The sequence below is a fragment of the Chiloscyllium plagiosum genome, unplaced genomic scaffold (genome assembly GCF_037043375.1).
Source record: "Chiloscyllium plagiosum isolate Xiang-an unplaced genomic scaffold, Cpla_swu_hap1 HiC_scaffold_17, whole genome shotgun sequence".
Taxonomy (NCBI): Eukaryota; Metazoa; Chordata; class Chondrichthyes; order Orectolobiformes; family Hemiscylliidae; genus Chiloscyllium; species Chiloscyllium plagiosum.
Window position 1 is genome coordinate 22,953,743 of NW_028270155.1, and position 220,012 is coordinate 23,173,754.

General features: G+C 43.9%; 1 protein-coding gene and 1 long non-coding RNA gene across 3 annotated transcripts; one reads left to right on the forward strand and one right to left on the reverse strand.

The window, feature by feature from the left end:
- Positions 1–22,842: 22,842 nt before the first annotated feature.
- Positions 22,843–166,635, reverse strand: LOC148147289 (uncharacterized). The gene is made up of 4 exons (XR_015759918.1): positions 166,496–166,635; positions 27,359–27,543; positions 25,460–26,592; positions 22,843–23,071 (listed from the first exon to the last, which is right to left on the reverse strand). It is a non-coding gene; the product is annotated as an uncharacterized LOC148147289 (long non-coding RNA).
- Positions 166,636–167,917: 1,282 nt separating this feature from the next.
- kcng4a (potassium voltage-gated channel, subfamily G, member 4a) lies at positions 167,918–193,963 on the forward strand. 2 transcript variants are annotated; one of them, XM_043706648.2, is made up of 3 exons: positions 167,918–168,054; positions 168,951–169,714; positions 180,309–193,963. In XM_043706648.2, exons 2-3 carry the CDS (start codon positions 168,965–168,967, stop codon positions 181,059–181,061), a joined length of 1,503 nt encoding a protein of 500 aa, XP_043562583.1. In that variant the 5' UTR covers positions 167,918–168,054; positions 168,951–168,964; the 3' UTR covers positions 181,062–193,963. The 2 variants fall into 2 exon arrangements, with proteins under 2 accessions (XP_043562583.1, XP_087851873.1); XM_087995747.1 differs by lacking the exon at positions 167,918–168,054 and having other exon boundaries at positions 168,620–169,714.
- The last annotated feature ends 26,049 nt before the right edge of the window (positions 193,964–220,012 follow it).

A 220,012-nucleotide genomic window follows, 5' to 3' on the forward strand; every position in this document is an offset into this window, starting at 1 on the left:
TGTCACTATGCCCGATGTTGGGGATTGTCACCATGTTCTGTTCTGGGGATTGTCACCATGCTGAGTGTTGGGGATTGTCACCATGTTCTGTTCTGGTGATTGTCACCATGTTAGGTGTTGGGGATTGTCACCATGCTCGGTGTTGGGGATTGTCACTATGCCCGGTGTTGGAGATTGTCTCCATGTTCGGCTTTGTGGATTGTCACCATGCTCGGTGTTGGGGATTGGCACTATGCCCGGTGTTTGGGGTTGTCACCATGTTCGGTTTTGGGGATTGTCACCATGCTCAGTGTTGGGGATTGTCACCATGCTCAGTGGTGGGGATTGTCAACATGCCCGGTGATGGAGATTGTCACCATGCTCAGTGTTGCGGATTGTCACCATGTTCGGTTTTGGGGATTGTCACCATGCCCGGTGTTGGGGTTTGTCACCATGCCCGGTGTTGGGGATTGTCACCATGCCCGGTTTTGGGGATTGTCACCATGCCCGGTGTTGGGGATGGTCACCATGCTCGATTTTGGGGATTGTCACCATTCCTGGCATTGGGGATTGTCACCATGCTCGGTGTTGGGTATTGTCACCATGCTCGGTGTTGGGTATTGTCACCATGCTCGGTGTTGTGGATTGTCACCATGCTCGGTGTTGGGGATTGTCACCATGCTCGATTTTGGGGATTGTCACCATTCCTGGCGTTGGGGATTGTCACCATGCTCGGTGTTGGGTATTGTCACCATGCCCGGTGTTGGGGATTGTCACCATGCTCGGTGTTGGGGATTGTCACTATACTCAGTTTTGGGAATGTCATCATGCTCAGTGTTGGGAATGTCATCATGCTCAGTGTTGGGGATTGTCACAATGCCTGGTGTTGGCAATTGTCACTATGCCCGATGTTGGGAATTTCCACCATGCCCGGTGTTGGGGATTGTCACCATTCCCGGTGTTTGGGATTGTTAACATGCCCGGTGTTGGGGATTGTCACCATTCCCGGTGTTGGGGATTGTCACGTTGCCCGGTGTTGGGGATTGTCACCATTCCCGGTGTTGGGGATTGTCACTATGCTCGGTGTTGGGGATTGTCACCATTCCCGGTGTTGGGGTTTGTCACCATGCTCGGTGTTGGGGATTGTCACCTTGCCCGGTGTTGGGGATTGTCACCATGCCCGGTGTTGGGGATTGTCACCATGCTCGGTGTTGGGGATTGTCACCATGCCCGGTGTTGGGGATTGTCACCATGTCCAGTGTTGGGGATTATCACCATGCCCGGTGTTGGAAATTGTCACCATGCCCGGTGTTGGGAATTGTCCCCGTGCCCATGAAAAACTTGTTCGGTGCAACCAAATGAGGAACCTTTGAGAGCATTCAAAGGCCTAAATACTTTACTATTGTTGCCTCTCATTCTGGCCTCTTGTCTACTTCCAGTGGCTTTCCTTTCAGCTCTGTTGGCTTTAAGCTTTGGAATTCCATCAAAAAAATTATCTTCACTCCAAATTATCTTTCTTCCTTAAGGGTGCTCCTCAATAACTAGCTTTTTGACCAAGACTTTTACCACTTATCCCAAATCTTGGTATTTAATTCAGTATCAGTATTTGTCTTAAACATGCCTCTGGAATGCTTTACAATGTTAAGGGCATTATATAAATGCAATGTAGAACAAAATAATCTATTATGGTAAGAATCAATGAGCTTTTCTACTTTGCATAGTCGATAGAAAAAAGTAAAATCTCAATTTAGCTCAGGGTCATACAGGACTCGAAATGTTAACTCTGTTCCTTCCTCCTCAGATCCTGTCCGACCTGCTGAGCTTGTCCAGAATTCTCTGTTTCAGACATTTGGACCTCTCAACACACAATTGCCTTGGGTTATTGGTGCATCTTTGTGAGGGTAGCAATCCATTCCAATTTAGCAGGTGATTGTATTTTCAAGATTTCAGACATACTCTACAGACTTACATCAGGGGCATTTCCAATACAAGCACATTTGTGGGGTAAGGTTGGGGCTGCTGAAATTGTTCTGTAGTATGTTTTTCCCTCGACTTTGCATTTAGTTAGTCCACTCAGAAAAATCCCATAATTATCTTGACTAAGTTAGTTATTTCCAAGTTTGAAATAACACCGGTTTCTTTTTAACTGCTGTACAATTCTTTAGATTTGAAACAAAAAGAGTTTAATTGAAGCATTAGTTTTCATCATGGGAGGTACTGCTTCTCATTAGCTAAGCCCAAAGAATAGAAAACTTCATAAAGCAACCACATGCCTTGGGGTGGGAGGGCATGATTTGATCTCGTTATGGTTGAAGCTTTTACAAGGAATGGCAAAACAAGGAATCTTCAAAGTGAATCATTGCAATTACACTTTGCAAACCATGGAACCTGCCCTCTGTTCAGGAAGTGGAAATATGGCTAATTTGAATGTTGCTGTAATTCAAATGAAAATTACAGGAGGCTTTATATCTTCCTGTATTTTCATGGTAATGTTTTGGTGGTGATAGTTGTGTGTACAGTTTGCACAGTTGTTCCTGTAAAGCTGCAGAGTTTTACTTTCGTGTTATTTTATTCTTTGTAATGGTCTTTTCAATTTCAGAAAGACCAGTGAATCTTGGTCATAGTATTTGAGACCATGACTCCCTCTCCTTTCTTGTTCTTGCAGGTGCTATCTTTACTGTGTTAGACCAATCTGCACAGCTAGATTGGCTTGTGGAGCAGCAGGTAGCTCTGGGCTAGAGTTCTGGGTTTAAGTCCCACTCCCGTGTGTGCTGACTAAGCAGATTTATTATCAGCCTCAAAAATTCTGCTTGTCATATATGCATTGGAAGTAAGTCAGCCAGAACTGTTTGGTAGTTGCAGCGCAACAGCCTCCCAGGTTAAAAACTTCACACGCAATTGAATTCCACCCTGCTTTGAATGACTAACAATTTTCATTTTCACAACACAAACGGTTCAAAGTTATATCAGTCAAGACCCAAAACATGCTTAGCATTGGTATTATGCTTAACTTTTAAGGAATAACATATGTTGCATACCCCACATATTGGTAATGAGGCTTAATGATGTAAATATGCCAATTTCCATTTTAAGTGGGAACTGGCCAATTTCTGTGCGTGTGTGTGTGTGAGAGGGGGAAGTAGTGCTGAAAATGTAACCATTCAACTCCTTTTGTCCTCCTTGGAGAACAGGAGATTTTGTGTCACCCTAGGAGTCTCTGTACTTGTGTGAAAGCAAAATACAATGAATGCTAGAAATCTGAACCAAAACCATAAAATGGTGGAGAATTTCAGCAGGTCTGGCAATATCTGTGGAGTGATCCAGGATTCAAAATGTTAACTCCGTCTCTCTTTCATAATTGAGACCATTTCGCTCTCCCCACATAGTGTCCAGAGGGAAAAGGAACAGGTGAAAGTTCCTCTAAGGAAGCAGAGGAGAATAATGCAATTCGAGATCACAGGCTATGTTTCATTTTCTACAGCACTTAGAAGCACAGTGTAGGTGCAGATGAAGGCTATCCTGGACCATCAACACTGAACTGTATCATCTGCTGTGGCAGGAGTAGGACTTGTTTTCAGAAGAAGTGGCCATAGCCTTCCAATAGCCGTCAAGGTCAGAGCTGCCCTGAATATTTATGCTGGCGGTGTGTTTCAACTGCATCTCCCAATCTTAAACCCATAAATGAATCCAGAATATAGCTCTTTTTCCCAGATTACAGCTGCTCATATTCTTTCCCTATGTTGAGTTTGGGCAGTGGGATTCTCCCACATTGCTGGCTTCCTTCAGGTACAGGGCTTTAACAACTGCATCCACATTGCTTTGAGCGAACCCTTTTCACCACTGTGCAACAGACTATAAGCCTCCTTCAGATGAGGTATTGATTCCTGGACTACTCTAGCAGGATCTTGCACCTGCCCCGAGAGGGTGTGCGTGCCATGGCGGCAAGCTGTACCCTTCATAAATAGAACCAACAGCATTGCTTTGGATGCAGAGGAAATGGTGGGTTGATGGCAATCCTCAGAGAATGAAGATAGGACGACGACATGGATGGCAGGGACATCCAAGAGAACATTGCAGAGCAATGCATATTGAGTGTGACCAGCCAGAGAAAACCTATTGAAACCCACTTTCAGGATCAATGTGCTGGATTTGGATTTGTTTAATTGTGTGACTTTCTGTTGGTTATATGACACATGGACCAGATTATTTCTGCAGTCCTTTTCTGTTTCTGAATAAATGTTTCACTGTCCATCTGACTGTTCACATGATGTCATTTGGAAATCCTATTTTCAAGTATCTGAACATTACAGATCATGAGGGAAAAAGCAGCAGTCAATGAGACAGTGCATTAATATCACACAGTGTTAAGGTTAGATAGATTTTAATGTTTCAGTCAGCGTATGATATCTGAATGTGGTACACTGAAGTCTCACATGACAAGCAGCATGTTGAAAGGAATCCTGAGGCAGTTCCTTTCAGAGCTGAAAATGTGTTGCTGGAAAAGCGCAGCAGGTCAGGCAGCATCCAAGGAACAGGAGAATCGACGTTTCGGGCATGAGCCCCTCTTCAGGAACACTGAGGAAGGGATCATGCCCGAAACGTCGATTCTCCTGCTCCTTGGATGCTGCCTGACCTGCTGCACTTTTCCAGCAATACATTTTCAGCTGATTCCTGAAGAAGGGCTCATGCCCGAAACGTCGATTCTCCTGCTCCTTGGATGCTGCCTGACCTGCTGCGCTTTTCCAGCGACATATTTTCAGCTCTGATCTCCAGCAGCTGCAATCCTCACTTTCCCCTAGCAGTTCCTTTCAGCCCTTCTGTCTTTGGTTAGCCTTCAATCTTTCAGGATGTATGCACAGTGATAAATTGCCCCGAAATCCTTGAACATTGTGTAGGATAGCATTAGAGGCAGTGCTTTGTGAAGCTTGCCTCAGCAACGCTATGAAGGAGATTAGAGTTGTGAACTGCCCACTGTACATTTCCAAAGACATGAATGACAGTCCAGTCCCTTGAAAAGCTGATAGAATGAGCCTTTCCATGCCGAGATGTGTGGAATCATGACTGATTCTGTACTGTCTGTCCCAAGCTGGGTGTGAGTGTGGAATGTTGTGTGAAGATCAGACCCTAGCAGATTCCCTGTACATTGCAACTAGCCTCAGTGTTGGTCCACAGTAAAGGGCAATGATTTGGGTGCAGTTGACAGTATCATCGTTCAAGGATCCCTGACATCTGATAGCATCTGCATAAAGGAATCGTTTGTGTGAGAGGTGAGTAACCTCTTCAGACATCCCAAATATGAAAGACGTTAGAATGGCCAAGCATTGCTCATCTCACACGCGGTTCCAAAAGCAACAAAGCTGATGTTTAAAGAGTAAAAGTACATACATTCACGATGTATCACCTATGCCTCCAATGCACCCCGAGTACATTTTCCCTTCCTTTCCTTCCCACTACACCCAAGTGCAGTGCGCAGTTGGATGGAGATATCCTGTACTGTGGTTGACTCTGTTGGCATGGAAAGCCTGGCTGGCTATCTCTGGGGGTGTTTGGGCGAAGAGGCTCTATGCCCACTGAGAGGTTCAGGATGCTCCTCCTCCTCCTCATCATCCTCAGCTGGATCATCTTTAGGCTTCACAGGCAGATGGAGGTGGTGTGACTGGGCACTTCTGGTGTCCCCTCAACAAAAGCTTCTGGGTGTCCTGTGTTTGGATCCTCCCCACATGGCTACCAGCTGGCACCACACTGTCTTTGGGAGAAGAAGAATTGGAGTGAAGTCAAGTTCTTGCATTCCCCTCTAGTATTGCCTTGCCTTTGATGTTGAGCACCTATAGCTATTGATGGAGTGCAGCTCTGATAGACAATGAGCATGCTAGACTTGGGTCTCCAAAGTTGTTGCCAAGCTTTCCAGGAAGACAGCCAGTTGTCTGCATGCCAAAGCTATCACTGTAATGGTAACATTGGTGGGATCCTTCATCCTTCGAATCAGTTCATCGACAGCCTCCGCCAAACCTGCCCGAGGTTCTTGTGCCTGCTTGGGCGCTTTTACAAAATCATGACCAAAGCCATGGAATTATCATCTGGCTAGGGATGAGCAAGTCTCGGACAGTCCTCTGAGTGTCAGCAACCTGTGCACTTATTCTTGAACCAGCCACAGGGATATGTCAGCAATGTGCTCACCAGATTGTGCTCCCGATTCCAAGCTAGAAAAAGTATCCACTGAAGTGAAATTCTCTGAGTTGATGGAGGGTGCAGGTGAAAGCTGCATTCTCTGAGAATCCAATGACTTCCTCATCAGAGATGCTGGTAGAGCTGAGAAACTCTATCACTGGCCTCTTTGGGGTAAGGGTTTATTAAGTGCCACAAATGCTTGCATAAATGAAGAGAGGAGAGTTAGTTGTGTGAAAGTAATAAAAGCTTGTGCAGGATAAGAGTTAGTTAGCATTGATAATGATGGCAGAACAGCATAGCACAGCACGATGAAGCTTACTCGATTGGCTGCTCATTGAATGCTCTCTGTCCCCACATGAGTGGCTGTACTCTTTAGCCAGCTTGAGAATTTTCTGCTCCACATTTGGCATCCAGAACCTTAAGTCCACCATCCTCTTTCCCCCACTCAATCTGGTTGTACCACAACACTTTCTGAATTGAGTGATATGCTTTCCTTTTTCGGAGCATCACTAAACGAGTTGGTAGGTCATGTTACAGCCGTGCAGGACATTGGTTAGGCCACTTTGGAATATTGTGTGCAGTTCTGGTCTCCCTTCTGTTAGAAGGATGTTGTGAAACTTGAAAGGGTTCAGAAAAGATTTACAAGGATGTTGCCAGGGTTGGAGGGTTTGAGCTAAAGGGAGAGATTGAATAGGTTGGGGCTGTTTACCCTGGAGTGTCGGAGGCTAAGGGGTGACCTTATAGAGGAATTATGAGGGGCATGGATAGGGTAAATAGACGAGGTCTTTTCCATGGGGTGGGTGAGTCCAGAGCCACATGGCATATATTTAGGGTGAGAGGGGAAAGATATAAAAGGGGCAACTTTTTCATGCAAAGAGTGGTGCATGTTTGGAATGAGCTGCCAGAGGAAGTGGTGGAGGCTGGTACAATGGCAGCATTTAAAAGGCATCTGGGTGGGTATATGAATAGGAAGGGTTTAGAAGGATTTGGGGCAAATGCTGGCAGGTGGGACTAGATTAGCTAAGGATATCTGGGTGGCAGGGACGAGTTGGACTGAAGGGTCTGGCAAAGGAGGCCATGCCATCAGACCCAGGCAGCTTGGACTGAGATAGTTGCCCAGATCAGTGCAGTATCACGCACAAAACACATTGCATAGCAGTGTAGAAAAGGTAAGTGCCATCACATTGTCTCTGCTACCTCCCACTCACAGGATCAGCAGTACAGCACTATGACTCTGTGAGACAAAGGGAAGGATTGAATATGACAGAAGTGTATGGAACAGCAGTTAGTGGTGATGCAGGAGAGATGGTGAATTGTCCCAAGTGAACGAATAGAAGAGCAGAGGGCAGAAAAGGTTCGTAGTTTGGGAGGAATAAGTAGGTGAGAGCCATCAAGTGAACATGTGCATGCAATATTGAGAGTTGTAGCCCATGAAATTAGTGAGAGGTTTGCAGTCGCAGAGTTAGAATGAGTGCTGACCCCGTGAGTGGAAGGTAGCAGAGACAAAATGGTGGCACTTACCTCGTCTACACTACTGTGCATTGTGTTTTCCACAGGACACTGCACTGATCTGGGCAGCTATCTCAGTTCAAGCTGCCCTGGTCTGGTGGCATGGCCACCTTTGCCAGTCAGCAGCAGCCTTCCTCCTGACCAGACCATCCACCGACACCTCCAGCTCTCTGATGTGAAGTGGGGAGCTGCATGCCTTTCTGGGCTACGTTACCTGTGATGTTAACACGGCACTGCAGAATGAAAGGTGGCTCGTAGTGTCTTCAATGGTGTGCATCTGGGTGTGAATGCAAGAAGATCCCAGCAGTGACCTGGATGCCTAATTAATAAGGTTATGAGTTGGAGATCTGTGAGAATAGTGACTCTGATTCATGAACCTCTCTTGAAAAACACTTTTACTCAAATTGGGAAATTTCAGCCCCATCTTATGAAGGAGAGTACGCTATATATTTTCCATTGATTTGACAATGTATGATACAATTGGCTGAATCTATATTTAATATTAGTATTTAATTAGCTGCTATTACAGCTTGTGCTTGAAGTTGTGCTTGGTTTTTCAATCAGATGTCACTGCCACTCTTAAATTAATCAACCGTGTTGACTGATCAGCCTTTTGAATGATGTCAGTATTCGTATCCAATATATTCTGCGCTGAAATGTGCACCACGCAGCACTTATTGTTTCTTGCCAAAGTACAATTGTTATCATTCCTAATTTCTTGCAAAATCTAAATATGAATATAAACATCAGCACTTGGCTCATTTTGGTTATTTAGATCATGGTGATTTAATACAGCTGTTTAAATAATATTTTCCCGAAAAAAAGGATTATAATACAAGCAAGGATTTTATTAAAAACCTGGAAACTTGGAATAGTGGTAAAAATGCATTGTGTGATGTGGTATTGATCATGAATCAATGATGGACCATCCCAGGCTTTGAGTAGTGTTTCAGCTGTTAATTAATGTCAATACATGAAGCAAGATGATAATTTTCCACAATTCTCTGGAAATTAAAATGATTTGATAATTGACAAATGTAATACAGGCAATTCATGAAATGTTGATAGAGACATATAACAGGAACAATAGGCCAGTTAACTTGATATCAGTCATCACGAAAATGCTGGAATCCATTGTCAAGGAAGTCTTAATACAATACAATGCAATACAATAAGTACATCACAGGAACAGGCCCATCAGGTCTGCATGAATTCTAATCCTTAGTTAGATCCACTGCATATTTCCCATGCACAGTTTCTATCCCTCTCTTCGCCTCCCGTCCATGTATTTATCAAGATGCACCTTAAACATTGATAATGTGCCTGCTTCCACCACCTTCACTGGCAGTCAGTTCCAGGCACCCATCACCCTCTGGGTGAAAACATTTCCTCGCACCTCTCCCCTAAAATTCATCCCCCACACCTATAACTTGTGCCCTCTTATAGTTGACCTTTTCACCTTGGAAAAAAGCCTCTGAATATCCATTCTACCCAAAACACTCATGATTTTGTCACAGAGAGTCATAGAGATACACAGCATGGAAACAGACTCAACCAAGCCAACGAGATATCCCAACCAAATCTACTCCCATTTGTCAGCACTTGGCCCATATCCCTCAAAACCCTTCCTATTCATAGACCCATCCAGATGCCATTTGAATGTTGCAATTGTACTCCACCATTTCCTCTGGCAGCTCATTTCATATATGTAGCACCCTCTGCGTGAAAATGTTGCCCCTTAGGTCCCTTTTATATCTTTCCCCTCTCACCCTAAACCCATGCCCTCTAGTTCTGGACTCCCCCAACCCAGGGAAAAGATTTTGTCTATTTATCCTATCTTGCCGCTCATGATTTTATAAACCTCTATAAGGTCATCTCTCAGCCTTCGACATTCCAGGGAAAACAGCCCCAGCCTGTTCAGCCTCTCCCTTTTGCTCAAATCCTCCAAACTTGGCAACATCTTTGTAAATCTTTTCTGAACCCTTTCAAGTTTCACAACATCCTTCCAACAGGAAGACCAGAATGCAATATTCCAAAAGTGGCCGAACCAACGTCCTGTACAACTTGCAACATGACCTCCCAACTCCTATATTCAATGCTCTGACCAATAAAGAAAAGCATACCAAATGCCTTCTTCACTATCCTATCTATCTGCGACTCCACTTTCAAGGAGCTATGAACCTGCACTCCAAGGTCTCTTTGTTCAGCAACACTCCCTAGGACCTTATCATTAAGTGTATAAGTCCTGCTAAGATTTGCTTTTCCAAAATGCAGCACCTCGCACTTATCTGAATTAAACTCAATCTGCCACTTCTCAGTCCATTGGCCTATCTGATCAAGATACCATTGTAATCTGAGGTAACATTCTTCGCTGTCCACTACACCTCCAATTTTGGTGTCATCTGCAAACTTACTAACTATACCTCCTATGTTCATATTCAAATCATTTATATAAATGACAAAAGATAGTGGACCAAGCACCGATCCTTGTGGCACTCCACTGGTCACAGGCCTCCAATCTGAAAAACAACCCTCCACCACCACCCTCTGACAGGAAAAAAGGATAAATTTGTAGTAGGCTAGAAGGTTGTGATGATGTTGTGGCCATAACAGAGACATGGGTTTCTCAGGGGCAGGAATGGTTGCTGGATGTTCCAAGGTTTAGAGCATTTAAAAAGAATAGGGAGGGGGGAGAAAGAGGAGGGGTGCAGCACTACTAATCAGAGAGGGGGTATCACAGCTACATAAGCTTCCATTGTCGAGGAAGATCTGCCTACCGAGTCAGTATGGGTGGAAAATAGAAACAGCAAGAGAGCAGTCATCTCGTTAGGGGTTTACTACAGGCCGCCCAATAGCAGCAGGGAGATGGAAGAAAGCATAGGTTGGCAGATTTTGGAAAAGTGTGGACGTAGTAGGGTTGTTGTAATGGGTGACTTTAACTTTCCCAATATTGATTGGAACCTCCTTCGAGCAGATGGTTTGGTAGGAGCTGTTTTTGTAAGGTGTGTTCAGGAGGGTTTCCTAACTCAGTACGTTGACAGGCCGACGAGGGGAGAGGTCATTCTAGACTTGGTGCTCGGAAACGAGCCAGGGCAGGTATCAGATCTTGTGGTGGGAGAGCATTTTGGTGATAGTGACCACAACTGCCTCACATTCTACATAGCTATGGAGAAGGAGAGGATTAGGCAAAATGGGAGGATATTTAATTGGGGAAAAGGAAACTATGATGCGATTAGACATGAGTTAGGAAGCATGGATTGGGAGCAATTGTTCCATGGTAAAGGCAATGTAGACATGTGGAGACTGTTTAAGGAACAGTTGTTGCAAGTGATGAATAAATATGTCCCTCTGAGACAGCAAGAAGTGGTAAGATAAAGGAATTCTTGGATGACGAGAGCGGTGGAGCTTCTCGTCAAAAGGAAAAAGGTGGAGGAAGCTAGGGTCAAGCTCAGCTCAAGAGAATTATAGGCAGGCAAGGAAGGAGCTTAAAAATGGTCTGAGAGCCAGGAGGGGGCACGAGAAAGGCTTGGCAGAACAGATTAGGGAGAACACAAAGGAATTTTACACTTATATGAGGAATAAGAGAATGGTCAAAGAAAGAGTAGGGCCGATCAGGGATAGCGTAGGGAATTTGTGTGTGGAGTCTGAGGAGGTAGGGGAAGCTCTAAATGAGTTTATTGCTTCTGTCTTTACGAAAGAAATGAACTTTGTAGTGAATGAAACCTTTGAAGAGCAGGTGTGCATGCTGGAATGGATAGAGATAGAGAAAGCTGATGTGCTGAAAATTTTGTCAAACATTAAGATTGACAAGTTGCCAGGCCCAGACCAGATTTGTCCTCGGCTGCTTTGGGAAATGAGAAATGCAATTGCTTCACCACTTGCGAAGATCTTTGCATCCTTGCTCTCCACTGTATTCGTACCTGAGGACTGTAGAGAGGCAAATGTAATTCCTCTCTTCAAGAAAGGAAATAGGGAAATCCCTGGCAATTACAGATCAGTAAGTCTCACATCTGTCGTCTGCAAGGTGTCAGAAAGGATTCTGAGGGATAGGATTTATGACCATCTGGAAGAGTATGGCTTGACTAAGTGCAGTCAACACGGCTTTGTGAGGGGCAGGTCATGCCTCACAAACCTTATCGAGTTCTTTGAGGATGTGACTAGAAAAGTTGATGAGGGTCGAGCTGTAGATTTGGTGTATATGGACTTCAGCAAGGCATTTGATAAGGTTCCCCATGGTAGGCTCATTCAGAAGGTTCGGAGGAATGGGATACAGGGGAACTTAGCTGTCTGGATATAGAATTGGCTGGCCAACAGAAGACAGCGAGTGATAGTAGAAGGAAAATATGCTGCCTGGAAGTCTGTGGTGATTGGTGTTCCACAGGGCTCTGTCCTTGGGCCTCAACTGTTTGTAATTTTTATTAATGACTTGGATGAGGGGATTGAAGGATGGGTCAGCAAGTTTGCAGACAACACAAAGGTTGGAGGTGTCGTTGACAGTATAGAGGGCTGTTGTAGGCTGCAGCGCGACATTGACAGGATGCAGAGATGGGCTGAGAGGTGGCAGATGGAGTTCAACCTGGATAAACGCGAGGTGATGCATTTTGGAAGGTCGAATTTGAAAGCTGAGTACAGGATTAAGGATAGAATTCTTGGCAGTGTGGAGGAACAGAGGGATCTTGGTGTGCAGGTACATAGCTCCCTTAAAATGGCCCTCCCAAGTGGACAGGGTTGTTAAGAAAGCATATGGTGTTTTGGCTTTCATTAACAGGGGTATTGAGTTTAAGAGTCATGAGACCTTGTTGCAGCTCTATAAAACTTTGGTTACACCGCACTTAGAATATTGTGTCCAGTTCTGGTCGCCCTATTATAGGAAAGATGTGGATGCTTTGGAGAAGGTTCAGAAGAGGTTTACCAGGATGCTGCCTGGACTGGAGGGCTTATCTTATGAAGAGAGGTTGACTGAGCTTGGACTTTTTTCATTGGAGAAAAGGAGGAGAAGAGGGGACCTAATTGAGGTATACAAGATAATGAGAGGCATAGATAGAGTCGATAGCCAGGGACTATTTCCCAGGGCAGAAATGACTAACACGAGGGGTCATAGTTTTAAGCTGGTTGGAGGAAAGTATAGAGGGGATGTCAGAGGCGGGTTCTTTACACAGAGAGCTGTGAGAGCATGCCAGCAGCAGTTGTGGAAGCGAGGTCATTGGGGACATTTAAGAGACTACTGGACATGCATATGGTCACAGAAATTTGAGGGTGCATACATGAGGATCAGTGGTCGGCACCACATTGTGGGCTGAAGGGCCTGCTCTGAGCTGTACTGTTCTATGTTCTATGTTCTAAGGTGAGAAACTTTGTATATCTAAAATGTTGAGTATTTCCAGTGATTTGTGCATTTATTTCAGATTTACAACATCTATGTTATTTTGGGTTTGAATTTCTCTACCCTGCCATGATTTAGCTCACTTCTCAAAATATAATATATTCAAAAAGTGTCATTGTGACTAATTAGTCACTTAACCAATCAAATTTCTGCTGCCCAGATATTGTGATGTCACTTAGTTAACAAGTTTTCTGACTAAAGTCAAACAGCAAATGGTGGCAGCACATGTTAGCTGGAGCTTCAAAGTTTGAACTGATGACATAGCTTACTCAGGTACTGCTCTGACATAAAGCCATAATATGGTTTAGAGCATGGCAGAATTTGATTGCTTAAGGGATAAATGATGCTGGCAAGTAATATGAGGTAATGAGATTTGAATTTAATTGGCTGATCTCAAATGCAGTGGTTACATCCAGCAATCTAACCGCAATTGATGAAGTTACTTCCAGATAATTTGATGTATCTCATGGACATAAAAATGTTGTCCGTGAAATTAAAGTTTAAACATCTCAAAGATTAATGACAAATCTTGGCATATAGGGCAGAATTATATCAGCCCCTGGGAATTGGTAAGGAAAGTTATGGGGCCAGTAAGAAAGATAGTGGGCAATTTTGGATTAGTCTCCAGTCTGTGTCCCACCATTGGGGAATTTCACTGCCTGTCCTCAGAGGCTGATAGCCATTTACATATCTAGAGATATGTCCTTATCAGGGCCTTTTAATTTGCTAGTGGAAATCGAGGAGGCAGCCTTCTACTATCAGGCCTGAATGTGGTTAATGGGGGCTAAGGTTATTAAATCAAAAGGGGAGGAAAGGTTGTTAAATCAGAGAGAGGTCAGTGGATAGGTAAGGCAACTCCCGCACCCCTGATTGTAACCCGAGGGGAGTTTCCCTTCCAGAACTCAAACCCTGCCAAGTTTAAATTATCTTTTTGCCTTACTTATTGTAGGCTGAAGATTCTACCTGCCTCAGTCATCACCATTGCTCCTGGTGGCACTGCTGAGCTGGCAGTCCTCTAATTGTGCCCCAAAGAGAATGGTAGCCATTTCATTGACTGGTCTGCAACTGTATGTGTGTGTCTGTGTCTGTGAAAGAAGCTGCCACTCATTAGATTAGCAAAATTTTGGCCATAGTATATTTCTCCTCCCAATTTTCTTAATTCCTGTCCTAAAGTTACTGATTTCATTGTAGATATGGTTTTGCAGTGTCTGAGTGAAGATAATGAGAATTGGCAAATATTTTACTCTATAGATCACCCCAGCCAAGGTCTTTCCCTTCCCCCGTGGTTAAAGATGACCTCCAACGCATCTCGTCCACATCCCGCACCTCTGCCCTCAGACCCCACCCCTCCAACCGTAACAAGGACAGAACGCCCCTGGTGCTCACCTTCTACCCTACCAACCTGCGCATAAACCAAATCATCCGCCGACATTTCCGCCACCTCCAAACAGACCCCACCACCAGGGATATATTTCCCTCCCGACCCCTTTCCGCCTTCCGCAAAGACCGTTCCCTCTGTGACTACCTGGTCAGGTCCACACCCCCCTACAACCCACCCTCCCATCCTGGCACTTTCCCCTGCCACCGCAGGAACTGTAAAACCTGCGCCCACACTTCCTCCCTCACCTCTATCCAAGGCCCTAAAGGAGCCTTCCACATCCATCAAAGTTTTACCTGCACATTCACTAATGTCATTTATTGTATCCGTTGCTCCCGATGCGGTCTCCTCTACATTGGGGAGACTGGGCGCCTCCTAGCAGAGCGCTTTAGGGAACATCTCCGGGACACCCGCACCAATCAACCAAACCGCCCTGTGGCCCAACATTTCAACTCCCCCTCCCACTCTGCCGAGGACATGGAGGTCCTGGGCCTCCTTCACCGCCGCTCCCTCACCACCAGACGCCTGGAGGAAGAACGCCTCATCTTCCGCCTCGGAACACTTCACCCCAGGGCATCAATGTGGACTTCAACAGTTTCCTCATTTCCCCTTCCCCCACCTCACCCTAGTTCTAAACCTTCAGCTTAGCACTGTCCCCATGACTTGTCCGGACTTGTCCTACCTGCCTAGATCCTTTTCCACCTATCCACTCCATCCTCTCCTCCCTGACCTATCACCTTCATCCCTCCCCCATTGTACTCTATACTACTTTCTCCCCACCCCCACCCTCCTCTAGTTTATCTCTCCACGCTCCAGGCTCACTGCCTTTATTCCTGATGAAGGGCTTTTGCCCGAAACGTCAATTTCGAAGCTCCTTGGATGTTGCCTGAACTGCTGTGCTCTTCCAGCACCACTAATCCAGAATCTGGTTTCCAGCATCTGCAGTCATTGTTTTTACCAAGGTCAATACAGTGCTCATTCACAAAGAGACTGTTTCTAGCAGGGATCACTGCTGAACCTTTAGGTGAAGGAACTGTGGCTAACTCCCCTCTGTTGTGTAGGGATCCAGTAAATTACCTTCAATGTCCCCACGAATGAATTTTTAAAAAATTCATCATAAATTAGGGATTGGCTGTGGAACGTGTTTACTTTACTTGAGCATTAGGGTTTTCCGGAAAAAACAAAAATCTTTATTTTAGAATTTTCTGCAAGTAATTGTGAAAATACATTTTATAAAGAATGATCCAAACTGATCCGAATACCGCGATTGCACTGTCCATTTAAAAAATATACATTAACTATAAAATAGGGTTATTTTAAAGGTTTTTTCATCAGTTATATGACCTTATGTATTTGCCCTATTCTGATGACAGAATGTTTGTACACCAGTTTTTCATCTTCAAATACCTGTGATTTTGGCCCCTCATGTTGCTGAATCTTCAACGTACTTATAATCACTTCAAAATGTAAAGCGTTGTGCGGTTAGGTATTACAATCCGTTTGGTTTTTCAGGTTGTATGTTACGCAACTCGTTTCATCTACATTCTCAAGTCTTCCAGATTGTATGGGAAGTACTGGCTTTGTAGAATTTTTTTAAAAATAGTCATCCTTTCTGCCATTTGGTACAAGGAATTATCTTGGATTTAAGTATGAGATGATGCAACTTTAAAATGTTTAACGTAAAATGTTAGTTATTTGCTCTGTGATTTTGTGACCACATAGGTTAGCAAGTTGTTATTTTGTAATATAACCAAAACAGATTATTTTCTCTATGTGAGGATATATTGTTAGCTTTCATCATTTAAATGCTCGTCCTTGACTTTACACTGGCATGCCAGGTGGATTGGATGAGAAATAGGAAGGTCATTGTCGGTGTGGGGGGGTGGGGTGGGCGGGGGGAGGGGGCAGGCGGCAGGCAAAGTTGAATCAAAGCAATAAAACTAAATCAGTCTGAAACAAAGGATTACAGTAGAAGACTAAATTGGAAAAATAAACAAGGCAAACAGAAACCAATCAGAAACTCAAAGTGAATAAAGGAAATGAGATACACAGAGACTAACAAACAAGTTAAATAAAATATAAAGTAACAATAAGAATGTCAAAACAGAATTTTAAAAAGCTAGGAGGTACAATAATTTAAAATAGTATGAGTTGCAGAATGAATGTAGAAAATAGTAAATCACCATAACTTCAGATGATACAATTCAAAATTAGGTATCTGATGTTTGTCAGCTATTGGTCATTGGCTACTTCAGACATCTGACGATGTAACAGTGCCATTGATTTTAAGGAGACAAATACAAATAGGCATTTGGTAAAATACCAAGAGATTATTATATGGCCACAAACTTTCAACCTTTCAACAGAGGTAGTATTAGATTAATGATGGTAATGAGGACTCCACAAGGAAGCAAATTCTTACTTTAAGATGCCATACTTAAACTTCTGTAACATAAAAATTAGTTATTTAGTGCTTGAAAATACATATTTTGTCAAAGCTTTTCATTTTGCACTCATTAGGCAGTACAGTGGTACAGTATAATCATTTTATTCCTTTTCCATTGATATTTCTTGCAAATTGTCCTGATGCGAGTAAAACGACAAGCTTCAACAAAATGTGCTTTTATTCAAAAATACTCAAGTTTTGTAATATCAAACATTCATTACTCTGGGGAATTAACAATACGGTTAGTGGTATATTTGGCCCGTCATGATATAAGACATGCTGGACACTTCCAGGAAAACAACTAGTTAATTCCAGCATTCTAGGTAAACTGAAAAACAACAAAATTCATAGTTCAGTTCCTTAGTGCTACATGTGAGCTGATCTTTGCTTCTTTTGTTCCATGTTGATTTTTCTACCAGACTACTATTCTTTTCAATTCCGTTATTTGTGTTAATGATGTGCATTTCCTATTAATCATTAATTTTATTTTTGTTCCAGTTCCAGTATTACTTTTCTGTTTAAAATCTAACAATAGATAAGGTAATGGTGACTCAATGATACCACTGTGGTTTTCGAAAGCGTGTGTCATAGACTGAGAAGGAAGAGGTTCCCCCAAATAACGTTCCAGTGATGTTGATGTCCTAAAGTGACAATGGCCAGTATAAGAGGTAACATAAGCTGTGGTTTGGAAATATATTGACTGTATGGAATGAGGAATGGTATTTGACGTGGAAAATAATAGAGGAGAAAATAAGCTATGCTTTAACAAGTATTCGATGTCTATCAGATCGCCCCTCAGCCTCCGTCTTTTCAGTGAAAACAATCCAAGTTTATCCAACCTCTTCTCATAACTAAAACCCTGAAGACCAGGCAACATCTGGCAAACCTACTCTGTATCCTCTTCAAAGCATCCATGTCTTTCTGCTAGTGTGGCAACCAGAACTGCATGCAATATTTCAATTAAGAATTCATTTAGAAAGTTATAATAAGATCAGTTAGAGCCAAATAAAGGCAAAGTACTGTGGATTCTGGAACCCTGAAATTGAATTGACCATGCTAAATTGGTGAATTGGCCATGCTAAATTGGTGAATTGACCATGCTAAATTGGTGAATTGGCCATGCTAAATTGCCCATAGTGTTAGGGGCATTAGTCAAAGGGAAATGTGTCTGGGTGGGTTAATTTTCCGGGGGTTGGTGTGGACTGGTTGGGCTGAAGGGCCTGTTTCCGCACTCTAGGGAATCTAAAAAAACAGATTGTGCTGGAGAAACCCTACATATCTGACAGAAATTGACAACTATATCATCACCTTTGCCAAAAGTATCATGAAGCAATGTCTGATGAGGACAGAGTGCTCATTCAGTGAATCCAATATGAGACAGTAGCTATAATTTAGAAGACTATCAAACAGCGAAGTGAGAGTATCAAATTTATCAGATGTAAGTAGTAAAACGATACAAAATAATAACTATCATAAAGAAAACAATCTACTTTATAGATCATGGCATTTAGAATAATAGAAATTAAAGTATAGAAAGACATCATTCAATCTGTCATGACTATGCACACATTTCCTCTTTAGCTAGAGTTTTCCATTCTAATCCCATTTCAATGTATCGTTCCTGTCTTTTTTTTGCTTCATTCTAAGGCAGATTCAATTTCATTTTAAATTATATTACCTCAATTGTCACTTGTGATAAAGCACTCCATGCTCCAATAATTGTCTGTGTGAAAACTTTCCTTAGAAGCTCCCACTTCATTTTGCAGTGATAATCCTCAATCAATGTGCTTTTGTTACTGATTTGTCAATGAATAGAAACAAACGCTCATTGTTCAGTGTCTCAGCTTAGTTCAGTTGCCTTGAGCCAGAGGGTTATATTTTCAAATAGCACTCAAAAGACTTGAACATGTAATTTAAGTTGATGTTTGAGTGAGATACAGATCAACTTGAACAGAATGCTATCTTTCACATGAAGCATGAAACTGAGGCCTTACTTGCCTTTCAGATGTTAAAGGCCCTAGTGCACTATTTAAAGAACATAACGTTCTCCCACTGTCCTGGCTAACATTTAATCCTTTCACTGCTACCACCAGTTTAATTAGTTTTTCACATGTCTGCTTTTATAGGCTCTTGCTGTGTGCAATTGTAATTTCAATTCAAAAGTAATTTACAATAACTGCTTTGACTTGTGATGAAATGCTGCATAAATTAAACTTTTCAACAATTTTGAAACTTTTATTATATTTGTCTTGAAATTACCAGTTTAAATTGAACATTGTGAAATATAATTGAGATTGTTTTACTGAAAATACATCTCTTTTATTATCAACGTTTATCAATAGCTTCAAAGTGAGTTGAGGCTTTTGCACTTCTGTGATGAACATTGTGTTAAATGACCAACAATTGGATCAACAACCATTATACACCATGGCCAAGCTTCCTTTTCCAGACTGTAACATGTAGCCTATCTGATGTCACTCATTTATATGTGCTCCTGTCAAGGTTCAAAGTTCAGGAGGTGCCATTACAATCAAAAAATCAGCATATGGGAAATACAAATAAACCAATATTCTCTCCTTCCAAGCTATTGCCGCATTTGCAACCTCCCATTCTTTTGCAAAATCCTTAAGAATCTTGCTTCACAAAACTGTCTTTTCTGCAATTACCTTTCATCAGGAGGCTATTTTCACTTCCATTACCTTCTCCATCATTAGAAGAAAGCGAGGACTGCAGATGCTGGAGATCAGAGTCAAGGGTGTGATGCTGGAAAAGCACAGTAAGGTCAGGCAGCATCAACGTTTTGGGCATAAGCCCTTCATCAGGTATGAGGCTTGTGGATCAGGGCTAAGAGATAAATGGGAGGGGGGTGGAATTGGGGGGAGTAGCTGGGAAAGCGATAGGTGGATGAAGGTGAGGGAGAAGATGATAGATCAGAGGGGGCAATGATGGACGGGTCCGGACAGCAGGGTCCAGGGGAGGGGAAATGTGGAAGCTGTTGAAATCCACATTTATCCCATATGGTTGCAGGGTCCCAAGGCGGAATATGAGGCGTTCCTCCTCCAGACGTCAAGTGGTAATGGTTTGGCGGTAGAGGAGGCCCAGGACCTGCATGTCCTTGATGGAGTGGGAGGGGGAGTTGAAGTGTTCAGCCAGGGCTGGTGGGATTGGTGGGTGCGAGTGTCCTAGACATGTTCCCAGAAAGGATGTGCAAGAAGGCGAACTGTGTCCCCGATGTAGAGGAGACCATACCGGGTGCAACGGATGCAGTAGATGAAAGGCATATGCCCGAAACATCGATTCTCCGCTCCTCAGATGCTGCCTGACCGACTATGCTTTTTCAGCACCACACTCTTGACCCTTCTCTGTCATTTAGATTTAGATTAGATGAGATTCCCTACAGTGTGGAAACAGGCCCTTCGGCCCAACCAGTCCACACCGACCCTCTGAAGAGTAACCCACCCAGACTAATTTCCCTCTGACTAATGCACCTGACACTATGAGCAATTTAGCATGGTCAATTCACCTAACCTGCACATCTTTGGATTGTGGGAGGAAACCAGAACACCTGGAGGAAACCCATGCAGACACGGGGAGAATGTGCAAACTCCACACAGACAGTTTCCCGAGGCTGGAATCGAACCTGTGACCCTGGTGCTGTGAGGCGGCAGTGCTAACCACTGAGCCACCGTGCCGCTCGTTGTTAAAAACTTCAAATATTCCAAAGATGGAAAACAAGCAAAAATTCTTCCTGGGTCTTGGACTTTGGGAGACATCATCATTGTCCTGGGCTTTTCAAGGATGGACCCACTTGTCAAGAAGATAGTTTTTCCATTCAATTAATGGTGGATCAATCAGAGATGTTATGGCTTGAGAGGAGCAGCAGACCATGAAACATGGTGCACAGCTGAGAAAGTTTCTCAATGTGGGGGTATCCTCTCTCCATTTTAAATCTATAAGTTTAAGAATTGGATGCAGCAATTTAACTACCACTGTTTTGGAGTAGAGTGGAGATATAGAGTTATTAAGTCATACAAAATGGAAACAGGCCCTTCGGCTCAAATGTCCTCGCTGATGTAGTCCTATTTGCCAACATTTGGCCCACATCCCTCTTCATATTCATACACCCATCCAGATGCTTTTTAAATGTCATAATTGCACCAGGCTCCACCACTTCCTCTGGCAGCTCATCCCACACATGCACCACCCTCTGTATGAAAATGTTGCCCCTTAGGGCCCTTTTAAATCTTTCCCCTCTCATCTTAAATTTATGCCCACTAGTTTTGGATTCCCCACCCTAGGAATAATAGACGAATCATCCTATCCATGCCACTCATGATTTTATAAATTTCTATAAGGCCACCCCTCAATCTCCTATGCTCCACGGAAAAAAATACCCCAGCCTATTCAGCCTCTCCCTATCACTAAAACCCTCTAGTTTTGGCAACATCCAGCATTCCCTATACCTGTAAATCTCTAGTTTATTACAAGCAAAAGTATTTACCTCTCTTTCTGGATCATTTCCCTGTTAGAACCACTCCATTGTTCTCCCCGCCTCCACCCCCTCTCGACTACCCCCCCACCGAGGAAAAGAACTCAGCTTTGCTTAATTTTGCAAGTCCAACATCAAGCCAACCAATTAACCGATCCAATAATCGTTAACCAAGGAGGTGAAGAGTAGTATCAAAGTAAAATAACAGGCAATGCAGCAAAGATCCATCAGGATTGGGAAAGTTTTAAAAACTAACAAAAAAAGGAGGAAAAAAGCTTTCAGGGCAAACGAGCCAGTAATATGAAAATAAACAGCAAGAGCTTTCTTAAAATAAACAGAAAAGGAAAAGTAAGCCAGAGTGAACATTGGCCCCATTCAATAATGAAGGTGGGGAAATAATAAGGGATCTAAGAAATGGGAGGAGGGTTGAATAAATAGTTTGCATTGGTCTTCATGTTAGAGGACACTAATAGCATTCCAAAAATAATAAATAATCAAGGGACTAAAGGGGGTGTGGGTAGGAAATAAACATTATTACTATCACTGGAGAAAAAATATTAGGGCCAACACATCCCATGAAAGGCCACATCCTATGCTTATAAAGCAGATTTTAGAAGTGGTGGACATACTGGTAGTAATCTTCCAAGAATTCTTAGCTTTTGGAATTTCCCCAGAGGATTGGAAAACTGATATTGTAACATTTTAATTCAAAAAGAGAGGGAGTCAAACAAAAATGTTAACATCTGTCACAGAGTCTATTATCAATGATGTAATAATAGAGCATTTAGAAATGCATCATGAAATTAAATCGACTTGACTCAAATGCTAGCAAGAGCAAAGAAAAATTTTATTACAGGCCTTTGCAAAGGGACCCTCTGCATTTGACAAAATGTCTTATGCAAGGGGTCCCGAGTATCATTCACATGTTTCCTTTACACCACACTTCGCTCAGCCTTATCTCACCTCAAGGGCAATCAGCTTGGGAACAGTTCGAACCCTTTTCCACATAAGGAGTTGTTTTCCCATTGCTTTACTGTTGAAAAAACTGCTACTGCCCTTGTGTTTTCCCCTGACTCTGCTGAATTAGATAGTTTGCAAAACTTGCAAGGACAAGCTGTCTGTTCAGAGAATTCAGCAAAGTCAGGCTGTCTGCATTAAATTGACTTAGAAAGGTATTCTTTTACAGATTTCACAATAGATGTTAATTTTGTTAATCTTCCATTCCATTTCCCCCTTTTGTCATTTTATGACAACAAGGACAACAACCAAATAAAAGAGGAGAAAGTGAGGACTGCAGATGCTGGAGATCAGAGCTGAAAATGTGTTGCTGGAAAAGCGCAGCAGGTCAGGCAGCATTCAAGGAACAGGAGAATCGACATTTCGGGCATGAGCCCTTCTTCAGGAATGTATTCCTGAAGAAGGGCTCATGCCCGAAATGTCGATTCTCCTGCTCCTTGGATGCTGCCTGACCTGCTGCGCTTTTCCAGCAACACATTTTCAGCTCAACCAAATAAAAGAGCCAGATTAAAAAAACTATAGAACCAGATAACTAAAAATTGGCGATCTTAACAGCTATCTGTGTTGTATGCACTTGAAATGGTCCTAGCCACCTCTTCGCCTTCTTTTCCTCCTGAAGGCTTTCACCACAATCCAGTTGCCAGGTTCTAGATCATGCAGCTTCCCTTCTGCTGGTTGGAGTGGTGCTGCTTTCACTTGATTCTGTATTTCAGACAAAAGTGTAGAGAGTTTTATACAGTAACACAACATCTCATCTTCACAGTGGCTTGTTATCTGTCTTACCTTAGGTCTTGGGCTAGTTTCTGTGTTGGGCAGCCTACCGAACAAAATCTCAATTGGGCCAAGATTAGCTCTTCCTCTCCTTCTAGATCTCATATACATCAGCACAATCGGAAGTGCCTTTATCCATGCCACCCATAGTTCCTCACAACATTTTGTCAAATTTAATTTTTTTTAGGGTAGCATTTTTCTCTTTCCACTGCCCCACCGCTCGCTGGGTGGTAGGCACAGTGTTGTCTCATGTTTATTCCTAAATAATCACTGATTTGCTGTAGGGCATTATCGACAAATGGTGTCCCACTGTCACTACTAAGCCTTTCGGGGATGCCCCATCTCGGAATTATTTCAGTTAGCAGAGCCTTGGCTCCAGCACTGGCATCCTGTTTGCACGTGGGGAACACTTCCACCCATTTGGAAAACATATCAACTATTACCAGACAATACCTTTTCCATTTGCTGAGTGTTAGTTCAATAAAATCCATCTGTAAATGTTCAAAGGGCTTTGGGATTGGGGGTGTGCTGCCTGACTCATCTGTATTCCCCTGCCCACATTATTAGTGACACAGAATACACATTGTTCACAATACTTCTGGGAGTAATGAGTAAATCCCTTTGTGTGCTAGCGTGCTGAAATATTGTCATACATCCCTCCTTTTGACACATGGTCCTTACTGTGTATTAGTTTGGCATAGAATGGCAATAATGGTCGTGGTAGACAGCGTTTACCATTGGGGCCACGCCATACCCCTTCCTTCACACTGCAACCTGCTTTCATCCACTCACGCTCCCGTACGTCTGCTGTTGGGGTACAAATTTTTGTCATACACATGTCAATCTGCTCACTTGGCGGCTGCTGGGCTGCCGTTCTTGCTGCTGAATCTGCCCTCGGATTAGAATCATTATTTTTTGTGTGGGCTTCACATTTACACACAGAAATTGATTTGGGCAATAGGACCGCTTCCAGGAGGTCAGAAATTTGGCCACGGTGTGTGATGGGTTTTCCGGTGGGGGTTAAGAAGTCCCTGTGTTTTCACAGGGTTCCAAATCATGTACAACCCCAAATGCATATCTGCTATTGGTGTAAATATTCACTGTCTTTCCCTCAGCCAATTTACAGGCCTCAGTCAAGGCAAATGATGAGGAGGGAGTAATCCCACTTTGACTACCTCATGGGTAGTCACGACAGCATATCCAACACAGTTCTGGCCTGTCTCCTTGATCCTGAATGCTGACCCATCCACAAAAAAACTCCATATCCGGATTGTGAAGTGGTGAATCCTGCAAATCTGGTCTGAGGCTGCAAATTTTATTAGTTACAGCGACACAATCATGTGGGTCTCCATGTCCTTCTGTCGGGAGAAGGCTAGCAGGGTTAAAGATGTTACATCGCTTTATTGTAATGTTAGGCACCTCCAATAACACGATATTGTATCTCAGCTAACGTGCTGCCGACATGTGTGCTGTCTTTTGCTCGGGAAGCAGTAAGGGTACTGCAGAAGCGCTGATCCCGGGGTTAAAACAAGAGTCTCCAGACTCCTGCGTAGAGCTTCATTATATATGGTGGGGGACTCACAGTAACCTTGACAAAGTCGCGTGAAGGTATAGGATTTTCCTTTGAATGAAAAGGCGAATCAGAATTGACTATCTGGGTGCACCGGTACACTGAAGAAGGTATTTGCTAAATCCATAACAGAGAACCATTTACTGTCAGGTAGAATTTGAGCTAATATAGTATAGGAGTTAGGAACATTTGGGGTGCGCGGGACAACAGCACTATTGACTGCCTGCAGGTGTTGAACAAACCTCCATTCCTCCAGTTCACCTGGAATGTTTGCTTTTTTGACCAAAAAAATGGAGGTTCTCACCGGTGAGTTCTCACAAGGGATTATTACTCCAACCTTTAGTAGGGATTCAAAGACTGGAGTAATTCCTTCTATAGCCTCGGGTTTTAACAGGTATTGTGCTCTGCAAGGACGCGGTAAATCTCTCTCATAGCACGACTCCTGATGCACCCATTGAGTTCAGGGACCTTCCACTCAACTTTATTGGCGTTTACTGTCTGAACTGGGTTGATTTAAAGACTGAGTATGTTGCCCCTGTATCTACCAAAAAGGTGACTGGTGTACCTTCCACATATAACATAGAGGTAGGCATCGACTTATACGCATCGTTGTTATATTGGACATATTGTCCACACTTCGCAATCTCAGCGCTCAATGTAGAGGTGGGACATGTCTCAGTGCACGTAAGATTAGTAGAAGAGATTAGCATAAGCAAGTCTTTGTTAAAGCATAAAGGAAAGAGGCTTACCTGTACCTTGTGGGCTCCCCACCTCCACCTCAGCCCTGCCCTGTCAGTCACCCTGTCGCTCAGCCTCCAGGGCCAATTGAGGATGTCCGTGCTGGCACTGTCTCGCCCAGTGGTCCATTGCTCCACAAACAAAGCACCCGTCAGATCGACCTCTGCCAGCGCCTCTTCCTCTCTCTTTTTCTGCAGCACCTCCCTCCAATGGTTGGGCGACCACCTGTATCAGAGTAAGCTGAGCTTTATGTGCTTGCTGTTCCATCTTTAGTTTCCGCTTATCCTTCTCTTGGGTAAGCAATTTTTCAGCATGTATCACATGCTGTTCTATTAAATTCAGCTTTCCCGTGTCCCTTTACCTTTTTCGCTATTTTGTCCTTCATTCCATTGACGGACACCTGTTCCTCAGATGTGCTTCATACACCGTGATTTCTGCCGTGGTTATGTCGTCGGGTGGTCTCAGGCCACTATGGGCGTTATGGACTTCAGTGGGATACGGTCTCACCTTCCCGTTGTTTACACATTGCAATTTTGGTCACGTCCATTCGCACTGGGATTGCCTCCCTACAGGTGGCTGCCAGCACTGCAACAAAAACATTAAAGTCTCCGTTCTCTTCTGCTTGCGGGTCGGTTGATCTGGTATGGATTTTTATGGCTGGCCATCTATACTTGATTTTGGTGACATTGGCGCCAAGTTTTCATCGCAGGAGACATCTCATCTCATGTGATGTGGGACGGAACTCGGTACAGAACTTTGTCACTTCTTCAGCAAACTTAGTACCTCCGACTTCACGTGGATCAGGCAACTGCCCATAGGCACTTTCCAAATCCTTCATGGTCCACGGTCAGTGGACCAGCACTGGGCACCCTTCTGGGCCTGCAACTTCAACCATTAATGCTTGCAGAACTACCTAGTTAGATGATAGTACGCCAAACCCCTCACCGTCTGATTCATCATCCGTTGTGGAGAGATCGCGAGCAGGCCCTGGATGCCTTTCCGTCTTGGAGTGGCCGTCGTCATTTTGGGCTTCTTGCTTCAGTTGGTGATTTCCTATCAGTGATCCAGCAGACCCTGAGCCAGCGGCCGTTGACTTGGAACCCTCGCCAGGTGGATCTCGGAGGGCAGTCATCAAGGTCAGGATCTGGAACAGACTTAAGACACTGTACAGCTTTGTTAGGTAGTTTTCCGCGTGTGTCTGCATGTGTACTGGTGTTTGTACATGTATTTGATCAATCTTTTACTTGAGATTTCCTTTCCCTGATATCAGCCTCAGCCTTCCACATGTTATAAGCGCTCCAATTCACAGGTTCTATTTTCCCCTTCCGTTTCTCCTTCTCTCTCTCCTCCAACCTCGACCTCACTACATCTAACTGCCTTTTACTAAAACCTCCCCCCACCCCTGGAAAACCACATTCCTTGGTCCACAATTCTAACTGCTTTACAGACTCTAGGCCATAATTATTTAACATGAACTGTATTTTTGGTCGACCATTCCAATTCCACTGTGGATCCTCTTTTTGTTTGCTCTTGCCGGAGCCCATTTTCAGTGTTACTGGAAAGGTGTTCAGCTTTCTCTCTCACTCGCTGTACCATTATGTTTTTCCCTTTGACTTGCTTTTTACCTCTGGAAGTCCCCTCTCGCATTGGGCGCGTCCGCCTCAATGCCTTGGTTTTTGTAAACCAAGAAACACGTACCCGGTATGTCTTTGGTGAGTCCAACTCAGCCAGTGTGGATCCAAGTCTAAACCATCCTTAACCTTGCTGTCTCTCAAACACTCTAGAGACAGCAATCCTTTCCCTTGAGTTTTGCTCAAATACCACGCGAGAGTTCACTGAACCCTCTTCCTGATTCATTTAATCGCTTAGATTGAGTCTCTATATAGGATTACTTAAGCCACAACTCTTACCCCGACCCGATTCAGTTCGGACCCCGGCGCCGGGGCGATCCACAGATTCCCAGTCCTCTCACGCAAAGGGGCCAATTCAGCGCTCGAGATGAAGTGAAAAACCTCCAAGGCGCTGGCGCCTGTGCCTCCTGGGAATCCTCAGAATCTCATCCAGTTGCAGAATCCCGGATGAGCCCCCAAGTATACTGTCGAGGAAATTAAATCGACTCAACTCAAATGCTAGCAAGAGCAAAGAAAAATTTTATTACAGGCCTTTGCAAAGGGACCCTCTGCACTTGACAAAATGTCTTATGCAAGGGGTCCCGAGTATCATTCACATGTTTCCTTTATACCACACTTCGCTCAGCCTTATCTCACCTCAAGGGCAATCAGCTTGGGAACAGTTCGAGCCCTTTTCCACATAAGGAGTTGTTTTCCCATTGCTTTACTGTTGAAAAAACTGCTACTGCCCTTGTGTTTTCCCCTGACTCTGCTGAATTAGATAGTTTGCAAAACTTGCAAGGACAGGCTGTCTGTTCAGAGAATTCAGCAAAGTCAGGCTGTCTGCATTAAATTGACTTAGAAAGGTATTCTTTTACAGATTTCACAATAGATGTTAGTTTTGTTAATTTTCCATTACAGTAATCAACTAAAATCAGCATGGCTTCAAGAAGGGGAAATCATACCTAAGCCAAAAATCGTTAATTTCAAAAACCAGCAATCAGGATACACCAGAACTGCAAAAAGAGGAAGAAGAACGCCTATACATTGTATTCACCAAAAAGGATACCCGCGCAACTTCATCAACAGATGCCTAAGGGAAAGACAACGGAACGAGGACATGCCACAAATCAAAGGACCAGCCACACTACCGTACATCAAGAGCATCTCCGAACTGACAGCCAGACTACTGCGACCACTAGGACTCATAACAGCACACAAACCAACAGCCACTCTCAGACAACAACTCACCAGAACGAAGGACCCGATACCCAGCATGAGCAAAACCAATGTAGTGTACAAAATCCCATGCAAGGACTGCACAAAACACTATATAGGACAAACAGGAAGACAGCTAACGATCCGCATCCATGAACACCAACGAGCCACGAAACGCCACGACCAGCTATCCTTAATAGCCACACACGCAGATGACAAGCAACATGAATTTGACTGGGACAACACTACTATTATAGGACAAGCCAAACAGAGAACAGCCAGGGAATTCCTAGAGGCATGGCACTCATCCACAGATTCAATCAATAAGCACATCGACCTGGACCCAATATATCGGCCACTGCAACGGACAGCTGGAACTGACAACCGGAAGCGGCAGATTCAAACCACTACAAATGCCGGAGGAAAGATCACAGAAGCGCTTCACAGGAGGGTCCGAAGCACTGAGGATGTCACCTAGACAGGGGACGAAACGTCTGCAACACAAATTCCCAGCTCGGCGAACAGAACCACAACAATGAATACTCGTCATCCGAATAATACCTCAATTCCAGTAATGAGTAATCAAAAAATAAAAAAACAGGAAGATGGAAAAATATCCACTGGCCATAGTTGGATTGATCATTTATCCTCCAAGTCTAAGTATAGAATTACATATGGCTTTTTGAAAGTAAACTGAGTGGGTGCCAAAGAATTAATTGGCAGCCATGATGATCTTCATTTTGAAGCAGCTCAGTTTAATAGATACGCAATGCAAGACTGAACATGATTAACAAGCTGTAAACTGAAAACGAGAAAAGTTCATTATTGCAGCTGTGTAACCCACCCCAATGTACACAGTACGACACACAGGAATGTTTTTATAAACTATCCTGGATGCCTAAGAACAAATAGAGCAGGGGATCCATTCTGGTCGTCGATACTGTTCAGCCGCAATGTTTTTCTGAACTCCTTATTGGGGAAATAAGCTTCAATTGTGTTACACTGTATATTTAAATCCGTGAATGGTTCAGCAGCAGCTACTCATCTGTACATCACATTCTTTTGTACAAATTATGTTGCTTGTCTAGTCCTTTGTTTGGTTCTTCAACCACCACTAAAACGGGGATGCTAACTGAGGAAAAATCGAAAGGGAATATTTTCTATCCGTTAGCCACCAACATTGACATTTCCAATGGTTGAAAATAACTTCTCAAATATTCTTCTATGGTGGAGTTATTTGTGGGGGAAAACAATGTTGTATAAGTTTACTATTCTGTGATAGGATCATTGTACTCTCAGGAGAAACAGATCAACAGTTTATAAATGTTCTCTCTCTCTCTCTCTCTCTCTCTCTCTTTCTCTCTAATTAGCTATCCACACAAATCTCAGCAGACAAGAGCCATCTGGAGGCTGTAGGTGCAAAATTCAAATCCATACTGCCCTTAGAAAATCTGAAATCATGACCACAGTGGTTACGTAGTGTTGAAACGAGCAGTGAATGCTGTAGTAATCATTAGCACATAGTTAAGTGTCTGACAGAAATATGCACCAAAGGTGGATCACAACATCAATTGGTAGCCAATGCTAACTCAATGCAGTGATTCCATCAATGCCCAAACTAACACCTTCTCTTACAGTCACAGATACCAACATGCCTTCAACAATAAGTTGGATATAGAATTGTCTTGGCTGTAGAAGACAGAGGGTAGTTTTTTTCTGACTGGAGCTGGATGATCAGTGGTGTCCTGCAAGGATCAGTGCTGGGACATCTGTTGTTTGTAATATATATAAATGACCTGGATGAAAATGTAAATCGTCTGATTAGAAAGTAAGTAGATGACATGAAAATTGGTGGAGTTTGTGGAGAATAGGTAAGTTTACCAAAGGATACAGCAGGTTATGGATGAGTTGGAAAGTTGGGCGGAGAAATGGCAGATGGAGTTTAATCTGGACAAGTGTGAGGTGATGCATTTTGGGAGGTCAAGTACAAGAGAACGTGTGCAGTAAATGCCTGGACCATTAGGAATATTGATGTACAGAAGGATCTCCGAGTGCAAAACCATAGCTTCCTGAAAATGGCACTTCAAGTGGATAAGATGGTAATGAAGGCACATGCTTGCCTCCATCATTCAGGGCACTGATTATTGCAGTTGTATAAGACTTTAGTGTCGAGATGTAGTGCTGGAGAAGCACAGTAGGTCAGGCAGCATTTGAGGAACAGGAGAGTCGATGTTTTGGGCAAAAGATGAAGAGCCATTGCCTGAAAAGGTGACTCTCCTGCTCCTTGGATGCTGCCTGACCTACTGTGCTTTTCCAGCACCACACTCTTGACTCTAATCTCCTGCATCTGCAGTCCGAACCCTTCGCCTGTATAAAACTTTCGTTAGGCCAACTTTTTGAGTATTATGTGAAGTTCTGGTCAACTACTCTATCAGAAAGGTGTGAGGGCTTTGGACAGGATGCAAAGGAGGTTTACCAGGATGTTGTCAGGGTTGGAGTGTATGATCTATAAAGAGAGGTTGGATGAATTTGGATTGTTTTCACGAGTCATTGGAGGTTGAGGGTGACCTGAAAGAAGTACGTAAAATTATGAGATTGATGGATAAGTGAATAGTCAAAGTCTGTTTCCCAGGGTTGAAATACCAAATACAAAAGGTCAGAGGCTTGAAGTAAGAGGGCAAAAATTTAAGTGAGGTGTGTGAGGCAAGTTTTTTTTTATAAGAAAGGTGGTAAATGTCTAGAACACATTGTCTAGAGTCCTGAAGAAGGGCTCATGCCCGAAACGTCGATTCTCCTGCTCCTTGGATGCTGCCTGGCCTGCTGTGCTTTTCCAGCAACACATTTTCAGTCTAGAACACATTGTCAGGGGAAGATGTAGAAGCAAATCCAACAGCAATGTTTTAGACAGATACATGAAAAGGCAGGGAATAAAGGGAAATGGACCTTGTGGAGGCAGATGGAATGAGTTTAAAATGGCATTATGGTCAGCACAGACATGGTGGGCTGAAGGACTTGTTCTTGTGCTGTACTGTTCCATGTCCAATGTTCTTCGGAAGATCCTTTGACATGTAGCCACTGATGTAACACAGAAAGTGATGGTGATGAAATTGCTGTGCAGTCCCTTCAGGGATATCAGTTAAGGTCTCAGACTGTGTTTCCACTCAATCAACGGGTTCAGTTATCTGAACTGCCAAGAGTCACTCATTAAGAATAATGCTCTTACATTTTAGCTTAAGAATGTAAACTATGTTAATGCACTTGGCCCCTAAAAATAAACACAGCTTTGAATGTTCAAACAGTCCTAGGATCTGTCTGAGTCATTCTGATGATTAAATCAGTCCTGGTGTGTCTTACTGTGGGTGGCTACCATTGTACAATTTGACCAAAGTAGGTCAGCTCGGCATGTAGGAAAACCTGTTGTCGCTGAGTTGTTGTCACATTTCATTTGACTGTTTGATTTTGTATGTAAAGCCAGTGACTCCACACTCCGAGCTGAGCACAGTGATCCCAGACCCCGACCTGAACACAGTGACCCCAGATCCTGAGCTGAGCACAGTGATCACAGACCCCGACTAGAGCACAGTGATCCCAGACACCAACCTGACCACAGTGATCCCAGACCTGAGCTGAGCACAGTGATCCCAGACCCTGAGCTGAGCACAGAGATCCAAGATCCTGATCTGAGCACAGTGATCCCAGGTTCTGAGGAGCACAGTGGTCCCAGATCCCGAGCTGAGCACAGTGATCCCAGGTCCTGATCTGAGCATGGTGATCCCAGACCCTGATCAGAGCACAGTAATCCCAGACCCCGAGTGAGCACAGTGATCCCAGACCCCGAGCTGATCACAGTGATCCCAGACCATGACCTGAGCACTGTGATCCCAGACCCCGAGCTGATCACTGTGATCCCAGACCCTGAGCTGATCACAGTGATCCCAGACCCTGAACTGAGCACATTAATCCCAGACCCTGAGCTGAGCACAATGATCCCAGACTCCGAGCTGAACACAGTGATCCCAGACCCTTAGCTGAGCACTTTAATCCCAAACCCTGAGCTGAGCACGATGATCCCAGACACTGAGCTGAGCACAGTGATCCCAAACCTTGAGCTGAGCACAGTGATCGCAGACCCTGAGCTGAGCTCATTGATCCGAGACCCTGAGCTGAGCAGTGATCCCAGACCCGGACCTGAGCACAGTGACCCCAGATCCCGAGCTGAGCACAGTGATCCCAGGTCCTGATCTGAGCACGGTGATCCCAGACCCCAAGCTGAGCACAGTGATCCCAGACCCCAAGCTGAGCACAGTGATCCAAGATCCTGATCTGAGAACAATGATCCCAGGTCCTGAGGAGCACATAGATAACAGATTCCAACCTGAGAACAGTGATCCCAGACCTCGACCTGAACACAGTGATCCCAGACCCTGAGCTGAGCACGGTGATCCCAGACCCTGAGCTGAGCACAGTGATCCCAGACACCGACCTGATCAGAGTGATCCCAGACCGTGAGGTGAGCACAGTGACCCCAGATCCCGAGCTGAGCACTGCGATCCCAGAATCCAAGCTGAGCACAGTGATCCCAGTCCCTGAGCTGAGCTGTGATCCCAGAACCCGAGCTGAGCACAGTGATCCCTGACTCCAAACTGAGCACAGTGATTCCAGACCCTGATCTGATCAGACTGGTCCCAGACCATGAGCTGAGCACGGTGATCCCAGGTTCTGAGGAGCACAGTGATCCCAGATCCCTAACTGAGCACAGTGTTCCCAGATCCCTAACTGAGCACAGTGTTCCCAGATCCGTAACTGAGCACAGTGTTCCCAGATCCCTAACTGAGCACAGTGTTCCCAGATCCCTAACTGAGCACAGTGATCCCAGATTCCTAACTGAGCACAGTGTTCCCAGATCCTGATCGGCGCACAGTGATCCCCGACACCAACCTGAGCACAGTGATTCCAGACACTGAGCTGAGCACAGTGATCCCAAGTCCTGAGGAGCACAGTGATCCCAGATCCCTAACTGAGCACAGTGATCCCAGATCCCTAACTGAGCTCAGTGATCCCAGACCCCGAGCTGAGCACAATGATCTCAGATCCCCAGCTGAGCCCACTGGTCCCAGACCATGAGCTGAGCACGGTGAGCTCAGGTCCTGAGGAGCACTGTGATAACAGATTCCGAGTTGAGTAGTGATCCCAGATCCCAAGCTTAGCACAGTGATCCCAGACCCTGATCTGAGTACAGTGATGCCAGACCCCGAGCTGAGCACAGTGATCCCAGATCCCGAGCTGAGCACAGTGATTCCATCCATGAGCTGAGCACAGTAATCCCAGATCCCGAGCTGAGCACAGTGATTCCATCCATGAGCTGAGCACAGTAATCCCAGATCCTGATCTGAGCACGGTTATCCCAGACCCTGATCTGAGCACGGTTATCCCAGACCCAGATCAGAGCACAGTGATTCCAAACCCTGAGCTGGGCACAATGAACCCAGACCCTGATCTGAGCATGGTTATCCCAGACCCCGAGCTGAGCACAGTAATCCCAGACCCCGAGCTGAGCACATTGATCCTAGACCCTGAGCTGAGCACGGTTATCCCAGACCCAGAGCTGAGCACAGTGATCCCAGACCCTGATCAGAGCACAGTAATCCCAGACCCCGAGCTGAGCACATTGATCCTGGACCCCGAGCTGAGCACGGTTATCCCAGACCCCAAGCTGAGCACAGTGATCCCAGACCCCGATCAGAGCACAGTAATCCCAGACCCCGAGCTGAGCACAGTGATCCCAGACCCCGAGCTGAGCACAGTGATCCCAGACCCTGATCAGAGCACAGTAATCCCAGACCCCGAGCTGAGCACATTGATCCTAGACCCTGAGCTGAGCACAGTGATCCCAGACCATGAGCCTCGCACGGTGATCCCAGATGCCAAGCTGAGCACAGTGATCCCAGACCCTGATCTGAGCCCAGTTATCCCATACCCTGATCAGAGCACAGTAACTGAGCACAGTGTTCCTAGATCCCGAACTGAGCACTAACCACTGGGTTAGTCCCCGTGCACAAGGTATGATGCAACAATCTATAGCTATCAGTACTCCAGCAACCACTATCAAGGAGGTGAGTATGGAGACCACTATACCTTTCCATTTCCCAAACCAGAATTCCAGCCACCCAGTGAGCGATGTGTCTACCCCTGAATTCTTAACCAACTCCTCTGCTAAGGTACTCAACCCCCGCAGGGCTCGAGTGATTGACCCATCGGGCACTGTGTTATTTGGAATAAAGGTACAACAGCTCCCCCCTAACATCACGCACACGCCCCCTTTCTCAGCTAGGATCATGTCTAAGGCCATTCTGTTCTCCCAAGCCATTCTGCTGGTGGCATCGAGCTGCTCTGCTATACCCTTGACTGCATCCCTAGTGTAGTTAATGAACCTCTGTTGATTAAGAAAATATAGTTTATCCAATCCACATTCTTCTTGACCGTTACCCACCAGAAGAGAGCTGACTCAAAGCCTGCTGCAATCTGGTTGCGAGTCTTGAACTCATCCAGCACCCCTCAAGGAACTCCTATAGAGTCTAGATATATCCGATCATCAAAAGAGGAATCCAATAATGATCTTTTACTCCAACTTCCTTTTGTCACAATCCTTTCCTTTTCAAATGCCAAGGTGAATGGGATTGCCAATTGCACAATTGCACATAAGCCTCTCCAATCTGGAGGTAGGGTGCGTCTCAGTATTCTCCCTCCACGGTACCACCACAGATCCGTTCGGGGAACCTGCAGCGCTGAGTAGTTCCCTCCCTTGTCGATTCCGGTCACATTTTCAATTTCATACGCGATTTCAGCTCCCCCAAGTCTCTGAACTGACTTAGACCTTGTCTGCCAACACACGACGTGTGATTTCTGACCATGGACAAAAACGTGGGGGGGATTTTTAAATCCTTCTTCTCCAAGGGAGGGAACATTAGTGAAAAGGAAGTACAATTCACATTATTCCATGCAGTCTTATCCTGATAGAGGATGATCATACATTCCATGCTCTTCCTGTCTTGCTGCCACCCGAGCGGAAAGGGAACTACCTGGGCCACTGGCTTACTGGAGGCACACGCACAGCAATTGCTTTCGTTCAGACTTTTCACAGTGTACTTTACCCATTCAAGCCAGGCATTTGTATCCCCATAGGTAAAAACAATGACTGCAGATGCTGGAAACCAGATTCTGGATTAGTGGTGCTGGAAGAGCACAGCAGTTCAGGCAGCACCTTTTTATTCCCGATGAAGGGCTTTTTATTCCCGATGAACTGCTCCTCAGATGCTGCTGTGGTTCTGTTCGCCAAGCTGGAAGTTTTTGTTGCAAACGTTTCGTCCCCTGGCTAGGTGACATCATCAGTGCTTGGGAGCCTCCTGCGAAGAGCTTCTTTGATGTTTCCTCCGGTATTTATAGTGGTCTGTCCCTGCCGCTTCCGGTTGTCAGTTTCAGCTGTCCGCTGTAGTGGTTGGTATATTGGGTCCAGGTCGATGTGTTTGTTGATGGAGTTTGTGGATGAATGCCATGCCTCTAGGAATTCCCTGGCTGTTCTCTGTCTGGCTTGCCCTATGATAGTAGTGTTGTCCCAGTCGAATTCATGTTGCTTGTTGTCTGCGTGTGTGGCTACTAAGGATAGCTGGTCGTGTCGTTTTGTGGCTAGTTGATGTTCATGTATGCGGATTGTTAGCTGTCTTCCTGTTTGTCCTATATAGTGTTTTGTGCAGTCCTTGCAAGGTATTTTGTACACTACGTTAGTTTTGCTCATGTTGGGTATCGGGTCCTTCATTCTGGTGAGTTGTTGTCTGAGCGTGGCTGTTGGTTTGTGTGCCGTTATGAGTCCTAGGGGTCGCAGTAGTCTGGCAGTCAGTTCCGAGATGCTCCTGATGTATGGTAGTGTGGCTAGTCCTTTTGGTTGTGGTATGTCCTCGTTCCGTGGTCTTTCTCTTAGGCATCTGTTGATGAAGTTGCGCGGGTATCCGTTTTTGGCGAATACCTTGTATAGGTGTTCCTCTTCTTCTTTTTGCAGTTCTGGTGTACTGCAGTGTGTTGTGGCCCTTTTGAATAGTGTCCTGATGCAGCTTCGTTTGTGTGTGTTGGGGTGGTTACTTTCATAGTTTAAGACTTGGTCTGTGTGTGTGGCTTTCCTGTATACCCTTGTAGTGAATTCTCCGTTCGGTGTTCTCTGTACCATCACGTCTAGGAATGGGAGTTGGCTATCCTTTTCTTCTTCTCTCGTGAATCGGATTCCGGTGAGTGTGGCATTGATGATCCGGTGTGTTTTTTCTATTTCCGTGTTTTTAATGATTACAAACGTGTCATCGACATATCTGACCCAGAGTTTGGGTTGAATTTGTGGTAGGACTGTTTGTTCTAACCTTTGCATAACTGCCTCTGCTATGAATCCCGAGATTGGTGATCCCATGGGTGTTCCGTTGATTTGTTCGTATATCTGATTGTTGAATGTGAAGTGTGTTGTGAGGCACAAGTCCAGTAGTTTGAGTAATCCGTCTTTGTTGATAGGTTCAGCGTCCTGTTTTCTGTTCTGTATGTCCAGTAGGTTGGCTATTGTTTCTCTGGATAGGGTTTTGTCAATCGAAGTGAACAGTGCCGTCACGTCGAATGATATCATGGTTTCTTCTTTGTCTATGTGTATATTTCTGATGATGTCCAAGAATTCCTGTGTTGATTGTATAGAGTGTTTGGATCCGCTGACTAGGTGTTTCAGTTTCTGTTGTAGTTCTTTGGCCAGTTTGTATGATGGTGTCCCTGGTAGTGATACTATGGGTCTGAGTGGGATGTCTGGTTTGTGTACTTTAGGTAATCCATAGAATCTGGGGGTGTTGTTGCTTTCCGGTTTCATTCTTTGAAGGTCAGCTCTGGTTATCTGTCCCTTTTTTTGTAGATTCCTTAGTGTGTTATTTATCCTATTGGTGAGTTGTGGTGTGGGGTCAAATTCCTTCATTTGGTAGGTGTTGATATCTGCAAGTAGTTGTTGTGCTTTTTGGATGTAATCTGATTTATCTAGGATGACCGTCATTCTGCCTTTATCTGCTGGTAGTATGATTATGTTCTTATCGTTTTTTAGTGATTTCAGTGCTTCCCTCTCCTTGGTGTTGAGGTTATGTGTTTGTCTTTTCCTTATTATCATTGGTACGACAGTTTGTCTCACTGTTTGTTGTGTCTCTTCTGTCAGTCCATTGTTCCTGAGTGTGCATTCTAGTGCTGCTAGGAAGTCTGCTGTCTTGGCGTCCCTGTGGTTGTAGTTGAGTCCCTTGGCCAGTATTGTTCTTTCCGTGTCTGTGAGCTGTCTGTGGGAGAGGTTTTTAACCCAGGTGTGTGTTGTGGTGTCCTCTTTGTTGTGTGTTAGTTTGGCCATTTTTTCTTTTAGTGCCGTTTTTTTGCGGTGTGTTGTCCTGTTCTGTCCTATGGTGACAGCCTGTTCTATGGTCCGGGTCCATTCACGATTAGTGGTTTTTGAAATTAACGACTTTTGGCGCGCAATTTCATGTCTGTATCTGTGAAGTCGGTTGTGCGCGTCTGTGATCATTACCTGGATCATCCTGAATCCGTTCTGCTTGGCTGTTTCCCTGGCTTGTGGGTTGTTGACTGGCGGTCTGTATCTGACACATTGTGGAAGGATTCGATTCTTTTGGCATTTGTGTAGGAACCGGAGTTGTTCGTATGTGGCGCTTAGTCGGTTAGCGCAGGATTCCCATTTCCTGGCTTGTCTCAGCGTCTCTCGCCCGTAAGTGTTCAAAGTTTGTGCGAAGATTTGTAGCTCGGGTGCTCGTTGCTGTGGTTCTGTTCGCCGAGCTGGAAGTTTTTGTTGCAAACGTTTCGTCTCCTGGCTAGGCGACATCATCAGTGCTTGGGAGCCTCCTGCGAAGCGCTTCTTTGATGTTTCCTCCAGTATTTATAGTGGTCTGTCCCTGCCGCTTCCGGTTGTCAGCATCCTCAGATGCTGCCTGAACTGCTGTGCTGTTCCAGCACCACTAATCCAGAATTTGTATCCCTGTAGCCAGTATCTATTTCAATCGTCTGTTTTAATTCCTTTACCTCTATAATTTTTACCACCTTTGGATCGTTGGGAGGGGTGAAATAATATACCTGTGGCATCTGAGTGCTCTTTTCATTCACTTCAACAGGCCACTTTCCTTTGCCCACCTGTATGTGGAAACAACAGGCCGAGAAATCCTTCCCATTTGCTTTCATCTCTACCCCAAATGTTTCATTCCATTGTACCTGTTGGGTGTCTCCGTCCAGAACCGCATCGTGCCATGTGGTTTTCTTTATCGTTAAATATATTGGGTTACACTTTTTATCGGGACACTCAAGAGCTGGCCAGAAGGGGCTCCGGTGTACTATGACGAGTGGATTAATCCAAGCACCACCCCCAAGGCCATCCCCGTAGGACTTAAGATGTATCTCTGAGTAGCTGTACTATCTCTGATTTTCTACATTTCCACAATCAACTAGGCTGCAGGCATCGGTATCTATTACTTGCGGATTAGCACTCTTGGGGACCGTTACTAACAAGTAAGTGGACCACACCAAGGTTCGACAAAATCCTAAGACTAGGAGAGCTAAGATCGTATACTTAAGTATCCAACTCATTCCAAAAATAGTGCTGAAGCACCGAGAGACTTAATATACAATCTGAGAGAAATTATCCTGCGCTCGCGTCGTCACTGTGTAATCAGTTACTCAAAGTCTCTTTAGCCTGAGTTTCAATGGTTCTTTCGTTGATTCGGCTGTCCAGACTTCTTTCTCAACCAGAGATTCCGCTGGCCCCTTAACTCTGGTGTAATGAGTCCAACCTTGCTCCGCCGTCCTTATCGCCATTTCAGTAGTCAAAAAAGCCTGTAACAGCCCTTCCTAATCGGGTTGTAATTTAGTCTCTGTCCATGACTACACAAGGACCCAATCTCCCGGCCAGATTGGATGAAAGGCAAAATCGAGAGGTGGAGTCTGTGCGAGTAAACCCTGTCTCCTGAGAAAAGACAAAGAGGAGGCCAGGTCCAGTATATACTTTTTTTAAGAACAAGTCCTTAGTCTCAGGGATCGGCGATCCCTTGTCATTCCCAAGTATGGCAGCCCAAACAATATTTCATAAGGGTACAGACCCAAATCTTTCCTTGGAGCCGTTCGGACTTGTAGGAGTGTTATTGGCAAACATCGGGTCCAGGGAAGTCTGGTCTCTAATACCAATTTGGACAACTGTCTTTTAAGAGTTTGCTTCATCCACTCGACCCTTCCTGAAGATGGAAATCCCAGGCGATCACCCCAACTTTGCATTATTCCCTGGAACACTTTAGAGGTGAAGTGGCTTCCCTGGTCTGAGTCTGTATGCTCCACTATCCCATACCGGGGAACTATCTGCTCAAAACTGATCTTAGACACCCCACTTGCTGTCGCTGCGACCAGGGGGTATGCTTCCACCCAACCACATAAATGGTCTACGATAACCAACATGTATTTTCGCCTTCCTCCCCAGGGCAATTCAATGTAATCCACCTGTATGCTCTGGAATGTTCTTAGCCCAGGGTTTCTCCCACCTGGGACCTATTTCCTTCGTACCTTCTTGTTTATCTTTATACAGCCTTCACATATCTGTTTGGCAATCGTGTATATCCCTTTACATCGATATTTCCTAAGAACCAAATCACACATTGCCTGCACTCCTCAATGTCTCCCCTGATGTAGGACAGCCATTATTCCTCGCATCAGCATCTTAGATAACAATTCCCGACCATCGGGTAACACCCATTTCCCTTCTACCGTTTTTGTAGCCTCTGGTTTCTCCAACTCCTTCTCTTCCCCAGCACTAAATAGTGGTCTCCCCGCTGGTTCCTGTGTTGTCAGAATCCAGGTAAATATCAGAGTGACTTGTGGGTTCAGAGCTGCCTCCTTGGCGACTTCATCCGCCAACCTATTTCCCCTTATCAGGTATCATCTCCCCTCTGATGACCATTCATGTGGACTATGGCTATCTCCTTAGGCAGCAAAAGGGATTCCAATACTTGCTGAACTAATGCCTCATCAGCTAGTTCTTTACCTCTATTGTTTACCTGTCCTCTCTCCTGCCATATTTTCCCAAATGTGTGTGCCACCCCAACGGCATACTTAGAATCTGTGCAGACAGTTCCTTCCTTCCCCTCCAGGTCCTTAAGAGCGCCTGTTTCAAGCTGATCTTGAGAGGGGGAATCTGCAAACTCCTTCGAGTGTCTTCACGTGCCCATACCATGGGGTCTATTTGTTTTTCTTGTTCCTCGGTCAAAAGGGCCATTTTTACCAACAGTTGTCGGTCGCTCACCCCGATCCCTCGTCCTAATAGTATAATTAAGTCTCTTCCTAACAAACTATTCCTATGTCCAGAATGTATGACAATTGTCCCTCAATTTTTTCTTCCTCACTTTTGATCGTCATAGGTTCAAATACGGGGACTGTAAATCCTTCCCCAGTTACACCGGACACTGTTATCTGTTGTTTTGTAAATTGTACTCCTTTGGGTACAAAATTTAAAGATGATCGTGCTGCCCCCGTATCTACTAAGAAAACTGTATCCACTTAAAAAGGTCCCACTTTTAAATTTATCAAGGGTTCCTGGTGGGTCTCCTAATTTTCATCAAAGTTCATAAGCGGTATCGCCCTCTCTTTCCTTTTCAGATCCGGACATTCCCGCTTAAAGTGACCTGTCTTTCCACAGTAGTAACATCCCACCTGTGGCGATCACAGACACCAACCTGAGCACAGTGATCCCAGACCCTGATCTGAGCACAGTTATCTCAGAACCCGACCTGAGCACAGTGATCCCAGACCCCGAATGGAGCACAGAAATCCCAGACCCTGACCTGAGCACAGTGATCCCAGACCCTGATCTGAGCACAGTGATCCCAGACCTGATCTGAGCACAGTTATCTCAGAACCCGACCTGAGCACAGTGATCCCAGACCCCGACTGGAGCACAGAAATCCCAGACCCTGACCTGAGCACAGTGATCCCAGACCCTGATCTGAGCACAGTGATCCCAGACCCTGATCTGAGCACAGTTATCTCAGAACCCGACCTGAGCACAGTGATCCCAGACCCCGACTGGAGCACAGAAATCCCAGACCCGGACCTGAGCACAGTGATCCCAGACCCTGATCTGAGCACAGTGATCCCAGACCCTGATCTGAGCACAGTTATCTCAGAACCCGACCTGAGCACAGTGATCCCAGACCCCGACTGGAGCATAGAAATCCCAGACCCTGACCTGAGCACAGAAATCCCAGACCCTGACCTGAGCACAGAGACCTCCAACCCCAACCTGAGCACAATGATCCCAGAACCTGAGCTGATCACAGTGATCCCAGACCCCGACTGGAGCACAGTGATCCCAGAACCCAAGTTGAGCGCAGAAATCCCAGACGCTGATCTGACCACAGAGACCTTAGATCCCAACCTGAGTACAGTGCTCAGGTCAGGGTCTGGGATCACTCTGATCAGGTCAGTGCCTGGGATCACTGTGCTCAGCTCAGGTTCCTGAATCACTGTGGTCCAGTTGGGGTCTAAGATCACTGTGCTCCAGTCGGTGTCTGGGATCACAGTGCTCAGTTCAGGGTCTGGGATCACTGTGCTCTGCTCAGAGTCTGGGATCATTGTGCTCAGTTCAGGATCTGGGATCACTGTACTCAGGTCCAAATCTGTGATCACTTTTGCTCCACCTGGGGTCTGGGATCACTGTGCTCAGCTCACGGTCTGCGATCACTGTGCTCAGCACAGGATCTGGGATCACTGTGCTCAGCACAGGGTCTGGGATCACTGTGCTCAGCACAGGATCTGGGATCACTGTGCTCAACTCAGGATCTGGGATAACTGCTCAGCTCAGGGTCTGGGATCACTGTGCTCAGGTCGGGGTCTGGGATCACTGTGCTCAGTTCAGGTACTGGGATCACTGTGCTCAGCTCAGGGTCTGGGATCACTGTGCTCAGCACAGGGTCTGGGAAAAATGTGCTCAGCACAGGGGCTGGGATCACTGTGCTCAGCCCGAGGTCTGGGATCACTGTGCTCAGCACAGGGTCTGGGATCACTTCTGCTCAGCCCGAGGTCTGTGATAACTGTGCTCAGCACAGGTTCTGGGATCACTGTGCTCAGCACAGGGTCTGGGAACACTGTGCTCAGCATAGGATCTGGGATCACTGTGCTCAGCCCGAGGTCTGGGATCACTGTGCTCAGCACAGGGTCTGGGATCACTGTGCTCAGCCCGAGGTCTGGGATCACTGTGCTCAGCACAGGGTCTGGGATCACTGTGCTCAGCACAGGGTCTGGGAAAACTGTGCTCAGCACAGGGTCTGGGATCACTGTGCTCAGCACAGGGTCTGGGATCACTGTGCTCAGCCCGAGGTCTGGGATCACTGTGCTCAGCGCAGGGTCTGGGATCACTGTGCTCAGCACAGGGTCTGGGAAAACTGTGCACAGCACAGAGTCTGGGATCACTGTGCTCTGCTCAGAGTCTGGGATCATGGTGCTCAGTTCAGGATCTGGGATCACTGTACTCAGGTCCAAATCTGTGATCACTTTTGCTCCACCTGGGGTCTGGGATCACTGTGCTCAGCTCACGGTCTGCGATCACTGTGCTCAGCACAGGGTCTGGGATCACTGTGCTCAGCTCACGGTCTGCGATCACTGTGCTCAGCACAGGGTCTGGGATCACTGTGCTCAGCACAGGGTCTGGGATCACTGTGCTCAGCACAGGATCTGGGATCACTTCTGCTCAGCCCGAGGTCTGGGATCACTATGCTCAGCACAGGTTCTGGGATCACTGTGCTGAGCACAGGGTCAGGGATCACTGTGCTCAACTCCAGGTCTGGGATCACTGTACTCCGGTCGCGGTCTGGCATCACTGTCCTCAACACAGGGTCTGGGATCACTGTGCTCAGCACAGATTCTGGGATCACTGTGCTCAGCACAGAGTCTGGATTACTGTGCTCAGCCCGAGGTCTGGGTTCACTGTGCTCAGCACAGGGTCTGGGATCACTCTGCTCAGCACAGGATCTGGGATCACTGTGCTCAGCACAGGATCTGGGATCACTTCTGCTCAGCCCGAGGTCTGTGATCACTGTGCTCAGCACAGGTTCTGGGATCACTGTGCTCAGCACAGGTTCTGGGATCACTGTGCTCAGCTCAGGGTCTGGGATCACTGTGCTCAGCACAGGATCAGGGATCACTCTGCTCAGCACAGGGTCAGGGATCACTGTGCTCAGCTCAGGATCTGGGATTACTGTGCTCAACCCAGGATCTGGGATCACTGTGCTCAACTCAGGATCTGGGATAACTGCTCAGCTCAGGGTCTGGGATCACTGTGCTCAGGTCGGGGTCTGGGATCACTGTGCTCAGTTCAGGTACTGGGATCACTGTGCTCAGCCCGAGGTCTGGGATCACTTTGCTCAACACAGGGTCTAGGATCACTGTGCTCAGCACAGGGTCTGGGAAAACTGTGCTCAGCACAGGGTCTGGGATCACTGTGCTCAGCACAGGGTCTGGGATCACTGTGCTCAGCACAGGGTCTGGGATCACTGTGCTCAGCACAGGGTCTGGGAAGACTGTGCTCAGTACAGGGTCTGGGATCACTGTGCTCAACTCAGGATCTGGGATAACCGTGCTCAGCTCAGGGTCTGGGATCACTGTGCTCAGCACAGGGTCAGGGATCACTGTGCTCAGCTCAGGTTCTGGGATCACTGTGCTCAGCCCGAGGTCTGGGATCACTGTGCTCAGCACAGGGTCTGGGATCACTGTGCTCAGCACAGGGTCTGGGAAAACTGTGCTCAGCACAGGGTCTGGGATCACTGTGCTCAGCACAGGGTCTGGGATCACTGTGCTCAGCACAGGGTCTGGGATCACTGTGCTCAGCACAGGGTCTGGGAAGACTGTGCTCAGTACAGGGTCTGGGATCACTGTGCTCAGCACAGGGTCTGGGATCACTGTGCTCAGCACAGGATCTGGGATCATTGTGCTCAGCCCAAGGTCTGGGATCATTGTGCTCAGCACAGGGTCTGGGATCACTGTGCTCAGCCCGTGGTCTGGGATCGCTGTGCTCAGCCCGAGGTCTGGGATCACTATGCTCAGCACAGGGTCTGGGAAAACTGTGCTCAGCACAGGGTCTGGGATCACTGTGCTCAGCACAGGGTCTGGGAAAACTGTGCTCAGCATAGGGTCTGGGATCACTGTGCTCAGCACAGGGTCTGGGTTCACTGTGCTCAGCACAGGGTCTGGGATCACTGTGCTCAGCACAGGGTCTGGGATCACTGTGCTCAGCCCGATATCTGGGATCACTGTGCTCAGCACAGGGTCTGGGATCACTGTGCTCAGCACAGGGTCTGGGATCACTGTGCTCAGCACAGGGTCTGGTATCACTGTGCTCAGCTCAGAGTCTGGGATCATGGTGCTCAGTTCAGGATCTGGGATCACTGTGCTCAGGTCCAAATCTGTGATCACTTTTGCTCCACCTGGGGTCTGGGATCACTGTGCTCAGCTCACGGTCTGCGATCACTGTGCTCAGCACAGGGTCTGGGATCAGTGTGCTCAGCTCACGGTCTGCGATCACTGTGCTCAGCACAGGGTCTGGGATCACTGTGCTCAGCCCGAGGTCTGGGATCACTATGCTCAGCACAGGTTCTGGGATCACTGTGCTGAGCACAGGGTCAGGGATCACTGTGCTCAACTCCAGGTCTGGGATCACTGTACTCCGGTCGCGGTCTGGGATCACTGTCCTCAACACAGGGTCTGGGATCACTGTGCTCAACACAGGATCTGGGATCACTTCTGCTCAGCCCGAGGTCTGTGATCACTGTGCTCAGCACAGGTTCTGGGATCACTGTGCTCAGCACAGGTTCTGGGATCACTGTGCTCAGCTCAGGGTCTGGGATCACTGTGCTCAGCACAGGATCAGGGATCACTCTGCTCAGCACAGGGTCAGGGATCACTGTGCTCAGCTCAGGATCTGGGATTACTGTGCTCAACCCAGGATCTGGGATCACTGTGCTCAACTCAGGATCTGGGATAACTGCTCAGCTCAGGGTCTGGGATCACTGTGCTCAGCACAGGGTCAGGGATCACTGTACTCAGCTCAGGGTCTGGGATCACTGTGCTCAGCCCGAGGTCTGGGATCACTGTGCTCAGCACAGGGTCTGGGATCACTGTGCTCAGCACAGGGTCTGGGGCAACTGTGCTCAGCACAGGGTCTGGGATCACTGTGCTCAGCACAGGGTCTGGGATCACTGTGCTCAGCACAGGGTCTGGGAAAACTGTGCTCAGTACAGGGTCTGGGATCACTGTGCTCAGCATAGGGTCTGGGATCACTGTGTTCAGCACAGGATCTGGGATCACTGTGCTCAGCCCGAGGTCTGGGATCATTGTGCTCAGCACAGGGTCTGGGATCACTGTGCTCAGCCCGTGGTCTGGGATCGCTGTGCTCAGCCCGTGGTCTGGGATCACTATGCTCAGCACAGGGTCTGGGAAAACTGTGCTCAGCACAGGGTCTGGGTTCACTGTGCTCAGCACAGGGTCTGGGGTCACTGTGCTCAGCACAGGGTCTGGGATCACTGTGCTCAGCCCGATATCTGGGATCATTGTGCTCAGCACAGGATCTGGGAACTCTGTGCTCAGCACAAGGTCTGGGATCACTGTGCTCATGTTGTGGTATGGGATCACTCTGAACAAGTCACGGTCTGGGATCACTTTGCTGAGCTCAAGGTCTAGGATCACTGTGCTCAGCTTAGGATCTGGGATCACCTCTGCTCAGCCTGAGGTCTAGGATCACTCTGCTCAGCTTGGGGTCGGGGATCACTGTGCTCAGCACAGGGTCTGGGATGATTGTGCTCAGCACAGGGTCTGGGATCACTGTGCTCAGCACAGGGTCTGGGATCACTGTGCTCAGTTCGGAGTCTGGGATCTCTTGTGCTTATAGCGGGGTCTGGATCACCGTGTTCAGCTTGTGGTCTGGGATCACTGTGCTCAGCTTAGGAGCGGGAAACACTGTGCTCAGCACAAAATTTGGGATAACTCTGGTCAGCTATGGGTCTGGGATCACTGTGCTCCAGTCGGGGTCTGGGATCAATGTGCTCCAGTCGGTGTCTGGGATCACTGCCAAAACGCAGGGTCTGGTCTCACTGTACTCAGCTCAGGATCTGGGATTACACTGCTCAGCACAGGGTCTGGGATCACTGTGCTCAGCTCAAGATCTGGGAGTACAGTGCTCAGCTCAGGATCTGGGAGTACAGTGCTCAGCTTAGGATCTGGGATCACTGTGCTCAGCTCAGGGTCTGGGATCACTGTGCTCAGCACAGGGTCAGGGATCACTGTGCTCAACATAGGGTCTGGGATCACTGTGCTCAACTCAGGGTCTGGGATCACTGTGGTCAGCTCAGGGTCTGGGATCACTGTGGTCAGCTCAGGGTCTGGGATCACTGTGGTCAGCACAGGGTCAGGGATCACTGTGCTCAGCTCCGGGACTGGGATCACTGTGCTCAGTTCGGAGTCTAGGATCTCTTGTGCTTATCTTGGGGTCTGGATCACCGTGTTCAGCTCGTGGTCTGGGACCACTGTGCTCAGCTTAGGAGCAGGAAACACTGTGCTCAGCACAAGATTTGGGATAACTCTTGTCAGCTATGGGTTTGGGATCACTGTGGTTCAGTCGGAGTCTGGGATCACTGTGCTCCAGTCGGGGTCTGGGTTCACTGTGCTCCAGTCGGGGTCTGGGATCACTGCCAAAACCCAGGGTCTGGTATCACTATGCACAGCTCAGGATCTGGGCTTACACTGCTCAGCTCAGGATCTGGGATCGCTGTGCTCAGCACATGGTCTGGGATCACTGTGCTCAGCTCGGGGTCTGGGATCACTGTGCTCAGCTCGGGGTCTGGTATCACTGTGCTCAGCACAGGGTCTGGGATCACTGTGCACAGGTCGGAGTCTGGGATCACTGTGCTCAGCTCGGGGTCTGGGATCACTGTGCACAGGTCGGAGTCTGGGATCACTGTGCTCAGCTCGGGGTCTGCGGTCACTATGCTCATGTCATGGTATGGGATCACACTAAACAAGTCACGGTCTCGGATCACTTTGCTGAGCTCAACACGTTCAGCTCTGGATCTGGGAGTACAGTGCTCAGCTTAGGATCTGGGATCACTTTCCTCAGCCAGAGGTCTGGAATCACTGAGGTCAGCTCAGGGTCTGGGATCACTGTGCTCAGCACAGGGTCTGGGATCACTGTGCTCAGTTCGGAGTCTGGGATCTCTTGTGCTTATCTCGGGGTCTGGATCACCGTGGTCAGCTCGTGGTCTGGGATCGCTGTGCTCAGTTTAGGAACAGGAAACACTGTGCTCAGCACAAGATTTTGGATAACTCTGGTCGGCTGTGGGTCTGGGATCACTGTGGTTCAGTCGGGGTCTGGGATCACTGTGCTCCAGTCGGGGTCTGGGATCACTGCCAAAACTCAGGGTCTGGTATCACTGTGCTCAGGTTGGGGTCTGGAATTACAGTGCTCAGCTCAGGATCTGGGATACCTGTGCTCAGCTCAGGATCTGGGATCACTGTGCTCAACTCCAGGTCTAGGATCACTGTACTACAGTCGAGGTCTGGGATCACTGTACTACAGTCGAGGTCTGGGATCACTGTCCTCAACACAGGGTCTGGGATCACTGTGCTCAGCTCAGGATCTGGGATCACTGTGCTCAGCTCTGGGTCTGGGAACTCTGTCCTCAGCTCAGGGTCTGGGATCACTGTGCTCAGCTCGGGGTCTGGGATCACTGTGCTCAGCTTGGGGTCTGCGGTCACTATGCTCATGTCTTGGTATGGGATCACTCTGAACAAGTCACGTTCTGGGATCACTTTGCTGAGCTCAAGGTCTGGGATCACTGTGCTCAGCTCGGAGTCTGGGATCACTGTGCTCAGCTTGTGGTCTGGGATCGCTGTGCTCAGTTTAGGAACAGGAAACACTGTGCTCAGCACAAGATTTGGGATAACTCTGGTCAGCTATGGGTCTGGGATCAGATTAGATTACTTACAGTGTGGAAACAGGCCCTTCGGCCCAACAAGTCCACACCGACCCGCCGAAGCGCAACCCACCCATACCCCTACCCCTACATTTACCCCTTACCTAACACTATGGGCAATTTAGCATGGCCAATTCACCTGACCTGCACATCTTTGGACTGTGGGAAGAAACTGGAGCATCCAGAGGAAACCCACGCAGACACAGGGAGAACGTACAAACTCCACACAGTCAGTCGCCAGTCAGTCAGGTGGGAATTGAACCCGGGTCTCTGGCGCCGTGAGGCAGCAGTGCTAACCACTGTGCCACCGTGCCGCCCTTTGTGATCACTGTGGTTCAGTTGGGGTCTGGGATCACTGTGCTCCAGTCGGGGTCTGGGATCACTGCCAAAACTCAGGGTCTGGTATCACTGTGCTCAGGTTGGGGTCTGGGATTACAGTGCTCAGCTCAGGTACTGGGATCACTATGCTCAACTCCAGGTCTGGGATCACCTGTGCTCAACTCCAGGTCTGGGATCACTGTACTCCAGTCGAGATCTGGGAACACTGTCCTCAACACAGGGTCTGGGATCACTGTGCTCAGCTTGGGATCGGGGATCACTGTGCTCAGCTTGTGGTCTGGGATCACTGTGCTCAGCTCAGGGTCTGGGATCACTGTGCTCAGCTCGGGGTCTGCGGTCACTATGCTCATGTCGTGGTATGGGATCACTCTGAACAAGTCACGGTCTGGGATCACTTTGCTGAGCTCAAGGTCTGGGATCACTGCGCTCAGCTCAGGATCTGGGAGTACAGTGCTTAGCTTAGGATCTGGGAACACTTCTGCTCAGCCCGAGGTCTAGGATCACTGTGCTCAGCTAAGGATCTGGGATTACTGTGCTCAGCTAAGGATCTGGGATTACTGTGCTCAGATCAGTGTCTGGGAACACTGTGCTCAGCTCAGGTTCCTGCATCACTGTGGTCCACTCGGGGTCTAGGATCACTGTGCTCAGCTCAGGATCTGGGATCACTGTGCTGAGCACAGGGTCAGGGATCACTGTGCTCAACTCCAGGTCTGGGATCACTGTACTCCGGTCGCGGTCTGGGATCACTGTCCTCAACACAGGGTCGGGGATCACTGTGCTCAGCACAGGGTCTGGGATCACTGTGCTCAGCACAGGGTCTGGGATCACTGTGCTCAGCACAGGGTCAGGGATCACAAAGCGCAGCTCAGAATCTGTGATTACTGTGCTCAACTCAGGTTTTGGGTCAACTGCGCTCAGTTCATGGTCTGGGATCACTGTTCTCAGCCCAGGGTCGGCGTTCATGAGCGGAGATCGGGATCTGAGATCACAGTGCTCAGGTTAGGGTCTGGGATCACTTGTTATCAGCCCCGGGGTCTGGGATCATTGTGCGAAGTTTGGGGTCTGGGATTACAGTGCTCAGTTCAGGTACTGGGATCACTGTGCTCAGCTCAGGGTCTGGGATCACTGTGCCAAACTCCAGGTCTGGGATCACTGTACTCCAGTTGGGGTCTGGGATCACTGTACTCCAGTTGTGGTCTGGGATCATTGTCCTCAACACAGGGTCTGGGACCACAGTGCTCAGTTCAGGTACTGGGATCTCTGTGCTCAGCTCAGGGTCTGGGATCACTGTGCCAAACTCCAGGTCTGGGATCACTGTACTCCAGTTCGGGTCTGGGATCATTGTGTTCAGTTCAGGTTCTGGGATCACAGTGCTCGGCTCGGGGTCTGGGATCACTGTGCTCAGGTCAGGATCTGGGATCACTGTGCTCAGCTCAGGGTCTGGGATCACTGTGCTCAGCTCAGGGTCTGGGATCACTGTGCTCAGCTAAGGATCTGGGATTACTGTGCTCAGCTAAGGATCTGGGATTACAGTGCTCAGTTCAGGGTCTGGGAACACTGTGCTCAGCTCAGGTTCCTGCATCGCTGTGGTCCACTCGGGGTCTAGGATCACTGTGCTCAGCTCAGGATCTGGGATCACTGTGCTGAGCACAGGGTCAGGGATCACTGTGCTCAACTCCAGGTCTGGGATCACTGTGCTCAGCACAGGGTCTGGGATCACTGTGCTCAGCACAGGGTCTGGGATCACTGTGCTCAGCTTAGGGTCGGGGATCACTGTGCTCAGCACAGGGTCTGGGATCACTGTGCTCAGCAGAGGGTCAGGGATCACTGTGCTCAGCACAGGGTCAGGGATCACAAAGCTCAGCTCAGGATCTGGGATTACTGTGCTTAACTCAGGTTCTGGGTCAACTGCGCTCAGTTCATGGTCTGGGATCACTGTTCTCAGCCCAGGGTCTGCGTTCATGAGCGGAGATCGGGGTCTGGGATTACAGTGCTCAGTTCAGGTACTGGGATCACTGTGCTCAGCTCAGGGTCTGGGATCACTGTGCCAAACTCCGGGTCTGGGATCACTGTACTCCAGTTGGGGTCTGGGATCATTGTCCTCAACACAGGATCTGGGACCACTGTGCTCCTCAGCACAGGGTCTGGGATCACTGTGCTCAGCACAGGGTCTGGGATTACAGTGCTCAGTCAGGTACTGGGATCACTGTGCTCAGCTCAGGGTCTGGGATCACTGTGCTCAGTTCAGGTACTGGGATCTCTGTGCTCAGCTCGGGATCTGGGACTACTGTGCTCCTCAGGACCTGGGATCACTGTGCTCAGCTCAGGGTCTGGGATCACTGTGCTCAGCTCAGGGTCTGGGATCACTGTACTCAGTTCAGGTACTGGGTCTCTGTGCTCAGCTCAGGGTCTGGGATCACTGTACTCCAGTTGGGGTCTGGGATCACTGTACTCCAGTCGAGATCTGGGAACACTGTCCTCAACACAGGGTCTGGGATCACTGTGCTCAGCTTGGGATCGGGGATCACTGTGCTCCAGTTGGGGTCTGGGATCACTGTGCTCAGCACAGGGTCAGGGATCACTGTGCTCAGCTCGGGGTCTGCGGTCACTATGCTCATGTCGTGGTATGGGATCACTCTGAACAAGTCACGGTCTGGGATCACTTTGCTGAGCTCAAGGTCTGGGATCACTGCGCTCAGCTCAGGATCTGGGAGTATGTTTTAAAAAATTCTCAAGGTCAGGTTCGTAGGAGAGTAGTCTGACACAGAACAAACGACCAAGAGGCGAGTCTGCTAGAATATGCTTCAGCTTTTTATTCCCCGCATCGTCGCCACAACCAGGTACAGCGGGTCTGGCTTATACTCACTCTACATGTTACCGGAACTGGGAGCCGTCAGTTCTCGTAGAGCGGTTGCCAACAACCCACGCTCGGCGGTTAAACGTAAACCCGGAGCAGACTCCCGGGTCTGGCTTATACTCACTCTACATGTTACCGGAACTGGGAGCCGTCAGTTCTCGTAGAGCGGTTGCCAACAACCCACGCTCGGCGGTTAAACGTAACCCCGGAGCAGACTCACCGAACTGGAGACTTTTCCAGCTGATATACTCTTTTCCAGATATAAACATTCATGTGAACAGCAGAGCAAGGCTAAAAAACACATTCCATTCTGGTTACATACAGATAAGAAGATTCACACGGGACTAAGCAACACCTCCATTCCGGTTAGATTCACACATGTATTGGGACATAATTTTTAACCGTTTCACCACATTCCACTGCTTGGAATTTTACACCACATTCCACTGCTTGGCCCAATACATGTGTTACATTATGATTCACATATGTATTGGGACATAATTTTACACCACAGAGTACAGTGCTTAGCTTAGGATCTGGGAACACTTCTGCTCAGCCCGAGGTCTAGGATCACTGTGCTCAGCTAAGGATCTGGGATTACTGTGCTCAGCTAAGGATCTGGGATTACTGTGCTCAGATCAGTGTCTGGGAACACTGTGCTCAGCTCAGGTTCCTGCATCACTGCGGTCCACTCGGGGTCTAGGATCACTGTGCTCAGCTCAGGATCTGGGATCACTGTGCTGAGCACAGTGTCAGGGATCACTGTGCTCAACTCCAGGTCTGGGATCACTGTACTCCGGTCGCGGTCTGGGATCACTGTCCTCAACACAGGGTCTGGGATCACTGTGCTCAGCACAGGGTCTGGGATCACTGTGCTCAGCACAGGGTCTGGGATCACTGTGCTCAGCACAGGGTCAGGGATCACAAAGCGCAGCTCAGAATCTGTGATTACTGTGCTCAACTCAGGTTTTGGGTCAACTGCGCTCAGTTCATGGTCTGGGATCACTGTTCTCAGCCCAGGGTCGGCGTTCATGAGCGGAGATCGGGATCTGAGATCACAGTGCTCAGGTTAGGGTCTGGGATCACTTGTTATCAGCCCCGGGGTCTGGGATCATTGTGCGAAGCACAGGGTCTGGGATCACTGTGCTCAGTTCAGGTACTGGGATCACTGTGCTCAGCTCAGGGTCTGGGATCACTGTGCCAAACTCCAGGTCTGGGATCACTGTACTCCAGTTGGGGTCTGGGATCACTGTACTCCAGTTGTGGTCTGGGATCATTGTCCTCAACACAGGGTCTGGGACCACAGTGCTCAGTTCAGGTACTGGGATCTCTGTGCTCAGCTCAGGGTCTGGGATCACTGTACTCCAGTTGGGGTCTGGGATCACTGTACTCCAGTTGTGGTCTGGGATCATTGTCCTCAACACAGGGTCTAGGACCACAGTGCTCAGTTCAGGTACTGGGATCTCTGTGCTCAGCTCAGGGTCTGGGATCACTGTGCCAAACTCCAGGTCTGGGATCACTGTACTCCAGTTCGGGTCTGGGATCATTGTGTTCAGTTCAGGTTCTGGGATCACAGTGCTCGGCTCGGGGTCTGGGATCACTGTGCTCAGGTCAGGATCTGGGATCACTGTGCTCAGCTCAGGGTCTGGGATCACTGTGCTCAGCTCAGGGTCTGGGATCACTGTGCTCAGCTAAGGATCTGGGATTACTGTGCTCAGCTAAGGATCTGGGATTACAGTGCTCAGATCAGGGTCTGGGAACACTGTGCTCAGCTCAGGTTCCTGCATCGCTGTGGTCCACTCGGGGTCTAGGATCACTGTGCTAAGCACAGGGTCAGAGATCACTGTGCTCAACTCCAGGTCTGGGATCACTGTGCTCAGCACAGGGTCTGGGATCACTGTGCTCAGCTTAGGGTCGGGGATCACTGTGCTCAGCACAGGGTCTGGGATCACTGTGCTCAGCAGAGGGTCAGGGATCACTGTGCTCAGCACAGGGTCAGGGATCACAAAGCTCAGCTCAGGATCTGGGATTACTGTGCTTAACTCAGGTTCTGGGTCAACTGCGCTCAGTTCATGGTCTGGGATCACTGTTCTCAGCCCAGGGTCTGCGTTCATGAGCGGAGATCGGGGTCTGGGATTACAGTGCTCAGTTCAGGTACTGGGATCACTGTGCTCAGCTCAGGGTCTGGGATCACTGTGCCAAACTCCGGGTCTGGGATCACTGTACTCCAGTTGGGGTCTGGGATCATTGTTCTCAACACAGGATCTGGGACCACTGTGCTCCTCAGCACAGGGTCTGGGATCACTGTGCTCAGCACAGGGTCTGGGATTACAGTGCTCAGTCAGGTACTGGGATCACTGTGCTCAGCTCAGGGTCTGGGATCACTGTGCTCAGTTCAGGTACTGGGATCTCTGTGCTCAGCTCGGGATCTGGGACTACTGTGCTCCTCAGGACCTGGGATCACTGTGCTCAGCTCAGGGTCTGGGATCACTGTGCTCAGCTCATGGTCTGGGATCACTGTACTCAGTTCAGGTACTGGGTCTCTGTGCTCAGCTCAGGGTCTGGGATCACTGTACTCCAGTTGGGGTCTGGGATCACTGTACTCCAGTTGGGGTCTGGGATCACTGTACTCCAGTTGGGGTCTGGGATCATTGTCCTCAACGCAGGGTCTGGGACTACAGTGCTCAGTTCAGGTACTGGGATCTCTGTGCTCAGCTCAGGGTCTGGGATCATTGTGCCAAACTCCAGGTCTGGGATCACTGTACTCCAGTTGGGGTCTGGGATCATTGTATTCAGTTCAGGTTCTGGGATCACAGTGCTCGGCTCGGGGTCTGGGATCACTGTGCTGAGGTCAGGATCTGTGATCACTGTGCTCAGCTCAGGATCTGGGATCATTGTGCTCAGCTAAGGATCTGGGATTACTGTGCTCAGCCACGGATCTGGGATTACTGTGCTCAGCTAAGGATCTGGGATTTCTGTGCTCAGATCAGGGTCTGGCAACACTGTGCTCAGCTCAGGTTCCTGCATCACTGTGGTCCACTCGGGGTCTAGGATCACTGTGCTCAGCTCAGGATCTGGGATCACTGTGCTGAGCACAGGGTCAGGGATCACTGTGCTCAGCACAGGGTCAGGGATCACAAAGCTCAGCTCAGGATCTGGGATTACTGTGCTCAACTCAGGTTCTAGGTCAACTGCGCTCAGTTCATGGTCTGGGATCACTGTTCTCAGCCCAGGGTCTGCGTTCATGAGCGGAGATCGGGATCTGAGATCACAGTGCTCAGGTTAGGGTCTGGGATCACTTGTTATCAGCCCCGGGGTCTGGGATCATTGTGCGAAGTTTGGGGTCTGGGATTACAGTGCTCAGTTCAGGTACTGGGATCACTGTGCTCAGCTCAGGGTCTGGGATTGCAGTGCTCAGTCAGGTACTGGGATCTCTGTGCTCAACTCGGGATCTGGGACCACTGTGCTCCTCAGGACCTGGGATCACTGTGCTCAGCTCAGGGTCTGGGATCACTGTGCTCAGTTCAGGTACTGGGATCTCTGTGCTCAGTTCAGGGTCTGGGATCACTGTACTCCAGTTGGGGTCTGGGATCACTGTACTCCAGTTGGGGTCTGGGATCACTGTACTCTGCAAGAGTTATAGATGGGGGCAGGGAAATTATGATGCTGTGAGGCATGACTTAGGATGTGTGGCCTGGAAAAGTAAGCTTCAAGGCAAGGGTGTAATTGATATGTGGAGCTTGTTCAAGGAGCAACAATTGAGTGTCCTTGATAAGTATGTGCCCGTCAGGCAGGGAGGAAAGAGTCGTGTGAGGGAGCCGTGGTTTAATAAGGAATTGGAATCCCTTGTTAAATGGAAGAGGGCGGCCTATGTAAAGATGAGGCGAGAAGGTTCAATTGGGGCGATTGAGAGTTATAAGGTAGCCAGGAAGGACCTGAAGAGAGAGCTAAGAGCAGCAAGGAGGGGACATGAAAGGTCCTTAGTTGGTAGGATTAGGGAAAACCCTAAGGCTTTCTATAGGTATGTCAGGAATAAAAGAATGACAAGGTAGGAATAGGTCCAGTCAAGGATAGTAGTGGGAAGTTGCGTGTGGAGGCTGAAGAGATTGGGGAGACACTGAATGAATACTTTTCGTCAGTATTCAATCAGGAACAGGACATTGTTGTCAATGTGAGTACTGAGTCACAATTAAGTAGAATGGATGGCTTTGAGGTATGTAGAGAAGAGGTGTTGGAAATTCTGGAAAGGGTGAAAATAGATAAGTCCCCTGGGCCTGATGGCATTTATCCTAGGATTCTCTGGGAAGCAAGGGAGGAGATTGCAGAGCCATTGGCCTTGATTTTTATGTCCTCGTTGTCTACAGGAGTAGTGCCAGAAGATTGGAGGCTAGCAAATGTGGTTCCCTTGTTCAAGAAGTGGAGTAGGGATAACCCTAGTAACTGTAGGCCGGTGAGTCTCACTTCTGTTGTGGGCAAAATCTTAGAGAGAATTGTAAGGGATAGGATTTATGAACATCTGGATAGGAATAATGTGATCAAGGATAGTCAGCATTGTTTTGTGAAGGGCAGGTCGTGCCTCATTGAATTCTTTGAGAAGGTGACTAAGGAGGTGGACGAGGGGAAAGCAGTAGATGTGGTGTATATGGATTTTAGTAAGGCGTTTGATAAGGTTCCCCACGGTAGACTACTGCAAAAAATACGGAGGTATGGCATTGAGGGTGAGTTGGAGGTTTGGATTAGGAATTGGCTGGCTGGAAGAAGACAGAGGGTAGTAGTTGATGGCAAAGGTTCATCTTGGAGTGCCGTCACTAGCGGTGTTCCGCAAGGATCTGTTTTGGGACCATTGCTGTTTGTCATTTTTATAAATGACCTGGAGGAGGGGCTAGAAGGTTGGGTGAGCAAGTTTGCGGATGATACGAAAGTCGGAGGAGTTGTAGACAGTGAGGAAGGATGTGGCAGGTTACAGCGGGATATAGATAAACTGCAGAACTCGGCAGAAAGGTGGCAAATGGAGTTCAATGTAGCTAAGTGTGAGGTGATCACTTTGGTAAGAGTAATAAAAAGATGGGGTACTGGGCTAACGGTCGGATACTTGGTAGTGTGGATGAGCAGAGGGATCTTGGTGTCCATGTACACAAATCTTTGAAAGTTGCCATCCAGGTAAATAGTGCGGTGAAGAAGGCATATGGCGTACTGGCTTTTATTGGTAGAGGAATTGAGTTCCGGAGTACTGAGGTCATGTTGCAGTTGTATAAGACTCTGGTGCGGCCGCATCTGGAGTATTGTGTGCAGTTTTGGTCGCCATACTATAGGAAGGATGTGGAGGCACTGGAACGGGTGCAGAGGAGGTTTACCAGGATTTTGCCTGGTATGGTAGAAAGATCGTATGAGGAAAGGCTGAGGCACTTGGGGTTGTTTTCATTGGAGAAAAGAAGGTTTAGGGGTGACTTGATAGAGGTGTATAAGATGATTAGGGGTTTAGATAGGGTCGACAGTGAGAATCTTTTTCCACGTATGGAGTCAGCTATTACAAGGGGGCATAGCTTTAAATTAAGGTGGGGTAGGTATAGGACAGATGTTAGGGGTAGGTTCTTTACTCAGCGAGTCGTGAGTTCATGGAATGCCTTGCCAGTCGCAGTGGTGGACTCTCCCTCATTATGGGCATTTAAGTGGGCATTGGATAGGCATATGGAGGATAATGGGCTAGTGTAGGTTAGGTGGGCTTGGATCGGCGCAACATCGAGGGCCGAAGGGCCTGTACTGTGCTGTATTCTTCTATGTTCTATGTTCTATGTTCTATGTACTCCAGTTGGGGTCTGGGATCATTGTCCTCAACACAGGGTCTGGGACCACAGTGCTCAGTTCAGGTACTGGGATCTCTATGCTCAGCTCAGGGTCTGGGATCACTGTGCCAAACTCCAGGTCTGGGAACACTGTACTCCAGTTGGGGTCTGGGATCATTGTGTTCAGTTCAGGTTCTGGGATCACAGTGCTCGGCCCGGGGTCTGGGATCACTGTGCTCAGCTCAGGATCTGGGATCACTGTGCTCAGCTCAGGATCTGGGATCACTGTGCTCAGATCAGAGTCTGGGATCATGGTGATCAGCTCGGAGTATGGGATCACTGTGCTCAGCTCGGGGCCTGCGGTCACTATGCTCATGTCGTGGTATAGGATCACTCTGAACAAGTCACGGTCTGGGATCACTTTGCTGAGCTCAAGGTGCTCAGCTCAGGATCTGGGATCATTGTGCTCAGCTTAGGATCTGGGATCACTGTGCTCAGCCCGAGGTCTGGGATCACTGTGCTCAGCTCAGGATCTGGGATCACTGTGCTCAGCTCATGATCTGGGATCACTGTGCTCAGCTTGGGGTCTGGGACCACTGTGCTCAGCTCAGAATCTAGGATTACCCTCCTCAGCTCAGGATCTGGGATCACTGTCCTCAGCTCAGGAGCTGTAAATCACTGTGCTCAGCTCAGGATCTGGGATCACTGTGCTCAGCTCATGATCTGGGATCACTGTGCTCAGCTTGGGGTCTGGGATCACTGTGCTCAGCTTGGGGTCGGGGATCACTATGCTCACCACAGGGTCTGGGATCACTGTGCTGAGCACAGGCTCAGGGATCACTGTGCTCAGCACAGGGTCTGGGATCGCTGTGCTCAGCACAGGGTCTGGGATCACTGTGCTCAGCTTAGGGTGGGGATCACTGTGCTCAGCACAGGGTCTGGGATCACTGTGCTCAGCACAAGGTCTGGGATCACTGTGCTCAGCACAGGGTCTGGGATCACTGTGCTCAGCACAGGGTCTGGGATCACCGTGCTCAGCTTAGGGTGGGGATCACTGTGCTCAGCACAGGGTCTGGGATCACTGTGCTCAGCACAAGGTCTGGGATCACTGTGCTCAGCCCGATATCTGGGATCACTGTGCTCAGCTTAGGGTCGGGGATCACTGTGCTCAGCTCAGGGTCTGGGATCACTGTGCTCAGCACAGGGTCTGGGATCACTGTGCTCAGCACAGGGTCTGGGATCACTGTGCTCAGCACGGGGTCTGGGATCACTGAGTGCAGATCAGGATCTGAGATCACAGTGCTCAGGTTAGGGTCTGGGATCACTTGTTATCAGCCCCGGGGTTTGGGATCATTGTGCGTAGTTTGGCATCTGGCATCACTGTGCTCAGCTCAGGGTCTGGGATTACAGTGCTCAGTTCAGGTACTGGGATCACTGTGCTCAGCTCAGGGTCTGGGATCACTGTGCTCAGTTCAGGTACTGGGATCACTGTGCTCAGCTCAGGGTCTGGGATTACAGTGCTCAGTTCAGGTACTGGGATCACTGTGCTCAGCTCAGGGTCTGGGATCACTGTGCCAAACTCCAGGTCTGGGATCACTGTACTCCAGTTGGGGTCTGGGATCACTGTACTCCAGTTGTGGTCTGGGATCATTGTCCTCAACACAGGGTCTGGGACCACAGTGCTCAGTTCAGGTACTGGGATCTCTGTGCTCAGCTCAGGGTCTGGGATCACTGTACTCCAGTTGGGGTCTGGGATCAATGTGTTCAGTTCAGGTTCTGGGATCACAGTGCTCGGCACGGGGTCTGGGATCACTGTGCTCAGGTCAGGATCTCGGATCACTGTGCTCAGCTCAGGATCTGGGAATCACTGTGCTCAACTCAGGGTCTGGGATCACTGTACTCCAGTTGGGGTCTGGGATCACTGTGCTCAGCACAGGGTCTGGTATCACTGTGCTCAGATCGGAGTATGGGATCACTGTGCTCAGCTCGGGGCCTGCGGTCACTATGCTCATGTCGTGGTATGGGATCACTCTGAACAAGTCACGGTCTGGGATCACTTTGCTGAGCTCAAGGTCTGGGATCACTGCGCTCAGCTCAGGATCTGGGATCACTGCGCTCAGCTTAGGATCTGGGATCACTGTGCTCAGCCCGAGGTCTGGGATCACTGTGCTCAGCTCAGGATCTGGGATCACAGTGCTCAGCACAGGGTCTGGGATCACTGTGCTCAGCTTGGGGTCGGGGATCACTATGCTCAGCACAGGGTCAGGGATCACTGTGCTCAGCACAGGTCAGGGATTACTGTGCTCAGCTCAGGGTCTGGGACCACTGTGCTCAGCACAGGGTCAGGGATCACAAAGCTCAGCTCAGGATCTGGGATTACTGTGCTCAACTCAGGTTCTGGGTTATCAGCGCTCAGTTCCGGGTCTGGGATCATTGTGCGCAGTTTGGGGTCTGGCATCACTGTGCTCAGGTCGGGGTCTGGGATCACTGTGCTCAGTTCAGATACTGGGATCACTGTGCCAAACTCCAGGTCTGGGATCACTGTCCTCAACACAGGGTCTGGGACCACTGTGCTCAGCTCAGAATCTAGGATCATTCTCCTCAGCTCAGGATCTGGGATCACTGTCCTCAGCTCAGGAGCTGTATACCTGTGCTCAGACTAGGGTCTGGGATCATTGTGTTCAGCTCAGGGCCTGGGATCACTGTGCTCAGCTAAGGATCTGGGATTACTGTGCTCAGCTAAGGATCTGGGATTACTGTGCTCAGCTCAGGACCTTACTGTGCTCAGATCAGGGTCTGGGAACACTGTGCTCAGCTCAGATTCCTGCATCACTGTGGTCCACTCGGGGTCTAGGATCACCGTGCTCAGCACAGGATCTGGAATCACTGTGCTGAGCACAGGGTCTGGGATCACTGTGCTGAGCACAGGGTCTGGGATCACTGTGCTGAGCACAGGGTCTGGGATCACTGTGCTGAGCACAGGGTCTGGAATCACTGTGCTGAGCACAGGGTCAGGGATCACTGTGCTCAACTCTCGGTCTGGGATCACTGTACTCCGGTCGAGGTCTGGGATCACTGTCCTCAACACAGGGTCTGGGATCACTGTGCTCAGCACAGGGTCTGGGATCACTGTGCTCAGCACAAGGTCTGGGATCACTGTGCTCAGCTTAGGGTGGGGATCACTGTGCTCAGCACAGGGTCTGGGATCACTGTGCTCAGCACAAGGTCTGGGATCACTGTGCTCAGCACAGGGTCTGGGATCACTGTGCTCAGCACAGGGTCTGGGATCACCGTGCTCAGCTTAGGGTGGGGATCACTGTGCTCAGCACAGGGTCTGGGGTCACTGTGCTCAGCACAAGGTCTGGGATCACTGTGCTCAGCCTGATATCTGGGATCACTGTGCTCAGCTTAGGGTCGGGGATCACTGTGCTCAGCTCAGGGTCTGGGATCACTGTGTTCAGCACAGGGTCTGGGATCACTGTGCTCAGCACGGGGTCAGGGATCACTGAGTGCAGATCAGGATCTGAGATCACAGTGCTCAGGTTAGGGTCTGGGATCACTTGTTATCAGCCCCGGGGTTTGGAATCATTGTGCGCAGTTTGGCATCTGGCATCACTGTGCTCAGCTCAGGGTCTGGGATCACTGTGCTCAGTTCAGGTACTGGGATCACTGTGCTCAGCTCAGGGTCTGGGATCACTGTGCTCAGTTCAGGTACTGGGATCTCTGTGCTCAGCTCAGAGTCTGGGATCACTGTGCCAAACTCCAGGTCTGGGACCACTGTGCTCAGTTCAGGTACTGGGATCTCTGTGCTCAGCTCAGAGTCTGGGATCACTGTGCCAAACTCCAGGTCTGGGATCACTGTACTCCAGTTGGGGTCTGGGATCAATGTGTTCAGTTCAGGTTCTGGGATCACAGTGCTCGGCACGGGGTCTGGGATCACTGTGCTCAGGTCAGGATCTCGGATCACTGTGCTCAGCTCAGGATCTGGGAATCACTGTGCTCAACTCAGGGTCTGGGATCACTGTACTCCAGTTGGGGTCTGGGATCACTGTGCTCAGCACAGGGTCTGGTATCACTGTGCTCAGATCAGGGTCTGGGATCACTATGCTCAGCACAGGGTCAGGGATCACTGTGCTCAGCTCGGGGCCTGCGGTCACTATGCTCATGTCGTGGTATGGGATCACTCTGAACAAGTCACGGTCTGGGATCACTTTGCTGAGCTCAAGGTCTGGGATCACTGCGCTCAGCTCAGGATCTGGGATCACTGTGCTCAGCTTAGGATCTGGGATCACTGTGCTCAGCCTGAGGTCTGGGATCACTGTGCTCAGCTCAGGATCTGGGATGACAGTGCTCAGCACAGGGTCTGGGATCACTGTGCTCAGCTTGGGGTCGGGGATCACTATGCTCAGCACAGGGTCAGGGATCACTATGCTCAGCACAGGGTCAGGGATCACTGTGCTCAGCACAGGTCAGGGATTACTGTGCTCAGCTCAGGGTCTGGGACCACTGTACTCAGCTCAGAATCTACGATCACCCTCCTCGGCTCAGGATCTGGGATCACTGTGATCAGCTCAGGATCTGGGATCACTGTCCTCAGCTCAGGAGCTGTATATCTGTGCTCAGACTAGGGTCTGGAATCACTGTGCTCAGCTCAGGATCTGGGATCACTGTGCTCAGCTCAAGATCTGGGATCATTCTGATCAGGTCAGGGCCTGGGATCACTGTGCTCAGCTAAGAATCTGGGATCACTGTGCTCAGGTCGGAGTCTGGGATCACTGTGCTCAGCTCAGGGTCTGGGATCACTGTGCACAGGTTGGGATCTGGGATCACTGTGCTCAGCTCAGATTTGGGATCACTGTGCTCAGCTCAGAGTCTGGGTTCACTGTGCTCAGCTCCAGGCCTGGTATCCCTGTGCTCAGCACAGGGTCTAAGATCAGTGTGCTCAGCACAGGTTCTGAGATCATTGTGCTCAGCACAGGTTCTGAGATCACTGTGCTCAGCGCAGGGTCTGAGATCACTGTGCTCAGCTTTGGAGCAGGAAACACTGTGCTCAGCACAAGATTTGGGATAACTGTGCTCAGCTCAGGTCTGGGATCACTGTGCTCAGGTCGGTATCTGGGATTACTGTGCTCAGCACAGGGTCTGGGATCTCTGTGCTCAGTTGTGCTTATCGCGGGGTCTGGATCACCGTGTTCAGCTCGTCGTCTGGGATCACTGTGATTTGCTTAGGAACAGGAAACACTGTGCTCAGCACAAGATTTGGGATAACTCTGGTCAGCTATGGGTCTGGGATCACTGTGGTTCAGTCAGGGTCTGGGATCACTGTGCTCCAGTCGGGGTCTGGGATCACTGCCAAAACTCAGGGTCTGGTATCACTGTGCTCAGGTTGGGGTCTGGGATTACAGTGCTCAGCTCAGGATCTGGGATACCTGTGCTCAGCTCAGGTACTGGGATCACTGTGCTCCACTCCAGGTCTGGGATCACTGTACTACAGTCGAGGTCTGGGATCACTGTGCTCAGCACAGTGTTTGGGATCACTGTGCTCAGAACAGGGTCTGGGATCACTGTGCTCAGAACAGGGTCTGGGATCACTGTGCTCAGCTCAGGGTCTGGGATCACTGTGCTCAGCTCAGGGTCTGGGATCACTCTGCTCAGCTCGGGGTCAGCCGTCACTATGCTCCGTCGTGGTATGGGCTCATTCTGAACAAGTCACGGTCTGCGATCACTTTGCTGAGCTCAAGGTCTGGGATCACTGTGCTCAGCTCAGGATTTGGATGTACAGTGCTCAGCCCGAGGTCTGGGATCACTTCTGCTCAGCCCGAGGTCTCGGATCACTGTGCTCAGCACAGGGTCAGGGAACACTGTGCTCAGCACAGGGTCACGGATCACTGTGCTCAGCACAGGGTCAGGGATCACTGTGCTCAGCACAGGGTCAGGGATCACTGTGTTCAGCAGAGGGTCTTGGATCACTGTGCCCAGCTCAGGGTCTGGGAAAACTGTGCTCAGCACAGGGTCTGGGATCACTGTGCTCAGCACAGGGTCTGGGATCACTGTACTCAGCACAGGGTCAGGGATCACTGTGCTCAGCACAGGGTCTGGGATCACTGTGCTCAGCTCAGGGTCTGGGTTCACTGTGCTCAGCACAGGGTCAGGGATCACTGTGCTCAGCACAGGGTCAGGGATCACTGTGCTCAGCACAGGGTCAGGGATCACTATGCTCAGCACAGGGTCAGGGATCACTGTGTTCAGCACAGGGTCAGGGATCACTGTGTTCAGCACAGGGTCAAGGATCACTGTGCTCAGCACAGGGTCTGGGTTTGGGATCACTGTGCTCAGCTCAGGGTTACCTGTGCTCAGACCAGGTTCTGGGATCACTGTGTTTAGCTCAGCGTCTGGGATCACTGTGCTCAGCTAAGGTTCTGGAGTCATTGTGCTCAGATTAGGGTCTGGGATCACTGTGCTCAGCTCAGGATCTGGGATCTCTGTCCTCAGCTCAGGTTCTGGGATCACTATGCTCAGCTCAGGATCTGGCATCATTGTGCAAAGGTCGAGGTCTGGGATCACTGTGCTCAACTCAGCGTGTGTGATCACTGTGGTCCAGTAATGGTCTGGGATCAGTGTGCTCACTCAGGATCTGGGATAACTGCGCTCAGATCCGAGTCTGGGATCACAGAGCTCAGCTCAGGATCCTGGATCACTGTGCTCTAGTCGCGGTCAGGGATCACTGAGTTCCGCTCGGGTTCTGGATTAACTATGCTCAGCTCAGGGTCTCGGATCACTCTGATCAAGTCAGGGTCTGGGATCTCTTTGCTGAGCTCAAGGTCTGGGATCACTGTGCTCCAGTCGGGGTGTGGGCTCACTGTGCTCAGGTTCATGTCCCGGATCACAGTGCTCAGATCGGAATCTAGAATCACTGGACTCAGCTCGGGATCTGGGATCACTGTAGTCAGCTCAGGGTCTGGGATCACTGTACTCAGCTCGGGATCTGGGATCACTGTACTCAGCTCGGGATCTGGGATCACTGTACTCAGCTCAGGGTCTGGGATCACTGTGCTCAGCACCAGGTCAGCGATCACTGTGCTCAGCTCAGGGTCTGGGTTCACTGTGCTCAGCACAGGGTCAGGGATCACTGTGCTCAGCACAGGGTCAGGGATCATTGTGCTCAGCACAGGGTCAGGGATCACTGTGCTCAGCACAGGGTCAGGGATCATTGTGCTCAGCACAGGGTCAGGGATCACTGTGCTCAGCACAGGGTCAGGGATCACTGTGCTCAGCACAGGGTCAGGGATCATTGTGCTCAGCACAGGGTCAGGGATCACTGTGCTCAGCACAGGGTCTGGGATCACTGTGCTCAGCACAGGGTCAGGGTTTGGGATCACTGTGCTCAGCTCAGGGTTCCCTGTGCTCAGACCAGGTTCTGGGATCACTGTGTTTAGCTCAGCGTCTGGGATCACTGTGCTCAGCTAAGGTTCTGGAGTCATTGTGCTCAGATTAGGGTCTGGGATCACTATGGTCAGCTCAGGATCTGGGATCTCTGTCCTCAGCTCAGGTTCTGGGATCACTATGCTCAGCTCAGGATCTGGCATCATTGTGCAAAGGTCGAGGTCTGGGATCACTGTGCTCAACTCAGCGTGTGTGATCACTGTAGTCCAGTCAGGATCTGGGATAACTGCACTCAGATCAGAGTCTGGGATCACAGTGCTCAGCTCAGGTTCCTGGATCACTGTGCTCCAGTCGCGGTCAGGGATCATTGAGTTCCGCTCGGGGTCTGGATTAACTATGCTCAGCTCAGGGTCTCGGATCACTCTGATCAAGTCGGGGTCTGGGATCTCTGCTGAGCTCAAGGTGTGGGATCACTGTGCTCCAGTCGGGGTATGGGCTCACTGTGCTCAGGTTCATGTCCCGGATCACAGCGCTCAGATCGGAATCTAGAATCACTGTACTCAGCTCGGGATCTGGGATCACTGTACTCAGCTCGGGATCTGGGATCACTGTACTCAGCTCAGGGTCTGGGATCACTGTGCTCAGCACCAGGTCAGCGATCACTGTGCTCAGCTCAGGGTCTGGGTTCACTGTGCTCAGCACAGGGTCAGGGATCACTGTGCTCAGCACAGGGTCAGGGATCATTGTGCTCAGCACAGGGTCAGGGATCACTGTGCTCAGCACAGGGTCAGGGATCATTGTGCTCAGCACAGGGTCAGGGATCACTGTGCTCAGCACAGGGTCAGGGATCACTGTGCTCAGCACAGGGTCAGGGATCATTGTGCTCAGCACAGTGTCTGGGATCACTGTGCTCAGCACAGGGTCTGGGATCACTGTGCTCAGCACAGGGTCAGGGTTTGGGATCACTGTGCTCAGCTCAGGGTTCCCTATGCTCAGACCAGGTTCTGGGATCACTGTGTTTAGCTCAGCGTCTGGGATCACTGTGCTCAGCTAAGGTTCTGGAGTCATTGTGCTCAGATTAGGGTCTGGGATCACTATGCTCAGCTCAGGATCTGGGATCTCTGTCCTCAGCTCAGGTTCTGGGATCACTATGCTCAGCTCAGGATCTGGCATCATTGTGCAAAGGTCGAGGTCTGGGATCACTGTGCTCAACTCAGCGTGTGTGATCACTGTGGTCCAGTCAGGATCTGGGATAACTGCACTCAGATCAGAGTCTGGGATCACAGTGCTCAGCTCAGGTTCCTGGATCACTGTGCTCCAGTCGCGATCAGGGATCATTGAGTTCTGCTCGGGGTCTGGATTAACTATGCTCAGCTCAGGGTCTTGGATCACTCTGATCAAGTCGGGGTCTGGGATCTCTTTGCTGAGCTCAAGGTCTGGGATCACTGTGCTCCAGTCGGGGTGTGGGCTCACTGTGCTCAGGTTCGTGTCCGGGATCACAGTGCTCAGATCGGAATCTGGAATCACTGTCCTCAGATCGGTGTCTGGGATCACTTGTGCTCAGCTCATGGTCTGGGGTCACTGAGCTCAGCTCAGGGTCTGGGATAACTGTGCTCAGGTTGGGGTCTGTCATCTCTGTAGCCAACCTGGGGTCTGGGATCACTGTGATCAGTTTGGGGTCTGGGATCACTGTGCTCAGCACAGGGTCTGGGATAACTGTGCTCAACTCCAGGTCTGGGAACATTGTTCTCCAGTCGGGGTCTGGGATCACTGTCCACAACTCGGGATCTGGGATCACTGTGCTCAGCTCAGGGTCTGGGATCACTGTGCTCAGCTCAGGGCCTGAGATCACTGTGCTCTGCTCAAGGTCTGGATTCACTGTGCTCAGGCCGGGGTCCGGGATCACTCTGATCAATTCGGGATCTGGGATCACTGTTCTCCAGTCGGGGTTTGGGATCTCTGTGCTCAGCTCGGGGTCTGGGATCACTCTGATCAGGTCAGGGCCTGGGATCACGTGCTCAGCTCGGGGTCTGGGATCACTTGTGCTCAGCTCGGGGTCTGGGATCACTGTGCTCAGCTTGGGGTCAGGGATCACTGAGTTCCGTTCAGTGTCTGGGTTAACTGTGCTCAGCTCGGTCTGGGATCAATGTGCTCTGGTCAGGGTCTGGGATCACTGTGCTCAGGTCAGGGTCCGGGATAACTCTGATCAATTCGGGATCTGGGATCACTGTGCTCAGTTCGGGGTCTGGGATCGCTGTGCTCAGCACAGGGTCTGGGATCGCTGTGCTCAGCACAGGGTCTGGGATCGCTGTGCTCAGGACAGGGTCAGGGATCACTGTGCTCAGCTCAGGGTCTGGGATCATTGTGCTCAGTCCGGTGTATCGGATCACTTTGCTCAGGATGGGTTTGGGATCAGAATGCTCAGGTCACGGACTTGGATCTCTCTGATCAGGTCAGGGCCAGGGATCTCTCTGATCAGTTCCAGATCTGGGATCACGGTGCTCAGTTCTGGATCTGGGATTACCGAGCTCATTTCGGGTCCAGGTTCACTGTGGTCAGGTCCGAGTCTCGGATCACTGTACTCAGCTCAGGGTCTGGGATCACTGTACTCAGCTCGGGATCTGGGATCACTGTGCTCAGCTTGGGGTCTGAGATCACCGTGTTCAGCTCATTGTCTGGGATCACTGTGCTCATCTCAGGGTTTGGGATCATTGTGCTCAGCTCAGGATCTGGATAACTGTGCTCAGCTCAGGATCTGGGATCACTGTGTTCAGTTCATGGTCCGATGTCACTCTGATCAGGTCAGGGTCTGGAGTCACTGTGCGCAGGTCGGGGCCTGCGATCACTGCTCAGGTCGGCATCTGGGATCACTGTCCTCAGGTCAGGGTCTGGTATCAATGTGCTCGAGCTGAGCACAGTGATCCCAGACCCCGAGCTGAGCGCAGTGATCCCAGACCCTGAGCTCGCAGTGATCCCAGACCCCGAGCTGAGCACAGTGATCACAGACCCCGAGCTGAGCACAGTGATCCCAGACCGTAACCTGAGCACAGTGATCCCAGACCCCGAGCTGAGCACAGTGATCCCAGACCCTGTGCTGAGCAGAGTGACCCCAGACTCCGAGCTGAGCACAGTGATCCTAGACCGTAACCTGAGCACAGTGATCCCAGACCCCGAGCTGAGCACAGTGATCCCAGGCCGTAACCTGAGCACAGTGATCCCAGACCCCGAGCTGAGCACAGTGATCCCTGACCCCGAGCTGAGCACAGTGATCCCCCCAGACCCCGAGCTGAGCACAGTGATCCCAGACTCCGAGCTGAGCACAGTGATCCCAGTCTCCGAGCTGAGCACAGTGATCCTAGACCCCAACCTGAGCACAGTGATCCCAGACCCCGAGCTGAGCACAGTATTCCCAGACCCCAAGCTCAGCACAGTGATCACTACCCTGAGCTGAGCACAGTGATCCCAGACCCTAACCTGAGCTCAGTGATCCCAGACCTTGACATGAGCTCAGTGATCCCAGAGCCCGTGCGGAACACAGTGATCCCAGATCGTGAGCTGGCCGCAGTGATCCCAGACCCCAAGCTGAGCACAGTGATCCCAGACTCCGAGCTGAGCACAGTGATCCCAGGACACTGATCTGAGCACAGTGATCCCAGATCGTGAGCTGGCCGCAGTGATCCCAGACCCCAAGCTGAGCACAGTGAAACCAGACCCTGATCTGAGCACACTGATCCGAGATCCTGATCTGAGCACAGTGATCCCAGACCCTGACCTGAGCACAGTGATCCCAGATCCTGAGCTGGGCACAGTGAACTCAGACCACGAGCTGAGCACAGTGATCCCAGACCCAGAGCTAATCACAGTGATCCCAGATCCCAGACCCTGACCTGAGCACAGTGATCCCAGACTCCGACCCTAGCACAGCGATCCGAGACACCGGGTGGAGCATAGTGTTCCCAGACCCCGACCGGAGTGAAGCAATCCCAGATCCTGAGCTGAGCATAGTGATCCCAGATCCCAGACCCTAACCTGAGCACAGTGATCCCAGACCCAAAGCTCAGCACAATGATCCCAGTTCCTGAGCTGAGCACAGTGATCCCAGACCCTGATCTAAGCACAAGTGATCCCAGACCCTGACCTGAGTGCAGTGATCCCAGACCCCGAGCTGAACACAGTGATCCCAGACCGCACGCTCAGCACAGTGATCCCAGAAACTGACGGGAGAACAGTGATCCCAGACTCCGACTGGAGCACAGTGATCCCAGATTCTGACCTGAGCACAGAGATCCCAGATCCTGAGCACAGTGATCCTGAGCATAGTGATCCCAGCGATCCCAGACCCCGAGCTGAGCACAGTGATCCCAGACTCCGAGCTGAGCACAGTGATCTCAGACCCTGAACTGAGCACAGTGATCCCAGACTCCGAGCTGAGCACAGTGATCCCAGACTCTGAGCTGTACACAGTGATCCCAGACTCCGAGCTGAGCACAGTGATCCCAGACTCCGAGCTGAGCACAGTGATCTCAGACCCTGAACTGAGCACAGTGATCCCAGACCCTGGTCTGAGCACAGTGATCCCAGACCCTGGTCTGAGCACAGTGATCCCAGACCCTGAGCTGAGCACAGTGATCCCAGACCCTGGTCTGAGCACAGTGATCCCAGACCCCGAGCTGAGCACAGTAATCTCATTCAATGCCATCCTGGCGGATCTCATATACCTCAAGTCCAATTTTTGTATCTTTTCCCAAAAATCCTTGATTCCCTTTCTGATAAAAAGTCTGCTTATTTTTGCCTTGTGTACACTCATCCACCCAAATTCTCCATCTCTGTGGGGAAAATAATTCCACAAGTTCACAACCCTCAGAGAGAAGAAATAGGGTGGCAAGGTGGCACGTTCGTACTGACCAGTTCGCTTTGCTGCCTCACAGTGCCAGGGACCTGGGTTTGATTCCCCAGTCAGGTCACTGTCTGTGCGATGTTTGCACATTCCCCTGTGACTGTGAGGGTTTCCATTTTGGGTGCACTGGTTTCTTCCCACAGTCCATAGTTGTACAGGTTAGTTGGATTGGCCATGCTAAACTACCTCTAACGTCTAGCAATGTGTAGGTTTGGTGTATTAGCCATGGGAAACGCTGGGTTACAGGTGCTGGGTCTGGGTGGGATGCTCTTTGTAGGCTCAGTGTGGACTTGATGGGTTGAATTTGGAAAGGCAAAGACTGATTAAGGATAGTCAACATGGCTTTGTGCGTGGAAAATCATGTCTCACAAACTTGATTGAGTTTTTTGAAGAAGTAACAATGAGGATTGATGAGGGCAGAGATGTGATCTATATGGACTTCAGTGAGGCGTTCAACAAGGTTCCCCATGGGACACTGGTTAGCAAGGTTGGATATCACGGAATACAGGGAAAACTAGCCATTTGGATGCAGAACTGGCTCAAAGGTAGAAGACAGAGGTTGGTGGTGGAGGATTGTTTTCAGACTGGAGGCCTGTGACCAGTGGAGTGCCACGAGGATCGGTACTGGGTCCTCTACTTTTTGTCATTTACATAAATGATTTGGATGTGAGCAAAAGAGGTATAATTAGTAAGTTTGCATATGACACCAAAATTGGAGGTATAGTGGACAGCAAAGAAGATTACCTCAGATTACAACAGAATCTTGATCAGATGGGCCAATGGGCTGAGAAGTGGCAGACGGAGTTTAGTTCAGATAAATGCGAGGTGCTGCATTTTGGTAAAGCAAATCTTAGCAGGACTTTTACACTTAATGGTAAGGTCCTAGGGAGTGTTGCTGAACAAAGTGACCTTGGAGTGCAGGTTCATAGCTCCTTGAAAATGGAGTCACAGGTAGCTAGGATAGATTAGATTAGATCCCCTACAGTGTGGAAACAGGCCCTTCGGCCCAACAAGTCCACACCGACCCTCTGAAGAGCAACCCACCAGGACCCATTCCCCTACAATTACCCCTGACTAATGCACCTAACACTATGGGCAATTTAGCATGGCCAAGTCACCTAACCTGCACATCTTTGGACTGTGGGAGGAAACCGGAGCGCCCGAAGGAAACCTACACAGACACAAGGAGAATGTGCAAACTCCATACAGACAGCTGCCCGAGGCAGGAATTGAACCTGGCGCTGTGTGTTAGCAGTGCTAACCAATGAGCCACCGTGCCACCCCAAAAGTGAAGGCGTGTTTGGTATGCTTTCCTTTATTGGTCAGAGTATTGAGTATACGAGTTGGGGGGTCATGTTGCGGCTGTACAGGACATTGGTTAGGCCACTGTTGGAATATTGCATGCAATTCTGGTCTTCTTCCTATCGGAAAGATGTTGTGAAACTTGAAAGGGTTCAGAAAAGATTTACAAGGATGTTGCCAGGGTTGGAGGATTTGAGCTATAGGGAGAGGCTCGAGAGGCTGGGGCTGTTTTCCCTGGAGCGTCGGAGGCTGAGGGGTGACCTTACAGAGGTTTACAAAATTATGAGGGGCATGGATAGGATAAACAGACAAAGTCTTTTCCCTGGGGTCAGGGAGTCCAGAACTAGAGGGCATAGGTTTATGGTGAGAGGGGAAAGATATAAGAGAGACCTAAGGGACAACCTTTTCACACAGAGGGTGGTACAGGTATGGAATGAGCTGCCAGAAGAAATGGTGGAGGCTGGTACAATTGCAACATTTAAAAGGCATTTGGATGGGTATATGAATGGGAAGGGTTTGGAGGGATATGGGCTGGGTGCTGGCAGGTGGGACTAGATGGCAGGTGGCAGGTTTGGGATATCTGGTCGGCATGGATGGGTTGGACCGAAGGGTCTGTTTCCATGCTGTACATCTCTATGACTCTATGCCTCTATGAATGGTCTGCATCAACACTGTACAGATTATATGATTCCTCCTCACCTCTGTCTGATACCCCTTATTCTGAGAGTGTGCCTGCTATAGTGGTATTGCAGCTACTGATTTAACCTCCTCCACCTTTGATACTCTCAGTCTCATTAAAAACGTTACTCTGTCTCGTCCTTCCCCTTCCTCTAAGCATTGCTCTCATTACATCTACAAGGGACGCAGCCATGGAGGAGGGGTGTGATGGATAAGTGGTGGAGTCACGCATCACATAAAGCCTGGTCAGCTCCTGTTGTCATCTACAAAAACTGCTTGCTGTTCCAGCATTATCCAGCAACGCAAATGCAGCCACTGTCTCTACCCCGGCAACATGTCCTGACTACAAACTACTGTTGTCCCACGTTCCCACCACCTTCATCTCAACTATTAAATGTGAGGGATTTCATTGACTTCTTTGTCACTAGGATTGAGACCATTCAATCAGTTCCCTCTACGTTTCTCTCCCTTCTCCATGGCCATTAGAGATTAGATTCCCTACAGTATGGAAACAGGCCCTTCGGCCCAATAAGTCCACCAACCGACCCTCCGAAGAGAAACCCACCCAGACCCATTTCTGACTAAAGCACCTAACACTATGGGCAATTTAGCATGGCCTATTCACCTGACCTGCACATAGGAGCTCCTGGAGGAAACCCACAGACATGGGGAGAATGTGCAAACTCCACAGTCACCCGAGGCTGGAATCAAACCTGGGTCCCTGGAACTGTGAGGCAGCAGTGCTAACCACTGAACCACTGAGCCGCTGTGCCACCCAAACTTCATTTAAGGCCCCCGCTTACCCTTGCCTTGAACTTTTATCTTTCTTTAGTTTTTCTCCTAACACCTCTCATTCCTTCTCTAAACTCACCTTATCCATAAATCCTACCTCCTGTCCTCACAACACTACTTTAGTAAGCTACAGGTCACACAACCTCCCTTCCTGGCTCTTGTATTAGCTGCTAGTATTCACAGTGCTCTGTCCTCTGGTTCTCTTCTTCCCCTTCACGTTTCTCACTTTCTTAAAACAGAACTTTAATATCACTGAGAGAAAGCAAAATACTGAAGATACTGGAGGTCTGAGATTAAAACAGAACCTCCAGCAGGCCTGGTATTTCTGTGGAGACAGAAACTGAATTCACGTTTCAAGAATAATATGTCTCTTCTTCAGAGCCACTCTTGTGAACTAGCATCCCATTGAATTCTTCAAAAATGTTGAATATGTTACATCCCAAATTCATGCTGATCTTTTCCAAAGGGACTTTGGTTTAGTTTTCCTAATTGGATTTCTGTTCTCACCCCAATTTCAAAATGGTAGCAATCAAAGTCATAAATGATACCTTATTTGACTCTGACACAGGCCAACTATCTATTCTTATCCCCACTGATCATGCTGAAGCCATTGACACTTTTGATTATGATACGATCTTTCAAAGCCTCTCCCTGAGAACCTCTTAAGGCAGAATGAAAGTATTTGCAACTTCGCTTTTGTATTTAACCCTGAGTTGGCCTTTCAGCCACTTATTAGCACCATCAATGAGGATTCTTGTTTCCACCTCTGTATCATTGCCCTGCATCTTTTGCTCCTGAGCTCTCCTCTCCTGCTGCTGAAAACCACATCCATTTCTGTTATTTCACAACTTGACTATTCTAATGCACTCCTGGCTAGTTTCCAGCATTCTACCATCCATAAAGTTGAGGCAGTCTAACACACTGTCACTACCTTTTAACTAAGTCTCAGTGGTGCAATCGGTTAGCGTGCTTGGATATTAACCAAATGGTTGGTGGTTCAAGCTCCCTCAGGTGCGCTCATGTGTATTCATTTAGGAGCGGCACGGTGGTTAGCACTGCTGCCTCACAGCACCAGGGTCCCAGGTTCGATTCCAGCCTCGGGCAACTGTCTGTGTGGAGTTTGCACCTTCTCTCTGCGTCAACGTGGATTTCCTCTCCGGGTGCTCCGGTTTCCTCCCACAGTCCAAAGATGTGCAGACCAGGTGAATTGGCCATGCTTAAATTGCCCATAGTGTTAGGTGCATTAGTCAGAGGGAAATGGGTCTGGGTGGGCTACTCTTTGGAGGGTCGGTGTGGGCTGAAGGGCCTATTTCCACACTGTAGGGAATCTAATCTAAACTATCTTTCCTCTGTTTGCTGGTTTCTAGGCAAGCAGTACCTTGTTTTTAAAATTCTCATCCTTAGATTTGAAATCCCTCCTTGACCTAGTTGCTGCCTAACCCAGTAATCTCCTGCAGTTCCACAATTCCTCAATTTCAGTGATCATTTCATTCTGACATCTAAAATCCCTAGTTGTGATTTCCCTACTATTAGTGGCCGTGCTCTCAGCTGCCTAGACCCTGTGCTCTGGAATTTTTTCCGTAAGTTGCTCTGCCTCTTTCCCTCTCTTTCCTCCTTAAGGCAACCTCAAAGAAAAAGATACGCATTCAACAAAACTTTTGTCTTCTGCCCTAATATGTTCTTATATGACTCAGTACCATATTTTATTTTATAAAGTGCCCATCAGCCACTTTGGAATATTTCATTGCATTAAAAACAGGCCATAAATTCAGGTTGTTATTGTGGAATATCTCTGTTTGTGTCGACTTTAACACTGTTATCAGGTCACTGGACAACCACTTGGTTGGCAGCCATCATCCTTAGTATTTGCAGACTCTGATAATGAAATTGAAAGGTCCATTCATACAGCTTTCATCTTCCAGAGGGGAAAATGGCACTAAGTGTTTCTCTGGCTGAGCAGTGCATCAGCCAATTGATTGATCCATCTTTGTACTGTGAATTGCACTAGAAATGTATACAGTAAGCCAGAAGAAGACATAATGTCAAGGACGTTTGCTAACCTTGCTAATCATTATACCATCATAGTACAGGAAGTTAGAAGTTTCCATTTAGCATCGAACACAACACTGTAACTGCTTCTCCTTCAGACATGGAGCTACAAAGGCAGCTCTCTTCTATCACTAGCAGGCAGCTATTCTTTGACCCATCAATGCATCCTCTTGGGTACTGAGAGATTCAGATACTTTGCCTCCAGTGCCATCCTTCCTCAGTTTCATATCAAATCTACCTGGAGCGTTGATTCTAATCTCAAAGGCTTTGTGAATCAAAATGGAGGAGAAATGGTATTTTAATGAACAGCATTTTCCTGGCAGGTAATATTGTAACTCACCTGCAATTCCATGTTAAATGTTTGAAAAACACAGAGCTGGCTGGGACTTTACCCACCTCATGAAGCTTCATAGTCATTTTTAAAATATATATTAATTAAAAATAATACTGCTCCTGCACTTTGAGGGCAAGGAAATTGTGAATCACGAAATAGTATTTTCCAGAATCAGGAAATAGTATTGTTCAAATATTGAAAGGGGCATGACAGCCTGGGTAAATGAACATTTCCCTGCCTTAATCTTGCATGATTGCTAGGACATCAAACTTAATTATTGTATCGCATGTGCTACCTCATCACTAGGTAGCCATGATGTGGAGGTGCTGGTGTTGGACTGCGGTGGACAAAGTTAAAAATCACACAACACCAGGTTATAGACCAACAGATTTATTTGGACTACAGTCAAAAAATGTGGTGCTGGAAAAGCACAGCCAGTCAGGCAGCATTTCGAGCATAAGCCCAATGGGGCTGAGAGATAAATGGGAGGGGTTGAGGCTGGGAGGGAGGTAGCCAGGAATGCAATAGGTAGATGGAGGTGGGGTCGAAGGTGATAGGCCAGAGAGGAGGGTGGAGCAGATAAGTGGGAAGGAAGATGGACAGGTAGGGCAGTTCAACCGAGTGGTGCTGAATTGGAGGGTTGGGATAAGATGGGGGGAGGGGAGACCTATCACAACACCCCCAACCTTCGTCTACCTATCACATTCCCAGCTACCTTGCTCCCAACCCCACCCCCCTCCCATTTATCTCTCAGCTCCTTTGGGCTTCTCCCACCCCCACATTCGTGATGAAGGGCTTATGGTTGAAACGCGCCTCTCCTACTCCTCAGATGCTGCCTGACCGGCTCTCCTTTTCCAGCACCACACTATTTGACTCTAATCTCCAGCATCGGCAGTCCTCATGTTTGCAGGTTATAGTCCAACAGGTTTATTTGGACAATAACTTGATGTTGTGTGATTTTTATCTTGCACCACCAGGTGGCGCATGACCACTGCCAAGACTTAGTGTAAATACTAAATTCTAACAGCTAAATTGGATAGATCCCAGGACATTGCACAGGGACTGAGATACCGTTTACCCTTTATCTTTCAGATTAATGGGGGCATGATGTAAACTTTGTGCTGCCTGCCAATTGAAAACACTACAGTGTGCAACCCAGTATGGCATGAACTACTGAGTAGTGGCATGTCTCAGTTGGAGTTATGTTTGTTATAAGTCAGCTTTACATAAGCTAGGCTACATTACTTAAAGTGAGACTGCATTTTTTAAAGTGCATTCTGGATACAGAAATGGCAAGTTACGAAGATGGGGTGTGGGGAAGAGATGGCTGAAGAGAGTTGTGGGAGGGGGTTGCTGAAACTGCTTAAAGGAAAGGACATCCCTGGAAGATTGGAATAAAGGTTGGAAGTTGTGCCCTAATATCCTCAGATTTGGAGTTCTTGATGCAGCACATCAACAGGAAATGGGAATTCTCCTAGTCAAGTGTCGAGAGGGAAATAGGAGCAATTAACTGTGGCACTCAATGCCATGTGTCAGTCCCCTGAAACAATCCTAAATTTTCCTTCTAACCCAATACCCAGAGAATGGAAATTTCTGAAGCGGATGAACTTTGCATATATTATGACTACTAAATTATATCTCACTATTACCGAATCCTGTGTCTTCAGCCACTTGCCCTATTCTCTTAAAAAAAAACTGGAAATTGCTGGAAATGCTCAGCAGGACTGGCAGCATTTGTGAAGAGAAATCAGAGTTAACATTTCAAATTGAGTGACCCTTCTTCAGAACTGCTCTATTCTCTTACCGGGTCTCTGGCTATCTCCATATGTTTTTACTCAGGGTGTTAAAGTTATTTTGTACCATCATTGACACAACCAAGCTTTTATTTTCTTCAGTTATCATTTGTTACAATGGCAAGGATTATTAATTTACCTATGATTATACATCCTGCAGTCTGTGTGTGCTGTTTGCAATGCTTCATTGCAAATCTGTGAATTGATCTCTCAATAAAACAGGTTTTGTTTATATCACAAGTGTTGTGCCAAAGGAAGGGGAATTAGATTCTAAATGATTTTATGGATTCGAAACTAAATTTGATTGTAACAACATGAGTAATATAACCAGGCATACAATATGACAACACATGGCTTACAGATGGACAGTGAAATGTCAGGAAAAACCTATGCAATTTTGCACTTTGTGAGTGTTGCCACTTGGCTAGAGCCATAGCTAGTTCTGGAGCACATGCTGTCAGTCATAGAGTTGGGAGTTGCTGAGGGCATTAGCCTTTCTCGTATTCAGAGTCAAGATTAGAGTGGTGCTAGAAAAGCAGGTCAGGCAGCATCCGAGGAGCAGGAAAATTGACATTTTGGGCAAAAACCCTTCATCAGGAATGGCATTCTGACACAGGGCTTTTACCCGAAATGTTGATTTTCCTGGATTCCTGATGAAGGGCTTTTGCCTGAAACATCGATTTTCCTGCACCTCGGATGCTGCCTGACCTGCTGTGCTTTTCCAGCACCACTCAAATTTTGACTCTGATCTCCAGCATCTGCAGTCCTCACTTTTGCCTTTCTTGTATTCAGTCTAATCAACTGTTTAGAGTCTGTTTCTTGATCTTATGTGGATTAAATCAAATTGGGTAAAGATGGTAAGACATAATGGTGAGAACATTAGGAGGGCTGAGTTAGATTATTCATTTGGCACTCCAGACTGAAGGTAATGTGAATTCAGCTATGATGGTGACATGATAATTATGTACAACTGCTTAGTAAAGATATAAGAATGTAGAAGTGTCTGCCATAATTGTCAAATAGTGCAAATAGTTTATCGTCATCATTGGACAATCTTAGTTCAACCAAAATGCATTACTTTAGATATGACATGCGTGCATCTATCTAATGTTTAACAATCCCTAGGTGAAATTATGTGACTGATATCCTGTTTGAGCTGAACTCGTTCTCCCAGTAGTAAGAATAAGTGAAATAGCTAGCTGCTGTATAGCATAAAAGATTCTTTAGATTGAGGTATCCTGACTTGCATCTTTGATAATCCAGTGCATGATAAAACCATTGCTTTCTCACAAGCTGACTCCTTCCTGATACAACTTTAATCTCGGCTTTTTTCAGTCCAAGGGATGCAGACTTTAAAGAATGTGAACAATTTATTTACTTAGCCTTTAACTGACAGATCTAGATCATCTTGAAACACAAAGAATACATTTGGAACACATGAATATTGATAGATGACGAAACATGGGTATGAAATATGGACAATTCTTGGATTGTAACAACATTTTGCTACTCAAACATCAGAAGATTTGGGGATTGTCTGCTGTTTATAAAAAGCCAAATGCTTTTGGGAAAAATAGCTTTTCAAAGAGATAAGAGATTGCTTAATGGTCTATAATTGCTAGACAAAAAGAATGAGTTTTGGAAGGGGCTCAGTGCTGAATGTTGTCCAATCCCTGGACGTTTGGTTTCTATTTTGCCACAGACTGGAGAATCTTGGAGAGAAACAATGTACTTTCTTTCTCTCTTCATAACTTAGTATATGAATAATATCTCTTAAAGAAAACTGGCCAAAGAGATATCACAACAATTATTTTTTCTGGACACTTGAGAAAGTTCCAGAAATTAGATTCTCTGATCTCTTAATAGACTCTGAAAGCAAAACTGACAACACAATCGTTACGACCTATGACTAATTAACCTGGTACCTTAACTGAGAAAATTTCATCACCTGCAACCAACAGCAATGTAATCTCACTGACAAGAAATTGAAAGGAATATTAGAAAGTCATCTTTTTGTAAAATGGTGGAGATAGCTTAGTTCTGCATAGTAGCTGCATAATGGTAGAAATTACTAAACTAGACAGTGACAAATGATATCTGATGTCACGATGACAATAATGACATAACCACCTTTTCTTTTCTTGTCCATGTCAATCTGTCTGAACTTTTGGCACAATTGATGACACCTTTCTCCAACTCTTGGTCCATTGGTGTTCAATTAGTTGCCTGGTCTTATTCTTATCTATTGTGTAGTAACCAGAGAATGACTTGTATTGCATTTCTTCCTGCAGGTGCCCCCAAGGAACTGTCTTTTTTTCTCTTCCATTTTTCATCCGCATGCTACCTCTTGGTGATATCATCTTGAAAGACAGCATTAACTCTACATCTGCGTACCAACATTTAACTGACTAGATTTCACTCGAACATTCCATTATTGCTAAATTATCAAACTACTTGTTTAATCTCCAATACAGGGCAAACAGAGATTTAATCCAATTACATATTGGGAAGAACAAAGTCATTCACAGCCTGCCACCAATTCCATCCATTTCTTTCCCTGCCTCTTCCACGTTAAGGGATATGGGTGAGAAACAATTTGACCATTCCAAAGTGCAGCAATACTATTGGGTCAATTCCTTCCATTACCCTGTTATTGATTAATCAGAATGGCAGAAGACCTGATGGTTTCAATGAGGTTTGCTCCAATTAATAATTTTCTTAATTTGATTTCCTTATACTCTGGGAAACCAACAATCTCTCTTACCACCATCTGAATATTCACAAGAGATAAAGCAACAACCAAAAGATTATCAGGAGTGTGCAGGAATGCAGTGTTGAGGTTAAATTCAGATCAGCCACAATCTTATTGAACGATGGAACAGGATGGAAGGATCGAGGGGCCTATTCTGGTCCCTTGTTTGTTTCTGGTCTAAAGTCTGTAAGATAAAGGATTTTGCTGCCGGTGTTTCTATTGCTGTTACATGCTCACAGTGGGGCTGGAGAACTTTAATCCCATCCCTCAACACAACACGGTAAGGGGTTGTGGATTCCTTCTGGGCAGCTCTCAGCAGATGAAGAATTTTTGATGCAGTCTGTAACTGGAATGATCTTTAGTAATCAGGATTAAGTAAATAAGCTAGTTTGAGTAATATATAATCTTATGAAAAAGTAATGTATCGAAATTTTAAAATGTATCGATCACATTTTTTTTCTGGATGCATGCAATAAAAAGAAGACTTGCATTTAGATAATGCATTTCACTCAAGGTTTTCAAAGTGCTTTACACTCAATGGAGAATGATGAAGTTATAATATATGACTAGCCAGTCAATTTTGCCACAGTAAGCTGCCCCAGATAGCAATCCAGTAATGACTAACAAATGTGTTTTGATGACAATGATTGAGGGTGATTAACCTGACTTGAATTGAATTGATGCCAAACAATGATGTACCTCCACCCAAGAAGCCACTTTGGACATTTGATTAACATCTCCTTCAGCAGAAGGCAACCCTTTCACAAGTGAACTGGAGTGTCACCTAGATTATGTGTTCAAGTATTAGGATTTGTATTAATACATGCTTGGATACTGTCATGATAATGGGTCAGAACCCCAAATTACTACGGACATTTTAAACTTTTGATTCTAAAATGCATTTTTTAATAGAGGATTGCTATAAAGAAAATATGCTCTGACTATAAATTCAGTACTATCTGGCAAAGTCCTGTGTAGGACCCATGGAAGTTTGCACCAGTAAAGTGCCAAGGAAACTTCAAACAAGGAGAGTGAGACATAACAGGAAGAGCATAACATAACAGGATAGCAATAAATATTTTCTCATGTACAATTACTGGGACCTTAGGGTGCTAGTATAGATACAGCTGATTCCTTGTCTCTACCAATAGACGACATGCGCAAGATAAGTAAAATGTGCAGAGTAAATGTCATATAACGAACAGCCCGTTCCAAACCATTACCTTATTCAAAAGGAACTATGTGGATATTTTGAAAGTTGCAAAGCTCAAGAATTGACACACTGGTCATTATTAAGAGATGACTTCTAAACGTATCTTAAAATATTTTGACCTTTGGTCTTGTTATTTATGCATGGTTTTACTACAGCAGGGCCTACATTGTTTACTTAGTTCAGTTGGCTTACTGTTTCGAATAACAAGATAATACTAAACAAATCTCAGGAGAGGACAAAGCAAGAAATCTTTGCTTTGCTCTGTCAGTGTTTTTTTATCAGCCACAAAATATTTCAGCTGAGTTCATATCTTGCAAAAGCTGTCAATATTCTTCGATGACTAATTCAGACATATGTGAAAATTATTGCTAGTCAGAGTTGAATTATAGGCACATTCAGAGCTTGAAATATCAATGGAATCATTATCAACACATCCATCTTTCTTCCTGTATCCAGATCAATTGATCTGTGCAAGCTACTTTCCTTTTAGAGATTTCCTTTTTAAAAATACAACAAACGTTTGATTGAGGTCTATATGCGCAGACTTCATGAGAAATATTTTGCTTCTTCATGTTCAGAAAATGTACAAAGTGAATTTTGCTCCTTTCCACTAATGCCCCGACAGTATCACAATACTAGAAGAGAAAAGTAAGATTACCTCAGGCATAAATACAACCATCAGACCTGAATTTGAATTCAGATGACATTGCTTAAGTTGCTATTATATTCAGTTAAGTTCACTTGGAACTCAAGTTGGTTGACTCCTTTCAACAAAATTGTATATTTTTCTAATAAAGAAAGGAAATGTTCCAATCCTCCATTATACCATCCTGCCTTTCATTTTCCACTGTATTATTGGATGGCTTAACCAAACAGCAGGGCTGCAACAACAGAGATTAGCCTGATGACAACAAAATATAATTCACAAAAGACAAGTGCTGTAAATGCTGGAATTCTGAAATAAAAACAATTAGGCTGGAAATACCTGTTCAACAGGTCAGGCGAAAAATTAGTTGGAAGATTGAAATCACAGCATTGAGCAAAAAATGGTCTGCATCTGAATTGTAGCGATTTCTCCAGTGATGCAGCATGGTATTTTAGCATTTCCTCCACTTCATCAGTGCTAAGAAAGAAGAGTGTATATTTCATCTTTAATAGCAAGAATTGCAAATCATTTGCCTGTCTCCTACCTCACCTCACTGATATTTCATGAAAACATATGGACTGGTCATGGAGCATTTATGGAAAGAGAGAGTACAGTTTAGTTTAATCAACATTATAGCATAATAACTGACATCCATTTCTTTGTAGTTTCATTGTTAAGTATTTCTCTGGTCTTCCCGATTTGTTGTCTGCGACCGCGTGATCAAATTGAGTAGCAGAGCAGACTCAAAGACCCAAATGGCCTACATCAGTTTCTACATACATTTTTATGAAACACAAAATGAATGGGGTGGGACAAGATAGGCAGGGGATTCCTAAGTCTTGCTGTCCGTGATAGAATAGACATCCTTCTTTCTCACTGGCATTTTGTGCAGTAAATTACCACATTAAAACTCCACATTGTGGCACTGGGGAATTGACTACAGTTCAGATGTAGGTCAATGGTGGTCACTGCTGTGTTATCAATCCTTTAATATTCAATTTGCAAATGCTGCTGCAAACTGTGACACTGAATTCACATGAAAAGTTGGGAAGTGCAATAAGAAATGTTCTACTCTCAATCTAGCATAACTCATTAATTGGTCCAAAGTATCGTTAATGCCAATTATAATCTGCCTGAATCATATTAATAATTTAATGATTCATTAACTCACACAATCCAAATGTCACACTTTTAAATCAATTATCCAGTAACAAAGATTTCCAGGAGATTATTCAAGTCAGTTTTTCCAATTAAATAAATTTGGAATTCTGGATCCTCTTTCATATGAAAGTTGGACAGGGATGCCTGCATATTCAGAAATGGGAGTGAGGGTCTTAAACAAAACAATATGGAGAGCAGAGAGGATCTAGTTGGAAATTTCAAAGCTGATTCCTAGTGTTGAAATTTGCAGAATAAATGAAGCTTGAAGCTTGAATCTTTGTTGCTTTCAAGCTTTAAAACATATATTTCTAATTATTTCAATCAAATCATGTCTGTCTTCCAAGAATTATTTATGAAGATATAAAAAATTAAACCAATATTATGACACATTCATTTAATTTACAAAGAGTAAATGTACAGATCAGAATAGAGAGGGTAAAAGATACAGTATTGAAATAAATTCCCAGCATATCCACCTGGAACAGGCATAATTGCTTTAATCACAATTTATGGCAAATGTTACAGGGTGAACTGAATAGATGTTGTTCAGTTCTGACATCTTTGTCTCAGTTTAAGAGTTCTCTGCTGGCTCCAAATTTCAATTAACTCTTTCAAATTACAACTGGATGCAAAATAACTAGCTGATTTGTGTGTGATTATAATTCCCTGGATGTCTGTGGAACTATTGTATCATCTGGACTTCAAAGTTCAGCTGCAGAGTATTGATTTGCACTGGGGACTGACCAGCTTTAATAAATCTGGTGAACTGAATACGAGAGGATTAATGTTTCATTTGGCGCCTGACCGAATAGAAATGTTTTTCAGTAAGTATATCGGATTTCTGAGAATCAGCAAGAGAAGATGGTATTTTAAAGAAGTTTACTTCTTTTCTTGATGGGAACAGGAAGATGAGGAATATTTTTCTGGCTCCACAAGAGAGTGTGGACTTCTTATTTAGATTCCCGTTATCTTCTTTCAAAGACACCCATTTCTGTCCTTAATTTGGATCCAACTCTCTCACTGGTATGATAAGTCAAGATATTATTCTGTTATATATTAATGAGATGTAGCTGTTAAAACTTGCAGAGTGTCCTTTTGAATGGGAATTTTAATTCCACCATAGTGCCAATTTGTAAGCATATTGTTATGAAGCAGAGGTCGACATCACTCTGATAATTAAAACCAAAACACCCAGAGAAGCTCACCTTGCCTTGTAATAATATAAAAGAAATGTGAAAAGTGGTCTAACCTACCTCTTACCCCCAATCGGTTAGAAAGAAGTGATTAAATGAAATGGAATCCTTTATTTATCTAACTCTAACAGCAAACAAATTAACAGAATTACTAACAAACTGAACAATCCCTCTCTAACTACTAATTCCCAAATTAACCAAGATTCTAACAGAATGCTGTTCCAATAAGAAATGTTCCACATACATAAATCCAAGTAACAAGAAAACAATAAATTAAATTAGTCTCTCAAAGTTTACACAGAATGTGGGTTGGAAAGTGTGGTGCTGGAAAAGCACAGCAGGTCAGGCAGCGTCCAAGGAGCAGGAGGGTCGACATTTCCAGTATAAGCCCATCTTACGCCTGAAAGATCGACTCTCCTGCTCCTCAGATGCTGCCTGATTTGCTGTGCGTTTGTAGTGTGCCACACTTTTTGACTCTGGTCTCCAGCATCTGCAGTCCTCACTTTCTCCTTCACACAGAATGTGTCTTCCTGAACTTTCTGTACCTTCTTCCGTTATCTTCTTCTGTCCAAAAAGCCTTCTTAGTCATTTTTTGGTGTCAGCAATATTATTTAGGAGTGCTGTGTACCTTTATGAATAGATGGTGCTTTTTCCTGAGAGCTAGTATTTTCTTATCTCTTCAGATGGCAGTTTGCTCTCCCCTCCCTGTCCAATTGCCCTTGTCTTTATACCTACGCTAACATATTAATTCCTTTACAACTGGCTTGTTTCAAGGTTGTCAACACCATTAGATTTAAATTTAATTGGCTTTTAATCTCTAAGTGCTTGGTTTAAATTAATTTACTATCTTTGAAAAGTCTTGTTGTCTGGGTAAAAATGCTGCTTGGCTGTTTGGTATAAAATGTTTCAATCTGTGCAGCTGCACTTTAACTGCTGTTCAGACATCCATTTTAAATCTAAGCACTGAAAAGAACACGGGTAGCACAGTGGTTAGCACTGCTGCCTCACAGCGCCAGAGACCCAGGTTCAATTCCCGCCTCAGGCGACTGTCTGTGTGGAGTTTGCACATTCTCCCCATGTCTGTATGGGTTTCCTTTGGGTGCTCTGGTTTCCTCCCACAGCCCAAAGATGTGCAGGTTAGGTGAATTGGCCATGCTAAATTGCCCGTAGTGTTAGGTGAAGGGGTCAGTGTATGGGTGGGTTGCGCTTCAGCGGGTCAGTGTGGACTTGTTGGGCCAAAGGGCCTGTTTCCACACTGTAGGTAATCTAATCTAACACCATCTTTTAAAGTGCCACACAATGATTTCTCCCATTATACAATTTTACCATTTTTACACATCAATTTTGCAACAATATCTATAGATTAGATTAGGTTCCCTACAGTGTGGAAACAGGCCCTTTGGCCCAACCAATCCACACCGACCCTCCGAAGAGTAACCCACCCAGACCCATTTCCCTCTGACTAATTGACCTAACACTACGGGCAATTTAGCATGGCCAATTCACCTGACTTGCATATCTTTGGACTGTGGGACGAAACCGGAGCATCCAGAAGAAACCCACACAGACACGGGGAGAACGTGCAAACTCCACACAGACACTCGCCCGAGGCTCAAATTTAACCTGGGACCTGGTGCCGTGAGGCAGCAGTGCTAACCACTGAGCCACCGTGCTGTCCATTTATAGCAGTCGCATTTTCAGAAGGTAATTTGTCATCACCTTTAAAGAGCGAAACCAGTTGAGTTAGAGGGAGAGAAGCCACAGAAGAGCTGCATATTCAGCAAGTTTGTTGAATTAGTATCAATACCAATGCTCCAAATGGAACCACAAAGCTTTGCAAAAAAAACTACTACCACCATTTTTTCAGGAAGTTTCTAAAGTGTCTTTAACAGCGACTCATTTAAGCCATTCATTAAATTCATTAAGCTTAGTCATTTGCTAGTAAACATCAGCATAACCAAGCAATTTGCTAAATTAATGTAAAAGCTTGAGTTATTCATTAATTCCCATCAGAGAAAAGAAGCGTGCATCCCTTATCTGTTATGGCTTACTGGCAGACCCATTTCCATAAAAGAGAGTTGTGAATGCTTGGAATGCATTGCCAGTGATGGTGGTGGAAGCAGAGTCATTGGGGACAGTTAAGCGACTGTTGGACAGGCACATGGATAGCAGTAAGTTGAGGGGTGTGTAGGTTAAGTTATTATTATATTTTACAACATTGTGGGCCAAAGGGCCTGTTTTGTGCTGTACGTTTCTCCGTTCTACGTTCTATAAAATGATCCTTTACTTGTCTTTAAGGCCACATGATAGACTATAAAAGTGGCCTTATCAATCCTACCCACAAGTGCTGAGGATGTTCCTACTCTCATTATAATCACCATCCTGAGTTTAACCTTTCCAGTGTTAGTTCAGCAGCTGATGCACTTATCTCTTTCTGTTCTATCTAATTTACAGTATGCACCTGAAATAAAATAACTTTGTTATCTCCGAATACTTATTATATTCCAGATCAGTTTTCCTCAGAACTGAGTTTATGTATGTTCAATCTCAGAAGTAACTTGCCAAGGACACATGTTGAGTAAGAAGACTCACCCACCTTGCATGAATTCTGCCCCATTAGCAATGTGAGTTCAGAAAATAACCCTTCCAATATTTAATTTAAAGCCAGTCTTCATAATGTACATTACCTTCTTGTTACTGTGTCCTGCAGATTGCTGAGCATGGTGCAGATGCTGGGTAGCATACTTATTGTGGTTTCATTAATCATTCTTACTGATTTGAAGATTGGTCTACCCATTAGAGGCTGGTATCCCAACACCATGTCTCCCTTTATTTACAAGTGACGAGTCTTTGACACTAATTAGCACCCTTAGAGCCAGCTCTCAGAGTAAACAATTTGTCTGATACTCCTGTTCTCTTTTTTTCTTTTTTTTAACCTTATTTTCCAAACCAACCTGTTCAGGGATGTAACAATACACCTCTGGAGCAGGTGGGGCTTGAACTGGGTCTCTCAGTTCAGGGATAAGGATGCTACCACTGCACTATAAGAGGGCCCTTCACTTCTGTTTTTCATTTTTTTTAATTTAACCCCCACACTACCACCTAAGTGCGGTAGTGCTTATTATTTCCCCAGCACCCATGGTGTGTGTGTGCAGGTGTGAGACACAGTGAAAGACACAAAGTGCACGAATCTTTATTCAAATTCCACCACCAGGAAGATAGGAAAACACCCGGGTGGCCAGTGACAAACACTGCCCTTCACATCAAAGGGCAGTGCTGTGTGATCAAAACAGTGAAGGGGAGGGTAGGGACTAAATCAAAATAGAGTTGGAGGGACCTTCACTTCTGTTTTTATCTGTCAGTCAGGGCTCCCTGATTGGACCAGATTAACAGCCCCAATCAGGGAATTCATATTCTATGAGGTCTGGCTGACTTCGTTGCAGTCACTACATCTCCCTCAAAAGGAAGGTACAAACATTATCGGAAGGCGAGATGAAAACCAAAGTCAGTTGAAAATATGAAATAAAATCTGAAAATGATGAAAATGCTGAATATTTTCCAAAGAGGACTGGCAGTATCATTAGAAAGAAAAAAATAATTAACATTTCAACTCCATAACTTTTGAAAGTCTTAACCAAGTTTAAACTACAAAGCCTGCATTGTTCGCTTTTTAAACAGGATCCCCACTGATGGACTTCGCCCCTATGTTAGGTCAGGAAAATGTAGAAAACAATGCAGCCAAGTAGCAGGAAGGTACTGCCTAATGGGATTGAGATTATGGGCATAGGAGAGGGTGGATTTTATTATGACCAGAGTCCAAGCAAAGTTCCCCAATTTGTGTTGTTTCCTCGGTGAGAGGGGATATTGGTTCCTGGGTGAGAGGGGATGTTGGTTCCTGGGTGAGAGGGGGTGTTGGTTCCTGAGTGAGAGGGGATGCTGGTTCCTGGGTGAGAGGGGGTGTTGGTTTCTGGGTGAGAGGGGATGTTGGTGCCTGGGTGAGAGGGAGTGTTGTTTCCTGGGTGAGAGGGGGTGTTGTTTCCTGGGTGAGAGGGGATGTTGGTTCCTGGGTGAGAGGGGATGTTGGTTCCTGGGTGAGAGGGGGTGTTGTTTCCTGGGTGAGAGGGGATGTTGGTTCCTGGGTGAGAGGGGATGGTTGGTTCCTAGGTGAGAGGGGGTGTTGGTTCCTGGGTGAGAGGGGGTGTCATCTCCTGGGTGAGAGGGGGTGTTGGTTCCTGGGTGAGAGGGGGTGTTGGTTCCTGGGTGAGAGGGGATGTTGGTTCCTGGGTGAGAGGGGGTGTTGGTTCCTGGGTGAGAGGGGTTATTGGTTCTTGGGTGAGAGGGGGTGAATGGGTTTCCCTTATTCTTCACACACCCCTTTGGTTAGTTGCATCAAGGTTAATTTGAAAGGGATCCCTGCCTTGTAGACACCTTTTTTCCCAAATCCAGATGTATTTCTTATAAAAGGAGTCAGTTTAGACAATAGACAATAGGTGCAGGAGTAGGCCATTCAGCCCTTCGAGCCTGCACCGCCATTCAATATAATCATGGCTGATCATTCCTAATCAGTATCCTGTTCCTGCCTTATCTGTGGGCGGCACGGTGGCACAGTGGTTAGCACTGCTGCCTCGCAGCGCCAGAGACCCGGGTTCAATTCCCGTCTCAGGCGACTAACTGTGTGGAGTTTGCACGTTCTCCCCGTGTCTGCGTGGGTTTCCTCCGGGCTCTCCGGTTTCCTCCCACAGTCCAAAGATGTGCATGTCAGGTGAATTGGCCATGCTAAATTGCCCGTAGTGTTAGGTAAGGGGTAAATGTAGGGGTATGGGTGGGTTACGCTTCGGCGGGTCGGTGTGGACTTGTTGGGCCGAAGGGCCTGTTTCCACACTGTAACGTAATCTAATCTAATCTAATCTAATCTAATCTAATCTAATCTAACGTAATCTAATCTCCATAACCCTTGATTCCACTATCTTTGAGAGCTCTATCCAACTCCTTCTTAAATGAATCCAGAGACTGGGCCTCCACTGCCCTCTGGGGCAGAGCATTCCACACAGCCACCATTCTCTGGGTGAAGAAGTTTCTCCTGAGCTCTGTCCTAAATGGTCTACCCCGTATTTTTAAGCTGTGTCCTCTGGTTCGGCACTGACCCATCAGTGGAAATATGTTTCCTACTGCCAGAGTGTCCAATCCTTTCATAATCTTATACGTCTCAATCAGATCCCCTCTCAATCTTCGAAACTCAAGGGTATACAAGCCCAGTCGCTTCAGTCTTTCAGTGTAAGGTAATCCTGCCATTCCAGGAATTGACCTCGTGAACCTACGCTGCACTCCCTCTATAGCCAGAATGTCTTTTCTCAAATTTGGAGACCAGAACTGCACACAGTACTCCAGGTGTGGTCTCACCAGGGCCCTGTACAGCTGCAGAAGCACCTCTTTGCTTCTATACTCAATTCCTCTTGTTATGAAGGCCAGCATGCTATTAGCCTTCTTCACTACCTGCTGTACCTGCATGCTTGCCTTCATTGACTGGTGTACAAGAACACCCAGATCTCTCTGTACTGCCCCTTTACATAAATTGATTCCATTGAGGTAGTAGTCTGCCTTCCTGTTCTTGCTACCAAAGTGGATAACCATACATTTATCCACATTAAACTGCATCTGCCATGCATCTGCCCACTCACCTAACTTGTCCAGGTCACCCTGTAATCTCCTAACATCCTCATCACTTTTCACCCTGCCACCCAGCTTTGTATCATCAGCAAATTTGCTAATGTTTAACCAGGGTTTTTTTGAATTCACAAGAAGAATTAGAATTCAATTACACATACACACAGTTTAGAAAGTGGTGGGTTTAAAATGATTTTAAAAGATACAGATGAAGAGGTGATAGTCGAATATTACAGCTGCTGCAGTAGAGGTTAGTGGAAGCCTTGATATTGATGGTTGAACAGTTGGGTTTCATGATTCTTAGTTTACTGAGATTTAGATCAGATTCCCTACAGTGTGGAAACAGGCCCTTCAACCCAACAAGTCCACACTAACCGTTCAAAGAATAACCCACCCAAACTCAATTACCTCTGACTAATATACCTAACACTATGGGGCAATTTAACATGGCCAATTCACCTTGGCTGCACATCTGTGGACTGTGGGAGGTAACTAGTGCACCCAGAGGAAACCCACGCAGACACAGGGAGAATGTGCAAAATCCACACAGACAGGTGCCTGAGGCTGGAATTGAACCAGGGTTCCTGGCACTGTGAGGCAGCAGTGCTAACCACTGACCCACCGTGCCACCCCAAAAAATTAAGAGCTTGCAACCATGATCGAATTTCAGCATTCAGGTGAGCAAGTGTACTTACAATATCCTGTTTCCTTTTGTCTGGAGACTATTTTTGACTGACATCTACTGCTTGAGTGCAAGAGTTGGGAGGTTGCAGCTGTACAGGACATTGGTTAGGCCACTTTTAGAAAACGGCATTCAATTCTGCTATGGGAAACATGTCATTAAACTTGACAGGGTTCAGAAAAGATTTACAAGGTTGTTGATAGGGTTGGAGGGTTTGGGCTACAAAGAGAGGCTAAATAGGGTGGAGCATCAGAAGCTGAGGGGTGACTTTATAGAGGTTTATAAAGTCATGCAGGGCTAGGATAGGGTGAATAGCCAAGGTGAATTACCCAGGGAGGGAAGTCCAAAACTAGAGGGCATGGGTTTAAGGTGAGAGAGAAAATATTTAAAAGAGACTTAAAGGGCAACATTTTCGCACAGAGGGTGGTGTGTTTATGGAATGAGCTGCCAGATGAAGGCACGTAGGCTGGTACAATTACGACATTTAAAAGGCATTTGGTTGGGTACATGAATAGGAAGGGTTTAGAGAGATATTGGTGAAATGCTGGAAAATGGACGAGATCAGTTTTGGATATGTGGCCAGCGTGGACCGAAGGGTCTGATTTACTGCTGTATATCTCTAAAACTCTTGATTGAGAGCATGCCTTTACCTGCAAAACAGGGGTCACAAGAGTTTAGTTATTCAACTGTGACCTTACACCTCACTAAATCTTGAACCCAGGCTAATACACACAAGAACATTCAGTCCCATTAGAACAATCCAGTAGATTTTAATCTGGCTTTTTAAGTCCTGTCTTTATATATTCTTCAAAAGAAAAACACAAAATGGGGCTGCAGTTTGAAACATAATGTGCACAGAGTTATTTGCTGTTCAGTAGGAAGTCATCATCTCTTTGGTATCTTAATAGTCACAAGAGATCACAGTCCAATCTGTTTGCCTTGCTTCTTCCCCCTTTGAAGGGCTGTTGTTTGAAGTTCCCTTCACAACTCTACAGCAACCTTCCATAAGTCTATCCCTCCAATCAACCACTTCACTTATATCTATAGTTTTTTTTAGATTAGATTCCCTACAGTGTGGAAACAGGCCCTCCAGCCCAACCGGTCCATACCGACCCTCCGAAGAGTAACCCACCCAGACCCATTTCCCTCTGACTAATGCACCTAGCGCTACGGGCAATTTAGCATGGCTAATTCACCTAACCTGCACATCTTTGGACTGTGGGAGGAAACTGGAGCACCCGGAGGAAACACATGCAGACACGGGGAGAATGTGCAAACTCCACACAGACAGGTACCCGAGGATGGAATCAAATCTGGGATCCTGGTGCTGTGAGGCTGCAGAGCTAGCCACTGAGCCACCATGCCACCACATATCAGCCCTCTTTTAAAAAATGCATTTCTTAATACAGGTTAAAATTGTCCACAGAACTTTGGAGCTCTCACAAACTGTCAGGACGGCTTGGAAGTTTGGAGGAGATGACAGGGGAATGATTGGCAAAGGATCAGAAACAGAGAGAGGGAGATTGATATGTAAAGAATTCTTTTAAGTATGTGGGCATCATTTGCCAGGCCAGCATGTGTTGCTCATCCGAAGTTTCTCTTCAGAAAGTTGTCAAATGTTTCCTTCTTGAACCACCTTATAGGCTAGATATAGGGAAGGTATTTTCTCTACGGAAAGATTCTGGAACCAGGGGTCACTATTTGAGATCTGGGGTCACCCATTTTAAACATAAATTGGGAAAACTTGTTTGTTCTCAGAAGGTAATGAATCTTTGAGCCTCTCTTGCTGAAGCAGAGTTCTTGAATATATTGAATACAGAGGTAGATAAGTCCTTGTTTCAATTGGATTGATTTTTGCAAAGGGGTGAAAGGCAGGAATACAGACTTCAGGTCACAATTAGATTAGCCATGATCTTAGTGAATGGTGGAGCTGTCTTGAGATGCTGACTGGCCCACTTCTGTTCCTGAATCATAACTTTATATGTCCATCAGTGCAATTCAGGTGGAATGAGTTTGATGATTGTGTAGGAGTTGGCAGTTGTAGGGAGGATGTTGGTCATCACCTGGTAAAAGTTAAAAATCACACAACACCAGGTTATAGTCCAACAGGTTTACTCAGAAGCACTAGCTTTCATAGCATTGCTCATTCATCAGGGCCCTCCTCAGTGTCACTGGGCCCTCTTCAGTGTCAGTGGACCCTCTTCGGTGTGGCTGGGTCCTCCTCAGTGTCACTGGGACCTCCTCGGTGTGGTTGGGCCGTCCTCAGTGTCAGTGGACCCTCCTCGGTGTCACTGGGCCCTCCTCGGTGTCGCTGGGCCCTCCTCGGTGTCAGTGGACCCTCCTCGGTGTCACTGGGCCCTCCTCGGTGTCACTGGTCCCTCCTCAGTGTCACTGGTCCCTCCTCGGTGTCAGTGGTCCCTCCTCGGTGTCTGTGGGCCCGCCTTGGTGTCACTGGGCCCTCCTCGGTGTCACTGGGCCCTCCTCGGCATCAGTAGGCCCTCCTCGACGTCAGTGGGTCCTCCTCGGCGTCAGTGGGTCCTCCTCTGTGTCACTGGGCCCTCCTCGGTATCACTGGGCCTGCCCCGGCGTCACTGGGCCCTCCTCGGCATCACTGGGCCCTCCTTAGCGTCACTGGGCCCTCCTCGGTGTGGTTGGGCCCTCCTCGGCATCAGTGGGCCCTCCTCGGCGTCAGTGGGCCCTCCTCGGTGTGGTTGGCCCTCCTCAGTGTCACTGGGCTTGCCTCGGTGTCACTGGGCTTGCCTCGGTGTCACTGGGCCCTCATCAGTGTCATTGAGCCTGCCTCGGCGTCACTGGGCCCTCCTCGGCGTCACTGGGCCCTCCTCAGTGTCACTGGGCCCTCCTCGGTATGGTTGGGTCCTCCTCGGTGTCAGTGGGCCCTCCTCGGCGTCACTGGGCCCTCCTTGGCGTCACTGGGCCCTCCTCGGTGTGGTTGGGCCCTCCTCGGCATCAGTGGGCCCTCCTCGGCATCAGTGGGCCCTCTTTGGTTTGGTTGGCCCTCCTCGGTGTCACTGGGCCCTCCTCGGTATCACTGGGCTTGCCTCGGTGTCACTGGGCCCTCCTCGGTGTCACTGAGCCTGCCTCGGCGTCACTGGGCCCTCCTCGGCGTCACTGGGACCTCCTTGGCATCACTGGGCCCTCCTCGGTGTCACTGGGCCCTTCTCGGCGTCAGTGGGCACTCCTCGGCGTCACTGGGCCCTCCTCGGTGTGGTTGGGCCCTCCTCGGCATCAGTGGGCCCTCCTCGGCATCAGTGGGCCCTCTTTGGTTTGGTTGGCCCTCCTCGGTGTCACTGGGCCCTCCTCGGTGTCACTGGGCCCGCCTCGGTGTCACTGGGCCCTCCTCGGTGTCACTGGGCCTTCCTCGGTGTCACTGGGCCTTCCTCAGTGTCAGTGGGCCCTCCTCAGAGGGTGAACAAGAATCAGCTGAATGGTAAAAGATGGCGCCTGAAGAGCAGCAGCTTCAATGTTGGTTGGATCTGGTGTAGATGGCAACGAGGTGATGGAGCAAAAATGGCAGCACTGGTATCGTTGTTGATGATGAGCTGGCTCAGGACTGATGGATTTTCTTTAAGCTATATCTTTTGTATTTCTTATTCTTAACACTATTCAAACGGCGCTTGATCGTGGCAAGAGAAGAAAAGCTCTTCACTGTATTTTACTGTTTTGCTCACTGTAAAATACACATGACAATAGAAATCCATTCATCCCTCACAATGTTGCTGGGCCCTCCTTGGTGACGCTGTGATGCCCTGCCAACACCGTCAGCCCTGGGACAAACCAACGACGGAGCAAGTGATTCTCAGGTGCCATCTTTCATGCTGGGCCTATGTTGCCAATGCCATTGTGACAGCTGCCGATTCCAATGCCAGGTCCCGTGTTCACTCTGGAAAAGTGAGCACGGGTTCAGTCACCACATCCATGGGCTCCCTTGAGTTCGTATTGGGCCCACTTGAGTTCCTACTGGGCTCATTCAGGTTCCTACTGGGCTCACTCGAGTCCGTACTGGGCTCACTTGAATCTGTACTGGGGCTCCTCGAGTCTGTACTGAGCTCACTCCAGTCTGTACTGGAGTTCCTCAAGTCTGTACTGGGGTTCCTCGAGTCTGTCCTGGGCTCACTCCAGTCTGTCCTGGGCTCACTCCAGTCTGTACTGGGGTTTCTTGAGTCTGTACTGGGGCTCCTCGAGTCTGTACTGAGCTCACTCCAGTCTGTACTGGGCTCACTTGAGTCTGTACTGGAGTTCCTCAAGTCTGTACTGGGGTTCCTCGAGTCTGTCCTGGGCTCACTCCAGTCTGTGCTGGGCTCACTCCAGTCTGTACTGGGGTTCCTCGAGTCTGTCCTGGGCTCACTCCAGTCTGTCCTGGGCTCACTCCAGTCTGTACTGGGCTCACTTGAGTCTGTACAGGCCTCACTTGAGTCTGTTCTGGACTCACTCCAGTCTGTTCTGGACTCACTCCAGTCTGTGCTGGGCTCACTCCAGTCTGTACTGGGGTTCCTCGAGTCTGTCCTGGGCTCACTCCAGTCTGTCCTGGGCTCACTCCAGTCTGTTCTGGACTCACTCCAGTCTGTGCTGGGCTCACTAGAGTCCGTACTGGGGTTCCTCGAGTCTGTACTGGCCTCACTAGAGTCTGTACGGGGTTCATTCGAATCTGTACTGGGGTTCCTTGAGTCTGTGTTGGGGTTCTTCGAGTCCGTACTGAGTTCACTTGAGTCTGCACTGTGGTTCGCATGCCACTGTGCCATCCAAGCTCAGAACAAGAAGTAAGTAGGAAGAGAAAACAAGAAAGAGAAAGAAAAGCAGTCAGAGCAGGCAGGCTCCGGGTCAGGAGCCCTATTCTGCTGCCACTTTGATGTGATAAGGAGGGGTTTGTGATCCTGAAGGACAGTCAGTCGTCAGATTGCAGGGGGTGCACGGTTGGATATCTGTGAGGGATTTTAGCCGTTTAGATTGTGGGGCTTGGAGGAAACACTCTTGTAATTCTTGGCCCCTGAGTATTTCTGCAAAGGCACTTACTCCTGTTGCAGACTTTGTCGCCTTACAGCTGCTGGCTTTCATGTCCTGGAAAACTCCATCTGGCAAGAAGAGAGATAAATCAGAGTTGCCTTGCTAAGTAACCTTTCTGCTGAAAGTTGGTTGTTTTGTGAACTCATGTGGCTAATGGGGCAGCATTCACACAAGGTGGGTGAGTCTTCTCACTCAGCATGTGTCCTTCGCAAACCTTGACTCGCTTCTGTTAAAACGGGAATTGGGCTTATTCAAGGTCGGAAGGGTTTGTGTTTGAGATTTACTTATAGTGTGCATCCTACCTACCAAAACCCACCATTTGTGTCTCATTAATTAATTGCCCTTTGATGTCTCCTTAATTAATTAGTCATATTACTTTTATTTCTAATAATTGCTATAAAACACTGATTATTCAGAAATGCTTCCCAGGCAATGTCTAACATTGCGGCTGAGATAACCATGTCTTAGGAGTGATTTGGAGATGCCGGTGTTGGACTGGGCTGTACAAAGTTAAAAATCACACAACACCAGGTTATAGTCCAACAGGTTTAATTGGAAGCACACTAGCTTTCGGAGCGACGCTCCTTCATCAGGTGATTATGGAGGGCTCGATGGTAACACAGAATTTATAGCAAAAATTTGCAGTGTGATGTAACTGAAATTATACATTGAAAAATTGATTGTCTGTTAAGCCTTTCATCTGTTAGAATACAGTGATAGTTTCACTTCTTTCATGTGTAAATCACAAAACCCTTTTTTTAAAAATTGCATTCTCAGGTTAGCTGTTAACAATGTTGATAGCTAGACAATATGTTGAAGGTGTTGGCCCCCTGTGTTCTCTGTCTATGCCATGATGTTTAGATTGAATCTAATCTAAAACGTGAGATAACAGAGTTTTACATAAATTCATACAGTTTGTGAGCTCAGAGTTCTACATGAATATATGCAGTTTTTGAGCAAAGTGCAATGTAACTCTGCAAGTACAAATTCACCACACAAAATATATGTGTGCATGTGGGTCTTTGTCTGTCTGTGTGTGTGTGTCTGTCTGAGGTGGGGGTTGTGAGTGTGAGAAAGTGTGTGTGTGTGTGTAGTGAGTGCGGGAGTGTGTGTGTCTATAAGGGATATGGGCCAAATGCTGGAAAATGGGATAGATCAGATTAGGATATTTAGTTGGGGCAGACAAATCAGATTGAAGGGTCTCTTTCCATGTGTCTATAACTCTCTGACTCTATAACTAAAGAAACATCAGAACTGAAAGTATATTCAATGAATGCGATTCTTACTGAACTAATTGTTTCCCTTGCCCATACTATGTTCACTGCAACTCGAGCAAGCATAAGAGGTACAGTTAGTAAATTTGCAGATGACACCAAAATTGGAGGTGTAGTGGACAGCGAAGAGGGTTACCTCAGATTATAATAGGATCTTGACCAGATGGGCCAATGGGCTGAGAAGTGGCAGATGGAGTTTAATTCAGATAAATGCGAGGTGCTGCATTTTGGGAAAGCAAATCTTAGCAGGACTTATACACTTCATGGTAAGATCCTAGGGAGTGTTGCTGAACAAACAGAACTTGGAGTGCAGGTTCATAGCTCCTTGAAAGTGGAGTCGCAGGTAGATAGAATAGTGAAGGTGGTGTTTGGTATGCTTTCCTTTATTAGTCAGAGTACTGAGTACAGGAGGTGGGAGGTCATGTTGCGGCTATATAGGACATTGGTTAGGCCACTGTTAGAATATTACGTGCAATTCTGGTCTCCTTCCTATTGGATAGATGATGTGAAACTTGAAAGAGTTCAGAAAAGATTTGCAAGGATGTTGCCAGGGTTGGAGGGTTTCAGCTATAGGGAGAGGCTGAACAGGCTGGGGCTGTTTTCCCTGGAGCGTCGGAGGCTGAGGGGTGACCTTATAAAGGTTTACAAAATTATGAGGGGCATGGATAGGATAAATAGGCAAAATCTTTTCCCTGAGGTCAGGGAGTCCAGAACTAAAGGGCATAGGTTTAGGGTGAGAGGGGAAAGATATCAGAGAGACCTAAGGGGCAACTTTTTCACACAGAGGATGGTACGTGTATAGAATGAGCTGCCCGAGGAAGTGGTGAAGGCTGGTACAATTGCAACTTTTAAGAGGCATTTGGATGGGTATATGAATAGGAAGGGTTTGGAGGGATATGGGCCGGGTGCTGGCAAGTGGGACTAGATTGGGTTGGGATATCTGGTCGGCATGGATGGGTTGGACTGAAGGGTCTGTTTCCATGCTGTACAGCTCTCTGACTCTATGACTCTATAATAACACAGAATATATAACCAACCCTAAAATAAAAGCTAAATGCTATGGATGCTGGAGATCAGAAATAAAAAAATCCAAGAAATGCTACTGTAACTCAGCTGGTCTGGCAGCATGTGTGGAGAGAAATTAGAGTTAATGTTTTGGATCCAGTGACCCATCCTCAGAATTAAGGTCAGTTCTGACCCAAGGTAAAAACATGAAAACTCAACACTGCACTACAAGCATCATTCTTCTTGCAGTCCATCACCTCCACGAGATTTCATCCTTAGAGTTTGCTCCAGATTTGCATGTTGATTGAAAAATAAAATTTCATCTAAATATACAATTCAATCATTGAACAAGAGATTACTATTGCTGATTTTATAGTTAGTCATTTTAACAACATTATCCCATTTAAAATATACAATTAAAATCTGCTAAATTGCAAGAAGAGGACAGTTATATGAAGTCATGAAGTATTCCCACATTGATATTGTGAACACTAATCATCAGGTTTTTAATTTTCACTTCTCAGTTCACAGAAATGTAAATATCGTCAGTGTGCTAGGACAGTAGGAAAATTACAAAAATGTATTAGAAATGTTATTACGTGCCTGAGAAAAATAACTGTTCTCTGAACTCTTCAGTACTTGTACTTTCAAGAAGATTTCAGTACTTCTTTCTTTCATGTAGAAAAAAATTTTGTTGAGACCTCTGGCGACATTTTACTGGACAGAACACTGCATGATGTTAGAACAAAACAGTGCTTGTAGAAAAGTCTAACAATATAAATCCCATGTATTCAAGATGCTTCAGGGTACAGTTCTTTGTTATTGGACTCGCTTCTAGAAACTTCTTTGTTCATAGTTTCTGGGAAACTACACTACAGGACTAATGATAACATGTTATTTCATATAAGGAATTAGAAACATTGTCATAGAGATTGAGTAACAAAAAAAAGTCTTTCAATAAAATATCCATTTTTAGTTATGTAATACTCATTTGTTATGAAAGTTGTTATTTATTCATTTTAGATTAGATTAGATTACTTACAGTGCAGAAACAGGCCCTTTGGCCCAACAAGTCCACAGCGACCTTCCGAATAGCAACCCACCCAGACCCATTCCCCTACATTTACCCCTTCACCTAACACTACGGGCAATTTAGCGTGGCCAATTCACCCAACCTACGCATTTTTGGACTGTGGGAGGAAACCCACGCAGACACGGGGAGTTTTAAGGTTTCTCAGACATTATTTTTTAATCTAAAGAAATAGAAATCAAAGCAATATTTAGATTTTCACAATTTCTCAAAATGTTATTTAGAAATCATTATCGTCTAATCATTACTAGTCAGCTCAACAAAAGACCAAACCACAGGTAGTAGCCATCCAATTCGAGATTTATTTCTTCACCTGTAGTAGATGCCATTTCATTTTTCTTGCTGTAATTAAAATAGTTGCTATGAATTTGTGTACTCACCTCTGTGCTGTTATAATCCTTTTTTGTCTAGTTCCCAGAAGCAAAGTTAAAATGCTTGCCTTGGAAATCAAAATGAGGCCATACCCAACCACATAAACATAAATACAAACGAATATGTCCGAAATTAAAACCTCCAGTTGAACTGTGACCTAACAGCACAAACTCTCTGAGAAATTGCCTATGATTGCAAACTGTTACAAATGCTGAAATTTGTATAGATATCGCAGCTGAGTTCTTGATGTTTTTGACTGCGGGAACTGGAAATCATTCTTGCGTAAAGAACGTGTTAATTAATACAGAAGCTTGGTTTAACAGGACTTCATGAGAACCTCTTCTTTTCAGATATCATTGATGTGATATCATTGATACTGCATTCAAGCTATTAGCTGAGTAGCTATTAAACCCTTATGCTACAGAATACCCAAACATGAACTGTTGAGTAGTTTCAGAACCCAACTGTCTTTGTCATGCCTGACACATTTATAGAATTCTTTGAGGAGGTAACAAGCAGGATAGATAAAGAGGAAGCAGAGGATGTGAGATATTTGGATTTTCAGAAGGTACCAACTATTATGAAAATGGAGAAAAAGTGCGGAAAGCTACACAGCAGTGGGATTCAGAAATCCTTGTCCATGAATCACAAAAGTTAGTATCCAAGTTCATACGGTAGTGAGGGAGAGAAATGGAATGTTGGCCTTTATTTCAAAATATAGATGGAGTACAAAATCAGGGAATTTTGTTAAAACTATAAGAAGGCACTCATCATACCACAGCTGGAATAGTGTGAACAATGTTGGGCTCTTATTTAAGGAAGGATATACTGGTATTGGAAGCAGTCTAGAGAAGGTTCAGAAGGCTGATATGGAGGGACTAATAGTTGAGGAGAGGTTGGGTAGATTGGACTTGTACTTTTTGAAATATAGAAGAATGAGGGGAGACATTGAAACCTATAAGATTCTTCAGGGACTTGACAGGGTGGATGTGGAAAAATTGTTTCCCCTTGTGGAAGAGTCCAGGACCACAGGGCATCAACTCAGAATAAGATGTCTCACATTTAAGACAGCGATGTGAATGAATTTCTCCACTGAGGGAGCAAATCCGTGGAAATATTTACCACAGGGGGCTGTTGAGGCCGGGTTGTTAAGTATATTCAAGGCTGAGATGAACACTTTTTTTAAATCCAGTCTTGTGAGGAGTTGGAGACCAGGGTTTGTCCTGCAGGAAGGATTTACACATTTAACATGTTTCAGTTCAAGGTATGACTTGGATATTGCACATTACTGAAACATCTTGAACAGATTATTCTCACTGAACAGCAGTTTTTCCATCATTACGCTTGTCAATTATTTACAACAGGGGTTGTGATGACATTATCAAGCAGCTATTCTTTCAGTCTCTTTAACATTAACTGCCAGTTTGAAGTGAATGTTTGAGATGAAGTGTTGCAGACACTGAGCAGGTTCTCATAGATGTTCATTTTAAAATTTTATGAAGCATTTTTCTAAAGAGGCCCCAGTGAGGCAAATGAGTTCTACCTTGTATAACTCCGATTTATCTTTAACAGTGATAGGTCCCGCTGACAGATACATTGACCACTCAACTTTTACTGCACAGTTTTTCTAGCTTTGAGTGATTTCATCAATACAAATGTAGTTAAAGTGTCTTTTTCTAAGGCTGAGCAGTACTGTGCAGAGACTGTTTAATCTTAAAGAAGGTATTACATTCAGTTTAAGTATGCTACGGTTTAGAGGAGAAAGGTTAATAGTTGGTTAAGATTCAGAACAACAGAATGACTTCTACAGAAAGTTATTTGATTCTTTAAAGGATATGGGCAGCACTGTGGCTCACAGCGCCAGGGACCCAGATTCAATTCCACCCTCAGGTGACTATCTGTATGGAGTTTGCGCATTCTCCCTTTATCTACGTGGATTTCCTCTGGGTGCTTGGGTTTCCTCCCACACTCCAAAGATAAGCAGGTTAAATTGATTGGCCATGTCTAAATTGCCTATAGTGTCCAGGGATGTGCAGGCTAGGTCGATTATACATGGGAAATGCAGGATTACAGGAATAGGGATTGGTGTGGACTCAATGGGCCAAATGGCTTGCTTCCATACTGTATGGCTTCTATGACTGTATGATGATATACCCATTTCCCTTCAAGAGCTCATGTTATGATTGTGATAAAAATGGACTATCAATTTTCAACTTCTGTCAACGGAGTTTGGTACCTGTTCCATTTCCTAGATAAATATGGTTTTTAAAAAGGAAAACTACAGCTTTAAAATGGCTTCAAACTAATCAAATTGTACCAAGAACATGAAAACATGAGTAAACATGATCCAATCAGAACTTAAATTAACAAGTCATTAAAATGACCAAGACCAGTCATTCAGATCTGTATCCTATGTTTAACTTACACTTTTCTAAAAGTTTCACACATTGGTATGAAAGCCATCTGCAGATTATCCATTTTCGGAAACCCAATGAAGCTAGATATGGGAATACGCAAAGGAATTGTATTTCAGTCAATAGGCTTAGGGCAGAAGAGAGAGAAGAAAATGATTTATAACAGCAGAACTGGAAGCCAGCTCCCTCCTTTTCTCAGTCTCTTGAAGAATAGCACCCAATTTGGAGAAGCATCTATTCACTGAGAATGCAAAGGTATCTACAAACTTTACTGCCACAACATTGATCAAACAACCAAAATAAAAAGAAAATGCTGCAGGTGGCAACTGGAAACCATTCTAGTGCAAAGTAAAGAACATGTATTAATTTATAGAGAAACATGGGTTAATGGTAATTGTCTTTTCCCCAGGATTGGCGGTGGGGGGGTGGTTTCAAAACTAGGGGCTCTAAAAGTGTTAGTTAAACACAGGATACAGAGCTGAATGACTGGCTTTAAGTTGAGAGGAGAGAGATTTAAAAAAGACATGAGGGGCAATTTTTTTCCACAGAGGGTGGTTTGTATTTGGAATGAACTTCCTGAGGAAGTGTTGGAGGTGGGTACAATTACAATGTTTAAAAGACATTTGGTTAAGTATCTGATTAGGCAAAGTTTGGAGATATGTGGACCAGGAACAGGCACTAGTTTAGTTTGGGATTACGTTTGGCATGCATTGGTTGGAGCACAGGTCCATGCTGTATGATTCTATAACTCTTATGACTCTATGATTGAGCAGGACTTCATGAGAACCTTCTTTTTCTAAGCTGCCGTGTTCATTGATGGAATATCACTGCCAATGATTTCAAGCTATTAGCAGATTAGGTATTAAACCCTTATGCTATAGAATGCTGAAACATGAACAATTGAGTAGTTTCAGTACCCAACTGCCTTTGTCATGGAAATCTGAAACAAACACAAAGAATGCTGAAAGAACTCTGTAGGTCTGGCAGCATGCCTAGAGAGAGAAACAGAGTTAACATTTCAAGTCTGTTATGGCTCTTCTCAGAACTGGAAGGTATAATGTATCTAAACTTATGAAAAGAAACCCATTTTCTGACACATTTCAGTTCTGAAGAAGTCATGCCAACTCAAAACGGTAATACTGTTACTCGCTCCACTGCTACTGCCAGACCTGCTGAGTTTCTTCAGCATTTTGTTATCAATTAAACAATTGGAGCAGCACAGTGGCTCAGTGATTAGCACTGCTGCCTCACAGCGCCAGGGACCTGGGTTTGATTCCAGTCTTGGGTGACTGCTTGTGTAGAATTTGCACATTCTCTTCATGGGTGTCTGAATTTCCTTCAATGATGGGCAGGTTAGGTGGATTGGTCATGCTAAATTGCTCATAGTCTCCAGTGATATGCAGGCTAGATAGGTTAGCCATGGGAAATACAAGGTTATAGCGTAGGGGGTGGGTCTGGGTGGGATGCTTTTCAGAGGGTCAACATGGACTCAATGGGTGAAATGGTCTGCTTCTACATTGTAGGGATTCTATGATTCCAATTGTAGTCGCAGATTAAAATCTACATCCTGAATGGCTTCAGGGACCTCCCTGGTCATTGTATTCCCCATGTAAGTCACTAAGGGAATGTCTAAGGGTGAATAGTTCACTTCGGTTTGTATAATTGTATGTATAGTTGAACAAAAATGTTGACGATTGGCTTTTGTAGGTAATTATTACTGTGGATGGTAGTTGAAGAGATGCCGTGATTGAGTTTCTCAAACAGATATAGTGGTGGAGAGTGTGATTCCACAGTGGTTAAGGTTAGGCTAGTGATGACCATCCTGATATTCATCCTACTGATGTGTCCAGCCAACAAGCAACACTGCTTGTGCTGAATCTTTGGAATGAATGAGCAGTACAAATTTGCTACACTTCCTGCATGGCAATCAACTTGCAGGAGTTAAATGCTCATTGTAAATCCCTGTGGTTCTTTTCATGAGCTAGCAAGTTTAATCTAAGTTTCTTTAAGTCAGCTAAATTGAATCCTTAGCATATTCCTGAAATCATTTTGCATCGCCAGATTAAATTAATAATTGAGACTGTTATGATTGTATATTTATTTCTACACTCTAATAAAAGATATAGCATCAATGGTGATTTACTGAAGGTTCGGAGAAGGGATCTCTCATGAAGAAATTAATTATAAAGATTGTATCAAACATCAACAAGTGAATTGAATATATAACAGTATAACTGAGGAAATAAATGAGTAAACTGCTTCTGAAAAGGAAACAGATTAAAACGTTGTTACTTTTGCAAGTTATGTTGTCTTTTTGAAATTGACTTAATTTCCTGTAATTCTTAACCTTTCCATCATACACTGACTCTATTTCTAAGCAATTAGCGATCATGTGTTGCTTGCATGCTGCATGTTCAAAACTGGACCGTTTAACAGTAAAGTGTTAAACAGTAAAGCAGGAATCCATGTTAATGTAGAACTGGAAACAACATTTCATTGATCTTATCACAATTGGCATTTCAAAAATGGTAAGTTGAGACAGTGGTTTGGCAATGGAAGGGAGGGAGTAATGATAAGTGTGTAAGTGGTTCTATTTATGGATAGCAATAAGTGGAATTGTTGAGTGGCGTATTTACAGCTGTTTATGCAGTTTAGAAATTATTTTGTGAAGAAGCTACTTCTAACAATGTAATCAAATGACATAATAATCATTTCCCTTACATACACAGCCACACATACTTGAGAGGGAGGTGACTGCATCTATATCTCAGCCACATTAGGGAGATTTAAACAAACTTTGGATAAGCACATGGATAATGATGGACTGGTGTAAGACGATGGGCTTAGATTAGTTCACAGGTCAGCGTAACATTGAGGGCCAAAGGGCCTGTTCTGCGCTGTATTGTTCTATGTTCTGTAATAGTGCATTGTCTTTGGATTAGTTAATGAACTAAAATCGAATAAACTGGAGAGATTCATAACATCCAAATGGGTCATGGATGAAAGCAGGTTTCATATCCAATTAAGCCTGATATTGCCCAATGCTTGATTAGCAAGCTTCAATCATACGCCAACTCCATTGAAATGGAGACCAATACGTGAAAATCCTTGAGCTTCACCATTCAGTCATGGACAGATTGTGTTGAGAAACAGATACACCTGACATTCTGAGCACCAAGGTTTTAGAAGAACCTAATTCCAGAACAGAGGGGAGAGGAATGATTCAAAAGATGTTAAAAGTTAGAATTTTTCATAATTAGCCAATGACAAGTAAGAAACAATAAGTGGACCTTTTTAAATTGCTGATCATCTGAATGACTGAATTTGAATGAAAATTATTTATTCACACATGGAAATAGCAATGTAAAACAAAATCTGATGTAACAAAAATGAGCAGCAATGGCATAAACCTTTAGGTCAGGGTCAGAGTTAATAATGGGAGACTTCTTCAGTTGTCTTAGGAAGCAAGAGAAATGCAATCGGAAGCTAGCGTCCTGGCTGATTCCCATGGAATCAATAGGTTGGAATTTACGTGCGGTCATGACATGTATCATGGGTTATAAAACTGGTATCCAATGATCTGGAAACTAGACTATCTGGGTCATTATGACTATTTATGATGCTTGTATGCATGGGTGACCAAGTATTAGACAGGCTGTTGGTGATAAAGATATAACCCTTTCCTGAGTGTATTCTATACTTTAACAAGGTTGACTGAAAATGGGTGATTCAGTAAAATTTGATAATCACTCAGACAAAACAAGAATTTGACACTTCTGCAGAAGTCAGAATTACCAACCCTCTTAATGAGTAAATGCAGCATTCCATTATGGACTATCTCTTTACCATTCTGCTGTGGATATGACCACAGCATTCATTCAGGCAGGTGGAAGGTACACACAGCTTTACTTGACTCGAGAGTACACAATTCAAACGTATTCTATCAGAATGTACTTAATACCAGACAAAACATTTGTACTAATGCCCAGCATCAAAGTGAAGAATCCCTGCTTGAACCAGAAATCTAGACGTTGTGCAGCTCCAGAAAGGTCAATGATTCAGTGACAATTATGTATCTTTTTTTAAATGTCAAAGTAAAGAGGGACTGTCTCTAAGGACACACGAAGAGTTAAGTAATCCTAATGCTTAAAAGAACAAAGTGCAGGATGCAGAAAGCAATGACCTTTAAAATGTTTTCAATTCAATGGCAACCTACTTTTGGTGGCATCTAGAGTGGGGTTATTTCAGCAATGCACTTCAGTAATTGCTAAAGATAAACCATTATGGAAAATCAAGGAGGAGCTGCACACATGTATGAGGGTGAAGGGAATAAATAGATTTCGATAAGAATTAAAGGGAGACGGCTCAAGTGGAGCATGAACTAGACAGACTGAACAGCCTGTTTCTGTGCTGTATATCCCATGTAATCCTAAAGATATTCAGTGACCTTCCAGTCTCAAATAAAAGCAAAACATTGTGGATGTTTGAAATCTGAAATAAAATCACAAAGTGTTGGAGAAACACAACATGTTTGGCAGCATCTGTGGAGAGAGAAACAGAGTTAAGGTTTTTGAGTCCAATAAGACTATTCCTCAGACTTTTCAGCCTCCCCTGGTAATACTGACATAATCTGGTCAGTTGCCATTGGGGTGAAATAATGTCCTCTCTCTTACGCTTCAAAAGTAACACTGTTTTGTCAAACTTCAGGTCCTTTTAACTTTGTGTATAATGTGATTATGGCCTGATCACTTTTGCATTTCAAACCAAGGTCTGTTCTTAAAGAACGATCTTCAATGAATACGCTCAGAATTAATCAGTGAACAAATCCCTCTGGTTCCACTTTTAACTCACTGCCTTTATTTTCTGGAAACACGAGAAAGGTCATTTCAATAACACAATAAATTATTGCATCAGGGACAAGGGGCACATTTTCATTCACCACAATACACAGGGAGTTTAAAAATTCAAAACAAGTCAAACAAGACAGAATTACAACATTGGGTGCTTGTTATAGCACTGAATTATTACCTTGTACAAATATATTGATCCATCAATCATTGGTTTACAGTAATGTTGCAGAGTATTATAAATAACAAAAGCTGCATGCAAAACAGTATTTGTGATTTATTTTGTATCATAACTATATTCAAGGTTCATGAAATGGTTTAGAGCAGGAGAAAATGCATCTTCTTACTTATTGTCTGCTTTTTGATCTGGCAATTTGAATCTATTGTTGAAGCATGAACTCCTATAATTTAAAGATTCATTCTGATTGATGGTGTAAATCCTAGAACTCTTATAATCCCATAAAGATTGATGAAAAGTAACCAGTCATGGGTGAATTGAATTTACTAAAAAGCTTTCACGACGTCATTAAGGTTCGACTACTGCTCCTCGGATGCTGCCTGAACTGCTGTGCTCTTCCAGCACCACTAATCCAGAATCATGTTGATTTATGTTAAAGTCTTAGTCTTGCTTATCACTTGACAACTCCCCATAGACTCAGCTGCTCAAGTTTTGAATTCTTGTGACACAATTTTGGTCTTACTGAAATTCATCTCATGGAAGATAAGGCTAATTTTGCACTATGGGAAGACCACTGAAATTTGAAATATAAAATATTGGGTGGAATCTTAAAACGACCCTGAATGACATGGCTCCAGTAAAAAAAATCTAAAGAATCATGTGAGAAGTTAGGAGAGACCGTTCTTGAGGGCAACAAGTCGCATTTTCCAACAGAGTTCGGGCTGTTGATGCAGAGTCCTGCTGGAATGTCTATTAACTGGGATTACTGCTCATTATCACCAATCATGGCTCATTAACATTCAGGTTACTGTGCTACCATGTGCCAGATAGAAACTGGATACAGAGAATTCTCAACATGACAGTCAAATTGGATGCCAGCTGACTGGAGCTCACTGCTTGCTCAACCGAACCTCCAACATGGATACCTCAGGGGTTGCTCCAGATCAGTGGCTACATGCACCCCACATCCACTGACACTGGCATCTGACATAGACTAGGCTCTCCGCATCATCTCTGATCCACTTGTAGCCGGTCAAGTTTCAGAGGACCATAGGGCTACTCTTTCATTAGTGAGAGGGATGACTGGTGGTGAGATTAACCTGAAGGTCATCGTGCCTCAGGCAAGAGGCAAGGTTGAGAAGGTGGGGCCTTCATGGTAGCCTCAGCCAGTGCAGGAATTGAGCCTGCGCAGTTGGTGTCACACTGCATCGCAAAACCAGCAGTCCAACCAACTGAGCTAACCAAAACCCCATTACAGCACTCTTCAATTGTGCATTTTCAAACCATTGACTCTTCCCATGGGAATACTGCTGCAAGGAGAGTTTGCACGCAGTGACAAGTACCCAGTTCACTCAGGATTAGGCCATGCTACATCTCAGGACTGTTAGTTTTGTCACACTCATCTTGCACCAATTTAATATTGCAGCATCTGTGCCTTTCCCTGCCTTGCCTTTTAGTGCAGGCGCAGACCTTGTCATGGTTTCAGCAGTTATTAGCTAAGAGAGTGGGCATGTTGCTATGTGTCACTGTGCTGGATCAGTGTCACACCTTCGTCATTTGTCAGCAGCTTATGCAGCAAACACACTGCATGTGTTTCAACCAAATGGCTATGTCACCAAATTGAAGAGGAAATAGTGCTCAGCCACATCAAGACGGGTAGCATTCAGTTAAGGATCTTGGCACAGTAAGTCAAAGGCAACATCTGCTCACAGTCCAGGGGTTTGGGCATAGTCAGTCAGCCATCAGGACAGTTAGGGTCAGGACCCTCTCCTCAGAGGGGGTGAGGTGCTGACTCTCAGTTACACTACCATTTGCCATAGGTCCTTCTGTCCTGCTACGGGCTGTCTTCTCCTTGACTGAGAGAAAGGGATGGACTGGGTGGGATGTAAGTATGTGGCACATTATTAGTGCAGGTAGGTGGGATAAACGTGGTGATGTGAACTGAGCAAGTGAGTCAGAAGCACAGAAGTGTACAGGGTTACTCATCTGGAGGGATTGGGTGGTTGAGAGCGAGGAAGGGAAGATGTCATATACAATGGTTAGATTGGTGGATTGAGGAGGAATCCAAGATGGCAATAATCTAGAAAGGTTGCGCTGTAGATCTCTGCACTACATCACAAGCTGGACAAAGTCCGAGCCCACCCATGGCCCAGCCTGCAGGGTCCTCGGACTCGATTTCCTATCAGGTCCTGGTGAAGGAGCTTGTGAAATCTCGTGCGATGTTGGTCAAATAGATAGAGGAGAAGCTGGCCTCAATCTCTATCATGTTGCAGAAGCATGAACAGCAGCTGGGAGACCTAGAGAAAGAGGTAGAACACAGAGTTGCACTGGTGAAAGTTGATACTGGTTCCTCCAAGGATAGGATCCAGGCACTGGAGATGCAGGTCTGTAATTTTCTTGACCAGGTTGATGACCTCGAGAACAGGGGCAGGAGAAAATATATTTGGATCATTGATCTGCTGGAAGGTAAGGAAGGTGAACAACTGCTGGAATTTATTAAGGACTGATTGCTGAAATTCCTTAACTTGGAGGCTGGAATGAGAAGCTTGAAGATTGAAAGGGTTCTCCGGGTCATGGTGCAGAGGTCAGGTCTGGATCAACGCCCTCATCCTATCTTGGTGCGGTTTCATCACTGTAGAGTTCAGGAGAGAATCATGGAAGCTTCCAGAATCCAAGGGAAGGATCTGAAGGCCCTAGTTTACAAACGTTCTAAGATCATGCTCTTCCAGGACTTCTCAGCACGGTGATCCGGAAAAGAAAATCCTATGACAGCGTGAAGAGAAGACGGAGGGAGCTCGGGATCTAGTACTCACTGAGGTATCTAGCGATGCTTCAGATTACCTTAGATGGATCTGTATATCTCATTGTTACGTTGGAGAAGGCAAGAGACTTCGTGGACAAATTAACTTAATCTGAACAATTTAGTATGTACAAATAATAGCATTGTTTGGGTATGTCTCGACTTTTCTTTAAAAAAAAAGAAATCCGGTCAGGCTATCTTTTCCCAATATATTTTATTGGTAATAATCTGGTTTTAACTATGTTCGGGGCGGTTGGCATATGTACTTTCAATTTCTAAGTTGTGAAACCAAAGGATGGATGGGGTACTTACCCTTTCTATTAAAAATTTCTTTCTTCACATTGTTATTTCATGGTGTATTTTCTTTCTATTTTGCTTGTGTTTGTGGTGCGGCTCTAGCTAGGAGGAGGGAAAATGGTTGAGATGGCTAGATGCCTATTACAGGCAGTTTTTGACTGGTTCAGGTATTTAAATGCCCGGGCTGCAGTATTGGCAGCAGAGTTGGGAAGTTGGGCTTTGGGATGTGTAGATGCTCCCTTTGGGCAGGGGATGAGTTCCCCATTTCATAGCTATTGGCACTTTATATATTGGCTTGTTTTTTTTGGCTTTTGTTGTACATAATCTTTGATAGCTTTGGAAGTTTGTTAACTGTACTAGTTTTAGTTTATGTAGTTTTTATGTTCGATGGACCTTGCAAGACTAAGGCTCGATGATTTGGAATTCAAGTTCCTCCTCTTTGGAATGTTACTGCAGAGGTTATGACGAATGACTTGATTAAATGGTGTACCTGGAATATCAAGGGGAGTCACTTACTAATTAAGAGGAAAAAGGTACTCTCAAGTCTTAGAAAGGAAAAGGTGGATCTTGCTTTATTACAGGAGACACACTTGGATGTTAGGGAGCATTTGAAACTACAGCAGAATGGCTTTGATTGGGTTTACTTTTCATCTTTCAATACCAGAAGTAGGGGAAGGGCTAAATTGGTTAGGAGGAATCTCCGATTTAAGTTACCAGAGTGTGTTAAAGACACACATGGGAGGTTTGTAATTCTCAAAGCCATGATAAATGGGGAAGTATATGGTGTTTTAAATGTTTCTTGTCCTCCATCCCATCCCCTCAAATATCTGGTAGATGTGTTTTCCAAACTGATCAATCTCGAGTCCCAGCATATCATTATAGGGGGAGATTTTAATTATCTCATAATCCCACAGTAGACAGGGTTACCCAAAGGCCCTCCGATACCCTCTGTACTAACTAAACAATTAGTGGATCTATGTGTGGAGTCAGGGTTGGTGGACGTCTGGAGGCATCTCCACCCTACAGGCAGAGATTTTATGGTATTTTCCAATCCACACAGATGTTATACCAGGATTAATTTCTTTTCTGATCCCCGTGGCAACCCTGGACTTGGTGAGATATTGTATGATTGGTAATATTACCAACTCCGATCAAATCCCAATATACCTGTTGGTTAAGGTTAAGGACGCTATAGTGGGCCAGAGGCACTGGCGAATGGATTCCTTTATCCTGAAGGATAAGAAGTTTGTAGAGTATTTCTCTAAGGAATTTAGGGCATTCCTAGACATTAATTCAGGTTGGAGGCCGTCCGTCCTTTGGGAAACTGCCAAAGCCTATGCCGGGGGTTAGTTATTTCCTACTCTGCCCATAAGAAGCAGCAGAAGGGTGAGCACCAACATCTCCTCAAAGCTGGGTTGAAAGCAGATGAGAAGGCTTATTTTAATAGGCCCTCATTGGCCAAGCTACAGAGGATTCCGATGCGCTGGTCTGCATTGAATTCCATGCTCACATAGGCAGCAAAGAAGGAGCTTACTTTTGCAAAGCAAAGGTTATATGAGCATGGTGACAAGCCAGGCAAGTACCTAGCACATCTCGCCAGGAAAAGAAGCGCCCTTCAAGTCATTAGGTCGATTAGGCAAGGGTTTGGGAACCTAACATGTGATTATGAAAAGATTAATGCGGATTTCCAGAGATTTTACTCTGAATTATACCAATCTGAGGGTTGTGAGGAGGGGTGAGCCAAGATGGAGTCCTTTTTTTAAGGATCTGGAGCTCCCGGGCGTGAACACCAGACAAGATCTTTTCTCAATGCCCCCCTTATCAGAGCAAGAGGTGCAGGAGGCTGTGAAGCAGGTTCAGAGTGGAAAGGCGCCTGGTCCTGATGGACTTCCCAGCGAATTCTATAAGGAATTTATAAACATATTGTCAGGCCCGATGTTCAACATGTTCAATGACTCATACAGTCATGATCGCCTCCTGCCATCTCAGAGAGGCCAATATTTTGCTTAGTCTTAAAAAAGGGAAGGTCCTGGAGGACTGTGCTTCTTACAGGCCCATTTCACCCTTAGAGAGGACTTTAAAGTCAACATTTAAGACTCTTGCATTAAAGGTGAAGACTGTGTTACCTTCTATTGTTAAAGAGGACCAGATGGGCTTCATAAAGGGCCACGGATCCTCCAATAATGTTAGGAGGCTGCTTAATGTAATTCAAGCGTGTCAATAACAATTAATACAGGGTTTGGTGATTTCTCTAGATGCAGAGAAGGTATTTGACCGAGTTGAGTGGCTGTACCTTTTTTATACTCCGGAGCAGTTTGACTTGGGTGAAGCCATTATAAAATAGATAAAGGTTCTCTGTAGTGACCTTCTTGCTGTGGTCATCATCAATGGGTTACGATCAAGCAACGTTAGCATTTTTAGGGGCAGCTAGCAGGGCTGTCCCCTTTCGCCAATGCTTTTTATGTTGGTGATTGAACCATTGGCATAGGCCATTCGTAGGGATCTTAATATATCGGCTTCAGAAGTGGGGTCAAAATTACATAAGATTTCATTGTACGTGGACGATGTCCTAATTTCTTTGTCAAATTCAGCAGTTTCGGTGCCCTGCCTGATAATGCATCAGCACGTTTGGCACCTTTTCAGGGCACAAGATTAATTTTGCAAACTCAGAGGCTATGCCTATGGGTGGGCTTACAAAGGTGTTAGGTCTAGAGGGCGAATCTCAATTCCCATTTAAGTGGTCACAGCGGGTCTTATGTATTTGGGCATATTCATCACTGCTGTTCTTGATTGGTTGTTTAAAGCTAATTTTTTTCAACTATTTGACAAAATCAAGCAAGACCTTCAAAGATAGGAGGCGCTTCTGGTCTCATGGTTCGGTCGGATAGCGCTTATTAAGATGAATATTCTCTCCCATTTGTTGTACCCTATACAGGTGCTCCCCCTGATTTTCGATAAGCAAATATTCAGGAGACTGCACAGCTGTTTCAGCTGTTTTATTTGGCATCATAAGCAGCTCCTTATTAAATTAGCTAAACTGCAATTACCTCACAGACTGGGGGGAGTGGATCTTCTGGACATTAACAACTATCAACTAAGCTCACTTTTATCTTACGTGAGTGATTGGGCTTGTGGAGACCCTCTTTCAATATGGTTAGGTATCAAAATCTCTCAGGCAAAGTGCCCCCTTATGAGCTTGCAGTTTTTGGACAAAATGAGGACAGCTTAGGAATATTGCCATAACCCAATACTTATCAATACTGTTAAAGCATGGAGGGCAATTTGGCAGAGGGTAGGCAATATTGGTAAAACATCTTTTCTTACACCTAGAGTGGGTATGCTGGGTTTTCAACTGGGGATGATGGATCCAGGATTCTAACATTGGGCAGCTAGGGGTATGTCTTGCATGGGTGATTTATTTGAGTGAGACACAATAATGTCTTTTGACCAGTTAGCACAGAAATACAAGTTATCTTGCAGGGACCTCTTTCATTTTTTTTTTAAGTTAGGGATTTTATTCAAAAGAAGACTACACTTTTGACTGATCCTTACAAATCCAATATAGAGAGGAGGGTGTTCAGTGCTAGGAGTACACTTTCTGTCAGCACTTTATATCATCACTTGGGGGGGCAGCCACTCAGATGAGTTCAATCAACTTTGCAGGGTGTGGGAGAGAGCGCTAGGCTCTGGATCTAGGAGAGAGCTAGGCGTTGAAGTCTCTTCAGAGGGAAGAGATTTGAGAAAATGCAAGAAAGATCTCAATTTGCAATAGGACCCATGCTTTACAGGTGAAGATTCTCCACGGGGTCCACTTGGCTCCAGATAGTTTGTCAAAATTTAAACCAGATATTCCACAGAGTGGTGATCACAGATGGATGGCCAGGTGATTTTGCCTTAACAGCAATTTCTTGCCTGTCCCTCATAATCATCCACTCCCTTGTCAATCAAACATCTGTTTAATCTAGCTTTCAATGCATTCAATGTCCCAGCTTCCACTTCCCTCTGGGGAGGAGAATTCCAAAGACTAGAAATATTCTGAAAAAGATAAAAGGCTTCCTCATCTCCATTTTAAATGGGAGACTCGTCTCTTTAAATGGTGTCCCTTTGTTCTAGACTCTCCCACAAGAGGAAATGTTGGCCCAGTTGCTCCAACAGCCAGATAGTAGTTTGAGTAGCATGGACTGAAGTTACACATTATTACACATTCCCAGATGCAACAGACCAAGTTGGAACTGCCCACAAAAATTGAATATTCTCATTGGCAATTTCCAAAAAAGCCGTTAACATCAGAGAATTTCCCGTCCACAAAGCGGAGTGCCAATCTCCCTTTCTTTGCCATATCCGGGGAAAATGTGACAATATCTACCCAGGAAATATTAAATAATTTTAAAACTTGGACTTATTCTTCAGTCGTGGACTTCACCAGTGTCCTCATTTCCCCTCTCCCAACCTTAACCCAACGTGCCCCAAATGTAAAGTTAGTATGGGCACTCTCACCCATTGTCTCTGGTCCTGTGGTAGGCTTCAAACACACTGGAGCGCTATGGCGATGGAGAGGACCTTGGGTGTAAGGGTGAGAAGGACCCGATCTCTCTTCTTCTTGGCCTGCCCATTGTATTCCCTGTAGATGTGTATGAGAAGAAAACGTTTCAACATCCTCACTTGCTGCGCAAAAAAGAATATCTTGTTAGATTGGCTATCCAGAAATCCCCTGGGCCTGTCGGGTTGGCGGAAGATTGTTATGGAGCATATCCCCTTGGATTTTCTTACAAGTGTGGTACACCACAAAACTGAGAATCTCTATAAGACATGGTGGCACTTTTTGGAATACCTGGACACAGATTTGTCTACCACACTAATAAGGGCTTTTATATAGCAGTAACAATTGTGCTTCACGAGTCCAATATCCAGAGAGGGGAAATTGCGAACATATGAATGCGTGAAAATTAATGCTCTCGATATTTGACAGATAGTATTTTGTTTTGCTGAGCTGTATTATTATTATTATTATTATGTATTGGTTTGTTGTTAGTTATTGTTATTTAGTTAAGTAGCTAGTTGGAGTTTTTTTAATATAGATAATATTTATTTATATTTATACATTTGTACATGAGGGCAGTTTGGGTTTTTACATTTTTCTTTGGTGTTCTTTCTTTGTATTGTTTTGTATTTGTTATAATATTAAAAAATCTATTTTTTAATAAAAATATATTTTAAAAAAAAGAGTGGAGGAGTGTGAGCCTGGGTGAGAGGTGAGTGCAGAGATAGAGTGAGTGGAAGGTAGCAGAAACAGGATAATAGCATTTATCCTGGCACAGGGAATAAGTCATTGACCTTCACTGTTCATTGCTGGGCATTTGTCCGGATGGCTAGGAACAAAATGAGCTGGATCAGTCAATCATATGCTTCTGGTTCTAGGGCAGGTGGACAGCCACCCACCAAGCTGGACCTCCAGCTTCCTGTCCACAAAGCGGAGTGCCAATCTCCCTTTCTTTGCCATATCCGGGGAAAATGTGACAAACTGTCTGGCAACCGGGGACTGCCAGCACTTGACCAGTGCAGAGTGTCCTTTTAAAGATGATGTTGGCACCAAGAATGATGGTCTATTCCAGAATATCCCAGCAGTCGTGAGTTTATCCGGCTATAGAGGACATTAGAATTGGGCTAGTCTCAGACAAGAAGGGCGCCTTTGGGCTGGGGTAGTTCGTTAATGAGGTGCGGATAGGACAAAGGTACGAGAATTCTTATTCAGCCTCGCATGAAACTTGACGAACATTACACTTAATCAAAATATCATAAGATTCAGCTCACAGCTTTCATAATCATATCATTTTAATAGAGTCACAGACAATTATTTTTCAGTCCTTAAACAATTTCAGCCCAAAGAGAGGTCATTTTGGTTCATTTACCTTTCTGTTGGTGATTTTCAAATCAATTCAACATGAGTCTCCCTGCCCTATTCTCTCCTCTACCTCAAATGTTAATACAAGTATCCCTTAAAACATTATTAGTGATTGATTCAACCATCTGCTTTGGCAAAACATTGCACTTAAATACTGAATGTATAATCTCAATGCTCCCTGTCTGTCTGCCATTATCAAGCCATCCCCATTTTTTTTCTTTGTACGAAACCCAGGCTACACTGGGAATATATGATGTAATTTATGAGTTTGTAAAATCTGGTGAAGCCAATTCTTTAATCTCCTGGCCTGGAATTAAAGCCTCTTTGAAGAGGTCACAGATAGAGAGATCACTAAGATTATCCAATCAATTCATATTCAGGTATTTGTATTACACAAAAAACATCATACTACGAGCTGAACAAGGGTAGGTTTTAATTTATAACCCTTTCATATTAAAATTTTATTTGTGTTTAAAAGTGACATTTTTGGCTTTCAGGGATACAGAAATGTTTCGATATATTTTATGCCGATTAATTTTAAACTACTCACTTCCTCAAAATTGGCACAAAACTCTCCCTTCTCATTGCCTCCCATAGACAATGAAATGTTTTTCCCGTACAAATGTCTAGAGGTGGTATTTCTTAGTCTTTCCTGTAACTTTTGTAGAAGCAAAAATATTCATAGGTGTCGATTTGAATTTGATAGGTCATATTATGTGAGTAATTGAATGTGCTAATATTTGTTTCTTACACTATTTGGAGATAGAAATGATTGAATACACCTTTTGAACTCTAACTTCAGAGTTACAACAACAGTAGTTAGCATTCATCCAGCAACTTCAAGTAATAAGCATTTCACAGGGAAAGAATGAATCAAAATATGACACCAGGATGATTAGAAAATTATAAGAAGGCCATTCACCCCGTCAAACCTGCTCATCATTCAGCCTTAATTTTGCCTTAACAGCAATTTCTTGCCTGTCCCTCATAATCATCCACTCCCTTGTTAATCAAACATCTGTTTAATCTAGCTTTCAATGCATTCAATGTCCCAGCTTCCACTTCTCTTTGGGGAGGAGAATTCCAAAGACCAGAAATATTCTGAAAAAGATAAAAGGCTTCCTCATCTCCATTTTAAATGGGAGACTCGTCTCTTTAAATGGTGTCCCTTTGTTCTAGACTCTCCCACAAGAGGAAATGTTGGCCCAGTTGCTCCAATAGCCAGATAGTAGTTTGAGTAGCATGGACTGGAGTTACACATTATTACCCATTCCCAGATGCAGCAGACCAAGTTGGAACTGCCCACAAAAATTGAATATTCTCATTGGCAATTTCCAAAAAAGCTGTTAACATCAGAGAATTAGGAGGATTCAGTGTCTTAGGCTAATATCTACCCAGGAAATATTAAATAATTTTAAAACTTGGACTTATTCTTCAGCCATGGACTTCACCAGTTTCCTCATTTCCCCTCCCCCAACCTTACCCCAGTTCCAACCTTCCAGCTCCGCACCATCCTCATGACCCGTCCTACCTGCCAGTCTTCCTTCCCACCTATCTGCTCCACCCTTCTCTCTGACCTATCACCTTCATCCCCACCTCCATCCACCTATTGTAGTCTTAGCTATCTTCTCCCCGGCCCCATCCCCTCCCATTTATCTCTTCACCTCAGAGGCTCCCTGCCTTCATTCCTGATGAAGGGATTTTGCCCGAAACGTCGATTTTCCTGCTCCTTGGATGCTGCCTGACCTGCTGTGCTTTTCCAGCACCACTCTAATCATGACTCTTATTCTTCAGTAGCTATTAAGCTGACACAGCAATGTAACACAAGCACACCAAAATAGACCTCCCATGACTTCATACCCTCCCAGGACACTTGACAGCCATACCACTCTTGACTAGGCCACTCCAATCCAATCCTACAACACCCCAGGCCTCACACCTTATCCTAAAACTATGCTACCCCCTACGCTTAAACCCTTGAAACTTGACATCACACCCCCGTAGGTCTCTACAGCTATTAGGTCCGATACTTACCCTCTCCAACCCACCAGGCCCTGACTCACAATCCCATCGCTAGAACTTCTGCCAGTCCAGTCTCCTACCTTGCCACCGCCACTGACCTCAACTTATACCACCTCACCATCTGCTATAAGCACACAGTTACCTGGTTCCCTACATACAGGGTGCCCTGCCTTCAAGCCATTGCCACCTGGCACTCTACTTACCAAGCACTGTAACCACCTTGTGCCTGAACCAATTAGTCAATTACTAATCCACCTTAGGCCTGCACTTGCATGCTTATCCTTTCCCAGCAGCTGTCAAAGTACCTGGTTATGATGCTGGACATTTGAATTTCAGCACACAACTGACTGACTGCTATAAAATGGGCTATGGTTTGATATCGCCCAACTACTCTGCACTGTGGCTGGGGTGTGAGGGTGTGGTGAAAATCCATCTGTGATCACCACTCTTTGGAATATCTGGGCCATTCTGTCAGCATCTACCTTCTCAAGCCTCCATCGAACCTCATATTTTAAAATACAATCACCTTGTGCCAACCTGAAAATTGTCCATTTATCCAGTGTCTGTTCGATGTTAGTTAGCCAATTCCCTATCCACGCTTATATATCAACCTCAACACCATGAACTCTTAGCTTCTGTAGTCACCTTTTATATAGGACATTATCAAATGCCACACGTGCCCAGATGAGTAAGATTTTGAGGAATGTATTAAAGTTGGAAGGAAAGGTAGAGAGGCATGAACTCGCAAAGTAATAATGATTAAAATTGGTGATGCTTAAGAGACCAGTGTTAGAGGCCTGGAGGCTGTCAAATAGTATTTTGTCAGTTTTTGTCACTCCCTCCCACCCTATCTCTCCTCCCTACCACCACTCACAACTCCACATATGAATTGGAATTTGACAGTAAATTTTTAAAGGATTGCAAGTTCAACAGAACTGGGATCCACCACAAATACATGTTCCTCTGCCAGGCTGGCTCCAGAAAATCCCTCGTGAGGCAACAAAAATCAGTCAAGCATCTTAAATTGAAATGCTTACTGGAAGATTATGCACAGGATAGAAGAGTTTCCTTCTGCCCAGTTATAGGAAGGATATTAAACTGGGGAAAGTTGGAAGAGATTTACTAGGATTTAGCTGGGTATGGAGAGTTTGAGTTATAAAGAAAGGCTGGATAGGCTGGGACTTTTTTCACCGGAACATCGGAGATTGAGGTGACCTTATAGAAATATATAAAGTGATGAGGGGTACAGATAGAGTTAATGGTAGTCATATTTTCCCTAGGATGGGTGATTTCAAGACCGGGGACACTTTTTTAAGGTGAGAGGAGAGAGATTTTAAAAAAGACTTGTGGCACAAACGTTTTACACAGAGGGTGGTTCTTGTGTGGAATGAACTTTCTGAGGAAGTGGTGAATGTGGGTACAGTTACAACATTTAAAAAACATTTGGATAAGTAGATAAACTGAGCCAGGAGCAAGCAGGTGGGACTAGTTTAGTCTGGGATTATGCTTGACATGGAATGGTTGGACCAAAGAGTCTGTTTCCATGCTGTATGACTCTTATGATGTTGTATGACTTTTACGACTCTGACTAAATGTTATGAAGATCACATTGTGGTTGTGGAAGAGTATAACCAGTTCTATGTTAAAGTAAAACAGAAGTTGTAGTGTCTTATCTGCCATTTCATTGTGAAATTGCAGCAGCTCAAGAATGTATTCAGGAAACAGGATTATCCTTTGTTAACAAGTAAGCAGCATTCAGTTTGAATTCAAGTAATGATGACTTATTCAAGCATGCATTACAATTAATTGAAGCTATTTATTTTACTCACAGCTCTATTAAAAATGTTATAAAATAAACATACATAGAACAAAGATGTGCAAAACAATAAATTTACTATTTTACTTCTGTTTCCTCAGGGGCGGCACAGTGGCTAGCACTGCTACCTCACAGCACCAAGATCCCAGGTTCGATCCCAGTGGAGTTTGCACATTCTCCCCGTGTCTGCGTGGGTTTCCTCTGGGTGCTCTGGTTTCCTCCCACAGTCCAAAGATGTGCAGTTTAGGTGAATTGGCCATGCTAAATTGCCCATAGCGTTAGTCAAAGGGAAATGGGTCTGGGTGGGTTACTCTTCGGAGGGTTGGTGTGGACTGGTTGGGCTGAAGGGCCTATTTCCACACTGTAGGAAATCTAACCTAAAAGTTCGCTGCACCAACCCACACCATCCAGTTCATTTTGAGTCAATAGCCTCTCCTGTTTTAGTGTGGTACACTTGCATCAGTCTCATACAGTATTTAAAAGAAGACACATTTCATGAAAATATAATAACAAAACACAAAACTTTCAGATGCTTCAGCATCAAATATTAATAAACTCAGCCTGAAATCAAGTTTCATTTCCCTTGCATTGTCATACCAGTCTCCAGCAGGTTTACATGAAGAGAGAACTGCCATAACTGTGCTACATAAGAAAAAAAAGGCCTGAGGTCAATTAAAGGGATGGCCTTGTACAAAATTGAGACACTCAACGCTTCAGACAATTTATGCAATTGCTGAAAAATTCTACTTATCAAATAGCTTGTGGCAAATTACTTTGCAGCTTCGCTGGGCTGGCACAGTAGCTCACAAGTAATTTTAATTCTCCCTGATTACCAGGAAAGAAGTGGAAGCGTTGTCAGAAAAGAGTAATTAAATTTACTTCAATGAACTAAAATAAAATTTCCTTCAGGTTCTTCAAAGGAGCATTCTCAAACCAAATTTGGCATCGATCCACGTAAGTATATACTAAGACAGGTGATCAAAGCTTGGTCAGAGGGGTAGGATTTAGGTGTGTGTCAAAGGGTAGAAGAGAGGGAGGAGGGTAGAGAGTTCAAGTGAGGGAATTTCAGAGTTTAATATTCATGAAGCTGAAAAAAACAGCTGCTAATGGTAAAACAGTTAAAATCAGAGATCCACAAGCGACCTGAATTACAATAGCACCGATGGTTGAAGGACTGGAGGAGATTATGAGATGAGGATAGTTGAGGCCATAAAAGGTAGTTAGAAACAAAGATGAATATTTTTAAAATGAAGCATTATCAGTGTGGGAACCAATAAATGTCTTTAAATGCAGGGGTGATTGGTGAACAGATCATTGCATAAGTTAGAAACCAGAGAGAGATAAAATGAGATCAAGTGTATAAATATTTAGAGGGTATCAGGTGAGATGGTATTCTGAAGAACATGTCAAAGTCCATAAGCAGCTCATTAATAAATACAAACTGGACTTCAACATACACACTGAACTCCAATAGAACTTTAACTAAAACCTGAGTGTAATGGTCCCCACAGCTTTTCCACTGATTAAAATTGACAGAGTCAACCAGGCATTCTTCAAAGGGCCTTGAAGGAAACAAGGGAGTGGGCTCATGAAATTTCAGGTTTCTGCAGCCCCAAACATTTTCTTCATTCCCAACCAACCGCAACATCCTGTTAACAGTCGCCCCACTCTCTGCCAGCAACCTTCCATTTGAGCAGGCCATCTTTGGCCAGAAGCATTTTACCTGCTCCAGGATGTTTTCTTGCCACTAATTAGGCAATTGTACTTTTCTCTATTTACAAACTTGGAACATGACCTACTACTATCCCATGATCAATTTTTACCTCAGTATCTCTGGACTAACAACCAAATCCAGGTGAATGGAGCATTTTATTTTGATATTGGATTTGAACTAAACAAAGGCATTGGCAAAAACTTCCATTCAGATGTTAAATAAAATTCCTCTAATAGTTTTTTTCAATAGCACTTTCCAAAACTGCAACCTTTATATAGTTCGTGTATTTACCATTCATTTATGGAATATTAGCATCGCCGGATGGGCCAACATTTATAGTTCCTGGTTGCCCTTGAGAAGGTGGTGGTGAGCTGCCTTCTTGAACCTCTGTAGTCTATTTGGTAGAGGTAAACCCATAATGCCTTGAGGGATTCAATTCCACATCACTGACCAACAAAAAAGAAGGAACAGCAATACATTTCCAAGTCAGGATTTGGAGTGGCTTGAAGGTGAACTTCCAGGTGGTGGTTTGTCTGTTTCTGCAGCCCTTGTCCTTCCAGATTGGAGTAGTTAAGGGTATGGAAGATGCTGTCCAAGGAGCTTGGCGAATCTTTGCAGTGTATCTTGGAGAAGACGCACTCTACTAGAACTGAGTATTTGTGGCGGAGAGTAAATGTTTGAGAATGGAGATGCCAACCAAATGGGCTGCTTTGTCCTGGATGATGTCAAGCTTCTTGAGTATTGTTGGAGCTGCAGTCAGCCAGGCAAGCGGAGAGTATCCCATCAATCTCTAGACTTGTGCCTTGTAGATGGCTGATAGGCTTTGGGATTCAGCAGATGAGTTACTCATTGCAGAATTCCTAATGCCTTTCCTGCTCCTGTAGCAAGAACATTTATATGGCTACTTCGGTCAGTTTTGGTTTATGGTAACCGCAAGATATTGACAGTAGGAGATTTGGTAGTGGTAATGGCATTGAATTCCAAATGGTGATGGCTAGATTCTCTTTCGTTGGCCTGGCACTTGTGTATCTTGAATGTTATTTGTCACTTGTGATCTCAAACCTGGATATTCTTTGAGTCTTGCTACATCTGAGCATGGACTGTTTCAGTATTAGAGCAGTCACATCTCATTAATAAATGTTAAAAAGTTCTAATGTTAGTATCAATTCAGCAACCAAAAAGATACAGTATTTTCATAATCTTTAATCACTTGCTATAAGAGGATAAGTAATTCTCCAGCCTTTAAAACTGACAAATATTCATAACTGCTTCAGCTATCAAAATAAAAAACTTATCATTTGCAGGCAATGGAGTCTATTGAAACTGGAAGAGTAGATGACGATTCTTTCAGCCACAATTACTTTCTCCCACCCATGAAAGCTGCAGACTAGTTAATTTTTCAAATTTAACGTTACTGTGAATATTTAAATCACTTTAGATCATGATAGTAGAGCTCCCAAACACTGTTTTCTTCAGTTTTAAATGCATCAATGCACATTTCCCAAAGGAATAAAGTATGTTAATGCACTCAAAGAACTCCGCAGTGCTGAAAAATACAATGGTCCTGTTGAAAGGTCATTCATCTCAAATAATAAGTTTATTTCTCTCAATACATACTGCTTGACCTCCTGAGTAATGAATTTAATGATCAACTTATCTTTGCATTACTGACCCTTACATGAACATACCAGCATACAAATTAAAACCAGAAATTAGGTATTCAGCCTCTTAAGCATGCTCTATCATACAATAAGATCATGACTAAATTGTTTGTGCTTTGAATTCCCCATTTCCATCTACATCTAAAACGTTTAGTTTTCTTCCATAACAAGGATTCACCTACATTTGCTTTAAAATGTCAATTACCCTGTCTTCACTGTCTTTTGAGGCAGGAAGTTCCAAAGTTACACAACCATCTGAGAGTAAACAATTCTCTGCATCTCCATCTTTCAAGAATGAGCCTTAATATTTGGAGGTATCTTTCAGTTATGGACTCACCCACAAGAGGAATGTTTCTTCCCGCATCCACCTTGTCAGGACTGTTCAGGATCTTATATGCTTCAGCCAAGTCATCCCTCACTCTTCCATACACTAACTGAAACATGTCCAATCGCCACTGAAATGCCTCCAATAAATTCACATCCTTCCTTAAATAGGAGGCTGAAACTGCTTACAGTGTTTGAGATGTGGTCTCACAGAAGACCTGAAGCATTTCATCCTTATCTTTATATTCAATTATTCTTGTAATAACCTTCTTATCCTAATGGATAATCTTCTTAATCTCTTGCTGTACCTGTGTACTGGCTTTTTGTGACTTGAGTATGAGAATGCCTATATCCTTCAGAAGCTCAGAAATATGTTCTTCTCTCTTCAAGTAATGCTCTCCTACCAAAGTGAAAACTTCACATTTTGCCATATTTAAGTACCACCTGCCAATTATTTTCCAATTCATTCAATCTGTCCCTATTCATCTTCATCCTCTTGTGTGTGCACTGCATCCTCTTCACAACAAGCTTTTGTATTTATTTTTGTGAAATCTGTAAATTGAGCTACTGATTCCTCAGCCTAAATCTATGTCATTGATACAAATTGTCAATAGCTGAAGCCTCTGCAGGACTCAATTCATCACATCCTGCCAATCAGGAAAAGATCTATTTGTGCATTCTGCCAGACAGCTCACCTTTTACCAATACACTATGAGCTCCTACTTTCTGCAATAATCTTTTATGATGTTGCCAGGGTTGGAGGATTTGAGCTATGGGGAGATGCTGAAAAGGCTGGGGTTGTTTTCCCTGGAGCATCGGAAGCTGAGGGGTGTCCTTACAGAGGTTTAGAAAATTATGAGGGGCATGGATAGGATAAATAGATAGTTTTTTTCCTGGGGTGGAGGAGTCCAGAACTAGAGGGCATAGGTTTAGGGTGAGACGGGAAAGATATAAAAGGGACCTAAGGGTCAACTTTTTCACGCAGAGGGTGGTACATGTATGGAATGAGCTACCAGAGGAAGTGGTGGAGGTCTAGTACATTTGCAACTTTTAAGAGGCATTTGGATGGGTATATGAATAGGAAATGTTTGGAGGGATATGGACTAGGTGCTGGCAGGTGGGACTAGATTGGGTTGGGATATCTGGTCGGCATGGACGGGTTGGACCGAAGGGTCGAGTTCCATGCTGTACATCTCTATGACTCTATGTAGTACCTTGACAAATGTTTTCTGGAAATCCGAACACAACAGGTCTACAGGCTCCCCTTTATCTAGTTAAACATGGTTTCTGCTCATAAAACTACATTGAAGATTCCCAAGCGCCTTCAATTCTTTTTATGTTCTATGCCAGAACTATATTAACACCTTACTGATAAAATAAGCCAAGCTATTTATTCAGCAGTTTCTTGCTCCCCTCCCTTCTTGAATTGAGGAGTTACATTCACTACTTTGCAGGGAGATGGAATTTCCCAGAATCTAGCGAATTTTAAAAGCCAATGTATCCACTACCTCAGTAGCACTTCTTTTAAGACATTAGGATAAAGTCTATTTGGACCTAGCAACATGTCAGCACACAGTTTTGTCACCTTGTTTTCAACCACCATCCTTGGGATTATAATTTCACTAAATTCCTCTTTCCCTTCCATATTTATATCTTTTATGGGAATATTTTTGTTCATTTGTTTTTAGTTTAGGTTGTTTAATTTCATCACTTGCCATGGTGGGCTGCAAACCCACCTCCCTGGAACATTAGCCTGGGGTTCTGGATTACTAATCCAGTGACATTATCAGTACACCAACACCTTACCAGGTAGCTTACCCTCTATCATAGGGAAGATGATAGAAGCTATTATAAAAGATGTTTTAGAAGGAAAGAAATCAAAATAATCAGATGGAGTTAACATGGTTTAGTGAAAGGAAAATATTCTTATCAAATTTATTGGACTGCTTTGAAGAAGTAATGTGTTGTGGATAAAGTGAACTGGTGGATATGTATGCATAGATTTCCAGAAGGCATTTGATAAGGTGCTACATGAGAAGTCATTGCAGAAAATAAGTTTATGGTGTAGAGAGCGGCATATTAGTGAGGAGAGGAGAGTGGCTAACGAATCAGAAACCGAAAGTTGGCAAATGGGTAATTTTCTGGTATGTCCCATGGAATGAATCATAAAAGATTATTATGGAAGTAGAGCAAATAAGAAAGCTAATACAGCGTTATTGTTTATTTCAAGGGGAATTAAATACAGAAGTCAAAAAGAAAAATGAAGCATATGTAAGGTTTAGGAAATGGAAATCTGACCGTGCCCTTGAGAAATATAAAGGAAGTAAGGAAAGAACTTGAACAAGGAATTCGGAGGACTAAAAGGGGGCCATGAAATGTCCTTGGCTAGTAGGATTAAAGAGAATCCCTAGGTATTTTATACATATATTATGAGTAAGAAGGTAGTTAAAGCAAGGGTATATACACTCAAGGACAAAGGAGGGAATTTATGCTTGCAGCCTGAGGAAGTGGGTGAGTTCCTTAATGAGGACTTTGCACTGGTATTCACCAAGAATAGAGATGATGATAAAATTGGGGAATGGTATGTTGATATTCTGGGGCACATCGATATTAAGAATGAGGAGGTGTTTGGTGTCTTGAAAAACATTAAGGCAGGTAAATTCCCAATTCCTGAGGGTTCTATCCCAGGACACTGAGGGAGGCAAGGGAAGAGTTTGCTGAGGCCTTGACTGAGATCTTTGTATCCTCTTTAGTCACAGGTGAGCTCCCAGAAGACTGGAGGTAGCCAATGTTGTCCTGGGGGTAGGGATTCTATTCTATTCGATTCAAGGTCAACAGGGATAATCCAAAAAATTACAGGCTGGTGAGCCTTGCATCAGTGGTAGGGAAATTATTGGAGAAGATTCGTAGGGACAAAATTTACTTTAATTTGGAAAAGACTGGATTTATTAGGGATAGTCAGCATGGCTTTGTGCAGAGGAGATCTTGTCTCACAAATTTAATTGAGTTTTTGATGAAGTGACAAAGATGATTAATTAGGGTAAGGCCGCAGATGTTGGATATAAAATCAGCTTCATCATGGTGGTCAGAAGGTCGTGTGAAGGGGTGTTTTTCTAACTGAAGGTCTGTCACTAGTGGTGTTTGCAAGAACCAGTGCTAGGATCTCTGCTGTTGTATATATGTAAATGAATTGGATGAAAACATAGGTAGTCTGATTAGTAAGTTTGCAGAAAACATGAAAATTGGTGAATATGTGGATTGTGAGGACAGTTGTCAAAGGATACATCAGGATATAGATCTATTGGAAAGTTCGCAGAGACTTAGCAGATAGAGTTTAATCTGGACAAGTTTGAGGTGATGCATTTTGGGTGGTCAAATGCAAGAGGAAATGGCAGGACCCTTAGGAGCACTAATATACAGAGGGATCTTGGGGTGTAAGTCCATAACTGCCTGAAAATGACAACGCAAGTGGATAAGGTGGTAAAGACACCATTGTTGTAGGTCAGACCTCAAATAATGATGAGACAGAATGTGGGAAAGAGATTGTGTGTTTAGCAGCATAGTGTCAAGGCAATGATCTCTCCATCAACATTAGCAAAACGAAGGAGCTGGTCATCGACTTCAGAAAGCAGAGTGGAGGGCATTCCCCTATCTACATCAATGGTGCTGAATTGGAGATGGTCGAGAACATCAAGTTCCTAGGAGTGATGATCACCAACAATCAGTCCTGGTCCCTCCATGTTGATGTGATGGTCAAGAAAGCACAATGTCTTTACTTCTTCAGGAGGCTAGGCAAATTCAGCATGGCCATAAAGACTCTTACCAATTTTTATAGATGCACCATAGAAAATATTTCATCCAGATACATCACGGTTTGGTATGGCAAATGCTCTGCCCACCTGTAAGAAACTACAAAGAGTTGTGAATACAGCCCAGTCCATCACGCAAACTAGCGTTCCATCCATTGACTCCATCTATACTTCACGCTGCCTTGGGAAAGCAACCAACATAACCAAAGACCCCTCTATACTCTCTTTCAACCTCTTCTGTCAGGCAGAAAATATAAAAGTTTACCAACACATTCAAGAACAGCTTCTTTTCCGCTGTCATTAGACTTCTGAATGGACCTGTCCACTTTTAAATTTGTGGCTGATCTCACTCTTTGTGCACCTTCTCTGCAGCCATAATATTGTATTCTTCACTCTGTTCCTTCACCCTATGCACTTTGTATGTACGATCTGCTTGTACTGTAAGTAAAACAAAACTTTTCACTTTGCCTAGGTACATGTGACAATAATAAATCAAATCAAATCAAAAGCACTCTGGTTAAGATAGATTAATAGCCTGATTATAGTACAGAATGAGGCCATTTGGCTCATTATGTCCATGGCAGCCTTCTGCAGAACAACTCAACTCATCCCAATACCCTGTCTTTTCCCCATAACTCTGCAAATAACCATCTTATTCAGTTTTGAAAATGATGATTGAATGTATCCCCATCAATCAGTTCAGATCCTAATTACATGTTGCATAAAAATGGCTTTCCTCATGACTCTTTTTTTTGTCAGTCAGCTTAAGTCAATGTCTTCTGGTTCTTGGCCATACCACCATTGGAAACAGTTTCTTCCTTTATAATTTGCCTAAATTTGTGATGTCTTTGAACACCTCTGCCAATTTTCCTCTCAACTTTTTGATGAAAAGGGCCAATGAAAGGTTGTCAAGCCTGAAGGTAAGAACACTATCCACAGATGCTGCTTGATCTGCCAAGTATAATCCAACAATGTTTGCATTTTTCAGACTGGTTTCAAAAAGGCTGACCAATAGAACTAGATGCACCACTATTTCATCAGATGTAAAGTCACCTTCAACTAACACACACCATAAGGTTGACAGTGATCAACTGGGACTTCCACTCTGATTCCACCAGCTTTCAGATATACTTCAATGCTAACTGATAGAGATAATAACCTGGAATGACATTGACAAGGCCACAATACTTGCAGCCTCCTCATCACCAGGTATCAAACAAAGGTTGAATTATGAACTGTTTCATCAGTTACCTGCAGATCCCATTTTGTGTTTCAATGTTTTTCTCAGCAGCTGAAATCCCCATTAAGGTTCACAAACAGCTATAAAAATCCTGGTGTCCCAGAGGCTTTACCACCGGCTGTGCATGATTGGAATCACAACAAGGTATGCTGTACATGATCAATACGTATTGCAAAGTTACTTTACAACAAACATTGTTAGCTGTTCTCCATGAGAGCTCTAGTGGTCTACTTTATTTGCAATGGCTAAACAGGAGCAGTTTCCAATTAATGTTTTTCAGTGAAATGCGAACTCAATGAAAAGAAATAACTAAACCTCTAAATTAAGTAACTGATAAATCTTTCCAGATATCTGGAAAGCAGTTTTGTATTAATCCAATGTCAAAATAATATTTGATATTTGTGGTATTGTTTACCCTTAGCTTCTTCATTAAATGTTTGTTCTGGTACTTATCGTTGAAATAAGGCAAGGTGTCTGGGGCAAAAACAAGGACTGCAGATGCTGGAAGCCAGATTCTAGATTAGAGTGGTGCTGGAAAAGCACAGCAGTTCAGGCTGCATCCAAGGAGCAGGAAAATCAACGTTTCGGGCAAAAGCCCTTCATCAGGAATAGTGTCTGGGGCATCTTTTGATTTTAGATCTGCACCTGCATTTATTAAGGTTGTACCTTGTGTCATTACAATAATAAGAGCAATACATTTTACTTTAAGCAGCAAGGATTTCTTGCAATTTTTGTTACAATAAGCTGACAGAAACATTTATCAAATGTTTGACACAGTATTTTGAGGAGGTCAAATTCATTGAATGTATTTTTTTCTTCCGTAGTCACTTCAAGTAGTGTCATCTGATGGGAAATGAATAAGGTCATGTTCAAAGATAATGTAGTCCTCACCAACTCATGTGTCTTTTCTTTGTCACAAGCCTGCTAAGTCTGTTATTAAAACTAGTTAATAGGAATCTGCAATCAGCCATAGATAGATGGAACTGTTTGGATGCGCAACTGAAAACATTCATATAATCAGTAATCATCAAAGTTGTATGATTTATAAAGTCATTTGAAGGAAGTTTTTAATTTGGTCAAGATTGCAATTTTTTTATGGTATACTCTGAATCTAATTCATTGTATTGCCTTGGGCATAAATTTGTAGCAATAATTGATTTTATACTGCTATTTGCTTTGCAATGGACTCCAGAGGCTGCATTTAAAATCCATCAAACTCGCCTATCATCGGTGTAACGAATTCCCCTGAGGATTCAATTGCAGTATGTAACTTATGTTGTGGAATTCATACACACACACAAATTACTTTATTATACCGAGCCCACATTTCCTCACTGCCCTGTTCCATTTCTCACACCGAAATCCAACAACATTATCCATTGTAAGTTGTTCTCAGTGACATACTGGAACTTTATTTGGATCGAAATTGAAAGTGCTGTTTTGTTTGGGTGCAGGGGTCATGAGAGGGACAATATGTTAAATTTGAAACAGACATCTAAGGTCCATGATTGTAGGGTGGCTCCAAGAGGTTCCCATTTGGAGCAGGTCTCCACAGTATTGCCATCAAACCCTATGTACCGAATGGGGCAAGTGTTGTTCTGAAGAAACTCCATGCTGTAGCCACTTGTCCCTTTTCAAAGAACAGTCTTTATAAAGGGGATGCCTAGGCCATGCCATAGGCCATGCACTACAAGGCTGCTGGATAATCACTTTTGAATGCAGAGATCCAAGGAAGATGTTTCATCACACCAGAGAAAAGGATCAATGTTTCAGCAATACCATGTGTCGGCATTGGTCAGGTGGAAGAAGTGATGAAAAGAAGGAAATAGGAAATAGCAGCAGATTCAGAAGAGGTTTAATAATTGCACTGGGATGATCAAAATGAGTGACTTACATCTCAGACCCAGCACATTAACCAACTTGCACACTGGATAGTGCACCACATGCCTGTCACTCACCCAGCAGTGCATCCTGACACTCAATTCACCTCACACTACCATCTCATCTAAACTCATATTCTCATCATACCACACAATACACACCATTGCTCACTTCCATAGATCTACAGTTATTCAGCTATGGCAAGGACATCATCCAAATGCACTGACACACTTCTGGCCTCTCTTTTACAGTACAGGGAGCAGGTAGGAAAACTGCAGGATCACAACAGGACTAGTATGCCTGGAACCTCTCAAGAGGATGATGCTCAGAATCACCAGCACACCCCTAAGCCATTAGAGATGATGTTAAGGTTCTGCATAAGGCACCTCTACTCACTTGTCACTCTCACACTGGAAAGCACTATGACTTGCAATCTGTGAATGTAGAACTTTGGCTTTCGTCCCCATCTACCCTCCCCTCACCCCTTCCTTCCCCTGATGTTTTTGTGCTTTGAGATAGTCCACTGTAGCTTCAGGACCAACACAGACCTCACTTGATCTGACTTTCAAGGCTGAGATAGACAGAGTCTCTCTACATATGTATTCCATCTCTAAACTACCCTTTCATTGCTGAATTGCTGAAGGTGTGAGATCAAATGCTGGTCTTTCTTCACTATCATTTTTTTCCTGCTGTTTCAGCACTGCCTGGCCAAGTTGGGCATCTGAAAGGCGAAAGGCACAATGGTGGGGCTGTAGTGATGGAATTTGGGAATAGGGGAGTTTTTAAAATTTATTTGGGACGTTGGCATCACTGGCTGGCCAGCAATTATTATCCAACCCTAATGGTCCATCTTCTCATATGGGTAGGTGATGGCCTAGCAGTATTATCGCTAGACTATTCATCCAATGACTCTGATAATATTCTGGGGACCTGAGTTTGAATCCTGCCATGGCAAATGGTAGAATTTGAATTTAATAAATATATGGAATTAAGAATTTAATGACGACCATGGGTCTTATTATCACTGGGCTGTTAATTCAGAGACCCAAGGAATATTCTGGGGACTGGGGTTCAATTGACCATGAAATAATTGTCCATTGTCCAGACCCACAGCAGAGTGGTTGACGCTTAATGCAATGAGGGACCGGTGATAAATGCTGGCCTGGCCAGTGGCACCCACATCCTATGAATAAATAATAAAAAAACAGTTACCCAGAGGCAGATAAGAGTCAACCAAATTGCTGTGGGTCTGGATTCACATGTAGGCCAGACCAGGTAAGGACAGCAATTTCCTTCCTTAAACAACATTAGTGAACCAGATAGATTTTTCTGATGATTGACAATGGATTCATGGACAATTGATCACAAGATGATAGATTCCCTGGGTTTCTAGATTAACAGCCCAGCGATAATACTGCTGGGCCATTGCAGGCCTGTAGGAGGGCCTAGGTAAGAGGTGATCTTTATATCATTTGAAAGTTTAAAATCAGTAGAGATTGTGGACTTGAGGAGGAGAAAGACGTGAAAATGAGGATTAGGTCTCAGGGCATCACCAATGCCTATAATTTCAGCTTCAATGCTGGTCACGGGCTCAACAATAGCCATTACATGATGATCAGACCCCCAACGTTGCCTGGGTTTAGAACGTTCACTTTCACCAACACCTTCACAGTTAGCATTGGTTGCATCCCATCTTGTCTGCAGTGAGAGTCAGTGAGGGTGATGCAACCAGTTAGGGATTATTAGTCTGACATGGTTGACTAGCTGCTCAATCTCTAAGGTGTGGCTGTCACTGTGATAATGTTAAGGGGCAAGGGTGAAGTGCAGTTCTGTCAGGATTTAATCCCAATTGACTGAGATTATTACTTAGTAGGTAATGATGTTGTGAATAATTAAGCGTTGGGTCACTGTGGTGCAGTTGTGGGATTTGCTACCTGGTTACAAGGCCTTTGGAGAGTTTGACTGGAGGGTCTTCTAGTTCCTGTGGGTTCGAACACACCTCACTCTTTGATGTAGGTTTCCAGTATAGCATTGGAAAATCTTGGATTTTGCTCCCTCTCATGTTATGCTGTTCAGCGATTTTCACAACAGAATGAGTTCCCCAACAAGCTTCATCACCTGTTGTAACCACAATACACGTCTGCCTTAAGTAGGAACAGGGGAACATAGGAACAGGAGCAGGCCATTCAGTCCCTCAAGCCTGCTCCAAATTTAATAAGATCATGGTCAATCTGTGACCTAATCCATATGCCTTGCTTGCGCCCATATCTACTGATACCCTTACTTAATAAAAATCTAGGCAAAAGGGAGGACTGCAGATGCTGGAAACCAGAGTTTAGATTAGAGTGGTGCTGGAAAAGCACAGCAGGTCAGGCAGCATCCAAGGAGCAGGAAAATCGACGTTTTGGGCAAAAGCCCTTCATCAGGAATCAAGAAACGAAACGTCGATTTTCCTGTTCCTCGGATGCTGCCTGACCTGCTGTGCTTTTCCAGCACCACTCTGATCTAAATTCTGGTTTCCAATATCTGCAGTCCTCACTTTTTCCTCCTTAATAAAAATCCGCCAACCTCAGATTTCCATTTAACAATGCTATACAACTGGCTTTACGTAATCCAAGATATTGTTATTTGGTACTGACTGGTCAGGATTTTGGGATCTCCTTTTGAGGAGTGCAGTCAATCAACAATGTGCTGAAAGCTGCTGTAGTTGCAATCATGTTCATCCAGCATGAAATCGGAATGCTGCTTGAAATGGAATCTTTTGGATCAGGTTAATCCCATTTCGCAAACTTCAAACCTGTTTTCAGGGGCTAAATAATTTAGCCCCTTTTTCTTTTGAAAGTTGGTTGACTTTCATGTTTTGTTGTGAGCTACTGTGTCTTGAAAGAATCGGAGATTCTGTCACACCAACAACAAAATGATTTCATTTTCTCTAATATTGTTGCTTTGTATTTTATTGCTTTGTTCTCATTAAAGTATAATGTTCTATTAAATGTACTTTTAGGCCAGAACACAATTGCTCTTTGCCTATAGAATTGATGCTGTATTCATCAAATATTCAATGTCTTGAGTCCATGATCTGTTGTTATAGCTCCACAAGGAAGTGTTCATCTATTAAAACAGGTACTTTGGGAAAACATATCGCAATGAAACCAACTTATAATTTGTGAAAGCTATTTACTTCACCTTTTCTTCAAAAACTGCTAATGATCTATACTGATTTTGTCAAATATTTCAGTTGCATCAGTTTTTTTTCCTTACAATGTAGATGGTAAATATATTTAATGTGTGCACAGTAAGTGTCTCCAGCTGCCGCTCCAACACTCAGGTTGTGGAGCTGGTGCGGTGGCTGGAAATGCTGTGGACCATCTACGAGGCTGAGAGTATCATGGTTAGCACATCCAGAGAGGTAGTGACAGCACAAGCTAATATTCCACAGGCAGGGAGAGAATGAATGGTCACCAGACAGGAAGAGGATGAGACAGGCAGTGCACGAGTTCCCTCTGAGTATTTCCCTGCTAAACAGATACTGTTGGGGTAAAATGGCCTCTTAGAGGAAAAGATCAACAGCCAAAGCTAGTGTACCACACAGTTAGCCCTCCTTCGTGGGAGAGGAGGAATTAGTGTGGAAAATCTATAGTAATTAGGGTTTAAGTAATCCAAGATATTATTATTTGGTACTGACTGGTCAGGATTTTGGGATCTCCTGGAGGATTATGCAGTGTTTTTTGTCGAGGTTCATCCCCTGCAGCTCCCTGATATGGGACTCTGCGCTCGATGGCCAAGACAAACATCGACTGGACCTGGAGGATCATCAACTCGGTGAAAAATGCTCTTGGTCTGCCTGAAACTTGTTGATCTTCCAGAATGGAATTCAATGTGAGCAAAATGCGAGGTCTTGCACTTTGGAAAAAAGAATAGAAACATGGACTACTTTCTAAACGGTGAGAAAATTCGTAAAGCCAAAGTACAGAGGGATCTAGGAGTGCTAGTTGAGGATTCTCTAAAGGTAAACATGTAGGTTGAGTCCGTGATTAAGAAAGCGAATGCAATGTTGTCAATTATCTCAAGAGGGTTGGAATATAAAAGCACTGTTGTGCTACTGAGACTTTATAAAGCTCTGGTTAGGCCCCATTTGGAGTACTGTATCCAGTTTTGGTCCCCACACCTCAGGAAGGACATACTGGCACTGGAGCGTGTCCAGCGGAGATTCACACGGATGATCTCTGGAATGGTAGGTCTAACATATGAGGAACAGTTGAGGATCCTGGGATTGTATTCATTGGAGTTTAGAAGATTAAGGGGAGATCTAATAGAAACTTACAAAATAATACATGGCTTGGAGAGGGTGGACGCTCGGAAATTGTTTCCGTTAGGCGAGGAGACTAGGACCCGTGGACACAGCCTTAGAATTAGAGGGGGTAAATTCAGAACAGAGATGCGGAAACATTTCTTCAGCCAGAGAGTGGTGGGCCTGTGGAATTCATTGCCACAGAGTGCAGTGGAGGCTGGGACGCTAATTGTCTTCAAGGCAGAAATTGATAAATTCTTGATGTCACAAGGAATTAAGGGCTATGGGGAGAATGCAGGTAAGTGGAGTTGAAATGCCCATCAGCCATGATTGAATGGCGGAGTGGACTCAATGGGCCGAATGGCCTTACTTCCGCTCCAATATCTTATGGTCTTATGGTCTAATAAGCAGTTGACCTTGAACTAGTGTTGCAGACTGGCAAGGTCCAGGTCAACGTGCTGAGGGACACACTAAAGCTTGGGGCAGCTGCTCCCAAGGCACCGTGGGGAGAGACCACTGTCTGAGGACTTTCTGCTGAAGTTAAATGATGACCTGTTCAGTTATCAGACCTTCCTGATGCCTCTGATATACGTAAACATAGTCTTGTATGAGTAAGAAATGCATTGAGTTTCCTTTTTCTACAGATGCAAAAACTATGCACAGCATTAAACTTCTGCATATATAAAGATTTTTATGAATAAAGTATATTTTTGAAGTTAAAAAAAAACTTACTTTTTGCAGTTGCAACCTGTCAGGAAGAGAGAGTGGCATGAGATACTTTAGTTTGGTGACTGGTGGATAGGGTTGTGTAATCAGTTCCTGGATTATTGTCTGTAGTGCATAAATTCATACGATTTAGTTGATAATGTTTGAAATGTCAGGAAAACTTGTTCCATGGATTGCTCCTCCTGCAATGTGTGGGAAATCAAGAATAATTCCAGTGTCTGTGCTGACTATATATGCAGGATGTGTGTTTAGCTGCAACTCCTGATTTGCCACATGGAGAGAAGGAGCTGCAGGTGAACTCACAGTGGAACATCCCTGAGGCTGAGAAAGTTATGGAGAGCACCATTAGTGAGCTGGTCACACCATCAGTAAAGGTTACACAGACAGAGAAGAGTAAGGAGACCACCAGGAAGACATGTAAGTATGGGCAGGCGGTGCTGGGGTCTCCTGTGGCCATTCCCATCTCAAACAGAAATACATTTTTTGGATCCTGTTGGGAGCATGGCCTCTCAGGGGAAGGCAACAGCCAGATTGGTGACACTATGGCTGGCACTGTTAGACAGCAGGGAGGGTCAAAGTGCTGGTGAGCAGTGGTGAAAGGGAATCCTATAGTCAGGGGCACAGGCATTTCTGTGACCATGAGCAGGATGGCATGTTGCCTCTCAGACACCAGGGTCAAGAATGTCTCTGAATGGGCACAGGATATTCTGAAGGGGGAGAGTGAGCAATCAGAGGTTGTGGTCTACATTGGTACTGATGGCATAGGCAGAAAGAGAAATGAAGTCCTGCAAAGGGAGTTCAGGGAGTTAGGCAGCACATTTAAATGAGGACATTTAGGGTTGCAATTTTGGAATTACTTCCTGTGCCATTTGCCAGTGAGGCTGGGAATAGGAAGCTGATGCTGTTAAATAGGTGGCTAAAAGGCTGGTGTAGGAGGGAGGGCTTCAGCTTTGTGGATCATTGGGATATCTCCCAGGTCAGGCGGAACCTGTACTAGAAAGACAGATTAAAGCTAAACTGGCAGTGCACCATCATCCTGGCAGGGAAGTTTGCTAGTGCTACTTGGGAGGGTTTAAAATAGTGAAATATGTGAATGGGAATTTATAATCAGCTACAATCTCCTCCACTGTTTTCCTGTATAGTACATTGACAAAACATTGAAGGTTTACATCATTGACCAAAAGTTACCAATGAAGCCCATAAGCACAATGTCTATGAAAGCAGGTCAGAAGCCAACAATTTTGCAGTGAAAAATTCATCTCCAGACTCCTCAACAAAAGCACAATTCAGAGCATAACTGAAAACTGTCCACTCGTGTAGGTCAATGCAGCTTCAATCAAGAATCTTTAAGCCATCCAGGACAAAACAGATCACTTAGTTGATATCCCATTCATAAACCTAAAATGTCCTCTCTATCTATCACCAGTTTGCATTTCCCAAAGTGTACAGCAACAAGTCACCAAGGGTCCTTCCACATCTGCAACTTCTAACACTTAGAAGAACAGGGGTAGCATATGTATTAGAAGTTTCCATCTGAACTGCATGTCAGCTTGACTGGGATTATAGCAATACCCTTAATTACTGCATGGTAAAGCCTTGCAACTCCTTTGATATCTAACAGTAACATGTGGTGTATTTATGCCACATGTGGACTACAGCATTTGAGAAGGCAGCTCACCACCACCATCCTGTAAGGGGCAATTATGAATTGGCAACAAATATTAGTAATGCCAGTGACACATGTTTCACATGACCTGAAAGGTATAGAGATAAAAACCTAGAACTACCTTCCACTCACCATACTAAACATCATTGGTTGAAAACTGGTTAAAATGGTCAGGACTGGTTTTCTTACCTGTATCACAAAAAATAAAGACAGATGTAGATCAACCAACTTCCACATTTCCAAAGTTGTGTAGAAGTCACACCAGATTAAAAATTTTAACTCTGTTGTTCTTTCCACTGATGTGCCAGACCTGCAGAGTTTTTCCAATATTATTGGACCAAGAGATTACCTGCTGAGGTAAAAAGGATTATAAGCTTTTGAAACCCAACCAAGTATCCCTAAAAGCTCCAAGTGACATAAGAAAAGCTTCTAGTTACAGCGTGAAGTGACAGAATAGAATAGTGTCAAACTTCCATTTGAAAGCAGAATGCCTTCAAATAATGGAAGGCAGTAAGTGCAGGACTTTTGTTCCAACTGTGTAAAGTAAGATTTCTTTTAACAGAAAGAACTGCCAGCTAATTTAAATCACAGTACAAAACATGACAGCAGAGGCTGACTGGGCAGTATAGTGTATTGTACATTTTTAATAAATTATAGCGCTTCTGAAAAATGGACAAGTTCTGTAATGCACAACAATTATATATTCCTGGATGATGTAAGAAGTCACCTTTCTTTGTGATGAACCATTGCAGGGATCAACATCAGTGTTGCATACTTCTAATGTGTCAAAACATTTCATACTGCAGCTTTTGGAATGATCCTGATTCCTCAGCAGACATCTCCACTTGGTCAAAGTCTCTCCGGAGAAGTGGTTTTCTAGAGCGTCTAAGATCCTGCAACACTATACATAAATGGTATGCAGGAAGGAAATACTATTTTCAGATGATCCTCACAATGGGATCCCTGATCTCAGAAGATGTGGATGTGCATTTTGCATATCAGCTCTTCCTGCAACGCCAGAAATGGTGTGGGATGGGGAAGGCAGAAAAAAAAATTTTCCCTCAAAAATACTAAATGCATATTTTGTATCCCATTTCTCGCCTTCTTTTGGTTAGAAAGTCTGGCCTAAAGTCTCTGAGGACATTGCTGGATGAGATCGCCCTGGCCAATTTTGCTCCTCCAAGTGAGATCAGGAACAACTGTTGAGGCCCATTCATGCCTTGATTAAAGACCACCTGTCTGAAGTGACAACTGATAAATCTGTATGACCCAATAACATATTTAACCAGCAGGACTTCAGGAATCGCAGGAGTGAAATGCTCTGTCGAGTATTATCATTAAAGTTCAGTGCACATATTTGATATCTCGTGATTAAGATAGCAATTAAGTTGCCTGACTTGTGTTAGTTGTAGATATGTTCGGTAACATTTGTATGCAAAAGCTCTTGAGTGATTTTCATTTGAACTGTCTTTGCTTAATAAAACTATCATGTAGATTTCAGCTTCTGAAATTGCATATAGCAGGCGGATGTCACTCATTTTACACCCAAACTATGTTGCTAAAGTTTAAAACTTACAAAATTAATACATTCACAAAAACAACAATGCTTATAAAGATGAATGGGCAGACAATTGAGGTAAAACTTACTTGAAATTTTAAACTGATAGCGAGCACTCCTTTAATTTACTTATATTTTCATTTTGAATTTTATTAACATGAAACCATTTGAAATGCTCATGACTCAAGTCCAGCAATAAACTATTGAGAAAGAGCATCTACTGTAATATTCTAATTCCTGTCTAGTGAAGATATCAAATGTAACAAGCACCAACAATGCTAATGGGCATTGATTGCCTTAAAGTCATTTTGCAAAACTGGTTCTGTTCAGATAGCCAATCAGTTTACCTAAATGCTTAGATTGTACGTTATTAAATAACATTTTCAGATATTTCTTCTGCATGATATAGTTGTCATTTTGTGACTTAAATTTCATATCAGGAAATCTTTAATTTAAATGGAACATCAGCCGAATACTGAGAGAAGGAAAGCTAGAAGCACTGACCTTCATGTTTAATCATGCAAACATTTATACATTACCTAATACTATCCCTGCAATATAATATTTTGTACTGATATAAACCACTGGCATTCATAACACTTACATAATAGCACTATAAAGGCCGTTTTCAAAATCAGGCAAATTCACAGGAACAATCCTAAAAAAAAGCTAACTGTGTCAAAGTCATAATTCTTTTCTGACACTGAATATATTGGTAAAGTCAGTCCAGCTTTATGTGCAAGTTTGATGAGAGCGGTAATAATTTATTAATGTATGTTGAACAGATTTAACTGAAGAGCAAAAGAACTATTTATCATTAACTCTGTTCTCTGCCCACATAAATATTAAATATCAAAACTTAATCTTTATAATTCCGAGCAATGTTTATAAATATGGGTATGTTATCAACCAAAAATGCTGTTCATTTGCATTTATTTATTCTCAATGCAATTTAGATTGAATGAACCTGGACTTCCTGAATTGGAGGGGGCTTTCTCTGCTGCTATGGAGCTGGAATTTGAAAGTATTCTGGATTCCTACCTCAGATGCCCTTCACTAAAAATATTGAATTGACAATGTAGTTCCAGCTTCCATTTCCTATTCCTCCGGATGCCAGTGGTAATTTTGACAGTGCCACCCAGGTTATGCATCCTACATCCAATTATTAACATGTCTGCTCAGAGTAGGCATGGGTTCCATTTTAAGCCTCCCAAAAGTCTGGGAGAAGATACCATTAGAAGTAATTGATTTCAGCTGCATCGCTGCCTTCTTAATACTGATAGCTTTGGAGTGCAGCTGAACATGTGGCAATGATTTGCTGGTTGCTTGGTTATAACTCCTACTCCATATCAGTCACAAATCAGTCTTCATCCTGCTCAGGAAGTGTGCGGATAAATCAATGCTTTCCAGACTGAGGCCTCTCTTCATTGTAATTTTAAGGAGCACATCATGTGCTGGACTCCGACAAAAGAACTGTTGCTTTCAAAACTTGAAATGCTGTTCAGAACACATTGTAATGTTAAGCATTGGCCGAACAGTTCTGTTGCTCATTTTTATTGGTTGTTATAGCAACTGGCACCATCAGCCATAGGCGAACAAAGGTAAATTCTCCTAGGAGTGAAGCATCCTTTCTGCTATTGTCTGGTACATGTCTTGAAAATTGGCATGTTTCAAGATATGGGAGTCACAGAACCTTCCAGGATATGTGGCTTTAATGTGCAGGTTTTGTAGCTTGGCAATTACACGTTGATTGAGGAACTGAGGAAACTCTCCTTGTGCATGATAGAACTTAGCTGCATCAGGCACAAGAAGCCAGACAGGACATGATTGACAACCAGTTCATGAGAGCTGGGTGTGACAGACAATTGACTGTAAAATTGTCATTGGTCATGATGCTCGCAATTGGTTTGGATTGTGAGGGTGAGCTGCAGCCTCCATTCATTTTGTTTGCATTCACCTTTGGTGGATGTAAATAAAAACATTTGTTTAGAATTTTCTGAACAATTTTACTTGCCAGTCTGTGACATTCCCGTAGTGGACAATAATATGACGTGGATGTCCAGGAGCCATTGGGGACAGAGCATTGGTGACCGAGAGAGAGTCTTTAGATGGCACGGAGATAAGGACAGGTAAAATGTGACCTGGTGGTGAATCAATGACAAGAGTAAGAGAATGGGGTTGCACACGTGGGGGACATTCAGTCACCACTAAATCTTCGTGCCATCAGCTGCATGTCTTTGTGGCTGCTGTGCCATTACATTGTTGATGAGGGGAAATGCTGAATTACCAGTGCATGCCTGGGTGCCCAGAGGTCTTTCAAAGAAGGTATGGCCGCAAGTCATGTCATTCTTGTGAAGGATATTTGGTGAGTGATGAGCTGTTTCAGGCACAGTGCTTGGTAACAAAGGGTGACAATTTGAAGTGAAGGACACTGTGAGGACCATGTAGGTAGTTATGTATCCATTGTTTGGTAGGATACAATGAGAGGCTTCATGACGAAAAGAAACCTCCAAAAACATTCAATATACTTAAAATTAATCAAAAGAAAATAAAATTCAGCACATTGTGCATTCAAAACTAAATCATCTCAATTTCTGATACAACAATTCTGTGCAGCTTACATTCCCTTGCATCCAATTCTGCTCATTGTGAAAATTGTGCAAGATGTGTTGCACTCCAATCTTTTATTAGTTCAATTCAACTAAATAATTAGAATTCAATACAAGGTAGCATCAAGCCAACCAGTAATACACAAAAAGGACACAATTAAGTTGGTGTTACATCAAGAAAAGGAGGAGTCATGAAAATATAATCCTGAAGAAGAATCTTACCAAAGTAGAAACATTAGCTCAGTTCTCTCTTTACTGATGCATGGTGGCTCAGTGGTTAGCACTGCTACCTCTCAGCACCAGGGTCCCAAGTTCAATTCCAGCCTTGCATAACTGTATGGAGTTTGTACATTTTCCCTGTTGGTTTCCTCCCATGGTCCAAAGATGGGCAGGTCAGGTGAATTGGCTATGCTAAATTGCCCATAGTGCTCGGTGCATTAGTTAGAGGGAAATGGGTCTGGGTGTGTTACTCTTTGTTAGGTTGGGCTGAAGGGCTTGTTTCCACACTGTAGGGAACCTAATCTAATCAAACAAGGTGCTGTCAGGCCTGCTGAGTTTTTCCAGTATGCTGGTTGCTTGCTTTGAGGAAGGGTCATGGCCTCCCTCAATTTTAAATCTCTCTCAGGGAGTTACAACAAATATTTTTCTCAATTTTTTTTCCAGCTCAACATGATCACACTTCAATCAAACCTAGTTTAACCAGGTCACAAATAAAGAGTCAATTCGAAGATTTAGTTGAGTGAAAGAGGTTTAATACCTCCTCACCCCAAAATAATAAAATGCAACATCAAACACACAAGTACAAGTAATCGGCTTAAAAAAGGGAACGGGCTGGGTGTTTAGAACAGATAGGGAGGCAAAGGCAAAAACAGTTACAGATCGTAAGAGTCTTTTGGACTGTGATAATGGAAAGAACTGAATCCAACTATTTACCTGCTGTCCTTTTTTTTAAATCGGAGTGTGCAGTTTGTAGATCTTGAGTTCTCAGTGAATGACAATCAATCCAAGTTTCTTTTTCACCTGTGCTGGTTTCTACAATTAGGCCACACAGAGAGAGAGAGAAGAGCTTCCAGTAACCTTGCTGCTATCAGGCCATGGTGCTTTCTCACTTTTTGCTCAAAGGCTAGTGTTGATTTATTGTTCCGTTGTAGATTCTATGGTACGTATCATTATTTCACTTCAAACTGAATAGTTGGAGAAAATCTTTTATCTTTCATGCAAGTATTAGTAAAACTAGCTATGCAAATTTCTTGAAGCCTCATTGAGTTTCAAGTCCCTTTGCTTAAAATGGTAATTTTGAGGCAGCTTTGGCTTGCTGGGTTGTCAGGTGCCCTCAATAGCTGCTTTAGGTCAGCAAAATCCTTTGAAAATTCATTTTTAGTCCATGGAAGTCTCAAGTGATAAAGTCAAATGATGAAAGTTGAATATTGATTATCTGTTTTCACTATGATCCCAAGATTGAAAACTAGTGAAAGAGATTTTGCCAGAGATTGTAAATCTAGCTGGAATTGGCACATGACAAACTGTTGACTGCAGCAGCAAGACTGCCATCTCGATATTTGATATGCTTAATTAGGATTCGTGCCTTTGGCAATGGGCATTTGGCCAACAGCCCAATGGTTAAATTAGTCCTGATGTAATCCTCATTCCCACTTTTGTGACCAAATTGCTGTCATTTGAAATATCCCCAAAGGCTAAAATGCAATAGATTTTACAGAGCAGAACATTTCCTTCTCAAAAATCACAGTTCAAACCTTCTAATTTAGTCTAAGGTATTGACATTCATGATTTTAATGCAGAAATTATCTTTGCAAAGACATTTTAATTAAATGTGTTTTTCCACTTTGAACAGTAAGTAGCTTCTTAGTCACAACGCAATTCTTCTTTTACATTGGAGCTGTTCTGATTTCCTGTATTCATTGATTGCAATTGGATTAGTCATAAATTTAAAAAGCTAGTATTAATTCAGGCAGAACATTACTCTTGGTGTGGCATTTTGTCACGTTTAATAACTGCTGTCCCTTCACACTAGAACAAAACACTTGTTGTCTCGTGAAATAATTCAGTAAAAATGAAGGCAACATTTGTTTGCATTTGTGTAATGTGATTGTAAGTGCACAGAAATCCAAAAGAGAAGGTCTGCATCTTCAATAAAGCCCTCCTCATGTCACACAGTGTATTGTGAAGCTGTGACAAGCTCCAATTTGAAAACACCTGAGGAATGCATTTGCCTTCCTGAGCACTTTACATTTTTGGCAGTTTTTAATGCTAGATGCAATTGGATACTTCCAGTGAAGGCTCTCCAATGTTCCCTGCCTAGCTCTGAGCATGTCATAAATGCCAAGTCAACAGAACTCAAAGTCAAATTCAACTCTTCTGTTGTTAATAAAATTGAGCATGTTTTGCAATTAACAATTTAGCTTGAGTCTGTGACTAGACATTTCACATACCAGATATAACTCTTCATTCAGCAACGTTTGCCTAATGTTATGATCTTAGAGTTAAAGATTTACCCAAAACTTGTGTGTTGAGTTACATCGATTATTTCAATACAGGAACAGGCCATTTGGCCAAATGAACCATAGTGCCATTTATCCACCACATCAGCCTATTCCCACTTCTTTTATCATTAAACCTTCTTTCTGCTACTCCCACATGTGCTCTCATACTTTAAAATACAAGAAATTGCAGCTACTTTGCACAAAACACAGTGCCACAAATGAGGCACTTGACCTGATAATTTGCTGTTTTTGAGTTAAATCTGGCCTAGGATGCCAAGGATTCTCTTTCAAGTAATGATGCATTATATTTCATCTCTATTTAACTGAGGGAAGAGGCAATGTATTACAGTTTACTGTTTCAACTGAAAGATGTATCTCCAACAGTATAGCAGTCTCTCAGTACTGCAACGTAATGCCAGCCGAGATTACAAACTAATGCCTGCAGTGGAGTTTGTCATGGACAGAGGGAATGAAGAGAAATCCCAAAGCTAAATGTAAACATTTCTATATTTTCATATTTAAGTTCAATTTCTTTTACAAATGGACAACCTTGTTGGATTCATAAAATGGTTGAAGTTGATAGCATAATCAAATTTCCAGAAGCTTCTGAAACCCCATGCATTGTATGGATATTCAAATAACCTGGAGCCGAGCTGTCTGGTTGTAGTCAGGTGTGGACAAAGAAAACATCAAGACCTGTTGTACTAAAATTGTTATTGCAGTTACCTCGTCACCCTGTAATGGAAACTCTGATGGGGAAGTAAAAAATACACTCTTAGCTTCATGACCTTCTCATTAGTTGACCAAGTTGTCAACTAGCACCTGAAAGGCTGTTCTTTGTCACATGATTGAAATGGTTTAAGTATACAGCTCTGGGATTCTAAATCACCTGCTGTCTTAACATCACAAGAAGATTAGCTTCAGGTGTAAGCAGCTTGAAGGCCTATTCTTCCTCTCTCTGTCTCACACTCCTGTAAAAGTCTCATCACCAAAAGAATATTGGACCTCATCTTCCAATCTGAATTAATCCCCTGCGTACAGGAAATATTGCTGCTTCCCCAGTATTATATATATGAATGACAGTCGAAGATGCAGCAATGTTTTATACACACACACACACACGCACACACACGTATGTTTATATATAAAACATTGTTGCACTTCGACTGCCATTCACCTGCATTTCAACTCCTAAGGAAAAAACTGTTAAAAGATCAACCAATTTATAGACTTCCTGTAGAAGACTGACTCACTGGACCCAAACTAAAACCAACATGTTTGAAATTTTAAGAAATTCATAATTTCTAACTTCTTTCCTTTTTTCCATTGTTCTACCTTGCCTGTGTGTGTGTGTGTGTGTGTGTGTGCGTTTGTGTGTAATTCCCCCATGTTTTTAATGCTTTTGTTTGTTAACAAACATTTGATTTCATATTAATGATTTTACTGTGCATTTACTTCCAAGATCAAAACTAAACAGAAACAGGGTTTGGGATGCATGTTTCAGCCTTCTTCAATAAGGGATAGACTGAAAAGATAGTGATGTCGGGTTATCTTGGGCTTAAAAGATGAAATGGAAACATAGTTTAAATTTGCCCCATTCTGCCTTTGCCCGTGACAGGTTTGAATCCACGGCTCTCTGATTAGATGATAAAGCTTGTTCTCTCCTGCACACTATCTCAGCTGGTGTTCCTCCATCGGTCCTTCTCTCAGCAACTCTCTTTTCAAAATTTTTTTTTGCTCTTCCTAGATTTTTTCCCAACTCTCATTATTCTTCCATTTGATCCTTTTTATTGATTACGTTAAAAGCACTGTACATGTATACACGCTTGAGTTGTTGCCCTTACCGATTTACTATTGCTACCACTGACTGTAGCTATCATCACAAATGGATTCTGTTCTTTTAGTTGTGTGATGAGAAATTAAAGGAAAGTTCTACAAGATAGTGACACCGTTTTTTTGATAAAATATCTTTTTCTCATCTAAATTAGCTGAGAATTGCCTGCTAATTCATTTATGCTCACTCTTTTATTGTTGTGATGAAATCAGAGTTAATAAGCAGTGTAAGAACTGCCTCTTGGCTACAAACCCTTCAGCTCAGTGCCACTTGCTTCTGCTTGTAGTTTTCTCCATCTAGGCCATGTGCTACAACGCAAGACATTTGACTAACGCTACCCTGAGTTGGGTGAAGGAAAACATCTCAACACAAATGATTTGGTTTGCCAGTAAGTCAATTTGGTCAATAAATTGCCCTTAAGTTATTCTGCAAGAATTGTGCAAATCATTTGGCAAGTTGATGTACAATATAGTTAAAAGGCTATAGGTTTCCGTTGTGAGCTTCACTGGGAGTTTCCTGTCTGTTGCCAATAATTGTAGAATGCTTGTTTATACTTTTTCATAGAATTGAACAAGACTGCATTTTAAGAAATGCTTTATATTATTTTCTGAAGTTAAAGCAATTTATAACAGCAATTATCCCATGTTTGCAATGATTCGAATGGAAAAAAAATTCTCACTCCATTCAATACAAATTCCTTCAGTGTTTGCCTTTTACATAATTCAAGATGGATCCACCATTTGACACACCAGTCATTCGTAAAGTGAAAACTGATATCACGCTCAACAAATATCATCAAAAGCATGGCTAACAGATTTAGCTACTTTTTTTTTACTAAGTAGCATCTTAACAAAGCAGCAATGAAACTATGAAGTGAGGATCAGGATAATAATATTCACTAAAAGTTCTCAAATTCATCATCAGTCCACATTACTTCTCATGTGCAGGCCATGAACTAAATAAGTTTTGTACACTTGCAGACAAATTCTGCTCTGTGAAGTTTTCAAAAGCTTCGGTATAGTAAAAAATTCATAGTTGAAGAGTCATTTGAAAAGCACATGCATGAAGACAAGTTCGGTGAACAGCTGGTTAACTGGTATAAATAATGCCTGTGGTCTATTCCAGCTGGGGAATATGCAGCCTCCATGGAAAATGGAAGGAAAATGCAAAGCACATCAAACACAGTCTACGAATGGAGATGTATATGTGTAGTATAATGTCATGTTGAACAGCTCCCTAAACAGATAAGAGAAAATGTATCAGTATTCAGAAGGCATGTGAAACTGCCACACAGGAGATCAAACAACACCAATAGATGCTGGGAAGATGCTTGGAACAAATTGCTGGTCTTGATATATGGCAGTGAGTATTTTAAACACAAATACATAAATGAAGTCTGCAACATGTAGAGATTGCCATTATGTTGGCAATAATGACAATCAAAAAATGTTGATATTGTCAAAAGTACTTGCTTCTGTGTTTTAGCATAATAGATTGAGCAAGCTTCAGAATATATAACAGAAAAAGATATAATGAACATAGTTGAATGCTAGCCCAGGAGAAGTGAAAATGAGCTTAGAATTATACAGCAATTTGACTTTGAAATCTGACTTTAATCATTCATAGGGCAATTAAAATCCACTAAGGCACCTATCAAACAACCTCAAATATTTTAAAAGTAGGAAACTTCATCATCAAATAAGTTTTGCCTGATGCCATTAAACTTCAATGCAGTCTAAATTGTACAGCAGAAGATATTGCTTCATTTGATCCATGATTATTATTATCTTCTGAAAGAAAAGCCACTGTCCGCCGAAGACAGAGCACAATGATCACAGCCTTTGAAAAATCAAACTTCTTCATCCAAATGAAAATATTAATATGCAGGCCGAAGTTGGAAAGCTGCATGTATGTAGTCTAATAATAATGACATACCTTCATATGCAATTGATTTGCAATAGCTACACTTTGCAATTTGACTTGCAGTACCACAACAACAGGTCTAACTGTGCATATTGGGTTATCACACGTTAGAAACAACTGGCATTTCTAAAATACATTTGGTTTAGTAAAATATACCAATCTCTTGCATTTCCTGCCACACTCCAGAAGCAAGACAATTACTTTCAGAAAAAAAGAACTTAAACCTTTGGCTTCACTGTCATTAAACACACAGCACTCAAAATTAATATCTTACAGGACTTTAAGGATTTAAGAAAAAGCAGCAAAAGCGAAGTGATACTTAGGGGTGTAGAAGGTGTACTAGTGATTGCTGTTATATGAAGGTGGCAATATAGCCATGAACCTTGTGAAGTCACTTTATGATTCAGTAATAGAGGAAAATGCTTTTAAAGTAAGATCAATGCAGTAGTCATTTGTCTTTTTGCAGATCATTTTACTAAAAATGTTGTTATTACTATCCACTTGTAGGAACAGCAATAGGTCATTCACCCCTCCAAGGCATCCTACCATTCAGTTAAATCATGCTTTTTTTTTCATTCATGTGACGTGGATATTTATTTTCCATCACTAATTGCCCAGAATAATTAAGAATCAACCATAGTGTTGTGGGTCCAGAGTCATGTGTAAGCCAGATCAGGTAAGCCCAGCAGATTAGCTTCCCGAAAGGGCAATAGTGAATCAGATGGGTTTTCTAACAATTACAGAAGCTCTATATTAAATTCAAATTTCACTATTTTCATAATGAGATCTGGATTCATGCCCCCATAGGATTAGCCAAGAATTTGGATTATTAGTCCAATTACATCATCACTGGTCCCATTAACACACCTTTCCCAATCTACCACCACATCCTGTGATATCTGTCATTAAAATCCAACAAAGACTGTCACAGAGTTTTTATAGAAAGGTTTTGTTATTGGTTTCTGCTCTGAGGTTTGCTTCATGTCGATGAGACTAGAATCAGCATTCCCTGGTTCAGGAGGCTAGTGCCTTATCCATTAGGCCACTGATCCCTTATGTTTTGGAGGTTCTGCATCTACTCTGATGGATTTATACTGTCATCCCAGGAGCTATATCCTGGGTCTGTTTATGATCAGTCCAGTGACATTTCCACAATACCACTATCTTCTGTTGTGTGCTTTCTCAAAGCAAAGACTGACTGGAAACTATATGATGCAATAGAGGTCAGCTTCAAAGTTTGGGGCATGAATGGGAAATACAAAGACTTGCAATAGCATGACACAAACAGAGTTGTGTGTGTTGAAAACATTTAAGTGGACATGTGGCTAGAAGAACAGAGGCAGATTACCAACAGTCGGCAAGTATTCAGAAATATTCTAAAAGCAAATAAACCCCCATACCCAGAGTATGCTGTATCACAAAGGCAATACCATATGTGACTGCCACACATCAGGGTCAGTTTACCCAAGAAAATTCATGACACATCTTTCAAGCAGGCTCTACAAATGATACATCAAGTGCTGTAGAAATAGCTGACCCATTGATTCAAGTGTCACAGGATTTAGTTACATCAGTGTGTTTCAATAAAGGCACTTTCATTTTGCCTCTGATAAAGGTGCAATGTATAGTATTAAACATTAGTCATTTTTTATTTTCAAAATCAAAGTTTTCTGGATAAATTATGTACATGTTTATCAAAAATCATTCATTAAAATATATAATAAAACCCTAAGGAAAAAAATTGATCATTCAGAATGTAATGAACTCATGCGACTTCATACAGTAGCTACCAGGCTTCTGCTTGTTCTTTAACAATATCCCCACCCCTTTCTCCTACCCCTGCAGCTTGGCTTCAGGCTGCTCATATTTTTAAAATATATCTTATTTAATAGCTATCTTCTTCATAGCCTGTATGTTCTTGTCATGTCATCATCTGAGGCAAATTATAAAATATCAGAATAATTTTTTATGCATGCTCAATCTCGGCTTGCTAACCTTCCCGTCTCTTAAATATGTATACAGGATAGAAGACCACCTAAGAAAGCATTGCTGTAGTCTGGGTGAGCGATGACAAATGCATAGATAAGTGATTCAGTTTAAACAGAACATAGAACATAGAACATAGAAGAATACAGCGCAGTACAGGCCCTTTGGCCCTCGATGTTGCGCCGATCCAAGCCCACCTAACCTATACTAACCCACTATCCTCCATATACCTATCCAATGCCCGCTTAAATGCCCATAAAGAGGAAGAGTCCACCACTGCTACTGGCAGGGCATTCCATGAACTTACGACTCGCTGAGTGAAGAACCTACCCCTAACTTCAGTCCTATATCTACCCCCCCTTAATTTAAAGCTATGCCCCCTTGTAATACCCGACTCCATACGCGGGAAAAGGTTCACACTGTCAACCCTATCTAACCCCCTAATCATCTTGTACACCTCAATCAAGTCACCCCTAAACCTTCTTTTCTCTAATGAAAACAGCCCCAAGTGTCTCAGTCTTTCCTCATACGATCTTCCTTCCATACCAGGCAACATCCTGGTAAACCTCCTCTGCACCCGTTCCAATGCCTCCACATCCTTCCTATAGTATGGCGACCAAAACTGCACACAATATTCCAGATGCGGCCACACCAGAGTCTTATACAACTGCATCATGACCTCAGGACTCCGGAACTCAATTCCTCTACCAATAAAAGCCAGTACGCCATATGCCTTCCTCACCGCACTATTTACCTGGGTGGCAACTTTCAGAGATCTGTGTACATGGACACCAAGATCCCTCTGCTCATCCACACTACCAAGTATCCGACCATTAGCCCAGTACCCCATCTTTTTGTTATTCTTCCCAAAGTGAATCACCTCACACTTAGCTACATTGAATTCCATTTAGGCAGGGTGGAAACTGGTATTGGAAACAATAGTAAAATAGGCAGTTCTTGTGATATGGGACCTGAAGTACATCTTGTGGTCAAATATTGCATGATGGTTACAATCAATCTGTTAATATTTAAAGAAAAGACCCAAAGGTTCTCTCTTGTAGTAAAGTAGTAGTGTCCTTACTCCTGGACCAGGAGGCCCAGATTCAAGTCTGCACAAGTTTAACATCTCTGAACACGCTGATTAGAAAAACAGGTTAAATAAAATAAAGAAAACCCATCCATAATGAGTTTTACTGATAAATATTTAAATGGCTACACAGGGGCTTACTGGTGGTAGTGCGTAGCTAAAAAGGGGTATGCTTTCCTTTATTGGTCAGAGTATTGAGTAGAGGAGTTGGGAGGTCATGTTGCGGCTGTACAGGACATTGATTAGGCCACTGTTGGAATATTGCATGCAATTTTGGTCTCCTTCCTATCAGAAAGATGTTGTGAAACTTGAAAGGGTTCAGAAAAGATTTACAAGGATGTTCCAGGATTGGAGGATTTGAGCTAAAGGGAGAGGCTGAACAGGCTGGGACTGTTTTCCCTAGAGCGTCGGAGGCTGAGGGTTGACCTTATAGAGGTTTACAAAATCATGAGGGGCATGGATAGGATAAATAGGCAAAGTCTTTTCCCTGTGGTGGGCGAGTCCAGAACTAGAGGGCATAGGTTTAGGGTGAGAGGGGAAAGATATAAAAGAGACCTAAGGGGCAACTTAGGGAATGAGCTGCAAGAGGAAGTAGTGGAGGCTGGTACAATTGCAATATTTAAAAGGCATCTGGATGGGTATATGAATAGGAAGGGTTTGGGGGAACATGGGCCAGGTGCTGGCAGGTGGGACTAGATTGGGTTGGGATATTTGGTCGGCATGGACGAGTTGGACCGAAGGGTCTATTTCCGTGCTGTACATTTTTATGATTCTATGACTCTATGTAAAAGTCACAGTGATTTTGGTAGCGGGAAAGTCATTCAGTTGTGCATGATAGCACTTCTGGGTATAACAAAAAGGATAAAATATAAAGCAGACCAAGGATGCATAAAGGTATAAAGCAAACCCAATGGCTACAAAAAAAACAAAACAGCCAGCATTTTCCATAATGGGCTTTCGCATGTAAACTTTGAATTAGTTACACAGGTGTTTACTGAGGGTGATTAATTGTTAAAATCAAATCATGGTGATTTGGTGGTGGAAAGCTGTTTAGTTGTGTGTAATTAAATTTCCATATATAAGAAAACAGATAAATAAATAAAGCTGACCCAGAGGGCTCCGATGGTATGGTAGTAGTGTCCCTACCTCTGAGGGAGAAAGTGAGGACTGTAGATGCTGGAGATCAGAGCTGAAAATGTGTTGCTGGAAAAGCGCAGCAGGTCAGGCAGCATCCAAGGAGCAGTAGAATCGACGTTTTGGGCATGAGCCTTTCTTCAGGAATGAGGAAAGTGTGCCTCTCTGCCCCCACCCCCACTCCGGCCTATCACCCTCACCTTAACCTCCTTCCACCTATCGCATTTCCAACGGCGCTCCCCCAAGTCCCTCCTCCCTACCTTTTATCCTAGCCTGCTTTCCTCATTCCTGAAGAAGGGCTCATGCCCAAAACGTCGATTCTCCTGCTCCTTGGATGCTGCCTGACCTGCTGCGCTTTTCCAGCAACATATTTTCAGCTCCCTACCTCTGAGCCAGGAAGCCTGGGATCAAATCTTACCAATCTCAGATTTGTTCACAATGTGGTTGAACAGGTTGATTAAAATAAATACTATAGCATTCATCATTCTCTTCAACAACATAAAGCAGACCCATTTGGGAATTGCAGGGATACTATGCTTTATTTCCCTCTGTGACTCAGTTTTGATTTCATCCCTTCTCTCTCTCCATGCCAAACATTCACTTTTGATGGTTTGTATTGCCCTTAATGGGCTTGCTTATAAATATCCAATTGGCTGCATGAGTGTTTTACTGGTGTTGGTGGTGTTTAATTGTTAAAAACAAAGAAAGAAAGGTCACGGTTCTTTGGTAGTGGGAAAGCCATTTGGTTGTGTGTAACAACAATCCCGGATAATAAAAATAAAACAGACCCAGCTCGAAGCCAGGAAGCCTGGGTTCAAGACCCACCTGCTCAAGAGGAATGTAATGACCTTTTTGGACAGACAGACTAAAAAGAAGACAAAGTAGACCCAGGTTGCACAGATGATTTACTGGTGACAGCTAATAGTAAAATAAGAAGTCACAGTGATTTGATGATGGGGAAAAATACATTCAGTTGTGTGTAAGATCACTTCTGGATATAAAGGGGGAAAAATAGCAGACTCAGGCTTTTGCACTCCCTTTTTAGTTATTTGAAAAGTCTTTTGTTGGTCCTTTTGGTTGCACTCTGGCCCTACTCTCCTGATCTTTGGGCATTCAGTGTGGAGGGGTGTGGGAAAGTTGGAGAATCTCCTTGTGGGTCTGCTCCTGGCCAGGCTGGCTCTAAACAGGTCGAGCCAGTGGGTTGTAGTGGGGGTCGTTTCTGCTGACTCTCTGCCCCTTTTCCATGGTTATGTTGGTGCCTGGGTGTCATTGGAGAGGGAGCACGTGGTGGTCCACCAATGCTCTCGATGCCTTTAGATAGAGGTGGGCACCATGGGGGATGCAGTGCTTCATTTCCCCCTCTAACTCCATTTTGATTTAATCCCTTCTCTCACTCCCTACACCTCTCTCACTTATGATGGTTTGCACTGCCTGTAACAAGCTTTGTGTGTAAATACCTAATTGGCTGCTTGGGTGATTCACTGGTGATGGTTAATAATTAAAAACAAAAAAAAGGTCACAGTATATTTGGTGGTTGGAAATGAAACATTCAGTTGTGTGTGATAGCACTTCCAATTTTGCAGAGCTGTCTGTCCGAGCTGGGATTAACCTTTGTATGCCACAAAATAGTGTTCCTTTCCAGTCTGGCTTCCTGAGTTATTATACTGGCGATGACAGTGCAGAACATTTTCGGACAGCCTTGCCTTTCAAATGAACCTGGTAAGACCATGATGGTGAAATATTGCAACTGCTGCTCAATGGGCAACTGTAATCTTATGATGTGAATGTGGAGGATTGGTGCCAATACATCGAAAGAATGAGATACTGTTTTTTTAGGCAAACAGGATAGAAGGGGATCACCAACAAAATGTCATCTCATGACTACATGAACATGCCTTTCAGCATCGTAAGGAGTTTAACCTCCCTGGGCAGCTCTGGATGTAAAAGCTTTTAATGGACAGTAGAGGCACACTATGTCCCCAAACCATCTGTCATATTGCCGTGTAATAGGTTCACACTGCAAACAGAGTTCCTGGGGAAACAGTTACTAACTTCTTGACGACTCTGTGGAAATTGGCAGAACACTGTGAGTATGGGCCAGCACTTTAAGAATTGCGAAGGAATTGCTTAGTTTGTGGAATTATTAATATGCGATCCAAAGGAAGTTACTGACTAACACAGATCTGGACCTCAAGAAAGTTGGCTCTTCCCTATAGCAATTATGACAAATAGGCTAGGAAGCTTCATGGTGTATAAATGGTACCATCCTCAGTCTTGAGTTACCCCCCCTACTGCAGAGTCAAGTTCCCAGTGGACAATACTCACAGCTTCCATTCGTTGCCAAAGAAGACAGATGGCTCAGTGGTTAGCCTGCCTCATAATGCAGGGACCTGGGTTCAATTCCAGTCTTGTGTGACTGTGTGGAATCAGTATGTTCTCCCCGTGCCTGCATGGGTTTCCGCTGAGTGCTCCAGTTTCATCCCATAGTCCAAAGCCTGTCCAACTGTACTGGTTAGATGGATTGGTTATGCTAAATTGCCCTGTGGTGGCCGGGGATATGTAGGCTTGGTGGATTAGCCATGGTATATTGGGGGTTATGGGAATAAGCTGGTGGGCTAGGTCTGGGTGGGATAGTCCTTGGAGGGTTGCTGCATACTTGATGGGCTGAAGTGCCTCTTTCCACTCTGTAGGGATTTAATGAAGGGTGGTTGGAGTTGGAGGCTGCAAAGTTCCAGAACTTGACAGAAATTTTCTCCAAATTACAGAGACAAGCAAGGATGTCCATGCCACATTTGTAGTCATAGGGTCTGCGCCAGACAAAGCTACTGATACAGGTGAAGTGTACAGGGTGAAGAAGTCACCTAAAGACAGGACTTCACATATAAATTAACCCAAGGATGAAGAATTGATACAGCTGAATTGCATAACCGAGGAGTGGTAAATGGAGTTTAATTTAGATAAATCTGAGGTGCTGCATTTTGGTAAGGCACATCAGGGCAGGACTTATACACTTGATGGTAAGGTCTTCGGGTGTGTTGTTGAACAAAGAGACCTTGGGGTGCAGGTTAATAGTTCTTTGAGAGCGGAGTCACAGGTAGACAGGATAGTGAGAAAGCGTTTAGTATGTTTGCCTATGTTGGTTAGTGCATTGATATAGGAGTTGGGAAGTTATGTTGCGGCTGTACAAACAGGTTAGGCCACTTTTGGAATACTGCATTCGATTCTGGTCTCTCTGCAAAAGGAAATATTTTGTAAAACTTGAAATGGTTCAGAAACATTTACAAGGATGTAGACAGGATTGGCGGGTTTGAGCTACAGGGAGAGGCTGAATAGGCTGGGGTTATTTTCCCTGGAGTGTTGGAGGAGGAAGGGAGACCTTATGGAAGCTAATAAAATCATTAGGGACATGGATAGGGTGAATAGTCAAGGTCTTTTCCCCAATGAGGTCCAAAGCTGGAGGGCATAGGTTTAGCGTGAGAGGGGAAAGATTGAAAAAGGGCAACTTTTTCACTCAGAGGGTGGTGCATGTATAGAATGTACTGACATAGGAGGTGTGAAGGCTGGTACAATTACAACATTTAAAAGGATGGATATATGACTAGGAAGGGCTTAAAGGCCCTTGGGCCAAATGCTGGCAAATGGGATTTGATTAATGCAAACTATGTGGTTGGCATGGATGGGTTGGACTGATAGGTCTATTTTCATGCTGTACGTCTCTGTAACACTGTTCCCAAAGTGTTCCCAATTAAGACAAAACTTCAGGTAAGTGGCCAACCCCCTGGACGTGGAGGTCGACATGGGTATGACTGACTTTATTGCTGGGGAAGAAAACCTTTAGAAAACTCCAATGGGGCATCTTGCCTTCAAGCCTGCGAGGTTAAATTGGCCTCATGCACTGGAGGAGCCCTTATATTTTATTGGGACCACTGTAACCCCAGTTATGCAGGGGCAACATACAGTCCGACTCCCCTTGGTGGTGGTGCAAGAATCAGATTTCAACCTTTGGGAATGGACTGACAACAGAAAATCCACTTGGATTGGCAATGGATCTTTAAACCAGGTACCAGTGATCTGTATGAAGTCTTTGGGAAGTATCCCAAAATGTTCCAAGAAAGCCTCAGGAAGATAAGAGGTGCCAGGGCCTAGATTAATGTAGATCCAGAGGCCTGATCTAAATACTTTAAGGCACAGCCAGTCCCCTAAGCCCCAGAGAAGAGGCCAAGTTAGAACATCGAAAGGAACCTGGCATCATACAGCCAATATAATTTGCTGAAAGGGCCACACCAATTGTCCCAATTGTAAAACCTGACAACTTGGTCCATCTTTGTGGGGATTATGAGTTGACAGTCAATAGAGCATCCTGCTTAGACAGATAGGTAAAAACAATGACTGCAGATGCTGGAAACCAGATTCTAGATTAGAGTGGTGCTGGAAAAGCACAGCAGTTCAGGCAGCATCCGAGGAGCAGGAAAATCGATGTTTCGGGCAAAAGTCCTTCATCAGAAATAAAGGCAGAGTGCCTGAAGGGTGGCAAGATAAATGAGAGGAGGGTAGGGGTGGGGAGAAGGTAGCATAGAGTACAATAGGTGAATAGGGGTGGGGATGAAGGTGATAGGTCAGGAAGGAGGGTGGGGGAAGGTAGCAAAGAGTACAATGGATGAATGGGGGTCGGATGAAGGTGATAGGTCAGAGAGGAGGGTGGAGTGGATAGGTGGAAAGGAAGATAGGCAGGTAGGACAAGTCATGGGGACAGTGCTGAGCTGGAAGTTTGGAACTGGGGTGAGGTGGGGGAAGGGGAAATGAGGAAACTGTTGAAGTCCACATTGATGCCCTGGGGTTGAAGTGTTCCGAAGCGGAAGATGAGAGATATCCTATGCCACACATGGAAGACTATGAAAAGCTGCGTGGGCATCACATATTTTTCACATTTAATATGAGCTATACTTAACTCCAACTGGAGTTTGAGAGATCATCTAAGAAGTATTTATGACTATAAATACTCAAAAAGGACTGTAGGAATACACTCGTTTACTCTTTGGGGTATTTTCAGCTTGCTTAATCTTCCAAAGAGAAATGGAGAACAGAGTGGCAGCCTATTTAGATGACATTTTAATCTCAGGACCTACTGCAAAGAAATATGTAGACTGTTTGGGAGAGGTCTTATGGCATTTTTCTGAGGCTGTCTAAAAAAAGGAAAAATGTTTCCCAGGAGAATGAAGTAATGTAGCTCGGGTACAATATCAACAAGAATGGATTATACCCTGTCGAAAAGATGGGTGAATGCCATAAGAAAGGAACTCCAAGGAAGTTAACGTTCTTCCTAGATGTTTAAAAATTAGTTATGGTCCATGTAAGGAACTTCAGTGACAGCTCGCTGGGGGCAATTCTGGGAATTATGCTGAGAAGAAAAGGAACTGGTATTGCATATGGAGAGAAAATCACAAAAGAAAAATAATTCACGTTGAACACCTCCGGCAGGAACCCTCCTCAGAGGTGATTGTTTTAACGGACATGTCACTGAGGATGAGCTGTCTGTAATGACTCTTCAACAGTCTTTACGGAACAGATGTTTACGTATTTATTATACAACCATCGACAAGACCTGGGAAGCAACAGGAATGGGGCCATGGGCAAAATGGTGCAGGAGGCCCCATCATCACAGTATCGAGGGGGAGCCTTCTGTTTCAGAGGGGAAGGGATGGGATAACACCTACCAGGCCCATGGGGAATCACTCATGAATCTCATTGTGAGCTCACTGTGTATGAGTTATCTTGGAACCAGGCAATGGCCTGCCCAGCTGGAACTCATCACCTGAGTCCTTTGTAATTGACCCAGAGGTGGGCATCGTGGGGGCTACAATGTTCTATAGTCCCTTCCAATGCTGTTTTGATCTAGCTCCTGCCCTTACTCCCTACTCTCGTCCTCACTTTTGTTGGTTTGCCTTGCCCTTAATGGGATTTGCATGTAAATTACTGGTGATGGTTAGTAGTTTATAAAAAAAAGTGTGAGAATGCTTCAGGGTAGAAAAAAAGAAAGATAAAGCAGACCTAGGCATGTGACTGCAGAACTGTCTGTCCCAGGCTGGGATTAGCCTTTGTGCACCATGAATAGTGGCTCTATTTTGGTGTTCAGCAATAAATGACATTCTTTTTCAGTCAGATTTGCTAAGCTATTATACTGTGGAAGGAAATAGAGTTTCGAGGGTAAAAGGGGTTTGTGATGAGTGATAAAAGGAATTGGTTGGAAATGACTTTGTCTTTTGATTGAAATGGTGATGGAGGCCACATGGGATTGCTTGATTGCAAGGCTGTTGCTGTGATAGATATGACAGTTTAGATGTTGGGACAGGTTATGGGAGAAAATGGGAAAAGTGAAACCAGAGAGGATTATACAATCAAATTTGAAATCACCAAAGATGAGTGTTGCTCCATACAGGGTTAAAAAAGTAAGAAACAATACCTGTAAGAAAAACTGTCAAAAGTTCCCTTAAAATATGGGCAGTATGAAGACATTGTGTTCATAATTCATGGGAAGTGCTTACAGAGTAATCCTCTATATTAACAAACCCAATTGGTGCCAATGTTACTCAAATGATCAATTCTATGCTTTGAATAGCATGTTCTACATTAGTAATACATTCTCTGAATGCAAGTAATGATTTTAACATGCTCACTTGCATGCCAACACTGGGCACTCGTGACATGCCTTTATGTACAAAGTACACTCAAAATGTTTCTTTACTTTTTGTGGTTCCTGGATGGAATCATGGCCTCAGATTAAGCAGACATTTTGTGCTTTTTTTTCTCTTCCAATATGCTTTTCAAATTCAGACACACTGAGGCATCTATGTGCTGTGCAGACTGAAACTGCTAAGTTCCTACTTGTGGTAATTTATGGTCTACTCCTGGGGGAAGATTTGGTCATTCTTCCCATTGCTTTAATGTTATTTTTATAACGGGAATTATTGATGCAATGTAATTCAGAAAGAACTCATGAGTAACTTTGGCTATTTGCTATTAGTTCATACTGAATGGATCTGACTTTGCCCCTCCCTGATCACACCAATATTCCCCTTGCTATCAGCTGCTCTCTACTCACAATCCCCCATGACCTCTGCAGCTTAAAGTCCATTAATCTAATTCAGTCCCAAGAACTTTGACATAATAAAGAAAAAACTCAGCCCACATTAATGACAGTACACTGAATTACTACAATGGACAAGTTTTATGTGCGATAACTTCAACAAAGTAATCCATTTCTCTACTGCTAAAAATTAACACCATTCTGTAAATAAGATTATATGTGAAGCTATTGTTTTAATTTCAGCTGACCTTATTCAGATGCAATTGAAATGAATAGTTCTATTTCAGTATATATGAATCTAGTTATGGAATTTCTAAAAATTGCAAGTAAAAAACAACAGATTCACATTAAAAAAATCAGTTCAAAAATATTGAAGCATTATGTTCTAGCTTACTTCAGTTTTTTTTTTGGAAAAACATATGTCATTATGTGGAAGAACTATAGTTTTCATAAAGCTCAGCAAAGTAACTTACCAAATACGCTATGCTGCTTAATGTGATAAGAAATTGGCTTGTACTTTTGTTTTGTGGCTAATTAGTGTAAACATCTCACATTACCATAATTATTACATCATTTTGCATTAGTGTGTCTGTATGGAAATCAACAGCTTGTTTCTTCTGAAGAAGTCTTATTCAACTCGACATTATACTCAGCATCTCCCTCCATTTCACTGATGCTGCCAGATCTGTTGAGTACTTTCAATGTTTTGTTTCTTTCATATTCCCAGCATTTCCCTTATTTTTTATTAAATCATGTTTCTCTTGCTGGGTACGCACAGTTCTGCAAAACATTGTTTCTCTGACTGAATGCTAGTTCTCAAGAGCTTCTCCTAAGTTAAAGCACCACTTCCATAGTGTAGGTCTGTAATATAGTTCTACTTTGAAACTTTATTGCTGGAACAGCACAGCAGGTCAGGCAGCATCCAGGGAACAGGAGATTCGACGTTTCGGGCACAGGCCCTTCTTCAGGAATGAGCAGAGAGTGTTCAGCAGGAGAAGATAAAAGGTAGGGAGGAGGGACTTGGAGGAGGGGAGTTGGAAATGTGATAGGTGGAAAGAGGTCAAGGTGAGGGTGATAGGTCGGAGTAGGGTGGAGGCGGAGAGGTCAAGAAGAAGACTGCAGGTCAGGAAGGCGGTGCCGGGCTGGAAGGATCCGGCTGAGACAAGGTGGGGGGAGGGGGGATGAAGAAACTGGTGAAGTCCAAGTTCATCCCCTGCGGTTGGAGGGTTCCCAGTCGGAAGATAAGACGCTCCTCCTCCGACCGTCGGGTTGTTGTGGTTTGGCGGTGGATGAGTCCAATGACCTGCATATCCTCGGTGGAGTGGGAGGGGGAGTTGAAATGCTGTGCCACAGGTTGGTTGGGTTGGTTCGTCCGGGTGGCCCAGAGGTGCTCCCTGAATCGCTCCGCAAGTAGGCGGCCTGTCTCCCCAATATAGAGGAGGCCACACCGGCTGCAGCGGATGCAGTAGATGATGTGGGTGGAGGTGCAGGTGAATCTGTGGCGGATATGGAAGTTTCCCTTGGGGCCTTGGAGAGAAGTGAGGGGGGAGGTGTGGGCGCAAGTGTTGCACCTCCTGCGGTTGCAAGGGAAGGTGCCGGGAGTGGTGGTTGGGTCGGTGGGGGGTGTGGATCTGACAAGGGAGTCGCGGAGGGAGTGGTCTCTACGGAAAGCTGATAGGGGAGGGGAGGGAAATATATCCTTGGTGCTGGGGTCTGTTTGGAGGTGGCGGAAGTGACGGCGGATGATGCGCTGTACATGGAGATTGGTGGGGTGGTAGGTGAGGACCAGTGGGGTTCTGTCCTGGTGGCGGTTGGAGGGGCGGGGCTCAAGGGCGGAGGAGCGGGAAGTGGAGGAGATGCGGTGGAGGGCACCGTCGACCACGTCGGGGGGGAAATTGCGGTCCTTGAAGAAGGAGGCCATCTGTGTTGTACGTATTTTGAACTGGTCCTCCTGGGAGCAGATGCGGCGGAGACGAAGGAATTGGGAGAATGGGATGGCGTTTTTACAGGGGGCAGGATGGGAGGAGGTGTAGTCCAGGTAGCTGTGGGAGTCGGTAGGTTTGTAGTAGATGTCCGTGTTGATTCGGTCGCCTGAGATAGAAACAGAAAGGTCTAGGAAGGGGAGGGAGGAGTCCGAGACTGTCCAGGTGAATTTGAGGTCGGGGTGGAAGGTGTTGGTGTAGTGGATAAACTGTTCAACCTCCTCGTGGGAGCACGAGGTAGCGCCGATACAGTCATCAATGTAGCGAAGAAAAAGATGGGGGGTGGGGCCAGTGTAGTTGCGGAAGATGGATTGTTCCACATACCCTACGAAGAGGCAGGCATAGCTGGGGCCCATGCGGGTGCCCATGGCTACTCCTTTTGTTTGGAGAAAGTGGGAGGATTGGAAAGAAAAGTTGTTCAGGGTGAGGACCAGTTCGGTCAGTCGAAGGAGGGTGTCGGTGGAAGGGTACTGGGTGGTACGGCGGGAAAGGAAGAAGCGGAGTGCTTTGAGTCCTTCGTGATGGGGGATGGAGGTGTACAGGGACTGGATGTCCATGGTGAAGATGAGGCGTTGGGGACCGGGGAAGCGGAAGTCCTGGAGGAGGTGGAGGGCGTGGGTGGTGTCACGAACGTAGGTGGGGAGTTCTTGGACTAATGGGGACAGGACCGTGTCGAGGTATGCCGAGATGAGTTCGGTTGGGCAGGAGCAGGCTGAGACGATGGGTCGTCCGGGGCAGTCAGGTTTGTGGATTTTGGGCAGGAGGTAGAAACGGGCGGTTCGGGGTTGTGGGACTATGAGGTTGGAGGCGGTGGATGGGAGGTCCCCTGAGGTGATGAGGTTATGGACGGTCTGGGAGATGATGGTTTGGTGGTGGGGGGTGGGGTCATGGTCAAGGGGACGGTAGGAGGAGGTATCTGCGAGCTGGCGTTTGGCCTCAGCGGTGTAAAGGTCAGTGCGCCAAACTACTACTGCGCCTCCCTTGTCAGCTGGTTTGATGGTGAGGTTGGGGTTGGAACGGAGGGAGTGGAGGGCTGCGCGTTCCGAGGGTGAGAGGTTGGAGTGGGTGGGGGGAGTGTGGGAGTTCAGGTAGCGGTTAATATCGCGGCGGCAGTTTGCTATGAAGAGGTCGAGGGCAGGTAGGAGGCCAGCACGGGGTGTCCAGGTGGATGGGGTGTGTTGGAGGTGGGAGAAGGGGTCGTCAGAGGGTGGGCGAGAGTCTTGATTGAAGAAGAAGGCACGGAGGCGAAGGCGGCGGAAGAATTGTTCGGTGTCACTCCGTGTATCAATACACGGAGTGACACCGAACAATTCTTCCGCCGCCTTCGCCTCCGTGCCTTCTTCTTCAATCAAGACTCTCGCCCACCCTCTGACGACCCCTTCTCCCACCTCCAACACACCCCATCCACCTGGACACCCCGTGCTGGCCTCCTACCTGCCCTCGACCTCTTCATAGCAAACTGCCGCCGCGATATTAACCGCTACCTGAACTCCCACACTCCCCCCACCCACTCCAACCTCTCACCCTCGGAACGCGCAGCCCTCCACTCCCTCCGTTCCAACCCCAACCTCACCATCAAACCAGCTGACAAGGGAGGCGCAGTAGTAGTTTGGCGCACTGACCTTTACACCGCTGAGGCCAAACGCCAGCTCGCAGATACCTCCTCCTACCGTCCCCTTGACCATGACCCCACCCCCCACCACCAAACCATCATCTCCCAGACCGTCCATAACCTCATCACCTCAGGGGACCTCCCATCCACCGCCTCCAACCTCATAGTCCCACAACCCCGAACCGCCCGTTTCTACCTCCTGCCCAAAATCCACAAACCTGACTGCCCCGGACGACCCATCGTCTCAGCCTGCTCCTGCCCAACCGAACTCATCTCGGCATACCTCGACACGGTCCTGTCCCCATTAGTCCAAGAACTCCCCACCTACGTTCGTGACACCACCCACGCCCTCCACCTCCTCCAGGATTTCCGCTTCCCCGGTCCCCAACGCCTCATCTTCACCATGGACATCCAGTCCCTGTACACCTCCATCCCCCATCACGAAGGACTCAAAGCACTCCGCTTCTTCCTTTCCCGCCGTACCACCCAATACCCTTCCACCGACACCCTCCTTCGACTGACCGAACTGGTCCTCACCCTGAACAACTTTTCTTTCCAATCCTCCCACTTTCTCCAAACAAAAGGAGTAGCCATGGGCACCCGCATGGGCCCCAGCTATGCCTGCCTCTTCGTAGGGTATGTGGAACAATCCATCTTCCAAAACTACACTGGCCCCACCCCCCATCTTTTTCTTCGCTACATTGATGACTGTATCGGCGCTACCTCGTGCTCCCACGAGGAGGTTGAACAGTTTATCCACTACACCAACACCTTCCACCCCGACCTCAAATTCACCTGGACAGTCTCGGACTCCTCCCTCCCCTTCCTAGACCTTTCTGTTTCTATCTCAGGCGACCGAATCAACACGGACATCTACTACAAACCTACCGACTCCCACAGCTACCTGGACTACACCTCCTCCCATCCTGCCCCCTGTAAAAACGCCATCCCATTCTCCCAATTCCTTCGTCTCCGCCGCATCTGCTCCCAGGAGGACCAGTTCAAAATACGTACAACACAGATGGCCTCCTTCTTCAAGGACCGCAATTTCCCCCCCGACGTGGTCGACGGTGCCCTCCACCGCATCTCCTCCACTTCCCGCTCCTCCGCCCTTGAGCCCCGCCCCTCCAACCGCCACCAGGACAGAACCCCACTGGTCCTCACCTACCACCCCACCAATCTCCATGTACAGCGCATCATCCGCCGTCACTTCCGCCACCTCCAAACAGACCCCAGCACCAAGGATATATTTCCCTCCCCTCCCCTATCAGCTTTCCGTAGAGACCACTCCCTCCGCGACTCCCTTGTCAGATCCACACCCCCCACCGACCCAACCACCACTCCCGGCACCTTCCCTTGCAACCGCAGGAGGTGCAACACTTGCGCCCACACCTCCCCCCTCACTTCTCTCCAAGGCCCCAAGGGAAACTTCCATATCCGCCACAGATTCACCTGCACCTCCACCCACATCATCTACTGCATCCGCTGCAGCCGGTGTGGCCTCCTCTATATTGGGGAGACAGGCCGCCTACTTGCGGAGCGATTCAGGGAGCACCTCTGGGCCACCCGGACGAACCAACCCAACCAACCTGTGGCACAGCATTTCAACTCCCCCTCCCACTCCACCGAGGATATGCAGGTCATTGGACTCATCCACCGCCAAACCACAACAACCCGACGGTCGGAGGAGGAGCGTCTTATCTTCCGACTGGGAACCCTCCAACCGCAGGGGATGAACTTGGACTTCACCAGTTTCTTCATCCCCCCTCCCCCCACCTTGTCTCAGCCGGATCCTTCCAGCCCGGCACCGCCTTCCTGACCTGCAGTCTTCTTCTTGACCTCTCCGCCTCCACCCTACTCCGACCTATCACCCTCACCTTGACCTCTTTCCACCTATCACATTTCCAACTCCCCTCCTCCAAGTCCCTCCTCCCTACCTTTTATCTTCTCCTGCTGAACACTCTCTGCTCATTCCTGAAGAAGGGCCTGTGCCCGAAACGTCGAATCTCCTGTTCCCTGGATGCTGCCTGACCTGCTGTGCTGTTCCAGCAATAAAGTTTCAACTTTGATCTCCAGCATCTGCAGACCTGACTTTCTCCCCAATATAGTTCTACTACCAAGTATAACCAAAAAACATTTTCCCCATCTCAGATTTGTTACAACTACAGTTCAATCTATGCAGAGCTTTACAACAACAGCAGACATTTTATTCAGCATTATGGACAGTTTTATAAAATAGATTCATCTTCTTAAATTCAATTTAAATCTTGATATAAAAGTAGCATTAATCCAAATAAAACAAACTGGACAATTCCTGACCTTTTCAGGGTTTGTGTTTGAACTTAGTCTGAATGGGTGTTTGTCTTGTAATAGTGAGATCTGAAGGTTGACTTTGTGATGTAGCTGATCTGTCCTGTGTTTTGGGAACATAATTAAGTGAATCAGTTATTGCATAGATAGAGATTAAACAATTTCTGATTAGGAACTCTGGATATTCACTGAACTGTAAATCATAGTCCAGTGAGCTGACCAATGGAATATTAATGTTTATACTTTGTCTTCATGAAAAATAATAAATGAATTATACCTGATATGTTATTTCAATCATAGTTTGGCACACAGTAATATTTCACTACAGTTTTTTAGTCAGCTGATCCACTTTCTATGCTAATATCAATATACCAATAAACACAATAGAGTTTTATTTCTGAGATGTGAGAATGAATGCCAGTACAGCATCAAACAATTTTGTCTTCTGACAATGTGCTCTGTGCTCTTTAATTTCATGGGTTGCTGAAGGGTATCTGGAGTAATAAATGTTTAATTGTCTTTCAGATTAAAACATTCATAACTTGATAACTTTGGAAGATTAAGACTAAGATGTCATTCTTGCCTGTCATAATTTAATTATTAATCAAAGGCTGTGTAGAATGTGTCCAGGACATTCTAGTACATTACTATCGAACTTCTTTTGACAGTTTTCATTTGTTAGATTTTGATGAATTCCTGTACTTTTCAGGGTGAATGAAATCAGAATTATTTTTTCCCTTTTTTCCTCCTTAGTCAGTAGCAAAAAATATACGTATGAAAAGTCAAATATTACACACAGCCTTGGTTAGACATATTAGTAAACTCTAACAGCAGATAACAACAGAATGATAGCTTGCATTAGACTTTTGCAAATTCAAATACAGATCAGTTTATTTAACTTAAAACAAAGGTCTTTTTTCTGAGATTTCAGAGGCCTTGGTTTTTAATTGAAAATTCAAAATTTAAATAACATGAGACTAAATAATGGTAGTTGGAATCTTTGGAAGAGAAAGCAAACATTTATGAAAGTACTCTCTCCTGTTGCACCATCTTCTTGCAAGCACCACTGACCCCTTGCTCAAGCTTTGTCCAAGACCTGCATGAATCCTTACATTCAGACAATTGTCCTATCTCTGCCATCTGGCTTTAGAATACTTACTGCAACTTCAGAATACTTACTACAAGTTCAGCCTTTGATCTGTATACCTTTTGATCTCCAAGGCCCAGTCAGCAGTTACAGCTTATCTTCTGTACTGCACAATATTGTGGACATTTAAGCATTACAGTGGTATTTTCCTGAATCATTAGAATATAATCTGATCTCAAACATAGCTTCTTTTTACACTTATTTCAAAGTGACTGATTGGCAATATTCCTGCCTCTGAATAGGAAGGGTTGTGTGCAAGTTTGACTCTACTCAGCTCCAATAACTGAAGATGAGGTAGTTGGCTATGAACGCTGAGTGACATTGACTGGGAGTACTTAGTTCTATTAGATTTGAGGCAAAAGTGAGGACTGCACATGCTGGAAATCAGAGTTTAGATCTGAGTGGTGCTGGAAAAGCACAGCAGGTCAGGCAGCATTCGAGGAGCAGGAAAATCGACATTTCGGGCAAAAGCCCTTCATCAGGAATGAGGGCTTTTGCCCAAAATGTTGACTTTCCTGCTTCTCCATGCTGCCTGACCTGCTGTGCTTTTCCAGCACCACTCTGATCTAAACTCTATTAGATTTGAGCCCAGAGGTGTAACGTAAAGGGTAGATGGGGCTCTTTAGCCATGGTAAAAGTTCCTCAGATAATAAAAAGGCAAAGGGAATGAGTGGCATTTTTCATTGTTAAGGACACAAAAAAATACTCAGAGATTGGAGTAAGGATCTGCCTTGCATTTTGAAATCTGCAGTGCACTTTGTCTGAGCTTGACTGACATTTAGGTTCCTATTTATCATGTTCAATAAAAGCTGCACTTCCTGTCAATCTAAAAATAATTTTATGTCGAGGAAATACATGCCCGCACTGGGTCAGCATGGTGAACCTTTGAATCTGAGGATGCGATTGGCTGCAAAAACGTAAAACAAGGCTAGCAATAAATGAAAAATAGAAACGGTAAGGAATTGAGAATTAGAATAATTCCTGTTTGAAAATATATCCATGGCTTAAGCATGCGCCAGAGATTTTAAAAGGTCTGAAGAGCGCGCCCATTTATTTTCTCAACAACTATGTTTCCATTTTGTTGGCAACATTTTATTTTAACATGTCAAGTGTAGTTTGGGATATGAAAACATTGATGCATTTCTGAAATTGGTGTTTCCTCCAGAGGCATTCCAGCAAAAGAGAAGCTGCTTTTTCAGAAAATAGCAACAAACTCAGAATAAACGAAAAGTTATCTCGTCTAATTTGCAAATGTTCCTGCTTTCTGTAAGGATTGCTACAATGGTAGTATTATTTATTTGAATTTATAATCCAAGTACATTCCAACGCGACTAAATTCTCTAATAAACTCACATTGACGGATATACTTTCAGTAAATGGTCAATAATCATTCCCAACTCTCTAGTTTATGCTGATGAATAACATTGAGCTGTGTAAGTTCCCACGTTTGTTGTTTCAATAAATGAAAGGTTGCATTTATCTGCGTCAAAGCCAGTCCTTAATGCATCTATTCAATTTGCACAACATACCTTGAATGTCATCAATCTCCCTTCTCGTTCGGTCAGAATAAACAGTTCGGTCTAAGAAATTCACCAAGGAATGTGGCCAAATGTTTTCTTTCTGAAGACAGATGTGGAATGATGAAGCTGTAATTATATTGCAACTTTATTGTGAGTTTTTACAATTTACCGCAGTGATTCCAATATACGCGGTTCAGGCAGGGTGAGTCTGGGGAGGGAAGGGTGGACTCATGTTGGAGTTGCCTGCATTACAACAACAACTGCATTACCGACCCACGTTGGACAATTCAGACACTAACATGGGACTGCATCGCTGCCAATCTCTACAGGGCTTGTGAGAGCAGTGCATGTAACTCCAGCCCAGACTGGGCAAGACGTCCGGGGGCTGTCTGAGCACTTACAAATTTTCCTGGAGTTAGTGTCAAGGTTGAAGAGTGTGGGTGATCTTCACACAGTGATCGAGGTGGGGCCCTCTCTCCTGGCGAGTGTTTCAAGGTTGATAGCAAGGTGCTCTGCAAACGACACTGCAGCTGCCCCAGTGCAAACTGGTGACACAATTGCTTCTCATATACAGTATTTCCACCAAATGCATTTTTGTGGCTCCTGCCTGGTCTCAAAGCTTGCTAAAACATTATCGTGACAATGGCCAAGGGCTTGGCATCAACTTGCAATCCTTAATAGCTCAATTATTTTTGGTAATTCCTCTTCTGCATTCAGTGGGACTGCATGAAGCATGTTTTTACAGGCTAATCTGTCTGCGGATGAATGCAGTATTGGATAACACCACGGGGGTTCCTTGTGATGGAAATCTAGGCAGTCTGCCAGTCTCTGCCTGATACATCCCCAGCTCTCCACCAACTCCTCAGGACTGCCCGCAGCCGTGTCGGACCAGGATCCAAGTGCAAGTCTAAAACCAAGCAGGCATCAACCGGAAAGCATGTCCGTCCCATCCAAGAAAAGTTGAAATTTCCCAGTTACACCGAACTTTCCGGATAAATAAACTCACGAACATAACCAATAGGATGGTTTTAATCTCCTAGTGAGATTAAAATAGGAGGCGTCCTGTGTTTGAGAGTCCCATTGGAATCCTGCTGCCCAGAAGCTGACCGTTCGGCCCGTCTTTTCTGCAGCCGCTACCCATTTTGGCTCACTTCTCTTGCAAATCCTCCAGTGCGTCTCTCCACCAAGTTTCTGTTTCCAGTTTAGCGGTATCGCAGACGCAGCGGGTTCCTGGCTGTGGGAGGACAGCGTGGCTGGAGCTCAGTGCTGAGCGTGTTCCCCCCCAGCAGGAGCGTAGCCTCTGGGAGCCCAGTGCCCGGGAGGCGAGCCGTGACACAGGCGCTTGGAAAACTGTCGGGAAACCATCTCTGCGTCACTTTGAGAATGCTTTGGCTGGGCTGTGTGTGTGTGTTTTTTTAAATTAAATCTCCGTGAAGGGTCAGAAATTTGAGAAACCGTTTCAGAGAAAGGATTTCTCCCCGTTAACCCCGACTATGGAATGCCAAAATGCCTCCTCGCATCGCAGGAACGACCTGGTGGATTTTCACGCTTAGCGCACGACTTTCAAAGTAAGTTTAGCGTTGGTTGGTGTTACGTGTGCCGACCGATAGAAAACGCTGCGCTTTTTGTTTAACCCTGATAAAAACGCGGGCTTCAATTTTCTTTTTGCTGTTCACTATAATTGTGCTGGCTATTATTGCGAGTATTTGGATCTGCAAATCCCTTTCTCCAGCCTTGTTCCTGCTCCCACTTCCCGAGACTGGGGAGCACTGAGAGCGCAGAATTGTGTGTGTCAGAGAGCGGGAGGGAAAGCTTGTCTTCTCTTGCTGACAGCTCATTCTCAGTGCTTGAAGATCTTTGTCGCCGTGAGCTAAAATAAAATTTTTTTTTTGAAAAAAACATAGGATTTTTAAAAGTGCACAAAACAGCTCTGCCCCTCCCCCAAAAAACCCTCCCAAATCCCATTTGAATCCGCAGTGGCAGGATTCATAACGATCATGTGAAGCTGGTCCGTGGGGGGTGAGCATGATGGATGGTCCTGGGGGCAGGTACTTCTAAAGAAGTTGGCGATAGAACGCACCAATCCCCTGGATGGTTGGCCATCCTTTGGCGAGAATGAGAACAGGTGTGGGGTTTTTCTTCGCCCAGAAAAGTTGAATCTGCGGCGCTTATATGAACAAGACCTGGGGTTGGGAATTCTGCCGTGTTGGGAATACTCTGCGGCTCAGTACCTGTGGGCTGAGTGATAACTGAGCTCCCAGTTACACAGCAGTGCCCTTTCAGAGAGAACACTTCAATCGATGTGTGGGGGGGGGGGGGGGCACTGTGTTCCCTCGGAGCTCCTTCAACACCAGTGAGTGCCCTTCCCAATTGGCCTTGCCTGTTGACTTTGAGTCTGTGCTCTATGCAACTCCCCTCCCCTCTTTGTGTGTGTGCACCCAGATGACTTTGCCACTCTCTGCAGCAGACTGATCCACCATGCCCATCATTTCCCGAAGCAGCGACAACGATTACAGTAACTTGAGCGACACGTCTTGCAGTTCCCTGAGTCACATTGCCCCAGCAAGTCAGCCGGAGGCGCCTCCGGTCAAGGGAGCCTTCTATCAGCGATGCAAGCGGATCCAGCCGCGGGCAGGGCTCGGCGACACTCCCCAGCAGCACCTCATCGTCAATGTGGGGGGCAGCAGGTACCTGTTGCCCTGGAGTACCCTGGACGCGTTCCCTCTCACACGCCTCGGCCGGTTGAGGTCCTGCCGCAGCCGGGAGGAAATCGCGCAGGTCTGCGACGATTACGACGAGCGCTCCCGCGAGTTCTTCTTTGACCGGAGCCCGTGCGCCTTTCGCATGATCCTGACTTTCCTGTCGGCCGGCAAACTGCGCCTCCTCAGGGAGATGTGCGCCCTGTCCTTCCAGGAGGAGCTGCTGTACTGGGGGCTGGAGGAGGGTCAGCTGGAGTGGTGCTGCCGCAGGAAGCTGCTGCTCAAAGTCCGGGAGCTGGCCGAAATCCGAAGGGCGGAGGAACTCGAGGCGGACGAGGAGAGTGCCAGTGCCCTGGGCGAGAACACCAAACTGGGACACTGCATGGACAAACTGAGAGACATGGTGGAAAACCCCCAGTCAGGACTTCCTGGGAAAGTGTTTGCCTGCCTGTCCATTATATTTGTCACGATAACAGTGATTAGCATCTGCATCAGTACAATGCCAGAGCTGAGGACAGAAGAAGAAAGAGTAAGTGCCCTTATTTCATTTCCGAATGTGCACTGACATTTCAGAGCCCCATCGTGTGTGTTATAGTCAAGAATTATTCAGTTAAAAAACACACACCTGGTTATAGTCCAACAGGTTTAATTGGAAGCACTTGCTTTCCGAGTGCTGATCCACCTGATGAAGGAGCAGCGCTCCTAAAGCTAGTGCTTCCAATTAAACCCGTTGGACTGTAACCTGGTGTTGGGGATTTTTAACTTTGTACACCCCAGTCCAACACCGGCATCTCCATGTCAAGAATTATTGAGGCGGACTCAATACACCAACCTCACTCCCCCGCCTCTGAGTTTCACTTCATGTACAGGTTACATTTGTCCGAGAGTTACAGAGTCATACAGCATGGAAACAGACTCTTTAATCCAACCAGATTTAGCTGAACATAATCCCAAACTAAACTTTTCCCACCTGCCTGCTCCTAGCCCATATCCCTTCAAGTCTTTCCTATTCATTTATCTATCCAAATGTCTTTTAGATTACTTACAGTGTGGACACAGGCCCTTTGGCCCAACAAGTCCACACCGACCCTCGGAAGACCAACCAACCCAGACTAATTTCCCTACATTTACCCCTTCACCTAACACTACGGGCAATTTAGCATGGCCAATTCACCTAACCTGCACATTTTTGGACTGTGGGAGGAAACCGGAGCACCCGGACGAAACCCACGCAGACACAGGGAGAATGTGCAAACTCCACACAGACAGTTGCCTGAGGCGGGAATTAAACCCGCTGTGAGGCACCAGTGCTAACCACCGTGCCACCCACAAATTTTAAATGTTGAAATTGCAACCACATCCACCGCTTCCTCAAGAAGTTCATTCCACACATGAACCACCCTTTGTGTAAAATATTGCCCCTCATGTCTTTTTTAAAATGCTCTCCTCTCATCTTATAAATGTGCCCCCTAATCTTAAAATCCCCATCCTAAGGGGAAAAAAATCAATTACCATTAACCCTATCTATACCCCTCCTTATTTTATAAACTCCTATATGGTCGCCTCTTAACCTTCTATGGTCCAGTGAAAAAAGTCCCAGCCTATCTGGCCTTTCTTTCTAACTCAAACCTTCCATACCCAGCAACAACCTGGTAAACCTGTTCTAAACCCTCTCCAGCTTAATAATATCTTTCCTGTAAGTGGGCGACCTGAACAAGTGAAGATTCTTAGAAATCTATGCAATTTATTTCCTTCCTTGCTTCTAAGTTGTTTCCAATATAATTGTAAAGAATACATTCATTTATTTTAAATTCCATGTATTCTGTTAAGGATGATATCAACAGATTTTAACCATGCAGAAGTGGGTACTGCACATGCTGGAGTTTCGAGTCATGATATTAACCATGGCCAACACAAGGATATTTATTTTCTTGAAATTCACTTTTCAGTAAATGTATTAATTATTGAAAATAAGATTGGCATCTGTGGTTAAAACTACTATTACATATCAATATTGTCAATGAAATGATGATTTCTAATCTGATTATCAATTCCCACAATTGCAATCTTTCTCTACTAAATCAGACAGTTGTATCTCTCCAGATAGTTGAACACACAATCCAGGTGAATATGTCAGTTCAGTGCTGCTCTTAACTGGCTATCCATTTATACATTACTGTGTATAAGGTCTTGTGTCCCATTTGTCACTGCTTTACAACAGAACCATTTTATTTGCTATGAAACCCCTGACATGGTCATAAAAAGGTGCTTTGTAAAGAACAAAAAAACTGTTTTCTTTCTTCTTTCTTCATATTTTGAAGTGCAACTGATTGACCTTAGTCATTAAAAACAGAAAACATTGTATATAGAGGTAATTATAATTGAAATACTGCTCGATGTTAAATTCAAATCAATTGATTTTGATGTAAAGAGAGTGGTGTTGTGGTCACTTGCTTGTTAAATTTGCCTCCTTTGTAAAGGAAGATGGTGGTCTCTGTTACACATCCTTGTTCCAAAATAGATAATGGAAATTTATCATGCAAAGAAATATCAGTAAGAACCATCAGCACATCTGACCTCTTCCTTCATTTATCTTCCTTCAATAATGTCTCTTCCTTCATTTAATAGGGAAGTATTTCTTTGGATCCTGGATCATGCATTGCCTCCGACTGGGAGGAAAGGTAGATAGCGTTTTTATAGGTTTCACATAGTGTTACTATTCTGACAGCTTCTAGGAGAATTAACAAAAACCTGCAGACCCATGTACCTTAATTACTTCTTCTGTTTCAGTAATGAAATACTTGGCTTGTTTCCATTAACTGATGAACAACTTTCAAATTGCAAAGCAAGTAATATAGAGATTTTTGACTATTTTGATTGGTCACGTCTTATAGTTACACCAGTATATTTCATTTAACTGATCTCTGAAAGTTTTGAGGTTTAATATAAATAAGCAGACTTCAAGCTGCCCAGTTACCAGAAAATATGGAGTAAAAACTTCTAAACCTGAATCATGAATATTATTTCACATAGATGGTCTAAATGACTATCATTGTGCTATTAGAGATGAACTAAAGAAAATGTTTAATTTCTGAAATATTGGGCAGCATGGTGGCTCAGTGGTTAGCACTGCTGCCTCACAGTGCCAGGGACCCAGGTTTGAGTTCCACCTCAGGCGACTGTCTGTGTGGCGTTTGCACATTCTCCCCATGTCTGCGTGGGTTTCCTCCACAATCCATAGCTGTGCAGGTTAGGTGAACTGGCTGTGCTAAATTGCCTAAACTGTTAGGTGTGTTAATCAGGGGTAAAATATAAGGTAGAGGGTTGGGTTACTGTTCAGAGGGTCAGTGTGAGCTTCTTGGCCAAAGAGCCTGTTTCCATACTGTAGGGAATCTAACGTAATCATTTATGAGAACACCAGGACATCAAAATATTTACAGGCACATTGGTTTCACTTAAGAGTATTTTGGACAATGTAGAGTATATTAGGCATAGACATCTGTACATTTCTATGAGGCAACCCCAACGATGCCTCTTAATTCAACATTCTTCAGTTTCTTTTGCTTTCCAAAAATGCTTTTAATTGACGTAGCGATCTACATAAGCTCTTAGTCCAGCAATCCTGATGTTCATTTCCAAATCCCTCCAAGGCCGTGCATTTTCCTGTCTTTGTAATATACTCCTACCCCAGCATCTTCTGGCATGTCTGCACTGCTCCAGTTCAGGTGTTTGATGCACCCCCTGATTTTCATTGCTCCCCTATTTTGCAACCACATCTTCAACTGGCGCATTTTTAAGCTGTGTAATTCTTTACTAAATGGTTTTGTTTTTCAACCTCTCTACCTTTTAAGATGCTTCTTAAAACCTAATTCTTTGACTAATCTTTTGTTATTTGCCCCATTTGTCCTGATTTAGCTCAAGTATGGTTCAAGTCCCAAAAAGATAAATTCAAACCGCTCATTTACTGTCTTGGCAGTCTATTCTTGATCATCAAAAAAGTAATAGAAGTATACAGTATCTCATTACATATCAATAACCTGCTCACTGAAAGCCAGCTTCGATGTGCCAGAGCCACTGCACTCCTGACCTCATTACAGTCTTTGGTTAAATATGGACAAAAGAGCTGAACATCAGAGGTGAAGTGAGAGTGACTGCTCTTGACATCAAGATAGTGTTTTACTACTGGCACTTGCAAGTTCCCCTTTAAACTACTTACCATCCTGACTTGGGAATATATCACCTTTCCTTTACTGTCACTGGTCCAAAATCTTGAAACTCCCTTCCTAGGTGCACTTTGGGTGTACCTACACTACCTGGACTGCAGTGGTCAAACAAGATTGCATACTTTTGCCTTTTCAAGGTAATTTAGGATGGGCAGAAAATGCTAACCTAGCCAGTGATGCCCACTTCTTGTGAATGAATTAAAACAAGTATCAAATTTGTTTTGATAATTCTTCCTATGAAGTAGCTTAGGACACTTTCCTATGATAAATGGACTATATAAATGCAAACTGATGTTGTGATTATACCTTCACATCTGCTTCAATATGTTAGTCCATAACTCTGAAACTGTTCAGGTGAAAACATTACGGCTGATTTGCCTTCTTTTTCCTAGATATCTAAATGTTATCTCGTATCTCCTGACATTTGTGTGGATGTAATTTGTCAACCTGCACTGTCTTAAAAAAAGTTCTGTTAGGTTGCTTGTAATGTCTCTTCCAAAGTAAACAGATCCAAACTCGTCCATCTCTCCTGAAATCTCATACTCCTAACACCTCCAATCATCCATTGCTTTTGTGCAATAAAATGTCAGTGAGCAAAGCTGAATTGAAATGCTTCTACAGTGAAAGTTGCTCAATATGAGTCATGGCATCAATGATCCTATGCATATAAATTTTATAGGCTTATAAGTAACTGCCCAACACAGTGTAATATTAAAACAGAATGTTGCTGAGAAAAAGCATTAAACTTCAATTTTTAGATTACTTTATTGTTTCATATTTTCTGCACAGTAACAGTCATAAATGCTTTAATTTACAAAAATCTTGCATTTTCCCCCCAATTTTCTTATTACATGGAGAATATTCTAACTGCCTAAAAAGAATAGTGAGTTACATTTCGACCAAGGATTTCACTGTATGTGGAATATCTAAACCAAAGCAATCCTTATGATAGTTGACTGAGCTAAAATGAGATGAAATTGTTTATTTTTTGTCAGAGTGCATTCTTGAAAATTTATTTTCCTTTGAGTTGACAAGCAGAGCAAATCAGCTTGGGGAACATCAAGTGGGATATAGCATGTGAAACTCGATGCTAAGATTAAACACATAAGAAAACAGAGCAAAGAGAAGGGCACTGTAGAAAAACTGAATTTGCTCATCTTATTGTTCACAAAAATTGGACAGCTGAAGAAGAGACTTGGTCTATGAGCCTGTTTTTGCCATATTATTAGATGTGAAGGCACTTTTTAAAATCCAAATTTTTCATTTATCTTATCCTTTAATGACCTTGCTTCACAAGTAAACTATCTATCTCATTTTTAAACACATCAATTGATTTTCCATCTGTGTCTTTTTGGGGCATCATGTTTCTAGAATCAGTTCGTTTGAAGAATCTTTTTTGGATTCAGTTTAAATCTGCTCATTTCAAATTTCATGATATATACCTGAGGCTGTTTTGTGAAATGCATTGAAGATCCTTTTTTATGCAACACTGTAAACAAATTTCAATGAGATATCCTGTTGGGGTAGATGTTTCACTACTCTGAAATGATGAAGCATCTGTGTTGGGATTTATAGCGAGAAGTTCTCTACCTTTATTTCTGAAAAAAAAAATGGTGAGAAGTTTGAGACAAATCTTTTGAAGTTACAGAAGAAAAAACACAGAGATGTAGTCTCTTTCAAGATGCTCCAAGTTCATAGACATCGGGTTTATTCCATAATTCTTTTATAGCTCTGTCAGTATAATCTACTTTTAGTTGGACTTTAGGTACTTCAGAAAATAGGATTAATCTCTTGAGGTTTGTCATTCATAGCAATACTCTAGCCTTTTAACAAGCAAATAATATGTCATGTTGACAATGCGCCATTGCACATTCCTGGTAGAACCATCACATAATACATAAAAGAACTGACAAGTTTAATTATTAAATAGTCTGTACTGCCTGCATAGTCTAAGTAAAATAACATTTTCATCCTGGAGTCATTTGAACTGAGAAAATGAAGTAATTTAACTTCCACATATATCTTTTCAGACAGTCTTCTCATTAAATGCAAAGTACCACTAAAATGTTTTCATTTGCAAGTTGCAGTATCTTTGAGTGCCTATTGAGTGTTTCTCTTTCCAAGTAAGTTCTAAACACAGTAATTAACTCTACACAATGAGAACATGACACACACTATGCTTTCACGAATTTGTTATATGAAAGTGTAATTGTCACAACATGGACAGCAAGGAAATCCATATTAGCTGCCAGGTGGTGAAACGAGAGTTGATTTTAATTGATTTTTATCCCATTGGAAATTTGCCATCAGTGTGAAATCAAGTCACGCTGATCTGTAGAAAACTCAAAACATGAGACATATTTCAGGATACACATTTATACAACACTTGTTCTGTCTGCTGTGTTATTGCAGATGCTTTTCCATTTGTTATTTTTATTAAGGTGCTCTGTGTCTCAATTAGTCATAGAACCCCTACAGTGTGGAAGCAGGCCATTTAGCTAATTGAGTCCACACCGACTCTCTGAAGAGCCCAGACCCACCCTATCCCTGTGACCCTGTAATTCCCATGGCTAATCCATCTAGCTTTCACATCCCTGGACACTATGGGCCACTTAGCATGGGCAATCCACCTAATCTGCACATTTAGGGATGGTGGGAGGAAACTCATGCAGACACTGGGGGAATGTGTAAACTCAACACAGACAGGGTGGAATTGAACCCAGGTCCATCGTGCTGTGAGGCAGCAGTGCTAACACTGTCCCTATCATTGAGATCTCTGATAGAGAAGTGTGATCTGAAAATTATGAGAGCTTGCCCTCTATTATCACATCAATCTGTAATGCCAAGACTGTAATCTTCAAATTCTCCATGTAGTTAAATGTATTATATGTGTTTTGATAGACTGGAATATTTAAAACGAGTGTGTATTTGTATGAAGCTCTCCAAGCTAATTCATTGCCAGTGAAGTATCTTTGAAATATTTTCACTGATTATGTAGGGAAACGCAATAACTGGTTCACACAGGGCAATAAGCACATGCACTACTGACATAAATGACTGGATAATTTATATTGGTTGAACTGGTTGAGGCATAGATTTTCATTAGTATTTCAGGAGAACTCCCTTTGCTTTTCTTCAGATCCTGTCAGTAGAAGTGTTATATCCACTTGATAAACAGCTGTGATCCTGTTTTTGCATTTCATCCAAAATGTAGCACCTCTAATAGGGAGAATCTCTTTTAACTAAAATAAAAGCTAGTATCCAAGATCATCAGGTAGTTAACTGGAATATTGGCCTTTACTTCAAAGAGTTTGGAGTATAAAAGTAGCAAGGACTTATTATAACTATACAAGGCACTAGTCAGATCACACCTGGAATACTGTGAATAGCTTGGTTCCCTTTCCAAGAAAGAATATACTTGGGGAGGCAGTCCAGAAAAGGTTTACTTGGTTGGTCAATGGTATGGAAGGATTTTAGTGTGAGGAAAGGTTGAGTAAGTTGGACCTGTACTCAGTGGAGTTTAGAAGAATAAGACCTTATTGAACTATATAAGATTCTTTGGACACTAGATGGATGCTGGGAAGTTTCTTTGCCCTTGTGGGAGAGAGTCTCGGACCAGAGGGCATAATCTCAGAATAAAAGACTACCCATTTATAACAGACAAAAGGAGGAATTCATTTTCTTAGTGTGCACTGAATCTGTTGAGTTCTTAATCACAGAGGGCTGTAGAGGGTACTTTTTTAATGCAAGGATGAGAGAGACAAATCTTTAATTAGAAAATGAAATAAGTGATTGTGTAAAATGCCGAAAAGTGGAGTTGAGGTTTATCCGATCAGCCATGATCTCATTGGATGGTGGAGTGGACAAAAGACTGAATGATCTACATCTCCTCCTACATCATATGTCTTATGATCTCAAACCAGTGGACTTAAATGTCAGGCTAGTCAATGTCCCAGGTTTCCAAACAGGGCTTGAACACATAGAATTCTAATTCATAAGAAAATGTTATGGACTAGACCAGACAACACCCCACAAAACATGTTAAGAAGGTAGCCTAGACCCTAACATTTTCTTATTTTAAAGGTAAATGTCAGATGCTGTGTGTGTCAGACACAATTTGAATGGTCAAACTATTTGACGTTAAGCAAAACACAATTTATTCAATCACTTACAACATATAACAAAAGAAGAAGAACTTGGAATAAAGTAACTCAATTGAAAAACTGAACAGAATAGATACAGTAACTATTACTAATTAACTGTTTCAACATAGTAACATTCCATAAACATGTGCTTGACAAAAGGTAAATTCAGAAAATAGATTTTGTCTCACCTGCAATCCAGGAAGAGAAGTCCCAGCTTCACCCAAGGCTTCACAATCTGTCTATTTTCTCATACACTGCTCATCACCTATCCCTCAATCTCTCTCTCCCAAAGAAACCAGGTCAAAATACACCTCTTAAAGCCACAGCATTGTCACACAAATGTACTATCAGTGAGCTTAAGCAGTGAGTTCAGTATGATGCTTTTGATTATGGTTTGCAATAAGCAAGAATTTAGGATAGATCTTTAAATGATTGTAATGAATGTCTGAAGCAGCATTGTGGAAGATAAATAAATGATGGTTAGGTTTATCATTCAGTAATTGAGCAAGGAGTAAGATTTTAAATTCTTGGTCTCAATTTTGTGGTGAGCGATAAAATGACAGTTCCCTCCACTATCCTCAAAGAAAGCTGCACTCAGCAATTTTTAAACTATGTGGCTAATTTAAATCTGGCATAAAGTCAAAGGGATCTCCAGGATCAACCAAGTTATCCAGCAGAGTAAGCAGCCATTCCATTGAAGAATTCTCAATGACAGAATAACCTAAAGCAAAGCAAGTATGTTAGAAACCTGGAGTTTTCTTTTTGTCATGTTGGAAAAATTGACAATGAGCAAGCTAGGGGCAGAGAGGTCATTCAGAAGACCTATGGGTATAATACGCTTCTTAAAAAAAAAGCATTACATTTTGTTTGTTTTAACAATGACATCACGACATACATGGCTATGTCCCTACACTTCACTCAATTCTGAGGATTTTAGGATGCAGTGATTTAAACGATGCAAATTAAACAGTGGTAGAACAGGATATCACAGACAGTAATTCTGAATTTCTGCTTGTCCCAGTATGGCAGTCTTTCCCCAGCTGGGTTTCTAGATATTCCATAATTCCTTAATTGGCTTTCCCCGAGCTCAGGAACTGTTAGCTGAACTGTGATGACCTTTGTCCTAACTTTGCTATATTTTTATTCTTATATATGACTTCTGTAATTAATATAGGTGCCATAGTAGGATGAGTTACAAAACTTATCACTGTATTTTTCATATAAAACTAAATGTGACAATAAATTTCTATTCTAATCTATACCAGAATTTTCTGGCAGTTTCACAAGATATTGGCAGAAAAGATATTGGAAAGCTATTACAGAGAATTCTTAGGGATAGGATTTATGTTTGGAAAAGCATGGCCTAATTAGGGACAGTCAGCATGACTTTATGCTGGCTGTCTTGTCTTACTAACTTGATTGAATATTTTTGAGAAGGTGACTAAGGCGATCGATGAGGGTAAAGCGGTACATGTTGTTTATATGGATTTTAATCAGGCTTTCAGCAAGGTCCCTCAATGGTAGGCCCATCTAGAAGATTAAGTGCATTGGATCCATGGTGACTTGCCGTTTGGATTCAGAATTGGATTGCCCATAGAAGGCAGTAGTGGTGGAAGGGTGTTTTTCAGGCTGGAGGTCCATGACTAGAGGAGCTCCACTGGGATCCATACTGGGACCACTGCTCATCGTGATATCATAAATGACTTGGATGAAAATGTGGATGGGTGGGTTAATAAGTACACAGACAACACAAATATCAATAAAAGGTTGTCAAATGATACAGCTTGTACAGGATGCAGGATATAGATCAGTTGCAGATATGGATGGAGAAATGGCAGATGGAGTTTAATCCAGGCAAGTGTGAGGTGCTACACTTTGGGAGAGCAAATGTAAAGGGCAAGTATATAATTAATGGCAGGACCCTGAACAGCATGGATGTGCAGAGGGACCTTGGGGTTCAAGTCCATAGCTCCCTGAAAGTGATCACGCAAGTAGATAGGGTGGTAAAGAATGTGTATGTTATGCTTGCCTTTATTGGTTAGGGTATTTGAGTGTAAAAGTCAGAATGTCATGTTGCAACTTTATAAGAGTTTGTTAGGCCACATTTGGAATATTGTATTCCATTCTGGTTGGCACATTTTAGGAAGCATGTGGAGGCTTTGGAGAAAGTGCAGAAGAGGTTTATCAGGGTACTGCATGGATTAGAGGCTATGAGCTATAATGAGACACTAGAAAAATTAGTGTTATTTTCTCGTGAATGGTGGAGGCTGAGAGAGACTTGATAGAAGTCTATAAAATTATAAAATGCATTGATAGGGTTGATGGTCAGAATCTTTTTCTGAGAATTGAAATGTCTAATACTAGGAGGTATGCATTTCAGGCGAGATTTAAAGTTCAATGGAGATGTAAGGGGCAAGTGGTGGGTATCTGAAATATGCTGCCAGGTTTCACGGTGGAAGCAGATATGATAGGGGTGTTTAAGAGGCTTTTAGATAAGCACATGAATTTGCAAGGAATGGAGCAATATAGACTAAGAAGGGATTAGTTTAATTTGACATCATGTTCAGCACAACATCGTGGGTCAAAGGACCTGTTCTTGTCCTGTAATGCTGTATGTTCTAAAATAGTTTTCCTGTCATTCTAATTACAAAATCTGGATGAGAATCTGCATGGGATTCATGTTCGATGAACTGCTCGCTGAATTTTCTTTTTTATTAATGTTTTCCAATTCTTGTTTCTATCTTTTTGTCTACAGGACAAATGTTCCCAGAGATGCTATAACATGTTTATAATAGAAACCATCTGTGTGGCCTGGTTCTCCTTGGAATTTGTCCTTCGGTTTATCCAGGCACGAAGCAAATGGCAGTTTCTGAGAGGCCCTTTGAACATTATAGACATGTTGGCGATCCTTCCGTATTATGTTGCTCTTGTGATTGACAAAGGACCTGCTGACAGCAACAAACCTTCGGGAAGTAACATCTATTTGGAAAAGTTAGGCCTGGTCCTCCGAATATTGCGCGCCTTGAGAATTCTGTATGTCATGCGTCTTGCCAGGCACTCCCTAGGACTTCAGACTTTGGGTCTTACAGTCCATCGCAGCATTCGTGAGTTTGGACTACTGCTCCTTTTTCTTTGTGTGTCGGTCACACTATTTGCACCATTGGTATTCCTTGCAGAGAATGAGATGGGCAAAGGACAAGACTTCAGCAGTATTCCTGCATCTTACTGGTGGGCTATCATTTCCATGACCACAGTTGGATATGGTGACATGGTACCTCGAACAATTCCTGGTCAAGTGATAGCTCTGAGTAGCATCCTTAGTGGGATCTTAATTATGGCATTTCCTGCAACATCCATTTTTCATGCATTTTCCCGTGCATATTTGGAGCTTAAACAAGAACAAGATAGAGCACAAGCCCGTCTGAAGTACATCCAAAAGGCAGCAAAGCAGGCAGAAAATGAAGAATTAAGTGACACAAACAATGCTTCTGCAGACCCAGATTGTTAATGCATTTAATGACGTGGAGAAAACAGTATTTTAATAATTTGTAATTTTATCAATTTATTCACTCATGATTTTCACTTGTGCTGTACTGCATAGAATATATATCTCAGAAACAGACAATTCAGCTCATTGAGTATGTGCTACAAGATTCCTTCCATTTCATCTACCTCAACTCATATATTTCTATTCAATTATTGTCTCAATTATCCAATTAATTTCGATAACAGCTAAGCTAATGGCCTCAACCAGTTCCTGTGAGTGCAAGTAATCATTCAACTCGCTACATACATAAAGACATTTCTTATGTCTGTATTGGATTGATTAATAACTATCTTAAATCTTTGTCCCCGTTGTTTTGGATTCTCTTACAAGTGGAAAACTATGGATTTGGGTGGTGCAGGAATTTAAATCATAAAACATCTGAATGAAAAATCCAACCTACCTCAAAGCTGTGACTTCTGGTTTTAACTAAACACTTCTTATTGGGAATGGGGCCATCTCTAAAACCCTTTTAAGGAGAGCCTCCATTTTAATAACTTTAACTTATGTCGACTAGATTTCCATGGTCTTTAGAAAGCAAGCAAGTGAAAGTCCTAAATTTGACAGATAAGTGCCTATACAGTACTGCTTTGGATCAAGAGGGCCAGGAATATTTCTTTCCAGTTCAGCAAGCTTATACTGTGAAGCCCCTGTGATCTGTCTCACCACTCTGATTAGACCCCAACCTCCACAGAGATTGTCATTTCTCATCCTCCACAATCGGTCTGTCTGGCCATCATTTCCGGTCCTAACAATGATCACCCATCGATCATCTATTCCACATCCAGCCATAGTGTCTCCTCTGGCCTTCAACTGCACCCACCCAAAACGTTCTCCCATATTAGGTAAGCAGGCACCAATTATTAGATACCTTGAGAATGTAATTCTGGGATTTACATATTAAAAAACCTAAATCATCATATCCCATTCTAAAAGATGAAAGACTTAATCCAAATTTGTTTAAGAACTATAATCTGGTGTTGTGTGATTTTTTTTAACCAAAGTTGTTTAATATATCATTACAACTCCATGATACTGTAGCCCTTTTGCTTTAAATTCTATGTCATCTGGTCCTGCTCCACAACCACCCGATGAAGATGCAGCACCTCTAGAGCTAGTACTTCCAAATAAACCTGTTGGACGATAACCTGGTGTTGGGTGATTTTTAACTTGGTCCACACCAGTCCAAAATCGGCACCTCCAAATCATGCCAATAAAAAAAACACACTTTATATCTTTATTCTTTTCTTTCTAAATTGTAACCACTTTTCTAATAAATCAGTTAATTGCCTTCAGACTCCAAATGTCCTCAACTTTGCCACAAGCCCAACAAAGAGGCCTTTACCAAAGCATTGTCAAAATCTAAGCCTCTTTCATCTATAGCTTTGCCCTGTCACCTCTTTCCACTATTGCTTCAAAGAATTCTATCATTTTAGTGACAAATGTTTTGCCTTTTAGAATCCTTGTTGAAAATTTTTATCGTATTTTCTCTAGATGATCATATATCACATTTTTTGTAAAAATTCTACAGTCTTTCTTACCTGGCTTTAAACTGAGTGGTTTGTAGTTTCCCGATCTTATTCTATCTGCATTTAGGTGTTGCTAGCCTTTGAGAACTTTCTTTAAAAGTTTAGATATAATAACTACTGTCTTTGCTATCTCCTTCAGAGTTTCCTTGAATATTCCTGGTTGGACTTTGCCTTCAACTAATGACTTATCCTTGGTTTATAATTTGTCACTTGTCAATTATTTTCATCCATCAATCTCAAATATTTAAGCTCATTGACTCTTTCATTGTTGTTCGCAGTTTAAAACAAACTGAAGCTAAGTAGCTATCCTCATTTTTGTTATCTTTCCACCCTTCTTACATACTGTATGTTTATTTTAGCTTCAATGTTCCTCCACTCCTTTATTCCCCTAAGTGCACCGCAATTTGTTTGTTCTGACTTTCAGTGTATTGTATTTTTCTTGAACTCCATTGGTTACTCTTTGTAAAAATAATTTCCAGGTTTTTCAAATTTTGTCCCAGTTGATTTTACTTTCACCCTTATTTCTTCAGAACATACATGTTTTTCCTGTATAGCCTTTATTCCTTTAATCTTTCTTTTCTATTTGTTACCCTCAAACTTAACCTTGAACCATTTAAGGTTATTATCACCACTAACTGCTCTTTTACTCCTATTTACCTATTTGTTTTGGTTCATTACTTATTACAAGATCTGAGCAATTATTGTCTTGCTGGATCTTTTTCTGGGTTCAGTGGGAAGTGAGCCTTGTTTAAACTGTAAACTTTATTCAATTTTCTCCTTTCACTTCTCCATACTGCCATTTTATTTGAGATAAATTTCCCATGATTGTTACTCTGTACTTGTGCCACACATCTTGGCACAAGTATTGCTTCTTCCAAATTCCTTTAACAATTTGGAATGCACATACTATTGCCAGGTTTGCAGATGACTCAAGAATGGGAGGGAAGGCAAGTAGTGAGGATAAAATAGTGATGATATAAAGGATCTAGAGTGGGATATCGACAGGTTAAATGAATAGACAAAAACTTGGCAGATGGAAGATAATGTACAAAAATGTAACTGACGGGAAAAGCAGAAGAGATGAAAGTTGTTAAATGGGTTAAGACTGCAGTAAGCGACAGCACAGAGATTAGGGGATCTTTGGCATAACTCAGGACACTAGCACACAGGTTGAATTTTATTGGTGAAAGCAAATGGGATATTGGTCATTATTTCAAAGGGGAATGAACTTTTAGAAGACATAACCTGGACCATACCTGGAATACTGTGAACAGTTTTGTGCTTCTTATCTAAGGAAAGGCAAACTAACATTAGAAGCAATCCAGAGAAGGTTGACTCTGAGTATGGAGAGATTTTCATATCAGGAGATGTTGCATAAGCTGGGCTTGTACTCATTGAAGTTCAGAAGAATGAGGGGAAACTTTAATGAAACATTGAGGATTCTTAGGCAGAATTGATGAGAAAAGGTTTTTTGCCCACATGGGAGGGGCTAGGACCTCAGGATATGGGGTCACCCATTTAAGACAGTGAAGAGGAGGAGCTTTTTTTTCTGTCATAGTGTTGTACATCTGTGGAATTCTTTACTATAGAGGGCTTGTGAGCATCTTTGAGGTTGAGACAGTTTTTTTTTAAGGAGATTGAGGGTTATGGATTTAAGGCAGAAAATGGAATTGAGGACTATTCAATTGGCCATGGTCTCATTGAATGGCTGCATATTTGATGGACTAGATGGCTTGCGTCTGTTTCTACGTCTTATGATTTTATGTTTCTATTTGGATAATGGATTCACTATCTTTTAATTCATTTGTATTTTCAAATCTGTTTTATTGCTGGTTACACTCTTGCACCTACCTTCATTATGTCATTGCGAGCTGTTATGGCTACTTTGCCTTCCTGAAAATGCTGTATCTGGCAATATTTAATTGACAGTCATGTTCTCTATATAGCCATGTTTTAGTTATTCCTCACCATAACCAAACAACTGCCCAATTCATTATCTGCAGATTAACTATGTTTAAAAAAGTCCACATTCTTGATATTTATTCTAAATTCAGCTGAGATTACATCAAAATGGAAAATAGTTCATCCATTTGGATTCAGTTATCCAAAATGGATTGAATGAAATCAAAAAGAAAGAGTTTATTCATGAACCAATTAGTAAACTATCATATTATTGAGAAACAAACTTGTAAGGAGATCTCAGCTATCTGGAAGAATAATAGGGTAGTTATGGTAAAGGATTTTAACTTTCCAAACATAGACTGGAACTACCATAGTGTTAAGGGTTTGGATGGAGAGGAATTTGTTAAGTGTGTACAAGAAAATTTTCTGATTCAGTATGTGGGTGTACCTACTAGAGAAGGTGCAAAACTTGACCTACTCTTGGGAAATAAGGCAGGGCAGGTGACTGAGGTGTCAGTGGGGGAGCACTTTGGGGCCAGCAACCATAATTCTATTAGATTTAAATAATGATGGAAAAGGATGGACCAGATCTAAAAGTTGAACTTCTAAATTGGAGAAAGGCCAATTTTGATGGTATTAGGCAAGAACTTTCAAAAGCTGATTGGCGGCAGAGGTTCGCAGGTAAAGGTGCGGCTGGAAAATGGGAAGCCCTCAGAAATGAGATAACGAGAATCCAGAGAAAGTATTTTCCTGTTAGGGTGAAAGGAAAGGCTGGTAGGTATAGGGAATGCAGGATGACTAAAGAAATTGAGGGTTTGGTTAAGAAAAAGAAGGAAGCATATGGAAGATATAGACAGGATAGATCGAGTGAATCCTTAGAAGAGTATAAAGGCAGTAGGAGTATATTAAAAAGGGAAATCAGGAGGGAAAAAAGGAGAATGAAATAGCTTTGGCAAATATAATTAAGGAGAATCCAAAGGGTTTTTACAAATACATTAAGGACAAAAGGGCAACCAGGGAGAGAATAGGGCCCCTCAAAGATCAGCAAGGCGGCCTTTGTATGGAGCCGCAGAAAATGGGGGAGATGCTAAATGAGTATTTTGCATCAATATTCACTGTGGAAAAGGATATGGAAGATATAGACAGTAGGGAAATAGATGGTGACATCTTGCAAAATGTCCAGATTACAGAGGAGGAAGTGCTGGATGTCTTGAAACAGGTAAAGGTGGATAAATCCCCAGGACCTGATCAGGTGTACCCTAGAACTCTGTGAGAAGCTAGAGAAGTGATTGCTGGGCCTCGTGCGGAAATATTTGTATCATCGATAGTCACAGGTGAAGTGCCGGAAGACTGGAGGTTGGCTAACGTGCCAGTGTTTAAGAAGGCTGGTAAGGACAAGCCAGGGAACTATAGACCAGTGAACCTGACGTCTGTGGTGGGCAGGTTGTTGGAGGAAATCCTGAGGGACAGGATGTACATGTATTTGGAAAGGCAACGACTGATTAGGGATAGTCAACACGGCTTGATTGAGTTTTTTGAAGAAGTAACAAAGAGCATTGATGAGGGCAGAGCAGTAGATGTGGACTTCAGTAAGGGGTTTGATGAGGTTCCCCATGGGAGACTGATTAGCAAGGTTAGATCTCTCGTAATAAAGGGAGAACTAGCCATTTGGATACAAAGCTATCTCAAAGGTAGAACACAGAGGTGGAGGGTTGTATTTCAGACTTGGAGGCCTGTGACCAGTGGATCAGTGCTGAGTCCTCTACTTTTTGTCATTTACATAAATGATTTGGATGCGAGCATAAGAAGTACAGTTAACAAGTTTACAGATGACATCAAAATTGGAGGTGTAGTGGACTGCGAAGAGGGTTACCTCAGATTACAACAGGATCTTGATCAGATGGGCCCATGGGCTGAGAAGTGGCAGATGGAGTTTAATTCAGATAAATGCGAGGTGCTGCATTTGGGAAAGCAAATCTTAGCATGACTTATACACTTAATGATAAGGTCCGAGAGAGTGTTGCTGAACCAAGAGACCTTGGAGTGCAGGTTCATAGCTCCTTGAAAGTGGAGTCACAGGTAGATAGAATAGTGCAGAAGGCATTTTGTATGCTTTCTTTTATTGAGTCCAGGGGTTGGGGGTCATGTTGTGGCTGTACAGGACATTGGTTAGGCCACTGTTGGAATATTGCATGCAATCCTGGTCTCCTTCCTATCGGAAAGATGTTGTGAAATTTGAAAAGGTTCAGAAAAGATTTACAAGGATGTTGCCAGGGTTGGAGGATTTAAGCTATAGGGAGAGGTTGAACAGGTTGGGCCTGTTTTCTCTGGAGCGTCGGAGGCTGAGGGGTGACCTTATAGAGGTTTACAAAATTATGAGGGGCATGGATAGGATAAATAGACAGAGTCTTTTCTCTGGGGTGGGGGAGTCCAGAACTAGAGGGCATAGGTTTAGAGTCAGATGGAAAGATATAAAAGGGACCTAAGGGACAACCTTTTCATGCAGAGGGTGGTACGTGTATGGAATGAGCTGCCAAAGGATGTGGTGGAGGCTGGTACAATTGCAACATTTAAGAGGCATTTGGATGGGTATATGAATAGGAAGGGTTTGGAGGGATATGGGCCAGGTACTGGCAGGTGGGACTAGATTGGGTTGGGATGTCTGGTCGGCATGGGCGGATTGGATGAAAGGGTCTGTTTCCGTGCTGTACATCTCTATGACTCTGTATGGGAAAAGGTGTGGTTATGCCACAACTTTGAAATTCAGAGCACAAAGCAGGTTTTGAATTGAGTGAGATGAAATTCTCTTAAGTATGGCTCACCTGCAATAGCTCAGCCAGAATGGAGGACTGTAGTGTATCATCAAAGTAATAACGTGGTCAAGTGATCTGAGGTGTTGGCTTAGATCTCCAGTCTTTTTGGAAATGAGATTTCAAATTACCCCTTTCAAAGGCTTTTGTGGTAGTCTCTCTACCTTCGAGGTCTGGGTTTATGTCCTACCTGTTCCAAAAGTGTTTCATAACACATTTGAACAGATTGATTTAAAATATCTGCAGCATTGTAATGTTTTTACACTGAATATAGGTGGAACTGAGAACCATAAAAACATAAATTAAGAATTTATTTGGAGTTCCAGTGTAAGCCAATTTGTTAATCAATATGATTGCACCCTGAAGCACTCCATTGTTATATTACTGAAATTTGTAACTGTTCAATGAAAGGATGAACAAATAGTTCAAGTAAATATTTCTCGTTACAATCAAGTTCTTGGATGGGGGTGCCATTTTCCTTTTTCTTTCCTATCTGGTGGGATCGCTGATTCACAAGTCCATTCTTCCTTTCGATCCTTTGTTTTTTATTAGCTCATTACCCTTCTTGCAAACAAATGAAAAGACGATTAAATGCACTGAACAAAATGAAACTGCTGCAACATCAAAGGAATTTTTTCAAATTTAAAACTGTGCTGTTTCCTCCTAACGATAATCAATTAGTTCCATGTCAATTTGCATGCAACACAGTGATTGTCTCTGAAATTACATTTAGTCCTTCGTCAAACTAGGTGATAATTTGTAATTTACACAATCTTGTCTAGTTGAGGTACCTCTAAGGAACAGTTTGTAGATATTCTTTATTAAATTAAGAGTTGATTTGTGTCACTAATTCCCATCTGTTGGTTAATAAACAGTAATTAGTGCTCTTGACTCAACAGCGCAGTACTAAAGCTCAATGTTTCACACACTGATCAATGCAAACATCTGTACCTTTGTTCTCATGGGAAACAAGAAATAATTACAGTTTTAATATTTTGGGAAAATAAAATAACACAATAAGCTACACACTATGCTAAAAAACAAGGTTGTATGATGTCTAAACATGTTAAAGGTTCCAAAAGAATAGCAATTGTTATCAAACAGAAATTTTCAGTGCTTTTACTTCCTTAGAAAGAGAATAGCAGCTGACATAGTTGGACAAGTAAAAGTTACATAACACTGTAGTAGCTAGCCAAGCTCCTTTGTGTCATTGAGACATAATGTCAGTTCCCCAGTGCCATCTCAAATTTGATTGACATTGGAAGAGGACAACCTTGATGTGATATTGGATACGTTGTTTATACTGTGGTGTGAAGTATCAAAAACACTATAGTTCTTAAATTTTGAATAGAAAATAACTGCATCTTATATTTACACTACTAGACCTCTGCTTTGTACTTGTTCACACTTTGCAATACAAAAAGCATTAAAAGTTGGAGGAAACCAGTAGCATGGACCCTCCCCAACTCGGCTTTGATCAGTATGTCTGGTCTCCCTGTTGCAGATGTACTGCTAACATGTCAAAGCTCCTTCTGAATCTACCCTCTGAACCAACAAGCTTTGTCAGGATCTGACTTTATTCATCAAGGTGAGACCGAATGGAACTGCTGAGGTTGTGCCTGTGGTGTATAATTACCTCTGTAGTTGCACATATCAAGTCCAAGATTTTTTACCTAAGCAATGGTTCTGTGTGTATTCTCCACAATAGACTAATCTTACAGAAAATATAGATGTGGAAAAGCAGGGGAGGCAGGCTGCTACAAATCTTTCATTTATTGGTTACTCTGAATCATATTTCTGTCTAAGGAAGGCAGAACTTTTCCAACATCATGATAAACACAGACAGTATTTCACATGGGAAATATGACTGGAACTGAGTCCTACGTTCAAGCTTACAATTGTTGTCAGTTAGCTATACAAAAGGAAAGAATTTTTAGCTGCATCAGATCACTGGCTTGAACAATACGGGGTTTTTTTTCAGCCAGATCATAAGAATACAGCAGCCATTAACTATTCCTTATTGCAGGAGTCATAGGAGAGAACTGATAGGGATCACAGAAGGTGACAGAGAGCAATGATTCCCAGAATCAAATATATTAACAATCGGACTACAGGACAACTGCATCTGACTTTCTGTTCAATGACAAACAGAAATTTGAAGGCAGTGAACCTATTTAGATAAATGTGTTATTTATTTGAGAAGGTACTGCTGCATTTGAGACCCAATTAGTGTTGGGAGTGAAATGTGTCATACATAAAGAAAATGCTAGAGAACAATAGCAGTGAAAATCAGGTGGTCACAAACACCTGCAAGTAGGACTCTCTCATTTAGTCAATTCATTACCTGGTTTTCTTCTGACATCACAAATTAGTCCTTTTCATTTATATGTCCTATTTGTCTTTTGAAAGTAAGAATGGAATTTGATTCCCTGACCTTTTCAGATAGTGCATTCCAGATCTGCATATCACTGCATGAAAAGATTTCTACTCACTTCCCCTCTTTAACAATTACGTCAAAGCTATGACCTCTGGTTCCTGATGCATTTGCCAAAGAAAACTGCTGCTCCCTACTTTCTCCTTCAAACTCCTTATCACTCCATTGGTTTCTGCTTCATTTCTATTACTCAAGGAGAACAACCTCAGTTACTTCAATCTCTCCAAATAACTGAAGACTGTCATCCTTGACATTGTTCTGCTATTCCCCCCATGCCATTTTCAGGGCTTTGGCATCCTTCTGTGTGATGCTCAGAATTATACAAACTATTTTAGGTGATGCCTAACTAGAGATTTGTAAAGGTTTCGTATTGCTTCCTTGTTTTTATAATCAAAAGCCTATTGGGAAATTTAAGTATCCAAGATGCTTTCTTAAAAACCTCAACTTGCTTTGTTATCTTCAAAGATTTGGAAATTTGCACCTCAGATCCCTCAATTCTTACACCAACAACCCCCCACCCATCCCAAAAATAGTGCCACTTGGAATATGCTGCTACTCCATATTGATTGCCCAAAGTAGATTGCTCATCATTTAGAATAAATCATATCCACCTGTTATACCAGTTTGCGCCACTTTAAAGGCTGCTACCATCTTGCTCACTATTTATTAGAGTGTCAAGTTTCTTGATCAAAAGAAATTACGAGTGAGATATTTTTCAATCAACCTGTTCAGGCACACCTCTGGAGTTGAATTTGAACCCAAGCCTTCTGGGCCAGAGTTAGGAATACTACCACAATGCCACAAGAGGCAACAAGGACCAGTGATAGTTTAGTCATAACTTAAATTCACACTTAAAGAAATATTAGTTAATAATCATTTCTTAAAGGAAAATCTTCTTTGACCAACCTTATAAAGCTTTTATTAATTAATTGAGAGGGTTGGTAAAGATAGTGCACCAGATGTGGTTAGGCTTTCAAAAGGCAGTTAACTGTACAACATAACTGACATTTTTGAAACGTCAAAGACTTATGGAGTCATCGAGTCATAGAGATGTACAGCACGGAAACAACTTGGTCCAACTCGTCCATGCTGACCAGATATTCCAATCCAATTTAGTCCCACCTGCCAGCACCCAGCCCATACCCCTCCAAACCCTTCCTAATAATATACCCACTATTTACAACTTTAAGTACTCATACCACTGGGTTTGCAGGTGGAGGGTGCCCACATGATTCTGCAAGTGAAGTCTCTCCCCACCCCCAACCTGACACCATCCGTGCTGGGCCACTTACCCTCACTCCAGTTGAGAACCTGAATGGGTCTCATCCTTGACTGAGGATATATCTGCATACCAGCTACCCTTGTGATATGTTTTGCCACATAGCATCTTGGATCAGTTTGAAATTGCTAAAATTTAATTTGGGCCATTATAAAATGTTGAAATACAAGACTTCCACCTGATCAGATTGGTTGGATTTAGATCCTGGCCACTGAGATAAAAATAATAGCTCACAGCAGTGCAGTTTCTTTTCTACTTTGATTGTGATGGTTTTTCCTCAGGAGATTCTTCAGAAACTAAGGGCGCTAGGTTTCTTTCATTTTTTACTATTAAGCTGCTATTCTTTGGGCTCTTTTGAATGCTATTCTTATCGCTGATTATGTGCGCTGGTTAAACAAAAGATGCTTGAATAAACCTAAATAAATTGCTTAGCAAAAATGCATGTTATCATTTATGGTAACACACAAACAGCTTTCTGGCTTAGGAACTCCTGTAAACTCTCAATCCAAAATATGCCCATTATTGAAAGTATGTACCATTTGATAAGCTGAAAGGACATAAAATCAGCTGTACGATACTTATCATGCCTTGAGCATGGCTTTTTATTGTAATAAATGTATTAATAATTTAAAACTTAAGACAACTATAGGAGATACCCTTTTCTAGCTGATCAAGTAGGGATTCAAAGATATATACCATTCCAATGACACTTTCAGCTGATTAAATGGATTAAGGTTGTTATTTAACTCCTGCACAATTTATATGTTAAAAAAAGTCTGGGTCCAAAGATTATGCTAACATCTTAATATTTGTTGCTGAGAATTTTGTTCAAAATTACAGTATTTGTATCTTGGTGAGAGCTATTAAATCTTCAAAGAATGGACTGGGCATTGAATTCATGATGAGGCCAGTTATGAATAAATTGAGTTTTGTTTTGATTAAATAAAATTTTGAAATTCAGTTCTGTTGCAGTTTGTCCCTTGAATTCACAGCCTGGTGCACCAAGAAATGAAAGCTTCCAAGATTGAAGCAAACTGAGATATTTTTTCTCTCTGTTTTCTCCTTAATGTTGCACAAATTTACATTTATTGTTCCACCCGTTCTTTATCTTTAAAGATATTTTTAAAAATACTGTGCTACTTATTTAATAACTCTTGCATCATGTGCTGCAATTAAACAATTACTGACTTCATTGTAACTGCCTCTGGCCCTACAATCCTTTAAGAATGCTACATACCTCTAACTCTGGTCTCATGGGTATCCATTACTACCTTCAACCTATCATTATTAGCTATGCCCTCAGCTGTATAATCTCGAAGTTCAGAGGTTTATTTTCTAACAATCTCTACCACGCTTAAAGCAATTTTCTTAAAACACTATGTGAGCAAGCTTTTGCTCACCAGAGAAGTTCAGTGTGATGAGATCTGAAGATGGAATAGAACATAACTCAAAAATACTCTGGGAACAGAGATGGGGATGGCTTAATGGACCATGTATGAGATGGGGTTATCAGAAGGCTGCATCAGTTTTGCAACAGAGACTATAAGGCTTTGGTCTAGCTCCATCCAGAACAATGAATGCATTTTTAGTCCCTTCACATGGTAGAGCATATAGAAGCTCTGTATAAAGTTCAGAGGAGCATTACTGAAGTGATAAGTAATTTAAGGGCCCTTAGTTAACAGCATGGGCTGGTGGAGTGAAGATTTTTATTTTGGCAAAGCTTAAAATTCAAGGAGACTTGAACTCAGTTCTCTAAAATAATGAAATGATGTAACTAGGGGATAGGCTATACAAGCTAGTTGGATTGGGATAGAAACAAGGTTCAGTTGAGAAATTGGTTATGAAAGCAAAAGACAAGTTTTGATGTTGAAGGCCATTTGTTATAGCATCAGAAACCTCTGGGAAGGTATTGGCATGTGTATTTTTCATGAGCAGGATAAATTCCTGAGAGGGGCAATTAAAACTGAACATAGAAGGCAAATGACTTTAAGGCAACAGAGTCAAAGAGCTATCGCACTTGTGTGGCTGACTTGGTCAACTTTGGCATTAGATAGAAACTATCAGTTGTTGCATCCATGTTGGTACTGACATTTCACCCTTTCATCTTGACTTTTTGAAAGTTTACATGCTGTCTGAGAAAATAATTTGTTATATTGCTCACAGCAGTCAGAAGTCACATGACACCAGGTTATAGTCCAACAGGCTAATTTGAAATCGCAAGCTTTCAGACCACTGCCTCTGCCCTTCACCTGATGAAGGAGCAGCTCTCCGAAAGCTTGTGATTTCAAAATAAACCTGTTGGACTATAACTTTGTGTCATGTGACTTCTGACGTTGTCCATCCCAGTCCAACACCAGCACCTGCACATCATCGCTAATATAGACAGTGGTTAAGAATCAATCAAGGATAATCCATTATAAATGAATAGAGATTTTAGGTGAAACAGGTGTAACTTTAAAAGTTGTTGCTTTAGAAGGTGGGAGAGATGGTGTCATTCATTATTTTTAAGGCAGAGGTAGATGGATTATTGCTGTGCAAAGGAATCAACGTTTACCCACAGTTGAGAACTTGAAACATTAGATCAGACATGATCTTATTGAATAGTGGAGCAGGCTCAAGGGGTGGAATGTCCTACTTGTACTCCTAATTTATACATTTGTATGTAAATTGGGAATAAATTCCATTGCAGAAGGGTTGCCTTTGGTGCACTATTAAAATTTCAGTTGAATAATGCAGAGAAACAACTAATTAATCTTTCACAGCATTGCATTATTTATTGATTTTCAGGCCTTTTTTTACTGATTTTTTTTTTGTTAGTTTGGGATTGGACTATGTATCTGTTCATTTCCTTGGAGATTTTAATTTTTGACTGTATTTAGTTGCTTTTTTCTCAACAAATAAAAGACAAATACTTAACATTTCTTTACTTATGTTGTGATTTTCTAGGAATTTTAATAATTCACCAGCAAGTCATTTTTGTACTGTGGACATATACATCGACGACCCAGATTTTGTGCTTAGAGTTAAAATGACGTTGTACATTGCAGACCTCTGCCCAGAAATACCCAGGAAGTTTTATATCACAAATTTTATCTTTTTTCCCATGTTAGTTACATTCTGACCCGAGTTGTGGGAAACTCATGGAACGAGTAGGGTAAGTAGCAAATCACACTGAGGAATTCTCACAGACAGCAAACTAGGAGGTAAAGAGCAATGATTATTGTTCAATTTTTAATGATTTTACACAGAGTGTAAGGTCTGACATTACACATGAGAGATGAATATGAAATGTTATCTACAAAATATTTTATCAAGGAAAACATGAACATTTCATAGTTTTTCAGGGCCAGAGAAGTTGTAAGAGTTGCTATGAGCTGGATTCTATGTTAAGCCTTTGCTAGGCTAGCTATAATGTTCAGGACAACCTGCCTTTAATTATTATGAGAAAAAAACCATTTGCATCTCCAGGAGGACTTCCCAATCAGAGCTGCTGATCAGTTTGTACCTGGGAGATTAGATGAGACTGATGGCCATGGTTGGTGTTGCAGGTACATCAAGGATACAGTGATGAAGCTGGACTTTAAGGTAAGTCCAAGATCTTTTTGTTGCCAGGCGATCAGACCCCAGTCTGTTGTGAAGCAGGGTTGGGGATTGAGGGTGGTGGCATGTTGGTTGGTGTGGATGGTGAGGGGTGGATGTGTGGGTCACAGCTGTGGCAGGGGGGTTCCTCCAATTAATTCTAGGTGGCCAGGATGGAGGCCTTTCACTAAGCAGCATTCCACAGGCTTAAACCTGTTGGGTGCATATTGGGGTAGATAGAGTGTGGTGCTGGAAAAAGCACAGCAGGTCAGGCAGCATCTAAGGAGCAGGAGAGTCAGTGTTTCAAGCAGGATCCTTCATCATGAAGGGCTTATGCCCAAAACGTCGGCTCTCCTGCTCCTCAGATGCTGCCTGACCTGTTGTGCTTTCTCCAGTACCAATACTCTATCTACTCTGACTCTCCGGCATCTGTAATCCTCACTATCTCCTGGGTACACATTGGACACAGGCCTCACCAATGACCTACAGTTATTTTAATCAACCTGCTCAGACAGTGTATGACATATCTCTGAAGTGGGTGGGTCTAGAACCCTTACTTTCTGGCTCGGAGAAAAGGACATTTATACTACACCACGGGAATCCCTGTCACCTATTACATCAGAATGGTGATGAGACCAAGCCTTTAATTGTACCTTAATTGTCCACCTAAGTGCCTCAATTAGGGCAACCAACTGATGCCTTTATGCCACCATAAAATGAAGGTAGGTGTATGAGTGAACTGGCAGCAGGCAGACATCAATGGTACGATGCCCTAGTTTATGGGTCCACCACCTGATTTCCTCTGGACACATAACATTTAACTCCATGACTTAGTATGCTAGATGCACCTCACTCAATGGGGTCTAAATTGTTGGAGTAAAAACAAAATTGTCTGGAATTATTCAGAAGATCTGGTAGCATCTGTGGAGAGATGACCATGAGTATTGTTTTGTTGTTGCCAGACCTGCTGAGTATCTCCAGCATTTCTTATTCCTTTTCCCCAGATTTCCAGCATCCATAGTAATTTACTCTTCTAACATTTTCAACAACTTTTACAGTGAGCGTTATAGTGTAAAATCAGGCCAATTGTACCATATTTTGAAATTTCCATGTTCAAGGACCTGTATAATAAGCTCCATTCAGGAGCACAAAAATCAAACCAATTACTGCCACTCCTCATTATCTCCATTTAACAAATGCTGCTAGACGTGCTGAATTTCTCCAGTATTGTCTTTTATTTCAAATCTCCAGAGTCCGCAGTATTATGTTTTTGCAAGAAAAAACCTGGGTTTCACAGTCATAATGATTAATGCTAACAATCTCGCCATCATTATAACTTCAAATTGTGGGTAAATCAGTCGTTTGAGATGAACAACCTGTGGTTCCAGTTTCATCACAAACACACCGCGACAAGGTGAGTTGGTTTTTGAAGCTGTGCCGAACCTGCAGTGCAGGAACCTCCATCTTGTTTCAGTGTCTCCAAGTAACAAAAGGATCGAGTGAAATCTCCTCAGCATCTGAACAATGTGTCAAGTCATTTGGGAAAATATGATGAGATCAGAAGAAATGAGATTCCCCACTTTGAGAAAAAAAATCCGACTCTGCAACCAGGTTTAAAATGACAAGATGAAATCTTGCTATTTTTATTTACACATTCTTCTGCCTGGCATTAGTACCTGATATCATTTCATTGTTATATGTTCTCCTATTCTCCTACATGACAGAGAGAAGCAAGATTGCAACCATTTGCTTCATGAAAGAGCGGATACTGGCAACTCCAGCTCATAGCTTGCTCCTCCATCTTGGTTCGCAATGTCTCAAGGCCTGCTCTATGAACAGTGATTGCCTGCACCCTCCATCTATGACTTGTACCAGCCTCTCCTCCCAACTCATGGTATATCTCCAACCCAATTAGCTACAGTTCTCCACTTTGGCTCTGCGCTTTGACTTGAAATGGTATCTTCAGTCAGGGGTTTCAGGCACAGTAAATCAAGTGGGATATCTAGTACCAGTCCAGAGGCTTGGATATGGTCAATTGAATGCTTGGGGTTGTCAGAGACAGGGGCCCATGTCACTACCGTCGGCAACATCAGCCATAGTCAATCGTGTCTGTTTAGTGCAACCAATCTGATTATTTATGGTGAGTTAGTTAGGGAGCTGCACAGAGATCAGTCAGAGACACAGTCACCAATCGGGCTGTCTGCCCAAGTTAGTCAGGGGATGAGCTACGATCAGTCTTCGGGGACAGTTCAATGAAAGTGAAGCTGGATTACCAGGGGCCTCTGCTGTGGTAGGAATGCTGTGGAAATCAATTCAGGAGATTGAAGGCAGCATTCTGGGATGCAGATGGGTCAATAATAGTGAACAGGGCAACTCAACATGCAGAGGGGAGTGGGAGAAGAGATGACAGTGCATTCGAGGAGATGGATTGTCAGAGTTTGCAATGATGCAACCACCTTGGCTTTGACAGAGGGACAGTATATCACAATGATTGCCATGACTAAGCAGCAGGGCCAACACTCAGTGAACAATGTTGGGAGAAGCAGTCCTAAATCAATGAAGTATACAGGACATGTGGAAGCTCAGTGCTGAAGGGATCAACAAAGAGTGCAAGTAAGAAATGCACATGAAGGTGTGTAGGGTGGGCCTGAATTCCTTGATCAATTGGTTGAGCTTGAGACTCGCTGTGTGTGACCTATGAAGTCTTCAATGCTCAGCGAATTATAAATTAGCAATGAAAATGGAAAATGGCTGTGACCACAACCAAAGTGTGAAAAGTATGTGCTTTGTTTTCCCTTTTTCTGACCATGCTATTGGCAATGTGAGAACATTCAAGGGAAATTGTGTTAATCAGGCTCTTACAAGGTAGAAATTGAAGTCATCTGTAATCATAGTAACCTGCAAACGACATGGATGCAGTGTCGAATAATGTAAGATACAAGTCTTGGTCAGAAGCAATCTTGACTACATCCTTGGTCATTACACATTGATCAGAGTCATCTCTGTGAAGCATAAAGACTCACACAAGACCTTTAAAATGGCATCTGCAGACCACAATTCACAAAGACAACCAAAGCTCATAGACTATGCAAGGGCATGGAGCTGATTCTTCTCAAGTCAAATTATTCATCAACATTCTCTTACATGTAATGCTACTTTTCTTGGGTGATGTGGAGAAGTGTGGGTGTGGATGTAAGGATGAGGGTGGGATGGAGTTACAGGGTATCAATAATCAGACAGCACATACAATCTCCTACTGTATTTGTGTGACATGGCTCACAAAGTATTCATCATTGGATGAAGGTCTCTGTGTCAAATGTCCATGTAGAGGCATTCCATGTCCCTTCTTGACATGTCCTCCCTGGCTGAGTGTTGGAAAGATTATGTTAAACCATCATTTGAGAGTGATTTGAATGCTGAGTGCTCACATTACAAGGATCTCTCCTGTTTCTTATATTCCCCACAGAGATTCATTGAAGTTTGACCCATAGATCAATGCACTTCCAATAAAACTGATAAGAGTGCTCTCCCCATTCAGCTAAAATTGAATCTTTGCATGGGCAAAATATTGAAAATATTTCCTGTGACAAACACAGCTTAATTATTTGATGAACCAACAGCAGACTGCCTGATCTGACAAATGACAGTGGTGGCTGATTGGAAAGTATTGCTTGTCAGATTTAGATTCTGTTTTGCTTGGAGCACTCCTATATGCATTGTCACTAAATTGGCCTTTAGTGTTTCAACTGAGTGAAATTTCTCAGGAACTAATCAGTTCTGTACCCTACTGAGCCACTGAAAAAGGTTACTCTATCTTTCCTACTCTTCTTTTCCCTTCAGACACTTATGACTGGGAACAAATAAATGTTGTTTGGTACCAAAATGTAATAATGATAATAACCCTTAAGCTTGTGAAATTAAGAGTAACAACAAAGGGGTGAAATTACATTGAACTAACCAAAAGCAATAAGTACCTTCTTTTTAAGACACTGTGTGAAACTTGGTGCAGATATTAAATTGGATTCTGCAATCTACAGAAAATGGTTATTAAGGTTTGGCTTCCAGTTTTGTTAAACTGGTATGTAAAATTGAATTGGGGAGGGGAAGATATACAAAGATGAGGGCTGCACACTAATGGTATGACTTCTTTGATTTGCATTGTCATAAGAAATTCATCAAAAATATTAGCTTTTGCATGATGACACACAATGATTATTGAAAATATGTGTTTATTTAAAATAAGATTTTTTTTTGGTGTCCAGGAAGCAACTTAAACTTTGCCCTGGAGTCCTTACAAGAAATGGATTGAGTTGGTATAAAGTTGGAAAGTTACTAATTCCAATTAATACCAACATGTTTTCTTAGTTTGATGAGGTTGTGGTCACTTCAGAGACCGTGGGTTTAAATAATGGCTTCATTACATTCTGAGGAGGTATATCCTGGCCACCCAGCATCAGTTTCCAAAGGTGCTCCAGTCACAAGCTTAAAAAAATGAGGTTGTCAGCATAACGCTGAGAATGAAATTCATTTCCAATTCATTCTTTAGTCATAATTCAGACTAGTTCATCATTGAAATCATTATTTTCTACATTATAACTATTCAAAAATACCATGATTAGCTGCAAATGCTTTTAGACATCCTGAAGTCTTGAATGTTGCAATTAAAATGCAAACTTTCCTTTTTATCCCCTCCTCTGTGACTTCAGCTGTGATCAAAGAACAAAAAGGCTTGAATGCAATGTTGAGAATATCTTATCAGAGATTGGAATGTTCTTTTCCCCAAGATGAATTTGGGAAACAAGTAGTGATCAAAAGCAATTTATGTGATGCCCTTTAATGGCAAACATTTCGCAATAATTCACTCCATTGAAAATATTCTAGAATATATCTGAATAAAAGTGTGGATGCATTTTATGAATCAATGAAAAATGCAATTGGATGGGTTGTTAAATGAGTATCCCGGCCAATACCACTAGTTTCCAACTGGGTAATTTTGAAAGATCCTGCAGTTCTCTAGATTACAGGGAGCTGTGATTTGTGGGCTGAAAGCAGAGTGGGTAAAAGTTTGAAGATTGCTTGGAATTTTTAGATATAGCAGTTCCCAATTTACAAATCTCCAACTTACGAACAAGATCCCATACAGATATGCATTGATACTAATTCTAAAGATCTAATTTGCAAATGTTTGCTCATATGTACAAGTGACTATTTTATATTGTGCTCCACTGTGTTCCAACTTGCATACAAATCGACCTGTGAATGTACTCAGGAATGGAACCTGCTTGTAACTCCAGTATTGCCTGTAATTACACTAGGAGGCTAAATGTCAAGTTTTATTGTGGGGCTTTTATTGGACTTGCAGCTTCCAGGAAAAATGGCATAATTGAGGGAAGACCTATGTTGGTGCAACTTGAAAAAGGTGTTTAAAATAAATAGCATCAGCCTTAAATTATAAAGTAAAGGAACCAAAGCAGCATAATTCTGAAGAAGGGTCACTGAATCTGAAACATTAACTCTGCTTTCTCTCCACAGATGCTGTCAGACCTACTGAGTTTCTCCTGCAATTTCTGTTCCAGCACCTGAATTCTTTGTTTTATTTGCTAACAAATACTGCCAAATTTTAGTGAGCTCATGAAAGTTTGAGTCACTTGTGTTTTTGCTTGAAATATGGACTGGAAGAAAGCTTCATAAAAATGTTAACAATGTGGTCACATGATAAGCAAGTGAGGACTGCAGATGTTGGAGATCAGAGTCGAGAGTGTGGTGCTGGAAAAGCACAGCAAGTCAGGCAGCATCTGAGGAGCAGGAGAATCGATGTTTCGGGCAAAAGCCCTTCATCAAGAATTATGTCATGATATCCACACATGATAAGCAGAGACAAGGAACTAAATCAAAGAAGAGAGAAAAATAGGAAAGCCCCTGCACACTCTTTAGAAGGCACAATGTAAAAGGCAGCACTGTGGGAACACACCCTGGATTGTGTTAATGTTGGCCAACAAGATCATTTAACAAAATATGTTGAAAAAATATTGGCGCGCAAGTCACAAGCAGCATTTCCATGGTAGCCTGTGTCTGTTGACACAAAAGTGGTCGCCATTTGTGCAAGTACAAAGGAAGGCTCAGAAACATTATTAAATCTGCCAGATCTATCATATTTTAATTATGTTATTAATTCAATAATGCTAGTATTCCTATTCATTACACTTGAAGAGCCCACAGTCTTAACACTTTATTGTATTTTTATTTCATTTTAGAAACACACAAGTATCCATCTTATAAAAACAATACATTTTTTAAAGAAGAAAAAAAAACTCAATACCTGAATGCATACTGAAGAACTTATTTTCATTTTGAAGACTAAAAATACACACAAATCAGCTTCTTCGCTTAGGCAAAATCAAACAAACACCTCTCTCCTTCCTCCACTGAACTCCTTAAGACACTCAACTCTGGTATTCATTTACATTGCTAAATCAAACACCTACCTCACTCAGTCAATGAGGATCTAGTTTCAGTTGGCTCTTAATTAGGCTGCTTTGACCATGCACCGCTTGGATATAAGCTTGCTCAAAGCTTACAACTAGAAAATTTTAAACTTCAGATTTCACTTTAAGGTCAACTATAAATTGCAATCTAAATTAGTTTGAAAAATTGAAGATTTTAATAAGTTTTTATCCAGTTAATACATGCACTCTATCCAAGGAACCATTCATAAGACGAAAGTCAAGAATGTGATAAATGATTTTTAAAAAATCACTTAAGCACTAATTTCTAGATGTAATAAAATATAACACATAATTTGAATTCTGTAATGAAAAGCATGATTTTTTACATTTTGTTTAGAATTTGGATTTCAAATTCTATGGATGTTGGTCTATTTTTATGAAAGGTTTAAAAATTAAAAAGGTTAGTCTTTTCAGAACCAGGATTTTGCTGTGTGTCAGAAAGCAAATGACGAAAATCCTCTTGGAGTGTTGATGAAAGTTAGTTTATACGTGGAGGATTATCATGAGAGAGACAGAAAGCATCAGCAAGTTTTATTTTAAAAATAAATTCACAGCTTTTTAGTCAGTTTGAAGGAGACCTGACTGAAGTTAAAAGCAAGTATAGTCTTTCATAAAAAAGCAGATTTTTCAGAGTAGTGAGGAAATAAATTATCTCCGTGAAAGAGTACTCTTTCAAAACTGGAAGCAAAACTTCCAGACCAGGAGTGTTTTGTTAGTCCTCTGCAGATCATTGAAAGATATGGCAAGTCTTTGCTCTCAGTTGTGCAAGTGGTCAAGTATAAAGCTAGTACTGAGAAGAAGCAAAGTATAGATTTAAAAGGGGAGGAAAACCTTTGGATTTTGATAAATTGTAAAGTGATGATATTGAATAGTAGGTGCTATTTGCTTTGCTGTGCGTTTTGAAACCTTTCAAACTTTGTTACAGTTAGATAGCTCAGTTTGGTCTATTTTATTTATTTTGTGTAATTAACTTCTGTCTTACTGTTAAAACCAAATCTGTATATTTATGTTCTAATGAAAAATCATCAAATTAAAGAAAAACAAAGTGTGAGCTATCCAAATTTAATTCTGGATTGGACGCGTCAAAGCACTTCCTAATTGCTTGTTGTGACTCCATTTTCCTTTCTCTGTTTCATTTGCAAGAGCATCCAGATCTCACTAAATTACAACATTTCTCACACGTTCATGATTTTAAAAATAGCCTGCATTTCTGTTTTTCCAATCAAAGTGAATAACAGAACAATTCTTCACATTATATGCTTCGTTGAAGTCTCACATTTGGCATCCATACAAACATTGGGATTAAATATTAGGTCTGCTTTGAGGCTCTGTTGATAGCACACTCACCTCTAAGTCACCAGTTTCAAGGTTCGGGATACTGTCCAGAATGAGTACAAAGATCAAAGTTGCTGCTCCAGTGCAGTACTGAGGGAGAATTGCCCCGTCGGGTTTTAGATGAGATATGAGACCAAGGTCCCATCTGCCTGCTTGGGTGGATGTAAAAGGTTCCATGGTACTATTTTGAAGAAGATCAACTACAAGAGGGCACAGCTTCAAGGTCAGAGGGCGAATGTTTATGGGAGAAGTATGGGGAAAGTTTTTCATGCAGAGGGTGGTGGGCACCTGGAACACACTGCCAGTGGAAACAGGCACATTAGCAATATATAAGGAGTATCTTGATTGAGACATGAACAGGAAGTGAACAAAGGGAAAGAAACCAGGCATGGGCAATAAGTAGCAGAATAAGGAATGGGAATCGGTGAAGGCTTGGTGGGCCAAAGGGCGTGTTCCTGTGCAGAAGTGTTACCAGCATCACAGGAAATGTATCATTTGATCATGATCATGTAGCTGTTTGTGAAAATTTACTGAGCAGAAATTAGCTGCTGCACTCATTACACTTGAAAAAGTACTCCATTAGCTATAAAATGATTTGAGGCATACAGTGGTTGTGAGAGATGCTATAGAACTGCAAACATATTTTTCTTCAATAACGTACAGACCTTAAATTAGGTTATTAAATTTAGATTTTGCACCTTGAACAACTATTTATTCAGCATATGTTACCCCATCGAACATCTGCTACAATATTATTTACATCAATTATTTTGAAACAGAAAGGCATTATTCATAATATAATGTGGAATTAGATTTGTAATTTCAAAGGGAGTACACAAATGATGATTTAGTATGTTTTAATAACTTGGTCTCAAGTATTACAAACAAATCAATTAAGAGATGATTGTTCATGAGCAAGCATCTAACTTAACAAATTACAATGTGAAGGATTGAGCTATCAATAGGTTGCCAATTCAGTTTTTTCTTTTTAATAGTTTCACTCACTTCCCTGTTATTTGAATAGTTCATTAAAGGTATACCATTTGCATTGGATGTAACTCCGAAGAAGTCTGGTAACAGCTTGCATTCATACAGCATCTTTAGTACTGGAAAATATCCAAGCGATTTACTCAGAATGTAATCATGTTAATGTTGACACCCAGAATGAGAACAATATATTAGGATGGCTGATTAAAAACTTGGTGAAAGGGACAGGTTTTGAGGAGGATTAGTGAAAACTGAGGAAAGAGGGAACGAGATGGCTGAAGAAATGGCTGCCAATATGATGCAAAGGTTACATAAGACTCTAGAGTTCTCTAAAGGACTTCAGAGGCATTAGTATGGAAAGGAGAACATGCAAACATAAAAAATAGGAGTATGTCATTCAACATTTAAACCTGTTCCATTATTCAATAAGATCATAGTTGATCTGTTAGTGTTTCACATTTCCAAATAGCCCTGATAATTTCTGATTGGCTTGCCCAACATGAATCTAACCACCTCCACCTTAAAAACATTCAATTACTGCACTTCTGAGGCAGAGAGTTCCAAAATTGCACAATCCCATGAATGAAAAGATGTCTCCTCATCTCTGTGCTCTAATTTTAAGATGTTTCTTTCTCCACCGAGGAGTTTCTCCCGTGGTTTCTGTTTTTATTTCAGGTCTCTCATGCATCCCTATTGTGCTTTGCTGGCAGCATTTGTGGAGACAGAATCAGAGTCAATACTTCAAGATCAATCATACTCTTCAAGCGTCATATTGGACTAGAAATGTCAACACATTAAAGGACTTTGGAGAGAGAAAGGGAAGTTGGAGGTATGGTATTTTGGAAGGTCAGAGACATCAAGTGGATGATGATAATTGATTTGAATGAGACGGAGACCATGTGTGGGTCGGGTACGTTTTGGCGCCGCCCTTTGGGCGCCGATCATTTGGCACCGTCATTTTGGTTCTAAATTGTTTTGGCGCTCATTACTTTGGCGCCTTTGTTATATCTTGAATAAATTGCTAAGATTGTAATGAATAGGTTAAAAATAATGAATAAAAAAAATTAGATTTATTTCTTACAGTGCAATAAAAACGAATTTCTTACAATGCTTCTAAAACAATTCAACAAATAAAATGATTATAAATAATTTAATGCATTTCATAGTTGTAGGCCAAACCATGCAAATATTCCAGTGGTTTCTGTGAGTCAAACTGTTGTATGATATTCAAAATGCGTTCATCGGCCCTAATGTATTTCAGGCATTTTCGATTTGGAGTATTCCCGGCAATTAACTGTTCATAATAGGCATCACACCCTTTTTGAATTCTCCTCATACCATCGATGAATTTCATATAACAGGATGGTTAATTCCTAGTTCTGCATATATTTTTCTGTGTGCAGCTTCGGCATGATTGTCTGTTCGGTCCTCACCAGCCATGGTTCAACTGTACAGATTCCACATTTCTGTAGGAAAAGGTGGCGAACGTCGTCCATTGCCTCGTCTCACTGGCCTCCCAACAGAATTATCTTCGAACCAATTTATTAAAGGCTGAAGTTCATCAGGTAAGTCTTCCGACAAAGCATTGATGTAGACATCCATGTGGGAAACTGGTACAAACCATAGCGCGACGATCATTTTAGCTTTTAATGTGAAGTCAGGATCATTATTATATAAATGTTGGAGCCCAAGGTGTTTCATGTGCTTATGAATATTATGTGTCAAATGGAAGAAACAACCTTTCAGCTCCACTCCCGGAAAAGATTCTTCCATTGCAGAAAAAGCTGCGTGTTCATCATCACTATATATGTCTTTTGGCTGTAAATCTGGTAGCAAATCAGTTATCATCTGGAACATTCTAACGTATGTTACTCGATGCTTATTAGGTAATAAAGAATATAATAGAGGAAAAACTCCTCCGTGCTTTCTTGCCATAATAACGTAAACCTAAGAAAATAACAGAGGAGACATCTTAAATGTCCCATCCACATACCAGACTTCCGAATCACGTAAAAAACTACCCAACTCTTTCTACCAAAAATTAAAATTCTCTCACCTTCTTGACCACTATCGCCAATTAAAAAGTCTTCACATTGACCATTACTCGTCACATAAAATGTTTACTCATCACAGATCACTAACTCTTTTGAACTAACAGCATTTGGAGGAGCAGAATTAATTTGATTTCGTTTTCTTCGTACGATTTTTTTTTCGTAGCGTCTGAAGTTGGACGAGCTGCCTGAGCAGCTTGAGAACTATTTTCAATGCAAACATTTATAACTGATGACAGCACTTCAAACGTTTCCTCAGCTTTACATTTTACACTTGTTTTGATGGTAGCAACTTCCGCACTTACTGCTGAAGCACCATGAGAATGCCCGTTCAGCCCATCTTTTACTACTTCACGATTTTTATTGTGAATGCGACCTTTGCACTCGTTCTTTAATTCACATCTCCAAAACTTTAAAGATGGGTCGCTTTTGCTACATTTATCAAACACATATAGGTAACTATCGTGTGAAAATTTTGGTTTGTCTCTCTTGCTTAGAATGTTTTCAGCCATTTCTGGATATACAAAGAAAATTGTATTACAGCTTTTTAATATTCTGAATTGGCGCCAAAACAGCTCAGCGCAAAAGTAATGAGCGCCAAAACAGTTTAGAGCCAAAATGGCGGCGCCAAATAGTCCCATTCCACCACGTGCAAAGTGAGGAAACATTACAATATTCATGACCAATGTTTCTGAGGGTGACACTCCTATGCTGTGATGTGGTCGTGTCGGTATTGGACTGAGGTGGACAAGATCAGAAGTCACATGACACCAGGTTATAGTCCAACAGGTTTATTTGAAATCATAAACTTTCAAAGCGCTGCTCCTTCATCAGGTGAAGTCTGCTGGATGGTGGTCACTTGTTATGTCAGAAAGCTAGTACTTTTTTTTGTCGAAAGCTGTTCCTTGGTTCAAGGATACTCTGTCCTTGATTTTTTTCAGAGGGGTAGTAAACCAGGCCAGGCTCTGATCAGTCTGGTTTGGTACAGAGATGAAAAGGATTTTGAGAGGCCTTTTGTTTCTATGTAAACAGATGAGACTTCAGGCCAAAGTGGTCCTGCTTTCGAAGTGACCTGTAGATTGAAAGGGGGGAGTGGTCAGCTCTCTAGCTAAGCCGTTTAGTTCAGTCCAGCAATGGTTCGCAGTTCAAAAGTGAGCTGTGTGGAAACGCTCTGTTCTGCCATTCTACCTGCAACCTGTAAACATCTGACCCTTTTTTTTTGCACTGTGTTTTAAAGGGGGTTTGCTTATTGGGACTATTGTGCATATTCAGAACAGCAAAATTAAGTTTAGTTTGGATAGACAGAGTTCTGTAGGGGTTATTTTTTTCTGTTCTTTGTGTTTCATTGTACAATATTGTGAATAAATTTTAAAATCTAGTAATCAATCTAGCTTAATCTGGGTAATTTTCACTATACACTTACCAAAACAAATTGAAAAGTTATGGTCTGGGCTGCCTGCTTAAGAATGTTTTGAGTGGTCTGACTTAGTCCATAACAGATTGGGGGCTCGTCCAGGATTTTAAACAGCGAGTGGTAGTTGCTTGTGTCTTTCTTTCGGGTGTTGGTTTGGTTGGGTGGACAAAGCTTGGATAGTAATGGCTGTTTCAGTCACTAAAAGTTTTCTGAAAGTGGATGCAGTGTCTTTGGAAGTTTCACAAAAAGTGAATAAGACCAAGCTGGAGGAAATAGCAGAGAAGCTGGAATTATAACTACCTACTTCTGTGAGGAAAGGAGAGATAATTACAGCAGTAACTCATCATTTAAATTTGCTGGAGAAACCATCAGAATCTATAGAGATGACAAGAATTCAATTGTAAATGAAACAGCTTGAATTAGAGCCGAGAGATAAGGGAAGGGCAGCAGAAATGATACAGTTTCAGTTACGATTAAAAGCAGAAGGGGGGAAAGGGAAAGCAGAGAAAGAAAATGAGAGAGATTTTGAGCTTCAAAAACTGACACTCAAAAGGGAAAGTCAACTTAAAAGTCTGGAGATAAAAGCTGAGGGTAGGCTTGCAAATCCGAGTGTTCATCCCGACTTTGAGACTTCCAGGCCAAGTAGCGACGTCAATTTCAGTCCGGAGGATCTGCCAATGGACTGCCCTTCTGGGGAAGAGTGCGTTCTGGGTTCTGACTGCGTTTGAGCGATTTCCATCCGTGGGAAGCTCTCCAATTTGGGAAGGGAGCAAATGCTTGTGCTTATACCAACTTTGAGACTTCCAGGCCGGGTAGCACCACCGGATTTGGTCTGGAGGATCTGGTAATGGTCTGACCTTCGAGAGTGGATTGTCCTCCAGGTTTTTAGAGAGTTTGAGCGATTTTTGGGAAGGAGCAAATCCGAGTGTTCATCCCGACTTTGAGATTTCCATGTGGGGTAACACCATTAGATTCAGTCTGGAGGATCTGCCAATGGGCTGCCCTTCTGGGGCAGAGTGCATTCTGGGTTTCAATTGAGTTTGAGCAATTTCCATCTGTTGGAAGTGCTCCAATTTGAGAAGGGAGCGAATCTGTGCCTTCATACTGACTCAAAAGGCATCTGGATGGGTATATGAATAGGAAAGGTTTGGAGGGATATGAGCCAGGTGCTGGTAGATGGGACTAGGTTGGGTTGGGATATCTGGTCGGCATGGACGGGTTGGACCAAAGGGTCTGTTTCTGTGCTGTCCATCTCTATGACTCTGTGACTCTAAGAGAGTGAGGATGAGCAAGCCCCTGATAGTCAGAAGAGCACAGCAGTTCAGGCAGCATCGAGGCTGAAGCTCCTAGTGAGAAACTGTTTAAGTATGTTCAAGCATTGCCTAAGTTTGATGAGAAGGATGTGGAAGCCTTTTTCATCTCATTTGAAAAGGTGGCTAAACAAATGCAGTGGCCAGTGGCAATATGGGTTTGTAGGTAGGGTTCGTGAGGTATTTGCATCACTAAGAGAGGAGGAATCTGGGAAGTATGAGGTGGTGAAAAAAGCCATTTTAAGTGCATATGAGCTTGTACCAGAAGCCTACAGACAATGTTTCAGGAAGCTAAGGAGGGACCCTGGTCAAACCTATATTAAGTTTGAAAGGGTCAGAGTAATTTCAATAGATGAAAAAGAGCTTTAAAAATCGAGTAAACCTATGGTGCCCTTAGAGAGGTAATTATTTGGAGGAATTCAAAAATTCACTGCCTGAAGTAGTGCGAACTCATGTGCAAGAGCAGAGAGTTAAAACGGCAAGGTTAGCAGCTGGAGTGGCTGATGATTATGAGCTGATCCATAAAACTCAGTTTGGCTTCCAGAATCAATTTCAGTCCATGAGGGATAGAAACTGGGGTAAAGAGAAATCCTAACGTGGAAAGGGAAAGGTAGATCGCAGTACAAAGTCTTTTCCCTGGGGTGGGGGAGTCCAGAACTAGAAAGTATAGGTTTAGGGCGAGAGGGGAAAGATATAAGAGAGACCTAAGGGGCAACCTTTTCACTCAGAGAGTGGTATGTGTATGGAATGAACTGCCAGAGGAAGTGGTGGAGGCTAGTACAATTGCAACGTTTAAAGGCATCTGGATGGGTATATGAATAGGAAGGGTTTGGAGGGATATGGGGCGGGTGCTGGCAGGTGGAACTAGATTGGGTTGGGATATCTGGACAACATGGACGAGTTGAACCGAAAGGTCTGTTTCCGGGCTGTACGTCTCTATGACTCTATGAAAATCATAAGGATAAACTTGCCACAGGGTAAAAAAGAAACCCTTGAGGGGGGGGACAAAGAAGTTAAAAAGCTCCGATGTTTTCATTGTAATAAAGTGGGCCACACAAAATCATGGTGTTGGTGGGCTAGGAGAAAGCCAGATATAGGAAAACCAGACAAGCCTGGAAATTTTGTTGCATAGTAACAAAAAGCACAATGGAGGTTAGAAAATCGCCTCAGAGTGTAAAAGATGATCAGAGGTTGATTAAGGAGGAAGTGCCAGATCTGCTTAAAAAATATGCAGGCAAGGGTAAAGTTTTTATTTACATTGGTATTTGGTAGATTTACATTTGATAGATTTTATTGTCTCTGGGTGTGGGTCTTTCAAACAGCCTGCTTTGGCATCTAGAAGGCCCTGTTACTGTCTCCAAACTCTTTATGGGTCATTGGGCCCAAATGCAGTTAGATTCTGCGTCTTGAGAAGAAAAATCTCACCTTTGCAGACACTTTCTCACAAGACAAATGTACCTTGCTGGGAAATCTTTATTCCCACTAACTGCCTTGCAGGTGAAAAGTAAACCCGATATATCAATGATGTTTTCATTGCTACGTTGCATTCTTTACATGGTGATCATTTCCAATTCTGGTCTAAGATTGGATCAAACATTGATGACCAAAATAAATGGTACTGTAATTCTGGTTTATTTTTATGAATGATTTAGCAGGAATCACACCCCATCTGCTCCAATAACTTTGTGATGCCACTGATTGTGGGAAGAGACGGACAATCTGGTAATTTACATAAATAGTGATAATTATAGAACAATGCAATTCAAAATGCACAAATATCTATTTTGTTTTCTTCTTCATTTCTAGGTTTGAGAGGAACAGGTAAAGGTGATATTATTTTCTTGAGATGAGTTGCTTCAGTGTTGTTTAATTTATTAATGCTGTTTGAAATGGATAAAAGAGAAAGCGATTTGTAATATTGTTGATGTTAATTCAAAAAGAGCAATCAAATCTAATCCTGCTTTCCAATTGTTAATGTGTAGTCTTGTATACTATGGTATTTCAAATGCATATCCAAGCATTTTTCTCAAGAATATTCACTGGATGTGGGTGTTGCTGGCAAGGCTGCAATCCATGTGGTGAAAGTAAAGAATTAAAAGATTTTGATCCAGTGATGATGAAGGAACGGCTATAGCAGCTAGGAATAAGCTGTTCTTGAACCTGCTGGTCCATGTTTTCAAGCTTCTGTATCTTCTGCCTGATGGAACAGGTTATAGAAGATCATTGCCGGTGTGGGATGAGTCTTTGATGATGGTGGCAACCTTTCCATGGCAACAATAGATATAAATGGAGTCCATGGTTGGAAGATTGGTTTTCGTGATGTTCTGGGCTGTGCTCATAACCTTCTGTATTTTCTTACAGACCTGGGCAGAACAGATGTCATACCAGGCCGTTATGCACCTGGACAATATGGTTTGGACATTGGTGATCCCATATAACTTTCATCCTTTTCCTTCTTAATGTTAGATCTTGTGGGTTTCTGGTATTTGTTATGGAATGCATCAAGAGCGTGCCATTGATGCAAAGAATGGCTGGGAGCACTTCCATTATCTTCAACAATCAAAAGAGCTGCTTGTCCCAGATTGGCATAGGAGATACATTCAGCCATTCAAGTTGCGAGTATGCCAACATGGCCTTGACTTGTGCCTTGTTTATAATGCAAAAAGCCTTTGGGGATTTGGGAAGTTCATCTCATCCTTTGTGAGATTTAAATACAAGACTCTACATTATCTTTTTCGTATCTTCTGGGCTGAACCATTCTGATGGATTCTCTTGGGTGCTGGATTTCTTGATGTCCAGAAATTTCTGGATATAACAACGTTTTTTCTCTAAAATTGATGATTTTTCCATTTAAGCGAGATGCTATACCAGTGAACATATGAAGTGGTATCCTTTGACATTCCTGATAGTGGCATGAGGAGTGGCAGATGGAGTTAATTTTAGATAAAGGAGATATGTTGCATTTTGGTAAGACATACCAGTTCAATGGTCGGGCCTTGGGGAGTGTTGTCAAACAGAGAGACTTAGGAATGCAGATACATATTTCCTTGAAAGTGGTGTCATAGGTAGACGGCGAGGTGAAGAAGGCATTTGACATGCTTGCCGTCATTGGTCAGAGCATTGAGTATAGGAATTGGGATATCATGTTGCAGCTGTACAAGACATTGGTGAGGCCACTTTTAGAATATTGACTGCATGGAATTCTGGTCGCTCTGCAATAGGAAGGATGTTGTTAAACTGGAAAGGGTGCAGAAAAGATTTAAAAGGATGTTGCAGGGACTGGAGGGTTTGAGTTATGAAGAGAGATTGGATAGACTAAGAGTTTCTCCTGGAGCATCAGAGGCTGAGGGTTCACCTTTCAGAGATTTATAAAATCATGGAGGCATATATAAGGTGAATAGCCAAGGGCTTTTCCCCAGGGTTGGGGAGTCCAAAACTGGAGGTCATAGGTTTAAGGTGGGAAGGGAAACATTTAAAAGGGACTTGAGGCCAAATTTTGATACTGAAGTTGATATGTTTATGGAACACTCTGCCAGAGAAATTCTAGTAGCGATGGGTACAAATACAACATTTAACAGACATTTGGATAGGTACATGGATAGGAAAGAATTAGGGAGATATGGGCCAAACGCAGGCAAATGAGACTAGTTTGGTTTGGGATACCTGCTCAGCCTGGACAAGTTGGACTGAAGGGTCTGTTTCCATGCTGTATGACTTGATAATTCCGTGACACAAAGCTTTCAGGGCTGTAATTCTAGGATTTTGACACAGCAACAGTGAAAGAATGGCAATATATTTCAAAGTCAGGGCCGTGGGTGACTTGAAGGGAACTTGTAGGTGGTAGTATTCCCATGTATCTGCTGTCCTTGTCCTTCTAGATGGAAGTAGTCCTGGATTTGGAAGATGCTGTCTAAGGATCTTTGGTGAATTTCTGCAGAGCGCTTTGTAGATGGTACATTGCTGCTACTTGGTGATCGGAGAGGGGCATGAATGTTTTTTGATGTGGTGCCGATGAAGCCAGCTGCATTTTTCTGGATTGTGTCAAGCATCTTGAGTAGTATTCCATCCCACCTCTGACTTATGCCTTGTAGATGGACAGGCTTTACGAAGTCAGAAGGTGAGTTACTTGCTGCAATATTCCTGCTCTTGTAGCTGTTATGTTTATATGGCTACTGCAGTTGAGTTTCTGGTCAATGGCAATCCGAAGGATGTTGGTAGTGGGAGTGAACAACTTCTCTTTCCAATCCTCCCACTTCCTCCAAACCAAAGGAGTAGCCATGGGCACCCGCATGGGCCCCAGCTATGCCTGCCTCTTTGTAGGATATGTGGAATAGTCCATCTTCCGCAGCTACACTGGCACCACACCCCACCTTTTCCTCCGCTACATCGATGACTGTATCGGCGCTGCCTCATGCTCCTACGAGGAGATTGAACAGTTCATCCACTTTACCAACACCTTCCACCCGACCTCAAATTCACCTGGACCGTCTCAGACTCCTCCCTCCCCTTCCTAGACCTTTCCATTTCTATCTCGGGCGACCGAATCAACACGGACATTTACTATAAACCAACCAACTCCCACAGCTACCTAGACTACACCTCCTCCCACCCTGCCCCATGTAAAAACGCCATCCCATATTCCCAATTCCTTCGTCTCCACCGCATCTGCTCCCAGGAGGACCAGTTCCAATACCGTACAACCCAGATGGCCTCCTTCTTCAAAGACCGCAATTTTCCCCCCAGACGTGATCGACGACGCTCTCCACCGCATCTCCTCCACTTCCCGCTCCTCCGCCCTTGAGCCCTGCCCCTCCAATCGCCACCAGGACAGAACCCCACTGGTCCTCACCGACCACCCCACCAACTTCCATATACATTGTATCATCCATTGTCATTTCCGCCACCTCCAAACGGACCCCACCACCAAGGATATATTTCCCTCCCCTCCCCTATCAGCGTTCCGAAAACACCACTCCCTCCGTGACTCCCTCGTCAGGTCCACACCCCCCACCAACCCAACCTCCACTCTTGGCACCTTCCTCTGCAGCTGCAAGAAATGCAAAACTTGTGCCCACACCTCACACCTTACTTCCCTCCAAGGCCCCAAGGGATCCTTCCATATCCACCACAAATTCACCTGCACCTCCACACACATCATTTATTGCATCCGCTGCACCCGATGTGGCCTCCTCTATATTGGGGAGACAGGCCGCCTACTTGCGGAATGTTTCAGAGAACACCTCTGGGACACCCGGACCAACCAACCCAACCACCCCGTGGCTCAACATTTCAACTCCCCCTCCCCCTCCACCAAGGACATGCAGGTCCTTGGACTCCTCCATCGCCAGACCATAGCAACACGACGGCTGAAGGAAGAGCGCCTCATCTTCCGCCTAGGAACCCTCCAACCACAAGGGATGAACTCAGATTTCTCCAGTATCCTCATTTCCCCTCCCCCCACCTTGTCTCAGTCAAATCCCTCGAACTCAGCACCGCCTTCCTAACCTGCAATCTTCTTCCTGACCTCTCCGCCCCCACCCCCACTCCGGCCTATTACTCACCTTGACCTCCTTCCACCTATCGCATTTCCAATGCCCCTCCCCCAAGTCCCTCCTCCCTACCTTTTATCTTAGCTTGCTGGACACACTTTCCTCATTCCTGAAGAAGGGCTCATGCCCGAAACGTCGATTCTCCTGTTCCTTGGATGCTGCCTGACCTGCTGTGCTTTTCTAGCAACACATTTTCAGCTCAGTGGGAGTGAAACCATTGAATGGCATGGGGTGGTGGTTAGATTGTGTTTTACTACAGAAAGTCATTGCCTGACATTTCTGCACCATGAATAGTACTTGCCAGTTGACAACCCAAGCCTTGATATTGTCTAGATCTTGTTGCATTTGAACATAGACTGTTTCAGTATCTGAGGAGTTGCGAATGGTGCCGAACATGTCCCCGATTATGACCTTACGATGGAGGGAAGGTCATTGATGAAGAAGATTGGGCCTAGGACACTATCCTGAGGAACTTTTGCAGAGATGTCCTGGAGCTGAGATGACTGAGCTCCAACAACCACATCTTCCTATGTATCAGCTATGATTCCAACCAGTGAGAATTTGCCTTTGATACACGTTAACTCCAGTTTTGCCAGGGCTCCTTGATGCCACACTGTTGAATGCTGCCTTAATATCAAGGGCTGTCACATTTTTCTCCCCTCTAGAATTCAGTTCTTTTGTCCCTGTTTGAACCAAGGTTGTAATGAGGTCAGGAGCTGAATGGCCTTGGCAAAACCCAAACTGGGCACCACTGAGCTGGTTGTTGTTGAGCAAGTGCTGCCTAATGGCACTATTAATGATCCCTTCTACCACTTTACTGATGATTGAGAGTAGACTGAGGGGGAAGTAATTGGCTGGGTTGGATGTGTCCTGCTTTTTGTGTACAGGGCACATCTGGGTAATTTTCCACATTGCCAGGTAGATGCCTGTGTTCTAACTGGACTGGAATAGCTTGGCTAGGGGAGTGACAATTTCTGGAGCTTTAATACAAATGCCAGAATTTGTCAGGGCCCATAGTCTTTGAATTATTCAATGCCTCCATTGTTTCTTGATATCGCATGGAGTGAATTGAATTGCTTGAAGACTGATTTCTGTGAAGTTGGGAACCACTGGAAGAGAGTGAGATGGATCATTCACTTGACACTTCTGCCTGAAAACTGCGACAAATGTTTCAGCCTTATTTCTTGCTCTGATGTGTTGGGGTCCTCTGTCACTGAGACTCCTCCTTCAGTGAGTTGTTTAGTTGTCCACTATTATTCATGACTCTATGTGGCCAGACTGCATCAAACCTAAGTATATGATTTTGCCTGTGCCTATCTTTAGGGGGCACAACTAGTTGCCCACCATCTCCACAGAATTAAAACACAATTAGTATACACAGAAACATGGAAAACTGGAGCAGGAGTAGACCATTCAGCCCTTCAATATGATCTTGGTTGATAATTTCACTCAGTACCCAGTTTCTGCTTTCTCTCCATCCCTTTTGATCTGTTTATCCTTAAACACTATGTCTAACTCCTTGAGAAGAATTACAAGTGACAGCTATACTTTTTCTTTTGAGCCATTGGGAGCCCGTCTATGGCCCCCTCAACATGTAAATGAAATGATGTTTTCATCCACAATGCCTGATTGTTCAGTGACTCTGGGCTGAATATTACCAGGAATTGGATAAGTGGCAGTTTCATGAAGCATTCCTATCTGTGAGGCCCATCAGGTTTTCTTCCTCTATCACCTCAACCTCGCCATTAACTATCTATAATGCTCCAATTGTGACTGTGTCAGCCAATGCAGGCCTGATTCCTACATTCACTTTGGACAAAAATCCTCATCATTGCTAAGATTTCCAACAATGTTTTAAAGGATGATCTGCTTCCGGTCAAATGCTGGCAGGCTGGAGCTGCTCTGTATGATTGGAGATATTTACCCTGGTAGACAAGGAAAGATGGGCACCTCACTTTCTGGGCAAGGGGCCTGGAGATCCTGGTCGACAAGACAGTGCAGAGATAGGCTGTCCTTTTCCCCCAGGACAGATAGAGTCAGCCATGACACCCTCCACGCTCCAAGCTCACTGCCTTTATTCCTGATGAAGGGCTTTTGCCCGAAACGTCGATTTCGAAACTCCTTGGATGCTGCCTGAACTGCTGTGCTCTTCCAGCACCACTAATCCAGAATCTGGTTTCCAGCATTTGCAGTCATTGTTTTTACCTCGATGACACCAAACCTGTCAAACTGGTCTCAGGTTACCACTCAGGTCAGTGGGCTCTCAGTGGTCCAGACAAATTGCCGATAGAAGATCCGTGACCAGGATGAAGATCCATTAGTGTCACCCTCTTTCCTCTGCCCCTCAACACTCACTTTATTTCTGCTCCTGCACCCACTATGGCTCATGTTCTGTCACTCTCACAATTGTCTGCACCATCTTCTTCCACTTGCTCTCACTCCCCTCAAAGACACCACACAGCCAAGCCCACCTGCCCTCTGCACTGCCTACACACTAATACGGGACACCTCCCCACCTTCCCCCCCCCACCTGCAATATGTGTGGCATTCACTTTCATCTCACTCAAATCCTCTCTTTGTCTCATTCCAGGAGAAAATGGCACCTACCGAAAGAACCAAGATGGATGGTTGGGCACTGAATGTTCATCTACTTACTCCCTATGAGGAGTGGACTTTGGCCTTGGTCAGTGAGACCTTGACTTGCCCCATGGATGTGCTGAAAGATCCATGTCTTGGCAGCCAACTAAGAAACATTGTCCGCTGTAGAGCGACTCTGCCATTGCCCTACACAGTGAATGTATTATTATCAGGCCACAAACTCTACCCCTTGATCCTGATCCTTTCTTCCTTTTTGTCACCTGCAGCTACGAGCGGCTTGTTGTCAGTGTCTGTTGTCAAGAGGACAGCACCAAAAGACGTTCACCTTCTCTACCTCTGAGAAGAGATGATTGGTGACTCAGAGGATGCACTAGCAAGGCTGCCCTCTGCACCCTCCAGCAGCTCAGACATTGACATCTTGGTGGGCCTTTGATTGAGATTTGAGTCAGGAGCATCCATTGATGAGCACTTTGGTGCCACATCTCCAAAGCTGCCCAAGGGAGAAATGCTCCAGGTGGCTGGCACTCAGAGGACTGCCAGAGAGCAGATTCCTGGCCAGCCCCAGACAGGAGAGGTATTGACAATTATAACATTGCACAATGGACACAGGAGCATCAGGCAGGTTTGTCGGGGTAACTAGGCAATCCGATATCAATGTTGCAGGCCATCAGGAGGGCTGTGGGACGCTGTAGCTGCAGGAGTGTGAGTGTCTGGTGGCCTCCATGGAGGCAGCCATGGAGATCCAGGTCCCCTAGTCAAGGCTGTTCAATTTGCACATCAACCTGGTTTCCATCGCTGTAGATATCAGTGAGTACTAACAAGATGCCAGGAAGATGAGGGTCATTGAACTCATTCTAGGTGTCCCTTCCTCATGAGAAGACCTGTTGGTGCCAGTATATACCCAGCCAGAGGAGGGGTCACAACACGGACCTTCCCCAGTGACCTTTTTAGGCACTCATGAGGTGTCCAGGCCTTCCACCTCCATCTTGTCTGCTTCTCTCATTCTTATGCACCAAAGATGTAAAACCTGCCAGAATACCACCATCCTCACCTTGATCCAGGGCCTCAAACAGTCCTTTCAGATGAGACAGAAGTTCACTTGCCCCTCTTCTGACCTAGTTTGCAGTATCTGCTGCGCCATATGTGGCCTTCTCTATATTGGGGAGACCAAACGTAAACTAAGGGTTTACGGTTTACGTTTTGCTGAGCATCTCAGCCGGGCACAGGGACTGACTAGACCTCCGAGTCACCAACAATTTTAATTCCCTTCCCATTCCCTTCCTGACACGATCTTCCTCGGCCTCCTCCATTGCCACAATGTACCAAACCTCAAATTGAAAGAACAACACCTCATCTTCCGCCTGAGCAGTCTACAGCCCGGAGGACTCAACATTGAGTTCTCCAATCTCAAATAACCTCCCTTTCCATTCCCTGACTCCCTTCCCAGCCCCTCCCTCTCCCTTCCACTGCTCCCTGCCACCAGCTGGGTTCAATCCTTCCATTGACCAACCAGGTCATACCCTCTACCTGTTTTCACCTATCCCCACCTCACCACCCTGCCTCCACCTCTCCCTTTATCTGCAGCTCCCCCCCACACCCACCCACAGTCCTGAAGAAGGGTTACACCTGAAACGTTGACTTCCCCACCTCCTAATGCTGCCTGGCTTGCTGGGTTCTTCCAGCCTCCTGCCTGTCTACTTTGGATTCCAGCATCTGCAGTTTTCTTATCTCTCATTCTTATGGCAGTTCAAGCCAACGAGAGTGTGCCCACTTATGGCCAGGACATATTCACCATGTCAATGCCCTCTCGACACAAATGCCCTCAGGGTTGCTTAACCAAACTTCCAAGGTCAACGAGTTTCACTTAAAATACAGGCTCCCTCCAAACCAATGGTAGAGCCCAGCACTGCACTGAGACATGGTGGAAACAAAAGGCAAAGACTTTCTCAGAGCACATAGGTGGCATGGATGAAAGACCTGTGTAAGTAAGTTTTTTAAAATTAGTGAATTTATGTTCACTTTGCACCATCATCTCTGTATATGAGTTTCTGCCTAACTGCAGCCACAACGTTAAAGGTGTATAGCTTACCCGTCCTTAACATCTACTTAATGTTTGATGTAACAGAACAGCTCCTGCACCACATTCTAACGGTGGGTGGATGTTTAAAAAAAAAAATCACTTAGGAGACATGGGCGTTGCTGGCTGGCCAGCATTTATTTCCCATCCCTAGTTACCATTGAGAAAGTAGTGGTGAGCTGTTTTCTTCAATCCACTATTGACCCACAATGCCATTAGTGAGGGAACTCCTGGATTGTGACTTAGCAACAGGGAAGGAATGCTGAAATATTTCCAAATCAGGATGGTGGCTCAAGTGAAACGTACAGATGGTCATGTATCTGCTGCTCTTTTCCTTCCAGGTGGAAGTATTTGTAGGTTTGGAAGGTGCTGTCTAAGAATCTTTCGTGAATTTCGGTGGTGTATCTTGGAGAATGGCACACACTACTGCTACTGAGCGTTGGTGGTTAAGGCAATCAGTGTTTGTGGATGTGGTGCTGATCAAGCCAGCTGCTTTATCCTGGATGTTCTCAAAATTATTGAATGCAATTGGAGCAGCATTGATCCAGGGAAATGGAGGGTATTCATTGCACTCCTGACTTGTGTCTTGTAGATGGTGAACAGGCTTTAGGAAATGAGGAGGTGAGTTACTGATTGCAGTATTCCTAGCCTCTGAACTGTTCTTGTAGCCACCGTATCTATATACCTGGTGAGTTCTGTTTCTGGTCAACAGTAACACTCAGGATATTGATAGACTCATTGAGGGTAATGCCATTCAATGTTAAGGGATAATGGTTAGATTCTCTCCTGTTCGAGCGGGATATGGCCTGGAATTCATGTGGCCAAATATCACTTGCCGTTTTTCTGCCCGAGTCTGGATATTATCCAGATCTTATTGCATTTGGACGTTGACTGCTTTAGTATTTGAGGAGTTGTGAATTGTGGTGAATGATGTGTAATTATCTGAACATCCCCAGTTCCAACCTTACGATCAGACCACTGTACCCCAGCCCCATTTCCATCACTATCCCAAGGAATATCAAATAAACATATCAGATATAGTGGTGCACTGGCATCCTGTGGAAACCTGGGTGTTGCCTACAGTTGATGACTGCACACCCACCCACACCCACGTTACCTCATTCCCTCCCATGCTCTTCCATCCCTCCCCTGATATATTGAGTTGCCCTCCTTCAGTCTTGTAATCCCTCTGCATCCCAGCATTCTGATTCCAACTCCCGCAGTTGAATTCCCCAGCCTCCCTCCTGCAGCAGTGACCCCAATACCACATATGCCTTAATTTGTAGTGGATGGAGCCCCAGGACTGACTGTGACCCATTCCTGCAGATCCCAGCTGGACTGCCTCAAATGGTGATGCCTGGCCAATATCCATACAGCTCCCTGGCTGTGTCCCTGCAAATGCCCAGAGGGCTGACCATGACCCACTCCCTGCACTGGGAGAGGTATGAACTCCCAAACCCTGACACTTCAAGCAGCCAAATGACCATGTCTAATTCTCTGGACCAATATCAGAGGTTGCTCTTGATTTACTTTGCTGGCACCCTTGATTTGGAGG

Excerpts from the sequence above, each read along its gene's own strand:
- kcng4a (XM_043706648.2), top strand. The coding sequence starts at position 168,965 with ATGCCCATCATTTCCCGAAGCAGCGACAACGATTACAGTAACTTGAGC. Across the intron at positions 169,715-180,308 it reads TGAGGACAGAAGAAGAAAGA|GACAAATGTTCCCAGAGATG; the intron begins GTAAGTGCCCTT and ends TTTTGTCTACAG.